Source organism: Harpia harpyja, chromosome 14 (genome assembly GCF_026419915.1).
Source record: "Harpia harpyja isolate bHarHar1 chromosome 14, bHarHar1 primary haplotype, whole genome shotgun sequence".
NCBI classification, from domain to species: domain Eukaryota; kingdom Metazoa; phylum Chordata; class Aves; order Accipitriformes; family Accipitridae; genus Harpia; species Harpia harpyja.
The window spans coordinates 10,029,871-10,281,660 of record NC_068953.1 but is presented as its reverse complement, the minus strand read 5'-3'; the positions used below and the strand labels follow the sequence as shown (position 1 = coordinate 10,281,660).

At 41.9% G+C, this 251,790-nt stretch overlaps 6 protein-coding genes and 4 non-coding genes across 23 annotated transcripts in view; 6 read left to right on the top strand and 4 right to left on the bottom strand.

Annotated features, from left to right (window-relative positions):
- Positions 1-26,435: 26,435 nt before the first annotated feature.
- LOC128151580 (U6 spliceosomal RNA) lies at positions 26,436-26,542 on the bottom strand. Its single transcript, XR_008238434.1, has one exon. It is a non-coding gene; the product is annotated as a U6 spliceosomal RNA (small nuclear RNA).
- Positions 26,543-27,174: 632 nt separating this feature from the next.
- Positions 27,175-27,246, top strand: TRNAM-CAU (transfer RNA methionine (anticodon CAU)). Its single transcript has one exon. It is a non-coding gene; the product is annotated as a tRNA-Met (tRNA).
- A 1,198-nt stretch (positions 27,247-28,444) lies between these two features.
- Positions 28,445-28,516, top strand: TRNAQ-CUG (transfer RNA glutamine (anticodon CUG)). Its single transcript has one exon. It is a non-coding gene; the product is annotated as a tRNA-Gln (tRNA).
- Positions 28,517-29,146: 630 nt separating this feature from the next.
- Positions 29,147-29,218, top strand: TRNAQ-UUG (transfer RNA glutamine (anticodon UUG)). Its single transcript has one exon. It is a non-coding gene; the product is annotated as a tRNA-Gln (tRNA).
- A 1,428-nt stretch (positions 29,219-30,646) lies between these two features.
- On the bottom strand, positions 30,647-51,469 carry NARF (nuclear prelamin A recognition factor). Of its 2 annotated transcripts, XM_052807388.1 has the most exons (12): positions 51,329-51,469; positions 50,507-50,595; positions 49,800-49,880; positions 48,602-48,745; positions 46,971-47,103; positions 45,554-45,688; positions 40,412-40,530; positions 39,428-39,557; positions 38,571-38,643; positions 35,775-35,912; positions 35,003-35,160; positions 30,647-34,379 (listed from the first exon to the last, which is right to left on the bottom strand). In XM_052807388.1, exons 2-12 carry the CDS (start codon positions 50,531-50,533, stop codon positions 34,138-34,140), a joined length of 1,380 nt encoding a protein of 459 aa, XP_052663348.1. In that variant the 5' UTR covers positions 50,534-50,595; positions 51,329-51,469; the 3' UTR covers positions 30,647-34,137. The 2 variants fall into 2 exon arrangements, with proteins under 2 accessions (XP_052663348.1, XP_052663347.1); XM_052807387.1 differs by lacking the exon at positions 51,329-51,469 and having other exon boundaries at positions 50,507-50,679.
- A 5,574-nt stretch (positions 51,470-57,043) lies between these two features.
- LOC128150798 (cytochrome b-245 chaperone 1) lies at positions 57,044-70,571 on the top strand. 4 transcript variants are annotated; one of them, XM_052807402.1, is made up of 8 exons: positions 57,046-57,409; positions 60,141-60,224; positions 60,308-60,438; positions 61,634-61,675; positions 62,962-63,035; positions 64,076-64,172; positions 65,451-65,595; positions 66,178-70,571. In XM_052807402.1, exons 3-8 carry the CDS (start codon positions 60,354-60,356, stop codon positions 66,305-66,307), a joined length of 573 nt encoding a protein of 190 aa, XP_052663362.1. In that variant the 5' UTR covers positions 57,046-57,409; positions 60,141-60,224; positions 60,308-60,353; the 3' UTR covers positions 66,308-70,571. The 4 variants fall into 4 exon arrangements, with proteins under 4 accessions (XP_052663363.1, XP_052663362.1, XP_052663361.1 ...); XM_052807401.1 differs by lacking the exon at positions 60,141-60,224 and adding an exon at positions 59,664-59,914; XM_052807399.1 differs by lacking the exon at positions 60,141-60,224 and having other exon boundaries at positions 57,047-57,409.
- Positions 70,572-70,815: 244 nt separating this feature from the next.
- Positions 70,816-80,923, bottom strand: HEXD (hexosaminidase D). The gene is made up of 12 exons (XM_052807386.1): positions 80,801-80,923; positions 80,603-80,712; positions 80,422-80,509; positions 79,845-80,009; positions 78,105-78,288; positions 76,644-76,715; positions 75,665-75,860; positions 74,920-75,002; positions 74,059-74,137; positions 73,879-73,980; positions 73,262-73,351; positions 70,816-72,446 (listed from the first exon to the last, which is right to left on the bottom strand). Exons 1-12 carry the CDS (start codon positions 80,879-80,881, stop codon positions 72,278-72,280), a joined length of 1,419 nt encoding a protein of 472 aa, XP_052663346.1. The 5' UTR covers positions 80,882-80,923; the 3' UTR covers positions 70,816-72,277.
- On the top strand, positions 80,891-131,449 carry OGFOD3 (2-oxoglutarate and iron dependent oxygenase domain containing 3). 7 transcript variants are annotated; one of them, XM_052807391.1, is made up of 9 exons: positions 80,891-81,312; positions 81,658-81,875; positions 89,965-90,040; positions 90,996-91,038; positions 97,501-97,565; positions 98,168-98,224; positions 106,359-106,512; positions 113,689-113,812; positions 130,122-131,449. In XM_052807391.1, exons 1-9 carry the CDS (start codon positions 80,891-80,893, stop codon positions 130,208-130,210), a joined length of 1,248 nt encoding a protein of 415 aa, XP_052663351.1. In that variant the 3' UTR covers positions 130,211-131,449. The 7 variants fall into 7 exon arrangements, with proteins under 7 accessions (XP_052663351.1, XP_052663349.1, XP_052663354.1 ...); XM_052807389.1 differs by lacking the exon at positions 130,122-131,449 and adding an exon at positions 126,961-129,821; XM_052807394.1 differs by lacking the exon at positions 130,122-131,449 and adding an exon at positions 120,671-120,756.
- On the bottom strand, positions 125,064-151,822 carry LOC128150797 (urotensin-2 receptor-like). Of its 2 annotated transcripts, none has more exons than XM_052807397.1 (2): positions 150,608-151,822; positions 125,064-127,142 (listed from the first exon to the last, which is right to left on the bottom strand). In XM_052807397.1, exon 1 carries the CDS (start codon positions 151,769-151,771, stop codon positions 150,659-150,661), a length of 1,113 nt encoding a protein of 370 aa, XP_052663357.1. In that variant the 5' UTR covers positions 151,772-151,822; the 3' UTR covers positions 125,064-127,142; positions 150,608-150,658. The 2 variants fall into 2 exon arrangements, with proteins under 2 accessions (XP_052663357.1, XP_052663358.1); XM_052807398.1 differs by lacking the exon at positions 125,064-127,142 and adding an exon at positions 134,644-134,889.
- Positions 151,823-165,755: 13,933 nt separating this feature from the next.
- The window catches only part of CD7 (CD7 molecule), a 199,558-nt gene continuing 113,523 nt past the window's right edge, over positions 165,756-251,790 (top strand). Inside the window, exons 1-2 of one of the 3 annotated variants that reach the window (XM_052808181.1) lie at positions 165,757-165,861; positions 172,062-172,173. The gene's annotated coding sequence lies outside the window, so the exon portion shown is untranslated. Of the gene's footprint in view, positions 165,866-172,061; positions 172,174-251,790 lie in introns of all 3 variants that reach the window. The other 2 variants (XM_052808183.1, XM_052808182.1) reach the window with 2 other exon arrangements.

Below are 251,790 nucleotides of genomic sequence, written 5' to 3'. Positions count from 1 at the left end.
TACGAAGTTCACAAAGCTTATTTATATTCCTTCCTGTTCTTTTCATAATGGAACAGCATAGAGAACACAGCTATTGACATAGGATGCTGAACGGAGTTTTGTAATATACACTGAAATTACTTTTCAAACGTCCAGTCATCAGTATGCTACTCTATAAAAGTGACTGAACACCAGCAGAAAGTCTGTTTACTTTTGTATTACCAACACTGTAGAGCAAACAACAAATTCCATTGTCAGAAGCTATATTCATTTTAAGAGGACAGCTGAGATCTTTCTGCCCATGTTTTTCTAAATTGGTGCAGATTTAGTCACTTTCTTTGTGAGCATACAAAATTGCACAGTTACAGGTCATTCCAACCTGCCCACTTGCAGTTCTGTTCTCTGTTCTATAAAGCAGGAAACAGCAGCTAAGAAGTGGTGGAACAACTCATGCTTACACATAATTCTCCAGTGCTGTTCTGGGTGTCTGGGTTCCCCAGAAATCCACTCCTTGAACATAACCTGGTCCTGATGTTGGAGCTGCATAGCAGATACGTACTATTCCACACATTTTTTTCCCTGCCAGTTGAGTGCAAGCAAAAGACATTCTTTTTCTCTGCCTGCTTTGCGTCCACCTTAACTCTTCAGGACAGAACTAGGGCTGCAAGTTGCCGACCAAAATTTAATCCGAGGCACCAACTTGCTGCAATTGCCACTGACACTAAACAAGGTCTCAAAGTGCTCATTGCACTGCTCTGCTTCTGGCCCTTCAAGCCAAGTAGCCCAATGTTACCCAGTCCACATCGAATTATGCAACAGCACTTGATTGCATCACAGAAATTAAGAATCAGCAGACCTTATCTGCATCACCTAACCTTAAAACAATCTGACCTAAGTTTAACAGAAATTTATAAGTCCTATGTAAGGTCTAATCCATTAATACTATTTTATTTGACCAAACTTCCCTTAAATGACTACATATTTTTAGATGCATTCTTTCTCTTGAAGCTCATGCTATAGCAACACAATGGTGTTCATTTACGGTCTGCTTGTGCTTGGGGCTAATAAACTGTCACATAATTGAGTTTCTTTTCTTTGGTTTTCATATTAGATATATATGCTCTGTACTGAGGGCTATGAAGTGGTGAAGCAACCTTCTCAGGATGCATATTTTCACACATCCAAAAGCATGGAATACTGCTAGAGGAACGTGATAAATAATCAAGTAGATTAAGTGACCCTAATTGCTTGCTTTGACACAACCAGCATTAAACAGCTTTTAAAAGCCATTAGGAGCTATCCATAATCTTTTTATTACACGAAGCGTCACAAGCTTCCAGCGAGATTTGATTTTTGTTAAACAAAACCCTACAAAGGTAATCTGCAAAACCGCTTCTCAGTAGCATTCATATGCGATTTAACAAGATAAGCACTTCAAATACCAAAACCTGCACAACTGAATTAAGATTTCGCATATTGATATCCCCGTACCTGACAAGCACACATTTTTTTTGTACTTACTAGGTGAGAAGCACCTTGTAAGCAGTAACAACTTCCTCTGACACACAGCCTCAAAACCGCTGCCATATACAATCACATTTTTAAGTAATCCCAATAACCATACAGAAGGTCTTTACATGCTTAAATTTAACGATGTGTGTAGAAGTTAGTAGGACTCGTGCTGCGATTTAGTCATTTTCTCACAAACGCATTTTGGTCAAGGGGAAGGTGTTATAAAAGCATCATGTAATTACTGCAAAGTATTAAAAATACCGAATGATCGGGATGGTGTGAAGCTCCCTAGCTACATACCCAGCCAGTTCCTGAAGTTACTTTAAAATTAATAGGAGAAAATAAAGAGCTATACCTCAAAAGTCATTTTTACAGGCTTTTTTTCCTTTACGGATGTCTTTCAGATCTCTTTAAGTAATAAAGACTGGAAAGCGTAATACTCTCTAAAAACGCCCAAGGCATCCAGACGAACACGCTTTTTTTTGGAGCAGGGATGGGGAAGAGGGCGAAAACAGCTCTTTAAACCTCGACCAGTCACTTGTTAGCCGACTGCTGCCCTCGCGGAGAAGGGAAATCAGTGCTGTGCAAGTCAAAGCTACCCAGCCGCTCGCTGCGTCCGCGAGCTTTACCGGTGCAAACGCTGCCGGGAGGAGCGGGGCGGGTGACGGCGGCCGCGCCTGACAGGAAACCCGCGCTCCCCTCAGCCCGCCGCCGCCGCGCGCTTCCCGCCCTTCTACCCAGCGTGCCCCGCGCCCCCAGCGGCTGATGGCGGCGGCGCCCTCCTGGCGGAAGGAGCGCGGCGCGGCCCGGCGCGGAGCCCGAGGGTGTGCCGCCGGCCACGCCGCCCGGGGATGCGGGCGGAGCAGAGCTCCGCTTGCCGGTGACGCGTGTTTGTAAACACTGCCAGGCCGTGGGCGGTGCCGGGAGCGCGGCCCCAGTGTCTCCGGTGAGGAAACGCGGATCCGGGCAAAGCTGAGGAAGGCGGTTAGCGGGGTGTTCTCCCAGGATTATTTCACAGTTACTGCACGCTCTCTGCGTTCTTGTTGACGGCTGAGGTTAAAGCACGTTTTCTTGAGTTGTAAAAGCAGTTTTGTGAGGCGACACCTTCACCCTCAAGCGGTTCTGGGAGGCGAGTAGTCGACCCGCCCCAAACCAGAAGGGAGTAGCTCGGTTAGTAACCAAAAAGATAAAGCCTACAGCCCTAACGCCTCGGATCGTGTCAAGCAACAGCAGACGACAAAAAGTCAAATGCACGCCTTAAATTGAAAGCATCCCATCCACCCTCAGAGGATAATTAATCATAAAGCAGCTCTAACTCCTGGCACCACAAAAGGATTTTTAAAAGCCACAGCAGCATTAGTCCCTGTTAACTGGAAACACGAAACCCCCATTAGTTTGCAATCCAGCCTTGCGTGACATATGCTCTTCGCCAAATAAATCGCTAATTAATCTTCACATTTCTATCTTATGGTTAAAATTCTAACACCTCAGAGAAAATTGGACCTGATGATTCAAAAACATTTTTAAAGTTTTGTTACCCACTTCTAAACAACAGAGTTCTACCTCTATGAAGTCTTGAAGCATAATCAGAGAAACTGAACCTTAGCAGCTGCAACACTAACTGTATTTAATGTTGATCATTAGTTACTGCTATTAGTTATGACCCATTTAAGCACAATTCTACTGTAAGATTTTTCTTCAAGTTAATTTGCCATTTTTTGCCATTGTATGTTCATCCTAGCTCTTTGCTTGATCAAGAGATGTGTAACAACTCTGTTTTAAGTAAACACTTAAAAGTGCCTGTTAAAACATACCTGAGACCAAATTGACAGCTTTTGCAGTTTTGCTGACAGAATAGGTCAGTCCTGCAGCATCACTGTGGAAAGCATCTTCGGGGCTTTTTAATTCTTTGAGAGCTCAGATTGTACTGAATATTTTCTACACATACACAGCTGTACATATTTGAATAAAATGATGTAACCTTCCACAAAAACTTATCAAAGGCTGGCACTTCTCTTTTAGAGGAACAGCCCCACTAGAACACATCGAGTCTATTCACCACGATACAAGAATTGTTACTCTTCCTTAATTTTGGGCTGAACTCTTTTTCAGTCTCCTTCTAGCACTCCCATATCACATACCTTTATGATACGGTATCATAAATGAACTAAACCTTGGGGAAAAAAAAGCAGCACATTAAATTGCCAAGGTCCAGCTTATCTGGAAGAGATGTTTCAGGCATCTGGAGGAGGTAACTGCAGTGGTACCACTGTATATGGCAGATTCAAGTTCTACAAAAACAGTATTAGAAGTGGTAGTTTGGTTGGCAGAAAAAAGCAGGCGAGTGGGAGCAGAGAGTGTAAGATAGGGTAGGCAAATGAGTAAATGACAAATTATTTACATTCATGAAAACCAGACAGGAATTATAGAAATGTGAATAAGCTAAATGAAACAGATAACCAAAGGCAAATTAAAACCAATACCAAGTGTAAACTAATAAGCATCAATAAGAAAAAAATTACTTTAAAATATTCTTTTCATGACAGAGCATTCTAATTTAGATTTGTTATTTCAGGAGGACAGAAATGAAGCTTTTATCAAAATCAGTTTGGTTTTGGGTTTTGTTTGTTTGTGTGTTTTTAAAATCAATGCCATTCTCTCAGCCAACAGAAAGCCAAAAAGAAAGAGACACCTATTTTTCTTTATGCCTGTCTTCTCTGAAATACTTCTTACTCTGTCCAAAAGGATAACTACAGAACTAAGAGAAGTTCAGAGAAGAGTTACTGAGATGATAAGGTATGAAAACACTATTATGCAAAGGTTAAGAAATTGCAACTTTTTTCAGTAGAGACAAATGTTACCAAAATAATATAACAAGGCAAAGCACAGTGAGAGCAACCTCATGTTCCATAAACAGATATTGTAAGACTCCTATAAGATAGAAAAAAGGCTGAATTCAAAGCACACCAAGAAAGATCCTATCAGGAATACGATAATAGCAGCAGTATTTTCATATCCATATAAAGTATTTAGCATTATTATTTTTAATTGCGTAGCGAAAGCCTGAACAACTTAAAATAGTAGATTTTCCATCCCTATTAAAAGTCCTACAAAACAAGGACCACCTTTTTTCTCTGTTTATACAAAATCTAGCAAGAACTGGTCTTGCCCGCAATTGCATTCATAACACTGACCTAAAATGGAGCTGCTTGCAAATCTCTTTTTCCTGAATGCAGAAACAAGATACTGAAGTACATAAGCCTTGGGTCTGGCCCAACAGATTTTCCTAATAAATCTCACAATATTCAGAATGGTTGTCATATTTAATTGCTTTTTCTGTGAAACTTACTTAAGTTTACACTTAATTTTCAAACCAGAAATCAAAGCATTTAAAGATTTGATGGGAGAAAGTCACACTTTTGGGGAGGGGAACACTTGAACAGTGTCTTCTTTTAAACTAATTTCTCTGTGGGCAGCCAGAGAAAGAAGAGAGATCTACAGAAATCTGGATGTGGTGGAATTAACTGATTATTTTCTCCCAAACTGGATGATGAGAATAAAAGTAAAAGACTACATAAATGATCTGAACAACAACAAAAAGCACTTTAAAATAATTTAGAAAAAAATGCAAACAAATGCTCTGCTGGACTGATTATGTTTGAATCCTGTGCAAACCATGAGGTGTTCAAGCAGCCTCCAAAATAGGGGGAGACCAACAAACGTTTCTGACAGGACAGACAGTCTTTTCAAGATTCAGAGTCATCTTAACATGTGTAGCAATACATAAAGGACAGCACAGACTGGTCTGAGATAACCTTTTTTTTTTTTTTTTTTAAAAAAGAATCATCCAAATAGCAATACCAAAATCCTTTTGACACTGGGAACAATTTAAAAAAAAAAAAAAAAGTAAACCAAATTTACATCTACTACAAATAGAAAATAATGTTGAGGCAGAAAGATGTCACTTCTAAATTTTCACCTGGGTCATGCATAATAACCATTCTAAAGGTCAGTCCCTCAGGGAAAAACAGAACAACACATGAAGAAAATGGTTCCCTTCTGTGGATATTCAGAATACCAACACACCGTCACTGAAATATCAAGATTAGGAGCAGAAAAATGAAGAGGAGTCTCAACAGTCAGAAGGACCACTACATGAGGCATGTTAGAGAACAGCCAACCAACAAGTCCATGATCAGAAAGCCACTGATGCTCAGAGATAGTGATTACTGACAGATGTCAGTCAGAGGAATAAATCTCTCCTCTGAGGACTCAAGTTCTTCAAAGCACATCTCCTACTCCGCCTCAATTTATTTTGCTAATTGAATTAGTCTGTGGTTAATTTGAGATAATACTCTTCTATTTACATTTCATTCTCAGAAAAGGAATGATGCAACAGACTATATTCAAATCAGCAAATAAACACACCCCCTCGTGACTAGTATTTGAAGTTTCTTACCCATGTTCTTGAATGACATTTATTAGACAGCATTTTGTGAGGCGGCCCCGTTGCCAACAGGAACTGCCTGTTTGGATCATGACAAAACTGAACAAAATAAGAATGTGAAACAATTCACTTGTGATTTTTACAGTTGCTTCAGTTAGCAACATACAGTTCTTCATCGCTTGTTATTAAATAACTGAGTAAGATACAAAGATGGGTCAAGGAAAAATGAACCCGTTGCTCAAAAAAAAAAAACATTAGAGGAAAAAGTTTTTTCAGTGGAAGTCATAAAAGCTAACATGAACAGAAGCATTTATATACATGTAATATATATACACACAATAATAAATAATATTATAAAAATACATGTAAAGATTTTTTGAGGATGGACTATTGCACTAGAGAAAAAAACTAACATGCATCAACTACATAGCATAGCATATACCATAGCATCAGCTATGGGAACTTTTGGTCTTATAAGCTGTTTATGCAACCTGAAACTTGCTGAGTACAAAAGCTTTGCAGTTTACTACTAAAAATACAAAATGCTAATATGGCAACCATAAAACCTAAATATGGTGAAAATAAATCTAGCCATCTTCTAACAGGATCCTAAGATATAAACAAAACTACAAACTGCAAGTAGAAGTAGAGTTGAAAGTAGGCTGCAGCTAAAGTATATGTATTTCCCTTTCTCCCAAGGGCACAAGCTTAAATTGAAATCAGTCAACTTTCACACATCACCATTAACTTTTCTAATTCAAAATATTTTTGCAAAACACTTCTCCCCATAAGAATATTAATTTTAGAACATGACTGTAAATAGAACTGCTACACAAATCCAACACTGCAGACTGCTTTCATTTCCTTGTGGTTGGTCAGTGCTGGTAGATGACTTGAAAAGTTCAACTAATACAAAGCCAGAAGCTCAATGGTTTAATTACTGTGTTAGCAGGCTCCACTGGTTCAACTGAATTTTTAACTTTCTACTAATCAGTTTCAAGTGACTATTTGTATTTTCCCCCATCACATGCCTAATGGCACTTTTCATTCAAATTGCCTTTATTTTGCTTAAGAACGCCTTTTTTTTTTTTTTTTTTTTGCTTCCCAGAAAACACTTAGTAAGAAGCTATTTGCAGGAATCAAACTGATTACTGATGTAAGCACAATTATGCAAGACTGACCTGTGACAAGTAACTCAGTGCATTTACTTTGTCATATACTGTGACAGAGCTCTCCAGTGATGATTATATTTGCAAGTTTGGGGTCAGTGATGGTATTCCTGTCTGACTGACTTTTGGGTGCATTTTTTTGTGTTTTACTTCCTCTAGCTTTAAATAGAAAAATTGATCAATATAAAAGCATCTTTTTTAATTTCAAAGGGGGGAGCTTTGGCCCACTCTCAGGTTGGACAAGCTTTGAAGGCAGCATTATCAATTTAGTTTGTGTTAGTATGACAATATCTGTAAGTATTGTATTTAGTAACATACTACCTCAGACGCTTTTATTCTAAGTTTCTTATTCTAATAGCTCCTGTGCAACCAAAGCATGTTTCTGTAATGTCACATGATGTATACATTCTCATTCTTTCATTTCTCCTCTATTTTTATCAAACAAAAAAAGAAAACAAATACAGGTAAGAACATGGTTCCTATAATTAACACAAGTAACAGTCTCTAATTACTTCTACAGATACTATTTTCCACTCACAGATTTTCAACTTTTTCTGAAAATCAGACATCTGTGATTCTGTCCATCTTTACACAAACCTAAAAACGTAAATGCAGCTGAAAATCTCACTCCATTCTTTTTTTTCCTTTCTAAGAAAAGACTGAAAGGCTGTTATTTCCAATGTAAGAGTTACAGTAATTCCCAAGGCAGGGTTTTAGTACACAAGAGTTGAAAAAAAGCATGTACCACGATACAGATGCATACAGTGTGCTACTATTCATCAGCCAGAAACTGTAACTGAGTAAAACAAGATTAGAATGGAGGTAAGCAGGAGAGGAGAAAAAAAAAAAAACACCAGACATCCAAGACAGGAACACATTTATATCTAATAATTTTTTTTTTTCCTCCAATTCCCAATACAGAATTTTAAAAAGAAAACTTACCCTCTTTGAGAACTCATGGTTTCACTACATTATTAAAGGCATCAACACCGCATTGCATTTTGGAACTCACCTTTGCCATTTTACACAACAAAAAAGATCTGATATAAAAAAGTAATCAGAATTTGAAATAAGTTAATTTAAAACATCTACTAAGTATCCTCACAAACTTTTTTTCCCTCCTCATTCCAGTTTGTTGAGGTTTTTTGGGTTTTTTAGGAAGGGATGAGGCAAAGTGGGCAAATGAAGGAAAAAAGTTCTTGAAAACAGCCTTCTGGAAGCTCATAATTTTAAGTTAAACCCTTAATATCCTATTTCTAATGCTCAATAGGTTTTTAATTTGTTACTGAAAGTAGGTATTATTTGCCTAAAATCCCGGAATAATTTGACATAATAGAGTAACTTGGCTCGGCTTTTTCCTCAATACTTTTATGAATGACTACAAGGTTAAAAGGTATTTCATGTCACAGATAAATATTTAGCCAACAGTTCAACAGCAAGCTTGCAATGGTCATGTAATTTCCTGTGCTTGCCACTAGTTCCCATCCTTACAGCACCTCCCATTGTGCCAGCAGATGTTTGTATGACTAAGTGACAAACCAGATTAAGGAAATGACAGGAATGAAGACAAACGACCGACACCACCATTCTGAGGGTGAGTTTTTGTAGCCAGATGAGTTCGCGTATCCAGTTTACCACATGGACCCACAAAGTGCTGTGCTATCAGAGGGAGAGGCCGTGGCGAGACCAGAATGGATGCCCAGGAAGGGAAGGGGAACATAGCAGCTGCATAAGCAGGGCTGCTGAAATGCGAGCCCTGGCCTCCCCTTACACACACGCATCAGACTCCCCTGTATTCCCGTTACCCTGAATAGACAACCTTGCAATAAGCATACAGTCTTGGTATGAAAAGCTTACAGGAACACTATGCACATTCACTAGAGCATTTTTAGACTTTGATGAGTGATCTTCTGGCTATGGCTTTTGGAAGCTATCTTAAAAAAAAATAATCTTATTTCTGTATGTATATTTGCACCAAACTCATCAATCTTTAAAACCACACCTGCTGCTACCTCCACAGCTGTATAATGTCTATCAAAGTTCACAACCAAAGTGCAATCTCTTGAGATATTTGTGCTCAAATCTTGTCCAAGCTCATAGTTGTGAGACCACACTAACATATTGAATCAGGATGTTAAAAGACAAGAAACATTTTCACCTAAGAGAATCAACTACTGCAACCTGTACTTTCAGCTGCCTTTTTGCAAAAGAAAAGGAACAACAAGTCATTGGGATATATGAAATATGTTCCACTCTATTGTCCACAAGTAGTTTTATCTAACTTGGGATTAAAAACAGCACAAGAAGTGTCAGAGCTGCTCTGTACAGATACAGTTTAACTCATCCCAGATCAACAGCTGAATCACAAGATAAACACTACTGTACTATACTCAAAGCCAGGTTGAGTTTATCATATGATGGATTATTTAAACTACAGTAGGATTTTATTTTATTTTTTGCTACTGAAGATAGCACCTCTTGTCTCAGTGTTACAGAACATTTTCATTTGAAAAATGGGTCACTTCAAGAACTGTTTTGAACTGATTGTTTAAACAAAGCTTACAAACACAGATAAGATTCTTCTGCTGGAATGTCTTCTAATGTCTGCAACAAGGTTAACCATCCAAGAAGGAGCATATAGGATAGCAAAGAAATTTGTGAACAGAACAATGAAGAGTAAGAAAAACTGATTTAAAAGCACCAGAAGCTTTTCCAGTGGTTTAAACACCATGCAACCTTTGTTCTCTCCTTTGCTTTTCCCTCCTCTACTTTGCCCCGGAAGAACACAAATTACTTTGGGGAGCGCAGACATCTGTCAAGAATAACTGACTTGCAGATGATTCTGGTTGCTCAAACACATATGGATTAGTTGGCCATTTACGACACAAAGATAAGTCTTGATAATGATGCACATGGTAAGCTGGGTCTGTCAAAAGGCATTTTAAGAAAAATTGTAGCCATCATATATTACAAAAGAGCTTCTCCACTCTGGTTTAGTTCCAGACCCTAAATTTAGCCCATCACTTAAGCTGGCAAGGTTCCTTCCATTTGAAGATTTCACAGATATCCCAAGGTTGTTTTACTACCAAGGGTAGAGATAAAGAACAGGAAAACACACTAACTTCAAAAAGGTAGAATAGCCTATCCTGAAAAACAATTACTTTTTTAGTGAGCTTTAAAATATCTAAAATACATTTTTCTGGCAAAGGATACATATATGCAGTTTTTTCACTTAACCCGATAAAAGCCAGAGAACCAATATAACTAAATTAAGTAGCATTGTATCTCCATACGAGATACCCTGATTTTTCAATGTCTCTACCTACTGCACATTCAGAGCATATTCACCAAAGGTTTTTTGCTAATATAAACACAAGATTACGAACACCATATATAATAGTAATCATACAAGAAAGAATACTTAACACAGTATCTGTGGTCATCTCGCTTCAGACCATATCCCCTCTTAAGCCAGAGAAAGTGAGGTCTTTGCAATACATCTTAAAATGTTCTCCACATGCACACACTTTTATTTAGCACAGACAAAGCAATTAAAATCAATAATTCTCTGTAGTTGTACAATTTAGGTGTCCACATAAGTATATTTTAAGCATTCCCATACTGTCAGGTCACATACCTTAAAAAACATGAATCAGGACTTTGACTACTACAATAACAGTAAAAAAAAGAAAAATAGAAAAGAGTAATGCAAGATGAATCTTACAATCTGGATCCTATTTTCCATTAAACAACATTTCAAAATTCTATAAAATACTTGGGAGATTTTCAAAACTCAGCTAGCCAAGGCCCCAAGTAACCTGATCCAAATCTGAAGTCAGCCCTGCTTTGAGCAGAAGGTTGGATTAGATGACCTTCAGAGGTCCCTTTCAACCCATGTTAGTTTACAATCTTATAAAGGAAATGGAGAGTGGGAGCGTGTTTGTATACACAAACACACTTGCCCTCTTTCTTTCTAGATACCCTAGCAAGTCTATAGATAAAACTATGCTGAATACTGCATGTAAAGCAAGATTACAAATATCACAGAGTGGTAGACTGATACAGATATCTTAAATACTTAAGACTGATATCTTAAATACACATCAATTTTACATTTATACACAAGAAGTACAGAAGAAAGTACTGCTTTATGACCTAAGTGAGGTAGCAAAGATGTAAGTCTTCTCACACTTAGCAGCTCTATCTAATCTCGGAAGTGTCCAATTTATCTCTTGAATCCTCAGCTTCATGAAAACACAATCCTCACTACCCAGAGCTTTGACTCCTGTAGTGGTGAGGAATCTCTCTGGAATTATAAAGGGATGAAATATTAATTGCTTCTGCTGACACATAAGGAAAGAGGGGAAGCAGGCTTGTCCTGAGACAGGTAACCACTCAAACCACAAAAAACGTTCAGGTTCACCATTCCTCTCTAACCCACATTTCATTTACACATCTCAAACTGAAACTCCACTACTCCTACCTCCGGAATTCCTCCTTTGATGTGTTTTCCCTTCTGCCATCCACTGATCAGTTTTTTCAGCAGTGACTCATGAGAATGTGCTTAACCTGACACCTTGTTGAAACCCGTTCAGGGTGCCTTGATTCAGAAGCCCAAAAGACATGTCACTAACAACAGTCACAGGACATGAAAATTTCTTGAAAAAGTAATGACAAGTATCATCACACTTACAATAGTATTTCATACTATTAGATCTTTCTTACAGACAAATGATCATACCTTATAAAAGTTACATTTGAAATTCACTCCCTATTTTACCACAAGATGAAAAAGAGGAAAGAGAAGCAACTTGAACAACATGATCTACTAAGCCTGAAGAATTCAGAATGAAACCAGATTCCCGCATCCCTGTTACATTCTTAAATCACGTGTCTAGGTGCAGCATTCTGCTTCCTCCTGAACTTTTGACTGTATGATCAAGCCTCATAGACAGGCATTCAAAGAAGAGCTGAAGAATTAAACAGCCATTCCAAATGGTAAGAAAATAGGGCATTGAAACTCTATTATTTTCTAGAGTAACCTACTCCAGTCTGTCTCACCTCAGTTCTACCACCCGCTCCAAAGGGTGTCTGTGACTATCTACAAAACTACTTCACAAAGAAAGCTGCAAGAGCTGTTTTAAGTATTTTTTTCCTCATGTTTTGTAGTTTTTCTTACTACAAATCGCAATACAGAATGGACCACCTTTCCCACATAAAACATGAAGTTTTCATGTAATACTAAGTTCATTGAGCTAAAAGCACAATCATAATTATGGTGATTTTAGAAAATTACTTCTTGTAAAGGCAAAATAATGGAATACGAAGTTAATAGTATGAAAACTGGTGCATTGTAACTTAAGTTCTTTAGCTAATGGCTTGAAATTCAAGTTCCAACACAGAACCTGGCTTTATTTGGATGGAAGTTTCCCAGTTTACATACTTAAATACTCACATTCCAAAAGATTTGATAGATCCACAGTTCTAAGGAAACCAACCGGGACAGTAAAGCCACATTACGAACACAAAACAAAACAATTCTGTGTTTTTACAGCCACTGTTTGCCTTTCACTATAAACCCATATAGAAAATTTTCTTTTTCACATTACTTAGGTCAGAAACATATACTCGGTATTGCCAAGAACCTGACTATTTTGCTTAGAGTAATTCTTCTATGTGTATATTCTTAACGTACCATTGGAACAACAGTGTAAACAATTTTTATAGATTTAGTTCTGACATTTGAACATATTCAAGTTCATCAATTCCCATAGACCCATAGGTGCACAAGAACTTACTCAGCTGTTTTGACAAAAGCCTAACCATTGCTCTTGTCATATTCTTGGCAGAAGTAAGAACGTTTCAGAATCATCATCATTCAGTATTCTGCAAAATTTACTGGAAAATACTAATGCAAATATTCTGCTCTACAGAAGTCAGATATTCAAAAGCGTATGTTGATGTAACAACGCAAAATATATCATCCATGCATATTATGACATTACAAAAGGAAATTTTTAAAAGTCTACTTTTCTCTTGACTCTTCTTCTGCATGAAGTGCTAGTCTAATGGGAGGTTTTGGGGGCAACACATTAGTATGGGCTGACTCGTACTATATTCAAGTACTATGCACCAGAATAATCATTCTACCAGTAATTTTATGTAGTGAGTGCACCTCAACACATCATGCATTTGCAGTATCAGTTTACTTCTACAATAATAAGTCGTTAATATAAATATTTTCGGTGTGCACTTATAAAGGCACAACAACTAGGCTGAACTGGCTGACAAGAAGGTGCTCAAATGCCACAGAAGGGCAGAGCTCCTTACTGAAATAAGCTACTGCAGTTGCAGATTCTTCTGCTGATCTTGTAGACTTTGGAGGAAAGCATAACTGATTATACTGAAGGCCGAGTCCTCTTCCCTTTTCACTGTGAGGACATTGACAATAAAAAAAAAAAAATCTTAGTGAGGTGTCTTTCAGTGCTCTCAGAACTAGTTCACTAGTCATACTTTTTCTGTGAGCCAAACTGAGTCATTTACATGAATGACTGCTTGGTAGTCAAAGAAAAATTTGAAAGGTACAGAGCAGAGAGAACAGAAAGACATGGGAAGTGGCATTTTCATTTTGAGAAAGCTTCAACAAATCATCTTTTCCGATTTAAAAAAAAAAAAGCTATCTGTGCAACATTTGGCAAAAGATATATTGTTAATAAGGCAACGTTGAATTTTTACACTTCAAAAGCAACAAGAGAATATTTAAGAGCAGCAATTTCTTGTAGCAGGTGAAGTAGCTCATTAAAAAAAACTGAATTTGAGTGTAATGACCTAATTAGGGGAATTTCTCCACAGACAGAGGCTGTTCTGACATAAGTTGATGGGAAAACCCAGCTGGCTTGAATACTGCAAGATCAAGACCTAAATGCTTATGAAAGTGTGTGGTTCAAGAAAAAAAAAAAAAAAAATCAGAAGACCGGGAGTTTCTGTCCTTCTGACAAACATATATTGAATACAATCATACTAATTTCACAGTTTCTCAGTTAAAAACTTTCCAGGATTATTCATACTTAGTAACTACAAAACAAATTCAGAACTGCCAACACTATTCTGTTGAACTTCAGTTACTGAAAGTACTCCACACATTTCATCTTTGTTAGAGAAGAAAATAATTGAGGCATCATGTAAGAGCTTTTGTAGTATCAAAAGCCAAAGCAAGAGATCAAATTATCCAATAACGAAACATATTTAGATTAACAACACAGTATTTGTCTTGATTACTCATTTTTTAGAAGGCACTAACATAACATACTATATAGTCCTGTATTGTTACCCATCATTTTCAAGTGCATCAGTAAACTGCAAGAATACCTTCCAATATGTGGGATATGTTAAATTTGTTCCCTAAGAAAAAGCATGCCAAGAAACACATTCAGCATGGAAGCATGCTTGATGCTGCAACTGGTACTAGAACGTTGTTTCTATTTTAACCCTTTAATAAAATGTGAGGAACTTTTTCATTAACAACCTACAGGAAGTTAACAAATTCTGAATAAGCTTGAGCAATACCTATTAGCATTTTGGCTTGTTGTTTCTTGTCACCCTTCAGAGAACTACAGACAGACTCTCACAGTGAAATAATCCACTCCATACACTTTATTAATGTTAACATAACACAATAAAATTTTAGGTAATTAAGTTTAATGTGCTGTTCAACAAGTAACATGGAATTTCATACTACAACTTACAGTAATTCTTTATAGTTCACAATACCCTCACAGCAAAATCAAAATGGACCAAAAACTGCCCCAGCATTGTTATGCAAGAGCTTGATTTTCTTCTTGCTGGTCACCCTGAAAAGTAACACAATGATAACAGTTACAATATGACATTCAAATATCTAAATATGAAATATGTTTGCATTGTTTCACAAAGTATGTCTAGCTAAGTACGTTCCCCTAATATAATCTTCTAACTTTGAAATAATGGAAAATATTACAAAAATTCCATTTGTGCTTTTGTATGCGCAATACATATAATCAGACCGACATCTTACATTTTTATGATGTATACACATAGGTTTCACTATAGTGAAATACAGATCAACATTTAGCATTACAATAAAGTAAATTATTTAATTGTCTTAGACTAACCACTCAATCTTCATTTTCTGTAAGGACAAGCAGTGTTACACATTCACTTTCAAGTTACATCAGTGAAATAACCACAGATTGTGGTTTGTTGGGGGTGGTGAGGTGTTTTTTTGTTTTGGGGGAATTTTTTTTTTGGTTTTTTTTTTAATTAAAAACAAACTGTGAACACTAAAGACCAAACCCAGTACATGCAGAATCTTTTAGTTCAATTAAGAATTATTATTTTATACTTTGGCCAGACTTAGAGAGTCTGAATGCAGACTAGTCAAAACAAAACATCAAAAATCAATTAGTTGGTAGAGCACAGGAAGCTGTCCTACTAAGCAGGTTATCACTTTTTTTCTTTTAAATGTAATTTAAATTTTACTTTCCTTCTTGCTAAGAAACTCCTCAGCTGTTCACACTGGTGTCATGGTAAGTCTTCAGCATTAACAGCTTGCTGGACTTTTCCTCAAGATTGTTTATTTTCTCTCCACGTTATGGAATTACACCTTACAACTGCCTCGTCTGGGCAGTAATCATACAACTTTTCAGACAACAGATTGCTTAAGAGAAGTTCTGCAATACAGACTCTTGCAAGATTCCATGATTGTAAGAAAAGCTATATAGCAAAAATTGTTATAAAAGGAGTTGCTGCTACCATTTTAGGAGAGACAGGAACTGAAGCTGAAGCCTACCTTCAAAGTTGGGGCTTCCCAACTAATCATTTACTACTGACTGACACCAACTCATCCTACAGGTTTCAGTCTTCCTCACCAAACTGCTGTGACACTTTTGAGTATTTATTCTGTATTTGTATTCCGTTTCATTTCTTAGTGAATTCAAGACACAAACAGATACATTCCATAATCAAATCCCAGGAAAGCCAGTTTTATCATGAGAATCTGTCTCATTAATAAAGGTACAGGTAAAGGAGTTTTTTAATCTCTATCACTCAAATACTGCAGAAGTAAAAGAATCCCAAACTCCCCAAAGCTTCCTCAAAAACCCCTATTCAACTACTTTGACTCATCATTCTTCAATCTTAATGTCCGAGTAAATAACAAACATTAAAGAAAAAACAATACATTGTTTATTATCTGCTTTGACAGTTTTGTACTTGTTACATGTAAACCAGAAAAATAATTTTAATCTAGCTTGGTTAGTATTCTAAATGTTAAAGTTGGAAGTCAATAACAGAAGAAGCATTAGAGAGGAACCGAATGTATTTAGAATCCTAACTGGACATGGTTCAGCAACACTTCCCTTTGGCTATGCCCTGCTAATAATACTTTAAATCAGATTTCCGTACGTTCTTTTCTTCCTGCGTTAATTCAACATTCCAACTCTTCACAATAGCCAGAACTCAAAAAACCATACCATTTCACCTGGCAAGAATCTTGAAATCCCTGCTACTTGGCTGCCTCGCTGTTTCCCATCAACTTGATTCTCTACAATAGTAGCAATCTCTGAAAGCTATCACCATCAGGCAAGACTCCAAAAACAAGACAGAAACCAAATATTAAAGCCACTGATGAAGCAGGTGAGTTTAGGTGTTGTTGCTCCATTATCTTTGATATTTCCAGGTCCTTAACAGTTACTGTTTAGCCAACCTACAACTACACTAGGTAGTAAAAGGCCTAGAATACAACAGCTGCTCCATGACTGTAAATTCAGAATTTGTTAATAAAGCACGTTCAGCAAGACTTTGTTCTTTTCCTGGCCCTTATATAGCAGCATAGAATGAAAAGACATACTCCATAAGGCCCAAAACAATAACAGCAACAGGAAAACATGACACCCAAATGCCTGGAAAGCAGGAAATACCTGCCTTCATCTCCACCCTTCAATAGGAAGTGCAGTACCACACCTTTAAAAACAAGAAAAAGAAAGTATACATTAACATAACCACTGTTCCTTTCCGAAGGGAAACCACTATTTTCTACAACAATTTAGAATGTTGCCCGCCCATCTAAAAACACCAAGTTAGTAATTGAGTTTAGTCTCACTTTTAAGACACAAGTTCAGCTACCAACATGACTCTGGACAAATCACTTGACTGCTGTATGGGTATCCCACAGCTAATGAGAATCCCTCAATAACACCATCAATCTACCTCACTGCTATACTGTGAATGAAAAATCAACCCAAAAGCATTACCAGTGATGTGGTGTTCCGCCACTGAAACACAAAACAGTTATTTTCCTCATAGAGAGGCTATACAACTACTCCTGGTAGGTAAACATTCCCTAGAATAACATAGTATGCCCTAGGACATCTGTCCCATAAAACTCTTTATTTTTAAATCTCTTTATTCTTAGACAGCTGTAATGTCTTAGCTTTATACAATTACCACTGCATACATGCCTGATCATTTGTCCAGCATTTTACATACTTGGTATGATTTAGCATCTTCACCTAGATATCATAAGACTGTAACAAAGCATCATTTACCTTACCTTTTAGGGTAATAGAAGGTTTTTCTCATACCAAACAACTTTTCACAATATTTCTCACATGTCAGAAGGCTGAAATAAGCAATCAATTAAGAACAAACCCTCTGTCTCACCTGTATCAAATCAGTCCCAGGAATTCAATTATTGCTGCACTCCAAACTAAAATTATATTGCCAGAGAAAAATGCTATTTTGAAGAATGTACTTGAATTTGTCAGCTTCATCAGCACTGGTATTTATTTTCTCCTGACCTAGCTTCCAAGACTTCTTCTGTGCCATAGAATTGCTTTCAGAACCCCAACTTGTTCACCTACTAAAATCAAAAGTAAGAAGAATTAGGAAAGTCACAAGCAAAACCACAGTGGAAAACGAGAATCAGACAAACATGCTACATGCATTACATACTTCACCATATTAGCGAGGGGTTTGGACACACCATGCAATGCCAATGTAATGTCCTAGGTTCTCAGTGTCCCCCTGCACACATTAAAAGATACATTTTTTTAAAGGTCAGATAACTAAGACATGGATGAAATTACAATTATTCAGTAACACTGTTGTGGATAATTGAAACCTAAATAAAGAGTAATGGACAAGCATACCTATTTGAGGCTCCTCTGATCTCAACTGTGAATGCCTCAGTTACTGATGACACTGCAGTAAAAGAAATCAGCAGTCGACTGATGGTGCGGTTGCCTCGCTGAGCACGGCACTATTTTTAGATAGGTTAACATGTCACTTTGTATGTAATATCACTCAGTCAACAATGAAACATTTTTCTTTCGAGAAAGGTTAAAGCACATACAATTGCACTTGCCTGGAGACTGTACTACTGTAAAAATCTAACTGCTTATTAAAGTGACTAGGATACATATAAAGTACTAGTTATTTTCTTGTTCCACTGAGGAATCTTCTATACAATTAAGGCAGGCAGTCACTGAACAAGCAGGTTTGCTGCGTATACTCTAAGAGTCTTACAAGTTTTCCAACATCTCTCTCAGATTCTTGCCTCGGGACTGGACCAACCATTATGGACCAAGCTGGTTTTAGATAACAACTCAGAGCATGAATGACATGAGTTTCTAATAATAAAATTAAACGTGATAATAAAATCAATGCAAAATATTTTCAAATGCAAAACATGCAAAAAAACATATTATCACTAACGTGTCATCTGTCTCTGCTGACAAGCAGTCACATGGCATCTCTCTCTCTTCTTTCACAGTTACAATTCTCACATCTCCAAGGTCAGAACAAACGGATTCTTTAGACAACTGGTCATCATTGTCATACCTGCAAAAACAACCCACATTGTTAATGGAAACATTTCTTCTGCAAAAAAGTTTTGCTTCTATTTCATCTAGACTAGTATTATGTGCTCAACAATACAAACAACAAAACAAATACATAAGCTGTTCCACAAAGGATATCCAAAAATCTTCCATTTTAACAAAATTAGCTGTGTACTTTCCTCTTTCTTATATAACTTCTGCCCCACTTTTTTTTAAATGTCAGCTACAGTCTTTCAAGTATTATAAAAAAAAAAAATTCACCCGCCCTTCACATATAAAGAGAGTACGCTACTAACGTTCCATCAGCTGCTATTAAAGAAGTGCTGCCTGACAATGCTCTCTCTTCTTTCACAGTAATTCTTCTCACACCTTCAGGGAGGGAACAGACTGGAGCTTTTGACAATGGGTCATAGCTGTCATACCTAGAAAGAAAATACACAGCTGGTATTAATGCCAAGAATTATTTACTTGGTATTAGTAAACAGAGGAGTACTGTGATGTCTACTCACAAGTCCAGTAAAAACCCTGCAACTTCTGCGTCATTTCTGAAATCCAACTTCTCCTTAAGTGTCAACCATCGGTCAATATGACTTCCCACATAAATCCTTGTTTTCCCTCTCCTTCTATCAAGACTTTGCTTCCTCTTCTTCTTTTCCAGAAAAGACAACACAGGGGGCCTTCCACATCTCTTTGCTGGCAGTGACATTGTAAGCCTAGAAATAAAGAAAGGACTATTTAGTGAGACGTAGCTCAGAGCAACAGATTATATACCTCGGTGTTCTGAATCATCACAGCAGACACTGACTGCCAAACACCGTAAGCCTTTTACTCCTACGGAGTTAAGAACCTAAACCGCTATAAACGAAAGCGGCTCACGGCAGACGCGGCACCCGCCGCTCCGCCGACCGAGGAGGTGAGAGCCCCCCCGCCCCCCGCCCCGTCTCTCGAGGAGGCGGCGGCTGGCAACGCGGCCGTTTCCAGTCAGGCCACGGCGACGGGCCCCGGGACGGCCCCGCCTCACGCCGCCCGTGAGAGGAACACCCCCTCCCCTCCCCTCCCCTCCCCTCCCCGCCGCGTCCCGAGCCTCCGGCCCGCCCCGGCAGCGCCCCGCCGCCCCCCGGGAAGGCGCTGGGCTCACTCACCCGCCGCGCCAGCGCCCCGCCACACCGGCAGGGACGAAGATAAACACGGGGCACGTGACCGGCGCGCGCTCATGACGCGCGGCTGACGTCACGGCAGCCCCTCCTCCGCTCCTGCCGCGCCTTCCCCGGGCTCGCTGCCTCCTCCCGTCGGAGGCTGGCGGCCGCTTCCCCGGGCGGAAGGCGGGACTCGGGGCGACGCGGCTCCGGCCGCATCCTGCGCGGCGCGTCCGCCCCCAGCTGACGGCGACGGCGGAGAGCTCACGGGGTTCATCGGCACGGCCGGCCGCCGGCGGGCTTTGCCCGCGGCTGCCTCCCGGTGAACTTGCCCCGCCGGCTTCGCGGCAGGAGCGGCGGCTTTGTCCCGCGCCAGAAGAGGCCTCGCTTAGCGTTCCTTCTCTGCGCCTGCGACAAGGCTTGTGTCAGTCAGCAAGGCTTGTTTGCAAAGGTCGAGTACCAGTTCTAAGGAAACTGGTTAAAAGCCTTTTTTAAAATGTTACAACGTCCAATTAATTAGGATCGCATCTGCTGAAAGAACGTTTAGGGATACCGAAGTAAAAACCGGTACCTGCAAGTTACTGAAGCCGAGAGGAGGCAGGTAACGCAATACATTTTTGAATATGCATTTAATAGCAAACTTCAGTGAATGTGTTACAAACAATAAAGAACACACTCTTTTGCCAAGAAACAATTCCCAGTAGGAATTGCAAAAATACCTGTTTACCTTCTGAAAGGCCAGATTCAGAGACAAAACTAGAATTTTCCTCTGAAGAGCAGAAAATGTTTGAAATTCGACTTACCTGTTGAAAGGGAAATATTGAATCAGTGGCATAAGGAAAAAGAAAATGCAACATAAATTTGGAATCCGTGTTGTCACAATGTACCGTAACGACAACACTGTACACGGCATGCATTCTACCAGCTTCTTGGCACCTCCACACACTTATGCTTACATATGCTGCATTTTTAAATAAATGACTAAAAAGACAGACCAAGTTAGCTAGCAATATTTACGGATAATTTTCTCTAAAGAACGAGAGGGACAATCAGTTTGGCAGATTCACAGTAACAAGTTAGCTTAAAAACTAATAAATGACTGAAGGCTTATAGAAACTTTTATTTGCATCTGCTGAATAACCGAAACAAAATCTTTTGTTTGGTTTTTGTCCAACATCTACATAACTTGAAAATAAAGAACTGAAGAAAAAAAAGCCATCATGTCCTGAAATATATTTCACTATCTTTTATCATTTACAACAACAGTATGCGACCATATTTTCATGACACATTTTAGTGTGTGAGTTAATAGAGAAGTAATAAGGTTTAAAAGAATTATCATAGCATAGTTATAGGTTCTCTCAAAATAGCACAAATTCTCAGTGATACATGTATGTAAAGATAATCCCTTGTATTTTACCCTTTTCATTTAAATATGAGATAATTCCTGTAAAACACATACCTGGTGATACTGTTTCCAAGTAAACAGGAGTATTTAAGAGGCTTTTCATACTTATTTCTTCTGATTACCTTCACAAATGTAGGTATTGTCTGTGTAAATAGATTCACATTCCAAATAATGGAACTGTGTTAACCACTAAAAGCTGTTGCGTGCTTCTAAGTTCCTGTTTATCTTGAAATCACAAAGCTGCTGGGAGAAGCAAGGGGGCAGTAACAACATTTATTTCTACAAAGTAATTCTGAAATAAAAGCAAATACACAGCGACTCACCTTTTATGCTAAGTCAGTAAGTTAACCAAACTCCTGCTGCTATGCATGCTAGTAAAGTTAAAAATAGCATTTAAAAATAAAGGTGTGTGTCTGTGTTCTCAATAATGAATTAATACATAAGAAAAAAAGCAAAGCTTTTAAGTTACTGTATCTTGCTGTATTTGTGGTTTTTTTTCTGTTCCTCTCATTAAGGAGGTCTGCTAGCCAGTATTAATTTTTCCTGCTTCAGCTGATTCTGGCTGTGTGACAGACACAGCAAGGGAATGCTTTTAATCCCACCAATATTTATATTAATGTTGATTTTACTACTTGGATGTGCATGTCAGTAAGGTTAATATTTTGCCCCTGAACTGTTTCGTGGAAGTCCTTTAATAAACATGCATTCCCAGTACAATGAAGCGTAGGTTATAAAGCAGCAGCAGCTGCCACTTAGGAATAAAATTTCAAAGCCAATACTCTAGGCTCAGCAAAGGTTAAGGTTCATTTTCCTCCACAGCAATGCAAAGAAATGTAACTGAGGGCACCAGGTGCAGCACACTGCCTCCTCCTGAACTGCAACTGCAGCCATGAAGGAAAGAACTTCAGAGGTTTATATAGTTCATAGCAGTCTCTCTACTACATTTCTTCAACTTGCTCTCTCCTTTTACCATCAACTTTTCGCTGAAAATCCTGCCTATATTATCACCTTTCTGCTGATAAATATTTTACTATGCTTCATTAGTTTCCAGAGCAAACATCTTATCTTTGAGCTCCTGCATATTTAGCTTCCAAATGTAAGCATAGCAATAATATCCCTTACAAACTTACAAAGCCTACTGCCTCCTAATGCATGTAATTTTCAATATAAAATGCCTCATGTTGCTACAAGAGCAATCAGTAAACCCAGTAATATGTTTAAATACCCTGTTTATTTAATGTTTTATATATATTTGTGAGATGGCATTGAGAAACTGCTCCCTGGAAATGCTAATGCAAACTTCTTCATATAGTAATTTATCTGTGTAATAGAATAAAAACCATGCAGAGACCAAGTTTATCTAGCCAAATAGCCTGTTTCCAGAATGCATGGGGATGCTTGATCCTTTATCTGGTATATTCTCCCTGTTTCTGGTTATCAGTGATTTAAGGACTTTGAATGAAGACAAGAGGGTGAATCCAAACTATTACATTAAGCAGGGCTGCGAAGACCTATACTCCATGAACTGAATGCCTTTTAGACCCCACAATATTTTGGGCTTCAATAATATCCTACTGCAATGATTCTTCACTTTGCTTTTTGAGCCATTTGTTACAAAAGTGTTATTCCTAGGCAAAAAGTGATTTATGACACTAGCACAAAGTCATGTATTTCCATGTTCCAGTGCAATGCTGATACCCCATTAAAAAATACAGCGCACCAGTGATATTAATTAGCCCCCTCCCAAAGACCAACTCTCTCATCATCAATAGCTTTAACCAGTCTGTTTCGCTTCTAACCTGAAACAGAATCAATGGCAACTATTTAAAAAAGAGAACTAAGAATAAAGTTAAAATCCTTAATGTTTTCAGAACAACCCAACTATTAAGACCAGTATACAAAAGATAGATTAACACAAAGGTTAAAGGTGTAGACTTTCAGAAAGCATGCTCATTTTCAAAACTGAGTTCCCAGTCATTTGGGCCTTCATGACACAGAACAGGAACTAATATATTCTAAGACATTTTAAGAAAAATCAGCTGTACAGAAGTCTAGCAAGACCTGCATTCTCATTGCATCTCGATCCATGTAAACTAAGTAATACAAAAGTAGAATTTGTTACATTTATTGATCACTGCTGAGGATGATTCATCACATTTAAATTCTTTCACATGAGCTTCATATCTTCAGTCTTTCATCTAAGTTACCATCATATCTGCAAAGAATTAATTATAATTTTTTATATTAAAAAGCAACTAAATTATGCTGTGTAGTACCTAACATGCAATAAAAACTTCCATGCAGAAAACATGAAGTAAAAAAAAAAGTTGAAAGGAACAGTCAAATAAGCAGACTAATCAAACCAATAAGCTGGCACATTTTCACTAGAGAAAACCATAATCTCCAACTATATATTTGTTTCATGTTTCCTATTTTTACCTTCTCCACCTCACCATCTGCTTCTGTTCTGCTTTTTCTTCCAAAAAGCATCCACCTCATTTAGCTTCTTCGCTCACCCCATCACAGAATTCAGAATGAAGAGAAACAAAATTCCCAACGTTAAGTCAAAAAAGGACTACCTATTCATAAAAGGCCTTCTAAAAGTAACCCTGGGTTTTCTTACAATAATTTTAGATCTTTAAGAGAAGCATATTGATTCAATGCTTTGCTACACACATCCTCTAAACAAAGGAAGTTGAGGGTTTTAGTCACCAGTACCTTTGGATTGTACCTCTGCCTTCAGTGCTGCCATTTTTGCCAAATCTTCCCCTGTTCTTTTGGTAGCCACTACTGAATCCCACAAGAGTGGGATACTGTAGCATGGAGAAAGATGGTGAAGTACAGAACACTCAAGAATTCCAGCTACTTTCAGTATTCAGCAAGAGAAACAACTATTCCTTCCATGATGGAATCCACCTAAGCAATGCTTAAATGAATTCTTGTTTCTCTAGGAAAACTCAGAATACAAGAGCTCCTTAGGAGTTAGCAACACCTGCAGCACAACTCCTTGAGGGTCCCCATCCTCCCCATGAGGCTGCAGCTGACAAGCATTACTGATCCAGCAACACGGAAGGCTCTGAGGCAGCTCTGGTCATGAGGACTGGAAACTAACTGTGAGAGCCCTGGCTCAGGGGCAATCTGGGCCCGACGAATCCTTAAAGTCAGGACAAGCATCATCGGTTCATGACTCTGCAAGCAGTTAAAGTACACTTTTTGTGCTGTTTTTTTAACAGTTCTAACTAAATGTAAAAGCACTATTTACTGCACCAACACAATACATCCACATGTTTTAATACTGACATACCACTAGTTTGATGGAGTAGAATCCCACTTCTGTCAAAACATGAGCAGATACTACTTAGTTAACTCTGCTGGTAACATTTAGCTGGAAATCTACCCCAAGTGTCACTGAACGACCACTTCTGGTGAAAAATTTAAGACAGCAAGACCATTTGTTTTGCTTAAGAAAACCCGCATGCAAATAAAAACATTCTGGGGAGAAAATCCTCACAAGGACACTCAGCGGGGCCTGAGGAGGCCGCAGCTCCGCCGGTGGAGCTCCCCCAAACCCCACAGGGCGGCAGCCTCGCACCGACAACCCGCTCTCCACGGCCCCCGCCGACACGCCGACGGAGCGGTAAGGAGAGCCCTGGGCCGGCTCCTAGGGACGGGACGGCGGCAGGACCCGCCTCCCGCGCTCAGGGGGAAAGGCCCCCCCCACCACGTGACCCGGGAGCAGGCGTAACGCTGATGATGCCACAAAGCCGCTCCCCCCGCCCCCAACGGCCGCCTGAGGCGGGAGGCGCCGTTCGCCTGACAGGACTGAGGCGGCGGCGAACGGCGCGGGGATCGCGCTTCTCGGGACGGGCCCTGCCCCCGCCGAGGCTGTGCCGCTGGGACTGCGGGCGCTCCCTCAGGGGGGGAGACTTCTCCGTGCTCGACGGGCACCGGTGTCCGTCCCCGAAACGGATCTCCCCAACAGGGCTCCTCGCTCCAAGGGGAGCAGGGTCGGAGGGGGAACGGCAGAGATGCCGCAGCGGACAGGGCAGAAATGACTGACGTGAATTTTGCAGGTGTTATTTAAGAAATACACCGATTTGCCCAGATCATTCAACAGTAGGGTTGCATGTTCCTACTCTGTGTCCGAGTTCACTCAATGAGGCAGACAGGAAGAGGCCTTCAATTATTTACAAAAAGTATTATGAGAAATAAAGTGGAGCATGTATGCAAAGTTGATGTGGAGAGTGACACAGTTTTTCTCACTGACAGCATGAGCAGAGTCAAAACTGAACCCAGCAATGGACTGTAATGATAGAAGGAGTGGGAAATGGAAAATGCTCTTCATTTAAATGTGTGACATGCAATGACCCGGAGGGCCTTTTCAGTGCCAGAACCGACACTATACCATGCCCAGAGGAAACAAGTGATAATGAGGAGAGCAGATGAAACGTGGGAAACACTGACCAGCAGCAATGCTATAATTTGAATCCTGAGGCAAGCCCCTGGAGGGCCAAAAAGCTCATAACAGACTTTTGTTTTGTGAGTCATTTCACTGCAGCAACCATAGTAAATTTGGTAAGTGGTATTACAGTCAGTACATGTGCTAAAGAAAACTTCTGGACCCAGCTTCTCTGTATAACCCTGAGCCTCTGGATCTCAGCTTGAGGAGAACAAGCCCCATGCAGCGCAGGGAGGAGTTTGAGCCAGGTAAGACGTCCTCACAGGGGCACTCAGACCTCAGTTCCCATCCTTGTGCCAGCAAGGTCAGTGGGCACCGTCACAAGGCAGAAGTATGAAAGAAATAAACCGCTAAGGGGAGGCAGTCCCTATAATTCTGGGCGTGTCTGCAGGGGTCCCAGGGCCTGGCTGAGTGCCTGGGGGGGGTTACTAGGGCTGGAGTGGTGTGGAAAAAATATGGAACGCTTCACGAATTTGCGTGTCATCCTTGCGCAGGGGCCATGCTAATCTTCTCTGTATCGTTCCAATTTTAGTATATGTGCTGCCGAAGCGAGCACAATGTTCCCGTTTGCTCCTTGTCTATTTCTAGCTCCGAGATTTCGACTCCGTAAGGACAGGGTGAGGGCTCGTGACAGGAAGACAGACGCTGCCCGTTTGAGCAGACTGCGCACAGTATTTTCCGCCGTGACGCCGAGCCGGGGCTCTGCGGGGGGCGGCAGGCGGGAGGGCAAAGCGCGCGGCAGACACGGCTGCTGTATGCAAATACGCGCAAAGCACTCTGGGGGTGTGGTGCTCCAGAGGCCTCGTCACGGGTTCGTGTCTTAAAAATAGTTTTCGGAGGACTTTAAGGGCAGCAGTATTCAGTTTTTCGCAGTTAGTAATATTACTATTTTCTGTGGTAACATACCGGTAGTTTTTACTTAAATTAGTTTAATACCAATTGTCCGTGGGAATATACTGGTAATTGAAATAATCTGTTGTTATTTCAAGTATCTTTCAAGCACGCAGGAGCCACAATAGGGGATCCCTTACTTGTAGGGAACGCTGAGAGAGAGCACGTTCTTACCCGGTTCCCTCTGGGCGGGAGGGCGCGGCGGCAGTGCGGGAGGGACCGGCGCCGTGCCCGCGGGGAGGAGGCGGGGTGGGCAGGTCCTTCTAAGCCCGGGCGGGGACAGCAGTTGGCGGCAGGAGCAGAGTGGCGCAGCGGAAGCGTGCTGGGCCCATAACCCAGAGGTCGATGGATCGAAACCATCCTCTGCTAGCTTAGTTTTATTTTCCGCGGCTCACTGGCGGGCCCGGGGCGCAGCCACCGACGTCTGTGTCTTCACTGTTTCTTTATGGGTGTGGTCTTGGTTGGCGTTGCGAGTACAGTTATTTTTCCTAAACCATCTTGACAACATGTAGTGTAGTGGGTGCAGGTAAAGGAAGTACAGAATACACTGCGATGTGATGCCTACAAACTTTTCTTCTAGTAGGATTTGAGGATTTCATAGAATAGTTTGGATTGGAATGGACTGTTAACGGTCATCTAGTCCCAACCCCCTTCAGTGAGGGAAGGGACATCTTCAACTAGATCAGGTTGCTCAGAGCCCCATCCAACCTGACCTTGAATGTTTCCAGGGATGGAGCATCTACCACCTCTCTGGGCAACCTGTGCCAGTGTCTCACCACCCCCAGCATAACAAATTTCTTCCTTATATCTAGTCTCAATCTACCCTCTTTTAGTGTTAAACCATAACCCCTTGACCTATCGCTACAGACCCTACTAAAAAGTCTGTCCCCTTTCAGTACTGAAAGGCCACAAGAAGGTCTCCCCAGTGCCTTCTCTTCTCCAGGCTGAACAACCCCAAGTCTTGCAGCCTTTCCTCATAGGAGGGGTGCTCCATGCCTCTGATCATTTTTGTGGCCTCCTCTGGACCCACTCCAACAGGTCCTTTAATTATGCATAAAAAGCTCGTTGCATATGTTTGTAGTTTTTCTGTGTCTCGCCTGTTTAAATGAAACGTTCTATTACCTATACACTGGTCAATTAATACCAAGAGAGGAAACAATCTGGCAAACTAAAACAATAGTTGTGACAATGGTGCCTACTTCTTCTCAAATATAGCAAGCAAATACTGAGCCCAAAATGCATGAAAGGAAAACGAGTATACAAATATGAAGTAAAAGTCAGTGCATTCAGTATTGAAAGTCTATATTCAAGCTTTAAATTGCATGATCTGACAAATGGCTTAGTGGTTTTGTTTAATGCTAAGGTGCTTCTAAATGTGCGTTATTTTCAGTGCTGTAAAATGGTGCAATAAATGAACAGTGGAGTTCTTACATAGAATTAATACCTGCAGAATACATGTAAAAGAAGCAAAGCGGATTTGGTGCTTATGAACTTGCAAAAAAAATACTTTTGTCTTTTCCCTTTAAGGTTCCCTCAATAGGAGTGGTTTGGGGGGGTCTATTCAAGTGGTTCCATGGTGTAATGGTTAGCACTCTGGACTCTGAATCCAGCGATCCGAGTTCAAATCTCGGTGGAACCTGAGAGTTTTGCCCACAGACGGATTTCTTTACTCATCATTATCATGGAGAACGAGTTGAAGGGAAACTTGGCGTTTTTCATGGGCTTTTGCAATGCCATAAACTACTGACATGCTGTGCTTCCTAAAAAACGCATTGGAAGAAAAATAAACCACACAATTTTCGTGGCTAATTTTTTCCATATTTATTATTTATTGCGGCTAGGTTAGTACATTCTTACACGAATTATCTGAAACATTTCAGACATGCCATAGTATACTGAAACGTAAGTAATTCTTTTTATTTCTACGCTGTGAACAACCTGTGTGGAAACACAATTCTAAATTATGCATTAGAAAAGCACGAGGCAGTCTGCTGGACTCCAGTGCACGTGTGAGGATTCGGTTTATGTATCTGAAAGATGTTCTCTTGCTGTTTGTGTTTGCTTTCTGACGTTACATCTTTGCGATCATTATACCACGAAGACAACGGGTATTGCAGAAAGACAGAATTAATACGAATATTTTGGGTTGCATTAAATTCCTGGCCAATCATTCAAGATGCAGAGGGAAAAGGCCAGCGGGAACTTTTACAGCGGGATTTGTTTTCTATAGATTTATTCTCCGGCCTCGCGGAGACGAGTGCCACCACGCGGTTCTATGGTGTAATGGTTAGCACTCTGGACTTTGAATCCAGCGATCCGAGTTCAAATCTCGGTAGAACCTGCAGGACGGTCCTTGCTTTTTCCTCGCCCCGGGCGGCCCCTCGCGGACCGGATTCCACAGCGCCGGTGCTGCCGCTCGGGGCAAGGCCCGCTCCTCTGTGCCTACAGAAGAGCTAAAGGCACGTTAGTTTTGCACGGACAGCATATATCATGAGCCCTCACGGCGCACAGAGGGAAAAACAAACTGCCACGTCGGTGCACAGTGCAGCAGGCTACAGACCAAAATGGGGGTAAAACCTGAGGAGCTGAATGCCAAAGGTTTTTCCTTGACCTGAACTTTATCGCGCTATTCCTGATTTTCTTAAATTGAATGAATGGCTATACATTTGACAAAAAGATCAAAACAGACTTTAAATAGTTATTACTACAATTTGACTGGGTCTTTCATTATATTTTTACCGTTTTATATGTATTTTAAGTCTTTTTTGAGGAAAAAAGAGAGTCATCACTGAGGAAAATCTGATTTTCAGTAGATAAATGTGCACAATTTGGACATTATTTTTCAGGTGCACCGAACTATTCACTTGGAAGATAAGGACAGAAATGCAACAATTTCAGAGTGGGTATAATCTCACAGATTGAACTCTGCACAATTTAAATGGGTTTTACCTCTGCTTTGCTGACACAAACCCTCATTATTTAGTTTTCATTTCAAGAGTAGCTAAGGACATCTTAACATCTTGGCTCCCCTTCTCAAAACCTGTTCTTACTAGTCCTTTGTTTACACAGCAACAGGAATATCTCTGTTCTGTCCCAAAATGAAGATCAGCTCCTCCTCCTTTTCCTCTGAGCAGGTAACTGCTCCTTACTGTGCCTTGAAAAAAATGCAGACCACCTTCAGGTGTAGTTACTATTTTGTGAAAGTTAGGGCCCTAACTGTTCAAGGGAATTTATGGAAACATTTGCTAAATTCAGTAAAGAAATTTTTGCACAACCTATTGATGAAAAAATATTTCCCTCTTCTCTGTCGGGGCTAATTTTCATCCTTTTCCCCAACCGTGTTTGTAGGTATCAGGCTGTACACAAACAAGTGTCTTAACTGTTCCCTGTGCATCAGTGTTTTAAATAACTGTAAACTTCAGTGTAACTAGTCACCCCTGAGAGACTGGCTTCATCCAACAACATCATTCTTCCCAGGTAAGAGAGCTTTAAAACCACTAGATGCTTGTCAGCCTTGCAACAATTCAATATATTATTTTACAATTCTAGAGAGCAAATTACCATTTCCTACTGTTATTCCACAACTTTCTCCTTCCATTTATCAGTTTGAAGTGTAGCTGTAATCCAGAACACTCACAAATAGCTGATACAGTATTACTGTTACAGACTTAGTATTTGTGCTAAATTCACCACCCAAGAACATACGTTAAAACAAAGTGTACTTAAAGAGTTAAGCTCTTATATAGAATGAGACAGAATCAGTACACAATTCAGTATCAAGATTTATTTAGGACAATTCATGGTCATGCTCCATTTGAATACAAAGCACCAAAATTTAGGTAACTGAACATTATCCAAATATAATCCAGTTGAGGCTGCTGCATACAGATATATCCATTATTCTAAGTGATAGCATAGCCCATGTCTGTCCACGTTCATTAACTATAGTGGACAAACACAAGGTGCTGTGGCCGAGGCAAACTTACTGGAGAAGGCATAGCAGAAGTACTTCACAATGTGTATCCCGTGCTGTAGCAGTCTCAGAATAAAGTACTAGAACCCAAGGTATTAAGCACTTGATATGCTCAAGTCAGTAATACCCCAAGACAATTTCCAAATTAATTTAGCATTTCCAGTTACTTCCCTGCAATCCCTCCAATTTAGTATTTCTTAAAAATCATCTAGAGACAAGATTGTCTCAGCAAAACATTCAACTGAGAAGTAAAGCACTATGGCTGTGACCACACTAGGAACTTTTCCCATTGCTGAAAAGGCAGTAGCAATGAAAATTATTAGTTGCCAAAATCGTATCAGGGAACTAAATAATGCTGTAGTTTCAGAAAGCGTGGCTAGAAACACATATTGTCAATAATGACAGACTTCTCAACTGTAGATTTAAAAGCCAGAATCAAATCTTAGGCAAGTATTTCACTATATATGAAGTTGCAACATGGTTTTCTGATATATGTTAAAATTTCAGTGAAAGAAGGTGGAGGGGAAAAGACTTACTACACTTAAGGGAAAAAACTTTTCTTTTAAACTGGCACTTCAAAGAAAAGAGCTTTAAAATCAGTTTTGCTCCAAAAAGTCTTATAAAACAAAAGCTGACAAAAAAAAGACAAGTATCAGTCACTGTAAGTCACTACTTATAATACATACATTCCACCTAGCCACTAAAAGCTGCCCAAGTTAGATGCCTGCCTTGTCTTTCAAAAGAATACTGGGGCAGACAAATAATCTACTAGATATTTACATTGCTACTATCTCAATAGGTTAAAACACTTGAGTAGATGGAAGAAATGGTAGATTCAACTGAAATAGTTTATTTTATGCACTGAGCCACCAGTTTCCCTTGTGGTGAGAGCACAGCGCAGTATGCTGTAGACGGATTTATTTCACCTACTGGCCCATTCCTAGGGTCTCCCACCAGCATAGGAGTGAAACTCTTTAGTGCAACAGGCAAGCATAATGGCAAAAGAGAACATGTACAGCAGTGCCACCTAATCAAGATGAGGATGTTTCAAGTTGTACAAACAGTTCAAGGGTATCTTTTCAGAATAGCAAGGCAGCTCTTGTGTAGTTTAGAGAAGATTTTGTCAGAAAAGCAAACAACTTTTTCGTACCATTTCATCCAGTATATGCACATAAAAAAAGTAAGCATACTATACAAAGAACTGAAGCAATATAATTTAAACATGCCATCAAGCTATAAACCATATATACATAGAAACATATGCCTATACAAACAGGACAAGACCACTTATTACAAGATAATTCTGTTGAAGTTGTTGGAGGAAATCATGACAGATAAAGGAAATCAGACCAAAGGAGTTGGATGTTGCTTCTAGAAGTAATCTGTTCAGAAATTTCATGCAACACCACCATCTTTCTTTAGCAGACATTTATTACAGTTTCAGCTATACATAGGTCTTCCCATGATTTCTGGACTCCCATCCTGTACAGAGGTAGATTTCTGTAGATGTTCTGATATTGCACCACATAAGTATAATGTTTTTATTACAACAAGGAACAACTTACAAAGGCTAATTTATGGGTATAATCTTACTGTGTGCATGTAGGTAGCAGAGTAATCAAATTCATTTGCACTTGAAAGAAAACATCCCTCGAAGTGAAATGTTTTGTTATTTAGGTGGAGGTCCAATTGAAAGCTGCAATTCTATTAACAGCTTCACATTAAGAGAACTATCTCTTGTCATTGGGGTAACATACTTAAGTCTGTCTCTCTCCTTTTGAGCCTCTGTTGTTTGGCCAATGCAAGAACTTGCATTGACTTCACTGATGCCTTTATCCCATCCACTGTGTTCAAGTTAAATGCGGATTTCAAATACACACAGGTTTTTGCAGTATTAGATCTTACTCATACAAGCAGTTGTAATATTAAGAAATTTACAAGAAGAGTCATTTGAACTGCCTGAAATGATTAAAAAAGCCTATCCACACTTTCAGACTGGAAAAAGCAAGCTGAAACTTTGCTAGCTTCAAACAGCCATTAATTGTTAACAAATTTGGTGCTGCTAGGAAAATCTGAAGAAGTCTGGCAGTAGGTTTTTTTTTTTTTGTCCATCACATTCTTGAATAACCCTCTGCAACATGAAGTTGCAAAAAAGCTTGCATGCAAATACCACTTTAAAATGTCTGTTAAAAGAAACCTCTGCGGCATACTTAAAATAAGTGTACCAAAATTCATTATGCCAATGTACAGTAACTTTGATGAGCTCACAGGCATTGCTAAGTACTTTCTTCAGAGGCACTCCATGAAGTTATTTTTACAGAAGTCTGTCAACATGGAGATAAAGAACAATCTGGTATTCTGTGTACCGAAACATGAGAGAATAAAAGTGCTGTAAGTCTGGCTCAACAAATCTAGCAAAGTTGTAGTATGCATATGCTCATGTGACAGTGCATATGCATGTTTCACCCTCATACAGAAGCCAAAGCGAGCAGCACCATTCTTCCCAGCTGCAGGTTTCTAAGTAAACTTAAAAGGAAAGAAAAGTCCTCTTTTTGTACCAACCAACCTATTTGGAACTATTTCTAATGAAGGATTGCATTATTACCATTTAGCATTAGTTTCCCAAGTTCAGTTTATATGAAGTATCTTGCTCCTTACAAAATATTACATCAGTAAGGAATGGTGACTAGTTTGGAACTGAATAGTTTTTGTTAAAATATGGACAGAAGGCATACATAAATTCATTATACTTCTCCATATACGCACTTGTCCCTGTAAAGGGAGTTTTTTGTTACAAAGGCAAGTAAATCCCAAGTTCCTTCACAGCAACTGCAACAATGTTGAAATTCATGATGACTGTTTTCCTGTGATGAAAGGGATTGCATACCTAGGAGTAGCAGTAAAATAATCTCGCCTTCTTGGGGGAGCCCATTTTGTGAAGTTAAGGGAAGCCTTCACTTCAGGGAGTAACTTCATCAGGAATTACACTCCCTGCCCCTGGCAGAAAGCGCTTATGTACCTTGCAAGATCATGTTTTTGAATAAAGAAATCCATTATACGGAGGAGATTACACACAGTAAAAGTTAAATGACAATGGCAGGAACCAGGGCTTTCGGAGACTTCTCTTTCTGTTTTTAAAAAGCAATAGTTCTTCACAAATAATAATCCACAACTAGGAAGCATCTCATTCATACACTCGGCTAGTGCATAGCATCTGCGATTGCATAGAATGTTTCCAGTGCTGAATCTGTAACTAACCTAAGCAAATCTTTTGCGAGTTTGATTTATTACCATTTGATATCCAAACTGCTTGCTGTTTGATTTACTGCACTGTATTTGGTGTGCAAAGTTTCCTGGACCTTCTTAGAGTCCATGCCTTCCAGCCAGTCCTGGTACATCTTTTGAACGTGCATGTTGGTTTCTGGAAGCCTAACAGGTATTGCAGCATACACTTCTTCCATCTGGTTAAGCAGTGCTTTATCTGGTTTTCCATCTTCAGTTTGTGCCTGACCTTTTCCATTTAGGCAGCCTTAGGAGAAAAGGGAAAAAAAAAAAAAAAAAGAAAAAAAACAAAAAAAAAGAGGTAAGAAAAAAGCCACAAGGGTGATGGAGATTTGGTATGAAGAGAAAGTTTATGTTAACTTGGAATTCTTTTTTCATACTTGTCTAAAGAAAAAAAGCTGTCTCTTCACATAAACTACTGCCCATGCTGTTAGAACTTGTATTTACTTAAAGTGATTCCAGTATCAACATAATCTTAATGTAAATGAGGTTTCATATCAACAATCTTTCTCTGCCTTTTCCATGGTTTTATGATCTTAATTATGTTCTTTGTCTTTCTTGCCCTTGACAACCACCACTTCAGAGTATTTCCTCTGAGGTTTGAAATAATCATAAGAGCCATGCTGTCCTTATTTATAGGTCAGAAGACAGCAAATAAAATTGTGGTTAATTTTAGAAAACCCAATCAATTTCTGAGCCAACCCTGCACATGTAATTGGTGTTCTAACCCATTCATTAAATAGTAAGCATTTTAGATTATTAAGAAGAGAATTAAGAAGGAATGAAATTAAGTGTCTGCCTATAAGACAACTTTACTTTGAGATTTGAGGTATGTGTGTGGAACTACTGTGGATCCACAATTATTCTTACCTCCTGGGCAGGCAAGGACTTCTACAAAATGGTATAAAAACTTTCCTTTCTTCAACTTCAGAACCATGTTTTGGATATTTCTAAAGCCATAAGCTGCTGCAAAACGTAGCACTGTCTCACCATCCTTTTCAAGGGTAACTTCTTGAAAGTCCTTGTTCCTGTAAAGATATACAGAGAACATTTTAAACCCTTGCATTACCAAAGGGATGATCCAACTGTGTCAGTTTGTATTCAGATGCTCTAAAGAGAACAGAACAAGTATAACAGTGAGATTAAGTTGAACTCTTCCAGTTTCTAAACTGAGTTAAGCAGAAGTTGGGTTGAATTTTCAGAACAGAATTATACTTAATTTTTAAGGGTGGGTAAGTTATTAAAAAAAATTAAAGCTAGCAGGAGCTACTTCACAGAAACAAATTTACAGGTTTATAACAGGTAACTGCCTATCAGTGAAAGAGCCAGGTCAGCAATAACTGCATTAGGGTTTACTGTACCACCAACTAAACCAGGGGAGGTTTAGACTGGACGTTAGGAATGACTTCTTTATCAAGAGGGCGGTCAAACACTGGAACAGGCTTCCTAGAGAGGTGGTCAATGCCCCAAGCCTTTCAATGTTTAAGAGGCATTTGGACAATGCCCTTAACAAATGCTTTAACTTTTGTTCAGCCTTGAAGTGGTCAGGCAGTTGGACTAGATGATCATTGTAGGTCCTTTCCAACTGAGAATATTCTAACTAGCCCATCCTACATAACAAGGATACAAAACTGTAACTTACTTTAATGCTTTGTAGGTGATTTCCTTGACATCTATGCCAAAAAGCTCCTTTGCAGCATGTTTAAAAATGTGTTCCAGGTAACCATCCGATCTCTTCCCATCATGCCTTACTACATCTCCCTCCTTTATTTCATCAAACCTTAGAAAACAACAAAAAGATAGATCAGCTCCAAAATTTAATTCCTTCACTTCAATGAAGTACTACGTTTTTCCCTTTCTCATCTCCCCCACCAAAAAGTGTTTTATAGCAGTGAGTAACAACATAGTAACATTTTTATTTATTACAGCTTAAAAAAAAAATTGAACTATTCAGGACAGCAGTAAGATGATGGGAAAAAAATACAGTAAAAAAATGTAAAAGGATGCAGGGCTTTCCATGTTCAGAAACAGCGAGCAACAGTAATTTATAAGAATGCACATTCAGCACAGCCTAAAGACTTGGTTAACAGCCATTTACTGCTCAGGAGACATTTTTGGGAAAAAATAAGTAAGTCATTTTTAGCCTGTGAGAATATAAAAGTACTTCAGAAGTTACAAGCCTTTGTTCACAAACAATTCTCCTGCTCCAGGAGCTGTTTGTCACAGTCTGTAACACTTTGCCACTAAAATAACAGTGAATCAGTACGGTTGCAACCAGGCTAAACACTGTACCTTTAAGATAAGTGCCACACTATAGTTCAGGAAAGAAAATTAGTGAGATCATATCCAATAGGCATGGCATTCACCTGGAGGTTCACCTCTCCCTCAGTTAAAAACAGCACTAGTGAGCACAAGTGGCTGTAGTATAAACTGTACTGGGGTGCGTGCTGGTGACCACCAAAGACTGCAGCTCTACAGGCTTATGCTCCTTTCTGACAAAGCAGAAATTGATAGGAGTGTGTGGTACTGCTAGTTTCAGGAAGAGAGATTCGTCTTCAGATTAGCAAATGGACAGATTACGTCCTTTGCTCTTACATGTAAAAGCCTCTCTAGATATAGTCTAATTACCTTCTTCCAGAACATCCAGACGTGACCTTTCCTGGCCTATGCTGCTAGCTTTTGCCTGAGCAGCAGTCCAAGCACAGCATTCAACCACGAAACCAAAGTGAAAATTACCACAGCAAACACCTTACTAACAAAAAATGCTGAAGTTTTAATAATAACAGAGAAATATTTTGATTACTAAAGAGCTGAAGTTTACAAATTTAATATCTCTGTCCCCTCTATGCCATGCCATTGCATCTACTTAAGAACTACTGCAACTTTTGGATTTATTTTTTTTTTTTTTAATAACCTTGGGTGATTTTGCTTCATGGTATGTCTCCTAATTTTAGCCAATGCTATTTGTTAGCATTCTCTAGCTACAAAAGTAATTTGAGAACTCAAACATGAGTTACTTTGTTCATACCACTTTTTTAATACCAAGCACTTTACCACAAATTGCTGCTGTGCTGGGACTTGTTTTAAGAGGAGGAGTTCAAGTTATATAAATTTCTCGCAAAATCTACTTTTAAGACCCAGAAGAGCAAAAATTTATATCATCAGGTGTCACAGCTTGAACCAGTATTACCAGATTAGTCCTTTTAAAAATTATTTTCCAACATAAATTGATCCAATAAGCCAGGTATATTCTGAATAAGAGCTTGTTCTTTCATTGGACAGGCTGATTTAGAAATAAATGACCGTCTCTATGTGATTATGTCTGCAAGAACTTTATTTATGTAATTCTCATTCTGTGTAGCAATCTCTGGTAGAAGTAATCATAGGAGCTACACTACAAACACAGTTCTGAAAATGTTACCACTGTACCACTTAAATTTCTCCAGTCTAGACAAGGTCCAAGCAGGATATTAAGTGAAAGCAAAAAGGATTTTTACAAATTTCCAGAGCTTTCTATTTTGTGCAAGAAAGCATGTTTATTGCTCCACTACCACCACTTTGGAAAGATACCAAGTAACATCTGTCACACTTGAACAAAGATCAGTGAGCAGGGAGACCAGCCTTTGTAACTAAGCCTGAGAATTAAAACATGCATGCTGCTTTCTGAGCCAGTCATACAGTAAGTAAACAAAATCTCTTCAATGCTTTGTGTGATTTTCATCTAAAGCATGTTTAAATTTTATCTTGAAAAACTAACTGCCATCTTCAGTATAAAAAAAAAATTACCATTTCCTGAAAGGGTGCTACTTCTATCAATTCTACATGAACACATTTGGGGAAGTGGAAATTTACTGTCAAGATGCTGCTCCGAATGAGAGGGAAGCACAGAACAGATGGTCAACCCCATGATTGCATCCCAGCACCTTTGTGTGAGGCCAGACAGTTGGAGGGGGGCAGATGAGACTGTTCAGCTTTAGACAAGCTCAAGCATAGGAGAGGTCTGAATGGGGTCAACACCCTGAGACAGTCACACTTACTAGCAAGTCGTGAACTTGATACAGTCAAATCTAATATTACTGCATTAAAATATACGTAAGAAGCTACACAAATCTTCAAAAATCTTAAATTTTGAAGGAGTCACTAGACAGGGCTCATTACATCAAATTACCTGCTTTGTATTTAGACAGTATATACTGTTTTATATTACCTGTTTCGTATTACTTTATACATAACAATGAATATCTAAGAGAATACTTTGGGGTTTTTGGGCCACTATATAAAGGATGAGGCTTTAGTATACTCAGGCTTTGATGTAGGCTTTTTTTCTTTAAAAAGAAAAAACATTCTCTTGAGAAGTTTTACATTGATGTTGAATATGCTCAAAGCTGTTGTCATTTGTCATCAAAATAAGGAAGCAATCCACAACAAAACTACTTACAAACTATCTACAGCTACTTCAGTCACATCTTTCATAGACACATTTTTCTGTTCCATTATTTGGACAATTTCACCTGTAGGAAAACATATGACATTTTACTTTCAACACAAAGCAAAATGCACATGCTGTACCTCTGTTTAAGAGATCAACATCCCAACATCTATATGTTCTTACAGTCACATTCTCCAATTCTTACTAGAGTCAGTTGCCTCCAAGCAACTGAGAAGCCTGACACTTCCAGCTCTGAAGAAAAGGGCCTTCAGCTTGTTCCAAACTTTGCATAATGCTATTCGTAGCTTTTCTGTTAGGTTAAGTTTGGAAGACGTTTCTACACTGCAGGGGAAAAAGGAGGATACGTAGTTTGGACATTGAGCCTAAAGACATGAGCCACAGCAAAAAGCCACTGGTGCCATGCATAATACATGTTAGTGTAGCTTCAGCAGCATCCTTCACTCTCCCGGATGCAGGGTTTGACTCCTTATCCACTTTGTACTTGACCTCTGCATTTGGAATGTTATGAATAATCCCAGTGGAGATTAAATAATGACAAGCAAGACAATGATTTTTAATATGGATTTGCATAACTTATCCTTCTCAAGAGGCTGACAAAACCAAATACCTGAATCTTGTTTTCAGATGAATACCAACTTAGAAGGAAAGTATTTTTTGCTTTGCCTTCCCTATACAATACCTATATTACCAGTAGCACAAAACCACATAATTATTTTTAAAGCAGAAAAAAGCCAACCTTACAACTAAAGCAGACTTGAAAAAAAGCAAAGTCTGGCATAAAGGCTCTTCTAACAATAGTAATTCACTTATATCTTTATAAATGGGAAGTTTAAAGAAGATTTAACCTGATGTCAGAACACAATCAACTTCTTGCGAATTATACAAGGCAGTGTAGAAATCTTCCCGCAAGGCTTCCAGTTTTTTGTCGTAACAAGGCGCCACAATTACATGGAAAATTTTATCAGGAGACAAGTTCTGTGGAACATAGAAGAGAGCACATGTGAACTCCATGAAGAGCAAAAGACAGCTTGAAGGATGACAATGACAAAAATAGCATCATAAACTCTATGCAGGTAATACTAGTAATCAATCCCTAGCAATTAAAGACTGCTGAACCCAGATGAAGTGATTTGCCAGAAGTCACTGGCTGAAACTTTTCCTTATTCCTTCAGACCACATTTTCTGCAGCTTTTGATTGCCTTAGAAAGTGAATGCAAGTCAGGACTTCAGAATTCTGTTTTCTAGCTGTCACTCACCCACCTTCATCCACAGCAAGTCCATCAATACTTCTCTATCTACATGGAGATACCAATACTTTCCTATATAATGTGGATGCACTTAAATTTAAGTATGATAACATAAAAAGAACAGCAACTTTTTCAACATACAAAATTGAGAAGATAAAAAGGTTATTTTCTAGCATACAATGCTTTTATTGATCCCAGATAACAGGGCAATTTCTACATTGTTCTCCTCCACTCCTGTTTTGGCTGTGCTATAGAACTACACAGGCAGCATTTAACAAGAATCTCTTTAGCTACCCTGGATTTAATTTTATCCATAAATATCTAAATCCATGTTGCACTGCAAGCATAAGGATTGCTGTCAGCTCACACTGCACCTCATGAAATGAGGTTCTTTGTACATTCTTCTTATCATGGGAACTTGTACAGCAGTAGAGCACCGTTTATTCTTCAAGTGAAGGGCAAACAATTCAGGAAGATGCTTTATCACTTTATAATACACTAAGATCTATATTTCAGTATTAAAGCCCACTAGCCCATCTTTTTAGAAGAGTATAATGGTAAAAATAAATCAGAATCACTTACCTGCTGCCTGGCAAAGTAGCCTTTCACCAGGGAGCCCATGATCTGCTGTGGAGACTTTGCAGTGCAAATGTGAGAGGTCACAAGATTGGTAAGTACCCTTTCAGCATACCGGATCCAACCTAGAATGACAGAAAACCACAGATAGTGAAGTGGCACATAAGCATGGCAAAGTGGCAGCGGTTTTAGAACAGCTCTTAAAAATGAAGACACCTTCACAGTAGGCAGGACATTTCTGTGTCAGCTGGAAGCCCCACCTTGGGAACTGTAGGAAACCTCAAGGCTCAGTTAATGATGCCTTACAGTTGGCTATCAATAATTCACTGTGTCATTAGTTTTAGACCTACAAGCCACTGTGAACTTCATGACCTATTACACCCTTTCTAATGCATAGACTTAAAGCAGAAAGAACAGGGCCCCAGCTAACAAAGAGTAAGTTGACTTTCTAGACCTCAGCCCTTGGATCACCGGATACTACAACAAATGTACTCTGTTCAGCTGCTTAACTGTAACCTTCTGTTTCCTGAGATTTAATATCCATGCACCCAGCTTGCCTCCTCTAGAACAGAAGAGTCACATGAAAGCATTATCACAAGATGCACATGGATTAAGCCTGGAGAAAAATGGCTTCTTTTACTATTGTTAGAGTAGCCACACCTTCTTTAGAAACACCCACGCACTCAACCACACACACAGTAATCAACTGAAATCTCTCTGTATTCAACATTTCTGTCTTAGTTACTCAAGAGTCCCTGTCCCTTTCACCAGATTGCTTCAGCATTTCAGCTGTGACAGCTATGTACGTTCACACCACCCCCAATATCCAGAGCAGTTCTATTACTCCCCATCTTCCGGAACAGGAACTGACAAATGAGCAGATTAAGATATTTAGGGTGTGCAATTCTTTCTTAGGCACTGTAACTCTCACTGAAGACAACAGCCCAGAGTCTTTCACAGCAAGGATTCAGAACTTTCTGCTTCACCTACATGAACTGAGAACCAGATAACTAAATTGTGCAGAAGTGTTAGGCCCAGCCTTCTAAGGAAGTGTGTTGCTTTTGGTGCTAAGAAATAGTGAAAAATATCATACTTCAGTCTTTTATCTTCGAACAGATTAGTGTTTACATAAAAAGAGAAAAATTGCTGTGAAGTACATGCTGCCCAGGAAAGGTAAAACCTGTAGGTTAATTCTTAAGCTTGAAATTAACACATATGTATAAACATCCAGTAATATTTAAGTCAGAACACTGCCACAAAGGCCAACAGCAGCACAAAACCAGAATCCAAGTGGTGTTCAGTTGGTTTGTCTCTCTATGGCAGAGAAGTGGTTTCCCAGTGCAGTAAAATTTTAGTGATGAAAATGAGAAAGTGTTAGGGAAACATGAGGATCCTCCAGCTGTTTAAATATTCCCAATTCTTGTTAAAGTACAGACTTCAAGATTAACAGATGCTTGTCTCCACAGAAAATCTCAAAGACATATATCATCTTCAGCAAGCATTCATTTCTGTTGTAGAAAAAGCTAGGGGCTATAAATTTACACATCGGGACTGTGCTGAATTGCTAGACTCTGCAGAGGAAGTTTGCTTAATGTCCAACTTCAGCTGGGACTTTTAAGTCCAAGATACTACCTGCAACAAAGGACTTAATTTCTTGGTGCTTGGTACAAAGGCTGTATTAGCACATTCTGCGTGATATGTATATCCTATTTCTTAAATGGCTTTAGTCTCAAGTGCTGTCAAAACAGAACATAAACTGCTTCAAACAAAATGAGGCCAGTTTTTAAAAACATTCTGCCTTGTACTTAGTAGCATTTCTGGAAGGTCCTTCCCTTATACTGCAACTATGATTACCATTAATCACCACAGCACTCCTGCTATGAGGCAAGTTTTTAGAATTGGAATGTTTTAGATATTGTAGTCATAAACTATAAGGAAATTTCACTAAATCCCAAGAGACTTCTGGCAGGTATTGCCTAAAGCCATTTCTTAAATTGTTTCTTTCATTGCAGTACATGGAACAAGTATCTGGTAGTTCCAGCTCCACAATGACCATTAGTCACCATTTAATTATACAAGCAGCCTTGGTGAATGAGCAACACGAGGCATTTATCTGCACTTCACACACGCATGCACTAGCTGTTTCTGCCTACTCATCAACAGGGCTGAATTCCAGAGCCACAGTTACAGGAAGCCTAAGGTACCCAGTTCTTATATCAATGTACTGCTGTACCCATACAGACTTATACCCTTCATAAATTTATTCAGATTCTCAGCCATTTGTTGGCTTGCGTTAGCATCAAAAAACAGCAAGAAACCCCTACAAATCACTGTGTAAATTCTTGCAGATACACTTCAGAACACACTATTTTTAGTGGTTTATCATGAGTAGATCACAAAGATGCATGCTATAAATATCTATGCATCAGTACAAAGTGCAGTAAAACTAAGAAAACTTTTGCTACTGTAAAGCCCCATTCCTGTAAAAGGAAATTAGTTTAGCTGACTGGGACAAAAGCATGTGAATCCTCAGTAGTTATGCTCTTCCTACTTACTGCTGTAAGCCTGCCCCACTGACCTTTCTAAGAGTTCACAAAGGTTGGCAATGCGTTAAAAATGCGGGCTGGTTCCCAGAGCCAGTGCTTCACGTTGCTTACCAGTTTGGTAAATTAAGGAAGAGAACTGATTACTTTTGAGATATTACATATACAATCAGTAGTTATACTGTTGTACTTTCAACAGGAAACACACACCAAAAAAATTAGCTCACTTTCTTTTCAGAGCGCAGCAGGCGGAGGTAAGAACAATTAAGACAGAGACAATAAAATGCCCTTTTATCAGGTTCTGGGACTATATGGGCTATAGTCTTCTGCTCATGGTAGATTCTACACCACAGACCGCTCCTGCAGAGGGTGGTATTTCTGTGGAAAGTTACACCCAAAGATAAGTAAAAGTAAAGCAGTTATACTTGGGTTCACATTGACCTTATATCCACACAGCTATATAAAAACCATTTTGTGATAAAACACACCCAGTAAACATTTCTGGGACAAATTTATGTAATCTGGTGGTAGAGAGAAGAAGGAGAATGAGGAACAGAAAATGCACCCAGACAATTAAAGTCAGGAAACACAGTGAACAGCCTTACTTTAAAGATGACTGATCATGACTTTTTTCTGTAATTGCTGTCAACAGGAAGGAAACACCATGTGCTTTCAGAATGGATTTACAGTGATATTTCGGTTCAGTTTTCCAGAAATGGAAAGCACCCGTGCTTCTGCTAGCATCTATACCACGGCAGATAGCTAGGACCATAACTAGCACTGAAAGCAGAAACAATCTTTTGTACAACAGACAAAGACAAGTGCTCCATTAACTATTTTAAAATATTTCCAATGAGAGCAGCAGATAATCTGAGCTCTGTCTCTAGATGAAGAAAATTAAAATTATCTCAGAAGAAATTCTAAAAGAAATCCTCAGGTTTTGAATTTTAAATAAAACATGTATAACAAGACAAAGCTAAGTAATAGAGGGTTGTTTCAACTTAACAGGTTTTACACACACACAAAAAAGGCAACGTATAGTGTGTCTGTTTCTGAAGATAAGAGGTAACACTAAGATAACAGTACCAGAAAAAAAGAGACTTTTCCTCTTAATACATACATGTAGTGCCTAAAGCGTAACCCAGATACTTGTATTTTTGTTTGTTCTGTGTGTTCTGCAGTGGAAGTATAATTCAAATAGCAGTATTTAAATCAATGACAACAGCAGGTTCTGGGGATCACCAAATGCAACTCTATTGTCACTGTAACATTTCTTTAAAGAATGCAATCCACTTAAGTTACTTCAAAGTTAGAAAGAAATATTTTTGTATTTTTATTAGCCTTTTCAAAAGCAACACCATGAACTTTAGGATGCCATTGAGAGGAGGGTTAGGTGAAGGAGTTACTTTTACCTCCTTTTTGAAATTTATTTTTTAGGAATGCTTTATCATACTTAACACTGAAATGATGGTGTGCTAACAAATGGAAAAAGTAAACAATGACTGAATGTTCTACATCTTTTCAGTTGTGATAAGTGCAGGTTCTGTTCATAACAGAAAAAGTTCTCAGGTGCAAAGTTCTCAGAAGTGAGACATTTAGTGAGTCAAGTCTGTGACATTTCAAGTGGGAATTATTTTGTAAGTGTTAAGACATTACCATCTCAGTCATTAAGAGTAATGTCGCTTGCTACTTTCCTCTAGGCTTAAGCCTTAAGCGGCAAGTTCAGAACTTTGCTTAAGATAACAGAGGTTGTAGTTTAATTAGCAAAGTTCCTTAAAGATTCTTTTCAATAAGGAAATGCCATGTTAAACTTTGTGGTCTGGACACACAAGCAGCAGCCACTAACTCAATTCCAGTTCTGATTAATTTCTCCTAAGGACTTATATAAAGCATTAAAAACCTCAGTGCTTCTGTACCTGTTTCATTATCCAGGGATTCATATGTAATATATGCTTCTTTTCTAGAAGTGATGGGAAATACAACTGACTAATAGAAAACACTAGCACAGGAAATCAGTAGTTCAGGTTCTATATATTATCAGAGGCTGTGGACTACAGCAAGGTTGGGTTTTTTGGGTTTTGTTTGGTTTTTTTGGTTTTTTGGTTTGTTTGGGTTTGGGGGGGGGTGTTGGGGTTTGGGTTTTTGTTTTGGTTTTTTTTTTTTTTTGAAGAGCAGCAGACAACTGTAAGATGCAGATAGTGAATTTATTGCAACCTTTGTACCTGACTGTGTAAGGCCCTACACTGAACTAGCACATACCTTATCCAGCACAATCGCACCTGTTCTTTGTCTGCATGGGTCACATTTATGGCTGTGGCATCTCATTTATATATGGGAAAGCTGATGATGCTTGTTGGAAACAAATTCTGCTCTCCCAACAGCCCATGAAAAACAGGCCCATCTAGCAACGCACTGAAATGCACTAAGGATGATCAGCGCTATTGGTAACAAGTACTGTGTGCGATATTTGATATCTCTCAAAAGCAAAGCCAAAATGCTCTAAGGTATATAAGGCTCCCAAATGAAACCACCCTTTCCTCAGTTCCTTGGTAGTTCCAAGGACACTAAGCTGAAGTGCAGGAAGGCTGGAGAAATCAGTTCTCACCAGGGCAAGCAGAGGCAAACATTGGTAAGGCATGCTCCTCCTGGTTCCTCCGTTGATACCGCTGCACAAATTCCCTCTGGCTCTCCAGGATACTGAAATCAGCAGCTATAGTGGTGTCAAATACATAATGCACCCCTATGAAAGAAAGCAGTAAGGAGAAGTGAATTACTAGAATGTTTTCCATCTCGCAGGCTTCTTTCCAAGTTCCAGGTCTACAGAAAATCTTGGAGGATTAATGGGTATATTCTTTCCCCTCTCCAAATTTCCACAAACAGTAGAGTTAAAAATAAAAGCCATAAATTGAAAAGCTATCTTCTATGTCATGAATTTAAAAGGACCACCAACTTGCTAATGCTGACTAGCAACACTTCAAATAGTTGTCTGCTTCCTTGTGAGAAGCTTGCCATTCAGCTTATATTTGCTTTTTGTTTAATTAAACAGGATTTCATGACTCCTGGGCTGTATGCAGTGACTCTCGAGAAGGAGCACTGTTTTCAAGACATGCTGCAGTTGCATATCATTATCCACAAAAAAGCCCATCCAGCAAAGAGGCCTATCTTCTAGTGCTGAAGTTGTCTGCAAAGGTACATGAGCATTATCACCAACATAGCAGAGACCTTCTGTCTGCTTATTTGGCAACACACTCCCTATACGCCTACGTAATATTGAGCATGTCCCCACAGCAAGTGAGGCATAGATAATTAACACATTCTAAGAAAACTGGGGCCCACCAGCACTTAGCATTCCATTTAGAGGAAGAAAACGTACTGCGTATAGGGATGGATAAAAACTATGAAAAATGAATATATACATATGGGAGGAAACAGTTTATAGGCTTATTACTGTCCTTTTCCTTCCTCCCTCAAGTACATTAAAAAACCCCAAACCTATAGGCAAAGTGTTTTTTCTTTTTTAAATAAAACTTTGTATATAAAGAGCAAAGGAAATACAGCTTTAACAAAAAATGGGCAGATACAACAGTTCTTGCATATAATTTCAAATTAAAGAAAAAAATAGAACTGAGAATCTTCTAGACATATGTGTCAAAAGGACTGGAAGGCATTTAGGATAAGAATTCCCTCCTCCCTCAAGTTACGAAATTAGGGCAAATCTTATTGAAGCTCATGACCAAATCCTCCTTGATTTCTTGGTAGTGAAGGTTTCGAAGACAGCTCTATAATGTTCTTCTATTCTGTAACCTTTACTATGAACAGGGTAATGCCTCCAATCCATTTCTGAAACTGGTGTATGTCATACTGGTGCACTGTCATTAATATTACAGAGTGCATATTTCAAACTCTAAACTAGATTGTGCAACAGCACTTTATGACTGCATAACAAATAATTCTGCTGAGAAAGCAAAAACTTAAAATAATCTCCCCTTCCTGCTCCACCATTGTAACAAACCCAAACTTACCGAGACTTTTCAGGAAACCACAGAGTCTCTTGGCTGCATCATTCACAGAGAGATTGAATTTAGCAGCAAAATAAGGCAATGACTGAGGGCATATAGACACTGCCAACACTTTGTGTTTTGAGGTATCACATTTCTGGTAAACAAAACAAAAACAAAGGAAAAAAAGTATGTAATTACAACAGGGTAAGGCTCCCTACTTTCCCTCCCTTTTCCACTCCTGGAGTTATTCCTCAGTGTCCTATGCTTCAGTGGGCTATATCATTAAAAGTCCTATGAAACAACTATCAGGTTTCCCAAGGGCAGGACAGGATGTTCCTCTGATCCTGTCAATGTTCACCTCTAATCATCTGTAGATGTTTCTTCTATATAACTCGGGGAAATCCATCCCTCCTAGGACAATTCTGTGGTTGGTCTCCTAATGGCATAAGGAAAATTAAGAGACATTCACCTATGACATTCTAGCAATAGGAAACATTCTAGCAAATATGAAAAAAAGCTGTGTTTAAACATTAATAAATAGATAAACTAATGTTTACAGGAGCATGGGCATTTGAAGTTACAAATCCGACCCAGCAAATTACAGATCTGATCCTTTGTTAAGGCTCCTGTGTCTCTATCACTGACTTTGTTGAGGGGAACTGGCAAGGCAGGACCCTCAACAAACCAGTGTTTGTAGGCACTGAAAAACCCTTTGAAAATACCTAAGATGGTGTGCAATTGTAAAGCTCTGATGATGGTGACATTTATTTAAAGATCAATCTTGTGTTTTAGTTGGGATGTTTTCCACACCAGTGGAACCCTTGGAAGACAAACCAGAACTATACCACAGACAAATCTCACCCTAAAAAGGTTAGAGACCATAGTTTGTACTTAGACACCCTAAATGCTGTATAATGACCCTTCAAGTAGAGCTCATGACTGCCTGGAAAGCATGTCTCTTACTCACTGTCCTCTTCTGGGCCCCTGAAGTTCTGATCAAGGTACCTGGCTGCCTCCCTGTTGTAGACTTCAGGCTCTCTTAATAGGACCCACGTGACCCAAAAGATTTCCCCCCTCTTTTCTTCTCTTTTTCTCATGTACAACAACATCATACTGTATGGAGTGTTAAACTAGTTCTAAGAGAAATGAATCACTAGGTAATGAATCCTCTTATTTATGACACTTATGTACAGATTAAGAAAAAGCATCAAATTCTGATAGCTTTTGCATATCAAGTAAGGACACAGAAGTCTGGAGCAGAACTAAAAATAATTAATTCACTAGCAAGATCTAAAGATCTGAGCACCATACATAGCTACTAGCTTTCAGGAAATCCCAGTCTCAGCAGAAAACAAGACAGCAATAGAACACTTTTATAATGAGGTAGTTAGGTTTTCCAAAAATTTTACTTCTGCAGATGCAGTAACTTTCCTCTAGCATTTAGGTTAAGTGCTGTGATCTTGCATCTCTAGTGCAAGATTATTTTAAGAACATTAATGTTCATCTTGCCTGAAGTTTTCACTTCCTCTTTGGAAAAAGTATATCCTGACAAATCTTCACATTATCTGCCTTGGGAAACCAAGCTGCTTAGTCATTCTGTACTTGCCTCCTCCTCACAGAAAACAGTGTGTTATTGTTTTGTGTCACTTTACCTTATTAAGGTTAAGAATACGAAAGAGCTCCTTCTGATTCTGTTGGAAAACTCTGGCTCCTTCTTCTGATGTCATACAATTGTCACAAGCTAGGCAGTCGCTAAGGAGTATTTTAGCATTAGCCAATGTATGAAATTCATTTTTCTGGGGGAAAGAAAACAGTAAACAAGTATTAAATAATGACTGAGCAATTTTCAAGACCTCTGCAATGACCTGACTGAAGAGCAAATATGCTGTCACTGTTTTGTTTAAAACAGGACAATCCACGACACTTGCATAACATCCAAGATTACTTAAAAGTAACCAAAATAATTTGTTCCATCCTTCTTCATGGCTCTGCTCCTATTATTACTGTGAAACTGCAAAATGTTTAAGCATAAACATAGACCTAAATTTAGTCCCCTAGTCTGTATTCTAGTAACTTGATTTGCATTGCACTTCAGAGCTGACAGTCCCCATCAACTTACCAAGCAACTGAGAAAACTTTCACTTGAATGGTTAAACCTATTTAATAGCCAAATGCCTCTCTAACAGCAAGATGGCTTTGGCTTTTTATCATGAGGTAAAACAAACAGTATGTAGTCCTACAATTACATTGAACATACACTGCAAGATCAAGAGTTTCATACTTCTTGCTACAATACTGTTGGCAGCTCATCTGTGGGAAGAAGGAATACTTGGATAGAAGTGCAACATAACCAGACTACTTGCAAAAAAACCAAAAACAAAACACCAAAAGCCAAAAAAACCCAAACAAACAACAAAAATCCCTCAATTAAAAACCCATTCCCAGGGAAAGTTATCTGTTGAAGAACAGGAGGTGATCTGTAAGTTTGTCTATTATAAAGAAGACATTTTGTGCACTTGTACTATCAAAACTCCTCTTTTCTCATTACACGCTCTGTCTCTGTTTTGAAGACTTAAGATTTTTGACACTCAAAAAGAAATTTTTTTAGAACTCCTATTTCTGTTTTGTGTTTGCATAGTAAGGGTTTTTTTATTTCACCTTTTTTAAAGATTCTTGATTCTCTTGTTATGACATGTCTACAAGTGTTCGTAATTGCTTATAACTGCTTGTTGATTAGTGTTATGTTTAGTACTTGAAAGTTCTCTACTTATAACCTCCTTTGGGGTACACAACAACAACAACAAAAGAATACAAATAAGAGTATGTTACAATTTTTAGAAAGAACATTACCTCTTCAAAACCATCATTTGAACTCAATGCATCAACAGATGTACTTTGCGTATCATCGTTTTTCTGTTTTTTACTGCATTCCTGAAACAAAACATAAAATACATGCTTTACACAAGATATGTTCACCGTTCAACGACAACATCTTTGCTGAACTGTTTGTATCATTAAAAACTAATCCAGCTCCTTTACGGTTTTTTCAGCAGCATTAAATCTACATCTTTATAGGCAATGCCTCGTTTTCAAAGTGCATTTGCTCCAATGAAAATAATGCCTCCGAGATTCACTTGCTTCATCCGTTTTACAGTTCCGAGCGTTTTTGTTTTTTTTTTTAATCCTGAGGGAAAAATTAAACCGAGCACAGCAGAAGCTGTATGTGTACACGTCGCGACCGCGGCGCTACGTGACGGCCGCAAGCTCGGCGGACAGCCGCGTCCCGACGGTAACGCTGCCGCCCTCCGTGAGCTACCGCCGCCGGCCCGCAAATGAGGAAACGGGCGCGGGGCTGCGCTCCGGGTGTCGGGGAGGCCGGTGACCTTGGAGCCGGCAGCCGAACGCCGCTCCACCTCACGGGGCAAGCCGGGAGGCCACCGCCTCGCCGGCGGCGGGGGGACGAGCTCCACCGGCCGCCAGCCCCCCAGAGGCGACGTCCCCCGGCCGAGGGGCGCGGGCAGGGCCCAGTTCGGCCGCGCCTCCGCCGCCGCGCTCACCTTTTTGGTGCAGTTCTCGCACTTCATTTGCAATCCCGCCGGCGCACCCCGGCCCTGGCGCGGCTGCCGAGCGGTCCTCGCCGCCGGGGCTGCAGGACAGGAGCAGAGCGGGGCAGGCAGGTGAACCCCCGCACGCAAGCAGCGGCCACAGCCAGCCCGCCCGCCTGTCCCCTCCCCGCCGCCCTTTGTTGCCGTGCCCGCCTCCTGCCCCTCTTATCGCCCCCGCCGGGCGGTCCCCGCAGCCATGCCGCCCCGCCGCCGAGGCGGGCCGCCCGCCCGCCCGCAGCCAATACGGCCCCCGGGGCGGGGGCGGCCCCGCCGCGCCCCTCACGTGCTCTGCAATTTACTAGTCTGTAATTAACAAATGCCGCCGTCCCTTTCCCGCGGGCCCCCGTCGCCCCAGCTCGTTACGTGGCGCGAGGGGGGCACCGAGCGCTCCCCGCAGCGGCCTTGGAAGAGACCCAGGGTGAAAACCGCCCGGCGACGGACACGGGGCCCCCGCGGGGAAGGGAAGGGCCCCTCCGGGGAGCGCGGAGGCTGCTCCGCGGCACGGCCCTCTTTCCGCGAGCAGAGCCGGGCTCCCCCACCCACAGCGCGGGCAGCTCTGCCGCCGCGCCGCCCCCGCCCCTTCGCAGCCCACCCCCCCTTCAGCGCGGCCCCCTCCCCGCCGCCGAGACAGACGCGGCGGGAGAGCGGGGAAACGGGCAGGAGCTGCAGCCCACCAGCTCCACGGGGGAAGAAAAAAAAAAAAAAAAAACAAAGCAAAGCCCCCCAAAACGACCCCCAAAACGGGGCGGAAGGACGAAGAAGCCGGCGCCGTACCTCGCCGCCGCGGTGAGTTGCGTCCCCGGCAGGCGGAGGCGGGCAGCGCGGGCCGCCGGGCGAGCCGCCGAGGCTGGCCGCAGAGGCAGGCGGGGCAGCCGGCGCCTCACCCACCGCCTTGTCGCCGGCAGGTTCCCGGCTGGGCCCGCCGCCTCCCCGCCCCCCCGCGCGGCGGGGCTCATTGTGGACCTGAGCGTCGTCACGTAGCCGCCGCCGGCAGCGCGCCACCGCGCGTCCCCGCCGCGGGGCGGGCACGGAGGGACCCCACGGCGCGCGCGCCCCGCGCGTCCCCGTCTCCCCCTCCGTCGCCGTTCACTCCGAGCGGGGTAGGAAAACGGGGAGCGGGCGCATGTGACCCGCCAGGCACCTGCCCGCCGCGCAGCGCGCCCGGGAGCGGGCGGCCCCGGGGCCCCGCCGGCCGGCCCGGCGGGAGCGGCGGGGACTGGCGAACACGCCCCTGGCATCCCCCGGGCTGACGCGGCCGGGCTGCCGGTGGTGATGCACGGCGGCCTCCGGGCTTTTCCTCGCCTCCAGGGACATCGAGTAATGCGGTCGGGGGCAGATGGGTGCAGCTTTTCCCAAAGGTTTCGGCTTCTTTGCATATCGTTTAAAACGTACTCGGCAGTTCTGTCCTATAAAGACTTTTTCCACCCCCGATTTTTGTTTTCTCTCGGTCCCTTTTAAATGGAATAATACTGTGGAAGTTACTAAATACAACGTCATTACCATTTTATTTAACCAATATGCTGTGATCTCCCATTTCTGTAAAAAATGCAAGTATCCGTGACCCTATTCCCAGGCAGGTATCACAAACCCTTATGTATTGCATTATTAAACATAAATATCAGCCTTCCATAACCTCATAGGCCTCAAAGTATCAATTAAGATGCTTATGATTTATGTCAGAGTGGTTGTCTTCCTAAACCTCAGGTTGTAACATTTAAACAGAAAGGTTCAATCCACATTTTGCTCCTCTTTTAACCCCCCCCCCATTTGAACAGACATACAAGCATACACCTACAGCTGTGCAGAGAAGTTTTGCAAGTATAAAATGACATTTCAGAAATTAAACCACAGAACTTTCAACAAAGGTGCAATTTCCTGCCTAAACTGCAACTTTCTTTTATCAAGCGCACCGGGTAAATCCCCTCCTGTTACAAATAAGGTCTAATGCTTTAATCCACAGACAACATTTTTGTTAGGCACAAATGGCAATGCTGTACAAGAACTAGAGACAGTCATGGCTGCAGAAGCATGTTACCCAAGGACATAACTCTCTAAATGCTTGTTTCACTGCAACTGTCTGTAAAAGACATCACAATCCAGAGGAGCAAATGTTTGTGGATTTGGTTGTTAAAGATTTTTACAATCAATTAGTGTTTTAAAAATAACCTCAGAGCAGAACATAGAAATAATGCTTTTTTTTTTTTTAATTTACAGACTATAGGTGAGTTATCATTGAGGTCAAGGAAATCAGGAATTCCTTAGCTTTACCATAATGAAAGCAAATAGAAACACTTTCTTACCGCCCATTTAAAGAAAAATAAGCTGATACTGCTTTACATATACCCTGGAAAAATACCACTAATCCTAGCTTGAGGTAAAAATTGTAATAGCTTTGGTAATAATTTTCTGTGCTTCTGCTATCTTTATTCAAAATGCTTTCACATCAGCATATTAATGCAAGTTTTTTTAAAAGCACTACAATCACTCTGGAGCAATCCCTGTGCAACCTAAGAATTTGCATTTCCTACAAAATTGCTGGAATGCAGCATTAGCTGACATCTTGTTTCCTGTTCCTTTGGATGAATATTTTCATACTGAAAAGCTGTGCCAGTCTCACAACTTATTCCACAAGGATACAATAGCCATAGTTGCATTGACAAATATGGTGATAGCACAGATGAAAGTTCTAAATTAGGAATGTGTTGAGATTTGCACATAAAGGCATAGCTAAAATCCTTCTGTTTCACACTTTGATGATTATGCTTACATTTATTATCCAAATTTGATATAGTGATTCTTCAAAAGCCATGACAGTTTTGGATACTTCTGCAACTCTACAAAGATCATATTTAAAATAGTTTTTTATTTTCCCCCATACGTCTTTATATTCACAATGAAAACTAGGTAACTACATGAGAATTGAAACATTTGTAGAAACATTGAGGACATGTTAGGTACACATCCTAAGTATACCTACTTCACCCTCTGGCTTAGGAATACCTGGACTGAATTAATTTCAATTTAAGAATTCAAACAAAAAAAGAGCAAAAAACTTGTACAAACTGAAGAGCATGCAAGGAATCAATGTTTCAATGCACGGTTTAAGATTATACTTGTGTAATCATTAGATAATTAGATGTCCCATTTATTTTATTGCCAAGAGCAATTTCTGCTTTCCATTAGCTATTTATGCCATTTTCCCACAGAACAGCAGATCAATTACCATCAGCACCGTGCGTGACAACCTGAGAAGAGAAAGCACCATCCTGTTTTAATCTGCCCGGGGAGGTAACAGTTACTACCTTTGCAACAGCTGCAAAGGCTAAGTCCAAAAAAAAAAAAAAATCATCACAATATAAAAGCTTTCCTATGTCAACAGTAGGTAGCACTTAAGAGCATTACTTGCTTTTATGGCCTCTCTTGATGTATTACGCCTCCATTGCTACATTTCACATTTATACCTGCACCTAAAGCTTTTACACCAAGAATGAAATAGAAAACTAAGTATCTCTCTATGAAAACTGTATGCTGCAAACAGCTTCAGAAAGCTTTAAAGGTTATGCATCAGTCCTGCAAGGCACTGCAAGCTGTAAATGCCTCCTCAACTTAGTGACAGCATATGCCACTCAACAGCTGTCAGAATTAAGCAATAAATCTTAGTTACAGCTGGTAAACATGTATTCCATGAAATGAGTACTCCCCAGGCTTCATACACACTGTTCCCATGGAGGTTAGTGGGGCACCACACAGAGCTCAATGGGATGATCTCATTTGTAACAGGGACTTACAGCCAATTCTGTCCAGCCCCAAAACAACACTGGTTTGGTGACTGTTTCCAACCATTTAAAATCAAGCACACTAGGAATTTTATCCTGGCATGCTAATAAGATCACATGCTTATTGCACAGCTGAATTTCTAAGTTTAAGACCTTGGCGGGGGGTGGGGGGTGGGGAGTATAAGGAGCAAGAAAATAATATTTAGGAAAATGGTCTGAAATTAGGAAAAAGGACCAGAAATATAAGTAGTGTCAAACTAATGCAAAATAAAGACCAGTTCTGTTATATCTGCATGGTCTTGGGTTTAGATTAATGACTTAAAAGTTAGAAGTGTATTTACTATACAATGCCTTACAAAAATTTATTTTTATATTATTGAGCAAGAAGTCTACAAATAGTCAATTACATATTTCTGAATGTTTCTTCTGGCAAATAGTTTTTGTTTCTGCAGCAACATGTTTTGGAATTCATGCTGGTCTTTCAGTCCAAGATCAAGCTTTTAAAATGTGTGTCTTCTTCCTTTTTTTATTGGTAGGCGTAACGTCACTTACCTACTTCAAAGTGCTCGCATAAAATCCCCAGGTGATTGCAAAAAAAAATGCTGTAAGAATCATTAATCAATAGCAGAAGCTTACACGGATCCTTGCCATATTCCAGTTCAGACAAGTGCTCGATTGTCTGTGTGTGTGGTATTTCCCATAGTTGCAATAATTTCTCTCTAACTTCATAATTAAGTTAAGTCATATCAGGTTATCCTACTGTGGTCTTTGCAGAACTGCAGAAGTATACAATTGCTAATATTGTAGTAGATAGTAAGTAGTAGATAGTAACATAAGAATAAAACAGAGTGATATGCTGTGTAGTTGAGTGGAGGGGACAGATGAGTTTCTTACTTATTTCACTCTACTCTAGACTCAAGAAATCTTTTGTCTTGTATCACACAAAATGGCTTAACATTTGGTTTCCAGAGAAACTCGTTGCTTATGGAAGCTGACTGACAACCGCTTATACATAAATTTCTTTCCAGAGGACTCAGCCAGCTGCTTGTTTGGGTTGGGAACACGTGATACTTATTACTTCCTATTTTTCATCCAAATCCAGCAGCTGCTACCTCATGACTCACAAGCATGCCAATTCATTCTTGCAGTTCCTCAAAGCCTTTTCCCATTAAGACAGTTACACAAAAATTGTAGATCAGTTTGTATTTTCTACTACTTACAGTCAGTTAAGTCTATACCATGGACTCTGAGGGGTTTTTTCCCTATCTTCAAGCAGTTCACTCTGGACTGTTATGAAACACACTGTCTGATCAAAATCTGTTAGTGTTCACCAACAATGATGTTCAGGAACAGCTGAACAAACTTCTACCATGTTATAGCCTTGAGCAAACACTCTAGAGTATGTGGATTCGTATTAGCAAAAAAGCCAAAAATTGAGTATGTCATTCAGGAGGGACCACACTCCTGTGCAACTGAGAGAGGACTGAATATCATTTATAGATGAAGTTATGTGTTGACTTACATAAAGGGAATTTAAGAAGTTAAGCTGAACTACAGATGTCTGCACTTCACCCATTAGGTCCCAAAGATGACAGGAGCAGTTGCTCTAATTGATAGAGCAGGAACAGCTTTCACATGTGAATGATGTTTAACTGAACTGGAAACACAAAGGATTTTTCAAATGTAGCCTACTGTCCACAACAGGAAAGTCACTCAGTATTTCCAGTGAATTAGAAACTTCCCCCCCCAAACAACAGATTTTCCAAACGCATGCCTTCTGCTGACATACGATTCAAAAAAGTCATGACATCAATATTAAACCCGTAAGATTATCACTGTTATTTCTGCTTTGCAATCCCCCCCCAGTTTTGGAACAATGGCATTAATTTTCCTCGGGGTTCTGTTCACAGTTATAACAGCTATCCAAAAATACATGGCATTCAATTATTATAACCATCGTAGCTATCAATGCTGAAAGCTAAAGCTTAAAAAAATATCAAGTACTAAAAACTTGTGATAAAACATCAATTGACAACACTGATGTAATTAATTTACTACTGGCAAAAAACCCAGCACCAGCAGAAACCCTCACAAGTGTCAAGAGTCACCTTTGGAAGAATGGGAAACGTCAAACAAAGAAGTCTGCTCTCTGCTTCCACGTGTGTAGTTATTCATGGGGGTATATACCCATAAGAGACACAGCCAGGCCAGAAGAATAGCGGCTTTTAGCTGCTGCCACTGGGAATCAAGGTCCCAGTAGCAAGTCTTCTCCAAGCAGCCATCCTGAGACAACTTTGTGACACTGAAAAATCACTTACAAACCTCACCCTATTGCAGCCTCCTACCCAAACAACACAGACATGAAGTACTAGTGAGAAATGGCTACCGCACAGCGCAGGTGCTCTACAACAGCTGGTGCCCCAAATGCGGGGTACGCACTGGCTGCCACCGAGAGCCTGGAGCTGGAGAGGCTCCCCGTTACAGAGGGGGGCTCCCCCCACCCTCCCCTGCCCCCCAGCCTGGAGCAGCCGGCAGCCCCGCCAGGCACTGTCGTGCAAGGGGCCATATCCACCTCGCCCTGAGCAGGTCTAGCAAAGTGCCACCAGCTGTCCCCAGTAAAGCTCTTCCACGCAGCCAGCCTCACCCTACAGCATTTCACCTCTCTACCAACACGCCAGTTTTTCTCCTGTTTTTTAAGACCGTTAAAGCCATACGACTTAAGGAAACGTCGACACTCTTACTCAGGCTGCAGCCACAGGCCTAGCCACCATCTTGAATGCGGGCACTGAGCCGACATCTTGGGTGAGGCTCTTCCTTTTCCACTCGCACGTAAAGCCCCAGTGGACGGGGGGAGGAGGGGGCTAGCGAGGAAGGTTTATTTATCCGCTTCTCTGCCCTCACCCAAAACGGCCGCTGCCGCATCCGATCCTCCTTGAGGCGGGCGTGGCCCCGGCGCGTCCCAGCGGCCGCTCTGGCCGCGCTCTATGGTTGAGGGCGGCGGGGGTGCCGGAAGCGGAGGCGCCCAGGCGTCCCATTGAAAGCGCCTCCATGCCGCCGTGCTGCTGCGCGCCCCGGGCAGGTATCGCCGGTGGGGGCGGGGGGTGGCTGCCGGGCTGAAGGGGCGCCGGTCCGCCCCGGGGCGGGCTCTGTCAGGGGGAGAGCGTGGCAGGGGGCCCGGGCGCGGCGAGCCGAAGGCCCTGCGGAGGTCCGCGCCGCGCCGCCCCTCAGGGAGCCGCCGGCTGCTCCTGCTGAGCCCCGCCGGCTGCGCTGGGCCGCCCGCGCTCGGAAGCGCGCCTGAGGAGCGGGTCGCGGGCCGCGGCGTCGGGAGGGAGCGATTCCCCCGTCGGCCTGGCAGGGGTGCGGCGGGGGCCGCTACGGGCGAGTCCCAGCTCAAGCTGTGGTGTTACCCACGCCGGGGCGGGGGCGGCGAGGAGAAAAGCCGAGGTCTGTTTTGGCTTTGGCAGCACGCTCCAGATCCTTTCCCTAACTGGGTGCCCAGCGAGGGGGAGACCGGTTAAGTGCATGGGTCTCGCTGGGGGGAGGCAGGTGCGGGATTGGGAGGCAAAGAAAATAAAGCCTGGTGCGCGGTCCTGGCTTGATCGATGTTGGTGGTGAAGCTTTCAAGGTGCTTGCTTAGATAGCTTTTGCTAGCTCACCCTCCATCGAGAGCTTGGAGGAAGTATGTGAATGTTTATTTTGGTGCTGAAGATCAGTGTAATGTCAAACCCAACAAATTAAAGCAAAATTAGCAGCCCCAAAATACCTCTCTCTCTCGGTAATTGTAAAATTGTAATAGAAAAACTATTGTGTTCACTTAAAGGCACATTTATGACTTACGTTATTAAGCGTAACCTTAAGAAGCTGCTTTGGTGCTTTTTGTTCCCTGAGGCACGCACCTGTCTTGCAAGTAGCTGCCTCCGGGAGAGACGATGCTATTGACTTTGAGTGTCCAACATTAAGCCAATACTGGCATTTGCACGATTGGACTTTACTGAATGAACATGGGGGGGGCAGATATCAAAGTTCGCATTAATGGGTTTAACTGGTACACACGTGAGTTGTGTTTTAAGTAGGGTGTGTTTGTGAAATACGGCCAGATTTCTGCAGTGATCTTTATGTAAGTGATAACTTGTTGATATTTTTTAGGTTGCAGGCAGGAGAAGGCTTTGTACATGCAGAAATATTTTCCAATATATTGAGAGCAACTCACAGGAGTCATTTGAAAATTAAAATTTGATGCTTGACATCCGGAGGAGATAGTGTCTTATGCATAAGTGGTTTTGTCTCTTTTGGTTTCAGATTCTCTCAGATGTGTTGCTAAGAGATTAAAATCAAAGTCATGTGTGCTTTTTATTTAACTGAAAAGACGGCTAAATCTGCTTTATTAAATGGAAGAATAAAAAAAAAATCCCCTGGAGCTTTGGATCTAAACTAGCTAGTTGGCACAGAATTGCGGGAGTGTCATGTAGTATCTAAGAACAGCAAGATGACTAAAGGACTAAAAATCACATGCTTTTCTGTAAGAATCTGGGTGTGCTTGGGCCTGCTCTCTACGCGTTTTTCATGGTTATTCAAAACCTGTTGAATGTTGGCATTCTTCTGGAAACCTGTTATCATGGGCAGCTAACAATAGCTTAATGCCAACTTCCTACAAACTGGTTCTGTGGGTGGAAGAGTAGGCTAATGATTAAAGTACCCAGTCAACAGAAGGAGTTGGTGTTCGTTGTCTTCAACAGTAAATGAGCTGTTTAATGCTCCTGCAGTCTCCAGAATGCATCACAGAAATTCAGCTTTATCACACCAATCAGAAAGTAGATACCCTTTTAGAACACCTTTTGAGGAAGCCTGCTTAAAACCCACTACCTTAAGTGGTATGAAGGTTGTAACAAAAAAAACGAGCAAAATAGAAGAAATATGTGATTAAGGCCAATGTATAATCTGCTAACATTATGACATGATGCTTACTTAGCACATGCTTTCATTTCCTATTGACTTTTACTGGATTGTGGTCTTCATAATAATAACAAGCATCTCTACCAATTTGCATAAGAGAAGCAGTAAGCAGCCTGTCCTTTCTCTAGTGACAATCCTGAACAGATCAGATGGGTCCTCATATGCCTCTTGCATCTCACTCGAATCAGTCTTTATGCTTATGCTGATAGTATTAGGGTAAGATTGTTTTTTGTGCTGGAGCTCACAATCATGCCAGAATTAAAACAATTTTATGCTGTAAATAGTGAAAACTTGCTGAAAATGCTGCATGGGATTGCCCAGCTCTTCCTGTTTTTAATTAGTACCTGTGTTTTTAATCTTTACTGTTACTTTCTGTCTAGGCTGAAGGCATGGTCTTGTTGAGGAGAAACAAGCATACTTGTTGGAAACTCCTGGTTTTATTCTTGAGTTGGCTTGAATGATGGGAATGCCATATATGGCACTATGTGGCACTAGCACTGCTAGGCTGAGGCTGTAACCCTTGTTGGTCTGTCATCAGGGATGAGAAACCTGATGTCTCTATTGCAGAAGACTGCATTGTCCTGCTTCAGCTGCCAGGCTAGTCCATCATAGCAGCCTTTGCAGTTAGCAGGTAAAAGGCTGTCAAAGAACTTTCCATTGTTCTTGCTGTTTTATTTGTTTGAAATGCTGCATGAATTAGCAACAACTTTGTTCCAGGTTCTTGCTTTTCACATTTTCTTCTGGAATCTGGTTGTGATAGAAAGGAAGAGACTTACCCCCAAAAAGAGAAGTTTCTCGAAGAGTTCAGATTCCTGTTGTTGTTGTACAGGTCTCCACATGACAGTTTTTCTTTGCAGTTTTTCTAAGTGTGCATATTGCTCTTGTGACAAAAAGACTATGTTCTTATCCTGGACATCTTTTATAGTGTAGATTAAGACTTGGTAAGTCCTGAAAAATGCTAGGAGGGGAGACTGTTGAAGACAACAATGATTTTAAATTCTTACTTATCTGGTTTTTTGTCCAGTGACGTTTCATGAGTCAGACTGGGTTGTTGGGAGTTTCTTCTGAAGATGTACATGTTGGTTGAAAACCGCACAAGTTCCCATCTTCATCTGAAGAGGTCACCTGGCATCCGATCTTGGTCTCTCTTTGTTGGTAAGACCATAATATTCCTTAGTTTATTTCAGAACTTGCTTTAAGGGAAGGGGGTCACAGAATAAATTCCTGAAAGAGCCTCTAATGAGAGATGCCTGTCTTTCAGGCAGTCTTCTTTCAAAAAGAGGAATCCTCATGCTTTGAACTTCTCCTTTACCATAGCCACTAAATGAGTCTGAAGTCTCCTCCTCAGCATGGTAGTTTCACTGTGAGACTGATAATTTTTCAGTCTTTCACCTGCAGAACCTCAAAGGCTCATGGACAGAGAATTTTAAGGGAGTCCTGAAACATCAAGAAAAGAAAGTTTATTATATGCCATATACCAATATAAATGTGAAGGTTCTGAAGGGGATGCATACTTACACTGAAAAACATCAAGGTTTTCAAAAACGGAAAAATCTGCAGTGGAGCAATGCTGGGGATAGATCTTGCGTGTGGTTGACAGTGAACTCTTAACAGCACTGTGTGTATGAAATAGGAAGTCATACAGGATGTTCTGAAAGGCATCTGGTTTTAAATGCTAAATATGCAGGGAAAAAAAAAATGGAGTGGTGCTTCTTAGGACCACATTGAGAGAGCTGGTGGGGAAAATGTGGCATATCCTGCTTTCCAGCTGAGTAGATCCCATTGCAGTAACACTACAAGGTTGTCATTGCTTTCAGTGATGTCATCTTGTCAGACTCTCATTGAGACAAGATCTTTGAAGTTGCAGCAGCACTGTGGGGCATGAGGCACTCTTCCGCTGCTTCCTCCGCAATGGGAGAAAGGGAGCTGGCAGCTTCTGACACAACTTTATCGCAGAAGCTTTCTTCTGGCTCCACAAAGCACTTAGAGGGAAAAATAACCGTTGTAGTGTTTATGGTAGCATGCTCAAAGTTGTACTGCGCTTGAGAGGAAGTATGGTGTAATGGTTAGATTGAGAGTCCCTCTGAAGTTCCGTTCCTGATTCTGTCATGACCTTTTATTTCTGACCTCAGCCCCTGTGCTTTTAGTGTCTTTGCAGAATGGGAGTTTTTTTATACTGAGTTCAGAGAAAAAAAAAAAAACTGAATCTTTCATATAGTGATCAATGTTGCAATCGCACTTGTCCCTTTTTTGAAAAGTGATGAACTTTTGAATATTCATGTTTTTCGTCAGGGGATTTTAGATGGTTTGAGCTGCTTGTTTGTCCTAATTCTCTCCCCTCTCATCCTAGGAATAGCCTCCATAGGTTTGGCTGCTGCTTATTATAGTGCAGGTAATGGCCTATCGTTTGTTTTGAAGAATTGTTTATGTCCTGTCGATCTGTTTTTCATGCTGATGATTCTTCTCTGCAGCTTCTGTCTGGCCTTACAAAGGCAGTATAGGTACCTATTGCACTTTGTGGCGTGAATGTTAAAATCCAATAATAATTGTTTCCTGCGTATGATTTACTGTGCTTTAATGCTCTATTTCTTACTCAGCCTCCCTTTCCATTTGCAAGAGCATTTTTAATAATCATATTTAGTACTCTGTGGCATTTCGTAGTTTCAGTGTGTTTTATAAATGTGATTAGCTGGTCATCACAGCTCTCCTGGGAAGATATGTAATGATTGTTTGCCGCCATAATGAAATGATTACCTTGCCTTTGATGGAAGTGCTCTGTTTCTCTGGAAACTGTTAAATCGTCACTAGCAGAGATTACTCATAAAGACACCTTTAGAGAACAGACAGCTACTGCTGCTTCCTGCCCCCCCATAATAGAGCAGACTGCACCAAATGCCAGGTATCCTTCCACCTATGGAATTTATCCTGCAGGCTGTCCTGTGATTCTCTTGCTGCATCCTGTTAACATCAAATTTTAAAACTTAATAATGTGTAGGAATATGCTATCACTATAATCAATGTATTTTTATTTAAAGAGCAAAGTCCAGTGAAAGCTGCTTGATACACCAGCTGTATCAGCCTTTTTTTCTTAAGACACTGCACGAAAGTTTCTGAAACACTACTGAGCACAGTTCTACTTTGCCTTCAGTAAAAGCCTGAGTAAGCAAATTGCTTAGGCTGCTATATGTAAACATTTCCAGGACATAAAATGCAAATGTTTGTTTGTCGACAGGGCCAACTGCTTCCTTTTATGAAGAAACGTTTGCTTCAGTGAATTTCCATTTTCCCTTGTCCTCTGCAGCACAAATATTTGGTGGTTGACAGCAAGTTGAGAGTTTTGTGGATGCCTTGTAAGATGCCTTTGCTTTTAGAGAAGAGAAAGATCTGTAGTGATGTTAACAACCTTGCCAATAATTCATATGCTTATAATTCTGCATGGTTTGGAGCCCAGTGTAGATGGAATCTTTGAAAAATACGTGAAGAGTTTCTGTATTTTTATCCTGGGAGAGCGCTGTAAAATAGCTTGCATTACAACTAAAGACAAAAATGTTGCATCAGAGAAACCTTTTTCCTTTTGTTGCCTTTAAAGGGAACATGTTGCTTTTAAAACTAACTGTTTGAATACCAGAGAAGGAAAAAAAAAACCACCTGAATTTGTGCATTTTTTGCATTGTTCAGACAGCTTGGCATGGAAGCTCTTCTATATGGCTGGGTGTTTCTTTGTGGCAGCACAGAATCTGGAGCAGTGGGAGGTAAGATGCTGAACTCAGGAAATGAGGTCATGTGAGTTTAGAAACAGTTGGCAGATGCTGATTCCAGCAGCCCCATGAACTTGCTCAGTCCAAACAGACAAGTTATGCTTTTGGTATTGAGGAAACCCTTTGGGGTTGCTGTGCTAAGAGTAGAGTTAGGGCAATAATTCTTTCACTACACAAGCATGAAAACGTGAAGCTAAACCTAGGAGTGCTTTTTAAGGGGAGACTTGCCCCAAAATGTTTTGTGGCCTTTTCTTCCTCTTACATAAGAGGGAGAAAGAATAGCACATACAGCTGCTACAACATGATTTTGTACTTAACTGTTCCAGCTAATGACAGAAGGACCATTAAATGGAGTAGCTCTAACCTTCCAGGCTACTCAGCTGTTTTCCATTGGGAAAACAAATGGTGTTTGTGAAGCTGGTTTATAATCTTGTGGATGTTGATTTGTTGAGAGTTGGACTGAGAGCAATAACCCATTATATAGGCTTGTCACCTTACTGACCTGAGTTGTTATTAGAATAAGCAACCCACACATATGAGACATCCTCTTTTTATTGACTGGCAGGGATATTTTAAATGTAGTGTAAGCCTGGCCCATATAGCAGCACAACACTGGAATTTTGGTGGAGTTAGTGACTGTGTTAGTGAAAAGTGTAACTAGAACTTATTTTCACTGTATACTTATACTGTAGGCCAAATGCATACACCAAAAGTGAAAATTACAGGAGCTCCAAGTTAGTTTTCAAATTTGATTCCAGGCAAAATTTTTATTACATAAGGAATGTGGAAGGAGGGGTAATGAAGCCAGCTTTAACTTCCTTCTAGAAGGAACACAGGAGATATGGTAAAGTCTCTGTTAAAGCCAAGAGCAAGATTATGATTTTCACAGTCTAGTAATAGAGAAATGTCCCTAAAATAGCTACGTATTTTTCTTTGTTAGCAAGATTATTTTCCTATGTAACTATTTTACTTTGAAGCATAGCTACTGATGGTGTTTTTAAGAAAATCTTGGTTTTTATTTTTCAATTTTACAGGAAGCTGTATTTGATAAGAGCAAGGGAACAGTCTGCCTGAAAACATTCAATCTTTACAAAAAAATACTGACCTTCTCAAAAGGAGGCAATGAACAAGGTGAGAAAGCAGTATCTGTGGTAGCAAATGTGGTGAGCAGACAGAAGAAATGCATATATGCCCATTTAATAAACTTGTCTGGAGTTCTGTACTTAAATTACTCACATATGTTTCCAGATCTGTTTTGTTCCCAAGCAGCAGATGTAATAATCTGCCTCTCAGGACCCAAATGTTTTTTCAGGTTAGGGTGCTGAATGCATCTTGTTAGTTATTTTATTCCAAGGTAACTAGGCTTACACAATGCTTTCCATAATGGTTTTAGCCATTCCTTTGGGATGTTAATATGCAGGTTTACATTTCCCTTGGATAGCCTGCTTTGCAGGTAGGACTGGTGGAAAAACTTAAGTTTTGGATCAATGAGTTGAGATTTCTGTAATCTAATCTGGTTTTGGTGGCAGGCAAATCTTCAGATATATGCAAGCAGGCATGTTTTATCCTGCAGATACACAATACGCATTTAAAACAGCATATTCAGTAGGCTTAGCTTAATGCAGTATCTTGTTTCTTTTGAGCTTCCTCTCAGAGTAACAGAAGCTGAAGTATAGTATGTGACTTGGTTGAGTCACTGTGAGACAGGAGCTCCATTGCAGACTAAAGTAGGATCCTTTTCAATGTCAGATTTTTTTATTCTGCTTGCTAGTCTAAATCAAACCAACTGTCAGTATGCTTAGAAAAAATGACAAAATTTGGAATGTCCTTAAGCTGAATTGGTTTTTAGACAGTTCATTTTGGAGATGGAAGCTAAGAGATGTGGAGAGAAGGATGTTTAATATGTCTGAACTTTTCTTTAGGGTATGTTTATATGTTGGGGAGCTGAGCACATCTTGTCCTGAGAGGTTATTTGGTAGTATCTCTTTCAAGTACCGTTAATGTGGGGATGCAGAGATCAGCAGATGTTCTGAACAGTTAAATCTTTCAGTATTTGCTCAATCTCAGTAAACTTAACACCTGTTTACCTACTCTGTACAGAAAAATAGTTAAAACTGTCATTAAAGTAAGTGGGAAACATAAGTAATAAACTAGTGGTCCCCAGTTCCTGGGAGGCAGTGTAGCTTGTTTATTAGGGCCTATACCAGCTGATACGTGCTGTAGTCTCTCCTTGTTTATTTTGCCTGAATAGCTCAGCAATTGTTTGCTATTGCAGGACTGCCCTGGTTGTATGGGTTCAGAGCAATAATACTCAAGAGCACAGAGTCCCAGTCATGCAAGTCACTAGTAGCAGTGCTGAAAGTTTACTGTAATGCTAATAGACTGCTTTGTTTCCACATCTGTTTACAGTAGTGGCTCTATTGAATGAGATCCGAGATGTGAATGTGGAAGAGGAGACTGTGCGATATTTTGGGAAGGGTTACCTGGTTGTGCTACGATTTGTCACTGGATTTTCACACCCACTGACTCAGAGTGCGGTGTTGGGCTGTAGAAGGTGCAGTGTGGACTTTTTTTTTAATTAGAATGTGTAAGGTGGGAAATACCAGTCACATGGGACAGTAATTGCCAACTATTGAGACTCCATCTTAGCTCCATTTTTATACTTGCTGATATGCCCCTGTGTTAATTCAGTTTAACTTTTTAAAATGCTTTCAGTTGTGGGTATTTGGGTAACACCATCTCCCATCAGAAGACTGATCATATTTAGATATCTAAGATCCCTTTTGTGCTGCATGTCTGCTGTGGTTACCTTCACTAGCTCAGCTGTGCAGTGGCACAGAGGATTAAATCTATTTTGCAAACATTTGGTGTATTTATCAGTTAACAGAGGATTTATTTTAAGCATTAATAAGAAGGAATCTTGCAGCAGGGACTGTGGGAATAGGATTGATTTGTTGTGATGTGGAAGTAACAGCTTGGCTTGATACGCCTGCACAAGTGGGATGCTGTCAGTCATACTCTATGCCGTATGTTGACTGGTCCTTCAAGCAGTTATTCTCAAGAATTAGCATGCCTGTTCTTGTCTTGTGGACACCACAGTTCCTCTAACTCTTACATTGCTTCTTCTTTTCCACAGTGATGTGGAGGCAGTTGCCAAACTCATTACTAGTTTTCTGGAACTGGACAGAGTAGAGAGCCAACAAGATCTCTCTCAGAGCAGCGAAACAGAGGCTAGTGATGCGGATGAACCACAGGATAAATATTAATAGTCATCATGAGCTGAAGAAAGCAGAGGCTTTCAAACATCTGGAAAATATACTGATTGTTCTTCAGAAAAAGAAATTCCTCACGATCTTGGCCTGGGCATTTCTCTACATGTGCATTTACAATGGGAGGAATCTGTCTTGGGGCACTTTTTTAGTGCTAAACTGCTTCAAGATCCATGCTTCCAGTATTGCTGTTGTAGAGTCCAAAGCAAATTCTGTTTTATTTGTTCCTTTGCCTCAGTTCATGCATGTGGACACTGCTGGCTTTTGAACTTGTCAGCTCATCAAACTTGTCTAGGAATAGTTATTTATTAATTCATGGGTTTGAAGTCATGTATTGCTTTCCCATTAATGAAGTGGAGATACAGATGTAAACGTGCACTTATTGCAAACATCTGCTGCAGGTACAGTGTATGAAATGTAGAAGAGCTGAATTTGTAACTCATAACACAATGCTTTGAGGTTTTTCTTGAAATGTTATAAATGACTGAATATATTGCTAAATTGGGTTTAAGCAGCTTAATATATGCAATTAGGTGATGCTGAATAGTGGCACTTTTACATTCTCTACTACTGACTTGCTATTAGATACCAGTGGAAATTAAAGTTTGAGTGACTGTCTTGGAATTGGAACCATCAGGTTGATCAGCTTGTTACACTGTCTTACTTCTCTTGGACTTGCCAAGGAGCCATAAATAGTAAACAAAAAAGGATCACGTTGACAATTCAACATCTTTGCGATGTTCTAGCTTAATCCTGTTCTGCTTAACTTCTGGGCATAGACTACCCCAAGATAGAATAACCTTTTTGTAGATGTCAACATTTACTATTTTAACTGTGTATTTAGAAAAGAAGAAAAGCACATGTGTTTCTTTAGGTAGGGAAAAAACTAATGTCAAACAACATGGTAGCCTGGATTTATTTAGTATTTCCTCACTTGAAATGATACCGAAGTGCTAAATAATAATTTTTTTTAAGATAGCTTGGATAGATCCAATGTTTGACTTGTACACGTTTTACTCCAGGTGTGTACTGTCTTTGTTCTGACCAATGGTTTCACAAATAGTTAAAATATGAATTTTCCAAGATATTTTTTGAAGTAAAAGCTACCTCTGTTAGTCAACATGTTCTGTCTAGAACTAAAACTTCATCATGCCTATATCAACATGTCAGTATAAGAAAAAAGTTGTAAAGAGCTGAAAGTTCCTCCAACAAGTTCCTGCTTGTATTAAAGTTCACTAGGTTTAATTTAGGAATTGTATGGTCTTAAGACCTGAATTAGAAAATATTTACACAGTTACTTCTAGGACATCTGAACAGGGTACAAGGTAACTGTGTGGTCTGCTTTCACATTTGGCCAGCAGCAAATGTCTTATGGCAGCGGTTTCTTCAGGACTGAAAAGAACCTGCACTCTTGTTTCAAAGCACTCTACAGAAGAGAAAGCTATGAAAAGATTTTGGCCGAAGCTATGTCCTGTTGTGTGTTCCAGCTATATCTGAAACTAAGCACATGCTTATCTGACCAAAGAACGGGTTGTACCAAGATTTTACTTCCATCTGTTTAGACCTAGTATGTGAGCTGTGAGACAAAGATGCTCTTACTGTCAGTTTGAAAGGGTAATCAAACTGTAACAGGGAGATAGCTGTTGATGCAGCTTGACTGCAGCACAGAAGTGGGTCTGTTTCTATTAAATAAGAAAAGAAACTTGTAATCACATCAGCTATCAAAGCAGACCTCTGCCAATAGACATGCTTGTGAAGTCCTCTGAGTTGGTGGGCTAATTGTGTGGCTTTCAATCTCTCTACCCCACGTCACTGGAATTGGGAGGCTGCTATATACAAATGTGGGAAAATTAGGTTGCAAGCAATTAGCTAAATTTGGCCTTTATTCTGAAGCACAGCTGTAAGCTAAGAATAATCATCAAACCTGTTTAAAAAAAATATTGCAGGGTGTAACACTTTGGAGAGTTCTTCATTTAAATCCACTGTAATATATACCCTAGGTGACACTCATTTTAGAGAGAGGAGAATGAGATTGGGAATTGGGAGAACTCTTTTTTTACCCTACTGTGTAAAATGAGTGTGTCGAGTGTTCTAAGGACTTCCAGTAAGAAATACTGAAAAAAACTAGAGTATTTAATGTTATAAAGTAAGCAGAAGGGCTCAACCTGCAAACAAATGTTGCTTCATAGCAAAGATATTAAGAGGGAGTATGTGGTACGGATGTGCATTGCACTTACAGTCTAAGCCCATGGATTTGACCGTGGATGAAATGGACAAAACTACCTGCATTCCATTTTAGCCATACTGGGTTTCTTTTTGTATTTCCATGAGAGCTAACATTCTGTGGAAGACACAAACCACACTGTGGTTTTCCAGTCAAAAATCAGCTTTAGAAAGGTACGTCTATTGATCTAACCCTACACTGCATCATGTGCCCTGCTTCTGCTGACCTCTTTTGTACGTCTAGCTGGCTGTATGTTCTTGATGTTAGTAATGTGTATGCTTACGGACTATGCAATATCATTATACAAAGACTAAAACAATGTAAGGAAAATTGAGAATCCCTAGAAAGAGGAATGACCTATAGTAAGATATAGCTTGAAATATATTCTGTGGAGTAAGTTGCATTTTGAGTTGATGTCCAATGATCGTAACTTTTAAGATGTTCTGTAGTGTCCCCCCTCACACCTCAGTATCCTACTGATGGTAGACAGGAGAGGATGACTGCTGGCATGCACTGTGTGTCTAGCAGGAGTATTTTGACTCCTCAGTCTTTCACTTGGAACAGCTGATGTAATGCTCTCCTGCGCCATTTCCATTTTGCTTTTGGCAGCTCTGTCGCCATACAAACTAGAACAGTTTCAAATGGGAACCCAAGTTCTGTAGACTGAGCTAATGTGAAGGGGGACCGAATAGATTCTTCAAATGCTGTGGGTTCTGCCTGCGGGCCGTATGTTGGGCACTGCTGACTGATGCATACAACTGGAAGCTTGTGATACTGATCGACAGTGCTGGTAAAGAATGTCTTAACTTGGCAATTGGATGCCATACATGAACGTGTATCACAGGCTGATGTGTATTTCTTTTGATCTAAGTTTTGAGCTTCCTGTCTTCAAAGACTTTGTCTCTTGTACTTGGGAGACAGATCAAGATTTTCATGTTTTGCAGTAACTGTGTGCATGGAAAATTAATTTGCAAATTGCTGTTAACATGGATTTGGTTACAGCGATGTCTGTGGACTCCTCAATGTGATGCAGCTTGAAGAAACTTTTAGAACAGCAGGTGCTAACTCAGGAGAGGTTCTGTTCTTCCCTCTTTCCACTAGTCCTCTCTCTGATCCTCTTTTCCTGCCACTTTTCACCATTTTACTGAAGGCTTTTTCGAATGGTTTTCTTCACTTCTCTTGGGCCTAGCATGTTGAAAGGCCCAGTAAAAGTAGCCTTATGTGTCCCTGATGTAAAGTGGCTTGTACTAAAAGGAATGATGTGAAAGACTAGTTTTGGTTAGGAAATTAGATACTCCTAGAAGAGTACTACAGATGTATTTGTTAAGGTTTTTGCATCTCAGGCTGTCTAGTAACTTGAGGCTAGACAGCTGTAGTTTGACTTACAAGTGATTTGAAAACCTGCATAAAAGACCTTAAGTTAGATCTAACCCCCCTGCTCCATAAAGCCAACACTTTCTATTATGTCCTTTTAATATAACTGTATCATAAGTGCCATTTGGCAGATGCTTCAGCTTAAACTTGAGTAGCACATCTGAAGTTACTTCCGTGTATGTGGCTGGATGGGAACATAGCCTTAGCTGTCATACTGAACAAAAGCAAGGCTGTGTGGTGTACAAAGGGAGAAAATTGCATCATCTAAGCTATAATCTAGTATTCTGTTATTTCACAAAATGAGATACTCCAGTAACTAGAATCAATTGTGCAAGTTGCGAAGAAAATCCAAATATTTATATCATATAGCTGAGACTTGACTCTTGTGCTGTATTTATGAAGTTACACAGATAACAAAAACTACTCTGGCTTACATAGTAAAGAGCGCTAGTTCTGACACTAGTAGATTGCTGAGAGGCAAAAGTACTTCTGGAAAATGTTTAGAAATTGCTTTTCTACTTTTAAATTGCAAGTAGAATTTCAGCAAGGCCTTGTATATTGTCTTTTTTAAAAAGAGGTCCAATTGATAAAATCAATTTTGATAACTTGTTTTGTGTCACTGTAGTCTTTTTCTATTGTTTTTAATTAAAATGTATTAAAATATTGATGGCTGTCTAAATCACTTGGCACAGACCTACTGAAGGAGTTAATGGGGGGGAGGACAGAGTACAGGAAGCCCAAATACCTAGCTCCTTACTGACCCTGCTTGCACTTTTACAGCAGTCCAGCTTTCAATTTCATATAACCTAATATAACCAACTCTTCGTGGGTGAATATATTTACATTTTCCTGCCTTTAAACCAAACCAACATGCCACATGCAAAACAAAGGGAAGTTTCCACAAACATTTTGAGTATCAAAGGATTTATTAAAGTAAAATAAATTAAGATCTTGTTTAGGTCAAGGTGTGTGACTTCTGTAATTAAGGTATACATAGCAATTCATTTTTTTTTTTTTTAGATAAAAATCTGCATGTGGACCTAACTCCTGTAGCTCTCATTAAATAAGTTAAAGATTTGTCTTACGCTGTCCTTGTACTTTCTGTAGCTAGAGCTATGCTCTTTATAATAGATTGTTCCAAGAAAATTTCAATACTTGTGCTTCCAAAATAAGACTTTCAAGAAAGCAATAAATGAAGCAAACAAGTACAGAATATTTTGAATACTCATGGTAGTGTACTTAACTACCAGACTTCTGAATTATTTTCCTTTGTGGTGATTACCTTAATGCTCCATTTAAGTCGACAAAATATATTGCTATACATTATTAAAAGTTCCACATTAGAGCAGAATAAAACTTAGCATTTTTCCCTCATATTCAGTAGACTTGAGTCACGCTTCAAATTTGGATGAACCTGCAGTCTCAGGTTTTACATAGCAAAGTAGATGCCTTAAAGTGACTGGGATGGTGCTTTTCTGTGGGGATGAAACTATGCTTAGCTTTGATGATGCTTTGGTAAAAAGTCAGGAAGTCCCATGTGTTAAGGCAGTTTTCCCTCAAAGTCCAAGTGTCACGTCCACTATTGGTAACAAGCCCCTTTTCTGGAGCTCCGTCTTGCTCTGTACTGTGATGGTACATGTCCTTTCATGCATCTGCTGTAACCTCTTAAGCATCTAGACAGTGGTTCCTTGCTCAGACTTCTGCAAAAAGCTGGATGTTAAGTTCCTGATCTCAAGCTAATCAAAACTTGATTTAAGACCGGTGGTTCTATGTATTTCAAAGAGTGAAAAGGTCCAAAACAAAACCTGGAACAAATCAACTGCTATATGCTGTGGAAGGACTTGACGGAACAGTAGGACGCATCCCTGAACATAGCTGAAAGATGGAGGAGTCACAGTACAAAACATATGGACCTAAAGCATGTTTAAAGTATCCTAAATCTTTCTTTTTATGGAAATTGTGAAGGGAGGACACCTTGGCTACTGACTAGAATTGAACTTGTAGAACTTTTCCAGGTCATTGTTATGTAAGAAAGTCTATTACAAATACTGAATTTGGAAAAAAACTAAGTTTTTCTCCTGCCTTGTAATATAGCGGAGTTCTGACTCACTCCTGCCTTCTGTTATGCAATGGGAGCAAATCTGACTTACAGGGCAGGTGATTTAAGGCTCAGCAATGTGTTAAGACAGGAAAATTAAAATAGAGTTGAAGCCTATTACACTAATAAATTCCTTTATGCCTTCAGGTCACTTTTGTTTAATCACAGTTCTTGCTTCAACTCTCAAGATGACAAACTAGCTATATGACTAGTTGCCGATTTCCACTAGCCATGTTTTCCCACGGAATAAGACAGACTAATTGAAATACTCCTACTGTTGCGCTTTTATTGCTTTATCTAAATCATCCACCACTTGCTGCAGCTTCTGTAGGCTGGGGTGGACGTTCTCTTCCAACCACTCCTCTACAGTACACTTGTGGAAAACTTGCTCCATGGCTGCTTGGAGGTCTTGCACCACAGCATTCCACTTGGAGAGAAGACTAAGCAGAGATCAGAAGGAGGAAACAATCACATTTGCAGGTGAGCTCTGTCTCAAGGGAGGGCTAGCTTATTGGGCCTTTTAAAGGGAGTACTGTCCTTAAAAGGACTTTACAGGAAAAGAAGCATCTATTACAAGAGCTCAAAGGACTTGATTTTGTGCAGATGGCAAAAGGTTTGTGTTTAAGTACCGTAAATCTTGGCACTTTTCTCATGCAGTGACTTTTAAAGTACCGAAATGTGAGCTCAAAAAACCACTATACTCATTTTAAGTGTAACTGAAACCCGCTGTGAGACTTGTTGGGAATTTAATTCTGGTTTCTATCAGGAAGAGTGGATGCAGTTGGATATTTACCTTATCACAGCAAAAAATGTATAAAGTAGCCATTTAGCATGAATCAGCATAATGTCTAGGACAAGTTCTGAAAAGCGCATACAGTGACAGGGAGCAGGGGAAAGGGGGCTGGTTTTATTCCAAGCCCTGCCTGGAACCTGGCCCATGGTGAACTCCTACACTGTGGCTAACAACTGCTGTAAGATGCAGCAGGTCTATGCAGGAGTAACTCCATATACAAGGGAGAGTTTTTCGGAGACCGATTTTGTACTTGTATTCAAAGAATTTGTTCAACAGAAGGCAGACAAAGCTAAACATGTTCTTCTGTTTAAAACTGTATTATGAATACTTCATATTGTTTGATTTCCACTGATGCTTCTGAAATAATTATAGAAAGAGGCAAGGACTCAAAACTATACGTACTTGAGTGCCCCAAATATGACAGACTTTACTTTCCCTATAATGCAAAATAGGTTGTGTTACCTTACTGCATCTGGCTGAAAGTGATGCATTATTATAGGATGAATAATCTTCCTTTTCCTGTGGTAGGGGCTGAACCAGCCTGTGACATACCTGAAAATGGATGTTAGTATGAGCAGATTTTGAAACAGCAGCGATACACGTGTTTGTAGGCTGACAGGGAGGTGACAGAGCTTTAGCTGAACTTCTGCACAAATAGAGATAATGCTTAAGGAGCAAGTAAATTTAAGTCTACGTATCCTTGGAACTAGCTTGTAAAAGACTGTTCCTGGCAGATGAGAATAACTGATCATCTGTTGTAATTTAAGTTTCATTTCAAGCTCCTTTTTTTGTAACCACACCGTTAAAAAATTTCATTTTAACTTTAACAGTAAGATTTAATTCAGTGAAGAACTAGATTCTTGAAATAAGGCAGCATATAGTATTTAGGAATTCTACTGAAATACTTTAAATTTGCATCTAAATATTATGTTCTGCTGAAGTGTCAATATATAGGGATGCAATGCCTGAAGTGCAGAGCTTGATGTTTAAATCACTTTGCTGGAGTTATGCCCCATTTTGAGATGATACAGCTCCAACACTCCTGCAGACAGCCAGAGAATCAGCATAAACCTTATTACCTGTTCCTCTCAAGAAGCTCATCCACTGATGACTTGAGGTAGAAACTAACTTGCGTCACAAGTGTAAGGATATTGCTCCCAGGAAAGGTCCCCAGACTTGTGCTGTCCAAAGAGGATCCATTAAGTTTCTGAACTTACCACGCAATGAGAAGCATCTGAATCCTGCAGCTGGAATTTTACCTCATGAAAGTATCAGTTTCCAAGTTGGACATTCCCAGGAGCTTTTCCACATTTTCTTTAATCTTTTCAGAATAGCCACCTGGCAGAAGACAGTGGAAATAAGTAAATGGAGCCTAAATAACCAAAATGCTCATAAAAGAGGGTTTTTCTGGAGTACTATGCATTGGCTTAGTAGTTCTCCTTGGATGAAGATTTTTTAAAAGGTAAAATGGAAATAGAACAAGGAAAAAAATTTGGGGGTGGGAGGAGTACATTGCCTTTCACACAATTGTCTTGTGCTAGGTAAAGCACTTCCTAGCTATGAGCTTTCCATTCAGGGTGCTGAATATTTTTAGTGCCTTAATTAAAAATGAGTAGGTTGTGTTTTTTTTATTTTGAAAACAAGAAGTGCAGAAAGACAAAAATAAAAATTCTGTTGGCAACTGCCTGTAAAGAAATCAGAAACTACAGGAAGTATTTTACCAGACAGTATACTTCCTAGATCAATTTTAAGAAAATTGATTAGTTAAAACAACTTTTACATGTAATTAGTCTCATTTATATACCAGTAGTATTTCAAATCAGTTTTGAAAGCAATTCAGCTTCCTAAATATTTTTTTAGTATAAGCACGAAGAAGTTTGTGACCATTTGCGGGTTAGAACATAATAAATGATTAGTATACTATAGCTATTTTTAAATACTTAGGCCAAGAGGCTCCTCTGCTCCTGTATCACAAACATGCAATATGTAAAATTTATTGTTCATAATTCAGACCATGATCAGATAGTCAAACCACCTCAAAATACAATAAGCCTGTGCCAACCTTAGGGCAAGGTCACTTCATAGGCATTAGCTGAGAGAGAATAAAGTTGTCATTGTACCATTCTTTAGTGCCTGCAGACATACAGCCAATGACGGAATTGCCACAGGGAGAAGCTCACACAAAACGGAGAAGTGATCATACCTAAATAAGAAAACATTAATTAGACATTTAGTATGTTCTAACAGTAAAATAAGTGGGAAGTTTTAATATTTCAATCACTAAAATTCAAAGAGCTTTACAAACATCAGTTTCTGTCTCAGAGAAGGGACCTTCTATCTCTAAAACGCTAAGTATTCCTGTTTACTAGTAAGAACAGATGCAAACCAAATGACTTTCTCAAGCCAAATTAGGGTCAGAAATTGGAGTTCAGCTCTCTGGTATTCCCTTAGACCTCCTGGCTGTTGCATAAAAACCTTTTACTCCTTCATTACATTAACAAGTTCTCTCTTACGCAACTTCATTCTATTTGAATTCACATTAGACATTCAGATATACACCAGGCATTAACTATGCTGTCTATAAGCAGTTCAAGGTGGCACAAAGTACATTCAAGCCTTCAGATCCAATCTGCTGTTGTTGGTATCTGCCAAAACAATCGCTCCTGCTGATTAACGCTGTAGCAGTTGACTGGAACTCTGAAATCCACCCTTCGTGGGTGAGGCCCAGCGGTAACCAACAGGAAGGACTGCAGGGTTGCAAAGCTCCCTTCTAAATCCCCGGCCTTCTTGTACCTCTTGGGGAGTTTTTGGGTGGAAGTTTGCTTCCATGTGATCCTCAGAACAATTTAAAAGGATGTTCCTTACCTTTGCCAGCCGGTCAGCGCGATACCTTCAAGGACATCAGCAGGGCTACTGCTTGCCACTTCCAGCCATTGAAGATGGTTTTTTAAGTGGTGTCCAATAAGCGTTAGAGACTGATTCACTCCTGTAGCTCCTTTAAAAGCACTAGCAAACCACACCTTGGAGAAGCCGCATCTACGATACTTCTCTATGAGATGCACTGCAATAAGACACAAAAGAACACTTACAGGACAAGTTTTTCTCCATTTTTGGCTTTGACTGTAATGCTCCAATTAAGAGGAACCCAGGTCCAGTTACAACAGGCTGCTGAGCCTTGTCCTGTCAAGTTCTGATCATCAGCAAGGATGGGAGATTTCACATCCTCTCCGAGCAACCTGTTTTGGTGACTGCCCTCCTATTTTCATGTGCCCAGTTACTATATTCCATTCCCTTGAATTGCTAAATTGCTTCAATGCTAAGAACCATGGGCATGTAACAAGCATGCACAACATCACATTCTTCTTTCTTCTTTCAACAAAGGAATATTTGCATGCATGTTAAATGCGTGATTGGAGCCTTTAGGAGTTTTTCCTTTGAATTCTAGATGTATGAAGCCTTGAAGCTTCTTTTGCAGAGCTGTCAATACACAGCTATCTGCTCCCACTGGTTTAAAATGCAATGAGAGTTAATGTAACAGTGCTTGTGAAAAACCTCTCAATTTCCCATCAGTGATTCCATAGCCCTCTTGAAAAGAATTAAGCAGCAGACAATGCAAGTCCTTCATAGGAGAAACATAAATAGAAAAAGAAAATAGCAACTATTATGTGAAATCAAACAAGGACTATGTTTATGCTACTAAAGCAATAAAAAGCAGTTTAACAAAAACAGAAGTTTTTGGCGTCCAACTAAGGTATGTTTTAATGATACTATTTTGTTTTGGCTATTTTGCTTAACAGGTAACAGAGCTCTCTGCTTCTAAGCAGCTCAGCAGAGAAGTACAAACCTTTGCCCTCCACATCGAGGTCTGCTGCATAGTCCCAGATCATTGGCTGCACAAGCTGTGGGACCCCAGACTCTGAAAGGAACAGAGGTCGTCTAAGTAATGGAAAACAGACAGTTAAAAGTGAGAACTAAGTACATATTACTGGTGCAGTAGCACGTGACTAGAACTAACTATGGCTTGTCACTAGAATTCTTTATTTACAGTTGAAGTGCCCCTGGGCATTTTCAGCCTGGCCAGGGCTTTGAACATGCAGGGTCACATGCCAGGAGCCACTAAGTCCTTAGACATCTTGAAACCACTAATGGATCAGCAGTGACAATTCATCAGAGATCCCGTTCACCCCAAGCCCATCTCGTTCTTAGTCCCTTGCATCTATCGGTATACCTGCTGGGTTGAACCAGTGGAGCAGCAAACTGCACGCACAAGATTTCAGCTAAATTTGAAGGAAACATTCACCCTCTAAGTTAGAGATTGTCTGAGCTGTGTATGCACGGAACTTAGCTTTTCAAGATGCCTTTAAAGTAAAAATAAAGATATACGTTTAGCTTCAAATCCCCTTCAAATCCCAACGCCCTGACTAGTTTTAAACATGAGAAACCGACCCCTAGAGAAACTGCAGTAAATTGTACAGAAATTCAGTATTTTAACAGCATCCCATTTTAATTTATTTAGTCTGTTATTGCCTGTGGCAGTAGAGCGCACTTAGCTAAACACTGTGCTGCTCTTGTGGAAACTGCATGGGTCCCATCTGCATTTTTTTTGGATGATTTCCCACTATTAAAGCCACAAATAGGTCAGTCACTGCTGGAGGAACTACACAGCTCTTCATAGCATTGTCTAAATCTGTTCAGAGCGGACAAATAAGGTGGCTCTGAAAATGCTGGAACTCTGTCTATGCTAGGACTACTCAAACTTTAGCAGTGATTTCATAGTATTCAACAAACAAGACTCGTGACGTCAAGGTCTTGGAGCTACCCTGCAATTCAGTATCAGAGTTCTTCACGATGTGCACTATGATCACATATACTGTCAAAGAGGATCACAGCTTCTCCGTGTGAGCCTGCACCACTGGAACCAGATGCTGCGCAGAGCAACAGCTAACATTAGAAGGTGGTAAGAGGCATTGAAATTTAGACTGAGACCACAAATGCTAATAGGTTTGTTTTTTGTTTTTTGTTTTTTTTCCAATGTGTAAAGAAAGTAGAATTGATGGCAACCACTGCATATTACCAGATGGAAAACTAAAGTGTATGTGTTGAAACTTGCCCACAGTCATACAGAAAGTCTGTGACATAGCCAAGGACTAAATGTCTCTACTCTCTAGTCTAATGGATCATATCTCAGCTATTCTCAGATTTCTCGTTTTCATTATTTTCATCTGCCAACAAATCTGTTTTAACTGGTTGTGTAAACTTTTTTGTACGCTACAAAATATAACTCACCCCATCAGTGGTCACACACCTGCCAATGTTTCCTCACTTATCCCTCTGAGCATATCATCCCACACAATGGGCGTTACAGTGGGGTAAGATGAGGCCACACAACTTGCAACTGCTTTTATGTGGGATAAGCACAGCTTCTCTGGAGTGTTGTCCTGTTGCTGCAGCCACTGCTTTGACTCCTCTCCTTCGCCGAGGTAGTAGACCTGAAACATCAAGCGAATAATCCTGACTTCTTGTACAGGAACAGGGGGAACAAGTTTGACGTAGTATCACAAAATCATACAATATTCAAAACCTATTGCACAGATGTGACACACTGAGTGGACGTATTTAAAAGCACCTCTCAGCGTTGAAGACACTGCAAGCATTTCCATCAGTCTGCAGAAGACTGTGGCCATGACTACCAAAATATATCACATAAGGGAATTTTCCTGTAGAAACTAAAATATTTAAAGAATAATTAAAGCATGTTGTATTTGTCTTTGGAAGGTTTGTCCTCAGAAGTAGCTCTCACCAGTTTTACTCAGTTCAAATCTAGTAACCCACAAGGTCCTGAATTATATAAGATGAGGTTCCTGTCTTGGGGAAGGAGATCATCTGTACGTGAATCTAGAAGTGACTTGGGGGCACGTCCAAGAGCGGCCCCAGCATACTTGGTCCTATGCAGAGAGTGGATCTGGACCTGTTAAGCTGGATATGCATTTAAACTCTTTGCTGTTTTAGAGCAGGTTTTATCTAAAACATGTTCATTCCACATAAATAGCATTTTGTTTTATAAAAGCTTGCAGCTCCCTATCTAACCTTGCCATTAGTTCTCACACAACAGGATACAAAATGCTAAACTAATATCAGTACAGTTAAAGTGATCACAATGAATTTCAGGGATCTGCATGCCATAGGGGTGGTTTTAAGAAACTCTGAGAAAGGAGAACACTCAAGGTTCTCCTCCTCAAGGAGACAAACTACCAAGTTTGTCAGCCTGGAGAAGAGAAGGCTCTGGGAAGACCTTACAGCAGCCTTCCAGTACCTAAAGGGGGCCTACAAGAAAGCTGGAGAGGGACTTTTTACAAGGGCATGTAGTGATAGGACAAGGGGTAATGGCTTTAAACTGAAAGAGGGTAGATTTAGATTAGATGTAAGGAAGAAGTTCTTCACTGTGAGGGTGGTGAGGCACTGGAACAGGCTGCCTGGAGAAGTTGTGGATGCCCCATCCCTGGAAGTGTTCAAGGCCAGGTTGGATGGGGCTTTGAGCAACCTGGTCTAGTGGAAGGTGTCCCTGCCCATGGCAGGGGGGTTGGAACTAGATGATCTTTAAGGTCCCCTCCAACGCAAACCATTCTATGATTTTATGATAAGATAAAAAAACCCAACACTTCCTACCACAAAAGAGCTTACTCTGAGTAAGTTGGCCAGAACAACGAGCCAATATCTTACATCCAAACTCACATGATTCTTAATTAATACCTCCAACTGACATCTCACTTTAAATACTCATTTGACCTAAAACCAAATGCTGAGTTAGCTTTAGGAAACTGCTTTCAATACTTTCGATATTACACTCAGATCAATAGAAATGACATCCTGTGCTACTGGAATAATTTAGTGTCAAAAAGTCTTTTCTACGCTGGCTTGCGTTGTTGTTTTCTGTCCCCAAAATCCTACCCGAACGTGGCCTGGGCACCACTGAAATGCAGAAGCCTCGGCCCTTACCATCATTTCTCACAAGAAAAAAAACCTCCTGGCTCAAGAGAAGTCCCACCTCATCACATCCGATGTGAAACCATTTTAAATCTTCGTGCTGTGCCATGACCTGGTCAATCATGGCTTTGACCAGGGCCCGCGACTCCTCCTTGTGTGGGTTGAGGGCGTTGGGAAACACCTCCACCTCCCGGAGATGAGCGAACTCTTTGTGCTTCAGCACAAACTGCAAGAGAAAGGAGATCTTGGGGAACAACCGCGAAATGAAGGGGACAGCAGCGTCCTCCCGCGTCACCTGGGCTCTGCTAACAGTTCTCCTGCTAAAACCCCGGTTTTGGCTGCGTGTGAGCACAGGGGTCAGCAGGAGCCCAGGAGGGGCACGGCTGCTGCTCCACGGTGCCGCAGGGGTCTCCGACCACGAAGCGCCTCACGGGGCGAGGGAAACGGGGCGCTCGGCGCAGCGTCACCCCGCTCTCCAAAGCGTGCGGCCGGCGGGGAGCCGGATAACCCGAGCGCTGGCCCTTACCAGACGGGGGGGGGGGGGGTCCCAACAAAGCCACCCCCGCGCCCTCGCCCCTGCTCGCCCACCCCAGCACTCCCAGGCCTCGAAGGCGCGACGCCACCCGCCCGGTCCTCACCTCCATGTGCCCGAAGGTCTGCACCAGCGGCACCACCTCCAGCCCCTGCGCCCTCGCCTGGCTCAGCACCGCCCTCACCTCCCCGGGGCTGCGGCGGGGGGAGAGCGAGACGTCAGGGCCCGGCCCGGTCCGGCCCGGCCCGGCAGCGCGGCCCCCGTCCCCCCCAGCCCCCGGGCGGTACCTGTAGGCGTGCGGGGCCCGCAGCGGCTCCAGCGGCCCCGCGTAGGGGAAGGTGTCCTCGTACTCCAGCAGCAGCCCGGTGGCGCCCAGGGCGCGGAGCAGCGGCAGCACCTGAGGGGGCGGGAGGGGACAGCGGGCAGGTGGGGCCGGGGCCTGGGGCGGACCGGACCGGACCGGAGAGCCCCCGCCGCCCCCGTACCTCCGCCAGGTAGGAGGCGCGGGGCGGGGCGCCCTTCAGGTCCAGGTGCACCAGGCGCCGCCGCGGACCGCCCGCCTCCATGCCCGCCGCATGCCGCCGCTCCGGCCTCGATTGCTCCCGACTGCGCGCTCGAGGCTGGCCGCCGCACCGCCGGGAAGCATCGATTGGTTTGGCCTGTCGCCGCGGTACCCCGGCATAAAGCGCTTCGCCGCGTCCCTCTGTCTCGGTTCCGGTGTCCGGGCGCTGTCCGGCCGCTGCCACCTCCTCCTCTCTGCCTTGGCGAGCCCGCCTCTGCCGCTCTCGGCTCCGCAAGGGATTCGTCCTGCCCGCTCCTCTGAAGCGTTGCTGTTCGGCGGCCGATTGCTTTCCCCTGGCAGGCGGGAGAGGCGGGCCGAGCACGTCGCTCTGTGCCTGGCGGGCGCGATGGCTCCGCAGCGGCGGGCGGCGCCGCGCGGCCCCGAGAGCGGCGGGACGGCGGGCGGGCCGGGCCGCGGGGGCCGCCGGCACAGCAGGTACCCGGCCGGGGCGCGGGGTGCGGGGCTGCGGTTAGCGGCTGGCACCTCCCGGCGGCCGCGGCGGTGCCCGGGCCCGGCGGCTGAGGGGAGCGGCCTGCGGCAGGGCCGCCGGCTCCTCCGGGAGCTCCTGTGGGAAGGCGGCCTGTAACCTCCGGGCGTGAAGGAGGAATGAGTATTGCGAATGCTTGTAAATATGTACGCGCGTACCCCAAACGAGGGGTCGGTCGGGGTACCGGCCCTTGACCGGGTCTCCCCGGTGTCGGGCAGGGCAGGGGCTTGAGTTCGCTCCGCACCGGCTCGGGAGTTGTCTTGCGTGGGATTGTCGCTGTGCTCCCTCCGTAGTGCCAAGAAGAGCCGAGGCCAGCAAGAGTCACGGTGGAGGTGGCTGAAGGCAGCGGTCCTCCTCTTCTCCACTGCTGCCGGTGGCCTCCTGAGCTGGAGCTACCTGAGGGCTGAGGATGGGGTCACGGAGGTGCTGGCTCGTCACAGCGAGAACCTGCAGGACAAGTTCGTTGAGATCCCCTGCTCTGAGGACTATGACAGCCACAAAAGATTTGAAGGTATTTGGGTGGGATTGTGCAAAGTGGGATGAAGCAGTCTTCAGAGGACCACAGCAGGCTGACTGCTGTCCAAGTCTGTTAAACCAAATTTGTACCGCAAAACTCCTGTGTTTCCAGCAAACGCCTGGTCACCGTGTGTATTGTTTAAATCCACAAATGTTTGTGCCTCTTGGGTCAGCCTGGAAATCATTGCTTCTGAGAGGTTTTTTTGTCATCCCGACATAATGCTCTTCTGAAACTGCTTTGCTTAGGCTGTATGAAATAAACCTTTTGCTAAATCTGTTTCTAGTGTCTTTCCTACTCTGTTGAGTCCTGCAATAGCCTTGTGGGTGAGTTTGTTGGTGGTAAATACCCTGCAGGGTATGGAATGGAACTGCTTTAGGATATTGTCTGTGCCGCTAGCATGCGGTAACGGTACAAATGCCAGTTTCTGGTACTCTTGTTTTGAGATGTGTGTGTGCCAGCAGCTTTTGATGCTGCCTGCAAAGCACTCCTCTGTCTTTATGTCTTTCAGCTGAGCCTGTTTTCTGTCAAATTGATATTTGTATCTCCTGGCACTTATTTCTTTGGAGTGTTGATGTTGGATCTTCTAGAGAAATGGAAGATTTATCTTCTCTGATGAACAGCAGTGAGAGTCTGACTTGCAGTTTGCGTGGATGAGCTATGCTGATGTTCTCTTTTAGATTTGCGTAGTGTTTCTTGATGAACATTTTGGGTTGGTACTGCTGCCAGAAAGCAGCTGTGCTCTTACTTTTTGTCGGCCTACCTGTATGTCTAGGTGTGTGTTGACTGATAAGCTATTCCGTCTAAAAAGAACAGTATTTCTGAGTTAGTTTTTAGCCAAATCATTTGTCTTATCTGGTTCATTACGTGGCTGACAAAACAGTTGCTGACACAAAGCTGGAGGCAGAGTGTGGAGGCTGGAAGAAGCTGCTTGGAACTGAGGAAGAACAAAGATGATCAAAGGGCTGTCCTATAAGGAAAGACTGAAGGAGCTGGGTCTCTTCCCTGGAGAAGAGAAGGCTCAGGGGAACCACGTTACAGTATTCCAATATTAAGGGGCAGCTACGAGGTGGATGGAGGCTATCCCTTTACAAGGAGCCACATGGAGAAGACAACAGGCAATGGGTACAAGTTATACTGGGCAAGGTTTCATCTTGACATAAGAAAATTTTTTTACAGAGAGAACAGTCTATCACTGGAACAACCTCCCCAGTGATGTAGTAGAGTCCCCGTGACTGGAGGATTTCAAGATGTGATTAGGCAGGGTGCTAGATGATCTCATCTAGGCTCCCTTTCCCATGAAAGGCTGGACCAGGTGATCTTTTGAGGTACCTTTCAACCTGGGCTGTTCTATGATTTCTAACTTTCTTCCAGTACCAATTCTGGTAAAAAGGTGTGTCAAACTGCAGCCTGGATGTGGTGCCCCAAAGATGTGAAGGTAATTTCCCCTGTCCTCTTCAGGTGGCTGGTCCTGGTGCTGTTGGTTGAAAGGTTTGTAACGTAAAACAAATGTTTGTGTAGTCTGTGGTCAGGTAGTTTTTCCTCAGTGCTGCTATTGTAGCTTCTTGCTTGATAGGGTTTTGGAGGGTTCATCCCAATTGTTATTGAGGCAAAGAAAACTGCTGTCAGGAAGCTACCAGCAAGAAAACTTCCTCAGTAGGGGGGATTTTTTTTGACTGAGCATATGAAAACACATGTTCTGTTTTAACTTTTCATAGTTACTATAAGAAGAAACTGCTTCTGGCTTTATTTGCATAGTGCCAAGGCCAGAGAAAACTGTTGCAGCCTGTGTTGCCACAGATTTGGTAGTTATGACTGAACTAAGGCTAAAACTGTCTGTGTTCTGCTACTGGGGCTTTGGCTTGTCAAAAGAAACCCCCCAAACCAACAAAACCTTGTTTTTCCCTTCCCTGGTTTGCAAGAAGAGTTTTCTGAGCTGGGGACTTGTGGTCTTGGCAAGCCCATCAGTTATTCTTTCCATCATAAAGAAGGCAGGAAGGGTATCTCTTAAAGGGTATCTCTGCCTGGGAAGAGGAGTGAATGTGTTCTCTATACTTGTGATGTCATGGGGAGAAAGCTCTGCAAATGCTAACTGCATGGTGAAGTGTCACCTCTCTTGGCTTTGTATGAGAATGATTGACGCAGCTGGCATTAACCCAGGAGGAACAAAGGGGAGTCATCTTGTGCGAGTTTGTATTCTGGCTTTCTAATTAGATGTTTGCTTGCTGCTGCTTCTTATATGATTGATTTTGGTTTTTAGCAGATGTTTTTACACGTGTTCCCTGTACTATGCTTTCAGAAAGTGATCAGCGGTATTAGAAATGTGTGAACATCTGTTTTGTTAAGTGGTTAATTGAAGCCGAGCTGGGATAATGAACTTTGCTCTCGTTTTTTCTCTCTCGTCTGTTGCTCGGTGCCCGCCAGAGGGTGGTGGTGAGCTGCTGAGCCTTGCTGTCCCGTCAAAGCTGAGCTCTTTGTTCCACCTGTGTGTTACCGATAGCTTAGCGAGGCAGTAAATGTGGATTATCGTTCTCTGCCAAACTGGATTCGGCTCCGGAGCTTTAGTCGTTTTGTTGTAAATAGCTATCTATCACTCAGTAGCTTTTCATTCTCTGTCTTTACTCTGGCTTGACATCCACAGCTGCTGGCTCTGTGTCACAAGGAGGTACGTTCCTATCATCACTTGGTGTCTGATGCTCAGCTGTGAAGTTTCCACTGCTAAGATGAGATTTTTCTTTTTTTATGCACCTGTCTGTGCTTCAAACTGAACTACTGCAACTGAACTTCTAGTTTGTTTCAAATGATATGGTAGTTGGTGTCACAGAGCAGTGGTTTTATTTCCATAGCACTGCCTGCCAGTAAACCTGCTTCATACAGAAATAAAACGTGATATTCTTCAGAGGCCAAGCACTTAACTTATTATATTTGCAGAAGATGGGGTGTTCTGTGAGCACAGTCTCATCTGCATTCTGAGCCTTGCGGCCAGATCTTGGCTATTTCTGCTGTCTTGAGACATGGTTAACTACTTAAAACTACCGTGGCTACTAGTGTATCTGATGAAACTCCTGCATACTCTCTTATGTGTGTTGACATATTGTGTCAGTGTACAAAGCATCCATGATCACTGCCCAGGAGACAGCTTGAAGATGCTTTTCCAGAGACTAGATCAGTGGATGTGGAAAGCAGAGAAGTCTGTGAGCAGTGGAGGAAAAGCACCTAGGCTGCTGGTGTGGTTATGGGGGTGGTATCCAATAAATCTTTGCCTCCTTTTGTCCTGCGTTGAGATGGATTGTATTAAGGGAGCATCATGATGGGGCTTTTTTTCCTCACGTGAGTCATCCTGGTCTTGGCAGCATATAGTTCTTGGCCAAGTGCCACTTTAAGTAGAAGACAAAGCTGCAGTTTAGGTACTTGGACCCCTGTGTTACATTCTGTTTTCTGTGTACTGAATAAGGAGCAGGGGCCATAGGGAGTACTTGTGTTTTTGCATGTTTAGGTATGCTCTTCCTTTACCTTGATTGAAAAAAATACAACTCTTAAGATCCAAAGCTGAGTGCCTTATTAGTTAAGCGAATGATTTTGCACAAATTTGTGGAAGCTACTGGGTACTTTGTAACACTAAACTAATTTTCTCCTGAGTGCAGATTCTCCAAGTATGCTTTTGACACTTCAGTGCTCCCATGTACCATGGTCTCTTAGACAAAGATGACGCATTTCTTAATGCTAAAATTGTTTTCAAACAGACTGTTCTGATTTTTCCTTAGCAGTCATCCATTGTTTGTGCCTTACTGTTGGTACCTGACTGACTTTATACTGGACTATCTTTTTCTTGTTTTTCTTCTCAGTTTGGAAAAGCTTCTGCTGTTGCCTTCAGAACACCTCCTCCTTCTAGCACTGTCTTTGCCAGTTCTTTGCTAGAGACCCTAGACATGTAACAGTTGTCCTAGGTAACCCTGTAGTTTTGCCAAATCTGGACTCTCCAGTACCAACGTTTCTAAACGGGTAAGATCTATCCAGTTGTTTGCAGCTGGAAACAGAGGGCACAAATCTCTTCTGAAATCAGAAGTCTTTGCTAGCGTCCTTTTCGCAGAATGTCATACAAGGAAAACTCTAGACAGTTTTGTCCTGGAGTATTGAAATTCTCCTTTGAATTTACACTTTCCCACCTCTTCTCCTTGAACATTGGCTTTCCCTCATCTCTAAGACAATTTTCTTTGCCTTTCAAGCATTAAAGAGACCTTTTCAATGGCAGAAGGAAAGTCATTCCCCTTTTCTTGTCTCTATTAGCCAAGAGAGCTTCCTTGTTTTTCTGTGTTCAGCTTTCTCCAAACTCAAAATCTCACTTTTCTATCAGCCTGTTACCTGAGCCTTTTTTAATCTTGTTTTTTAACAGGACTATAAAAAAAGAGTACTGCCAATCTCCAAACTTGTGTTTCATAACATTGTTGATATCTGTACCCAGATGAACAGAACATTGTCACAGTGTGGAGTATGTTATGTGATTTGTGTTTGATTATTGTACTGCAAATCTTTGAGTGGACCTTATGGTTACTAGTGAAATGTTCAGTAGGGTTTTTTTCCTTTCTGGGAACCCAAATTGTTGGTTCTCTGGCTGTTTTTTTACATGCATCTGAAAAATTGGGTGCTGGAAGCTGTTACCGCCTCAGCCATCTGTCTCACTCTTTGGGTGAGTGTTTGCTAGCCTGGAGGCAGAGATGTCTCATCTCTGTCAGTTGGCTTCTGCGATGCTCTTCAGCCTGGCATTCAAAAGCGAGTAACTGATTTTATTCTGCCACTGCTGAATGTATGATGGAGCCTTTAAGGCAATATAAAATGTGCATGTTTTTGTTAGGGCAGACAAGAAATAGTTTGCAGTGTTTGCTGGCTACTACTTGTTGCTTTTCAGAACTGCTAGATCATATGCTCCAAAGGAATATAGCATTTCCAATGCTTGCATTTTTATTGCAAGATCTGTGGTTAACTTGCAAATTGTTGGTTCCTGGAATTGAGATTGTAAATATGCCCTCTGCAACCAGAAAGGCTAGACGCAGTTTCTGTGGAAATCCTTGCATTTTTCAATGTGCCTGAAACATGGCACAGAAGCTCCCCCTCTCTCCACTCCTTCCCCTCCCAAATTTGTAACTTGGAACAACTTTCTGCCTATGAAGCCCTTGTGGGTTTTCATTGGTTTGAATTCTGTACCTTTGTACAGGGCTGCTACTGTATTGCAAAATGTTGTTCTTTAATATGCAAAGCACCTTTGGGTTGCTGACAGAATTTTTAATTTTTATGGTGCTTTTTTTTTTTTATATCAAGGCACTATGGTTTCTGATGAATGGTATGTTTTGATTCTGCTCATCTCTTTAGCTCACAGGGTCAAGAGGAGAAAAGTGAGCTGGGAGAGCAGTGGTTGTAGTTTGTTCTTCTTGTACTTCTGGTTCTGTGCTGGCATTGATAAATGAAAGCTTAAGAATGTAATCTCTAGCATTATTGTAGACTGCTAGTTTCCTAGGTCATCTTCAAATAACTTAATGTGCACTTCCTGGAATCTGAATCTTCAGCTGACTTCGGTTATTGTTGCTGGGTAGCCAGAAAACACAATGAATTATCTTGGTTGTAATCCAGTTCGTTTCCTGACCTTGATCTGTGTTTAAACAGTCTGCTTGGTGTGGGTGCCTTTGACTTCAATTTAAACATATGTCAAACAAGAGACTTTTCTTTTCCCAAGCAAGGAAACAGTGTGTATAATTTGGTATGTTGTTGTCAGTACTCGGCCTATTCACCCACACATCTCTTTCTCATTGCTTCTTTCTCTTCTTGAAATGCTGGTGTAATTGGAGGGCTGTATCGGGGTATATCCAATAAGATGGAGTGGAAGTTCCTACAAAGCACTCGCACTGTGGCAAAATTTCTCTTTCTGTCAGTCTGTGGTCATTGTTATCATTAGTTGCTTTTGATCAGAGCAGACTGCTTTTGACTTGCATGGGTGAATTGATTGACTTATTTCCAGGAGTTCCCCACCCCTCCTTGTGTTCTGATGAGCAAATAATCCTTGAAGAGGAGCTCAGTTCAGCAACAGGAAGTGTATTGGCAGATGTCAGATAATACATTCATCCCAACTTTTCTATGGGATAGATATAGAAGATCTATATATGGATCTTCCTCAGTAAAGTGCCAAGTGTGACATCCCAAGGTCTCTGGTGGCTCAGAATTCATCTTATTTCTTCTTCTTGCCTGAAGACTGTTGTGGACCAGACTTCTAATTTCATAAGAACTTTCATATATTCTTCACCTGGAACTCTTACTGCTGGCTTTTTTCCATGAGTTTTTAAAATTTAATGTTAGATTTCTTAGCAATGAATTTTAAGAGACTTTTTCATTATATACATCCAAGCTGTGTGCTTCAAGGCACTTTTGTGCAAAGCCTCATATAAAAAGCTGCCCTTCAAAGTATGTTTGTATAGACACCCCATACAGCATGTTATTTGCTTCCTTTTGACTCATGTTTGGGGGAGAAGGGGTTGAGCAAATCTGAACTATGCTGCTTTTATTCTCTTGGCAGTATGGTTGGAATGTTCAAATTCACTGCTTTTTTATGTTACCGTTGCTTTTCCAGTGACTTCCAGTTGACAAATACAATGGTTCTTAGTGCTTGACTACAGGAATCTCTGTTAATAAACTGCATTATTTGGGTTGAATACTGAAACATAAGTTAAATTCAGTTTTTTGTGTTAATACATGAATTAGCATGTATTGATACTACATAAAGATCCTATACCTATTCAGGAGCCCTTGTTATTAGGAGTATCTTCATGGCTTGAACTGTTTGTGTTCTAACTAATTTTTTCAGTTTTTCTTTTGTCAAGTAGTGATTTCACTCCTGTCTGAGTGGCAGTCTCTTTTCTGTTATTAACATGGTGGTGTTCTGGTGTTATGTCTGCTGCAGTCTGTATCCAAGTATGTCTTGTCTTCTGCATCTCATTTTTCTCCAGGACAATTGAGTTTCTTTATCCTGTTGAGACTGTTTGGTTTTGGGACAACTCTTTTCATGTTGTGTATTGTACCCAAGAGTGGTGTGTACTGGACCTTTGTCTGAGTTGAAGACTTACTTGGACTGTAGTAGAAAACATTTTGTATATGGACACGTCATATTAAGGGGGCTTAGTTGCTAGAGGTCTTGGCTGATTTTGGAACTGTCAGCCTGAGATGGAAGGATCCATGTGGTATTGTTGAGCTTTCCAGTTCTTGCCCTGCCTGTCTGAAGGCTAGAATAAATTGTGTGAAATGAAAACATCTAAGATCATCTTCCTTTCAGAGACCAGTTATATAAACATAAAACTTTTGTTTTCACTGCTGCACTTGGGAAGAAGGGGGAAAAAAATCACTGGATCTGTGTTGCTGCATGTACGTTGAGATAGATATGCGTCCAATATTGCCTTACTAAACAAAGGCCACCTTCTCTAGCTTGAAGTGGGAGATGTGCAGAGGAACATCAGTAAGACAACTTCAATCCCAAAGTCTGTAACAAACTTGTAGAGACTTGTAACAGACTTAAGGTTTCTAAGAATTATTTTCAGATCAACAGGAAAAGTAGCTTGTTTTTAAAGTCATGGTATTACCATGCGTTTTGCTTAACGTAAATGCTGGAGGCTCTGGGTCATGTGTGACAGCCACATCTCCAGAGGCTGCTTTGGGGATTGAGATTCATTTCTTCTAAATCATCTCCATCCTGTTGGATTGCATTATGGACATAGCAGGAAATAACTTGTCAGCTTAGTTGGTGTAATTCAGGGGAACCAGCCATAGTGGGGAAAGTGATGTAGTTTAGATGAGTCCTGCAGACTTGAATCTGTGCAGAAACAACAGTGACATTGGCTGGCTTGTCTTCTCTCTGATGATTGCAGTGCAAAACATACCAAAATGGGGATGTAACTTTCTTGTAGTTTAAGTGCTCTAAAATATTCTGAGATTGCTGATATCCCTTCTGAATGTTGTGAATCTGAAAGGGGAGTAGAAGAATATTAATAAAGATTTGTTTTGAGCCTTTTTTGGAAGATGATACTTTCTCTTTCTCTTTGTGTTCCAGGGTGCACTCCTAGAAAGTGTGGAAGAGGTGTGACTGATGCAGTAATCACAAGGGAAGAAGCTGAAAGAATCCGTAGGTAATTTTTCTTTTAGCTCTTAAATTTTATGAGCACTTTAACAACAGTGTGCCAGTGTTTAAGGTGTAGCACAGAGCTCATTAGCTGAAGGAGGATGGGTTGAACTTTAAAACACTAAACTTTTTTAAAAGCTATTTTCCATTTTTGCTGTAGTAGAGGCAGTTCTTTCATACAGAGTCTGCCTAGCTCTGTGGGGCATGAGAGTTGTGGGGGAAAAAAAAAGGAGAATTAATTAAATGAGTTTTAAAGGATTTTCACTTGGCCTTCTGTTCCATTTGGCTTTTAAAACAGAACAAAACAACATATACCTTCTTTCAGCTGAGTCTATTTCTGGGTAATCTTGAGGTACTACTGACCCTGTAGTCCTCTGTGAACACTAAGTGGTGAGTTTTAATCAAATAGTAGGGGACACTGTCCAATTACACAGTTAGAAAAGTTATCAGCTGCTTTGAGTGTGATTTGCACTTGATAATTATGTCAGTGGGGAATATCACTGTAATGTTCGAAGCCATAGGCAGCTGGTATAAGTGCTTTGTTCACTAGTCAGGCTGGCCACTCTGGGATTTGAAATTCAGCTGGGCTTCTGATTTTGATGCAGCATTTCTACATTGTACAGGTTTATTTGTACTGCTACTAAGAATCGAGATCTGGTTTGGGTTTTTTTGTTTAATCTTACTTGACCAGAATGTATTTGAAAGACAATGGGTTTGGGGGTGTTTTGGGGATTTATGGAAGGGGGCTACAAGCTCAGAAATGTTCTGCAACATAGGTATTTTATTTTCATGACAGGCTGCAAGATTCAGTTTCAAGTAAATGGCAGCTCCTATTAACTCAGTTGGGTTATATTTGATGCATCAAATACCGCTTACTGAACAGTTATATGTTGTAAATAATGACTTAAAGGACAAAGTGATTAGACTTCAGTTCTCATCTGAGGTTATTGTTTTGCCTGCAGAATAGCAGAGAGGGGACTGTCCTTGGGAGGATCTGATGGAGGGGTGAGCAGTGTCCTGTTACTTTTTACATTCTTTTACTGCCAAGGCAAGATTATAAATGCATTTTTGGGGCTTGAGGAGAGGAGATGGAGAATTTTTCCTTCCATTCACACTTGGAAGAAAATTTGTTTGCAAAGTTATTTTATCTCCTATTAATACTGCTAGCAGTGTAATTCACAACTTCTGCAATACAGCCGACATTTCCTATTACTCAGTTTAGTTATTTCTAGCACCTCTTTTGAACTGCTTTTGTCTTCTACATCTGGAAACAGTTACTATAGCAGAACTGCACAAGTTTGACTTCTGAAACTAAGTTACAGTGGTTCACAGCATCATGTAAAGATTGTTTTGTGTAGTGACAAAAAATGCCATGTAATGTCTTAAGTAGACCTTTAAAAATGAAAACAAACACACTTCTCTTCTACAAGCATGTTTATTTTAATTTCTTTCTCCTGTCTTTGTTCTCAGGATATTTTTGTGTATGAATAGAAACTGTTTCTTGAGTATTTCTAAACACAGCCACTTCTTTAAGCCTCTGCTGAATTAGGGCATATATTAGCAGAAAAGGAGAAAGTTTCAATGAAAAAATAAGACTTTATTGTCCTTGTGATTGTTGAGAAAGACCTGCAAAAAAAATATAACCCAAGAAACTTGTTTCAGATGGGCAGCACTGGTTAATATATTTAAAAGATTTAAGATTCTCTGTTCAGTTCTGTCAGGATCCCTTGGATTTTTTTTTTTCAGTTCTGTGATTGCATGATTTGCCACTTTGCCTAGATTACTCTGCCTTTTGGGACCTCTGGCTTAACTTCTGTCATTAGTGCTGTCAAGTGGGTTTCCTATCCTGGTCTTTTGGGACCTCCAGGTTATTTTTCATTAGACTTCCACAAAGAGGAATTAGAAGGCTAGTGTATCACACAGACAGCTTCATGGATTTGGACCACAAAAAGCTAATGTCCAGCTGGGGGTCAGGGAACTGGGGAAACTGAGGCAGAGAAAGCTTGGAAGAGACATGAGGGGAGGTGAACTTGCTGCCCAATGCACTGAGCTGGGCAGGGGTCCTGAGCTGACTTACTTGGACAAGAAGCCAGAGTATCAGACAAGTATAAGTCCATCATCTACATCATTTCAGAAGCATCATTGTGAGGTTTTTTGAAAGGGACAGAGGGAGAAGATTCTGTTGCCGTAATAAAATAAGTCTGTGAAGAAATCTGATGTCCATTGAGCGGTCTGGGCTTTGATACAAGCCTTCTCACATTTCTCATGATCTGTAAATGTGAGAAAGTTATTGCATGCTGTTACTCCTTAGGGAAAAGTGCAAGAAGAAAGTTGTGTAGTATTGCATTGAGGCCTTATCCAAAATAGTGGATAAACACTGAAAGATGCTAAAAACAAGAGCTGACCAGTGTTTCTGGGAGATCATGTTTAGGAGAAGCTTTTAAATACAGTCTCTTTACCTAGCTTCTTTTATGCCTCTTTCTCCCCTGTTCTGCTGTTTTCGTTTTTCGATGTGCATGCTTGTATTCCCCATGTCATGGAGTGAATCTTTTCCCAATGGTGCTATCTTGGCTCCCGGATATCATTAAATACTGATGGATGTGTGGTGATGATGTATAGATGAAACTGTCTTTCTTCACTTAAGCCTTTTATCTTTCCAAATCTCTTAACCTACCTAACATACAAAATGTTTCAAGTCTTCCTTCATCTAGGTACTTTGTCTGTATGCCTCTTAAGCTTCAGGCTTCTTGGATAAGGTGTGGCCTGTTGCTTTACATTTCCTAGGCTTTAGAGTATTTGGATAATTCTGTCCAATTATGTCTGTTGTGCTAAGACCAATTTTTTCCTTAAAAATTCCTTAATTAAACAGAAACAAGAGTTATTTATTTTTAATTCTTTCTTCAGCCACTTTGATCTCTCTACTATTCCAAATAAAACTTCTTCAGATTTCTACTGGGGGTGCAGACTGCATTTTCATTCTCTCTGATTTCCTCTTAACCTCTTCTTAAGCAGTGTGTCTGATTTTTTTTTTTTTTTTTTCCCCCTGTCGTACTACTTATACTTTGAATTCACAGAAGTGGATTTGTGTCTATGTGTCTGGATACAACTTATTAATTTGAAGACCTAAAATTGCAGTTTGTGACTCTGTTCATTCTTTCCTCCCTTTGTTTGCTGCCCTTTCTGCTTCCTTGCAGTACTGAATTATAGCACAAAAACTTGTTTCCCTTTCCATCCTTTTGTGTGGAGAAAGTCCTGGCAAATATCTGAATTATGGAAATCTGAGTCATGCCCCAGTTGTCATGCTGAGGTTTCTTTCTAATCTTCCTTTGTAATTTTTCCTAGACTTATTTATGCACACACACAGTGAGGCTAGAAGAGGCCATTGTGATCTTCTAGTCTAACTTTCAACAGAATCCACACAGGAGCATCTTCTCCACCAGTATACTGCTTTCCCTTGTACGTCTCTATAAAACAGTTTTATGCTCTGTCCCTTATTCACAGAATGTGAATTGCATTAGTTCTCTTGATGTTTGCCTCAGCTTAGGTTTTTCTTCTTTATTAAGATAATGACATTTCCCTTTCTTTCCTACCTAATATTTTCTTACACGCTACCTCTGCTTGCGTTACCAGTTCAGTCATGACTCATTCATTCACGTCTTTGTAGGTGCTGCCGTCATAACATCTCTCTAGTGTAAATGAAACGACTCATTTACTATTGGATCTATTGGCATTTATTTAGAAGCCCCAGAAGAGAAATCTCTTGGTGCAGCCAGTCAGCTGCAGTCTGTTTCCTGTGTTGCAGTGAAACTGGCAGGAGTAGCCACCTAGACCTCCCTCTTGCAGGGGAAAATTGAATTTCTTAATCACTGGGAGAAGCAAACAACCTGTGTAGCTGTGATGCCAAATAAGGGTTTCTGGTGTGGGCCCACGGACCCGTGCATAGAATGGTCATTCTGCAGAACATATCCCTCCTTATTTTGCTTTCAGCCTTCCCATCCAAAGTCTGAAGTCCTCGAAATGCTGTCAGCTCTGCGTTATCCACAGAGAAGATAAAGCCTCTGTATAATACTTGGCCTATCTCATTCCTCTACTGCAGGCTGCATAGTTTTCTTCCTTCCTAGTTAGCCTCCTGATAGCCCTTAGGAAACACATACTTGTGAGGAGTGAAAGACATACTTGGCAGTGTGTCCTTCACTTTACGTACAGCTGTGTGTTGGTGGGATTATCTGGACTTAACTCTAGGAAGCTGACGAGGAACTGGTTGTGTCTAATCTCTATCTAGTGTAAGCTTGTACTGGACTCCATAGTCAAATATCGCCAAATTCCATTACTGGAAATTAAATAATTTCCACAGTAATAACCTGTACCTCCAGCAATCTGAATGCAGTAATAACCTGTACCTCTAGCAATCTGAATGATGTATAAATTAGATTGGTTACGCTTGTGCCTCATAATTGATCAGTGTAACTTTTAAGAGGCATTACCCTAAGAATGTAACCCTTGTCTGTCTACTCTTGAGATTCAAGTAGGGAAAGGTATTTAAAGGTGGTATTGTTTTGAGAGTCTGTGTAAGACTGCCTGCAGTGACAGCAAGTTTGATGGTGCCCAGGGATTGGTGGCTGTGTACAACCTCCATTGCACGTGCCTCTTCTGAGCTCGAGTGTGTGAGCATTCCCACAGGAGGAGTGGGGAAGGTTTTGAGTGCTACCAGCTCCTCTGTAGGCAAGTAGAAGTAAGTTTTTTGCTTTTTTCTCTTTTGGGCAGTGTCTGCTGTTTTCTTTAAAAGTATCACTTAAAACTTTTTAAGGGGTGGAGGAATTGCTGCAGAAGTCAATATATATTTAATGGTTGGCAATCCCTTTTATTGAGGATGAAAGGCGGGACCTATCATGCTTTGTGAGACGGGGACATTGATCCTTTTCGCCATTTTCTGAGAAGTAGTGGTTACTTGCATGTTCTTTTTGAATCCTTTTAGCAGTGAGAGGGTGGAGAATGTGGGACTAACAATACTGAAGGTCCAAAAGAACATATATTTGTGCTTTATTTTTTTTTTAAAGGAAGTTAAATTTCTTTTCTGTAGAAGTTCTGTAAACCAGGACATTGGGGTAGTTCTGTAAAACAATCTCTTGGAAATAGGTGTGTAGGTATGTGTGTTTGCAGTGTTTTGCCATCTTTAGATAAACTTTGTAGGGCTTTCAGCCTGGGAACACTGGCCTGAATTGCAGGCTGACCCTTGATGAGATAGCTGAACTTGAAGTAACAGTGTTGACACAGGCTTCCACCAAGGTATTCTCCTCGGTGTAGGAAATGATGCTGGAAATGTTTAATGTTCTGAAATGGCAGAGGCCAAAATAAACGTGTTTCAGTTTCTTTCCAAGGTAGCTGTTAAACAAATAGCTCCGTGCTCATGTGTAATCAAGTCCCTCTCTATGTTTGGCATTCAGTTGTCTTCCTCTGTCTGAAACAACCCTGAAGAATATTCCTGCTTTTTCAGATTCCCTTTTCAGTCTTCTTTATCTGGCATTTCTAGGCTTTATATCGTAGCTATTATCTTTTCAGCTATGAATACCTACTGTTCTTGGGGTTGGCTTTTATTGATTCATTTGGTTATTTTGGATATTCCCAACTGTAATCATATGGAGTTTGAGGAGTGAGAAGAAATGTATATATTTGGAAAGCATGTTGAAAGTGTTTGAAAGGCAATTTGTTTTTAAATTAAATTCATCTTTTCAGATGTGTCCTGCTACTTCTCCTTATAATCTACTTTAGCATGATCACAAGCATATTTTTGAAGCTACCTGGGAGCAGTTTTACTAATTCTAGCTGTAGCTTAGATTATTGTACAGAACCAGAAACTAATAAATGAAAATATTCTGCTTCTCAGGCTTGAGTAGAACTTATTACAAGAACTGCTTTTGAATGAGTGTGAGATTACTTGTTTCCATAACAGTCCTCTGAAGCTTTTGGAGAAATGTGGGAAGGGGAGGTCTGAAAAGCTCATGCTATGTCCACTTGAATAGCTTGTTGCTTATATATTTTTAAGGGGGTAAATAAAATTATTTGGGTAGGTTTATTAAAAGAAGGTTGTTGTTATACTATCCCTTTTAAATGGAGACTTCAGTGGAGTTCCCCTGATTCAGCTCTGAAGCTCAGAGCAATTAAGCCTGCACCAATTTTCTTTTGCTGAGAGACTGTCATGGGTGTCTTCCTCCAACATGATCCAGAGGAGGAGGGAGAAAAGTGCTTTGAGTCTCGGGGTGAATGTGAAGCTGTATTGCTAGCCTGTCAACGCAGCTCTGACATGGCTGTGGACTGATGATTTGCTGCTGCTCATTCACCAGCCTGTCTGCATTTGGGTAAAGATACAAAGTGGCTTCAAACAGTGCTGTTCCAACCATGCCCAGAAATTCTTGTTGCTGGTGAGGTGGAAGTTATCATTCTTTCCAGGCAGCTCACCTAGTGGTTTATTATTGTTTGGATTTTGCTATAATAACGTGAATGGTATGTGGTGCATCAAGAAATGCCAAATTCCAAGATGAGATCTTTTGCCTGGATATTGTATGTCAAAGAAGTCATTACTTTGGTGCCGGTCAGGTTAATTAACTGTTGATATTTCCAGTATAAAAAAAAAAGACTGCTATTAAACAGTTGTATTTTTAAATACTGTTTAACTGATACAAAACAAACATGTATTTTGTGGACAGCAAGGGACATACGAAAGTGTACTTTATTCAATTTAGAGAAATAATTTAGAGTCCTGAGGGGTAGCTCTCTATCCTGGCAAATCTGAGTATTAGTCTTTTTAGCTTGGTCTGGAGCTCAACAGAAGTGTTTGGCTTGAATCGGATGAAGAAATGGATTGACTTTTCATATGTAAAAACTTTTCACTCCTTGGTTTTCTTTTACAGTGGTTTAGAAATTGAGGAAAAGAAAGTTTGGCTCTAGTAAGCCTTAGAATTATAATTGTTCTTTTAAACAAACTTTTATGTCCATATTAAATATGAGAAGCATACAGGACCTCATGGTGAAGGAGAAGTTTTAATAACAAATGTTGGGCAAGATAAATATTAGTGCTGCTATTTGAGCGCTTCACAAATATTGGAAAATTAGTCATCTTTGTGTGGATGGGAAATGTCTTCAAGAAGGGATCCAGGAACGCAGTGTCTTACCCCTAGCCCATGGAGGAAGACTCTGGCAATTCTGCATGTCAGATTTGAATCTCAGGAATAGCAGTCCTATGCTTTTTTCATAGTACCTTAATATTTTGTGCATCTATACATCAAACTGAGGGAGGTTTGTAGTTGTAAAGTAAGCATTAGTATTGTGAACCCAAATGCTAGAAACTAATATTTTTACTTGGGAGGCTGTGGAAAGTGAGAGCCAACTTGGGACAGTTAAAGGTCATAGTTAAATAATGATAAAACCTTTTCATGCTCATTTTTCCTACTTTTTTGTTTCCTTTTCCAGGCATCAATTTTGGACTTGCACTCTGGAGCTCTTTCACTGGGGAAGCATTTTGTTAATCTGTACAGGTAAAATGGCGTTGTGGCTTCCTGCGTCTCTTGTTATCCTACACCTTCAGTGCTCACTGCCTTTTCAAATTTCTCAAGCCCTGTGGGCTGGGGTTAATAATGACAAACTGTAGAAGTTGGTTAGATTCACCACAGTTTCCACAACCAGTTAAAGAGCTTTTTGTGGCATGAAAACCAATCTTTTGTTGAACTGGGCTCTTAGAAAGCTACCATTACCTTTATTCTCAGAGTTCTTCTTGTACCAGTAAATAATAGTATTTTTTCACAGTTATAGTCTAGTTTGTCAGCAGTGGAAGAAGTCAAGTAGTCTGAACACTTAAAAACTTGAATCCACGTGCTTATGTCATGACGTGGGAGGGGACTTTTTTCATGCCTGGGGAATTCCATTAACAATTGCTGTATCTTGATCCTTTAATCTTTTAACATAAAATCTTTTAGCAATGCTTTTGGAACATAATGCTTAAAAGCATTTGTAGGATTTTTTTGGTGGTGTTTTCATCTTTCGATTGTGGGTAAAGCACAGATGGGGGTGAGAATATGTCTTGGTATTACTCAGGCAGTCTGATTCAGCAACTCTTTTAGACTGTTGTTTCATTTTTCAGGTACTTTGGGGACAAAATTCAAGACATCTTCACAGAAGAGGATTTTGCATTATATCGGTAAAGCAGTAAAGATTGTCAATAACTTCTGAATGAACTGCAAAACATAACTTCATAATTTTTTTTTTTTTGCATGCAGGCTGGGAGGGGATTGTCCTTTGGATTCAGACATACAATTGATTTTGCAACTCAAAATAGTAATCTCTGTGAGAATTAAGGTCTCTTGAGGAAAATAAGTAAAAGGACCTGTTGGTGACTACCTGATAAATAACATCTGCTGCTTTGAACTTAGCTGCATTACCAACGTCAGGACAGTATTGATGGTGTAAATGTAATCAGAATGATGGCAGCACCACATATTTCCCTTTCTGCGTAAGGGGTTGATGCCAGCCCTGCAAGCAAGGAGAGCTGCTTCATCTGAGTTCTGTGGTTATTTGCTGGAACATTATAGCTGCATTGTAAAATCCTTCAACATTAACTCCTATTTAACACATGTTATCCAAGAGTTGTGTTAGATGATAAAGACAATCCTATGCTACTATTACATTAGGAACTTGGAGGTTTTTTGGGTGAAGTGTAGCAAAACATTAAAAATGGTAAAGCAGGAAGTGCAGGGACTTCAAATTACTAATGTTCTGGCTAGAGAAGCAGAGCATACTTTCCCCCTAAGAAGGCAGAATATGAAATAGTGCTATAATGTAATAGCTTTGGCATCTGATGCTTTTAGCTTTCCTGTAGACCTGCTCATATACTTAATGAAGACAACAAACCTAATGAGTTCCATGTGTCTGTCAAGGTGTGGGGCCAAAGTTTAGGAACAAGCATTCTTTGTTGACTAGACACAATAAATCTTTAGATATGCATTTCAGTGCTTTCTCACAACTTAAAATGTACCTGACTTGAACATTTTAACTCTTTTTGTCTTTTTTTTTGGCTTTGAAGGAATATGACCTCCCTCTAGTGGTAGAAAAAGTATTAAGTAGCCAAATAAGTTTATTAGTATGGTAATTTTATTTGTCTTAAAATATTAACCACTTAAAGCTTATTTCTATTTGACTACTGTTTTTAGATACTGTTGTCTTTTTAAAGAAGTTCATTGATAATGTGTTTACTTCTTCCCCCCAAAATCACAAAAACGAGACGCTTTCTTCATTATTTTTTAACTTTGACTCTATAAAGAAAATACATAGTTTATACCTCACCAAGATGGTGGAGAATATTTTGAAAATAGTCTCTGTTTTGCCTTCCATTCTGTAGAATATCAAAGAATCTGTAGAAATAACATGAGTGTATGGAGGGAGTGTCTTACTAAAGAATATTTCTGTTTCACATGAACAGAAACAGTTTTTCAATAATTTTTATGAATTTCTGATCCTTGCACTGTGAGATGAGACAGCTGCTAGGGAATATCAATATTCCATTGGCATTTCATGCCAATATAGGGGATGTTTCAGTCTGCTGGATATCAATCTACTACAAAATATATTATTAAATGCTTCTGTTCATATTAATGGCAGTGCTTTAACATGGACCGTAGTACCTTGTGTCCTTAATGAATAATTTTATGCTATTTTTGGGAGTGTTTATCTTCATTAATTTCACTTACCTACCAAGGCCAGTTTAAAAATACACTCTTGAGAGAAATAACTAAATGTAATTCATGTCTAAGTATTACTGATTGCAACAATAACAAATCTGAGTAGGCATTCTGAGCCAGGAGGCTGGTTTCTAAACTGTTTCTGTCAAAATTATGTTGCTTCAGAATCAATTACAGTTTCTAGGCTGATCCTTTAATCACCATCTGCCAAGCAGTTCTTCTTGTTTCACATAATAGGTGCATATTTATCCAGAAGAGACCTTTAAATCTAGATGCTTGGTTTAAGGTTTGTTGTGACTTTGGCAGTCTGGAGATAGGACAAGAGGAAATGGCCTCAAGTTGAGGCAAGGGAGATTTAGGTTAGATATTAGGAAAAATTTTTTTACTGAGAGGGTTGTCAAACATTGGAATGGGCTGCCCAGGGAAGTGGTTGAGTCACCATCCCTGGAGGTATTCAAAAAGCGAGTGGACAGGGTACTCCAGGGCATGGTTTAGGGGGCATGGTTAATGGTTGGACTTGATGATCTTGAAGGTCTTTTCCAACCGAAATGATTCTATGATTCTATGATTTATTCCAAAAATCTTACACTTTCTTAAGGTAGAGACATAGAAGGAGCAGAGGAAGAGCTGATAATGTGCTTTCTCCCTTTATTTGTTCTGCATGTGAGATTTCTGTTAAAACTTTCTGGCTGTAGAAGAGTATTGCCTTGTTTGCTTCTACCGCCTTTGGTGCTTTTCACTGGGAACAGTGTGGAGATGCTGACAAGTGGGCTAGAGAAGTTGTTTAGTTTTGTAAAGCTTTGAGTGTTCCTGTCACTGTACTTGAATCACACTTTGCAGTGACTCCTAACAGTGCATTTTTTTGCTGGTCCAGCAGAGCTTGTATCTTACAGAAATTTTTGTGTGGCACTTCTAGTTCTTTTACTGAGTCCTTTATGCTGCTGCTGATACATTAAGCTGGCAACTTTACAATCTAGTGAACATCCTTTCTCTTAGGTTGTGTGTTCCTTAGACTCCTAGCTACTTCACTGGCTTTTTTTTTTTTTTTTTTTTTCCTTCCTCATCACCCTGACTCCAAAATAGATTTCAGTAACTGCTTTTAGGGAAGGTGGTCATGTACTCTTTTCAGGGAATTCTGTTTTGCCTTTCCCCAAGTCTGGCCTGTGCATTTTGATATTATCCAGTGACTCAGTGTAAAGGTACAAGGACTGCTGCTGGCAGATTCTGGGAGGGATTCATTTGTTACTTATATTGTTGACTGGGTGCTGTACTTGTATATTTATTACCATAGCAGAGCTCTGTTTAGTGTATCTGATCAGAGCCAGGTACACCCTAAGCAGTTTGAGTGATAGAATAGCTGCTGTGTTTATGAAAATGAATGCTTACATTCTCCAGCATAAATAACTATTTTCTCTGTAGCTACAGTACACCAGAGCTCTCCCAACAGTTTTTGAAATATGGGGGACATGGAGGAAAAAGTATGATGAATGAGTGGGCCAGGATCAAGAAGGGAGGGGAAGCTCCTGCCTGAGGCTCCTGCTTTTTCTGGGTGCATATGAGAAGTGACTGAGGGAACACTGTGGCTCTTGCTGTACCCGATCCAAGGTAGCCAGAATTTCTGGGCTCATTCATTGCTTTCTTGATAGCACTTTCTAAGCTGAAATGTGGCTTACCTTGTCATGTGATTTAAACCTGAAATACGTGTGTTTGTCCGTAAGTGTTTTACCAGTAGACTATGTAGGCTGTGTCAGGAATAGCAGGGAAGGGAAAGAAAAACTTGCGGTCATGATATTGATAAATGTTGAAATGGCCAGGTTAGTGGAAAGCAGGCTGTACGGAAGAGTTTTTATAGGCTTAAAAAGGGACTTCATACTATTTTTGAAAACAGCTACATGCTGTATTTGGCATACACTGGGCACAGAATGAGTTGAAGTACACAGATGTATGTGTTCAGATACATGTTTTATAGGATTCTAGGGAACACTTTGATCTCTAAAAAGTCATGCCTTTGCTCCTACTGCAAGGTAAACATTTGATTCCCATGTATAGTGTTTAATTTGCTATCGCAAAGAGGGACATGACATACCTTATGGAGTTTGAAGCAGAGGTCATTGTTTCCACTGATAAGTTTTGTCAACCTGTTTGTCTCCTGCAGTGGGGTAAATGTGATGATGTGGTACAAAGGGCAACCAAGATTATTGCAAAGCACCCTGCAAAACATAGCTCCTGCAGCACAAAGTTACCTTTGCCTTTGGCACCAAACTTGTAAATGGATCTTTTTTACACATTCTTACTCCAGCTACAAGCTAAGATCACCTTGTCATTAGTTACGATAGTGCAATGCGATGTTTTCTAGTAAGATCAGTATTCTGCACCTAGATTCCCCTCCACCCCCTACATTAAGCATAAATTCTTTTATACTTTATGTGGCTTTCTTAAGCTTATTTTGAACTGCAGCCACTTACATATGACAAAGTGAGAAGTCCTGGTTGTTATTCACATACCTTGAGAAACAATCTTCCCTTGCATATTTTCCACTTTCTTTTCTAGGTTATAGTGCCTATGTATTTGACTTGACTGATGCCATATTATTAGAAAGTAGGTATTAAACACTGTCTATGTGTAGAAATGACATCTTTGTGCTGGCTCAACTAGGAATTACATGGACTTTCTGTAGCTTTTGAGCAGCATGGTAGATATTGGAGCAAGAAAAAGCATTTAGGCACTCAAAAGGTATTCCTCTTTTTCTCTTTGGAGTTTGCTTCCAGCAAATCTTTGCCATATGGGTTATTCATTCAAACATCAGTGGAAATCTGCAGTTTATTCATGACTGATAAGCGTTTTTTTAGGGTTTTTTCTTGTTGATTCTCTATAATTGGGTTATTTTTTGCACTGCATTACAGCGCAATAAATGTTGTGCATATTTGTAGGGACAGTTTTTCCAGTTTAATAGTTTGTATTAAATATAAACTGCTTGGGCATTTGTTGGAGATGTATCAGATGACACTTTGTGTATCGCGATAGTATTTCATGCTTAATTTAAAAGCGTCCACAGGATGTGAAAAAATAGGGAGGCAGAACTGGCCTGTCACTCTTTGCTCCATCATATGTTACATAGGTTTCTGTTGTACCTCTTAAATTCAAGCCTGAACATTGGGAATACCCAATTTACAGCAATGTAGATTACATGTATTTTTTTGTGATGTGTGTACACTGGGGAAGAAAAAAAAAAAAATCCAGTCTTGAATATTTCCATTCTGTCCCTACCATTTCCCTTTAGAAAGGTCATCCTGTGAAGGGCTTGTCATATGAGCAAAGCTTGCTGGAAAGAGATCTTGTTTCCAGTGACCAGTGCATAAGTTTGGGTTACTTTGCTTGTTTTTTTCATGTTAGATTTGGAGTTCATTGAAATTAATAAATGACTTCCTACTGACTTCAGCATGTTCTGGATTAGGCTCTAAAAAAATAATTTGATTGTTCCCCAGCTCTCACAAATATGTTTGAGAGCACTGAAGGCAAACTAGAAGATTAAGCATCCTCTCCCCCGAGACTTAACTTTTTTATGACTTTGCAGACTGCACATCAAGCAAAGTTACTTTTTGCTTTGTTATTTTCAACTTTTTGTTATAGGCAAGTTAACCCCTCTTGCTCATTGAGCTCTGATGTGAATAGTCAGTATTCTTTTGCCCATTGACCTCTTTCCCGAAGGCAGGCTGTTGCTATAAACTTGCTCCCTGGACATGTGATATCATGGTGTGTCTGTATTATGTGTTAGCACAGCTCTAAGTGCAAAGGGTAAATACCTGTTTTTTGAAGCCTAGTCCAAGATCTATGACAATCAGTGGGGCTTTTTGATAGTTTACCATTTGTTTTGTTGAATGGCAAATTATTTATGTGCATAAAATTCATGTTAGTCTGCTACATATGCCATGATTGTCTTATTTAAGTTTGAATGATGCTGTGATAATGTAGGATGACAGCTCACAGGGAAGCAAAGGCAGGAGCACATAAGTCAACTAAAGAAATGCAAGGTTCGCACTTCTTGTCAGCTCATGTACTTGAAGAAGCTACTGTGATTAAAAGAAATACTTGAAGCCAATAGCGCACAGGGAAATAAGAGGCCAGCAGTATGCTTACACACCCAAAAACCAGCTACCTGGGTCAGCCGACGGCAGCTCCTTCCACGAGACCAGGATAGCACTTAAAGTCACGCTTTTAGACCTGTCACCTCAACTGCTTCGTTATTCTGTCTTCCTATTCACTACTTCCCCTGCCTACTTGATTTATAAACAGGAAAAAACAAACTTATCCTCTGAAAAAATGCTTATTTTCTCTTTGCGGCAAACTTAAACTGTTGAGTTTATTTTCTTTTTCTTTTGGTAACCCATTGGCTGGTCCAAACCAGGTAGACTTTTGGTTGCGTTTTTTTGTCTATCAGGAAGAGTTGAGTAGAGCTTTGCTTTCTGCTTGGTTTGCAAAACATGCAGTCTTGCCCAAAGCCATTGCACATACGTCTCAAAGAGGAGTGAAGCTTTAACGGAGCCTTATAAACACCAGGCAGCAAATCTTAATAGAAAGCTTTTAAAAGTGGAAAAGGAATCAGTCTGAAAGAGGAAGCTGTACTGCTTAGAGAGCAATACAACTACTAGAGATTTAAAGTTATGTCAAGACTATGGCCTAACTACTTCAGAGTAGATATATTCCAGCTGGCTGATGCAAGTGGCCAGCCGGTGTCAGAGCCAGGGAATATGCTGCTTTAGTATTTGTGGGTTAGGCTATTAATTCTTGTGTTGGGTTGTTCAAAGTGCCAGCTGCCTTCAATTCATGAAGTGAAATGAGTAATTGCATTTAATGGTTTTTGGGAAACATAAGGCAGCCTCTGCTGTAGTCCTATTTCTTGGAAAGAAAAGAGACAAAGATCAGGCTCCCACAGGCATGAGAGGAGGGACCTGTTGATCCTTTCCTGATGTCAGTTTTACCAGCTCTACCACTGTGTAGCTCTCAACTTGAAACCTCAGTTCATGCAGCCATGTAAATACCTGAAAATCTCAGCTCTAACTTCATTTAATGGTTTTGATATTTCACATGTAAGATAGCTTGAATTTAATTGAGCATGAATTGACTCTTAAAGCTTAGACCCCTAAAAATGTAAAGTGAGACAGGTTAAAAATCAGATCTGTATGTGGTTTTTTATTTTTATTTTTGGTGAGGGGCAAGATGTGAACAGAATGAATATTTAGGATTTTTTTAGTACTTGTGGAAATGGTTTTTAAGAGGTGACTTTCACAGCCTAACACTGTAGGTCTGGTTTTAGTTCTGTCACTTCTTTTTAGTCACTGTTTAAGTTCCCTAGAGAAATACTTGGGGAAAACTTTTCTTGAAAATTATGCTGAAGTTTAGTACTACCCAGTGGAGAAATGTCTGATGCAGAAAAGATGCAAAACTACTAATTTAATTCCATGCAGAACTTCAGAGGTGTGTTTACTCAGAATACCTTGTTTGCGTGCTGCTTTTGAAGCACTTGGCAAGGAAGACTAATACAATAGCTAAGAATGTGTTAAAGTTGGGAGAAAAAAAATATAAAGCTTTTGAGAAGCATAGAGGATTACATCTTAAAACCCCAACGTTTTCATTTCATCTCATTGTGTTATTGCATTCTTTGCTGGTTTTTAAATTTCCTCAAAGTTAAATACTAGCTGTATGTGTTTACTGGTGAGATGTGCCAGTGGTATTCTTCATTAATCACAAATCTCTTCTCTAAAAGTGCTATTGACTGAACTAAGGCTGGCAGTTCTAGGTGGTCCTGTTCTAGCCCTGTACGCAGCGATACCTATCCTGAAGGATGGATGCTGCTATATAAGCAGTTCTGTATAGTAACGTATGTGTGATTATTAGTCTTCTGTTTTCATAATCATAAAAATAAAAATCCTGTTCTTTTCTTCCTGTCTCCCAAGAAACACAGGGATAGCAAAGGTAGCAATAGTTGGGAAAGACATCTTGCATTCATTTTTAAGGAAAATCTAGTTATGATACCAATACATATGTTGACTGAGAACCCTGAGTTATATGGTGCCAGAGGCTTCATCGGTTAATTTAAAATTAGTGTAAAAATAGTTGAAGGTGCTCCAGAGGCAACCCTTTATTGAAGATACAACTTTCTAGTTATCTGCTTTGGATTAAAAATATATATGTGAAAGACTTTAATCTTTTCAGTAGTTAATAAACAGTGAGATATGCGTGGAATTTTTCAGGAAAACAGACTGTTTACACAAAGAAATTTTAAAACCTAGGCCACAGGGGACAAATAGTTTCTTTTTCTTGATATTCTGAGAATTAAAAGAAAAACCAAACCCAAAACCAACAAACCCCAACCCAAAACAATGCGGGGGGAGGTCTCTTTTTTTGGTGTAGTAGATCTCCTTTATTTAAGGCAAAATAAGAGGGAAAGTATGGGTATATGTTTCCCATGATTTATTAGCGAAGGAAGAAGCTTAGCTCTGAAAAAGCAGTAACAGTAAATGAAGGAGAATACAGGAAAAGCAGGAGAGAGGTGTGTCACTTAGCATGCTGTATTGTATTGTTTTGTGTTCTTTGCAGTGATGTGAGACAGAGAATTCAACAAAGGATTGCTCAGGCGTTTGGTATCAGCTCTGCTTCCATGTACCTGACTAAGCCAACGTTCTTCTCAAGAATAAATAACACTGAAGCCAAGACAACACATGATGAATACTGGCACCCACATGTTGACAAGGTAAGTAGGAGTCTGAGATAGGATGCAAATGTTTCCTGTTATTATGAGATCACTTTAAAGTAATTTTGCATTAAACAATGTCAAATGTGTTTGAAAACTGATGCTTGTAAAAATCCTTCGGGGGATGAACCTAATGAAAGGATAAGTGAGTTTTAGAAACATAGGCTGGTATATTCTTTTTATTTTATTTTCTCTACTTTAGTTCTGCTAGAATTAATGAATTGTGTGAATGACTACTCAGAAATCTCCTTTGTCAGAAACATTGATTAAATTGACCTGCACCTACAAAGTGTTTCAGTTTCATCAAACCTGTGTTCCCAGTTAGGGTATCACTTTCAGCCAGGTCTAGCAGGAGCTATTTCTAAGTGGTTAGTCGGTCACTATTGTTAGTTGATCTGAGCCTTTTGATAAATGCTTAACATCTATATTTCAGTTATACGTGAACTAAGGCTTTTTTACTGCATGTTCTTCAATGGGGATATGGTACCTTCTTTTAATAATTTGATGTTTTGTTGGTTTTGGAATGGAAGTATTGTGACTTTCTTTTAACTGCCTAGCCTTCTTTCTATCTGTGGGCTTGTAGCTTAATACTTTGCATTTCTCAATGGACTTAAATGATTTGGGATTGGTATTAAGTTTATTTCTGAATTTAACAGAGTTCAAAGGTTCTGTGCAGCATAGCAGAATACAAACCAACAATGGAAAAATCAAATGGCAACCCCCCCCGCCCCCCAAAACCCCCAAACCAAACCCCAAACTCCTTAAAATCAAACAAAAAAAACCAACCCAAAAACCCCCAGAATATCCACATTTTATGTCTTCAGGATTTAAAAGTTAGAGTTATGGATCACTCAAGATGGAACCAAATAAAACTTGTCTCATCAAAATCTAAGTTACATCTCAGTGCTAGAGTCTGTATTTGGGTAGTTTACCTTGAAGTCTATGACCTGAAGCATGTAAGATGAAAAATCAAACAGAGAAATATTCCTTGCCTTGAAAATACTTCCTGGGAAAAGTCAGTCTGAGGCAAGTAAAATGTCTGTTGTTGCTCACAACATTAGTGTAAGCTCCTGTGCCCTTTCTTGTCATGTAGGCAGAAGCAGCTTAAATTTAGAAAACATGGTGACAGTGATGATACCTGATACAGCCACTGTTCCAAAGAAGAAAGTAATGCAGGGTGGAATTTGCTGTCACTGACATAACAAAGACAAGACCAGCTTTTGGATTCTTCTTGTTTAAAAAGCTGTGATGTAAACATTGAATAGGAGTAGACCTAGGACCAGAGGTGGTAGGGAAGATTTTGAGGTGCAGATTATTTTGACTGGTGCTAGTAGGAGCTGGTTGTAGGAAGCGAATTGTGCTGTTGGGGTTCATAAGAATTCCATCACTTGTTGCGCTCATTTCCAAGGGACACCAAATAAACTAGTGATTTTGGTTGTGTGAAGTGCGATAAATTCATAGGTTCCTCATAGTTCTTCCACACTTTCAGAGAATTGAATTTGACTGCCACAAGGGAAGAGAAAACAGTAAATTTCAATAGCTGATGGCTACTTTCTCCACTTCTTTCAGCCCAAAAAAGTGTATTTTAGAATTTCAGACTCTGATGTATTACTATAATGAGATTTGCGTCTGCACAAGCATTAGGCTTGCCAATATTCTCTTTACTCTTTTCTGCATGTGTTTTGTATTGGTAAATGAATAAGGTGGTTGGATAACCTTACAATTAAGTCTTTGTACCTAAATATCTACTATAATATACAAGTTATTTTGTCATTTAGAAGCAAATCTGTTTCCATTAAGAGAATTTGTTTCCTTTGTAGAAGCTGCTTCTCTGTCATGGCATCCTGACAGTGCCTGTACATGATGGACAGCAGGCTAGATATTTTGCTGTTTTTATCCATCTGTTTTGTCCACATTTTGTTTGTTATCTCACAGGCTGTCTGTTCAGGGAGCAGATACACCAACTGACAGGCCATGGCTTTTTCTAACTGCCTCCAGCTTCAAAAACCAAAACAAACACAAAATGTGGTCTCTTAAACTTTCTATGCATAACCTAAACGATAATAGTTTCTATACTGAATAATTGGGTAGTCTGATTTATGACAGTAGTGAAGAGATAATTATCCCAGTTGGGGCAGTTACCAAACACCTTGTTCATAATCCTGTAGAATTTGCGCCCACCCCCCCCCCAAATTGGCATACCTGCTGTAAAATATGAAAATATGACTTATGCTATATTTCAGGGTATTTTCTGAGAGAAGTATTGTCTAGGTAACGCTAGGAGTGAAAACTGTAGCTTGTGCTGTTTATTTTAAGTGCTTCTTGAGCTCATGACTTGGAGGTCCATTTCTCACTCTTTGGTCTTCACATGGAGCAAATGCTGTTGCCAGTGCAGAGGGTGTTGAAGAGAGAGGGACAAGCCACTATGGGCTGGGGTCATTCTTGTGGAAACTCCCCCAGCTTAGTGGCTCATCCCTTCTCTAGGATAAAGGACTTCAGCTATTGCTAGCTAATACAGTTACTTCTACGGTTTAATGATAGCAGTTTGCGTTGCCTGGTTGAAAATTCCGAGTTTGAACCAGGCTAATGATGCCTTAAATAGGGTCTGATGGAGATACATCCTCGATCCTGTTCACTTCATGTTGATCATGAAAGTCCAAATTACATCATCATGTATCATTGCTACTGGACACTGGCCACTTTCACTTCTGGTACGTCATTCACTTGAATTGGCATCAGAGGATTAATTTGAATCTTTTCCTTGCTGCACAAACAAGCCTCTAATTCCTCTCTCTTCTCTAACTTCTGTTTATGTGTCAAAAGGTCTGGTATTATTTTCCCCTTAAGTGCAATTGGAACAGACCTATCTGGATGTAGCGTTCATGTATGTGTTTGCCAGATCATGGCTTACAGAAAATGTTACAGTATGTGTAGAATATAAGTTTGCATGTAACTTTAGCCTACTCTAGGTGTACATTATGTATATCTGCATCTATATCGTTATGTGTTTAGAAGGAGGTAAAAAATAAGTATTTATAGCTGATCAGGCTCTGCAGGAGACTGAACTCAAATAGAAGGTCAGTAGGTCAGAAAATATTTCTGAGAAGGCTGAATAGGGTAGACAAGTTGTGCAGCTTCACAGGTTGTCTTCAGGGCAGTCGGCCTGCCTTGTATTTTAATTTCTCCAACAGACTAAGTTTCACCTACCACTTCAGACTGCAGTTGAAAGCAAGGAAGAAAAAAAAAATGCATTGCTATTGATCAGAGTTAGGAAATACTTCTCAGATAAGAGCAGTAGTATGCTTATGTAGACTCCAAAACAAGTGTGAATACTAAGTAGTTGAAGAAAGATCACTAAAATTCAGCATGTTAAATATTTTGCCAGTTTGTTGGATGCTTTTGTGTTGTATCATTATTTATGCTTTCCCCTTGGAAAAGAACAAATCGCTTTATGTATTTCTGCATAATAACTAAAAGGTGAAGGTTCCTCCTAGAAGACTTAAGGATTTTTTTTCCCTGGCTGTTTCCAAAAGAAGGTTAAAAATAAGCCTTTGAAAAACGAATCTGACACATTTTTTTTGTTTCAAAGTCTGACACTGTTGGTTCAAGGATGTAGGCTTCTTGGAGCACACAAATACCCCTCTTCCATTTTTCCCTATATTGCTGAGTCTATTGCAGTTATATCTCTCAATCCGAATATCCTTGGCTTGGAAGATTTTAACTGCATAATGGAGTAGCACAGATCTATTGTGTCTGTATAAGGATTTGTTTTGTTTCCCTAAAATTTACTTGGTTTTAGTTATACAGGAATGGAAACCCTGAAATCACCCAAATGACTCATTTAATCTTGTTGAATTTATAAGCATCTAAATCAAATAAAGAGAGTGTTGGCTTAAGATGTGGAGCTTCATCTTGGATGGAATTTGTTTGGAACTGAGCCTTTCAAATGTCTGATTTATAATGGAATTGCTGTTGCACACTCAACTTTGATAGCAGTATAGTTCTCCAATAGAAGTGATGCAGGACTTGAAGATTTCTGCAGTCCCCTGCCTGGGCAAGGATCCTGTCATCCTTCACAGAATTGTCAGGCTCCACCATAAGATCAGTTTTGGTTTATCTTCCTTGAATTTCTTCTATCAGAGCTATTCCAGGACTTCAGTGCAAATTTTCTTAATTTTTTTAAATTAGCCTAAACTTGTTCATGATCAGTTTATAGCTATTTTCTTTCCCTCCTCCCGGTTCTACCTCTTCCCATCTCCATGTATTTATAGGTAGCAATCATATCCCTTTTCAGTCTTTATTTCTCTAAGCTGAACCCAAGAACTTTCTTTCTCTAAGCTTGAAGCCAAACCTTCAAGTCTCCTTACCTGCAATATGCTTTCCATCTCCCTAACCCTTCTAGCAGCCCCCTCGCCTCTGGCTGTTGAATCCAGCACTGATAGCAGCTGCTCTCTGTTCTAGCAGACTTTTCACCCCACCACCCCCCCCCGTTAGACATTTAATGAAATACATCAAAAGATCTTACTTCTGCCTTAGGACAGCATTGTCTTTGAAATGCGAGGAAGTTTATTCTTTGTGTCTGCTCAAACCTGCTACCTCGGCTCACCTACAGCCCCTTGTAATTCAGTGACATGCTATTTGGTGTCTTACATGTCAACTAAATAGATACTACCAATATATAGAACATTGGAAGTAGCTATCAAGGCTATTTTTGTGATTATGTGCACAAAGAGATAGGTAGGGGCTTACAAGAAAAGAGCAGTTGTGACTCTTAATTTCTGCAAGATATCATGCTAGACCTATGCTAATTGGAAAGTGAATACGTGTTTGTATTTTCTTCTGCAATGGAAAGCAGAGGATGCTGTCATACATATCTTTCTTAGTAACTGCAGGCCTGTTGCATATTCCTACAACTGTTGAGTTGCATATAAACATGTGTTCCTCAAAAACCCAAGGGTGCCACACTGCAAAATGTGTCTGGCTAATTCTGACAATTAGTTGTATTTATAATAGTCTTTAAAGAAGTATCATATAAAAATCATTATGAGCATCTACCATTAAATATTAGCAGTGTTTGACTTATTTGGGCAAAGGGTGCTCAAAAAGAGCATATTAACTGTATGAAGCATCAGGCTGCATGGAAATCCCTGCATTTTTTGTATTGAATTGTTCATAAGGAGCTATAGAAACTTGATTTACTGCAGTGTGCCTGTATGGCTTATCACCTGGTTTTAATGACAGCTTTTCTCGCGTAGTTTGAACTTCTGGTTCAATTATTAACCTTTCTGGTATTGGAAATCATTACCAGGGTAAAAAAGACATTTGATATACATGTGGTAGTTCTAGCATTTTAAGTAACTTGAGTATAATTTAGTGCCTCCTTTCTATAGTGTCGCATTTCTCAGGCATGGCTACCTTCTGAGAGTTAGTAATGAACAAGAACAGAAAAGCTGTTTTCCATTGCATATTTGGTTCCCCAGATTAGTCATCTATAGAAATCAGATGTGTTTGGTTAGGCTAAAATGGTTTGAAGTCAGCTCTTAGAAGTTCAGAATTGGTAAATCCACCTTGGAGGGGATGGGGAGTGCACTGATGGAGCAAAGATTGCCGCACCGCTGAAGGGTTCATAAAAACGATTTTAATGCATTAGACTTGCAAGTATGAGTTGAACAAACTTCTTTACTATGCTAATGCCTTCACTGGCTGGAAGACTTCCTTAAACTGAGTGGGAGTTCTATCACAAAATCAATGAAGGTGAAAATAGCTTTGCAAAGCTGATTGTGTGAGGAGGGCTGCAGAATGGCTGTTTCGAGGTGCAGCAGTACCACATGCTCATTAATTCCCATTTATTGCCTTGTATTGCTATGAAGGTTTGGGTAAATATGGGGAGAAGGTGATCATGAAAACATTTCTTTCATTCTTGTGATTCGGACTGTGTAGTGCAGCACATCACCAGATTTGGCTTTTTTCCTTTAAGCCCTTATGGTCAAAATAATAAAATGAGTAAGAATGAAAATGTCTTCCTATTCCATCTGCTGCTATGTTCTCTTTAGTCATTGCCCTTACAGAATAATATGTACAACTGCTGTTGAGCCAAAATTTAACTGGCTCTAATGAATGTAAGTTAAAACAAAATTGAAAATATTTAGAAAGCTTCTAAGTTTGGAAGTAGCACCTACCTCTAACAGTCACCAGGTCAGTCAAAACACTCTGCAAATACAGTACTACTGTGCTGCACATGTCAGTGTTTGACAGTGTAATGCAGAACTTGATTGAGTTGAAATACTGTAAAGAAATTGGAGAATACAACCATTGATTTTAAGTATATTTTTAATTGTTGGTGACATGCAGATATGAAAAGGAAATATTTTCAGAATCAGCTAAACTCAGCGTTAAATATTTAGATAGCTTCACTCAGAGCATTAATACATCGTGTTTCTTCTCTCCATCTTCAACATACATATTGAGCAAAAATAATACTTTAGAAGGAAGGAAAATCACCTTGTTATACTTAAAAATGGGGTGTTTGATCTGTAGGCTGAGAAGAAGCAGAGACTTTGAAAGTCACATTTGAAGGTTTTTAAACAAAACCCGTATGGAAAAGAGTGGAAGTTCCTCCAACAAATGTGTGTTTACTTGAAAGGTCTGATTCACTGTTACCATGAAGCTCCTGCATGGTAGCTGGTGAAAGAGTAAAAGGTGAGGTTTCTGGAAACCTATAACCATGATTAGATAATGATGGAATTAATTAGTCAAAGGCTGTTCTTGGGTCTCAGTAAGGGTATGGTGAAATTTTATCTTGAAATAGTATAAATAGATCTGAGCCCTTCTATATTTTTGATACAATGCAGAGGTGTAACTTCTGACACTTGTTTTTTGCTAGCAGTTTAGTATGCTTAGGATGATAGAAGTCGCTAAGAGCACTTCTTTAACAATGGAAACTGTAATAATAGAAATAATAAGCATAACATGCTAGTCTTGTATGTAGTGTGTGTGTAAACAGAATAGACTAATAAACATATATCATTTCTATAAAAGAACGTTCTCAGCTTTCAGAGACCCCTTTATGAAATACATGAAAACTGGAAAAACCCACCAGATCCATCTGCGTAATTATTTGTGCTCTGCAGAGATGGGAGTAGAATTTGGTAATGTTTGGTAATGTCTTACTCCTAGGTGACTTATGGCTCTTTTGACTACACTTCACTGCTCTATCTCTCTGACTACACTGAAGATTTTGGTGGTGGACGGTTTGTGTTTATGGATGCAGGTTCCAACAAGACAATAGAGCCCCGAGCAGGTAAGAGTCTTGGTTTGCCTGCACTGAGACAGGCCAAATTGTGCCATTTATTAACTGGGTGGGCTGGTGGATATAGTGGGACTTTGTCAGCAGTAACTGTGGAATAATGTAGCTTTTTGTCTTCAGATTGATTACATAAAAAGTAAAGATTAAAAAAGGTTAAAATGTGGCCACAGTTTGAAATATCTGGAGTTAAGCCTCACAAAGCTGTAGGGCTTAGAACTGCAATCCAGTTATGACAGCTTAGCAGGTCACTATGCGTCAAGATCAAAGATAACTGGTGACTACAGCAAATGTGAAATAAAGCAATTTATTTTAGACTGTCTGGCCTGAAATTCCATTGTTGTTCAAGGAGGGGCTTAATACCCTGTAATTGCCGTGAGCTGGGTGTGAAGATGATTGATTACTACAGCTCTACTAACCTGCAGTAATGTGATGAACCATGGTAACTTGGTTATAAGTCCATACGTGCTTTCAGTAGATCTGACAGGGATGAGCATTCTGATGGCTGTGAGTTATACCTAAAAAAAAAAAAAAAAGCTTTTCCTTTAAGGCTGGCTTAAGATTTTTCTATTAAGTGGATTATTTGTAACTAGAATTATTTTGGGGCAGGAAGAAAGAGCTCAGCCTCAACTCATCTGTCTGGCAGGTGAGTACTGAGCTTAGAGCAGTGTAACCTTTTTATAATGCAAGACCAGTCACACTTTTGCAGAAAAAAAAATCAAGGGCAACTTTATATTCCTACTGGGTTTTGTCTTGTTTTTTCAAGATAGAAAAGATGGAAATTTAGTCATTTAAAAACAGCCTCAGTAATTGTCTCCTGACAGGCATTACCCCAAGCAGAACTGACTTCTGACTATTGCTGCCTGCAAATGGGGATGGGTGTGGGGGTTTTTTGACTTATGGATCATAGCAATCCATTTGCCAGCGGTAATGCTGGTTTAGATAAACTCTGAGATTATCTGCATTCTGGGTTTGGTGTCACGAATTGTATGTTTGATTATTTTGGCTTTTGTGGTTGGAAATAAACCCTAAACTGAAAGTACCATCTTTTGCAAAAGATGCCACCAGTATTTGGAAAGGGAACTCATTAAACTGTTTCATTTCCAGATGCAATTCTAAGATGAAAATGTTTTTATAGCTGTAGAAATCATAGTTGAATTCTAGATAGCTAGGAAGACAGCTGTCTCCTTGCACAGTACAGGGGCACTCAGTCTGATTGCTGTATGCAAGGTGCTCCTGACTTAATTTCAAGAAGTCTTGCAACTGTGAAATTGCTTCCATTCAGCCCCATCGGGTTAATTTTCAGGCTCTGCTGCAAGGTGTTTGCTCTTTATGTCGTTCTTGGGGAGGAAGGGAGAAAGATTTATTTAAAAAAATTTTTTTTTTTTTTAACAGCACCTGGTTTTGGCTATTCCCTTTAACAGGTTGTTATATTGACAGTATGTGTGCCACAGAACTGGTTAAACACACCTGTTAAACCGAAACAATGCAAAGCTTATAGGGAATGGCCTTTTTTTTTTTTTTAAAGATCAAATGTGCTACATGTACATAACAGAAAATAAAGTTTAATGCCGGTTACACCTTTCTAACACACTCTGTCTAAACACAGTTGTCAGGGTTCCCGTGGTTGTGTCACTACCTATGGAGCAATCTAAGTAACTACTAACATCCTGTGAGAAAAGGAGAAAAGCTTTAGAGGTGAAGCACAATGTGAAGGCGATTGCACTTACTTTTCCTTTTACTGATAAAACGCGGCTTGAGAGAATGTGAGAGGGAATGACCCCAGGGTATTTTGTGTTGCTGGTACAAGCTGATGTATCTTTCATGTTCAGAATGTTCCTTTGCAGTGTTTTTTCTCTCCTTCCCTCTTTGTTTTGTTTGTTTGGTTTTTGTTTTGTTTGTTTTATGCTTCTGTTGATTCTTTGTGCTTCTCTTGTCACTTCAACCCAACTTTTAAAATGTTGTGTTGATAAGCTTTTATGCTTCTTATTGAGGAGATTCAGGCTTTTTTAGACATGACTGTCGTAATTGCTAGTTCAGTTTTAGTGCATGACGGCTAATTTACCTTCTCTGTATTGCTAATGCCGTTTCAGTTCTAAAACCTGGCACTTCTTGTTGTCTCAAAGTTAGTCTGTGTTTTGGGAACCTGGTACTCTGTGCCAAAATGAGCACTTTCCTTTTTCTGTGAGCAGTAATTTATTAAAGTGTCAGGCTTTACAGTAGGGAACAGAAAGGCATTGTTACTGATGGAGCAGAGCAGAAAAGCAGTAATTGGAAATAGAAAAAAAGACAATTAAAAATAAAACATTGTGGGATTTCCTGTGTTTGGGAGCGCTGTCTGGGCAAGTCCCACTGCTGCTTCAAACACTTTCGCAGCACTTACCATTTAAGGATGAGCCTTAGCCAGACAGGGACAGGGAAAACTCTTCTGTTAGAAGTGGAGCCTAAATTTAAAACACTTATCACTTCTCTACCACTGGTGGATTGTATAAGAAGTCTGTAAGTCCTGATTCTCACATGTTTGAATGAAAGACTCTCAATATAATTTGTAGCATGATCTATGACATTGCCTAGTTCAATTATTAACAAATACGTCTAGCTTTAAGAAGGAATTATAACTTATTAACCTAGAAGCTCTTGAGGTTTTTTTTTCTTTTTAATGGACATGAACAAGTCACCACTGTGATGTCAATTCACATGCACAGACCTTTGGCTAATTCATAACCAAATGTGGCATTAAGGAACACATCTTTCTTGTGCCCTGATGGGCTTCAGAAGTATATACGTGTCTTTTGACTTAAGTCAGGACCTCTGTCTGCTGCAAGAAACTCGCTGTACCATGAGTAAGAGAATCCTTGGAGCCAAGTGAAATCCTACTTTGAAAGGAAAACAAAAGGTGGTTTTTTTTGGACAAAGAAACAGTTCTAAAGTAGTATCTGTTGCTTTTAAGTGGCTACATTAATTCTATTTCCAAAATTAAGGTATTAGCATTTTGTTTTTACCATTTGCACCAGGCGTAGCTCTGTTCAAGAGATGAAATGAAATAAAGCAACAGTTAGAATGAGGTTCTTCAAAACGAAGCCCACAGCTCTTTCAATATTAACTTTCATTTGCTGGCCTGAGACCTGTTTTAGTAGTCTTCAATAGATACAGGAGGATTAAGAATAAATGGCAGACATCAGGCATTCCTTTTTTAATGATAAAATTGGTATGCTTTCTGCTGCTACTAAATTTATCAGTGTAAACCATATTTAAAACTTCATAGTTTTGGAGAGTCTTGTGTGAATTTGGAGACTGGCAGTATTAGACAGGTCACAGACTTCACTTCATGGTAAAGTGTAGATGAAACCCTACAGCTGGAATAAAATATCTGTACCAGTTGTGTGTTCCTTATTTGCATGTACATTTCTTGGTTTTAAGGTCAGCTTTGCTACACTTATTTTCTACTCACAAAGAAGTTTGTTCTTTATACAAGTTGTTTATTATATAAGGGTAGAGGGAAAGGTCGCAATCACTTCTGTGTGTGGAAGAAAATCCATGGTGCAACACGAATTCTGTGCATTGGAGAATGAAATGTGACTCTTCCTTGAATATCGAACTCAGCATATTTTCATAGCTGTCAGAGTGTGTTTCTGAAAGTGTAAAAAATATTTGAGATGAAGGTATGAGCTATTTGGGAACTTGCGAAGTTGGATTATTCTTCATTTAGAATGGAAGAAAAAGCATATGCTCAGAGCCTGAGCAATTAGTTTTTCTGCTCAGGTAAAGAAAAGCCTACATTTAAGAATGCACATGGAGCTTTGTTATAGTGCAGGAATGGGCTTTAGGGTGTCTGTGTGTACATTTACTGAGGTAAGTGTAGCTTTACTGCAGTGGTTAGATATTGCATGACTCTCAGATCCGGTAATTGTGAGAATAAGTGCAGTTAGGTGGTGGGAATTTGTCATACCTTTATTTTATTGTGCTCTTTAAAAAATCAGTTTGGAGGAATTCACTACTAAAGGCTGAAGGAATGCAGCATAGTGACAGAAAGGGCAATGACGTGAAAAGTAAGATTTCCAGATTCAGAAGTCCTACAACAACATTAACACAAGGTGTGAAAACGGTGTTTAAAGCATATATTTAGTAATCCATCTTGTATCATGGAATAGTGGATTTATTTTTTTTTTTTTTCCCCCACTGAGTATAGGTAGTCTGATCTTTCTCTATATTCAATCCGCATTATCCAGATTCAGTCTAGATCATGATAATCTTCTGGCATTCCTAGCTTTAGTTTTGCTGCAGTCAATAAAACCGGAGGATGTTTTGATGTTAAACTGGTAACAACTGAAAGTTGAGAATGATTTAAAAATCCACAGAAGTAGCTGTCAGTCCTAGAGAAGAATAAATGGAGCAAGCATTAGCAGCTGCTGCAGTAATAATGAGCTATGCAAAGTTCATGGGTTGCAGGACAGCAATTCTTACTGATTTGTAATACTAATCACAAATTGCACCTGGGACTAGTAAGATGATTGCAGAGAGAAATGGTAGAAAAAGGAGGATGTGTTGCAATTGTGACAAAAATTTGTAGAAAATAGCTCAATAGCTCCTCATTTCTTTGTGGAACTCTGAAGATTTTCTTTTGCTTTCTGTTTTGTTTTCATGGAAGGATAACTGTGTTCCAGACTCTGGTTTTGTATTCCAGTGGCGCTTGATGATAGGTTTATGATGGCATTAAAAGAAATAATATTTTAATTGGGCCAATAAAGCAATAGGTACCTAGGAGGTGCCGGTCAGACCTTCAGTTAACATGGTGCTTATATGAATTACTTCATATAAAATACACTGTCTTGTTGAGGGTATCCGTTGCTGAGGATAGTAATGGTCACTTTACATTAGCTGGACCATTGAAACAATTGTTGGGGGGAGAGGGAACTAAACAGATGTCTTATGTTACAGTGATCCACAGAGCTTTGTGAAGCACTGTCAATAGTGAGAATTGGCCTCTAAGGCTTTTTCCCCTGGTATAAAATACTTGGTTATAAATGAACACATGTAGCATGCACCTTATGTGCTTTCATTGCTTGCTGCACAGGACTTTGTTTTATGTAATGCATATACAGGCCAATATTTCATGAATTTGATTTGATACTGCTAGACAAAGCTGCAGGCATAAAGAGGGAGCAGAGGAAAATCAGCTTCAACCAGTTACTTGATGAAATTCAGGTAATGTAACAGTTAAAGGAAAACAAAATATTGAAGTAACTGCAGGTTCAGCTGTGCTACACTGTATAGTTCAGTTACTGATATTAATTTCTTGGTTCCAAAGCTTTGTGAGTGTTAGTGTCACACACCATAGGTGCTATCATGAAGTCTTTTTGTTTAAAGGCCATTTTTTGACTAAAATAGCAGCAGAAGTTACCCTTGTGTTTATGCTTTAGTGATTTACTAAATGTAAGGATGAATTCCTTTATCAGAAGTCTAAAACCTAGAACTCGGGCATCCATGTGATTTGACCACAGCTCTACTAATCATGGCATGTTTAGCAAGGTTAGGAAAAGTGAAAGAGATGATCCAGAGGTATTTCATGTGATTGAAATTGCAACACTTTGTTCTTAGAGGCTTATCTTGGTGAGGACTTTTTGTAGGAGTCCAATTTAGAAACCTTCTGCAGCTGCCCAGGGTGCTTTAACATGGGACAACAGAGCAGACTTGGCAGTATTGGTTTGGTGAGGTTGAGTACTGGAGGGGAGAACTGGAAGGCAGAGCAGAGGTGATATCCCTGTCCTTCTCTTGGCTGCAGGGAGAAGAAATGGAGCCAAAAGGCTTTGGTGAGACTCAGTACCTGTGATTTGGAGAGAGCACAGTTATGCAGTTTTCACTTCTAAATACTTCACTAGGTTGTCAAACCTTCAGACGTAATGTACAGAGCGGAAACTCCTGTTATTTTGAGCAACCAACTGTGCTCACAGGAGAGAAGCAGGCAGAGATTCTGTTGAAGTCTAAAAATGTTCAGGTACTTTTAGCAGGAAATAATTTAAGTTCACTTATTTTCTTTAATAACTGTAATTTGGAAGTTTTCAGTCCAGGTGCTCCTGAATTTAAAATAGAAGCAGGTACTCGTAAAAGTATTGATAATACTTCTACAAATTACGAGCTGGCTGTGGGAGAGTTTGCTATGTGAATCAGTGATCGTATTTATAACAGCAAGTAATTTCTCTGTCTAGTAAATAAATTTGGGACAAGTTTCTAACTGGGGTTCATCAGATACCCGTTGTGGTTGTGGGTTTTGTTTTGTTTTGGGGTTGTGTTGTTTTGGGTTTTTGGGGTTTTTTTTAGGCCATAGGCTTTTTGTGCTTCTGTGCTTGGCATATATGTAGTGAAATTGTTTAGAGAAGCTAGTGCTTTCTCTTCACCCCAGATCAAGGCACTTACAGATGCTGTCATTCCATGTTACTTTTGTGGGGTTTAGGTAAGGACTTGCTTAAAGCTTTCCCCATTCAACATTTATTTATAAGTAATTGAATAAGTATGTGTGTTAAATAAGTTTTATTGTGCAATTACAGAAAATATTATTATCAGGTTATTTGCCTAAGATACGGTGGTTTTTCTTGGACACTTTACATGAGAATGAATTGGCAATTAATCCTAAACAGATGACAAGGATGAGAATGCAATTGTGTTTGTGCTGTTTCCCCAGCAGTGCTTCTGTCTTGGTGTCATTCAGCAGATGAGATGCAGTTTTTCCTTCTTTCCCAAGTAACATTTAGAGCTGATAAATGTTAAGCAGACAGTCAAAGCTGTCAGTGCATAAGATGAAGGATGTTGAATAGATCTGTGGTGCCAAATAAACTGTTCCTGCTTCCCTTTAATCAGGCAGATGAGTTGCTTCGTTTCCTTCTGAGCAGTAGCTCAGTCTTTCCAGTGCCCCCAACCAGCTGCCATGGACAGCGGATGGAGGCGAGACCTCTTACATTCCTGTGGCCCTGCTTTGCATCCCTTCCCTGTCACTGGCACCAGGCAGGGGTAGCCCCTGCCCTTCCCAGGTGTCCAGCCACAGTTTAAGCAGACCAAGGAGGAGAGCGAGGGGACAGTCATCATTCCCTTATGTGCTTGCACGATTGAGTGGTGGTTGAGACAATCTAACACATCACTTGTGGTTTCTCCTTGATGTTCTCATGACCTAAGGAGTTTACAAGGAAATTTGGCAGTGAATTAAACTAGATGGGCTAGAAGCATGCTGCTAAGAAAGCAGAAGGGGTAGTTTCATGGGAAGGATGGGGGCATGAAGGGGCTTGGAATCCAGTGGCAAAGCAGGCATGCTGCAAACAGGAAGTGATTGCCAAAGTTGATATTAACGTGAATGGCCTCTTCCATGTGTGATCAGAATAACTGAGATTGAAAGGGACCTCTGGAGGTCATCTACTCCATGGCCCCTGAGCAAAAATCAAGCACAGGAGACATGGGGGTAGCAAAATACACGTGCCTGAGACATACCTGGGAAACATCAGTATCTGAATGCTGCACTCATATGTGCTAACGATATGACCCCCAGCAATGTGGTAGAACTCAGAGGTTGGATATAATTTAGAAGTTAGCCTTGATTTGAGAGGCAATTGGACCAGATGACCTCCCAAGGTCTCTTCCAACCTAAGTTACGCAATGAATTTATAATATTAGAAGCATAACATTCTTGTATTATTTTTCTTGCAAGCATTGTGGTATGTTAATATTTGTATGGTTCTCAAAGTCCTTTCATATATTCCATGCATCCTTTTATAACTTAATCTGCATGCTTTACTACTTTGTCTTGTGCCAGAATAAAAACAACAGAGGATATTTTTTTATAATACTTTTAAAACAGAACATGCGTTAACTCCAAAGTATTGTAATGGTGTTTACTAATTAATTTTCACAGTAACCTTGTTAGAATAGGTCAGTACTAGCTTGATTTTAGAGACAAGGAAACGAATGAGAGAGTAAGTGGTTTTGTTGAAGTCACAGTTACATGTCAAGGGCATAGTTGTCATTGAAAATTTTCCTTTGTATATTCCTCCAATCTATATTGCCTCACAGTACAGAGGTTATGTACCAAATTGTAGGCAGCTTGTTTATGGAAGTGCAACTGAATGTTAAAATTCAACATGGATAAAATCTCCTGAGAGCAAGTCTCATGGGAATACTGATGTTTTTACTGTGAAATATAGCTGAATGCATAATTCTTTCCCACCTCTATGCTGCTTCTTGCGGTGGTTATATTTTCTGAGTACATCTAAAGAGAATTCATTGCTATGGGGCAATTATGAATGAGATTAAAACCTGGGAAAGCAAAAGCAGGGAAAAGCAAAAGCTCACAGTTAATACATATATTCCTCTAGTGGTTTTGTTTGAGTAATTTAATGGGTCATAATTGCTGCATAGTGAAATATCTGTTGCTTTTGCTGCTTAAGTATTATTCCTGAAAACAACAGTGTTGCTTCATCTAAATTAGGATCACATAAAATTCATAGCAGTGGAGCTTGTGACTGGCACTTGTACGTCTTCATAAATATTCCTGTGGACAAGTGCAAAAATTGATCCTCAGAAAATCAGGAGAATAAGTGGTTACCTCCAATACAATTAAGGTCTTGCTTCCTGTAAGAGGAGCAAGACCTTTCCTGTTTTTTGCATCACAAGCTTTTCTCAGCCTGACAGCATTTAAGAACTTGACTTGTGTCAGTGACACCAAAGACCAGGCTCAGTTTTGATGGATGGTGGTGCTGAGCTTGTTAGCAGCTCCTTGTCCTAGGTCACTGTGAGAGTGTGGCATATTTAAATGAGCTTGCACCTGAGTTTTCCATGACAGTAGTTCTTTCATCCCCAATACAATTTATCCTTTGCTTACTCTTAGGTTTTTAAAACTTGTGTGGATATGTAAAGGCCACAGAAAGAAGAGACTGGAAGCAGCTCCACCTGTGGATGAAACTCTTGACTAATCTTAGTACAGAGGCAGAGCTGGAGGCTTATCTGGGAACTAGAAAGGGGAGCAACTGTATCACAGTAACGCTTTCTGCAATCTGCAAGGAACAGAAGCTAAGTTTTTATTGGGCCAAACTGTGTCTTGAAACACACTTCCTAGCACTTAATGCTGGAAAGTAGAGGAAAAAATGGGAAGAGAAAACAAGCTGTAGATTCAGGTATTGTCAAATAGAGATCAATGGCAATGATTGATTACTTCTGTTCCTCTGGAGATATGCAGGCAAGCTAATAATTTAGAAACAGGCTCCTGCAGGTCTTGAGGTTACCATGAATCTTTCCAATTCTTTGGTTTTTTGCTCTTCTAATAAGAAAGGTGAGAACAAGTACATGTGTGTGGGAGGAACTTCCTCCAGTCCAATGTTGCACTCTTCCATGGGAACTAGGCTGGAATACAGCTCACTCCCCTATTACTAGACAACCTGATGGAAATCGTGAAGCCCGTTGGGAACAGCTATAAAGAAGTTTTAGGTGTTTGTGGGCAGAAAAGAGGAAAGATCATTGATAGAAGTGTCTACAAAATGTGAGTATTTTTATCTAATACTGGGGTCCAAGTGTTGAAAGTGCTAAATGCTCTGGTGTGCTGCACTAATTGCTGTGGTGTGCTCTGCCTGATTGACTTCTTGTGGAATGGAAAGTGGAGGTGAGGAGGAGATGATAGACAGCAGATGTGAGAGGGCAGCCCATGGTTCCTTGTGATTTATGGATCTAAAACTCTTCCCTGAGGTTGAGGTACTTGTCAAAGTACTGTGAAACTGAAGAAACAATGGAGTTTTTGGCACCTTGCGGTGATTTGGGAAAATGAGTCAAAAGTTCACAATCAGGATGAAATACTGTTCAGACTATAGATTTATCTCACTTGGAAAAAACCAAATCCTTTGTGTTTTACTCTTGGCGTTATTTCTAACCCCAGGACAGCTCCATTCTAATCTTCATCCTTTAGAACACAGGTCAGAGACTGGCCTCTTTCTGAAAGCTTAGAAGCATGGGCCTCAAAACAGGAGATGATCCCATCGCTCTTTCTTCATCTCCAAAAGTTCATCCCTTAAGGATCAGGGATTAAACACTTTCTTTTTTTGGTTATATAATATACTAAAAAATTGTATTGAGTAGGAGCTTGTGATCTCAAAAAAGCTTACACTTTTAACAGTAAGTGTTCATAAATCAAACAAATTATGTGCCAGGAGGTAGTAGTCAAGATTTCTTTAGTGGAGCAGAAAAGCGTGTGGGAAAGAAATCTGTGCAGGCAGGTCAGAGTTGGGGAGAAGAAAATGAAAAGACTGATTTGAGGCCATTGCTCAATAATGAAAGAAAAGGACAAAGGAAATGGGATTAGAATTTTACACACTTTCTCCTGAGCTTTTGTCGCTCAAAAGTGTTTCATCAGGAAATTTTAAGTACATATGTACTTTTTATCTGCAATGAGTAGTTGCATAGCCATTTTTTAGCATTTGTAGTACAACACTAATCTCTTATGAAGCTCAGCATTCACTCTATCAATATTTCTTAGTCTGGAGAGCTTAGTGGAACTGCCCTATGCATGTCTTCCTCATCATTCACAATCAGAGAAATCCTATCACAGCTACATTAGTTGTAGCAGTGTGTAACATTTTAAAAAGTGCACTTTAAACACTTTGACTGCAATCTCACAGCTAAAACCAGACCCATATTGCATATGATCCTACTAACTTGCTAATATGGTTCATAGTTTGAAACTTTGGGGTTTAAAATCTTAGCTCAAAACTGATCAAAAAATAGCTAGAACAAGGACAGGTTATAACCTAGGATTAGGTCCACACTTCCTTAAGGAATTTTCGTAGTCCTGACCTGCTTGCTTTCTTGTAGTGATTTAATTTTCGAAGTGGTTTCCATATACTGTGTATTGAAGCAAGATTATGAAGAGTCCAGTCTTGGTGTGCTTGAAAGTCCTAGAAGTCATCCTATCCAGTAATGGTACAGCTTTATTTTATCTTGTGTCTTTCCCCAGAAGTCTCTGGATAATGATATTGCCATATATCCCTTGAAGGTTTTGTCAGATGGGATGGGAAGTAACATTTTTTTACCCTCTTTTTGAACATTTATACTATTAAAAATAGTGTACCATGGAGAGAATGTGCTTTTGCTTCAAAATTTTGCAAAGTTGAAAAGCAATTCTTTGCAAGTGAGGAAGAAGTATCTTTGCAAACGGGCTGTAGGCTTGTTCAGTGACTCGGAGACCCCAGTTGACAGATATGGGACCAGATGCACAAGGAGCTATAAGATACCATATATATGAAGACATATTTATTAAAGAAAGAAATTAAAAGACATTCTGTATAGCCAAAAAAATCCAGTTTAACTGCCTTAAACAATACACTGAAACTTGTCTAACTCTATTTACTACTACTTCTAATAAGAGATCAAACAAAAAACCTTGAAAATCAGTTTAAGGCAAAGCTTTGGGCGGGTAGGCGAGGGATTGATAATAAAGTATGTGAATGATGTTGAAATAAGATTTAAAAGAAAAAAATTTCATGGCACAGGACTTTGTATGAAATTCTTGAGGGTAGCGCTGTTCATTGCAACACTCGTAGGATAGGAGTGCATTGCCTTCATTTAGTCTTTCATCCAGAAAAGCAGGACACCAAGGTGTAAATGAGCTGTGCATACGAACAAATCTATTCTTTATATATAGCTTTACCAATTATTGATGTGCAGCCACAGGCAGAGAAGAGTATGATATGACTTCTGCTTGGCAGTTATGAAAGACTATGTGAACTATGAAAGATTAAATGTGAACTGCAACTGAACATGCAAGGGACACAGAGGCTACTTAAATAGACTTCAGAGATAAGTGAGTAAACCAAGCTCTATAAGGCCAGTCTAGTTTTGTTCAAATCTCCCATGTGTGCTGCTTAGGAGTATGTAAGCAAAGTAACTTCTGGATCTTTTGGATCACTTTTAGAAGAGAAAACCAGCTATGTGTCTGGTGCCCAGTTCTGTGGTGGAGATTGTGTAATGGTTGGAATAGTTTATCTTGTTCAAATTTTAAGTAGGCATCCAAGTGTTTCATTTTGCCTGATTGTGAATGAGTCCCAGGCAGAGTTAGATTGTCAATATGAGTTCCCTATGATAAGCTCTTTAAAAACTTTAATCTAACTTGAACAATGGAAAAAAAGCCTGAGTAGGAAAACCACATGCCATTGGGATAAAACAGTTGTGCATGAGTATTACTAGCTTTCTCAGGAGAACTTCAGCAGTCCTACAGAGTTGCGTCAGTTCTGAGTTACATGCCAACATCAAACTTTTACATTCTCAGAACAGTTTAATAATGTGAAAGTGCAGAGAGCTCCATTCTGCTGTTTCATCAAGTGGGATGCTAATATATTTCCACTGTCATTATCAAAGTAACTGCATTTCACCTTGATGCCACTTAAGGCTTGGAGAACCCTAAGGCAAGGTGGTGGTCAAAGCTTGGACAGGATGAAGCACAGGAGTAAGCACTTGCATTTATAAAACAATTTCCAAGCCAATGCATTGATGGAGTCATTCCTTCTAAGGAAAATTAATTTGTATATGACTGATACCTAACTTTCTAACCTGGCTCAACAGTGAGTGATCAGACTGCGCACAAAAAGCTATAGCAAATACTGGGTATAATGCTGATAAGCTGCCACAGCTGTTTGTAAACCTGCTGAGCGTTTTTTCACTGAAGACTTTTGGCCACCTTTGTAGTACTTCCTCCTTCTTTGGTCTAAAATTAGAGCCCAGACTAGAAGGGGAGCAGGGAGGAAATCAATATACTTTGCCGACAGTCACTAGAGTTGCTTTTTTCCTTTTTTTCTTTTTCTCTTTTTTTTTTTTTTTTTTTTTAATTGAGGCAACTAAGAACTGGCTTCAGATGTTCTTGGCTTCCTCCTGCCTTTTATAAACTATGAGTTATTGTGGAATTATGTCTCCAGCTTTGTAGCACAAAGGATTAACGTACGTTTTAAACAGTACATAAAGCTGTCAGAGTGCAGCATAAGCTCATAACAGTTTGTCTTTGCTGACCTATGGGCTCTCAGGTAGCTAGGGAACAGTTGGACTGAGACAACAGCAAAACTGTGCAGGGAGCTGATAGCCAAGTGGCAAACTCCATGTCACTGATTAAATATATTTTGTCTTTACAGGCCGGGTTTCCTTTTTCACCTCTGGATCAGAGAACCTTCATCGGGTAGAAAAGGTTCACTGGGGCACTCGCTATGCCATCACCATCTCCTTTACTTGCAACCCAGACCATGGCATTGGGGATCCAGTCTTGATGTAATTCCTCTGGGGATGGAACATGAGGTCAAATGGAATGAGAGAAGCCCTGCAAAAGGAGAAGAAAAAGGGAGATAATAACTCTTATAACCTCACATTCAATTAGACTTTCCCAGCTGTATTAATATATTGCAATACACTTTGTTTTCACATCCTTTTCCATAAATGTTGCAAACGGTGCCTTAAAGACCATCTAAAATTTGGTGTATTCTGAAAATGGTTTGTCTTCATGTCCTAAAGGGATAGGCTACAAAGAAGAGTTCCAGAGTGGGCTCTTTTTTTTTATTCTTTTAATTCTTCAGTTTAAAAGATACAAACAGTCTTTTGGACCATGTCTTGATATGACTCCCCATGCTGCTGTTACCTCTTTAATTATTTAGTCTCTTCAGTTACTAATGCGATGTCAAAGTTTGACTTAAGTTAATAGAGCAAGATGAGTGTTATTCTTCTGAACATACCTTCTGTTGAGATGAATGTATTCTCCTTAGCATGGGCATTAGTGGGCAATACACATGTGGTTTGACTACTGGGACTTACTTGAACTTTTTTTTATTGAATTACTACAGATATTTTCTGCTACAAACAGGGACTAGTTAATACAAAGTCAGACATACAGTTCTCTGGTTGGCTAGAAAGCCTATTGCTTTTGGATTGCAAATGCTTTGTGCTAGGCAATGTCACTGCATTAGATACCTTTGATCAGAATGCAGCATTCCCAACTCACCTTGTTTTCTTTGGGTCTTAATGAAAATGATCAGTCTCCTGGCTGTAAGCCTGGTGTTAGGGTTATTAAGAGCTCTTTATGGAGATGGCTTGACCATGTAACCCTGTACATTAAGTAAATATTAAAAAGGAGAGATGGGCAGAGGTAATCAGACAGTCCTCTGGATTCATCTGAGCATTCATTGTTACCTAATTCCCAGGTAGGGCAGTGTGGTTTGGGAGGGGCACAGCTGAGAAAAAACCCTAGTTTTATTGTGGTTTTCCATATGCCAGTTCTGGCCGCCTCCAACTCAATCCTGTGAACCCTGGCTTGCTGCTTGGAAGGCTGGGTAACAAAACTCCATGGACCAGTGGACTGTGGCATGTGGGGTCTGATGAGGGAAACTGGTGTCCACCTGTACTTTAAATTGATATGGTCTCAAGCTAGGGCTTTGTTGTAAAACACTTTGAAAATATCTATTTATTGGGCCTACATGTAATCTTAAGACCAAGTTGGAGGAAGCTTGGGTTTTTTGTTATTGTTGACACAACTGCGAATCTTGTGTTGTGAAATACTGTGTTTTATCTTGTCCAAAGCAATGTTTTATCTGCTTCAGAAAGTCATGATAGCTCTTATTGGACTTCTCTTTCTCAGCTTAGTATGAAGACTTATTTCTGTTAACTAGGACCATTAGTCTGTGGTGTCCTTGAATAATAAATTGCAAGGACTTAAGAGAAGAGGGGACGATTGCATTGCAGTACAGATAAAATAACATCTAAATGCATAATCTTGCCAACTACCTTACTTTCTTATTACAATCAAAGATTTTTACGGGTCGGTGCATCAGTAAGTGAACGGTAGGAAGAGAGAATTTGTTTGAGGGAAAAAAAAATTAGGAAGCAAACATGTTGATTTGTTGTAATAGTAGTCTATATAATTTGTGTGAAACACTTTGAAAATCTGGGAATGTGCTTTGATTTTTTTTTTTGTTGTTAATTTTTTTAATTATGTATACAGTTTTTACTTTTTAATCTACCCTTTTATGGAAATAATAAGTATTGGGGAGGATTACACTGAAAATCCATATAAATAGGAATGATGACAGGACACTTGGGCTTGTTCTATTGTGATTGTTCTCATTTGGCACACCAGCGAGATTAGTCTTTTGTAATTTCATTTCTTTGTTCTCAAACCTGAAAAGGGCTTCCTTGTCCGTGCTAACAAGGAAGAATTGTTAAAATGGCTGGATGCTAGGAATAATAAAGTTAGTTGGGTTCCATATCTAAATACTTGTCTTAAAGCCTGTTAATTCCAAGACATTTGCATTACACCCAAGTTGTAAGTCTATGTGAAGGCAGACCAAGATCACCAGCAACTGCTTTACTGGTTTAAAACTTGATTCCTAACATTACCTTGAGATTTAAATGTATGGCCTTTTTCACAAAGACACCTGTTAGCAGTGGAATCTGAATATGAATGGACCTGTGTTGATTTAGGTTGGGATTCTCCAGGTTGAGGTCCTATGTTCCAAAATTCCTCCTTCACTCTAAGTCCCATCACTGCTCTGCAACACTGATATATAAATTGCTTTGCTACTTTTTTTAAAAGCGTTAGTTACTTGCGTCTGTCATGCAGGCTTTGAGTTGCACTAAATGAAAATGCCACTTTCAGAGCTGCCCTCTGTAAAATACTGCTCAACAAGGTCATATTGGACCATGGGGGAAAGCTCAGCTAATCTCCTTTTGGATTTTTATCTGTTGAAGATCCTGTGTATTGTAGTATCTCCTGAACACAGTGCATATCTCATGCTATGAATTGACTGTCATTCAGAAAAAAAATCAAGTTGGTATTTGTCTTTTGGAGTTTTTAAGCTTCAGTAATGTGTTCAATATGATGACCAAACCTGTCAAATATAATTTGTGGAAAAACTTGTGCACAGTACCTAGTAAGAGAATTCTTCTTTTGAAAGAAGTATAATAATTCAGTATGCTGTATGTTTCAGTACTGACCAAGCTTCAATATCCAGACTACTAAAAGCAGTATCTAGATCTATGAAGAAATTAAATAGCAAATGAGGAAGTACAGTGCAATCTAAAAGATTCTGAACATAGCCTCCAGCAGGAAAACAGTAATTGCAGAAAGGCTGATGTTCCTGGGGCAGAGGGGAATCTGCAGAATTCAGTGATCATTAGAAATAAACTTGGCTTAATTTATTTTAGTCCACTTAAATACCCTGAATAACTTTTTATTAAGGGTATCTCTTCCCAGTTCTTGACAGATAATTCTGAATTTGAAATACTTTAATTACTGTCTGTTCTCTTTCAGGTTCAGCCTGCCTGTTGCTACTGGGAAATGCAGTGCTCTTTCTTAGAACTCTGATTATGCCAAGGACAGGATTTGCTCTGTTAAACTAGCATAAATCTGATGCCAAACTGCTGCAGACAAGTGCTCTTAATTGAACACGTGGTGATGGCAGAATTTGGCTTGATGTTTCCCAGTCGTGTGAGAACCTTTGTAAAGAGCTCTCGTGGTTCAAAGAAAGTAAAGAAAGGTCAGTACCTGTTCAGTGGGAATTGGGGCTAAGTCCTGACATTAAATTTACAGCCTTGTACCTGAAAGCATACTTGTTACAAGTATTTGGGAATGTTGATTTGTATTTTGAAAGAAAAATATTTGTAAGGAAAGGTAAAGCCTGCCTGTGTGAAAAGTCCCAGGGCGACATAGAAAATACATCAGGAGAGCAAGCCCGAGTTTGAATCCCTACTAAGAGACTGAGTGAAGATTCCTGAGGACTTCTGTGAAATTGTACTACTTTTAAAACTATCTTTCCATTCAGAGGTTTTGGGGAATATCAGGAGCTTTTGTAAAATTAACAGGTATGTGATCAGATTAGGTTTTCAGTGTAAACCTAGCTTTCAATCCTTTAGCATGCATTTTATTTTAATTTTTTATCTCCTATCACATGGTTCTAGGAACTCTGGGTGGACTTTTTGGCCTTTCTTATGTATAAAATTTTCATTGTGTAAGCAGTTGTGGAATCATTGTGGTTTTTAATTCCCCAGAAATCAACTGAAGGTTTGGAAAAGGTACATTTATGTTGAGATTTTCCTGAATATGTACTGTCCAACTGAAATATTCTAAGCTCCATCTTAATGAACTTCAAGTCCAGAAATGTGTACCAGGATACTCTATTTACTTCAGTTTGGATTTATAGCAGAAATTCGCTTCACATCTTATTTATTTTTATTTATAAGGTCAACAGGGTACTTTCTGAGGCTGTAGCACATAATAATGTGCACACTAAAATACAAGTGTAGCTGAAATGGCATTGATAATGACTATATTGTCAAGAAAATCTGGTTTTGTTGTTTCTTCCATTGCAATTCTTAGTACATTTGAATTTCTCCTTTATAGCTTTCCTTTCCCCAGTGAATAAAGATGGCTTTGTTTTTAATATAGAGTTCCTCACATTCCTTCTACATCCAGATACCCTTACACAGTGTTTACATGTGAATTAGATCTCTCTAACATGCTGATGTGTAGCTTTGTGCAGTATTTCCGTCTTGTCTAAATTCTAGGAATAAAACCAGGAAATGTTGCTGGAGGTCAGGGCTCTCTGAGGAAAAAACAAATACAAGCAACCACCCTCCTCTTCTTCCCTCCCCCAAGAAAAAAAAAAAAAAAATCCCACCTCCTGTCTCTGGAGTCTCTTGTGCGGAAATCCAACCAAACATTCCAAGAGCAGCAGAAGAGTTATTTCCTTTCTGAACCACAGATGGTTCTGGCATGCATCGATCATCTTACCCTCGTTCAGAAAGGCAGTCTTCTCAGGAAATCTGGCTAAGAGAGCCATCGTAAAGTGGTGTCTATTGCTCCTTGTAAAATACTGTGAAGAACTATAGCATACTTTTGCCTTATCTCTGTTTTTGTAAACCTTCTTAGGAAGCTGAAAGCGAACTTTCATGTTTACTGAAACCTGCCAGTCAATTCTTTCTTAATGATCATCAGTTTATCCCTAAAGTATTTGTGTAGGCACTCTTTATCTTCCATATGAGTGTTGGTGGCTTGTACTAAAGCTTTTCAGGATGGACTGTCCAAGGAAAATAACTGTCCTATTTCCAAACTGCACATCTTTCTTTGATGCTGTCCATCACTTCCCCTCAAATCACTTATTTAATCTCTCAATTCTGTCCCAGCATACTTAAGCTTTTACCTGTAGCATATATTGAAGAGGGTATATAAGCTCAGTCTGTTATTTATTTATAGATTGGCTTGCTAGAACTGAAAAGGAACTAGCTTTTTCCCTATAACCCTTTTAGTCCATGCAGTGCATTAATCTTTAAGAAGAATTTCTAAAGGTACTAGAACTGTCAAGTGTTGCTCAGTTTTTGAGATTTTTTTCATTCTTCAGCATTCATTTTTTCAAATACTCTCATATTTTTCTTCCATTACAGGCATTGTCCATACTTGAAACAACACGCTTTATTTCAGAAATACTTATTTCTATCTTGCCTGTTTTCCTATATAGCTGAAATAATGACAAGGTAGGGATCAATGTTGCCTGCTGTTGAGCATTCTTGTCTTTCATGGTAACTTGTGGACAGTGAGTACTGAATTTTGAAACAGATAACTAGCAAAACGTTTGTTTGGTTGGTTGGTTTTTGCTGTTCTTTGTCAGTGACTGTTTTGCATTAAGGAACTGCTGGTAGAGCTGCTCCTTTGTGAACTCATTGACTCTAACGGGATGCTATGCATGCAGATCAGACTGCAGGATCACAACAAGAAATGCCTTGCTTGGATAGTTCTTATTGTAAAATCAATAAAGCAGCCTAGAGGTACCATCTCCTTTATCTTTGTAACCTTTAGATGCATCCAAACAAAGCAAAAACCTCAAAATATCTAGGTTTACTGCTGGATAATCCTGAGGCTGTCCACAGAGTCTGAACTGGTTGAATCCATGAGCTGCCAGGTCAGATATATGGTTAATAATGAACTTCACTGAGTTCCTCACCCGAGACTTCAAGTTGAAGGCTCAGTGGTATGGAAGTACAGAAGGAGCATATGCCTGAAACCATAGTGCCTCTTTTTGAAGGAAATATTTTATTTGTAGAGAGAAGCTGAGATTTATGGAGCATTCATGTTACTTGTTTCTGGAAACTCCTTGTTAGAGGCATCCAGTGCTCAAAAAGCTCATTTTAGAAATGGATTTCCTTCCTGTTCTTTTGTTAACAACAACAACAACAAGCCAACTAGGTTACTGAGGCATGATTCTTCTGGACAGACACCTTGAGAATTTCTCTTTCTCATTCCTCAGTTTATATAATTATATTAAGCCATTTATGTAGATGCCTGGACACCTTGCTCCTAACTCTGCAGAAAAAAATCTTGATATTTTCTTTTAAGACTGCTTTTTGCTGCGTGGGTAAGGTCTCTGGGTGGATTCATGCCTTGGAGGTGACAGCCTCAGCATATTAACTTGCCAGGCAGACCATTAAATCTGGGGGGAATAAACAACAGCAGATCCTAATGGAGTCATTTTGCACACATTGGCTCAGGATGGTGGTTTCTTCCATTCCCTCTAGCAGGCAAATGTTTTTATTTCTGATTTCTGTTACTGAAGAGGAAACATGTTCTGGGAGTTCTCTCTGCATATTAGGGCTTTTAAATGTGATTCATTGAATAACCCCATAAAAAGAAGGCCATGTTTTACCAGGTGATTCAAAACTTAAAGGCTGCCGTGAAACCGGACAAACGCTAAGCCCATTTAGTCCTTGCACTTCTCAACACAAAAGTAGTCAGAAAAGTGATCTTGCACTTGGATTATTTCTACTTCACTATAACATAAATGTGTTTCTTCTCATTTGTTTCTTTATTTTAATGGGAGACAGAAATTCATTGGGAAGGCATTTCTTTCCACAGGGAGGAATATGATCAAAATACATTGTTGTTTACTAGTATGAAAGAAGAGATACAACAAAAGTAAGTCAAGCAGAGGGGTAAGTTAAATTTAAGATGCTGTTAGGCAGAGAGCAGCTATGGGAGATTTTCCCACGCTGAAATGTCCATATCAATGTTGAACTGATGTTTCACACCCCTTTTTAGTCTGCTTTATTGTTTCATTAGAAGATCAGACAAACAACTGGAAACTGCAAGCTTTCAGCCAGAAAAGCTCTTGGCATTAAAACCCTTCATAAAACTTTCAATGGGATCTCTTCCACAATACCATTTACTTAAGCTATTTCTCCTGTCCATATTCTGTTTGAATTAATAGTGTATGTTGAGTATGCCAGAAATAAGTTAAGTCATGCTGCATCCATCTATTTAAAAAATTATGAAATTAGCCTTTTTTCTGCACTTATCTTGTGTATCAACTGGGACTTTTTTAGGTAATGGTGTCCACCATGTATAGCACCTGTCTATTGTACCTTTTCTGGCACTAGGCAGAATTTAGACTTCTAAATAAGAAATAATCCCAGAAGAAATTAAGACTGAATTCATAAATATACGAAAGTATACAGAAATTTTCCCCTTGAAAAAAAAAACAAGAAGGTTTGAAAAATGTGGGGTTTTTGGAACCATAAGAAAGGACAAAGTTTTAGTCATTTTGTAATCCGTTACTTGAGGTGTATGTACCTGCTCCTCGGTACTCTCCATTGAGCTTCTACTCTGCTTTTTCATGCTTGCACAGTATCTGGAAATCTAGTCCTCTCGCGTCTCATTTTCCCTCTCTAGTTACACACACATTGTGTTGGAGATCTTCGTCCCTTCAGACCACATGCAGGCAGGAAGAATCTCTCTTCTCTGCCTCAGCACAGGCACAAATGAATGCACGTGGATTTCTCAGGAAGGCTGTTCTCATCTTGAAGAGTGCCCAGCTGAAAGCACACAGCTCAGGAGGTGGTGAAGGCACTCACTCATGTCACATTTCTTCGTGTGAAGAGCCTTGAAGTCTTCCATCTTCACAGCTGACTGCCTGCTACCTTTGAGCCTTGGCATTTTCATCTCAACAACTGGAACTTGAGACCTCTTGACTTTGTTTTCTAAATGCTTTTAGCACCTCCAGATGGCTTGTGAGTCAGTGAAATCCAGCATGCTGCAAAAATTATCACTTTCAATATAAGGTAAACATGTTTCGACTCTGCAGCTAAGATTTTTAGCTAGGCTTTGCAGCAGGCAATTAAAACTTGTCCTCTTCCTAATCCTTCTCCTTAAATTAAATACTTCAGCCATAAAGCATGCACAGAAGAGCAGTAATCAAAAGCCTTTCCATAGCTGAATTCTACAGGGAGATACTTTTGACATGTTCAGGTCTAAATTAATTTTTCTGTTCTCTGGTAAGGCCAGCTTTGTGATTTCCAGGATCCCGAGTGAGGCTGAAGTGAAGGTGTTTGACAGTAGCTGTGCTGTTCACCTGACTCCCCTGGAGTAGGAGGTGTAATAGGACTGTAATTGTGTGTACACTTAAAAGGGCTTAGGTGTTAAAGTTACAAACATGTCGGGTCATAAGGAACAGTAGTATCCTCTTACTAGATCATTTGACAGAACTGAAAAAAACCAGAAAGCTTTGAGCCTTAAAGCCTTGTTTTTAACGAATGGAGTGACTAAGTGGATCAATTAACTTAAAAAGTAAATGTCATTGTCTGCCTCTCCCCTGCCCATCAGCTGAACAGGCTTATTGAACCTTAGTTTTATTTCCTTCTAGCTGTGGACAAACATGCAGGGGATGGACGTGCAGCAGGGGAGAAGACTCAGCTTGGTTATTAACCTGCCTCCTGAGGCTGCAGTCACTACTTGTTCTAGGCACCCATAGCTACTTCCTAAGCACTAGTGAGGGGCTTGTTTGTGGTATGGAAAAGACAAAGGTGGGAACAGGACCAGGATATTGCAAAATCTTTTAAATTAAAAAGATTTTAGTTCTCTAATAGTGATGGCATGTTTGCTGAATGCATTCCGAGTAGTCCACTACACCAGATTATATCACTTAGGTGACAAGTATTTTCCAGTTGTGTTCAAGGCCCTGAAAGGTGAGGACAGCACGTACACATCTGAGCCAGCTTTATTCATGTAGCATGCCAGTAGTTCAGGTTTGTATCAGCGCGACAAGTAAAATCTGTTTCCAAATTAGCTGCCTTGAAATTGAGAAATATTATTTTGTCGGGATGAACGCAGGTGTGGAAAGAATGCTTGACTTCATGAGCTTATCTAATCTCAGTCTCCTTCAAAAGTAAAGTAAGTTCTTAGAGATAATAGCCAAGTATGCTTCCTAACCACATGGGGATTTACCATTCCTAAACAGCTAAAAAGCTGAAACTAATCTGAAATATGAAAACTCCATAAAACCGAGGATTTTGCAACAGTAGTGTGTTGCAACTAAAAGCCAACCTCTGTATTTGGGCACAGGCTTAAACCAGCCCTCAGCAGGAATTTTTACAAGTGATTCAGGTGAAGATTGCTAGTCCTCTGTATTTCTGCAAAATAAGTTTAAGACTGTTGTTATGGTACCCGAGTTAACTGCACAGGCTTTTTCTAGCCTTAATCTTCCTTACAGACTGCTCCTGTTCATGTTGGATCGCAGGGGAAGGTTTCTGCTGGGGTGGTGCCACCAGCCTGCAGGCACCTCCAGTACCCCAATGTAGCTCCCCAGCAGCAAGGGTGTCAGCTCAGCTGCATGCTTCTCCTTTCAGGAGACAGTTACTCTAAACAGCAGAGATGGTGTTTATCCTCAGGGCCAGGACTCCATCAATTTGTCCAGTTTATGTTGGGAAGAGGCAGTAAAACCGATGCTTACAAGAACTCTGACTGCACATGCTCCCACGCAGGAAGCCAAGAAAACCTTTTGTGTCCCTTGGCCTCTCACAAGGTGGGTGGTAGAGACCACCCCAGGAGGAGGTTCAGGCTATGGTGGGGGCTGGATGGTTGGCTCTGGCTGTCAAATCCAAAATGCAGTCAGCAGCTGGGATGGGGAAGACACATCTGCCAGATCTGGAGACTCTAAGGAGGTGGTGGCAGCAGAAAAGACTCTGGGGGGGAAATGGGAGATAATATTTGGGCTCTTTTGTGGGACTCAGCAAGATGTTACAGGTGATGGGAAGGGTGAGACCTTCTGCTGCTGAAGAAGTGCTGAGATGGAGCAAATGCTAAATCCGGGTAATGGCGAGTGCTGAACGGCAAAGTCTAACATCCCAAATGACACTTGATGGGGATTGATACCACGCGGGTACACGTGATGGGGAAAGGTAAGACTAACTGATGGCCCAGGGACTTCAGCAGAGTGTGGGATCCCTTCACAAGAAGAGACAAATAGTTTTTGACAGACATCTCAGTATTGAGAGTTGAGATCCGTTTGCAGCAGCACTTCTCCAGCCATCCTTTGTTGGCAGGACTCTATAGCTGTTGACTTTTTGTAGTTTCTTGGGTACCACTAAGGAAAGGAGGCTGACAGGAGGGGCAGAAAATTCATGCTGCCCTGGTGTGCTACAGAAAGATGCTGTGACAGGGAGACTTAGCTGGAAGAAAAGATCCTGACAGCACTGCTGTCATCCTTTTCCCAGCACAGTACCTTTAAAATCCAGCAGAAAACTTAGGGGTATGGAATCAGCGTGTGGCTGCCTCAGTGGCATACATCCACAGAAACCCGAGAGATGCTTAGCAGGAAGTGCCAGAAAGCACAAAGGCAAGACTGAATGTTTAAAACAATTCTTTTTTTTTTTCTTAATTTAAAGCTCCTCTGGAGCTTGATAAGCTAATTTGCAGAAATGTTTTGCATAAAGCCTTACTTTAAAGTAGGATGTCTCAGGAAGAATAGTTAGAAAAACTTTAGTTAAGGAACCACTTTGATTAAATACCACTTCCTCGGTATTTAGCTCAGCCGTGCTGTGTTCTTCCTAAAAATCACTGCCTGGGAGTGGAAGTGGCCCCAAATACACAAACGTTAACCCTCCAGGGCATAATATATGTATATGAAACTAAGGTGGGGAATGAAGCAAAGTCTCTTGTCTGATTTAAGGCAGCTACTTTATTGATGTACTGTTTAATTGTTTTGCTAAAGTAGATCTCTCGGCCTTATTAATTTAGAAGAAATTACTAATTGAAGAGAAAACACTAATTCTAGCCCATATGTTTAACTTCATTCTTTTTCCTTGGGGGCAGGGAGAGAATATCCCGTAACGCTTCTCTACTTGAAGTCACAGGATCTCTTGAAGAGCTGCCTTATGCCTTGCCCTCTTGTAGGGGAAAAAAAAAAAAAAGGAATATTTAAAATCAACCAGATCCCACCGGGCACTTCCTCATCTCAGCAGCCCAGACTCAGAATGGACGAGCTTCATTAATTCGGAGCAGTTTGGCACAATATTCAATTAAGGACCTAGTGGAGTACTTGACTAGTTATCATTCCAGATCATTTGTTCTGCCTGTTTGAGAGTTACAACCCTCGACAGGTTTGGATTCCATTTCATTCAACAATTTTGTAACCACGGGTAACTGCAGAAATGACGTGGCTCTGTGGTGCTGCAAGGAGGCTGTCAAGGTTGTCAGATTTTAAAATAAACCTGCTTTGATGGCTTTTCTGTTTTGCAGAATTTACCTTGCAGAGTTTGCTCTGAAAAACCCATTTAAAAATTGTTTTCCTTTTTTGCAGCATTTAAACTAAAAGCAAAATACATTAAGTTCATGGATGCCTTTGTAAAAGACTGGTATGTCTCCAGATGTACAAGATCTGGCTTATTCTAATCTCTTTCCCCTAATAGAAAAAAAAAAGTTCACTTCGTTCTGAAGCGTACTGTGAAGGATGAGGTTCAGTATGGACTCTTCCTCCTCTTTATTTTGTGTGTATTACAGACAGGATCAGAGGAGTTGCTAGCTCTTGGAGGCTTGAAACATTTTTCACTTTGGAAGTGCAAAGGGGGTAAATCTGCCTGTGGTCAGCAAGGGTTTCAAGGCTTTGCTTTTTCTTTTTTCTCCTTTCCGAACATCTGCAGTTGACTTCCATGCTGGGAGGAGGGTATGTTTTTCACTAGTATGTGCCAGCTGACAGCTAAATCCCACAGGCATATCTACAGGGGTAGTTACACCCGACCGATACTGTGCATGAAGAATATCATGTTAAATTAAGATAAGACAAAGGATAAAAGCCCAAAGTGAAATAATTATTTTAAATCTGTTCACTAATTGTTTAAAATTAAGTTGTACTCATCTTGAGTCAAATGCTACCTCCCATTTAAGTCCTACCCTCAAAACTCTCCCAAAAAGTCCTCAAATAAAATCCTTTCAGTTACAAGCCTGCTGAATTCTCATACAGATACTTGACATTCTTGGTGCAACAGTAGAGATGACAACAAGCTGTAAATGCTTTTTTGTCTTGAACACTGCCTTGCAGACTCCCCACACACCCTGGAAGTTAGTCTAGGCTCCAGAAAGCATCCTCTGGATGATAAACATGCTTCCTAAGCCTTAAATTATCATAAACCTTAAACAGAAGAAACGTGCCCAGCAACTGCGTCAGATCAGCAGCACCAGAAAAATGACAAAGGCTCTAAGCTTTTCTCCTGCTCGCACTTACTGGGCTTTATTAAACAGTCATACTTAGCCATTCTCTTTGCAATGTCATTTCTTCATCGGATGAGAATTTGATCCCCAAAGTGCCTGAGTGCTTACAGGTGAGTTGTTTCTTATTAAACACCTCACTGGAGACTGACAGCAGCTTCGGAGAGATCTTAATGCCCATGACAAATGTGGGAGGGTCAGAGCTAGTAGGGACTAAGGACCAAACCTGTGACACTGCAAGGCAAAGAGCAAGTGCCATCTTGATGACTGGAGTCAAAGACTAGAGAGAAAGTGTTCCTGCTTTCCCCTGGTAGTGTGGGTAAGCAAAGGTTTTCAAATCCAGGGAAGGTGAGCACTGCTTTGGAAGGCTAAATTTAGCAGTGATTAAACGAGCTCTTAATTAACCAAATATTCCCCCTGCTTGCCCTTCCAAATTATTCAATAACTAAACAATTATAATGAGCTCAGCAAGTAATTACTATCCATTCCAGGCACTGCCCTCACCAACGGCAGCCTTCGAAACCACCAGCTGTTCATGTGCTGGCTGGGAAATGAAGTCCATGAAGTGCGAGTCAAATGAAAACTGAACAGGAAAAAACTCCCACAGGTTCAGAGCCAACGTAAGGAAAACTGCTCCCCTCTGCTGAGTCTGTAAGTGTGTAGTCCCTTCCAGACTGAAGATCCATCATAAAAATTATTAGTGTGGATCGAAGCTGCAGTACTATGTTTTCGTGGGTGCTCTGGCAAAGATACAAAGGTTCCTGATGGTTATTCTGCCTTGGAAGGCTTTGCAAAGCCTCCCTGGGAGCTAATGTGCCTCTCTAGAGAAGGAAGCCACAGCCTTACTCATCAACCAGAAAGAAGAAAACAGAAGGTAAAGCCCAAATCATCCGAGAACACAAGTCTTAGAGGTATTTGTAGTTGCAGCAGGGTAAAAGAAGTTGGATGGTGAATTCGGCCGTTTACTGGTCTGAGTGATATTTAAACAAGAACAAGCTCAAGTGCATTGAAGCTTTTCCCCCATTACTTTTTAAAAGCTATTTGAAGATGTCATTTCACGAGCACTTCTTTTCACGGCCCATCAGTTGTATTGGTTTAGCTGCCTGCGGGTGAATGGTGAATCTGCTTGGGACAAGAATAATTATTTTTGGCTTGACTGGGAAAAAAAAAAAATCAAACCACCCTACAAATTAAAACAGCTTAATCCTTTAAAACCACAAGCCTGCAAAAAACAGATGTACCAGCCCAAATGAGGGGACAGAGGAGGTTTAAGCTGGAGCAACAGTAAAGGAAACCCTTGTCAAATTATGCTCCTAGCTATGCAGATGTAACTTCTCTAATGTAGTTGAAGGATTTGCTTATAGCAGTCACACTTGAAGAAACATGCCTGCTTTCTGATTAGGTTGTGGAAATCAGCAGAGACTTCTGCCTTCTCTGTGGGCAACCTGAAACAACAGATTTGAAATTCAAGAGGTATGAAATTTCCCCAAAGCCTTGAAACTCTCACTGGGGTGTTAAAGAATCTGACAGTGGTGGTTTTAGCTATGGAGCAAAGCGAGGGTGGAAGCAGAGTCCCTGGGAGAGGGTGCAACTTGTTGCTGAGAAGGAAGTGTAACACAAAGAAAGGACAGAACATGCAGAGACAGGAAAAAAAAAGCACCTAACATTAAAATAAGAGCACCAAAGACAGCAACATGCTAAAACCAAGTGCATTTCTACTGCACAAATAAACTAAACAGTCACATTTGATCCATGATCTTTCTGTAAAAGCTCTCTTCAACGTGGGCAGGAGATTCCGTCTATGGAGAATGATGGGAATGTACAGTCATTAGGCAGGTCCTGGGATGAAGCCCGTAATTATACATAGACCCTCCACAGCCTGAGTCTGAAACACATGCCTCGGTGCTCTTGGAGATAAACATTTACTGAAGAATGTGACAGAAGACAAAAAATGCCTATTAAGATGCTGCTTTGATGCTTTTTTTGAGATCTAAGCTAACGAGCTCGTGCCAGCGAGCTTCTCTATTTCTTACTATGCCCTGACGCTATCAGAGTGGCAGAGACATCCCACTCCTGTTGTTCCAGGCTGCCTCTGTAACTCCTTTCCCTGCACCACGAGGGCTTAGTGCTTGTAGCGGAGTTCGGAGACTCCCATACTGGGTTTGCTTGCGAGCACAGTAAACAGGGCAAGAAGAGAGGAAGACTTGCAAGGAAGTCAAGCTGGGTCTTGGCTGTGTCTTGAAGGGGGCATGTGGCTGTCAGATCAAGCGCTGGTTCCACACCGAGATCCTGACAGGAGGTGAGATTTCAAGAAACCATAAGTCTCCGGCAGGTGCCAGTGCCTGGGCACGCGCTCAAGCCCCCTCGGGGTGCCCACCTCTTCCCCGTCCTATTTTCACACCAGGTATAAAGTCTTATTATTAGAGGTAGCATGAAGCTGATGTAGTATTGCCTTCCTAAGCCTCCTCTCAGCCTAAAGCAATTTGTCTGTGCTCTCATTCAGATTAATGAGTAATTCAGTGTGCCACACTAATGATTTCACTCTTGCATTCTGGAGGCAGTGTAGCTGTCAGAGCCCTTCTCCCCACGCCCGAGGACCCTCTCGTCCTGCTTCCACGGGGCCCCTCTGGGGCTGTGAACACGAGGACTTGAATTGGGGGACACACAAACAGTTTCCCAAGGCTGTGAAGTTATAGATTTACAGTTTTTTCTTGTCTTTTATTGGACTAAACCCAAGACTTCTTACAAGTTTTTTCTTCTCAGTAACAGAGATAGATACTGAATACCAAGGGCATGCAGTGCCTGCTAAAGAATATATTAACTTATGATTGATGGAGGTAAAAGACCAAGTGATGCTCCAGCTCTGTCCCCATCCCTCCGCTGTGTTCCACTCCCACCCCCCGCTTTAAGCCAGATCTGCAAGGAGCTTTTCTCCTAACACTGGGCACCGTAGGCTGTGGAGCTTCACTTTCTCATCCTGCCTAAGAGAACCTGCTGCAAAGACAGAGGCGGTGCTTTGAAGCTTGAGAGGTGTTTGCCATAATAAACTTGCCTTTGTATTCAAACAAACAAACAAATGAAAACAGCTGAGCAAAGTTACTTGGTTGCTACTTCCTCTGCTTCTGTTGTTGGGAGCTACTTGTGCTGTGCCTCAGGCAGGCAGAGGTTCCTCAACAGATTTAATCATTCTAAAAAGATGCCAACACCAAAATGACAGGGAAGGTCTGCTGTGTTTAGCAATCAGTGATGAGTGTTAGGGATAACTCTTTCTATTCAGCCTCCTCTGCACCCAGATCCTGCCGTTGGAGCAGGCTGCGGCACAGGCTTTGCCTGGGAGGAATGCGCTGCCTTTACCTTCACTGACCCCAGTGCTCCCAACCCATAACGTGGGGAAGAAGAGGCTGCCAGGAGGTAAAGAAGAGATTTTGCTTCCCTACCACGTCTCCTGCTATTGTTTCTCACCCAAGGAGGGGCTTTAGAGAGGGTATGGATGCACTGAAATGATGATGCTTTTATCAAAAGACTCATTTCAGCTGTGTTCCCAGCGAAGCCAGCCGAGGACAGCTGCCATTGCTGTGGGCTACATGATCATCTTCGCCGACTGGCTGCTGTTAATCAAAAATGGTGGAGTTTTGGTACACAAACACTTCCTCTGTTCGAGCATTAATAGCTAACCTGAACCCTAAGTTATCCCTACAAGGAGACCTTTTCACTTCCATACGTAGCACCTCTCATCCAAGGATCTCAAAACATTTCACGCACATCAGTGACGTCTTAAAGCACTTGTGCCGACGATGGAAATAGCATTGCTGTTTTCTAGGCAGTTAATGAACAGCGGCACAAGAATAAGCGACTTCCCCGAGGTCACAGTGCAAGTCAGTGGTGATTTTCTATGAGAAGCCAGGACTTGTGACCTCGCCCCATTTAAGTTAATCTCTCTCTTCAGCTCTGATGGTGAGTGCTGCCTCAATAGGCATCTCCGACATCAAAACCCTTGTAAATCTCTTCTGGATTTTATTAGCTATCTTGCTCTAAGCCTGCCTGGGTTACTTATCAACAGCACTAGTGCTTTTAGGATGAATGGCCTGTGAGTTCCCACCAGCAGATGATGTGAAGGAAGATAAATGTATATACTTGAGTGGGATTAGATAACCGCTGCTGCCACGAGGCATGATGCAGGCGGGTGCTGCAGACTCCCTGTGTAGTCAGTCCTGCTATCGCTCCTTAATCTGAACACTGCCCAGGGGCAGAAAGCTGCTTTCAAAATGTGGTGGCTAGAGGTAACTAGGGCTCCAGCTGATTTTATAATAATGTCGTTTCTGTAAGATATTCCCTTCTACAGTGTTAAATGAAAGAAAAAAAAAAAGTTACAAAGAAAAAGCAGAAACTCAATTTATACCTGTGGGATTACTGGGTTTTTGAGTAGTGTGATGCTGGGAGCTGGCTCTCAGCCCATGCTCCCCAAAGGGAGGATGCTGCAGGAGCTCAGCACAGAACCTGGTACTGCCTACTGCTGTGCACAGCTTGTCTGGTGGGACCTGCATGTCCCTGAAAGTTTAGATGTCCTCTTCTACATGTGTCTTCAAGAGTGCTGCTGTCTCTTACCTTTTTAGCATTGCTACATTACAGTTAATTTACCTTCTCCATCCTTCCAGATTTTTGAACAATAAGTTCAATGCAGCCTGAGAATTGCTATGTAGTGCCTTTTCCTGGGAGGCTTCTTGGAAGAGCCAGCCTTGTGGTTCTCAAATGTCAAGCTGATATTTAAAAAAAAAAAAAAAAAAAGGCACAGAAGTGTCATGAATTTGATGGACGTCCCTGGTGAGGTTTGCAGGAGTGCATATATAAAGTGGTAACTCTCTCCAAAAGGCTATGTTTATGGACCCACCACATTTAGCTTCAGGAATCTCCCTTGCTTTGTTTGGATGAAATCGTGTTTGGTTTGAGTTAAGAATTCAGGAGCTGAATTCAATATCCTAACGGGAATGCACAAGGAAAGGCTAACAACATCTCAGAGAAACACTGGCCTAAACAAGCTGAAACAAACTTAGCAGATTTTACTTCTCCAGCATTAGCACCGCTTTGGTTTTAGAATTGTATCCTCTGCCAAGCACGGCTGATATTGCTGGATGGTTTGATTTTGCACAAGCTTATTTACTACTTTCCCTCCAGATATCTTGGTGGAGGGGTTTGGGTAGGATCGTCTGCAATGTTGAAGTTCAGCCTTCTCTAATAAATCCAACAAATGCCTCTTACCTCTTCACCGTATTTCTCACTGTAGAAGCATTCCTAGTGTTTACAAAAATGTTTCATTTAAATTATAAATGGAAAGAACTAGAAAAGTAGAGCCCAAATGCCAGAAGAATTCTTCAGGATTCATTTCTCCCTTTCCTGTTTTCATTGTCCCTTTCTTGGGTGGGGAAGAAAAGGAAGATGTTGCAGCAATGTTGCTTTGGTATATCCCATTGGGAACTTTTTCTTTGGGGACAAGATGGCTCTAGTTGGGACCACAGATCACAAAGCTCAGTTTTGACCATTCAAAACCTGCTAAGATGAAGTTAGTCTCCCCCAAAAGTGATAGACACCACACTAGAAACTCAGTGTGGGCAGAAAGCTGGATTTCTGAGCAGAAATCTTGATCATTTAAAAAAACCTCTTAATATATATCCCATTTAGGTTTTTAATATACCTCAATAATTTCTTTCAGTGTTGGGTGTCTGACAGAAGCTTGTTGCATCCTAGAGGTTTGGCCAAGCAAGCCGGCAGCGAACTCCTCCGTCTGCTTTCACAAAACTCAGCCTGGGCCATCCAGCCCCCGCGATACTTTGCTACCAACTGACACATCCTTTCTCTCTGAAGTGTTTTAGATACATTCCCAAACAAGGGCAAAAAAGCTTGTATAATGATAATAACAATAACTTTAAAGGGTACTTACATCCTGTGAAGCTGTAACTACTATTTTGGAAACAAAGCAATATGTTTCTTATAAGCCACAGCAATTAACTCCATGTCTCTCCTATTCCCCAGAAAAACTTCAAACCAACAGCAACAACCAATATTATAAGGCAAAAAAACCCCAGCTGGGCTAAACTGTAGTTAGTCACTGGCTCTGGGTGTTTCTGTGGGTGCTGGCAGTGAGGATGCTGTGCAAAATGACAGGAATAAAGTTAGTCTGGGTTCGGCATAGAAAGAAATGTGGGAGGGGAAAGTTAGCACTTGGAAGCAGGCTTTCTCTTCACAACAGGCCTTTCCCCTTCAGATGTGTAGTAACATTATACTTTAAAGAAATTAAATGCTATTATATAGGCAGGTTGTGCCCTGATTCTGTGCAACCACTACATTTTAAAGCCTAAAATAAAAAGCCAATTTTCTTCCCCAAGACCTCAGGATGGAAGATTGCTGCTGCCACCGGAGGGACTCACAAATACGACGGTAGGAGCTGAGCATCCCCGAACCAGCCAAATTTCCTGGTGAGGATGTCTGACTTTCAGGGGCTGCCTTCAGGATTTCTCAGGTGCTCCGTTATCCGCTCCCAAGGCTTGAGGGCTGGGTTCAGACAGGAGGTTTGTGCACTTTCTCCTCTCATCGTGCTGATGGGGGAACAGATTATGAACTTAACCATCCTGCTTGTTCTCCTCGGTTAATGCAACTGGGCAGCAAGCCGTGCATTTTGTAGCATGCAAGGTAGAAAATGCTCATAAAATCACCTCTATTTCACTGGCTTCCTTGGTATTCAATCACACACTCTGCACCAAAAATGACTACTAAAATAGGAGTTAAAAAGTTAATGATTTGCTCGCATTCATGATAAAATTGTAACATGGGGCTTTTGAGCATTTATTGCAAATTTGGTTTAGAAAAGTAGAGAGGAAGATGATTAAAAAAATGTGTGGCCGAAGGTAAAGTCTGCAAAAATTCAGTAAGGTTCAAATGGATTCTCCTGTGTCTGGTGAAAACAACCATTCTCACTTGTCCCACAAAGGACTGCTGTTTTCTCTTTGCAAGTCAACGGGGGAAAATTGCCATTGCTGCAGCAGATACTACTTTAGATTAAAGGAAGGAAAAAGGACTCAGGATGAAACTGCATATCTTTCACAGTCTGGGTTGGGGTTTGGTTTTTTTTTTTTGGTCATAAAAACATAAACTCTAAGGGGTGTTGGACAAGATTTTCTAGTGATTAAACTATTCTTTCTTGTAAAGCATGTATGGAGTTCTGCAGTGACAACCTCTGGCTCAGCAAGAAAAATGCTGTTGCCTTTCCTAAAATTCCCATTTCCCATTTTGCTGAAGAACTAGCTGTGTCACTAAACCTGCAGCAAAATTTCATTTATAATAAAAAACCCAAGACATTAAGAACCACAGGATTACAATGATTTGGGTATGAGAAGTGATCCCAGAGTACACATTGCTTGCCTTCTTGGAATGTAGGAGGATAGCCAAAGTAAAATTGTTTTCAAGGAAATAACCACATTTCGCTCAGGTACAGCCCGACTGACTTTCCTGTTGTTACTTCAGCCCTAGCCTGAGATGCTTCAGATTTGCCATAAGTGACAAGATATGTAGAGTTTGCAAAGTCCCATCATCCCGATTCTGTTTATGTGTTGCCTCTCAATTTTCATATGCTTATGTAGCCTCTGTGGTTGTGGAAACAAGATGTGTTTTTAATCTCACGATTTTGCGAGTCCTGACTCATTCTCTTCAGTGTTGAGGACAGGTAATACCTCTCCCTCACATAGGAAACAGCCTGAGCTGCTTTAGAGCAGTTTTGCGTGGCCTGCACACAGGGAGATGTGCTTATAAATACTGAGATCCTACCAAATCCAAAGCAACACCCTCCCCAAAATACTCTGGGTGAGCTGCATGCAAAGGTACCCCTTATGGGTAACTTAAAGGTTGTGTCAGCCCTGGACAGGACTCTCTGCTATAGACAGGCAGCAGCAATCACCTTCCAAAGCTAACTACCAATTTGGTTTTGTTGCTAAAGGAAGATACATGAAGACTGCGTCCCCATTTCCAAAACATGAGCTCACCCAGAAGAGTCAAGGCTTCCCCAATCACAGACAACAGGAACTCAGTTAAAACATCTGCTCTTGCAGGTATTTATGAAGTGGGTCAAACCTTCTGACTTTTGGCAGTTTAACTGGTCCGATGGGACAATAAGTGGGATGTTGTTGATGTAATTCATCTTTTAAATGGAGCTCTGATCCCTGGGAGTACAAGATGCTCCCGAGGAGTCGTGTCTGCAAAGGTCTACTCCACGTCGTGCCTCCTGTGCTGCTGAATAGCCGTCATTCATCACACACAGCAGCATCTTCTTGCTGGCCAGTTTTCCGTGTTAAACAGGCTCTCCTCTGCCCCAATGACATGCTTTGTGGGCATCATCAAATTTACTGGTTCTCTTGCTAGAGTAACCTCGTACAGGTTTGTCAGAGCCTGATGGGAGAGAGGAGCAGCGCTGGGATGGGACCAAGCTGAAGCACATACTGGTTGAAAAACCTGATGAGTGACAAATATCCAATATTTTGCCTTTCATCTGGATGCTCCTCCATCAACCCTTTAATGTTTAATGCTCTGACGATGTGGCACAGAAGGCACATCCCCTATGTACCGTTTGTGATGCTGAGCAGAATAGCAGAATCCCTTCTGGGGACTGACGGGGCATCTCGGGAAGCATAGCCCAAATCCAACCCTTCTGTGTGCTCGTCCCCGTATTAGGTTACGAGTGGAGATCTCACCTGCTCTGCATTTTTGTCCCTTTTTTTCTAGGCATGACTCCTTTTCAGCTTCCCCTTCATTAATAACTATTTAATAATAGTTTAAATTTAGACTGTTTGGCTTTAGATGTTTTAACGTGTGTTTTTTTAAAGCAGAAAGTGTATTCCCTAATACTCTTTTTGACACCTATACAGCTCTTCCATCATCTGCTTCCCCTTACATACCTGTTAATAGATATACACTGTACCTTGCAACTATTTCATACATTGTAATCATCCATCCTATAGCCTTGTAAAGCTGTGGTGGGTAAGTGGCCTTCCAAGGACCTTCTCCTCAGGCCAAGCAATGGAAATCAAGACACAACAGCACTGTGTCGCATCAGGATCCAAATCAGGGTGGGTTTTTCTTTCCATAGCCGTAAGAATTTTTTTTTTTTTTTCTCAGAGGTGGGCAAATGGCATGTTCAACACCTGGAAGGGGTGCAGCCATGCTTGGCTCTGCCAGGATATCCGTCTGGCCATACCGTTATGCTCCTGAGAGCAGGACGGCACAGCACACCTCGCAGATGACGCACGTACTCCAACCTTCCCACACCGCCTTTTGAATTAAGTCTTATCTTTGTTATTCTTCTATGGGAGTGACTTCCAGCCTCGGAAACGGGAAGCAAAGGAAAAGTAACAATGACTTCAGAATGAATAATTAAAAAATGAATTAGTTCCTGAAAAGTTGTTCCTAAAAACTGTTGAAGACCGCTCTCCCTGCCAATTCCCAACATGAACTGTGTGTTAGTCCCCCTATTTCACAAGGAAATAGGCACCATTAGGTCTATTTACACTGCCCAGCTTGGTAGCCTACACAATACTGGAACATGACAAAGTGGTCATCAGCATTTCAAAGACAGTTCTGCAGTTAAAATCAATACAAGCAATTCTAAGGTGAGTTTCTTATTTCCCTCTCCCTGAAAAGCACCCCAACAACTGCATCTATAAGAAGAATGCCTGACTCTCGGCACAGGAACGTGCTTCCCTGGTCTTCATCCAACATGTGCCCTGAAGGGTTTATTTTTCCGCTGTTAGTTGAGTGCATAAAAGCCAGTGTGTTGCTGTGCTGTGTTCTCTGCTCCCAGTCCTTGGCTGGGGTGTCGACACTTCGTGTCTCTGCTTTAGCACAAACATACCCTAAGGTTTGGTGTGTGACATGAGAGGATCACCCAAGGACACGGGAACCCAGTAACACTGCAGGGCTGGAGCGGGACTCCCCTCAAGCAGATGGGGATTGGAGTATGCCATAAGGAAGTGGAAATGACTGTTCCTTAAGCAACTGCCTGCTCTTTCAGAAGTCCCTGGGCATCAATAGCTGCTGACAATAGTTTATACAACTCGTATCTTGCTTTACTTATCCCCAGAGTCTGTCCCAGAACAGGAAAGAGGAATATTGAACCCAACTTCATCCCCATGTACACGAGCTCTTCAGAGAGCAGCTCGGAACAGCAGCCTCGCCCCTGGTAAATACACCCCCCTGAGCTGGGCGAAGAGACCATACGAGGGGAAACCTGATGATGGTCCATTTTTTTTAACAGCATTCATTTTATAAACTGAGGTTTTACAGTTGTTCAGATGCTTACAGGCATCTCTACTGTCTGTGGTGAAGGTTTACTATGAGATGCTAAGCGGGGAGAAAATGAGCAGAATACATTGAGGCAAAATGCTTTTGATTACATGTAATGAATAAATTTGTCCCTTTTATGATGAGTCTCATGATACAGGATTCAGTCATTTTTCTTAGAGCCTTAGATCTTTGAGTGATAGGATTATAAGGCATTGTTCTTTCTTTCCAAGGTAAATTTTCAGTTTTTCAAGCCCTGTTGACTGTTGAGAAAGGGACCAGCTTTAAAAAAAAATAGTCAGTGGCAAACTCAAATCACCTTAGGTAGAAACCTTAAAAAATTACACGCTTTTTTTAGATAATCCTGTGGTTTCTGACAGCTTACCTTGTGGTTTTTGAATGCTTGGAGTTCGAAGTGCTGCTGCAATGAATTTTAAAATAGAGACTTTAAGCTTGATGAAACTGTAGTGCACTCTAATGTAACAGGAAATAGGAAAAGGGGCTTAAAGGTCTCCTTACACGCTCTAGAAACGAAACAGACAATGGTAACATATGGGGCAAACCCAAGGCTGGCAGCTGAATTAAGCAATACCAGGGCAATTTCAGACTTTTGCAGATCTGACCCAGCTGTAGCCTGAAGATAGCACTGAGAAACCACACAGGAGAAAGTGTGCAGAGCTGGAGCTGGGCAAAACTCAGCAAAGCGTGAAAAGAGTTTGTGACTGAACCGAACAAAGTATCCAGCTCATCTTCCGCACCCGAAACCCTGAAGGATATGTCCTGCACGGCTGCTGGCTCCTGGCAGGACCCTCCTGACAGCCCTAAGCCAGAGGGAAATTCAGACGCACCTCCTAGTACTTGGGTTCACGCAACTTCTTGCCCCTAACTAGAGTGACCACCAGAAATTAGTTTTTAGGACCCTTCAGGGCTAAGGGCTCCCAAAGCCCTACCTTGGCCAGACGCTCTGCTGGTCCCGGTGTCTCCGGAGCGCTTCCTCTTCCTCACTTGTCCTTCAGCGTGGCCATGCCCACGGCCTCCGAGCTGTAGTCATACTGGTTGCTGGAGGACGTGGACCGTCCCCAGGAGCACTGCAGGTTGGAGCCCCTCTTGCGAAAGGAGGATGTGAACCTGTAGAAGTTGCGGTGCCTGTTGCGCAGGTATTCCCGGTAGTTTTTGGTGAGCAGGGTGTAGAGGAAGGGGTTGATGCAGCTGTTGCTGTAGGTCAGGCAGGTCACCAGGTAGTTAATGCACTTTTGGGTTTGGGTGGTGAGCTGCAGGGAGCTGCTGTAGAGTCGCACCAGCTGCCAGATCCAAAACGGCAGGAAGCAGGCCCAGAAGACCAGCACGATGCTGAAAATCATGATGAGGACCTTCTGCCGGGGGGACCTCTTGCTCTTCTCCTTGTGGGGGGGGTTCCTCTGGGACTCCAGGTAGGTCCTGGCCAGGCGCGTGTAGAGGAAGCCGATGATGATTCCTGGGGCCATGATGCTGGTGCTGAAGAGCACCGTCAGGTAGGTCCGGTAGGCATCCACGCTCCAGGTGGGCGCACACATCCTCTTCACCTTGCCCTCCGCCTTGCCCCCCTCGGTCAGGGTGACCATCAGCATCATGGGCAGGGTAAGGAGCAGCGAGACCGACCAGACGGCCCCCGCCGTGACCTTCCGGTAGCCGCGCGACCGCTTCAGGGTGTCCAGGGGCCGGGTGACGGCCAGGTAGCGCTCGGTGCACATGAGGGTGAGGGTGAAGATGCTGGCGTGCATGGTGAGCAGGTCCAGGCTGAGCAGGATGCGGCACCCCAGGTCCCCGAAGTACCAGTCCTGGGCCAGGTAGGTGCAGACGATGAAGGGGATGGTGGAGAGGTAGAGCAGGTCGGCCAGGGCCAGGCTGACGATGGAGCTGTACATGGGGGCCGCGCAGCGCGCCGAGTGGCACATCACCACCAGCGTGTAGACGTTGCCCACCACCCCGGCCACGTACATCACCGACAGCACCGTCCCGAAGGCCGACGGGATGAGCAGGGGGCCTCCCCCGGGGGGACCGCCGCCCCCCGCCGCCGCCGCCGCCGCCGCCGCCGAGGCGTTGCCCCCCGCCGCCGCCGTCCCGTTGGGCTCCATGGGCGGCGGCGGCGGCCCCGCAGCCTCGCACCGGCCCCGCAGCTCCCGGCCCCGCCGGCGGCCGCTCCGCCCCCCGCGGGAGGCAGGGCGGTACCGGGCTGCCCTCGGGGGAAGGGCTGCCGCCGCCCCCCCCCCGCCCCGCCGGGGCTGCTGCCATCCCCCCCCCCCCCGACCTTCCCTCCGCTCCGCGCCCCGGGGAGAGGAGGGGGGGGGGGGAGCGGCGACGGCCGCCCGCCCGGTGCGGGGCCGGCAGCGCGGAGCGGAGCTGCCGGGCAGGTGCCGTCCCGGATCGGGGTTGGGGGGGGGTCTGTGCGGGGCCCCCGCGGCAGCGAGGCGGCAGCCGGAGAGGGCGCGGAGGGGCCCGGAGCGAGCGGGGGGAGGCAGCGTGTGGCCGCCGCCGAGCCGCGGTGAGCCCGGGGAGGGGGGGGGGGGGGAGCCGGCGGAGATGGGCTCCCCGAGCGGGGAGCAGCCTTGGAGAGCTCCGTGCCACCCCCCCCCCCAGGCGAACAAAACCCGCCAGGCTGATGTAGGCTGTGGGAGCTTCCGAAAAAGTTTTTCTGGTCGCTCTGCTGTAATTCGGGTTTTCCCTCCCGGGCAGGCAGCGTTGGGACTCGGTGCTTTGCTGCAGGGCATGGGGCAAAGAAGTCCCTGCGGGCAATAGGGAGAGCCAGGGGGACCCGTGTGTTTCTCGGGTGGAGAGCACGTCGTGTTTCAGAGATATTCGGAGACAGACGGAGGTGGAGGTGGATACAGACCCGGGGCTGAAACAGCCTCTTTTTTTTTTTCCGCGGAAATCGCTTGTATTTTGAGTTTTACTCTGAATAGCACGGCGACGCTACAGAAATTTGAGTAAGATTGAAATTTGAGCTTTAGTGACAGCTGATTCACCTGAAGAGGGTGAAGTTCAGAGTGTGATGAATGAGGCTTACAGAGACAACTTTTCCAGGTAGGTAGGAAATCTGGTGACAGTTGCAAAATCAATGAATGCCTTACATTTTGATCTTATGTTAGAGAAAGCAGAGATTAGGGCAATCCATAGTCAAAGGACAGCTTTCCAAGGGTACAAGAGTGCTGTATTTCCTCAGCTCCCATTGATTTCCAATAGGAATTAACTGGCTTTTATGCCTTCAAACACTTCTGCTTAAACCAGAGTGCTAAAATGACTGCTATGTGTTTATTTGCCTGTTTTAATCCTTCCTCAAAGTGCTTTTGTGCAAACTGTCATCGAATTCTCTGTGGCATGCTACAAAGTGGCAAAACTCTCCTTGACTTGTAGGAGCAGGATTCAGCCCTATACAAATATTGTATTGAATACTCGGCTGTAATTTGCTGCAAAGTTAACACACACACACGTGTAACTCTGCTTTCCTTCCCGGCACTGCTCATCAATGTATACATGTCTCTTTCCAAAGCGCTCCAGATGCTTAAAGCTACATTCAATAAAGTAGCTGGTTCAAACATGATTTGAATGCTGGTGAGGGAGAAGAATCTAAATTGAATTATTGTCAGGCAGGGATTTGCTTTATCAGATTAAGCTGCCACACTGACAAAGTTTAGATCCAGGCGCTGAGGTGGAAATTTTTTTTCACTGGGAGTTTGGACTCCATCCCGTGCCAGCACCCTCGGCAGCCCTGCATTCCTCCGTGGCAGCTGGACCCAGCAGCTGGGAATGCAGGCGGATACTTTACTGGGGCCAAATCCTGCCTGCATGGCAGTCAAGGGGATTGACTGCCACAGACTTCAAGTAAGATCCGGATTTGGCATAAATAGATCAACTCCGAGAATTAGGTTGCACGCAACTTTTGCAGTCTTGTCTCTTTTTTGTTTTGAAGCTGTTCTCTGCGCTGTTTTGTTTTCTGTCTTCATTTAATGGCCAGGACAGAGGGCCAAAAGAGAACAGAATAGATATTTTGTTGTCTGCCATGTTACCTGATTTGTTTTGGGTGATCACCCGAGATGGTAGAGATAAGCAGAGTGATACCTTCTTCTAAACAGAGAATTACTTATTCTGTTTAGTAAATACCTAATTTCAACTTCCCTTTTTTCCTTCCAGCAGAAGAATGATCGAGCAATGCTAAGCATGAGCAAGTCCACGAGACATTTGTTTTCTTAAACATGTAGGATACTCACATGGATCCATGGGAACTTACTCCCTTTAAACTCTTAAAAAGTAGAAGTCGTTCGGCAGCAGAGCAAAGCCTGTTCTCTGAGCAAGAGGCACTTCTCCCCTCCAATGCTCTGCTCTTGCCATGCACCAAGTCTCTCCTGCACACCCACAAGAATTGACATAGCGCTCGATGCCTGGTGGAATTGGGCCTGGAGCGTATGACAACCGTGATCAGTCAGAATTAGAAAGGGGGAGATGCAGGAGTCCAGAATACTGATGTTTCCCATTTGTCTGTGTACACAAGATACACATTTTTCAGCAGCGTGGGTGACAAGCTACCAGAAGAAGTGGTGAATTTGCCATTTCTCCAGATGTCTAAGTAAGGACTGCAAGTGCCTTTTTCGAGGATGTATTTTAATCAAATAGAAATATGGAGCTCAGTGCAGAATTACTGTCAGAATAAGTCCTCAGGGACATATTGCACACAAACCCAAGTCATCAAGGATCAGATTGTCTTTTATGAACCTCAAAATCTGTTAATCCCCATGTGTTTTTTTCTTGTAATATCCTAAAAAGTATTGATATGAAAATGATTAATAATGTACTTCATGTGCAAATTTTCCCCTCTGGAGGCATTTGTGCTAAGGCACAAAACCATACCCAGCCATCTTAAAATATAGCTCTGTTTTGCATTTTATTGTCTGTTTTGAATAGGAGCATTTTTTCAGGTGCTCAGTGCCTAATTTTAGAATTTCCTAACAAAATTGTCTGCTTATAAGGAAGTAGATAATAGCAGTCTGTATGATGAGGGCTGTTTGAGTAGCCATGTCTAATGTCTTTTTTTATAAACCCCTTGGTTTACTCAGTGAATAGCTGGTACTCCTTTGTTTGGTTAGGAAGCTCAGAGTATATATGGCGGGCAGCTGAAAGCTGTTGTCCTGGCAAATTGAAAGGTGGCTCTCATTGCTCCATTTAGCTTCAAACCTAAGTGCTCGCCAGGCAAAAGGGAGGCAGTGAGTGTTTGGAAGCAGAGGTTTCTTGTTAGGGACTGTCACTGTAAGCTGTTGTCCTCCTGATGTGCCTTCCGGGTGGAATTTTATTGTTAAGAGTCAATTTTGCAGTTCAGGGTAGGGAACACGTGAAACGCCGCCTTTGCGTCTTTCTTGGCATATGACAGCTCTGAGTGTACCAATGCTATGGTGCACAGATCCAGCCTTTGGATGGGATTGCTTTTAGCTGTACTAGTTCTGCCTGGCCAGGTGAGCACCGCTGTTTCTTCTGATGTTCTTGTGCCCTGTCACTACGTGGCCAATGTTCTTCCCATCAGATTCCTACTCAGCAGGAAGCGAAAAGACTTAACTGATCACTTGGCAAAGCATCAGGAAAGTATTTAGCTTTTGCCAAGTTCAGAGGCATCTTGATACAGCATCCACGTGAGAAAGGCAGAGATTGAGACGGCTCTGGAGAAGCCCAAGGGTGAGGTTTGTTAGATCCCAAACACGTGCTGTCAGATGAGATCCATACATTCATTTCTTAATCCTAAACTTAGAGGCTCAAAGTTATCATCTGTTAGTTTAGAGCCTATAAATGGAATGTAATGTTGTCGTGGAAGTGGATGACAAAGAGGTATCGAAAGCAACTGCAGCATAATATCCCACGGGATACCCAAAGACTCATTTGGCTGCATTGCTTAACTCAATAGCGTATGACATACAGAACCTTTTCTCAAGTTACTAACACACTAATATATAATCTCTGCAGCTTGGCAATTGAATGTCATTGGAACAATGTTTACGCTCTGCAATAATATGCATAGGTCTTCATCTCTCTTTGAAATTGTTTCTGAACCAGAATTGTCACTCAGATGCAAAGAATTATTTAAAACCATGGACCGTGCACAGCATAACACACTGATCTCAGTCAAGTCACTCCCGATCCACAAAGCTATAAACAAAAGCAAATTTGATCCACCACTTCTGAAAGCTTGTTGTTAATACTTATGTTTCCATCTGTCTTATACAGTTGAATATGTCCTTAAATTTAAATTTACAGGTATTCTTTAAAGTTAGAGCTTGCTGTCTCCACTCAGATGTTTAAGAGGCAAGCGTCCTGGTGCTGGAGGAGTCACTGGAAAGAATCTGAACCCTCTCCAAGATCTCTAAAGAAGTCTTTGTAACAGGTTTCAGGCAGTATTATTTCAGGAATGTAACTGAGTGGTTTTTTTAAAGCCCTCCCAGATATAAAGAACATAGGAAGGACTTGCTTTTGTACCTCTTAATCACAGCGCTCATGAGTAAGTCCATTGCTCTCTCACTCCTGCTGCCACCTGTGAAGAGTAGAGTCGCTGGCAGCATAAGGTCTGAGACGGTGCCTGGATTTGCACCCGCGGAGAATCTGGCCGGTGGTCCTTGCTACCTTTGGGAGGCACGCTGCAGGCTTTCTATAGGAGGGCACCATCAGGGTTGCCGAGTCCAATTCCATATAATTGCAAGCAACTGCATAATACATACGAGTCTAATCAATCCGCGCCTCACCTCTCGTACATCCAAAGCCATCAAAGCTTCTTCAGAGTGCTGCAATAAGCCTGAGATCTTCAGTACTGAAGATTATACCTGGCAGAGACTACAGTGGGCCCTGAGAAAAGATGGGGCGATCAAAGGCTTTGTCCTTGGTTTTTGCAGTAGAGGAGGAGTGTAAATTGTGTGCTATTATAGGGACTTGCAGCAGTAAGGGCTCTGGCAGGATTTTTAGTATCTTCTCCTTGTGTTAGAATATCTGAGATCATTTTACAATGGAAAAAATACATGTTAATAACCTCAAGTCATTTCCTGTGGAAACTCAAACTGCTGTTACGCTTAGATTTGAACTCTTTCTCCCCCACCAAAAGACAGAATTGTACACTGAAAAAAAAAAAATCATCCTTCTTCACCATGCATGTGGGTACAAAGGAGACGGTACTGGTTCCTGGAGAGGTTTTATGTTATTATACAACACAGCATCTGCACAGCCCCGTGCACTGTAGTGATGGTGCCAAACAGCTGGCAGAGATCTGCCCTGAAGAGTGGGGGGGTATTGTCAGGGACAGCAGCAGGTTTGATTTGGCAACTGAGTTACCTTTCATGTAGCTGAAGAAGCTCTGAAAGTGGCATGCTCAATGCAGTGTTGCTGTTAGTACTTGATTTGTTTTTGTTCAAGGTAGGAAGGCTTTTAGGCCCATTAAATACCCCATCAAATACCCCATTCTACTGATGGAAAAATTATAGCGTTGGTATCTGCGAATTTCTCCCCCAAAGAAGGGATCAGCTCTTTCTACAGGCTAATCTCCACTCGGAGGTGTATGCAAAACCTACAGCATGCTTTCATCACTGCAACTCAACCTTTTGTTAATAAAGGGCTTCAGACACTGTAAACTCTCTTCTGTTTCCTGACTTCTGTAATATTTCTTTGTTCACACAGAGAAATTCCCTTCAGGTGAATAGTCTGCATTTCATAAGAGCAACTGCGAGAGGAGCTGATGGGGAGCAGCCGGCTGCTGCCAGGTGAAGACACCCTGCATGGTGGAGGGGGAAACTCCCACTCTGTTTTGGAGGAATGGTTAATAGGAAAACAGATATTGTTTCATCTTGGCTTTATAAGAATTATATAAAAACTCTTGACAGATGTGAGAAAAGGGTGGAAGCCCAAGGAATCTTCTTTTGCCAAAGAAACAATTCCCAGTCAAGCCCTGTGCTTGGTGTCTTGGTCGGAGCTCACTTGAGACAGCGGGAGCTTTTTCCTGGATTTCAGTGGGCTTTGGAGGAAGCTGGTGATTAAAAAACCGAATGAGAACTTGTATCCCCTCCTCTGAGCAGAGGTTCAGATGAGAGCTGGGTCCAGCTTTGGGGATATGTGAACTGAGCCGTGATTCTGCCTTGGAGGTTGGCAGCGCAGCATCCTTTTTAGGATGGATTATTTAAACCTCTTCCAGCAGCAACCACACTCTGAGCATCGCAAAGCAGCGCCAAGAGCTCTCGGGTAGTGCTTTGACTCCTGGCACAGCTCTTGGGGTGAGGGTGATAGCTGTGTTTGTGACTCAAACATGCTCGCCTCCGCTTAGTCATTTCTCTCCTCATTATCTACCTCCTCCTATAGGTTTCTTCCTCCAAAACTCCTCGGAGAGGCACTCAGTGCAGGTGTGCATGTTACACAGAAAAGGAGACTGTGCAGCAGCCTGGCAGCACCAGGCAGGGACTCTTATTGCTTCCAGTTTTGTCCATAAGCTGACTTTTGCCTCCAGATTTTAGTGCCTCTGGGGAAGCTGAGAACCATTTGTTATATTTTTATTCTAATGTTTCCCTGGCTTAATTATTTGAGGGTATGTGTCAGAGTCTATCACTGTCAGATGTTGCTGCTGAAAGGGTATTTCAGCCAGTGAAAACTCCAGCTGGGTGGGTACTTACATAGGCTTTAGCAGAGAGCAATGAAGCCTTCTTTGTTCCAGTTTTTCCATTGCCTTTGGATCAGACTTTGTCTCTCTTTAGATCTGCGATAAACTGGATTTTAAAAGCCTTGACCAAATGGAGCAGAGGATTTAATCCATGTGCTCTACTTCCAGTCCTGAAATTATCTTCAAAACAGCATTGCCCCAGTCATTTTTCCACCCAGGGCTTCTGCAGCGATGTGCTGTCTGAGCCCCCGTGGGCTGCTAGCCGGGTTCCCTGGGCAGAGGGGTTTGTTCAGACCATGCCTGGAGAAGCTGGGCGATGCCATGGCTGTGTGCCGCCAGCTGCCGCCGGCTCCTCAGTCACCCTGACCCGGAGAGGTTTGTTCCCCAGGGCTTCTCTCCTGTGTGTCACCGTGCCGGCTGGTGGATGATGAGGATAAACAGAAGCACCGGAGAGGAACAGTGATAAAAGGACCATAGGGATCTGTTTGTTTGTTTAGTGGAGGGGGGTTTGGACCCATTTTTTAATTTCATAGCAACTTGTAGACAATCAGAAAATCACCGTTCGGAAACTCAAAGACTTAAGAACTAACCACTAGGAGCATAGCATTTTCCCTGCAGGCTGCGGATAGCCAGGTACATTTACAATTCTTTACTAATAAACCTGGGACTAGGCCAGCATATTTATGTAAAAACACTAATACTTTTATTACTGAAGACAGCCCAGAGCTCAGGCCCCTACAATTTGTCTAGAAAATAGAATATTTGATCTTCCCCCACTAATAGTATGTTTTTCTTGTCTCTTGGCAGTTTGCACAAAAGCTCTGAAGTACGTGACATACGGCAAAGAGAACATCAAAATCTGCTGTGCCATATGATCAGCTCACATTGCAGTGGGTATGTTCCTGGCTCCACAAAGCTTCACAGCTATAAAACTATTCCGTGCTTCCTGACAGGAATTCGTGCCTTCGCTTTAAGTGTCTGCAATAATTCGTACGTATTTGCTTTCAAAACATGCAATGTTAATGCTTCCTTTAAATATAAAATTTACCTCGAATTGATAAAGGGGGGGTTTGGTAGTCCTGGGCACGGCTATTGTCTAGGCATCTCCAGAACAGACGCTTTGTTGATGCGTGCATCCCCAGGCGGTGGGTTTGGTGTGAAGAACATATCTCTAAGGGTAAGTTGGTATTTGCAGAGCCAGTTGCATTCATGCAGCCATGCCAAAATAGGGTGAAACCTCTTTTTCTCCCATTTGGGTGACTGGTACGGTACTAGCGTGGGACCCATAAAGAGCTCTCCTACTTTCTGTCATCCTTCCCTCGGTAAATTTGCTACTGCTTATGATGATCAGGCATTTATTTGGTAATGACTGTCAGGACAACTCTGGCAGTGATGATACAGAGACGTGTGGCTGCATTGAGCAAGCACAATCAAATGGTTCTTTTGAGCAATAACTGACAGAAGCCACTTCAGTAACTTCTACAAGATAAAGAGCAAGGCATGACAAAAAGACAGACCAGATGATACAACCGCAATTGTTTATAAATCAAAGGCTTTATTATTTGCCATGAGTGATCAGCAAATCTTCAACTAAAAACTACTTCCATTAAAATTTAACGTTTAAAAAAAGAGAGGATTTATCTTCAGTAGGATTTTCCTGCACTGGGCTCAACAGGAGAAATGAAAGATAAACATCACTCTCACAGGCAGAGTCTGGGGAGAGAGAGCCTGGTCAGTGCAGCTGAATAGCTTCGAGCTTTTTGTTCCTGTTGGTGGGAAGCAGAGAGATCCGGATAAAGGGCTGCGGGAGCGTTGCTCAGGGGAGAGGAAGCTCTGCGTGGGGAGTCATTGAACTCGGAGAAAATGCCACATCTCAGGGTTGTTTTTATCAGACTGACAAATGCAGCCTTTTCGCTCCCATTAGCTGCAGCTGTAGGATGCTCTGGGGTGCACTGAGGCCAAGGGCTCCGGTACCCTCTTCCTCTCACCGAGCTGCAAGCTCACACCTAACAGCAGGGAGTTTGAAAGGAGGCTGTATGTCTTTGGCCTAAGGTACAGAAATTTGTTTTTGTAGGCTTCTGATTAGAGATACAGAGAGCGTATTCATCTTCTCAAGAGACATACCTGGACTTGGAAGTGGGATTGTTGCTTAGTGCTATAAAGTGTTGTAGGAGAGTTCCTGTACCCTGAGCTACAGGTAGAAATAGAAATATCTCTAAGTTGGCAAAACCGGGGCCAGAATCATGTGTACGTGAGGTGTGGGACTTTGAAAAGAAAGGATGGGAGATGGTGTTGGAGTAAAGAATTGGACCTGACAGTTTTTCTTCACAGCCACCAATTAGGGGGTGGATTTTACTGCTAAAGTGCAGAAAAGGGGCTGGGATTTCTCTGCCTTCCTCAGTGCTCAGAGGGAGGATGTGCAGGGACACTAGCAGTTTTACCTCTCAGCATCAGGGGTGATTTGACTGCTGAAAAAGAGCCTTATATTGTACCCTAAATAGCTTGGATAAGAGATAGGTAAAAGATAGGTATTCTCTGCTAGGGGAGATAATCACCTTTTCTCTTTCAGGGTCCAGGGTGGTGAGCTGTGGGCTGGAGCATCTTCTCTAAGTGGGAGAAATAGGAGAAGATGTGTTGTTCTTCACTTCCCAAAGAGCTCTCTGTACTCCCCTACCCCTTCCTAACCTGTTCAGAAACATCTCCCTGTTGGTAGCATGGAGTGGAAAGAAGGTACGAGAGTTTCTGACAGAACCAATGGGATTCGGGGTGGGTTTTAGAGACTTTTCTTACGTATTGGTAAAATGATGAATGCAAGCACTGAGTGTTATTACTTGATTCGCGTAGTCTTTATACTGCCAGTGGCCCCAGTATTGTTGTCTGCACTGCTACTTTGAATAAGCACACCACCAAAGGCAGGGAGACTATATGAATATTTGTTTCCCAGAGAAGTGCTGAGGCATTGGCTCATGTTCAGCAGTTTTCCTAACACATCATTTGAAGGTGCCATCTCTGCTCAGTCCTTGAGGTGTCACAGCACTGCTACTTGGCTGAGGTTGAAACATGCATCTCCGGAACCTCACATATCAATCGAGCATTTGAAAGAAGTAGCTGTTTTACAATTAGTGTAACAAAGGCATACCTTAGTGCAGGGAGGAACCTCTTCCATCCCCTGTGGTGGTCCTCAGATAGGCAATTTCATTACTCCTAGAAAGGGTGCCAATATAAAGGTCTTTCCAAGCTGCCTAATGTGCTTTTAAAAGAGTATATCTTATTTTTTTAAAGGACTTAGAGATGCAGGATCATACGTTTGTTTGAAAATCACTGGGATTTAGGATTGAAACAGTTTTGAGGGTCCAAGCTGTAAAACAAATGTAGAGCACAACCTTCCAGTGTCCCTGTGAAGCTCCCAGCTCCTTGTTCAGTGCTCAGGCTCATTAGACAACCTCCACATGGGTGGAGGTTTATGTATGTATTGCAGAAAGTGGCTGAAAAAGGAGCTGCCAATGACAGGGAGGGAAAGGGGTTGAGCATTATCGTAGTGATCTTGTCGGCGACAAGTCCTGATGGGTGGTAGTTCCCTGTGCTCAGGCTAGTCAGCTGTGAAACCCCTTGTTTCTTGCTGTCAAAGCTAGATCTGCTGCGGGGATCCCACGCCTTAGTTTCCCATTGCTGTTATGAGGACCCAGAGGGCAGCGGGCAGAATGGCAAACCACCTAAGGAAGCGTCTGAGCGAGGTGGGCTGGATGGTCCAACCTGCCCCAGGCTGCAGGCACTCACCTGGAAACTGCCGACAGGAGTGCTTGGATGAGGAATCTCACCTTGGATCCTCATGGGATCAGTCTGAGGTACTGCAACGACCAACTCGTTAGCAGTCTGGTGGCCTTATGGGGCCTTGCATGTGCCAACCAGCAGGAACAAAAATGCTTGAGGGGTTGTGTAGCAGGGTTTGAGAACAGCAGCGGCACATAAATTTTTTACTCGAGCACTAGAAAACCTAAAAATTCTTGATTTAGACCCAAATCTGAAAAGAGGATTTAAGCATTTTTTAAATGTTACTCTGTATGTGTTACGTGCTATTTTTCTCTGGCAAGGGAAGCTGTCTGCACTGCATTATGTATTAGGCTCTTGAAAGCAAAACTAGTTATGTAATTATTAGAATTATATTTGTATTCACAACTAGGATGTATATAACTAGCATGGTAATGCATGCTAAATAAATACCAATTAATAATTTTAAAAAATGAGGTTTGAATCTATACAGCTATCACAGATGTAGTAAATACTCATTGCTTATGAAGACTAAATCAGGTATGTTTTAATATGCAACCCTAGTCCTATATAAACACATAGTGCCAATTATTTAGAACAGATTTAGTGTGTTCCTTATTCATATTACACAGCTACTGCTGACTGAGTGACAGTCATTATAATGTATTTGACTACTTTTACATTATTGCACATTAATGCTTCCAGCTGTTCACACCGGGCTGGCTCGTGTTTCAACCATCAGAAAATGTGCAAATTCATTAAGTTTTACTCTGCAAGGTAGAGAGGTTTACTCATGCTTAATCCATCCACGCAATCCAGATAGGCTGCTGAAAACCAGTCGTCTTTCTTTGTATAGTTTGAAGCTTTATGGCTCTGGCAGGATATCTTATATCTTTATCTGCAGGCTTCAGAAACTCTGTGGAAGAGAATCAAAGTCCACATACAGCTGAGAGCATTTGCTGCTTCTGATTTAAGAAACATTCAAAGTTGCTGCTGCCAGAGAGGGAAAGAGGCTTTTGTGCACTCTGTCTCTGGTATAAGTTTCTGCTGCAAGTTTACAGTTGTGTTATAGGCCTGGGGGGACAAGTCTAAGCTAAATTAGCTGAACGTGCTGGGTGCTGCCTACTGTAAACTGATAATTAGCACACTGAAAGGCTTGTAGTGTGCAGCCAAGCAGGTCACTGAAGTGAAGATGGCACTGGTCACCCTCACAGCAGGCAGGCTTGCACAGCAGAGGCTGTGCTCACTGGGGACTGAGGACAGTACGCGTGTCCTCCCATGCCTAAGGACGCCTGGGGTAGCAGAGGGCAGCAGCACAACGAAGCTGTGGAAGTGGAGAAGCAGAGAGGAGTGTAGCTACAGGTGGAGGTGAGGTGGCTGAGATGGCTCTGCACTTCCCGTGAGATCTGGGTTTTGGCTTGTGGGTTTTTTTTTCCAGACTTTTGCTACACTGGGTGTTTGCTTTTGGTTGTGTTTTGCCTTGGAAGCTATTTCCTCCGTGAAGAAACAGGCTAATTAAAGAATTGCTTTGGCCGGGCAGGATTTGGCCAGGACACCCTGCGGTGCGGCAGGTGCATCACTGTTCCTGCGCCCGCTCGCTTGCTCTGGGCTCCACCACACCAGACACCGGCGTCAGACACACCGGGAAGGTTTTGCCTGCATCGAGGCTAGGACAGGACTAGGGCTGAGACTCCCACCCAGGAATTTCCCCAGATGACCCCATCTTGCTCCCTGGGAGCATCTGTGGTGTCAGGCTCTTGGTGCTCCTCTGCTGTCCCCAACAGAAAGGAGGGCAAAGCCAGCTGAGGTGCTGGGGACCAGGGCACACAGAGGAAGAGCAGGAGGAATGAGGGAGGTAATTAAGAACTGGCATACTGTGCAGTTAGGAATGGGGTAACAAGGTCTGGGGTAGCATTAGTGCCTACCCCAACAGCTCCCCAAAAGGGTCTGTGACTCCTGAGGCACATTCACCCCCAGTGTCTGGCTCCTGCCAGGCCAAAGGACTGGAGTCCCTGCCTTCGGCACTTGTCCATAAGCAGCTGCAAAACAGGAGCCTCCCTGTTCCCCTTGGCTGGCTGTGAGGATGACAGCTGATGGCTGCCTTCGGAGATGTGGTTAGCCCTGGGCTCCCTGGGCTTCAACCAGAGCTTCCCTGGCTTGGGATAGGAGGGGCTGGGTCCTGCAGACAGCCAGTATCGGGGTCCCTGTGGTGGATTGCCTAATTGTTGCCCTCTCCTTTTTTTTTTTTTTGTTTTTTAAAGTTATGAAATAACATAGCAAAAATCTGTTTTACATGAATTCTATGAGTTCCCAAGTCAAAAGTGAAGTAGTGACAGAATTAAGGGGTTTCCTGCAGCCTTTGTTGTGTATATGGACATTTCTTTAATACTTCTTTCATGTAGTTTCAGTAGTTCCTAAGCCCTGATGCATTTGCTCTCACTAGAGATGTCCCCAAACTCCATACAACCCAGGATTGGGCTGACACTTAGTAGGAATACATACATTTGTGCTTTGCTAAACTATCACCTTTTCAAAGTGCCTGTAACTTCTCTAGGTACTTGTTGCACTATCTAAGGGTTCCAGCATCAGGATAGTTAAGAGTTTTACTTCCCACTCTTGTGTTTACTTCGTTCATCCTCACTTTTAGGAATCAGGCTCACCGCTTTTCAGGGACTTTACCTTTAAGTTCTGGAGCTGGTGATACCTTAAATAGATGATTTCAGCTCATTTGGTTTCATTGAGAAACCAATCAACCCAAATCATCTTCAGTGATAAGTAATGAAACTAAGTTCAAGCATTTCTCAGAGTGTTTTCCTAAGGTGGTTGTCTGAGCCCAAGCCGTGCTGCATTTATAGGACAATTAAGGTCTGAAGCTCACTTGAGACCTCATCAGCAAGGTAAGAGAGTGCTAGTAATTATTCTAATTTTTCAAGTCAAGACATTTGTTTGGCAGAATGGCTCTGTGCTTCCTTTAAAGTTACTGCATCTCTCTTTTTTTCCTAATAACTAGGAATATGAAGGCTAGATGCTCAGTTTGGTGTTATTTGCTCTCCTGATCATGTTATTTCTCAACACAGAAATACAAATTTGCTCTTCCTAACAGTAAGATTTATTGCTGTATGTTAACAAGAAAAAAATGCCATTTTACTAAAAGTTCAATTTAGATAGTCCTGAACAAAACCCAGTCTGGATGGTAGATTCAGGAGCGGCAACAAGTGTAATGTTCACCTAAGTAATACAAATGTAAAAATGATGGGACTGTTAAAATAGTTGGCCGCTGTAGAAGCCAAACATAATTCTGCATCCTCAGTAGGTTTTTGGCCTAAAGACATTAGGCTGGCTGTTTGCATTCTGCCAGGCTCGGAAAACGTATTGCTGATGTAGTAAAAGAGTTATATTTTCACATGCATCAAGCAGGCAGGTCTCTCCCTGACAGCAGTGTCCTTCTCTCTCCCATTGAAGCATAACTCTGGCGTGTGCCTGTATCGGGTTCTGCCAGCTCATAACACGTATTAATCACTGCAAATTACTTTAAGGCAGCCTCTGCGTGGATATATCAGGAGAATTGATGTGGAGCCTTTAACCTTTGAATCACTTGTTCATTTGTGAACCCAGCTGATGTTAACTCTGAGTTAATTATTGTCCCATGGCTCTTGGGTGCAAGCTGTTGGGGGATTGCAAACCAATTCCCAGAGAACAACCAAGCACAATATAAAACCACCAAAGTCGAAGCTAACGGAGCTGGCCTGGGATTAAATTCATCATAGAGAACAAACTTGAAGCAAATTCGTGAGTGAGTAGGGGGAATGTACTTATGCTGTTTCTTTTCAAAAGATAATGGATGATTTTAAGTGTCATCACAGACTTCTCTCATTAGGCTAAATTCACTTGAGAGTGCTTTTCTATTCAGAAGATCATCATGTGGAATAGAAAGTACTCAGCCACAAAGCAAGCTATAAAAAGGTTAATGATTTTAAGGCAAAGTTAGATATAAGCACTGATAATGTTACAAGTTGTGTTATTCCGTTTTCTGTGGCAATGCACATCTGTTTCTTTCATTTCAATGCAAGTTTTTGTCTCATAAAAGAGCTCTGAGTTTGGGAGAGGAGTACTTGACTGTGCTTTTCTGCTGGACCTTTAAAGGCCTGCAGCCTGGTACTAGCACTTACATATTTGAGCTTTTGCCTTCTAGCTTTGTTTTAGGAATAATAAGCAACTTCACTGATTCCTAGGTGGAATTAATGGGTACTTCTCCCCCCCCCCCCCCCCCCCCCAAAAAAAAAAATCTGATTCTGTTCCTTTCAGAGGTCTGGGTTCAAAACAGCTCCTGCTGCCTTTTTAGTCACCGTGTCTCAATGGAGACGATGATAACTTGGACAAGGAGAAGAGTAGGTTATTACATCAGACTCCAGGCCTGATGAGCTGAGGGGGCGGAGGGGAAAAAAAAAAAGGAAAGAAGAAACTCTGCATTAATTCTGTCTAGCAGCCTCTTTCATAGGGATTTTTATTATGTGTGGTTTGTATTGAGGGAACTGAGGCAGAAGAAAGACACGTGACTTTGTCACAGTTGTAAGGAAACCCAAGTTTGGGCTGAAGATAAGCCTCTAAATGCAGCTCCTGTCACTCCATATGAATGAGTCCTGCGCTGAGCATTTTTCATGCTGCCCATTGAAATGAGTTATTTCAGGATAGGTGGTTCCATCAAGACTCTGATGCTCGTTCAAGGCTCCCAACAAAAGATGGTGCAATGGAACTGTGGAGTTGGACGATGGATGAGCCAGGACCAAGGCTGGGGCTGCTCTGGTGTCGGTGGCTTTTTCCGGAGTAGGGAGTGCCGTGAGCAGGAAGGAAGAGTTTGCTGAGAATAAATTTGACACAGTGGAACAAAGTGTTCCCCTTAAATGTGTTCTCCAGCCAGAATAGCAGCAGCGTTTCTGCCAAGCAAGGGGCCTGCTGCAGGAACAGTTTGGCAAGGGCAAAAATAAAGCCAAAGCAGCCTGATAGTGGGTGGCTGGATTATGCAATCTTTCTGATATTCAAAATTCATTATCTCTTGCAAAGTGTCTCTGAATGAAATGGAACGGTAGAGCAGGTAATTCTTTTTATTTTGTTTTCTTTCCTACAACCCCCTTCCAAATGTTGTGCATTTAAACACCTCCATTCAAATTCTTGAAATTTAAGATGTAAGAGTGGGAGGACAGAGCTTGTAATGAAACCCTCATCAGGAACCTGAGGGCAGGGCTAGAAAATGAGCTATTGCAATGTCAGAAACTCTTGGATTTGTTGAAACTTGGTCCTGGAAGGGATGAGCCAGAAAGGAATCCTAAGAAAAGAGGAAAAATATGATATCCTTTCACTTCAGTGTGCTCTTTTGTAAATGTAGTCATTTCTGGGATAAGTATCAAGATTTACAACTATTCTCAACACTGCCATGTGGGATGAATGAGCTCCCATGAATGGAAGAATCATCATGTAGAAATCAGTGTGGTTTTGCCTTGGAAAGAGTGATCATAGTTCAACAGTTGTGCTCGACTGCTTCTACTGTTTCACTGTGTACAAACAAGAATCGTCTTCTAGTTGCGTGGCTTGCAAATTAAGGAAATCTGGCTGATTTTGTTCTGACTGGGAGTAACTTTGACCTCACAAGGTTGAATTTTAATATTAGTTAAGGTGTATTTGAGAATACATCTGTCTTGTCCCTCTTGCAGTCTTATTCTAGGAACAAGGGAGGACTGAGCTTGGATTACAGATGCCACAAAGATGTCAGAGCTGAAAGAAGTTAGAAGCCAAAAGTGCTTGTAACAGTCTCTTGTTGACTTAGCCAGTATGTTCTGGAGCCCATGAGAGGTGATTAAAAGCCCATGGTGATGTTTTGTATTCTAGTGCTTTTCAAAGTACATCCCTACTTTGAAGCAGACCGTTCCCATGAAGAATCTTAGAAATGCAGTCTAACGTGGAGCCAAAGGCTTGACTCTTCATTAACCAAGCCCTATAATGATATCCAGCATAAATGAACTCAAAGAAATAAGTAAGAAGAAACAGCATACTAGGTCTGAATATTTACTGTATTTCCACCCCTGAGCATTAAGGAGTTTATGTGGACTAAAGGCTGGTATTGGTGCACTTTGCCCCCTTGCCTTTCTTTTTGGGGTTTAAAACATCTTGAAATTACACTCCCAACTTGCACAAGTGAATGAGTGTTTACAACTGGGGGAACGTGCATGATACCACTACTATGTCAGAGTCTGTGACTACAAGTTCTGATGTGAAAGTGTCCTGCACAGAGTAAGAGAAACCACTTTTGGCTCCAAACCTTTGCTGTTCTAAAGCTGGTTCCTTCTGGTGGCTGTTGTCAGAGGAGGGGAGCCTTCTGGGGTTTTGATCCTCTGACTTACTGTGTAAACGTGGACCAACTGCTTCCACCTTCTGCGCTTCCCAGAGCAGTTCCTAAACAAAAGCATGCTTGCTATACATTCCTAGTGCCACTTTGGCAATGCAAGTATTGAGTTTTCCGTTTTCCTTCTCTGGATTTTGTTTCCTTTCACCTTTTAAGTTTCTTCCCTTTTCCCCAAAGGAGTACTTATGTTCTCAGATTAAAAACAGAAGTCTGTTCAGTTTTCCGTGAAGGTTAATTTATTAAAAATATAGTTTTAGTATCCTTTTGAAATGGTATTTTCCATATAAAAATATTTATTTTAGTAAAACCACATCTTTCTGATGGAAAAATGTCTGGGCATTAAAAAAAGTCAACCACTGTTTAGTAGCTTCAGTATATAAATGTTTCTATGGTACAACTATGATTTTATGGAGTAAAGAAATTACAGATAACCGGTTAAGTTCTTCATTTTAACTAAAGTTAATTAATTATATGATTATTTTTAGCTAAGGTATGACAGCTTCATGCACTCGAGCCTTCCTGTGACCTTCTGAATCCTAGAAATGTTAGTGTTTAAACTGTAAACCATGGGTGTGTTCAATTTTTTTATTGATGTGGTAAAGGAGCAGTGGAAGCTAGGTAAAAGCTTGCTAAGGTTTTGTGGCAAACTGCCCCTAGACAGCTAAGCTGTAGTTTGTAGCTGCTCGTTACTAGATAATGCAAGTCTGTGGTGGTCTGAATTGGAGAATTTTAGACCTCAGGTCTCAGGAGCCAATCTCTCTGTCATTGCAGGTTTCCAGAGCACTGGCTGCAAACAGGCATGAGAAGCCTGTAGTAAAAGCTCTGAAACCAGCCTGTTGGGTTGTGATGGCCTTTGACAATCAGAATGCTTCGAGAAAGAATTTTGTTAGGGAAGGAAAGGAAAAAAAGATTATTTTGAAATTACTTTTTGTTGTTTTGTGTTGAAGACAAGAGGGGGAGACGTGTTGTTGAGGGGGTACAAAGTCTCACTTCTCTTGAAGTCCATGCTGAAGACCAAATCCAGTCTGAGCTGATAGCAGGTTGTTTTTATTACAGGGCTAGCAGTGTTTTAACCTCTCTCTCCTGGAAGAGCATTTGGAAATTGCCGCTCATATCTTAAATGAGGCTATTAAATCCCATAATCCTCTCCAACAAGGGTCCTTGTTTCAGGGGTCTATTAGCAAGAGCCAGACAACCCAGTAACCCTCAGTCTTAAGGAACCATCTCTTCTCTCTTGGTGATCTGGATATAGCTTGCTTCCTGCAGCACTCTCCGAGTCTTACTCTTCCTGCTCGGAATGACTGTCACGCCTTCTGGGGCACTGGTTTGGGGTTGTGTGGTGGGGTTTTGGCAGCAGGGGAGGGGCCGCTGGGCAGCTCCTGTGAGAAGCTGCTCGAAGCTTCCCTGGCCCCAAGTCAGACCCGCCTCTGGCCCAGGCCGAGCCCGTCAGCGATGGTGGTAGCGCCTCTGGGAGAACAGATTTAAGACGGGGAACCTGCAGTGAGTAGGGGGATTGGAACGTGAGAGAAACACCTATGGAGACAGCAAAGTCAGTGAAGAAGGAGGGGAGGAGGGGATGCCCCCGCAGCCCCTGGTGAGACGGCAGGCTGTCCCCCCCCCCGGCCCATGGAGGGGAGCAGGGGGGCAGATGCCCACCTGCAGCCTGGGGAGAGAGGAGCCCACGCCAGAGCAGGGGAAAAGTGAGGAGTCCTCCTCCTGAGGAGGAAGGAGCAGCAGAGCCAAGGTGGGATGAGCAGACCCCAACCCCTGTTCCCTGTCTCCCTGCGCTGCTGGGGGGGAGGAGGTGGAGGAAATCGGGAGTGGAGTTGAGCCTGAGAACAAGGGGTGGGGTGGGGGTAGGAGTGTTTTAAGATTTGGTTTTACTTCTCGTTATCCTTGGTTTGATTTGATTGGTAACAAATGAAATTGATTTTTGTTTTTTCCCCAAGTTGAGTCTGTTTTTTGCCTATGACCACAGCGGGTGAGTGATCCCTCCCTGTCCTTGTCTCGACCCACCAGCGTTTCTTTCTACTTTCTCCTGCCCCACGGTGGCCTCGTGGTGCTTTGGTGCTGCTGGGCTCAAACCACGACGGGCACAAAATCCTTTCTCGAATTACAGGAATCTGTCGGTCTCTCGCATGCCTGTCTCCTTACAGCACTACTGTGAATACAAAGGGGTACCCGCTTCCTGTTTTGCTCCTAGTTTTTTCCCTTACAGCCATTGCTAAACACAAATAATGTATTTATGTGATGCAATGCTCAGTGACAGGCATGCAGGGTGTTCCTGTATGAGTGCAGATCTACTCCATTTCTGTGTCAAACCCTAGTGTGACCGTGATGGCAGAGAGCTGGTGGGATCTTTCAGAAGATGGGAAGTGATTCTGGAGCTGATTCAGTGGCAGCACATGAAATGACACTCAAGTGCTGTGTCCTTTGCATTTTTAAACAGCAGAACAGGTGACTAAACCAACGCAGTGCAGCTGATTACAGAATAACTGGTTTATTCCATATATGTAAAAAGAGCATTGTCCATATTGCTCCTCAGACACAACGGCCAGTCTCTGGCACCTTTGCAAACCCAGCAGAACAAGTACAAGTCCGCAGCTTGCAGAGCTGTCAAAGTGGTGTTATTCTACCCCTGTGCACTGTGTTAAGTAACTGAGGGAGAAAATGGTTTTAATTAGACTGCATACAGATCTCCAGTGAAGTAGATTTTAACTTTCAAAAATCAATAGGTAGAATCAATCTACAGTAAAGATAAAGTCTTTTACTGATTAAATATCACCTCATCCTTCTTTGAGGACAAAATGTTTACCTCTTTAATGGTTTGAACTCTTAGAGAGACTTCCAGGAGGAAAGAAAAAAGTGTGAAGAAAATCTTCATTTTCTTGGTATTTGAAGGGGTAATCCTATCATACCTCTTTCTGCTCCCAGCTCTGTAGTGTATATTCTGATTAAAAAGCTCAACCTTCCAGATCTTTCCAGATTTGTATAGATCATTAGGAAAAACATTAACTGCTGCCTTTTTTTTTTTTTTTTTAATGCTTTCTGGGTTGCTGGAGTGATGTTTCCAAGCAGCTGTAGGCGGAGTTGTGGGTTGCATGGCAGTGTGAAAAGTCCTTCATCTCAATGCACTGCCTTTTGATATATGAGCATGAATATTTCCTTCTGCAGTGATGTTGTTTGTTTTGCAGAAAACAATACTGAGAGAAAGAGAAAATAGGAGGTTTTCTCCCAGGGCCATGTCACCCAAGGCCAGACTAGAGCCTGAAGTGTGGTTACAAAGACACCAGCCTATCTTTAACCTGTTGTCCCTGCCCTGCCGTACAATTTGGAGACCTTGTCACAAACAAGGACCGCAAAGTGTTGTGTGATGTACAAAGCTAGAACCAGAGAGCCTCATTTGCACAAATCTTGTGCTCCCTCCTGCAACCCATGCCTAGCAAGTTAAAAGCAAGAAAAGCCTCCTAGCAGCACCAAAAGGGAAATAATCTGTTTTAGCACAGCAGAAAGCTTTCCTGGGGGGCTGGTTACAAGCTTCAAACTTGTAGGTGGTGCAAAAAGCTTCATGCCAACCCATTTTTAATTGCAGCCCATGAGGAGTCTCCCAAAACTCAAGGTAGATCTCAAGCCAGATGCCGTACTGCTGGCTGGCACCAATGCTGGAGAAGGGACAGCAGAGGAAGGATGAGCATCAGCCACTGGTGAGTGAAAGCTGCTCCTGACCACCTCTCCTTGCAGAGGGTACCCGAGTGTCATGGGAAATGCAGCAGATAATATCTGGAAGTACAAATGCATCTCGAGCATCTCACTGGTGCAGAAAACTGGTCCCTCCTTTCTTTTCAGCAGGAGGTGATCTTGTCCACCCTGACCTTCTCCCTGCTCTCTGTCTGCACTAATTAGACCAGACTTTGAGGTATCATGCCTTTACATTGGTGATGTTAGCATATAATTTCTAGTAATTCAGCCAATTGTTTTAAAAATTAACCTTTAGTACCGTGAGCTCCTCTTACAGAGAAATGGTGTCGATTCCTCATTGGTGCAGTGAAAAGCTGCTGGCAGCCGTCGCTGCAAGTTAGTTCTACCAGGCTGATGAATTTAGGGCATTTTTCTCTGTTGCAATTAAAATACAGGACCTGCTGTATTGTTGCACCAGTGGCAACAGCATGCAAATAACTGTGTTGATGCAGCAGTTCAGCAATCATCCTGAATTTTTTCTGGATTCAGGTTTCTTCTATCTGTCATATGTCTTAAAAAGAGAGTGATAAAATGGAATCTGTAAAATCACCATTTTGGATTTTACATTACCTTTCAGTTTGATAAAACTAAGAACTTAGCTCAGGGATATTGCATTGTTCGTGGCTCTTGAAAGCAGAGAATCTGGACTATTTATTTAATTGAAATGTAAGCTGTGATACTTCACGTGTTACACTGGTAGACAAGTTGTGGGCTTGGAACAAGGCCATGTGTTTGCACTAGCAGGAAATTAAAACTGCCAACTACAGGCTGATACTATGTGCTGGTGAGTCAAAATGTGATGACAATAGAAGCCGTGTGTTTCAGAAACAAAATGTCAGCACTGATTATGTTTTTCCCTGTCAGCAAAAGAGGGTGCCAGTTGCTGAGAAATGTGATCCATTTTAGGTTATAGCTCCTTATGAATTTTTTAAAGAAATATGATGCGCATTTTCATGGATAAAAGCCCATGTTAATTATTTTGAAGGTCTTGCAGAGAGCTCCACACTATCGTTGCACGGTGGTGCACACAGCTAGAGAAGCTAGTACCCTATGTGGTCACCACCACTGATGCATCTGAAAGTGTCATGATCTTTAATTTGCTTAAAATTTTTTTTTTTTTTAATTCTCTGTCCTTGACATGTGCAACTGTGTGTGTGCTGTGCTTGGAATTTTGGAAGTGGATGTTAGGTGGTATGTTTCTAGACATCAGTGTCAAGAAATGTTATGTGATCATCAAGGTGGGGATTGGGGGGGGGGGGGGAGAATGTATTGTGAAGGAACAGGAATACTTGTTTTAATCTTTGCACTCTAGCAGTTATCACAATAATTGGGAGAAACAACAGAGAATTGCTTAATTTCTCATCGTCCCTTCCTCTCTCTTATCATTGTGGAGTAATAAGAGAAACTGCCAGAGAAAGGTCACTGTCAGCAGTGCATCTATAGCAACCTGCAAAGATGGGATTCTCTCTGGCTTTATTTATTGGGGGCAAGAAGAGTTCAAGATGGATATGCTGATGGTAGGGTTGCTCTGGTAGGAAATCTTGAAGGAAGGGGAAAAAGTCATGCCAGGAGCAGGCTAACTTTACTAGGAGTAAAGTTTGTTGGTGTAAGTACGTTTGTTGGGAGCTGGAAGAGCACAGGATCTCTATGCCAGCTGAAGGTTAGCAAACCCTCCCTGTGCCCATGGCTGCAGCGGCAAAAATAATTTTGTGAGCCTGACAGATTTTATTTGGCACCCTGCTATAAGTCATTGCTTACTGCCATATGCTGTCTCTGCAGGAAGAGAGATTGCTGTATATTTAAAGCAGTAGTAGGAAAGCTTTTCTAATGCAGATGAGGCCAAGAACTAAATTTCAGGCTTTGAGCTGGATTGGGCCAGGTCCTTGGGTCTCCTGAGGACATAAGGTGGGCTTGGGGCAAGGTGGCACCCCTGTGGAGACCATGGTTGTTTATGCTCACCAGTCCTTCACTAGGATGTGCTATAGAGCAACTTTCCTCAGCATGAAATTCACTGCAGGAATAACTGAAATGACACATGTAATTCTCACTATTTGTTTAAAATACTGCTTATTGTAGTGGGAATACTACAAGCATAACACGCTGATAATCTTTTAAATCCAATTCTCCCTCTGACCTAATGGACCATTTTTGATGGACATGTTCTGTTTTAACAGCTGAAAGACTCAAAATGACTTCTTGTATTCCCATCCCAGCAGCGAGATTCCTGGGAAATGTGTTAAATTGGCTCTTTACTAATCAGATAGAGGGTGAATGAAGACAGAAATTATGTTGCAACATCATTGCTTTTAATCTGATTTTTAATAAGTGGAGGAGTAGATTTAACAGTTCTGTTCTTGTGAAAAAACTTACTCAGTTTACTCTTAATTCACACTTCAGACTTGCCTGGATTAGTCTTTTCACTGTGTAGCAGCTTTTAATATAGTGACAGGATCAATAAGGGAAGAAGGTTTGGTATATGCCACTGCTTGTCTGTGTGCATCAACGCCCAAATGTAAAAAAAATTGTCTAGAGATTTTTGCATTCTTGTTTCTAGGTGGCAAATTTAAGAGATCTTGAAAATTTGTTTGAAAATTCTCTAAAGAATCTGTTTTCTTTGAGGAAATGCTCAGAAAAATCTAAGTATTTTGCAGGAACACAAATTTGATCTGATGTGCTATCAAGAAATCATGATATTAAGACATAAATTTCAAAGTAAAACTCTCTTTAGGAAAGTTAAAATATTGCCTTTTTTTTTTTTTTTTCCCCGGTCAGTTCAGGAGAACCAGTAGGAGTTGACTAAGCCTGAAAGTCTGTATTTTTGGCTAGTCCAAATTTAAAGGGGCATCATCAGAAAATGTGCAGCACTGGCATTTAGAAATTCCTCATTTTAATAGGCATTTCAGATTAGTCATCAAAAACTTAAGGCATATAGTGAGGATTGTCAGCAATACTTAATGGTGAAAGCCAGCTGTTTCCATTAACTACATCATTAGATTGTCACTTAAATATTAGTGGGCGTCTGTGTTGCATTTTGAGGAGCTCCAGTAGGATACCATTAAGACAAGATTCTCTGTCTGGCCAGAGAAAGGAACTCTAAATACCAAAGCCAATAAGCACATATTTTTCTGAAACTCTCCTTTTCTGAATGCTTTGAGATTTGCGCAAATAGCCCGTGGAATTCGCACTGGGCCAGCTTTGCTTTTCATACCTGAAGACACCGTGATTGCCTTCCTCTGCTGCAGTGTGTAGAGCTGTCTGTTGCCTCGTCCTTTCGGTCCTGCAGACAGTAGGATCTGTGCCATAGGCTCTTTTTCTTTTCTTTTATTTTAAATTCATCTGGTTTTCTCTCTTCTGCTAGTTTTGGACTCCTGTTTGGGGAAGAAAACATCTTTTAAAAATTACTCTGTTCTGGAGGGATCTTGCAGGGAAGACAGCAGGAGTTACCTAGCTCAGTGCTTCACTCCTGCATTAAAATTCACTCTGGAACTGGAGGAAAAGTACTCCATCCCTTTTTCTGTGCAGAAAGCCCAGAATCTCAGTGTGCCGTTGTGATGCCAATACTTTTCCCCTGGAAACCTCAGTCCAGGCTGTGGGTAAAGACTAACTCAGCCTGGTTTAGGGTAGGACAAAACCAAGCAGGAGCACCGAGGTGTGGGAATAACACCTGCCCAAGCATGTAAAGTGTCCTGCAATCCCTTTGCATATTTCTCATCTAATAAGACATAAGTTTTTGCAGAAATTGCTGATTCCCCTTAACTCCCTCTGTTGCTACTGACACTGATGCATATCATGGATGCTATATAAATGTTCATCTACTCATAATAAATGAGGCAACAAACTCCCATGTTTCCCTGGTGCCCGAGTTGCTTTTAGTATAATTTTTGTTCTTACGATGCTTTAATATGAAAATATCTTAATAGAGGGTATGGAGAGGTATCACTAATTTCTTTTGGTTCTTTTAAGTTTGAAGATGGTCTGTCACAGCCTCTGTTTTACTATTGCTGACAGTCCCACTATAACTACAACCTTAAATTTACAGCTGGAATGGAAGGATGGGGGGAAGACTTTTCAGTGAGAAGTGGTGCAAAAATAGAGATTTGTGTATTCTGGAAGAACTTTAGGGATTCTGATTTCTAAAAGAAAAAAAAAAATTAATAAAAAAATTTTTCTGGCAGCAAATGCTCCCAGGCTGCTGGCACAGGCAGGAGCCAGCACACCCAGGACAGATTCCTTGTTATCACAGTTTTCACTTTCTCTGTCTGAAATATCCAGACTTGCAGCCCAGAAGGAAAAGAACCAGAATGTAGAATATCAAAGTGTTCTGATCATTAATTGTGCCTCTCCTCCTTGAAATGACATCCTCACAACTGCCAGAAAAGTGGCACATTTTAGCCTGTTCTCATAAGAAAATGAACCTCTTATGATCATATGCTCCACGTACATCAGCCTTTCTGACAGTTCCCCCGGTAAATTTTGAGTGCCTTTGCCAATTTCAGCTAAAGTGAACAAAAATTTCTGAAATGCATGGTTTGTAAAAATAGACAGCAGTCGAGGAAAACCCAGTTAGAGGACACATGGAGGGGAAGAAGTATGAGTCCAGGATTTTACTAGGCTTTCAGGAATCTACAAATGATGGAGGTGGTGTGAATCCCCCAGCTGCAGAAAAACTTCAGTACGAGTTTGTTGTAGCAGAAGACACAAAACACTATCTGGGACAAGGCAGGGACTCGCTCCTCTTTGGATTGTCTGGTGTGTAGTAAGCAGGACCCTGACACAGCAGCTGCAGCATAATTCTGTATAAATGCTCTGAGATATGACTTGCAGGTCCATTGCAAATGAGATTTTACAACTTTTGGCAATACTGGAAATACTTGTTTACTCTAACAGCATAGATAATTTATTCTCCAAACAGTACTCTTTGGGTTTTTTTTGCTTAGTCTTTTCTCCTCATTTTTGGACTGCATTGCTTCCTTAGCCCTTCACTCATGCTGCTCCCATGCCTGTCCAGCTCACTAATTGCATTTCTTCCCATGCTATTGCTTGGGATCTTCTGTGTCAGCCTGAATCCAAGCCCTAGCAGTCTGAAATCAGAAAAATGTAAGCACGTATGTGTGATTAAAGACTTTCTGTAGCTCCCAATGATATTCAAAAACATTTGCCCACATGCATTCCTACAACTCATAGGATGTATGTTATAGCTATGCACAGGACATCTTGACAGCTTTTTCTCTGTCTGTGATTATGTGAGCTGATTTGAGCTGTGGTATCTCTAGCTGTAGTCTTCAGTTTGTGCCTTGACTCTTGTGTGAGAGGAAAGAAAAATCACTAACATGAAACAAATCATGAAGAATGAAAATTGGGAGATCTCATATTAATAAAATTCATGGTGTTCCTGGATTTACTGCTGTTGGATCTTGAGGAAATCACGTCAAGCTGATAATGATCTCCTTGTATGCAGCTTCAAGAGTAAGAGAGAAAAAAATCACTGCCTACAGTGGTCATCAGAAAGGGGGAGATGTGGACACGGGCAGTGTTGGCTTCTTACTGGCTTTTGGCCACATCGTGCTGGGGCAGACTGCTTCCCCAGTTTAATTACACAATTGTTGGTAGAAAGTATTTTCAGGTCTTTGTTTAAAACCTGCTGCCTTGTAGTTTCACTTGATGTCCTCTAGTTCATGCATTGCAGGAAATGGTGAATAGTTGGGCAAAGGAGTGGTTTGTGGAAAACCACTTCTCCCATTGACATGAAGTTATCCTATCTATGTCCTTCACCCGTCAGCTTTAAAATGTGAGAGCACACAGTCCTTAATGGAAGAAGTGCTACTTGGCATCTTTTTAGCTCAGAAATGAATGCAAGTTCAGCTGATACCGGATATCCGACCACTAGCCTGTTCTCTGACAGTAATTTTCAGATTTGGGTGGCTTTAGCCTGCTGTCAGGCTATCAGAAAAGATTTGTTTCTCTCATCACCTACATAGCATCTTCTTCCCCCCAGGTGCTGGGTGGGATGCGAGGGCAGCAGCAGCAGGGGATGGCTTCCTGGCACTTCTACTCAGCACTATATAACAGGATTTTCACAATCCGTTTCCTCTGCATGCTGCTCTTTAGGGAATATTCTGCCTTCCTGCAGACATGCAGGTTTGTGAGGTGTGGCAAAGGATTATCTCTTCTCAGATACTGCATTTGCATTCTATAGAAACCATGCTAGTATTCTCTTACTGCGTTTGCAAAACACCCACAAGTCATAAGAAATATGAATTCTATTCTAAATAGGACAGAGGTGATTAGTAAAGTTCATACTGGTGCTGGTTCGCAAGCAAGGAGCTCAATTTGCTCAGCTTTTGAAGTCCAGTGAAGTTTCTGTGGTCTTCAGTGGAAAAATTGGGACTGAAAAATTGATTTTCTAATTGAGACCTTAATCAAAGAAAAATGAGGAAGCTTCAATTCACTTCTCACCCTCACAACAATAAGGATGCTAACTGCCAGAAAAATGTTCTAGTGATTGTATCGTGTTGGTCCTCATAAGAGGCAAATGCTTTAAGTGGAATTATGGTAATGATGTGATCATTGTCTGGGCTGGCTTAATGAGTTTAGCAGCTGTTGCAATATTAAATACTTTGCACTTAAGAAAAATACCTCCTGTTCCATTCCAAAAAGATCAGAAAAAGCTGATAGAGCCTTTGCTATTGTGCTGGATACATCACGTGTAGTTCTATACACTGCCAAAATAACTGCTGGGTTGGACACTGCAGTCCTCTGGATTTGGCAGCTTTGGTGCTTCAACATAAACACAAGAATAGGCTCTTGGAGGCTGTACTCTGAACTGATTAATAAATTGTATGAAAGTTTGACAAATCAGGGTGGGAAAGTGATTGGAGTGTACATTATATGCATGTATGTGTATAAAAAAAAGTGACTTGAGAGTGTCAGTCTTCCATAATTAATCTGGGCATTGGGGGTGTGTTGCAAAGAAAAACAAGGTGCGATGTGTAGGGAAGAGGCAAGGAGGCTCCATATGGAGAACCTGTCACTGGTCTGGTTCTGTTAAGCCATCTCCAGTTGCTCTGTTAGATGGCAGAGATGGCTCCAAGGACACTTCATCGGTGGTGCTAGTTTGCCTTCTCCTGGCAGTGCTGCCCTGGGGATTGAGAGCTCTGAGAGTAACTTTCTGTGTCTTGGCTGGTATCCTGCATAGGTGAGGGAGAGGCAAATGGCAGGTGGTGATGGAGAAAGCTTGCACGGCTTTGCTGGAGAGCTCTTCTGGACCACACTGAGTCCAAATGAGCATCACAGGGTCTGCTGAAAATACCAGGCGAGGGACAGAAAACACGTGCATGCAAGGAATTCCAATTTTAATGAAGTTTCTTGTTTGAAAACAAAACAGTTATGTAAGATTGTGGAAATACTCCTTCATTTTGCCTTGAATAGTTTCAAACTAAAATTGAGGGGGGTCTCAGTTGCATGAGTCGTTACTAACATTGGGGCTCAACTATGTGATATTCTGCAGAATGAAGTATCTCCTGCTGTTGTACCCTGTTTTGAATGGGAGTGTTCAGTTCATGTGCCTTATTGCTTGGGACTTCTCTTCAGCACTAATTGTCACTTTAAAAGTGCATAATGTAAATGCTCCCACCCTCTGTCATTTCAGTGTAAAGAAGCCAGGTCAGGACTGAGAATGGCATCTTTGGGAATTAACATTTTTGTACTGGAAATCTGAAATTATTTTCCAGGCTGTTGAAATTTAATTAGTTTTACTGCTTAATAATGATGCTCTGTATCTTCTGTTAATCCCTAACAAAAATTAATTCAAACATCCGTGACTTCTGCTGGGAGATGTGAGTAAGAGCTACTTACAATTTCTGGTATGGTGAGAGAAGCAATCATTTTGCCCTCATCACTGGAAACTCATTCACAGTCTCTGAAAATGTTGAATTTTTAAGAGACTTGCCTAGAGTGTTAAAGATATTTGGAGTATTAATACAGTAATATGCTTCATGCTGTGGTTTGCATGACAAAGATATTAAAGGGTTAAGGAGTATGCAAGAAGTCAAAGATATGCAATAGATCATAACTGAGTTTGGAGAGTCCCAGAAGTCAAGTGACAGCGGTCTGATTCACAGCATGTGTCTGTCTAGACATGCACTCTTTTCTTCACACCAGAAAAAATGTCAGGTTTCATCAGTACCTGGGTAGAGATCCAGGCATGAAAACTGTAACTACTTTGCAGAGTTTTGGCACACAGGGTTTATTGATGTGTTCAGGTATTTGTTCTTATCCTACTGTATATGCTTGGAAATGTGGCAGGAGACATAGAAAAGACATACTTACTTGTTATATGCAGTAAATGTTCTGCCTTTTTCATTTAGTCAATTAAGATGTTGTTTGTAAGTACAAAATGTTTGTTCTAGACAAACTGATATATGAAGTCGAGCTGGGGCTGCATTTTCCAGGAACAAACAGTCCCGTGGAATGCATACTCACCATTTGGAGCTGGGAGAAATGTCAAATGCAAGTAGATTTTGTAAAATCTCTCCAGTTTCTCAGTGTGCATATCAATGATGGCGGTTTGTTTTTTCATGATAAACTCACTCAGCTATTAAATTACTGGAAAGAAATACACCACTTCAACAAAGATGCCTGAATGAGTCATGTGCATTTATAAATATAAAGGATGTCATTATGATTGGTTTCTGGCCCTAAAGAAAAAAAAAAAAGCCACTTCACAATTTCCCCGTTGTTTCCATTTAAAAACACACACCACTTTTTTTAACATAATAAATAAATAGCACTGGTATTAAAATTCTACACATGCAACTCTGAACCTCTGTTGCTTGTCTTTAATATTAAACTCTAAACTTTTTTGTGGGCCTTTTAGTGTATATAGGTATTGAGGTGTGTGTATGTATATATATCTGAACATACTAGGACTATGCAAGGTAACTGTGCTTATATTATGTAGGGCAATATCATACATGGTACCTTTTCACATACATACAGTTTTCATAAAACTGTAGAAGCTAAACCGTGTACACAGGCTATTATTTAAAGGCTTGATAGAAATACACACAAAACTATCTTATTGGGAAGACATCAGGGAAGAAAAAAAGTCAGATGGCTTCTGCAGTTCTGGTATGATAAACCCCTAAGGCTGGGAGAGAAATCCTATTTGTTTGCTGGGTTCTTCTCCAGCAGCTGGAAGTGGAGTGTCCCTTCACATGATGGGTTAAGGGAGGACTGCCCTGGCTTGTTCCTGGTCTGTTCCTGCTTACCCAGATAGACTGCAGGTTTCCTTCTTCAGGTGTACAACTCCAATTAAAACACTCTAACCTCCAACTGCAGAGTCATATCCTAAAGCCACAGGTGCTCTAGTAGCTCATTTTTGGGCTCTAGCCAGGACATGATTAAAAAAATCCTGACTCTTTTTCCTCTCTCCCATCAGCTTTTTGAAAATCAGTTTTAAATGCTGCTTTTTGAAACTCTCCAGAGGGATGCAAAAAAGAATGCTTAATTGGTATGAATAAAACAACCTTTTCCAAAGGAAAGCAGCTTGGAAAAATGTGTTATTCAGAGTAGCAAAGGGATGGTTCTTGACAATTTCAAACTAGAGTGACTCCTGGTGAGCTCCCTGGCTTGGGTAACACGGGAGGCCAAAGCAGATGAGCACAACAGCCCCTCGTCCCATATAATCAGTGAAGGCAGAAGCAGTTTTGGCCCCGTTATGTGACATTTACAAAGCATGACACTATGTCATCTGCTGCTGATCTTGCCTGGGGGGAATTCAAGGGTGAGGTGTCCTGGCTTGAGTGAGACTGATTTGTTTTGGTTTTGGATGAATACCAAATAATTTTTCATCACGACATTTAGCCCTTGGAGATCCTTCCCCAAATGATTGATGTAGGTTTGTAAACACAGAGCTGGTCTGGGCTTGCAGCTGCCACGCAGGCGCTGCTGAACCTGGCCCTTGGACAGTCAAGTGCAGGGGAGATGCATGAGGCAGAGCGGGTGCCCCTTGCTCATCCCTCTTCAGCTGATGGTCAAGACAAGGGCTGCAGATCTGTGTTATTTGGGTAACTTATCTCTATGTAGCATGAAAGTTGTGGGATGTAGAGAGAAAACTGGGTGGAGAGAGGTCAAAGACTGAATAGTTGCAGAGACCAAATACCCTAAGGGCTGACCCCATCGATGTTAAAACTGACGTTCTTGGCCAGTTATGCAGCTACAACTGCCCTAATCACAAAAGTAATTTTTACTAGGGTAGACTTCATAAGACATGAATTCATTTGAAAGCACGTTGTTTCCAAATTCAGTCTAGCATTAACAAGAAGACTTTGTGGGATGTTTTGGTCAGACACTCTGGGAGTGAGCACTGATGTATCGGCAGCCAGGAGCAGTTTGCCTGAGAGGTGCTGCAGGTTTCGTCAGCCCGAGGTGCTGCACTAGCTATGCCTTGTGCTTTCTGCTTGTCTGAATAAATGAAATGACAAAACATCACAGGGTGGTGAGGGGACATCATGTGGCCGTGTGGTTGGCCCCGAAGCAGGTGCTGGATTGCTGCTGTTTTCAGCTCTTAGTATTACTTAACAAAAGAAACTTCATATATATGACAAAGGTAGCGAACAGGAACATGGCACTTCATTTCTTTTTAATTTTGACAAAGCGATAACATCACATGCCAAAGTGGCATGAAATTACATTTTGGTTTTTTTAAAATAAAATGCAACAACAGTGCCATGCTAAAATCCCAGGAAACTTTGAAGGTGGTGAAGTGGGGAGTGTAAATACGAAGTGCCATATAGCCCGGAAGTGTATGAGGCATTAAAGCAGTGCCTGGAGCCCTTTGGTGGCATATAAACTGTTCTGTTACATAAGCACATCTTATTATGGCTTAACTCATGGATATAAATTGCCTTCAGGCTGGTAACAGGACCATGCCTCAGCCTAGAAATGTCTGCTATTTATTTACTTTACAGGTTTGGGGGCAGTGAGAAAGCTTAGCCATGTTTAGCTCTTTCTGGACTTAATGGTTGGTCCATAGCAAAAGTCACCGTTGTATTGGCCATAAAGCTGTGTTGATGTTTGCTTCCCTACTGAGCCTTTACTCAAATCATATTTGTAGCCTCAAATTGCTGCAGTCCCACTAAGGATTTTTGTACAAATTGTAAAAAATCTGGCACAAAGTTTGTAAGATAGGCTAAGGGTGTTCAGGAATGATCAGCCTAGGTCTGGACCTGACAAAATTGTGGGGATGATACCAGTGTCTCTGGAGGAAACAGAGCTGGGAAAGGTTTGTGGCAGCTGGCTGTGCTGCTGAATTTGGGTCAGCCTGGACAGCATCTTCAGCATCTGGTCGGCCTCACTGCCTGAGTGAAATAATCATCCGGGCAGTTGCTACAGCTGGAACCATTTGTGTGAACAGCCTTTTGCCTTGAATGGGCTTAAAGCAGTTTAATCAACGTGATCCCAAGGAAAAAGTAAAGTGATACTTTACAGAGCTTCCTCTGTGCTTCTAGGCGTGAAAGCAGTCTTGGATGGTTCAGAAATGTCTTGAAATAATCTTTGTATCAAGCCAGTTCGCATATTCTGGCACACTCTCTGGTGATGATGTTGGAGCAACTGAAGCTCAGTGATGCCCAAGAGATGAGTCACTTGTTTGTCAGAGTCTCAGTGTTTCTCTGACTCCTCAGTGACACTGGCTGGCAGGACATCACTGATGTGCCTTAGGGTGCTTTGGGTGACTAGTATTTTGGGTTGGTGTAAGCTCAGTGTTCTGCACAGCATTGTGTTTACACTGCAAAACAAAGAGCTTTTAATACTTAGAGGGTCTTGTGTGTGTATATATATATATATAAAATTTTTTAAATGTCGATGTTGCTGTATATTTGCACTGAAAAGAAAGACTGAAGAACAGATGGTTGCCTGTGGAGAAGAAGTTGGTGAAGTTTCTTTGTAGCCACGGACATGCTCTGGACCTCAGACAAGTGCGTGTCCTGCCTAGATGTGGTATGACCTGCTGTGAGGGCCATCTCCAGCCCATCTTTGTCCCACTTTCCTTCCCAGTACATCACTGTGGGGGCGCAGCACGTGGCACTTACTCACGTGAATTAGGGCTGTTGACACTTTCTGATGGAATGCTGGATTTTTTTATTTTTAAAAATAATCCATATCCCCAAACCATTCTAGCTTCTTCTCAGACAACTAAGAGCAAGCTGTTCTTGGCCAAACGTGAACTTTTGTAGGGTTTGGCTGAAAAATGTCTATTTTCAATGTTTTATTTCCAAAAGTAACTTTGGCTGATAGGAACAAGAAAAGTAAGATTTTTTTTTTTTCATCTATAGCGATGAAATTTTTCATATGAAAAAGATACCTGTTGGATCTAATATGAACATTTAGAAGTCAGAGTTTGGATAAATACTTGCCCAGTTCTGTGTCTCAATAGGGATGATTTTGAGAGGTGTATTCATTGTCTTGGTATTATTATTGCACAGGGAAATACGCAGAGGTCTGGCACAAAACTCTCACCCAGTAAAGTTTAAATGCTTGCACTGTCAATATCTGCGTCAATGTGACTGTTCAGATAACTTGCCTTGAAAATGAGGGCAGAAAAAAGGCACTTCTTGGACTTGATTCATCTCATTCTGAATAGGTCTGGTGGAGATGTATGTACTGCAGTTATTTAAAGCTAGCAGAATTGAATGTCATGCGGGGTAACAGAACAATACAAATCTCTCTTTTATTCCTCTTCATTCCTCATGTTTCAATTTTCCTAGTCACCTGTCAGTTATTTGATGTCCTCAGATGACGCAGGGTTGGGCGTGGAGCACTAAAGCAGCTGCTAGGAGGTTGGTGCAATTCCTGATTCTGTTACTGGTTTGCTGGATTTTGGATAAATTGTTTGCTGTGCCTCAGTCTCTCTGCTGTAAACAGATTAAAATGTTTGCCACCATTGTGAAGTGCTTTGATTTCTACAGGTAAAATACTAGGAATAAATTCTTTTTATTATGCCTTTACACAGTATGCCTTTCTTCCCTCTTCAGCACCTGTAGTTCCTGTTTTGATGATCTCTTTATTTTCTGCTTGTCCTTTATTTTCATTCGGATGTGATGCAAGATCCCAAGGTGCAATTTTCAAATAGAATTCAGAAGGGAGGAGGTTAAATTGATACATTTTCAGGACATAAATTGGGCCTCTGAAAGATGAGGTGGGAAAGGAGAGAATTTCCACCCGTGTCCTGGTTGCATGACTCCATGGGGTGCCTGGGCTTTGGATAAAAGCTCTGCTGTGCATCAGGGTTGGTGAGGGAAGAGATCAGGAGATTTGGGAGCATTCCTGCTTCTCTTGTTCTGAAAGCAACTCTTTTTTTTGGTTGTAATCACTTGGCTAAGGTGTAGGTTCCCTGAAATCTTGTGCTATGGGTCTATCAACCAGCCAGGCGCTATTATTGCAATCCATGGCAGAGGTACCTGCCCTGGCAGCCTTCGGGTGCAGGCTGCAACATGGGTAGTGCTTCGACTCTGTGGGAACTCCTTGCTGTTGTGGATATTTGACTTTTTTTTTTTTTCTTAAAGAAACCTCATGGGATACCTGTGCAAGAGCTTTCCAAGCTTGACCCAGCCATTTGCTGTATTATCTAAGCTAAGCAAGGCCTGAGTAACAAGTTTAACCTCTGACTGACCTTCATTTGCTTTCCAACAGCCTCCCAGGTCTTAGTAAGTAAATACCATACGCACTAATTTTCCCAGTAATATGCACATGTAGTTGCCATTAATATTAATAGCAGCTATTATTTGCTACATAGACTTCTTGGTTAACTGTGTATTTATTGCAGGTTGTTTGAATGAAGTCAGAGTGTGATCACTGTTATGTAGCAGCTGCAGGCTTGAGGATGGGGGAAAGAGAAGAAATAATTAGTTGGCAGGTAGCCTATAATTACCTGGATAGCATGGTCTTGCTATGCAATTAAATGCTCAGCACTTGCCATGTAAATAAAGTGACCTGCTTGGCTAATATGTCCTGTGTAACTGAGGCAGTAGGCTTACATGCAGTGCATTTCCATTGGCGAATCTTTGTTAAAAGCTGACCTCCTTCCTAAGCTTAATTCCTCAGTGGTGTAAATCCTGCACAAGTCTTACTAGGGAAGCTGAGTACTGTGGGCAAAAGTCATACTTTGGGTCCCTTCGCTGACTTTCCTAGTTGATTAATCTGGCAGGGATTTATGTTAATGTGTTGGAGCTTTGCAAAATTGAATTCTTTTATTTTGGCAGCTGGAGTCATTCTGAGATGTAATTTAAATGTCTGTTTAATAACCAGAAATATTTTATTTTTTTTTTGTCAGTGAATCTGATCAATATTTTATGGGAGGTAGAATCTCCTGTTTCTCTCATGCTTCTTCACACTGGAGCATTTTAATTTACTCTTCTATCATTAGAACGGTAAACAGGAAGGAAAGGCAAGGTTTAAGGATGCTGTTTTCTAGGCTGCTATTCATCTTAAAGAGATGGAGCTAATTATAAAATGCCTTTAGCTCTAAGAAAGGCCCAATGGCTGCGAGGGCATACAATCCATTTCTCAGTGCTGAACTGTGTTAGTTTATTCCGAGTATGTGCAACCTAGATGAGACTTCTTCAACCCCAGCCATTAATGCCTCTAAAATTCTGTCCTTAAGTGTATTTGAGTGTTTTGTAGCTCTTATCATGGGCTAGATGGCATGTGGGATGTCCCTGCATGGTGACTCGAGGGTGCTTCATTGCAGGGAGTCCCTGTGCTGGTTCAGTTCCCCTCAAAATTATATTGACTTTTGATGTGATGCTGGGGAAGTGGCTTAAATGATGGCTTTCCCAAATGGTTTTCAGTGATATGTTCCTTATTTTGAGTACTCTGATATTCTGGTGTCTTATTTGCTGATGTTCCTTCAGCAGTAGTCCATGGTGGACATTCACAAATGCTCACTCCTTGCAGTCAGGTTAGTCCCTGAGCATGCTTGTAGGCAACAGGGAGATGTGGGCATCGCCAGGAGTGTGTTCAGGGTGCCTAAATTATGCTAAGTGGGTGCAGGTCTGAGCATTAAAAAATTCAGAGCACTCAAAGGCGGATCTTATTATAAAGTTAGTATCATAATGTATACATGGTGGGAGCCAAACTTGAATTCTTGCATTTCCTGTCTTTTGAGTGCTTGACTTGGCAGCTGTAATAATGTTTAATAATAAGATATATGTTATTGATGCTCTCACTGGAATGATGGAAAACACAGTTATGACACAATGATAACAGAAAAACCAAAACCCCGTGTAACATTTAAATGAATTGCCTTTGCAAATAAATAGGATGGAAACCCTTTTCCTTTGTGGTGCGTTAATATTCTAGTCCAAAGAGAAGCAAGCAATCTTAAATGAGCAGAACTGTTATTGTTAGGAGTAAAATACATCATTTAAGATTCTGTCAGCATATGTGTGCACTTAAAATTACACGTGCTTTACATTGTAAAATAATTTGAAAGAATAATTCCTGCTTTTTGTGCATCTGCCTGAGATAGGGTCTAGAATTGATACATTGAAAAAAAAAAAGTGTCAAACTGTTTCCTGAAAAATAGTAAGCACAGCACTTTAGGGAAGAGGAGAATTACTATGAGAAACAGATTCTAGGAAATACCTAATGTTACAATGGCTGAAGCATGATATCTAATTAGTTGTTTTTCTTTCAGCACAGGAATGCTGTAAATCAAATGTTTAATTCATTGAAAGAGTAGTATTGTGTCTCGGTCAAAACTGAAAGGCATCATACCAGTGTGATTTGTATTGCTGGAGAGATGTATAGGAACCCTTCAAGCCTTCTCATTAAATGCTGTTTGGGAATGGACTCAAATTATTCATCACTTATTTGTCCTTTCGCAATAGCGTTTTCTTTTGATCCTCTTTCGGTTATCCATCATGCTCCGACTTATCATAACTGAAGCACAGATAAAAATTCTGTTGTGTCAAGAAAGCAATAGGACAAAGCTCCAGAGGCAGGCTTTCAAGCTGTACTTTATGCTGTGGTTTTGCATCCATCCTTGGAGGTGGGAAAGGATAACAGAACAAAACTTTTACCTTATAAATACCTAACTCTTTGGCTTGTGGTTTGGATTTGTATGTTAGTGTAATTTGCTTTGACTACATGTTCTCTGAATGTGTCTGCTTAATAATTTGATCTAGAGCTGCCTTTGCCTCCTTTGGTCTGCTTTTTTTATAGCCTGGACGTGGACTGATGGAAAATATTTCCTAGGTCACTGCACAAATTGGAAAAAAGGCTATGGTTTTCTTTCACCTTTTTCTTAAGCCTTTCCTTCCGTGATCTTCCTGTATAATTTGAGCCCTGTCTTAGGGTCCTGAAACTCACAGAAGACATTTACTGCATGTAATATATAGTGAATATTAACAGTTGGATACTGTAGCATGAGTATAGACTGCAGGGAATCCTCCTGGCCACTGAGTGTCATTGTTAACTCAGGAGAAATGGGGTGATGAGAAAAATCTCTAATTGGGGAAGAGAGGGAGATGAATCTGTGCGAGGAGCTTGGGAGGGCATTGCGATCACTGTAATGGTTTGCTGAAAGTCACGGTTGGTCTTTGTAAAAAGTGCTGTGTGTTCGCAAGCATGCTGGAGACTAGATGTGGTACAAACTTGCAAAATATGCTGCCATGTTTCTATGGGAGAATGGACTCCTTGGCTGAGTTGAGTTTAATACTATGAGTTTCTGGGATCCTGTCATCTGGGCATCTAAGGTTGCTCCATGTTGCCTCTGCTTATCGCCCACTTGACCTAGGTCACAGGCCACTGAGTTTTCCCCAAAACTGCTGGCACTTCTGACATCTCTCTGGGCTCTCTTCTTTGGGGTTTGTGCCCACTGAAGTAATCTCTGTTGTGCGGGGTGAAAAACAGCACTTTTGTACCCTGGTCTGTTATATAGCTGGTGCAGTGGGTGAGGGAGAAGGGCTGGTGCCTCTTTCAGCTTGCAAAGCCTTGAAATGCAATAGTCTAGAAGAGAGCCATCACCATCAGAGACAAAATTTTTTCCATAGAAGGAAAAATACTTTAAGAGAAATAGTTCAAATAGTGGTTTGTGCAGCTGTTTTCAAATAGCGAGTGAGTTTTATTACCTGTAAGTATTGTCACTTTTCCTTATGGCCACGTGTGTTATATGAGCAGAGTGCAATTTCCTCGTATCTAAACTTAGGAATTAATACTCTCACTGAATGTATTATTCATAGGGTTGATTGGGAGCCTTGAAATTCCCATGACCTACTATGGACTGTTTGCTATGCAGGGTAAACTCACCTTCATCATCATCATCATCATCAATACTGGAACTAAAACAGGGACTCTGTTTTCAGGAGTTTGGGCTTAAAATGTGCCCTGCATTAGCCTTCATGTTAATACCACTGACTTCAGCGATGGCAAGAGGAAAGGATGTGGCTGGAAGGAATGAGTATGGGGTTGGGAGAAGGAAACTCACAGGTAGGAAGGAATGTGATTGCTGGGGTTGCCAAATGAGTAAGTGTTACTTTAACTCTTCTTCTGAAAACCATCTTATTCTTATGTCTTCGTGCTACCTCTCAAAGAGCAGTTGCTCTGCAGGTTTGCCTTCAACTCTGGAAAAAACACGGTCTTTTCTCTGCAGAATGGCAAATCTGTCTTAAAGCCCCTATATTATTGGAAATAAGATACTGGTGTTTTACGGACAAAGCAGGAGAGGAAACCTCTCCAGCTGCCTTCACAATGATTTAACAGCAAGATTGCTATTGCCTAGTAGTTATGTTGCCATGAAAACACCACCTTTCTGGCCTTAAAAACTACTTAAACTGGGCGGCTTAGGCTGGAGCGGGGCAGCCAGGAGGAATTCCACAGTCTGCCCGTGTCTCGCTGTCTCAGTTAGTGGAGACTGCCGGCATGGAGGGAGAGGCTGTTGTTTTGCCAGAAACCACCTCCTTCCTTTGCTCTTTTCCTTCTGTAGCCCCACAGCTGTGGTTTAGCTCCTCGCAATCCCAAAGTTGTAGTGGTTCTCTCCTGTTCACATTAAATCACTTTCCTTCTGGCAGGTGTTGGTTCAAGCAGTGGAAGAGCTTTCTGCATTGAGTTTGAGGCCGTTGTTTTCATTCCTGTTTTGTGGGGCTTCTGTGATTTCTGGGGGTCTCTGGTGCAGTTGGGCAGAGTCTGAAGTGCTCTCAAGTGCTAGAGGAGCAGCTGGGAAGTTTTTCTGCCTAAATGGCTTTGCCATTAATGTGGGCAGGTTTTGTTTGTTTTTGTTTTTGCTCCAAGTCACTTTTCTGCTGTGGGTGAAGATGTAATTCAACTCTGCTTTGATTTGTGACGATTCAGAGCCCTCTGGGAATTCGGGCGTATTTTTGCTCCACTCTCTGAATAGTTCCCTGCCCACTCAATTCAGAACTGCTTATCTCCAATGTCTCCTATGCAGCTTTAGTCAATACAAGCTGTGAAGAGACCTTATCTGTTCTGGGCAAGGGGTAGCGCTAGCATCACACCAGTATGCCCACACTGCTGCTGGGGGAAGCACCAGACGGAGACCAAGTGGAACAGGCATTAGGACAGGAAAGGAAGATAATGCTGAAAAAAATACAGAAGTGATATATTTTCTCTTTTCTGTCAGTGCTTGCTTTTCTGATTAGCCAATTAAAGTCCTTAATTGCTACTTCTATCCCTGTCGACAACAGCTCTTGATGCCATGCTGCTAGTGTCTGCTGACCTGTTAGCTGACCACTTGCACTCAGGGGAAAAAAAAAATCAAATAGAGCTATTTGGAAAGAGTAAATATAAGTGACATAAAATTACAACACCTGACTCAAAATCAGCATCACTTCCAGGTTTGGATATCTTGTTTCCTATGAAAATAATTCTAAAATGTCTTTAAATGTCCATCTTTCCTAGCAGTTTCTGTTTTGAAACAAAAAACACTTGCTCTACAGCAGCTGTATGGTGGAGTGCTTTCAAGAAATGAAATGTTCTTTGGTCCTTTGCATTTTCCCTGAATTTTGGGGGTGGTGATGAGGGATGGTGTTATTATTTACTTTTAAAAAGGCTTCCCTGTCTTTTATAGTTACTTTGGCATAATACATCTGTCAAATGTAGTAGCGGTCCTTTAATAAGAATGATCCTCTCTATGCTATGTCTCCTTTTGGACAGGTACTTTATTAAGGAGGACATGAGCAGGGGAGACTTTATGCTCAGAGTCCTCAGCTAGGTGAGGCATGATCGAGCCTTTCCTCAGACTCTCAGCTTACAAACCGCAGTGATATAATGTGAGTGTTTCTGGAATACTGGTCACAGCAGGTGCCCTCCCATTTTTAACTTTGCAGAAGCGTCAGCTTCCTCCTCCTGTGCCCTTGTGGGGCTGGAAGCTCCTGGAAGATGAGAGGTTTCTTGCACACTGCTTTGCTTCTCATTCCATTTGATTCCTGATTGATGGTTAGCGTGGAGCTTTTTAAATAGGGTTTGTTTCAACATGCAAAAATGCAAAGTGTCACAATTCATCTGACATAAGGCAGTTGGGCCAGTTTATGACTTAGTGGCACTTTGAAATGAACTGCTGGTTTCTTAGTGAAATTCTTCTTGCATTAGAGAAGCCTGAAAGAAGGCTGTAAAATGTGCTTCAGGGTGAGGAGATGTTATCTGTTGATCATTTCTATTGGGTATCTGTCACTAATCTTTAACTTTTCTCATTCTCTTCCCAAAATACTCCAAATGTCCCGATATCAATGTATCTAGTCTAGGGGACAATTATTTGGTTGGCTGCTTTACTCCCTGCCCCAGGAAGGATCAGGGAGGGTTTCCATGGGATCTTCCAGCCCTCATCAGACATGCGTATGGGCAGGACCAGCCTCAAAACTGAGACAGCAAGAATCAGGGATCATTTTTGCAGCCACTGAAATCGGCCATGATTGATTTCTAGGAAAGGTGTCTGTGGACCAGGTGTAAAAGGTGATTTATGTTGGGTAAGACCGAATTTGTCATCTCCCCATGCCTTCCAGAGCTGCTGCTGGTTAGTAAGGCTGTCTCCAATGCATAGTCACCAATGTACTGGATAGTAAAGGTTAGACGAAGGCTGTCACTCAGCTATTACTTCTAAATAGAAGTGCATTCCTTAGTGCTAAAAAAGAAAAAAGGCATTAAATGAGAATACTGAAATTACTATACTTAATTAAAATGACTCATTCTATAGAAAGGCCCCCTTTTAGGCTGGTGCATAATGTTTTGAGGGGATCACATTAGTCAATTAACTTTCAAGCAGGGCTTGATGCATCTTCTCTATTTTTATTTGGATTCAATTCTGTCCTGATTCACAACAAAACCCACAAAAACCCCAAGGTAAATACATTCCACCTAATGAAATTAAATATGTCACAGTTTTGGACTTGGCACTTTGCTCTTTCTTTATGAAATAGTGTTGGGTGACCTTTGTGTTCATGAGGCTGAAGGGGGGGCTCACAGCAGTGACTAAGACTTGGCAAGGCAAGGATCCACTCTGCCAACTTTTTCCCCGGCAGTTCTGCCAGAGACCTGTGGAGAAGCTGCTTTTGCAGACTGCTCTCCTTGGACTGTGCTGATGATTATTTGTGGTCTGTGAGTGACCACCTGAGCCGCAGGGCGTTCCCTTGGATTGAAACTCTTGATTTTTCTCTGCTTGTTTCTAAAAGCCTTGGGGTTAACGCTTCCAGCACGAAGGTTTATGTGGCAATGTGCTGTATTTGCATATATTTCCATCTTTCACTAGCCTTTTTGCAAACAAAAATTGCCATTTGTATGCATGTTTGCAATGACCAGCAGATGATGAGTGTGACCTAACGGAGTGCTTGCAAAGCCTGCCATAGCAAAGGCGAACTGCTGTGCACCAGGGCAGTACTTTCGGGAGGTACATTGACATCACCCCAAGCTGGGAAGCAGACTAAAATAGTGGCATACAGGGGCTCTTTTCTTTTCCACACTAATATTTCTGAAATCCCATTTCAGCCTCAAAAAATACACCTTTTAAAAATAATGACATGCTTCCAAACTCTGTAGTATTCAGCCTCATAATAATTTTTGCATTTTTCCTGATGGTTTCCCTGTGTAAGAAGGCAGTGGCTTTTTCCCCCATTTTACATTTGGGGAACAAAGTGGTGAAGTGACTTAGCCAAAGCCTGAGCAGAAGTCACTGCTGCACCAGGTACCAAAACCACGTCTGCATTCCTGGCTTGTGCCTTTCCCCTCGCAGCTTCAACCATCTCCAGCAGCCACGTGTGTGCTCATGCTCTCTTCAGTATGTTTATTTTTGCATGTACATCCGGCCACAGATCAGTTGTTATTTCACATCCAGGTACCTTTTCGTGTATCCTGACCTGGGTCTCCCCAAAACAAATCTCCCATAGGAAGGGACAGCCCCACGCAGCAGGGGCTTGAGGCAGTAGGTGCTAATTTGGCGTTATGGCTTGATCCTTGACCCTCTCTTATTTAGCAGTACAGGTCTGAAGACTGCAGCTCCCTTTAACCCACTGGAACTTTTGGCAGGTCTCGGTGCTGTGGTGTTTTCGGAGCGGGCAGCCTGGTGGAAGTACAGGGGAGCAGGGTACTCGGGAGTGGGGGGCTCTCCTGCACTTACTCCCTGGCTCCGGTGATGTTACATCCATTAGCCTTACACCAACATGCAATGCTCTGGATGGGGTCTGCGATGCACCCAAAATAAACAAATGGTGCAATCAGAGAGAGTGAGCCACAGTTTGCGTGAGGACAGTTGCCCCAGCAGTGAAGGGAATGGGCATGCCACGTCCATCAGCTGCTTTCCTGTCTCATTTTTAAAGCAGGTGGAACAATGTGGGGGAAATTATATTTGTCTGGGTTTTTCGCAGCAAAAACTAAATAAACTTGTGCTTGCCAGTAGTTCTCACCCCTGCTATCTACCCCTGTGTTTATACTGTTGTTTGCTGCTCCCATGTCAAAATATTTATATTTTGTGAGATAAAGGCAAGGCATCTTTAGCTCTAATGTAGAGCTTAAGTACTCTTCATTTTGACTCGGAAAGATCCTCTGTTGTTGGTGAGACTTCATTTCTGTCCTGTGCTCCCTGGGGGAGCAGGCAGCTAATTGAATAGCGTGTGCGGTGGGATGCAGCCCCACATGTCAGCACTGCCGGCAGCTTTCAGGCAGGCTCGGAGCCTCCTCTGTGTGCTCCCGCTGCATCCCCACAGCATGGCAGGGATGGCTGCTCCTCTGCTTATGTCCCTCTGGCTCAGCCCACCAGAGGAACTGTGATCACCTTTAGTTATTCCAGGGGCAGAGGGAGTTATTTGCTCCCCCTCTCATCTGCATTTACGCAGCATCCCCACGGCAGCACCTTGAGCTCTCTGTCCCCAGTGCTGCGGAGGAGTCCCCAGCGAGTGGCATGGTACAACCCAGTTCCCTAATATTGAAGAGAGGGTGATAACGCACTCCTTATCAGGCGTGTGGCCTGGAAAAGTGCTTGTGAGAATAGCCTGAATAATCAGGCTGTGCTACCTGCAAACTGTTTGCTGTCTCAAACAGCGTAAGGATGTACCTTCATTACTAGATGTCATTTGCCCTGGTCAAGGACAGAACATTATTTGATTATTATGGTATTTCACTCGGAAGCAGTAGTATTTCTTTAATGAACAAAAATGAAGAAAAGTTGAAGAAAAGTGTGGTGTGGGTTTTTGGGGGGGGTTTGTTTGTTTGAGTTTTATTTGTTTGTGTTTAATTGGCTGACTATTTCTCCTTTCCACTGGAAGGGCTTTCACCATCACAGCTTTGAGCTGTCCTGTAGTTTCCCCTTTGCCTCTGGTCAGTTGGGAAGTTTTTAATTCAGACCATTTCTCTGGGCAAGGCTCTGCTCTTGAACTCAAAAGTAACACAAAACCCAGCCAGGGTTGAGCTTAGCAGGAGAGCTAAAAATTCCAGCATGCTGCAATAATGCTGGCACCTGTATGCCTGAGTAACTTGATAACCTGCTGAAAACATGAATTCTTCTCACCAGTCCCCTTCCTTATTCAGGACTTCCCAGATGCAGAACGATAAAGCCCACGGGGAACAGTGTGGCAGTTGCTGCATGGCCAAAAACCAGCAATGCTTGCCTGAAAATGGACCATTAGGGTTGTGGGAAGTCATTCATCCCATTGGCCTAATCTGTCCTTGAGGAACTGAGCTGCTGATGGATGTTGTTAATGACACACATATATACATGAAATCGCAGTGGGACCAGGGACCCTGCCCCACTTGGTTTCTCTTTCCCGTCAGAAGTTAAATCTATTTCCCACTTCATACTTATGATTGCTTTGCAACACAAATTGGGGACAACACTACTAGCATCCCAAGCTTTGCTGCTAGGTCTTAACTCTGAGTTAGAGGTCAATGACCATCTTCATCTGCTAACTTTTCTGCTTACACTGCTGACAAACTATTGATGGGCTCTACTTATAATGGCTCCAAGTTCATAGCTGGCCATTAGAGCTGGGGTGCAACACCGCTTGCTGTGTGGAGTGCATTCCTCATAGCGTATTGCCATGGTGCTGCTTGCTAAGAACTTCATTATGTTTCTCAGAAAAATGTACCCTGTTCCCATGCGGAACTCACAAGCTGTCAGGGCACGAATAGCTTGGGGCCTCCACTTTGCTGAGGAGAGGTAGTTATTAAAACATACAACAGTAATTGCAAGAGGAGATAGGAAGGTTTTTGACAACCTGCTGGAGAGAATAATTAGTCTAAGTTTGGGGACAGTAAAGGATGAAAACATGAATTGGAGAAAACAATGAGCCAGATTTTTGTTTCCTGTAAATTGGCTTTGAAGTCAAAGGAGGTATTCTACGCAGAGAATTTGCCTTGCTCTACTTAATTTTTTTTTTTTTTTTTTTTATTTTAAAATACAGTCCACTCCTAAGGACTGGATGTCTTTGAGTGATAGTCTAGTTTGTTTGTTGCACTGAAGTCCAGGCCTGATATCAGTCTGTGCAGGACTTCAGATTTAGGATCTCCAGCTGTTCTTTCAATAGTGAACCAGAAAGAAAAAGCGACTGATAATTCAAATTGGCTTCCTTTCTTCTCTTGTTACAGGCTTAAATTTTTATGATTTAAACTCCTTTAAGGGACTAGTGTGACTTTATTACTTGAACAGCTTATAGGTAATAAAAAGCTTAAGAGTCTAAAATGGCATATCTCCTTATAAAGTTCCTTAATGTGTTTTTAAAAAGCTTTGCAAAATTCTACTAATAAACTTACTAGTGGCAAGCAGTCAGAATGGTAAAATTTGGGCTGCTCCCTGTTCATGAGCGTTTTGCAGTGCAGCTTTAAAGGGGCTGGAGAAAGGAGCAGGAGCATCCACCATGGATCTCATTCCACATCTGGCATCTCCATGTAGAAATGGATCCAGCTGCAGCTTCTGGGCACAGACCAAGTTAGTTGGTGAGGGGCCTGGAGCATAAGTCTTATGAGGAGCGGCTGAGGGAGCTGGGGTTGTTTAGTCTAGAGAAGAGGAGGCTGAGGGGAGATCTTATCGCTCTCTACAACTACCTGAAAGGAGGTTGTAGTGAGGTGGGTGATGGTCTCTTCTGTCAGGTGGCTGGAGATGGGACAAGAGGAAATGGCCTCAAGTTGCGGCAAGGGAGATTTAGGTTAGATATTAGGAAAAATTTCTTTACTGAGAGGGTTGTCAGACATTGGAATAGGCTGCCCAGGGAAGTGGTTGAGTCACCATCCCTGGAGGTATTCAAAAAGCACGTAGACGGGGTACTCCATAACATAGTTTAGTGGGCATGGATGATGGTTGGACTCGATCTTGAAGGTCTTTTCCAACCTAAATGATTCTATGATTCTAAGTAAAACTGTGGACTTTTTACTTATATCAGTAACAGAAATAAGAGCAGGTTAACAGGAAGCTGCTGCACAAGTCTGAGTGATGTGGGGAGTAAGAATAAGAAAATGCAAGTTTGGGAGTAGTGCCTGTCAATGCGAGACAGGAACAAGGAAGGAGAAGTCAGAGAACAGGAATAGACAGAGGAAACATAGAAAAGATTATTTTCATGCATAGAAAAATAAGAGATGTGGCAGAGCAGGAGAGCTTGACTAGTTAGAGGTTGTCTTACCTAGTTATGGAGAGACTGTTTTTGTAAGAGTAGGAAATGACTCCAAGTACTCTACAAAAAATAGGAGACAAAAACTTTAGGACAGATACATCCCCTTAAATTTAAGATCTCTTCTCTTACGGATATCAGCAAACTTTCTAAATGCAGAAAATTATATTTAGCTTTGTTTCAGAAACGAAGGAAACTGAGGCAGGCAGCCCCTTGATCCAAGGCTCTGTAGCCGAAGTCCTGGGTGCTACAGGACACAAGGTCTTCTAGCTGCATCTCTGCTCGCTTGTGAACAGGAAGCCTCACCACTTTACCCGCTGGTCACATTCCTGTGGAGGCACCCATCATGTAAAACCCTTCTTTTCCTCTACCCTGCTCCTGTGCAGAAGCAGTCAGGTGCCTACAGGCTCCTGTTGCAGCCTGTCAAGAAAAAACTTTAATTTATGACCCTGAATTCCTGTGCTATCTATTTATGGGAAGCCTTTTTGGGAAGGAGTTAATGATCTTTATGTCAGTGAATCACATGGCTTGGTCAGAATGGCCACTCAAGAGAGGTGTCTGAGGAACATTTAGATATTCCTTACATAATCCTGGGGATTTTTTTTTTTTCCTCCTGGCCTCTGTAAAGAGCACAGCCTGCATCTATGTAACTAATGAAATTTTCCTGCTGATTGGACCCTAAACAATTACTGCATCTTCTGATTTCTGATAGCTGGACTGTTAAGAACAGAAGAGGTTCTATTAGGAGACAGGGACCCAACTGAGAGCATCACAGTTGATGTCAGCTAATGCCATCTCAAGTGTGCACCAGGAGTTCAACCCGCATATGCCTAATTAATCACAGTGTGAGGCACCTGCAGCATTGGGTTGGTGTTAATCAGGCCAGGCTGGGGACCAGCACGCTGCCCTGGGCTGCACATGTTGATGGGAAGCATTTCTCAGCTGCAGAGAGGCGGATGCTTATCTATTTATTAGCAGCAAGTTCATCACTCTGCTCTCCCTTCCCTGTTTCCTGGTGCAGATTAACCAGGAGACAAAAGGTTGCTTCTGACAGCTTTCTGGGCAGCTGCTGTGGCCAAAAAAAGTCTCTGTGACAGTGTTTTGTTCCTCCAGAATAAATGATGCAGTGCTTTCTCTTCTTGTAACAACAAAACAAAGCGCTGCCAGCAGCCTGGCGTTTCTGAGGAGCCCTGCAATAATGAGTGGGGAAATGAAGCCCAGCTCTTGCGAGCAATTTTGTGCATTAAATAACCAGAACAGCAAGATGTCGAGGCTACTGGGATGAACACATATTTCTAATTGGTAAGAGGATCTGGAATAAAAATAGAGAATTGTTACTTTTGCTATGTTTAGATACTGATCAGCAAACACCACCACCTCCCCCCCAGCCCAAAGGCGAGCCATGTTTGAATCCCTAACTCAGCTGGTTTTAAGGAGGGAGAATGAAGAAGAGAAGCTCAACTCACTTCATACAGCTGTTGCTTACCCCAGAGCTCTGCTGAGCAGCTCACCCACGCATCTCTCTCATCCCTTCACTGGTTCTTCAGATCCTCTTGAAGCCTCTTCCCAGGTACCATTCCTCCTCCTGGGTCCGTGGTTCTCTTTGGTTTCAGTCCTGTAGCAACAAAATGGGGTGTGAAGGGCATGAGGAACTGAGCAGAGAGAAAAGAGGCTGTTAGTTGGGTATTTGCCTTTGGTCCATAGTAGCCCAAGTTCATTAGCTTTCAAGACATGGTTTGAAGTTTCTATTTTCTCCATGTTCTGCAGGGAGGATTAATGTGCAGAACTTGGGTGATATTTCTTATCAGGTTTGTAGTATGATGTTAAGTCACTCTGTCTATCATAATTTTGTTCAATAGATATATTCCTGGTGGCACAGATATACTCCTGTGCCACCAGATATTGGAATAAGAGTGATGGGAGCTATCTAAGCATATTAGAAAGGAAGTCTGGAGGTGACTTGATATGAATCTGTTGCTGTTGGTTAGATTTCATGTGAGGACTTCCATGAATGGAATAGCTCATCCTTGAAGAGCTTCCAAATTTTTTCAAGGTTGATTAATATTGGGATTTCTGGCATCATCGTTGTATTCATTCTTGTGCATTGATCCTTAATCTGCAATGGAGCTTTTTTCAGAGTCCTTTTTTCACATACGTTGTAATACTTTCCTAAATCTTTCACTCTTAAATTAACATTAGGGTGTGGAGGACACTTTCTGTTTTTTCTTTTCATTCCTGTGGTAATGTTCTGTTGCATGGCTCTCTTCTGCACATTTCATTAAAGAAAATAACACTTAACCACTTCCTTGCAGGTGAGATTCATCACTGCAAAATTGATTCCGTTTACTCCCAGAATCAAGTTTCCTTATTCCCCTGATGATGCTAGTTTACAGATGTATCAAGTCCCAGCCTGTGCATTGAGGCTTTGCCACAGTACAGGTTGCTCTGGGCTTTATTTCAGAGATCATCTGGCTCCACAAAGCTGAGTGCTCAAAGGGTCTTGTTGATGTGTACTGAAAGAGTCTTGCCGACTTGAATGGGATGAGGAGTTCCCTCCAGAGATGCACTGGAAAGAAAGTCAGCTGGGACTGGAAAACAAATGGGGTTTCTTGTAGTTTGTTGCTCTATTGGTTTCCTGTTGTCAAATATTTTTATTTCCTTTATTCCTCTAAAGGCTCAGTTCTGGCTTTAATGAAGCTGTGGGTAAGGTGTGTTATCTAATCAGGCTAAAGCTCATGTCCCCAGAAGGAGCATCTAATCCATTAAACCTCTCTGCCGTCTAAACACTTCGCTTTCCTTTTCAAGCCTCCTCCTTAGCTCTTTTTGTTTGTTTTCCTGTCAGGTTAGGTCTTCAGTCTCTTTTCCTTCTCTTTTCTGGATCTCCTCCAATATGTCATTGCATATTTTTTTTTCCTTTATCTTCAAATATGACTTTAATCTACAATCTGTGGAGCGTCCCTGCTGGGAGAAGAAGAAGAAAGTATTTGAAGTGTTATATTGTTCGTTATCGAGGTTGAATTGTTTGCTAATTAGACAACAGGATTATTGTATGGCTACTGGGGAATAACCATAAAGATGGTGGGTTTTTCTTTCCCCCCCTTGTTCTGCAGCTCTACATTAGCAACTGCTTTAATTGCCATATGGTTCTTTCTCTTATGTCCCATGATGTGTAGATCTCTCTGCTCCCATTCAGTGCTGGAGGACCTCTGCTGGCCAATCAAAGTACTTTTGTAATAACATGAGGGGTACTTAAATATAATCATATTGTGGTTATGCAATTCCTTATGCTGAAGTATAATCCATCTTCTCTGGCTGGAATGCACATGATTTTTGTCTGGCTTTGGCTGCTCAAATGCTCTCTCTGTGCTCCATGATAAAATGTTAATGGGACAAAATACAGGAAATGTAAATCACATGGAAAAGGAATTAGGCATGAGATGATGATGAAAGACTGCTCTGATTTTGACTGTGCGTTCAAATAAATTGTGACTCCAACTTCTGTGGAACAGGACTGGGTCCGACAAAGAGGACCTTTAGGATATGTTACAGAAAGATGTTGGTAGTAATTTATTTACTTTACATAAGTAGCTCTTTTCCTTGCTAAGGACTTGTGCCAGCAGTAGCCTGTGGTTGCCTATCCAAGTTTGGGTAGGGGAGGAGGGAAAGCGAGGAGAAAGACTGATTTGAAAAGAAAGTACTTCGGTTTTATTGATAGGGAACTGAGATCCATCTGACAGCGAGGGCTTGTGAAGACTTGAGAGTGTGCCATGTATTTTTAACATCAGCTTCTCCTGCATAAGTAGGGAACTTTTTCGTTGTCAGTATTCCCTATGGGATGAGAGGGCAAAGAGCAATTACAAATGGGAATCTTTTTAGCAAAGAGATGTTAGGAAGAAAATGTCTGTGGCTTTGAGCTTTGGGAAGACCTATGGCAGCATCTTGTCCAAAGTATAGGGCTGTCTTGCAAAGTGCTTGTGTATCTTGTCAAGCACTGGGTAAAGGTCCCTGTAAGACCCAGCTCTTCTTATCTCCCTCTGATGCTTTATCCTGCCTGTTCTCAGCAAGCTTTGGGGTGGGAGGTCTCTGGTGGCTTTAAGGGTAAGGCTTTTTCAGGGCTCCTGGTAAAGATAGTTCCTCAGTGCCAGCAACTCTTGCAGGGCTGTTAATCTTCTGTATGTACTTCAGACAGTCATAAATACATTTCTTCTTAATATTATGGGCTAGTTACCACAATTCAAATTCTCAATAAAATGTAGAGATCTAATGCTTGGCCTAGAAATTTCCAGAGGAAATATACACACACACACACAGACACATGTATGTCCACAGATGTGCATATGGACACACATACATACAATTTCTGCTTTTATGTTGCTGGAATGCCCTAAATGTATTCGAGTAGTTTCAGTAACCGAATCTAAGACATAAGGGTTATCAATTACACTGGGAGAGAAGCAGTAGTTTTCCAGATTGAAGGTCCCTCTGTGATTATGAATGCTTCTCTTGCACCTGCTTTCCACTGATAAGGGATAGGAGTAATAAATTCTTCTAAGATTGCTTTTCTCTGGCCAGACAGTCATGTAGATGAAAGACCACAAGCTTCCATCTGTAATGCCACCTGTTGGGACATATATAGGGAGCAGCAACAAGGAAGAGGGAAGAGGAAAATTGAAGCAGAATGATGATTTTAAAAAACCCAACCCAATGTTTCTGTAGAAACGGTCAGATAAATTAGAGAAATATGTTCCTTTCAGCAGCATAAGCTTTAAAAGCTGCGTAACTCTGGTTAAGAGAGAATCCAGACCCGTAGACTGTTTTTCCCTTGCTTGTGTGAAGCCTAGGTGGTGTATGACCATCAGCACATGCTGCTCCAAACACATTTGGAAATTGATTTTTCTTCTTTTTTTCTGGTGAGTGTCTGGATTATGCCCCATGCTGCTGCTCTCTAACGTTTCCCCTAACTTCTGGGTCTGATGGGGAGATAAGGGGGTATGAGTCACCTCCAAAGGTGGAAAAGTACCTTTTGGTTTTACAAATGTTTAATTTGTGTAAGCATTTCTGCAAATCCTCCTGGGTACCTTTTTGTATGAATATGTCTATTTGGTTGTTTGGCTTCCTGGGATGACTTTAAGAGTGGCTGCTTTACCATAGCATTCTTGTGGTCTGTGTCTGACCTCTCTATCCTCCTTTCTCTTATTCCATGGAAATGGCAATAAAAAGGGCAGGTTAATGCTGCATGCTTTCCTTCTACAGGTTTTTATAAAGCTGTCTTATACAGAAAGCCTGTAATAATGAATGGAAAGTTGTTGATGACTACAATAGGATAATTAATCTGGCCAAGCTTTAAAGGAATTTTTACTTGGGAATAAGCTACACCCACAGACCCATTTTCTTTGTCCTTTGTATTTTATGTGAGTTTGTTTTCTCTGTCTTTTGTCTACAAGGTGCTTTTGGTAAAAGATCAGACTTGCAAAGTTGAAATATTTTCCATTCTTAAAAACCTGAAAGTGTAAAGCATTATTGCAAAACTCTTTGAAATGAATTTCTACTGAATAGAAAGACCTGATAAAGAAAAAAGATCATAAAGCAGCAAAAGATACTGGCAACTGACAACTTAGCTGATATAAGAGCAGCTCTGTGAATATAATACCTATTCATGGTATAGCATCAAACCGTGTCTTTATGGAGCACCATAGCTGTGTTGCATGAAACTTTGATCAGGAAGATGGCCCTGATAAGTGATCAAAGAATAACATTTTGGAGAAACAAAATGATGTTGTTAGTAATTGAGCTGAAATATTTGCTTAGGAGGCTTCTGGTCAATTGCTTAGATATATTCTAATTTTCTGCTGCCAGTAAGTACCAGTGCGTTGATGCAGAATAGTAAGTACCAGCTTCAGAGCAGCTACTGCCCTCGAACACTGCATGTAGTGGGGGTGTGGTGGAGTTGAGTAAGTTGCTTCTCCAAAGAGGAGTTGGAGAATGAAGCAGGGAGTCAGCAGCTAGAGAAGCTTTGGGTAGAGCTGTCTTTGGGGGTAAGACTCTGGTATCTGCCCTTTTCTTTCTGCATTCCTTGAGCGCTGTGACTTTGACCCAATCAGGAGCAGTTATGGAGCAGCATTAATACTACTGGGCACAGGAATGTCTTGGGAGAACTTAACAGGTATAAATTATTGAATATGTTGGTTACTTGGTTATACAGGTGTGGAATGATTGCTGGAGGTGACTTATCGATATGACCCCCCCCCCAAGGAAAGGTGAACCTCCAGGGTAGAATGCAGTGGACATGTAAAGAATCAGTTCCATGGTAGCTCCCTAAGCAACATAACCTGCAACTTTAGATGTTAGCAACACCAGGGGAGCTTGGTGTGCTGACTCTGAAAAGTAACACGGAGGGTGGAGCAGAGCAGAGACACTGCAGCCAGGCTCTGTGATCGCAGGGACAGGGAACTGGAATGACGGGAACGAGAACAGTTGGTCCCTGCATTGAATCCACTGAAGCAAGGAGGTAAAATAATGGGGGTTCTGTTGAGCTAACGGCCTACTTCTGGTTTATATCACATGTGCCCAGTTCTGGGGTACTGACACGCAACATCAGGTCCTTTGGGTGAACTTTGCTCATTATGATATCATTATAATACCAGAACACACCTCCATCCCAAAAGTTACCCACCTCCAAGGTGTGACCACCCCCCCACTGAGCATGCGCTCTGAATTTTCTCTAGCACGTACCTTTAAAAGCAAAGCGAGAGAACTTTATACCAATCAAAGTAAAGGTATGTATGACTACAGTCACTCAAGTTCCACCTAAAAGGAAAAATAGGATAAAAAGACCCCAAAAGACGAAGACTGTTAGGGAAGATACCATCATAGACAAGTCAGGAGGACACCGCTGACTTCTGGAATCAGTTGACAGGCTGAACCTCTCTTCCCGCCCATAGGGACACCTACTGGGTGAGAGTTGAACACTTGGCTGTAGCGAGTGCTTCCCCGGGAAACTTGGAATTCTTTAAGAGCTCTTTTCTTTCATAATTTAATGTGCTTGTAGTCGGCTGTATTATTATTTGCACGTGCTTTGCAGACAGTGTATTTATCACCAGCAATCCAAAAGAACCTGTACTGTTGCTTTAATAATTAATCTAGTTGTGATAGTTTGTTAACGCAACCAGACTCCCTAAGTCTGGTAGTTCTCGTGCGTTGAACACAGCTAAGCTTAGAGTGCAGCGTGCTATAAGCGCATCCATCATTGTGATAGTTCAGTATATTGAATGCGACTGGACTTACAGCGCTGAATTGGACATTACTCAGAAACTAAACCTAGCTGCCCCCAGCCCCTCTGACATCTAAGGATAAGCTGGAACACAAGGGGGTTAATTTTCTGCCAAATTCCTTTACTCTTTAACGCGACAACAGGGAATGATCACACCTCTGCAATGTGGCTTCAAGTATTTGAAGGGTTTTGGAGCTGGCTATAACAGGGAGAGAAGCCTGTGGAGTTATAAAAATGCTCTGGACCTCGTTACAGCTTCTTCTGCCTCTTGTGTGTGCTGCACAGTCACACTTATCCAGGAGAGCAGATGGTCTGGGGGGGGTCTAAACCTTTCACTAGCTTGTCAGTGTGGCTTACCCCTAACAGAAGAGCAGGTGAGATTGTAGGACTCCCTGATTGCAGCAGCCTGTGGCACAACACTCAGTTTTCCTGAGCCCAGCCTAATATTACAGACAAATAAACACTCAGTCTGTAACATCTTGGCAGAGTGTTCTACCCATGATCTGGAAACACCACAAGTGCTCTGATAGCATTGTGCATCCATTGCATCCTCTGTTTGCAGTATTGTTCCAGGTGTGCTTTCAGTCCGTGCATCAGCCGTTCCTGCTCATGCTGCCCAGTGTGCAAGAGGTGTCTGCCCATGGCTGACAGCTTGAGCACCATAGCTGGTGCAGGTCAAGGAACCTCGCTTTGCAAGAGGCTTTTTGAGTAACTTTTCACCACCGCTTGTCAAATGTTCCTGAGGATGACACAATGAGAACTAGGTTGATTAAACCATGAGATGCAGAGAAATACCTAATTATTCATTTTCTAGCTGTTCGCTTACAGCCTTTTGTTTTTCTGCTTTATTGCTGTTTGGAAAATGATCTTTTATTTTATTTTTTTCCTCCCTCTTCACCCTTTTTCTGGCAGGAAGTGTTGACTTCTTCCAAAAACCACAATGAGAAATGACAGTTTTTCAGCCAAGTGCAGGCATCTTTGTGGAGGGGGGAAAAAAAAAATATTGACTGGATTCAAATCCAACTTCCTAGCAAAAGGCAGTTTTGCTAAAAAATGTGGGTAGCCTTATTTTCATTGAGATAGATGAAAGTTCTTATATTGAGCTGAAGCCTGGTGTCTAACTCTGGACAGAACTCTCTGAATGTGATGGAAATTTTGACTAAATAAGGGCAGTGACATTTGGACTGTGTAAGGCTGCTTGTTCTGACTCTGCTTTTCAGCATGCAGCTCTAACATTAGCTGTCACCTGCCAAAATTTTTCCGATAAAGAATTCCTTTTCCCCCCTGAAATTATGAAAAGACAGCTGCTGCTTCTCACTTAACACTGATTTAGGTGTGTTTTGTTTATAGCTAGATTTAGACAGAATGAAAGTTTCTGTCTAGTCCAGGATGTGAAGCAGCAAAACAACTTGCAATTTGTCCCCGTGTCCCAATGGCCAGTCCGTGTGTCCATCGATAGAAGGTGGTGTTACTCTCCATTTTAAAGTCCACGTATCTAGCATGCATGAGAGTTCTTTCGCACATGTTCTTCCCCGAAACCTTGTGCACCTTGGGAAAACATGGAAACGTGAGCTTGCAGAGCCTCTGGTTTGTTCTTATCCCATTACTGATTAGTTGTGTTGGAGAGACAAAATCTTTCTTCAGGTCAGTGGTTTCAATGGGAGCGGAAGCAATAGAAATGCAGCAAAAATCACAATTAATGACTGTTTAATAACTGAAAGGTAGGGCTTGATTTCTGCCTTTGCGTTATGAGAAATAATGAGAAATATATCAGTGTGAGTTGCCCTGGGGCCTGGGAAGATTTGATCCTGGGTGGGCAATGGGAGCATTTGACTGTGTGCAAATGTTACTGGAAAATCCACAGGACAAATGCAGCCATTTCATGCGCCATTTCCCAATTTTTATGCTTTTGTCATTTCTGCCTGATTAAGGTTTTCTGCAAAATGTGAAAATTGCTGTTGATTTTTTTCGGTTGGATCTGGTAAATCACTTACTTGAAGCTGGACTGTGTTGCAAAATGTTTGCCTACTTGAGCTTTTTATCTTTTAATGACTTGCTGTGATCCTTATCTTATTTCAGTCACCCTGGCTCAGTGCTGTGTCCACCTTGTTGTGGGAGTCTAGGAATTCCCTGCTCATCTCTGGTACAGTTTTTTGGCATTGTTCCTGAAAGTGAATGTGTCCTTCAAGTTGTTGCTTGAGAGATCAGTCCTGAAGCTTTCAATGCCAACTGAGGGGCTTGGATTCCTTTTGTGTTATGGTATCGCCTGAGCATGGTATCACCTCTTACGGGCCAGGATGACTTTGTACAAAGTAACCTGGCATATAAAAGAAGGGAATGAGAGTCTAACAGTACCGAGTTCTCAGCTTAATAGATGTGCCAGTTCTTTAGATGTCTCTGCAATGTCATTCTGAAGTTTCGGGGGCATTGACGTAGTACATGTCGGAGCAGGCAGGGTGGACACACAGTATTCAGATGGTTGCACTTCTGGGATTTGCACATGCTGGAGAGCTTTGCTCCTGAAACAAAGGTGGCTCCTGCCACCAGGAGCACAGGCTATTGGATTCCCTTCCCTTGTCATAAAACTTGAGCAGGCAGGAGGTGTGGGGTTTCCCAAGCTTGTCCTTGCTTGTGGCAATCACTGCTTCACACTCATGGCTGGTTAGGATGAACTGTCTGTCCTTCCTCCCTGTCATGCAATTCAGAAAGATATCAATACAAGCCAGCTCCTCTTTGGTGAGACTTTCAATGCCACAGGCTCTTTGGAGGGCCACAACAGTGCAGCTGCTCCCCAGAGCCTTTCTCAAATGCTCTGGAGTCTGGAAATGATGCCACCGTGCTGCTATGGTGTCAGATGGCCTCGTCTGGCCTCTTCTATGTGTTGCTTTTATCACAGCTTCCAGCAATGCATTTGGTTCACTACATCTTTCAGATAGCATTGATTTCAGATGAACGTTTCTTATTTCAGATCTTCTCTCCATTACTATGTGATAAGGAAACCTGCTTTTTTACTTATGAGACTACATAGCATACATTTGTTGGAGGGGTAATTTCACTAATTCTCGGTGGGTACACTGACAGCACAATTATCATCTCACTTGACAGCTGTTCCCTTGAATTTTAAACATTCAAAACACATCCAAGGGCATTGGATGAAATTGGTGGTATTACTGTCTGTTGCTAAGAGGTGTTTAGCTTTTGGGGAGGAGAAAGCGTATATCTGCAATCCCAGAGAAGTCATAGCAAAACGTGTAGATGTCAGCTACCTGAGGAGAAGGGATTTGGGAAATATTATCAGATTTAAGAATGAAAACTACAACCAGTGAATTACCAGAGACAGCAATTATGATTGAATACTTGAGCAAAGGAGATAGATAGAATACATTTGGTAAAATGTGGCAGCCTTTGACCAAGTTTCCTACAGAGTGAATGGGAGAGGCAGCTGCCTGCAATATTTGCTTTGACTTTCCTTCACAGCGCAAGCTGGTTCTGCCATGCATTGTTCTTTCCAAGTACAATGTGGGAAAATGAGCTGAAGTGTAATCAGGTCCTGCTGGTGATCACGTGAGTGTTCCCAGTGACATTGATGCATGTTGGACTTGAACCCTGGAGCAAATCTTTCACATAGAAACAGCAATGTGAATGAGGAAAATGTCAGTTGGAGATTCCTCATCAGTAAATGAAACCTGATTTTTGACAACCCAAACTCAAACGTCGTATCTTAGAGAGATCAGTGTTTCACCATGTGCATTCAGGGGATGAGGCTGAAACCCTGAGAGTAGGTAGATGACAAGAGGTGAGACTTCAGCATCTCCAAGGATTTATTTCTCTGTCATCCATCAGTTCTTTTTTCCTCCCTCTTGCTAGGATCCTACTTAGTTGTTCAGCTGAAAAGGGGGGAAAAAAAGGTCAAAACTTTCAGAAGGAGCCATAGATACAAATCTCATTAAGTTTTACTCATTTGAGTGTCCCTGAGATAGGACACATTGAGAACTCTGAACCTCTGATAGTTTTTACAAGTCAAACTACTTCAATAGACTATGTGAGTATTTAAAAATAAAAACTACAGAGAATCATTAAACAGCTATGAAAATATTGATGCCTTATGGTGAATTGTGCTTTCTGCATTTTTAATGCAGAAAGCATTAATCTCTTTTCACTGTGGGCCAAGATGCTGTGCCAGAGCTTCGGGGAAGAAAAGTTTGGGACTTCTTCACTGCTTGACATGTTTCCCCATTCAGAATGGACTAGAGGATCTTTTTTCTGGTGGCTGTAGCATCTTCTGTATTAACTGGTGAAACAGTAAACCAGGAAATAAACGTTAATGAGATAATTTCATTTAACACACTGCTGAGGTCTGCCGCCTCTGTTGCCTTGGAGACAACACAGCTATTATCTGGCAGGAAAGTGAACAGGCCATATAGGATTTGCCTGAAAAGTGCACTTGAGTTTCTGTTCTGCACTCTTCAAGCAGCTCGTGTAGCTTCTGTTTTAGGAACAGAGCAGTGGTTCTCTGTGTCCTTCCTGCATCAGAAATAGAGATATGTTTGTCAATAAATAGGTTTTATTTTCTATTTATATTTGACTAAAAGCTGAGGTCAGAAAGCTAGGCTTTATGTTACCCTCATAGTAGAAGAGATGGTTTAAGATGGTGAAATGTTTTTAATTGCACTAGTTTCAGATGGGTGCTCAGGGCAGAGCTCACCTCCATGCGGAGCACCTGTACTGAAAACCACAGAGTGACCCTGAACAGACTGGGTGGGATCCTGCAGTCCTTCCTGGGAGGTGTTTAGCAGCTGCAATAATTAACATCTGTGCAGTAGAAATTCTGGTTATTATCTGTGTTGCTGTATGAAGGATCACTCTGTACAGTTACAGACTTTGCCTTTTTATGCATTCTGTTGGGCACTTCTGCAGAAAGCACTGCTGGACAGCCTAAGTATTCAAGGACTAGACAGGACTAATTCATGTGAGCTTTCTAACCAGTATTCACCAAATTTGGCAACAGTTTCCCATCATTACCTAAAATTAATGTAATTTGTTCCTCATTCCTATTGCCAAGGAATGGGCCTGTGTTCTCATCAGCCCTTCTGATTGCCAGTTGCTTATTTGATTTTTCCCCCATTCCTGATAAAGTAAACAGCTAAGATCCATCACCTTCCATCTTGCCTGATTTAATGACATTATTTTTTCTCTTACATCTTTGCCCTAGCTTCACCTTTTGCTCCCCAGTACATCTGCAAAGTTCCCCCAGGTCTCCTCTTGTGGACCTTTTTGTCCTCATCTCCTGTAGATGTTTCCATTTCGCCTCTGTCCTCCATTTTCCTCCCAGCAGCATCTGTTGCTCCCTCTAAGTCTGCTGCTGCCTCCACAGCACTAGATAAGAACAGTTTCCTAATGGATGCACAGCAATATCTTTCCCTTTAGAACACAATCTTTTTTTGTAATATTACTAACCATGGTGATTGTTCAGGCCTGTGTTTGCCATTGTACATGTTGTACTTATTGTGCTTTCAGTCTGCGCAATCAGCAGGATACGGAAGGGATTCTTTGGCACCCTTGCTTAGTGATTAGTAATTGTATAGCACTTTGAAAGCTTAAAGTGCCATAAGAGGGATAAGTAGTATTATTAATAATGACATGCTCTACTATACAGAATGGAGTTTATGCATATTCGTGGTGATAATCCCTAGTCTTCTCTTTTCCAAAGACTGTTGTCTTTGTGATCTGCCTCTACCTTATCTTCCTCGCACCTATCAGAGTGCTTTTCAAACAGCTTTTCTTCCTCCACTTATTAAAGGCACATGTGAAAAAAAAAAAAAAAAAAGATTCCTCTCAACACAGAATTCAGCCTTCAGGTTTCAGTGCTCTTGCCCAGATGTGGTGGTCACTAAACCATATTCGGGGACTTTGATGTAATCAGTTTTCTACTAATCTCTCTGATTATCTATTGCTGGCCTAAGATCTGCCATTCATTAGAACCCATTTGGTTTCAGCAGCATCTAGGGTTTGATCTTCCTGGAGGAGTGCTTTCCTGTGTCCAGGTAATGTTTCATCTGTGCTTTTACAAATGTCCTGGTTTCAGCTGGGATAGAGTTAACTGTCTTCCTAGTAGCTGGTACAGTGCTATGTTTTGAGTTCAGAGCGAAGAATGTTGATAACACTGATGTTTTCAGTTGTTGCTCAGTAGTGTTTAGACTAATGTCAAGGATTTTTCAGCTTCTCATGCCCAGCCAGTGAGAAAGCTGGAGGGGCACAAGAAGTTGGCACAGGACACAGCCAGGGCACCTGACCCAAACTGGCCAACGGTGTATTCCATACCATGTGACGTCCCATCCAGTACAGAAACGGGGAAGTGGGGGGCAGGGATTCGCCGCTCGGGGGACTGGCTGGGTGTCGGTCGGCGGGTGGTGAGCAATTGCACTGCGTATCATTTGTACATTCCAATCCTTTCATTATTGCTGTTGTCATTTTATTAGTGTTATCATTATCATTATTAGTTTCTTCTTTTCTGTTCTATTAAACCGTTCTTATCTCAACCCACGGGTTTTGCTTCTTCTCCCGATTTTCTCCCCCATCCCACTGGGTGGGGGGGAGTGAGTGAGCGGCTGCGTGGTGTTTAGTTGCTGGCTGGGGTTAAACCACGACAGTCCTTTTTGGCGCCCAACGTGGGGCACGAAGGGTTGAGATAACGACAAACCTGACCAGAGCTTGTTAAAACAAATTTGTTATAAGCATTCATTATATCGGTCTAATAGTTGCTGGTCATTATGTTGATTTATGTGTTCTTAGAGTTGTTGCTCTGGTTTTTAAAGTTCTGTTATGTATCACCTCGCTTGCTGTATGTAGTCCCTCTTCTGCTGCTTATCATCCGTGGGAGGTGGATTAAGGTTTTCGCTTTGATGTATTGTATAACACTGGTTTATGGTATGATAAAGTCGTCGGCTGTGGGATTAATCCGGTACTTGCACCCAGCATTGTCACCTTTATACTGTGGAAGCCATCTGTGGGAAACTATTAATAATTATACCATTTACCTTTCCTCCTTGGAAAACCAGTCTATGGGTGGGATACCTTTCTTCCCCTCTCCTTTCTCCTTCAGTCCAGTTACAATGGTGTTTGAGAATTTTGAAAAATTTGAATACTCTTGGGATGTTGGGACCAGCACGGTCCTAGCCCTACTGCTAGGAATTAGCATGCTTCTGAATGTGGTTCAGCTCTCATTTAAGGTTAAACAACTATTTAAGAAAATCACCCAGAGATCTGCCCCAAGGCTGGATAATTATGAGTGGCAGGGTGTGTGGGGTAGTATGGGCAAGTACCTAGAAAAGTGGGCACCTCCAGTGTTTTGGAAATTCACCCCTGAACAAGTGCAGAATCCAGAAGAACTAGTAAAATATTTGGAAAAGGTATGCTGTCACCCCGGCAGCTCCAGAGAGATACAAATTACTGCAACGTGCTGGGGCCTGGCCCATGCCTATCGAGCCCTGTTCGACACCACTCAGTACCCTCAAGGGGAAGAGAAGGTCTCTGGACCTAACAACAAAACGATGAGCACTGTGGCTATCCAAACCTCAGCGACAGGCACTGCAGCCCCTCCAGCCTCGGCAATGAGCACGGCAGCTACCCAAACCTCGGCAACGGGCACTGAGGTCCCTCCAGCCCCAGCAACGAGCACAGCAGCTACCCAAACCTTGGCAACAGACACTGCGGTTATCCAAGACCCGGCGAGCGGTACTGCAACTGAACCAGTGGACCAACCTGCACCAGTATCAGTTGCCCCCGTACAGAAAAAGAAATATACAAAAAAATCAGTTCGCTTAGCGAAGGATGAAGGCGAACCAGGGTCATCACGGGAACAGGAGGAAGAGGCAGAACCAGAGGTAATAACCCGGTCCCTATCCTTGAGTGAGCTGCGGGATATGCGAAAAGATTTTGGCCGCCGTATAGGTGAGCATATTATCACCTGGCTCCTCCGATGCTGGGACAATGGGGCTAATAGCTTGGAATTAGAAGGTAGGGAAGCCAAGCAGCTGGGATCGCTTGCCAGGGAAGGTGGCATTGACAAGGCAATTGGAAAAGGGACACAAGCCATCAGCCTCTGGAGGCGACTCCTGTCAAGTGTGAAGGAAAGGTACCCCTTTAAGGAAGATGTTATATGTCAATCAAGCAAGTGGACAACCATGGAAAAAGGTATCCAATATCTGAGGGAATTAGCTGTGCTAGAGACAATTCATCATGATCCGGACAACCCACAATTACCCAAAGATCCAGACGAAGTCCAATGCACACGACCCATGTGGCGGAAGTTTGTACGGAGCGCACCATCGTCCTATGCCAACTCACTGGCAATAATGACCTGGAAAGACGAAGAGGCACCGACAGTGGATGAAGTGGCTCGCCAACTCCGTCAATACGAAGAGAATCTCTCCTCCTCCCTACAAGCCTGCATTTCGGCTGTGGAGAAGCTGTCCGAGGATTTCCAGCAATTCAAAGAGGAGATGTCCTGTTGCCCACCTGTAAGGACCAATGTCTCAGCTATTAGGAGTGAGCGCTCCTCTGCCCAAGAGAAAGAATATAGAAGGTACACACCGCGAGGTGCCCTGTGGTTTTACTTATGTGATCATGGAGAGGACATGAGGAAATGGGATGGAAAACCTACCTCGGTCCTAAATGCACGGGTACGTGAGCTGCGAGGAAAAAACACCACAAAAGGGGATTCTACCAGGAAAAATGCCGCTCCGGTTTCCAAACAGAGTAGAAGGGCTGATCTTATTTCTGATCCTCTTGAAGGGACTTCTGAGCCAATTTTACGAGAAGTGAATACTGGATACTCTGACCAGAATTAGAGGGGCCCTGCCTCCAGCCAGGTGGAGGAAAGGGATAACCGGGTCTATTGGACTGTGTGGATTCGATGGCCTGGCACGTTAGACCCACAGGAGTATAAGGCTCTAGTAGACACCGGCGCACAGTGTACTTTAATGCCATCAAGTTATGAAGGGGCAGAACCCATTTCTATTTCTGGTGTGACAGGGGGATCCCAAGAGTTAACTGTATTGGAAGCTGAAGTAAGCCTAACTGGGAATGAATGGCAGAAACACCCCATTGTGACTGGTCCAGAGGCTCCGTGCATCCTTGGCATAGACTATCTCAGGAGAGGGTATTTTAAGGACCCAAAGGGGTATCGATGGGCTTTTGGTATAGCTGCCTTGGAGACGGAGGGCACGGAACAGCTGTCTACCCTGCCTGGTCTCTCTCAAGACCCTTCGATTGTGGGGTTGCTGAGGGTTGAAGAACAACAAGTACCAATTGCTACCACGACGGTGCACCGGCGGCAATATCGCACCAACCGAGACTCTCTGATTCCCATCCACAAGTTGATTCGCCAACTGGAGAGCCAAGGAGTGATCAGCAAAACTCGCTCACCTTTTAATAGTCCCATATGGCCCGTGCGAAAGTCTAATGGGGAGTGGAGACTAACAGTTGACTATCGCGGCCTGAATGAAGTTACGCCACCGCTGAGTGCTGCCGTTCCAGATATGCTAGAACTTCAATACGAACTAGAGTCAAAGGCAGCCAAGTGGTATGCTACAATTGACATTGCTAATGCGTTTTTCTCAATCCCTCTGGCAGCAGAGTGTCGTCCACAATTTGCCTTTACTTGGAGGGGTGTCCAGTACACTTGGAATCGACTGCCCCAGGGGTGGAAACACAGCCCCACCATTTGCCATGGACTAATCCAGACTGCACTGGAAAAAGGTGAAGCTCCGGAACACCTGCAATACATTGATGACATCATCGTATGGGGCAACACGGCAGAAGAAGTCTTTGAGAAAGGGAAGAAAATAATCCAAATCCTTCTGAAAGCCGGTTTTGCCATAAAAGAAGGTAAGGTCAAGGGACCTGCACGGGAGATCCAGTTTTTAGGAATAAAATGGCAAGATGGGCGTCGTCAGATCCCAATGGATGTGATTAACAAAATAGCAGCTATGTCTCCACCAACTAATAAAAAGGAAACACAGGCCTTCTTAGGTGTCGTGGGGTTTTGGAGAATGCATATTCCAAATTACAGTCTGATTGTAAGCCCTCTCTATCAAGTGACCCGAAAGAAGAATGATTTTCAGTGGGGCCCTGAGCAACAACAAGCCTTTGAACAAATTAAACGGGAGATTGTTCACGCAGTAGCCCTTGGACCAGTCCGGACAGGACAAGATGTTAAAAATGTGCTCTATACTGCAGCTGGGGAGAATGGCCCTACCTGGAGCCTCTGGCAGAAAGCACCTGGGGAGACCCGAGGCCGACCCCTGGGGTTTTGGAGTCGGGGATACAGAGGATCCGAGGCTCGCTATACTCCAACTGAAAAGGAGATATTGGCAGCATATGAAGGAGTTCAAGCTGCCTCAGAAGTTGTTGGTACTGAAACACAGCTCCTCTTAGCACCCCGACTGCCAGTGCTGGGCTGGATGTTCAAAGGGAGGGTCTCCTCTACACATCACGCGACTGATGCCACGTGGAGTAAGTGGATTGCACTGATCACACAACGGGCTCGCATAGGAAACCCCAGTCGCCCAGGAATTTTGGAAGTGATCACGGACTGGCCAGAAGGCAAAGATTTTGGAATGTCGCCAGAGGAGGAGGTGGCACGTGCTGAAGAGGCCCCGCTGTATAATAAACTGCCAGAAAATGAGAGGCAATATGCCCTGTTCACTGACGGATCCTGTCGCATCGTGGGAAAGCATCGGAGGTGGAAAGCTGCCGTATGGAGTCCTACACGACAAGTTGCAGAAACTGCTGAAGGAGAAGGTGAATCGAGTCAGTTTGCAGAGGTGAAAGCCATCCAGCTAGCATTAGATATTGCTGAAAGAGAAAAGTGGCCAGTGCTCTATCTCTATACTGACTCATGGATGGTGGCAAATGCCCTGTGGGGCTGGCTACAGCAATGGAAGCAGAGCAACTGGCAGCGCAGAGGTAAACCCATCTGGGCTGCCGCACTGTGGCAAGATATTGCATCCCGGCTAGAGAATCTGGTTGTAAAAGTACGTCACGTAGATGCTCACATACCCAAGAGTCGGGCCACTGAAGAACATCAAAACAACCAACAGGTGGATCAGGCTGCCAAGATTGAAGTGGCTCAGGTGGACCTGGACTGGCAACATAAGGGTGAGCTATTTATGGCTCGGTGGGCCCATGATGCTTCAGGCCATCAGGGAAGAGATGCAACATATAGATGGGCTCGTGACCGAGGAGGGGTGGACTTGACCATGGACACTATTGCACAGGTTATCCATGAATGTGAAACATGTGCTGCAATTAAGCAAGCCAAGCGGTTAAAGCCCCTGTGGTATGGAGGGCGATGGCTGAAATATAAATATGGAGAAGCCTGGCAGATTGACTATATCACACTCCCACAAACTCGCCAAGGCAAGCGCTATGTGCTCACGATGGTGGAAGCAACCACTGGATGGCTGGAAACATATTCTGTGCCCCATGCCACCGCCCGGAACACTATCCTGGGCCTAGAAAAGCAAGTCTTGTGGCGACATGGCACCCCAGAACGAATTGAGTCAGACAACGGGACTCATTTCCGAAACAACCTCATAGACACCTGGGCCAAAGAGCATGGCATTGAGTGGGTGTATCATATCCCCTATCATGCACCAGCCTCTGGGAAAATTGAGCGATACAATGGACTGTTAAAGACTACATTGAGAGCAATGGGGGGTGGAACTTTCAAACATTGGGATACACATTTAGCAAAAGCCACCTGGTTAGTCAACACCAGAGGATCTGCCAATCGGGGTGGCCCTGCCCAGTCGGAATTTTTACATACTGTAGAAGGGGATAAAGTCCCTGTAGTGCACATAAAAAATATGTTAGGGAAGACAGTCTGGGTTACTCCTGCCTCAGGCAAAGGTAAACCCATTCGTGGGATTGCTTTTGCTCAAGGGCCTGGGTGCACTTGGTGGGTGATGCGAAAAGATGGGGAAGTCCGATGTGTGCCTCAAGGGGATTTAATTTTAGGTGAGAACAGCCAGAATTAAACTGTATATTAGTTGCTATATAACCCTGCTACTGTATATTATCCTTACTATAATTATGTGCTATATCCATAGTACTATAGTAAGAATCACTTAGATCAAGCAAGAAAAGAACTGTGATAAAACTGAGCAAAGCGCAGTAGTGATGGAACCAGAACTGACTCCAGCATGCAACAATCCAACGGTGCACACCATCCTCCTGCTGCGCCAAATGTCACCTGCTTGTCACACTGCACTGAAGCCCAATTCTGCTCTACCGACTGAGAGGACTTTGCACCATCCCTCCTGCCCAGAAAGACTGGTATGACAGATGGAGCCCAGAGTCGGAAACTAAATGAACTCAATGAACATTTTATGAACATGACCCATGAACTAAAGGAATGATATCTCTGTGTGTGTATACATATATATATATATCATTGCTCATATGTCTTAAAGGGATGGAAAAGTGATGATTGATCAGGATGTAACTAAAGGTATGGGAACTGTGCATGACGTCAATGGTATAGAATAAGGGGTGGATACTGTCCTGGTTTCAGCTGGGATAGAGTTAACTGTCTTCCTAGTAGCTGGTACAGTGCTATGTTTTGAGTTCAGAGCGAAGAATGTTGATAACACTGATGTTTTCAGTTGTTGCTCAGTAGTGTTTAGACTAATGTCAAGGATTTTTCAGCTTCTCATGCCCAGCCAGTGAGAAAGCTGGAGGGGCACAAGAAGTTGGCACAGGACACAGCCAGGGCACCTGACCCAAACTGGCCAACGGTGTATTCCATACCATGTGACGTCCCATCCAGTACAGAAACGGGGAAGTGGGGGGCAGGGATTCGCCGCTCGGGGGACTGGCTGGGTGTCGGTCGGCGGGTGGTGAGCAATTGCACTGCGTATCATTTGTACATTCCAATCCTTTCATTATTGCTGTTGTCATTTTATTAGTGTTATCATTATCATTATTAGTTTCTTCTTTTCTGTTCTATTAAACCGTTCTTATCTCAACCCACGGGTTTTGCTTCTTCTCCCGATTTTCTCCCCCATCCCACTGGGTGGGGGGGAGTGAGTGAGCGGCTGCGTGGTGTTTAGTTGCTGGCTGGGGTTAAACCACGACAACAAATTAATTTATTCTTATGTCACTCCCTGTAGCTTCTCCTTGGAAAATCAGCTTTTTGGCCGAGGAGGAAATTAATAAAGACATGGAGAACATCTGAATCTTTTGTTCTCTTAATGGCTGAAGCAGAGTTGATGCAAAGTTTTCCCCCTCATTTTTCAAGTTGAAAAAGCTGGGTAAATTTTGTGTGTTTACTCCTCAGCTATACATTTCTAAAGTGGTGGGTTACTGCCGGGGCTTGGTGCATGGAGCGCTACGAAGCTCTCAGAGGAACTTGTGTGCTTGGGATTGCCCAGGCTGGCTTGGCCAGACCTTTCTGGCCAGGATGCTCTGTGTTTTGACCTCCTGTTTTTGCACTGGTAAAGCTCTTCCTGATGGTTTCCCACACCCTGGAGCTCCAGCCCTGAGGGCAGCCTTCTGCCAAGCACCCTGACCTGCCTCTCTGGCTCTGGCTTGTAAGAACAGTCTTAAAACCCACCGTGAGCACTTCTGAGCTCTGGTTTTGTGGGTACTCTGCCACAGAAACCTTCAGGATGAGGCGAGATGTTATTTTACATACATGCCAAGACCTCTCCTTGTTACTGCTCTTAATCTCATCATAAGGTGGTGATACCAGCCTTACAGATCTAAATCCAGATCTCCTCTGGATTTAGTCAAAATTGCCTTTGAAACATTTGGTTTGGGTGACAGCAGGGAGGCTGTCATCAGCAATTCTGTCTCCTCCAGGCTGAATATTATACATCATAGTGTGGCTTCCTTGTGTACTTCTATGCTTGAATTTTGAGGAGGTTAAGGCAGGATGTCTGGAAGAGATGAATTTTGATGGAGTCAGAGGAGTTGTACGTTTGCTAAGTGACCATTGTACTCTCTTGGCAGGACCCCTTTCAGCACAAAAATACATGCGTGTTCAGTAGGACATTGGCATCATCAGCCTTCAAAGAGTGTGCTTTAAAACTTAGAAGATCCAGCAGCTCTATTCATTGCCAGCCAACTGACCTTGGATATTTTTGCAGGACCCTCTCAGGTTTCCAGTGCTGGTAGCAAAATTTTAGTGTAATTGTAACCTTTCTGCCACTGTACCTGGAGACAAGAAAGGTAATAGTATTTCTTTGGGAAAGGGAGGCACAAAATGAATAAGCTGGGTAGCATGGCATCTATATAGAGCTTATCGACGTGAATTAGAGGAAGAGTGAATTCGGAGACAGCTGGGCTCCTGAGGAGCTGTTGAAGGACTTTTTTTGCTGAGCTCTTAAGTGCGCTCTCTGGGGAGAACGGGAGGAAAGGAGCTGAAGATAGAAAATGGTGAGCCAAGACTGAATCCCCAGAGAAGACATATGTAAGTGCTCTCAAGTGGTGCTTTGCAAGTATTTTTTTATTCCTTATGTGACTAGAACATAATTTGAAGCTGTGAGTCAAAACTTGAAAGTGTACTTCAGTTTTGTCAGCTTTTAAAAATGATAGCTAGGGCATTTAGGCTGTGGAGGTGTCTTTACAACAATTTTGACTGTATTTCTCAGCTCATGTGGTGGGAGAACCAAGGCAAAGCAGGGACCAGTCTCAATGCAGAGCAGCAGTTAAGTGACTGGGGCTCCCTTCTCCAGCCTGGGTCACCCTATGAACCAGACCACCAATTTTGATAGGGCAGAGAGTTCTGAGCAGATACCCTGGTAAGCAGAAGGAAGGTGGGTGGCTGTTTTCATGGATAGATCAGAAACCAGAGCCATCAGGCCTCATTGTGGGATGGAGAATCTGGTTGCCTACTTTTAGGCAAATCTTGTTTCTTTGAGTGTCCATGATAAATATTTTACCCTGATGGCTAGAGTCGCCAAGCACTTCTTGTTCTTCTGTGCTTAAATGGAAACTGAGGATATTCAAGACTTGCAAAAATTGATTGCCTCCAGTTGGTTGTCCAAAGTGGGAGCACAACAAATGAGGACCTTGTTCTAGTAGAGGTCCACTTGCCTGCACACTTAGGACTCATGGTGGAGACCACATCTCTGAAGAGCCTTGAGAAAGAAAAGGTGAATATTATCAGGGAAGTGCTATTTTTACTACCAGTCAGATATATCTTCTGCTAGGTTAGAGAGTAAGAGGGGGAAAAGGGGCTGGTACTTGGGAACTGCAGCCTTTAGAAGAGGCTGGAGTCCCAGGTGTACAGTGGAGACACAGAACTTACTGTGCCTATCAGGCAGGAAGATGCAGAAGAACTGGGGTGCACTGCATCTTTTCTTCTGTCTGGGAAGTGGTGGTAAATCATTCCAACCATGGAGTTTTTCAGGTGGGTCTGTGGAACTGCACAAGTGACTTGCCAAATTCTGTGCCTCCCTCCCATTCTGGCTTACGTTCTGCGGTGCATGCACCCTGCCTTGGGACCTGCTGCCTGTGGTCTGAAAAGCAGAAAGGCCTTTCCCTCCCTTATACGCATGAGATTTTTTGGTATATCATCTCCTTTTTGACCTGATTCTCTTAGAAATTCCCAGCATTGGTACAGGAAGGGCCACAGAAACATGAAAATAACTTAGTGGAGTGTGCCGAAGGAGAGAATCAGGCCTTCGGAGGAAATTCATTTTTCATTTTTAGAATATGTGATGACCAAGATCAAATTATAAAACCCTTGCCAATAAAAAAATCAACAATATTGAGTTGATGCTTCTCTTTCAATTACCTGCAGCATGTTCAGAGACTTGAGCATAAACAGCAATTCAAAGCTGCCTACTGCATAGAGGCTTTAATTAACTCTAATGATAATTGCAGAGCATGTGTTGCCATTTTGGGCAACAATTACCCAGCTTATCTGGGGAATCTTGTGTGGGTGAAAAGTGGTAGTGGGGGGAAAAAACTAGTATCTGAATATATATACTTGTTGCTAGCTCTTAGATTTTGTTAGACAGAGGAATATGCTTTCAGCTCTGAGGGCACTAAAAAATGCACGGTCCTCGCTGCATGTACTCTTCCTGCCATGCAAACTCAGGAGAAGTGGAGCCTGGTTTAGCATTTGGTTTTACTCTGAAAAAGCAGTACTGATCTCTTGGTTTACCTTTCAGCATTTCAAGAATCTTTCTGAATGGGGACAAAAACATTGAGTTTTTCTTCCCTAGAAGTATACATGCTTTGAAAACACCTGAGACTAGAATGGATATATGTTGTAAGAAATCTAGGCTATTTCAAAGGAGCCAATGTTAATAAGGTTGGCACCCATGGGTTTTAGGCTCCAAGCTTCCTTCAGCTGTCTTGAAAAGCCCAGCCTAAATGTAGCCGGTTTTGAGAGCACAAACAGCGTCTTTCTGTGAATGTTCTTAGGTAGACCTATCTTTATTAATTTTGGAAGTTTTCTTGGATGCAGGTGGGACATATCCTTAGTGAGCAAACATAATTCCACCGACAACCAACCTCAAGTGACCTTAGTAGCTTTCCTTAAATATATGCTTATTCTTCCTTCTCCTTTTCAATGACTCCATTAGAATTAAAAGTATTGAAGATTTGTGGTATGTTAATCTCACACTAGAAATGGAGTCCCAACTCCTTGGGGTTCCTGTGTCCTGTTATTGTCTGTTGTTGTAGGGAAGTTATCTCACAAGTCACCTGCTCATAAGCACCACTTCTTAAAAAGTGAGCATTTCATTTTTATTTCAAAAAGTTGGAAACTAACTCAGTAGAAATACTTGCTCAGCGTTCATTTTTGTCTTTTTTTCTTTCACTGGACATGTTTGATGGACGTTCTTTCAGAATGTTCTTATTTTTGTAATAAGGACTGTGAAATGATCTGTAAATGTTGCATTCCACATTTATCAACAATCTAAAGCATAAAAACAGTGGATGAAAAGCTGGATTTTTTACTTTTGACTAGAAGAGGTTGAAAGAGAACTAGTGCCATGAAGACACAAAAGAACCCCCCTTACAAAGACTGTTGTGAATGTGAAGCTGTATACATGGACATTTTGAAAACTAAGCTAATGGCCTTGTTTCAAAAGTCAAAACAACACAGCCAAAATGTTTCTATTTTTTCTGCTTCCCAATGTTACAAAGCATATCAGATGGGCAAAATTTTTTAGAGATAAAAATAAATTTTAGAAAATGCTTTGCTCCAAAGGATCAAATGGGATAGTTGTATTAATTGTTTATAAATCCTAAGCTGTATTTACTGCTTGGAAAGGATGAAAAAGAAACAAATAGAAGATAATCTTTAAAGAACATGTTAGAGGTTCTGTATTTGGTAGAAACATTTCCTTAACCTGAAAAGACCATGAGGTGATTTAATAAATCTTTTCATATTTACACTGTGTCCTGGTCTTAGCTGTAATAAGCTTGATGCAAGCTGAGGGGAGGATTGCTTAATTCATACCTCCCTTACTAGTTTAGCCTTATTATTTCAGCCTTAGGGCTCTTGCAGGGGTGACTTCTAGTTCAACTGGCAGTATCTACCACTGGATCTGATACCATTTTGGGACTTCCAAGTGGGTCATTACTAATAATTTGTGTGTGAGATGAGGGAGAACCAATAGAGAAAACTCTGAACCAATTACTATGCTACTATAACGATAGTAATTTCTGTCATTTTGAGTTCAAAAGGAGATAAGGACCCTTTTGGACATAGATTGCAGTTGCTGGGTATCATTATAAATATATTTCTTGGTGACTATTTCATGCTGAGGCTCCCTGGAGTGTTCAAGCTGATAAAAGGTTGGTGAGTCCTGTTTTGTGTCAACTCCAATCAGGCACCAATTCTACAATAAAAGGCCTGGAAATTATTCTGAAAGTACTATACCACCACATGGTATATGCTTGCTGAGTATGTATGTGTGATTATGTGCATTGTCCATTTGAGGGGAAAAAACCCCCCAAATGTTTAAAGCTGTGCTTTGTCCTCACTCAATTATGTATTTCCAACAGTGCTTACTTTCCTAGAACTTTGGGGAACCGCTCTTGACTCTTACCATGACATAAAACCATATCTAGTCACAAAAAAGGAGGTCAAGCCTGGAAGATAAAACTAGCTTTTAAGTTCTGCTAGTAATGCTGACAGAGAATAGCACTCTGAGAAGTGTGCTTTAAAGTAGCACAGCAAGGCGAGCGTTTCCCACGGTTATAATATATGTGGGAACTTTGCAATTATTCCTAGCTATTGTATGGTAATCAGAAGTGCAGAATTGCAAATGACTGTGCTACAGCTGTGCTACAGCTATTTTTTCTCTCTCCATTTCTGCCAAGACAAGACCATTAATTAAAGCTTCAACACTCTGGTAACCCGCCACTCCAATCTCAAAAGTTGTATTTTCTTCTTCTTTTCTTCTTGGGTCATCTCCCAGAATTTATTAGTTTTCATGATTGTATATTTTGCACCTTGGAGTAGTTCAGACTCCAGTAAGAGTGTGACACTTGTAGGTCCCCACAGAATGGTATTTCAGGAAAAACCTCTGTTCACGTGTCCTGTTGACCTTTAGAGGTAAAACGTTTTCACTACAGTACTTTTTCCACTGTAAAATGACTGGGTGAAGCTTGTGTGCATCAGTGGAGCCATTACAATAATTGTTTTTGTCATGCTGAGCCTGGGAAATGATGCTGGCTGTTGGAGGTGTGTTTTGGATCATGTTACAGTGGGAAGGATGTGACTTTTGGGGGTTTTGCACATACAAACAGAAACAAGGAATCTATGGTTTCTCCTGGTCTGCAGGGTCAAGGTGCTGGTCTTGACAAAGAATGTGTTGAAATGATGCGATGAGGTTTAGCAGCAAATAAGGAAAAAAAAAAAAAAAAGCAACTGTTGTATTTTTAGTCTTAAAGCAATTGATTCCATTACACCTTTTCTGTGCAATAATCTCAGTATCTGTGGTGTTTATCAGAATGGAATTTCGTAACGTAGCACAGGCAAAGAGAGCAGCTTCCATTAGAGCACTGCAGGTGCCATCTTAGCTGTTTAGCTGTTGTATGTGCTTTTGCAAATAGGTTCAGGGCTGATCACTGTTGGGACTGGGTAACCCTAGGGGACTGCAGAAACATCAGTGCTACCCTGATCACCAGTGCTATGAACAGCCCTAAGTTTAACTTAAGATCCTGATCTTGAATCTATATTCCGGTTCATATTAGCACTCATTTCTTGTAGTCCTAGCATGAGGCTGAACACAATCAGACTAGAAAAGCCCAATGTGCTCCCCAGTCATCTGCTCTCCTGTTACCATCCAAGAGAGCTGGGATCCAGTCAGGAATCAAGCCCATTTCTCTTTCATACGTTCTATCCAGATCTCCAGGTGTTTGTTTTAGTAACGTTTCCTTCTTGAGGTCTAATTGATTCTGTCATCGCAATTTTTTTTTTATTTATTTATTTTTTTTTAAACCTCCCGGGTTCAGACTCTGCCTCTTGGAGAGTTTCAGTGTTGCTGGTATTGCAGTCAATGTCCTAGTTTCTTCTGGCTTTTTCCTCCTCTCTCTGAGCAGAGGAGCTTTTGCAGTCCTCGTTTGACATCTCTGGCTTCATCTCCCTCCCCAGGTCTGTGTCTCCACAGCCCTAGGCATGTGCTTGAGAATCAATGGTATCTACTGATATGCAGGAGCCTCCCATGGAGACAATTTCTTTGCCATGCCGGGTTGGTAGGCATTTGACTTGGAGGCATCATGGTTGTGGCAGGAGGACATTCTCTGCTAGTCTTGTTTTCTGGCTCAGCTTGTGCAACGACTGCTCTCAAATGATCCTGATGTTGACTTGGCTCCATCTCCAATGACAATAGCAATCCTATTCTGGAAGGGGATTCAGGCAGAACATATATTTCATTTTCTGTTGCTCAGCACTTTTTGTTGGTGCAATAAGTCCTCTTTGGTTTATGAGAAACTCAGTGTCTTGCAATCTGTGGTGCGTCATACTCAGTTTGCCTCTTTGCCCCCATAGTAGGAAAACTAGATGGATAGCAACAACAGTAAATGTCCCAGAACAAGGTCCTCTGTTTGTGCTAGAAAAATATATAGACTGTGAAAGAAATGAAGGGTAACAGACTGGATGGGGGTTGACTAGAATGCCTTTATTGGTAGCTGTCAATGAGCATAGGAGGAGGATGTTAGATCTCTATATAAACTCTCATGAATTAGGCTGCCATGATATAACTTGTCTTGTCGTTTCTTGTGCTAATTGTGAAGTGTGGGGACAGTCAAAGCTACAGGTGACACCGGTACATTGGACAGTTTCATTAAGGTGTATGTAGAAAGAGGAACCTGAAGTCTGCAGTGAACAGAGTGTAAGTGCTGGAATATGGGCTGTTCTGCTGCACTGCTCCTGCTAAGCCGTCCTTGCTCACAACTCTGCTGTATGCCATTTCCCAACTTGTTCTTGCTTACAGGTCTTTGAGGGTGTTAAATTGATGCTTCTGTCAGAGCCTAGCAAACAGGTTAACTAAAGCCATTGTATTACTCAGACTGGCTGTTGCTTGAGCTTGTCTAAACTGCTGTTTATGGTCACAATGGACTCCCAAGTGTAAGCTATTGATTGCATTGACGATAAGTGGCTTCTGAGAAGTCTTGCATCACTGCTCTGCAAGAAGGTTGTGTGATGCTAATTGCTCTGACTCAAGGGCAAAGCAAACTTTAATTTAGAAATTCATTATTGCACTGTAGCTATGGCCTTTATTGGCTTCTCACAAGTAATTGTATTGCTGGAAACTCCTCTGATCAGGAACAAAATTATTTATAAGATTTAATAGCAACAAGTTTTAAAGAAATGGGGATCATTGTCAAAACCAGTGGACCAAAAACTCTGCACACATTGGTAAGCGGAATAATTAATGCAAATTCCAGAAATACTAATCTATTGGCACAGTATCCTGTAACAGCAATAACAGATGCAGCTATGGGTCCAGAGAGAAACAGATCAGATGCACACCTGGAAACAGGAAATAATGTCCTTTTTGGCAGAAGCTTCCTAGCTCTGTTGTGAACAGAGACCCGCCCCCATTTAGAGGAATCTACCTGCAGATGTTCCAGACACAGTTACGCTGCCACAGATGGCCAGCCAAGTTCTCTGGAGTTTTAAATAAGATGTGGTTGAACTACCTTGGCTACACTGACACAGAAATAACAATAGCAAAGAGTTTCTGGTTCAGAGGGAGAAATACAGAATTTTGTTCTCCTTTAAAGACTTCAGCTGGCCTTATTGGTAAGATTTTAGGAATGTTTATTTAAGCACTTGTGCTCCAGTTGTGCATGGTGCCACAGCTCCTTTACAGCTGACTTGAGGGGCTTAAGGAACCAGAAGGACACCATTTCCTTCTGAAAATTTTGTCTGACATAACTTCTGAAAGAATTGCACTTTCCAATGGAAAGCACTTTCATATCCTTTTGACTAGCATTAGTTCTATGATTATATTGTGTGAAAGGCACATCTAGAGCCCCTAATTAGGATTTAGGATCCCATTAGTCAAGCTGATCTAATGACAATGAGACATCTGATAATGATGAGATAGTGGAAAGGAAGCATTTCTTATTAAATAGCTCATTTATGTTTTCCAAATGGTCAACAAACATTAATGAATAAGTCCTTCCTGGGCCTCCTTTGAGAAAAATAACTATGGGTTAAGTGCTGGGTGTTATTATTTGGCCATTTCTTTTCGTGAGCACTAGAACTAACAGGTTGGCATTACGGTACATGGTGCACGACACCTGGAACTTTTGCTGTGGTACTTGTGGAGAGACTTTACACAGAAATCTTTAATATTACAAGCAAAAAAATGCAGGAAGCCCATCATGGCTAACAGCTTCTATGTCCTGGAGACAGTCAGCCTTATTGGAGAAAGGAAGTTTTTAGGTTTTTGGATAACACCTTGTGGGAGCTGCAGGGGGAGTAAGCCAAGGCACCAAGCTGAGGCTCCGAGGCTCTTCAGTCAGGGGAGGAGAGCACACATGGGAGTGTTTCCTTGTCATTGGTTGGGTTGGAAAGAATGGAGTCTTACAGAGAAGCAATGGGGACATGGATTTGGGAGAAACAAAGTGCGCTGCTAGCCTCTGTCGTGTAATATGCAGCAGACAATTAGCAGCGAGCTTGCTAACCAAGTGCTAGATGAGGATGGATCTGGGTGAGGGCTGTGAATTCGCTGCTAATTCTTGTGCTCGTTATTCTCCTGGGGAAGGAGTGAGAACTGAGCCTGTGCTCTGATGTCCATGCTGGTCATGCCTCTTTCTGGCAGAGTGATTTTATTTTTCTCTCTTGTGAATATTCTTAAAAGATACAGCTTGAGGTGAGGGAGGAGAGTTAGTTTTCCCAGGGAGCTGCTGCCTGTCCTTTCTGCCAAAGGTCTGTTGTGGTACCTTCATGAATTGCTGCATCTTCTCCCATCCACTGGACCTGAACTGCTGTCTAAGCATCGCTTCATTGCAGCTGGGGGATGAGCAACAGCCCTGGAAAGAGAAGGTACCAGGTCAGTGCTGCCCAGACAGACCTGGGGAAAGTGCTAGAAATCAGAGGTGGAGAAATTGTGCTGTTCTTGTCGCAGGAATAAGCAACTGTATGGCAATCCATAAAAACAGCAATTGCAGGGAAATGGCACAGTTGTCCCAAGGGGCTGGGGGACATGAACCCTAAGCTGTGAATCAAATCTAATATCTCTCAGTATGTGGGAAATTGAGAATTGCCTTAAATATTCCTTTCTTGGAGGAATTTAGAGCTCTTCAGGATCTTTGGAAATTGACATCCAGAACGTAACTGAACTCCAAGAATCACAGTTTGAGCATATTTTGGTTAGAAAACAAATCACAGATGATGCAAGCTCCCTTTAATAGTGGCACTAATAGTCTATAGTAGCCTATGGCCTCTTTTGAGTTAGGGTCAGCTTGAATCTTGGCTCATCCCATTCTCGCTTTGAACCGTGAAGATCAGCTCTTTGCCCTTTAAACTAAGATCCAACTTGGTCTGCAACAAATATATTAAGTTACCTGGGGAAATGCTGGCAATTCTTAATTTTTTTCACAGCCATTAATGAATCTGCCTTTCCAAACAAACAGAAGCAAATTTCCTTTCCTTCTGTAATGAATGCCTGGAGGGAAGTGTGGATTCTGCATGTAAATGTGCTTTGCTTAGATTACCCGTTTTTAACTATTGTTTATTTCTCCCTCTCACTTATTGCTCAGTTCAGCAGCATAAACACTATGCCTGCCTCCCAAGTCTGAACTCTTCTGTAGCTAGTCTCTCTCTGTGTGAAATTACCAGCCAAGCACAGGATGCCCCCAGGCATTTAAAAGCTGAGTAAATAGCCCAGTTAAAAGCAGTCGGCTAGCGTCTGAGTGGAGATCAACCCTGTGCCTTGCTTGTCTGAGGATCCCAGCTACAAAAAGTCTTGCAGTCGGCTTTCACTGTGGAAATGGGCATATCTGCTCCCACCAAGGTCACTAACCCATGTTCAGCTTTATTCAGCTCCCGTCTCATTTTTATGTTGCAGGTATCCCTGGGGTGTAAGGTGGGGGCAAACCACATGGGGACTTCAGTTGTCTCCTTGTCCCTTATGGAAAGCATCACTGGCTGGTGAGTCAGCGTGCTAAGGAAGATTGTGAGGAGTATCTTGTGTGGCTATTTGAGCGGTTTCTGATGTGGTTGTGTTTGAGATGTGGGAGGAGGTTTCTTCTGTCTGCCCTTTGCTCAGGTGGTCCTTGCAAGAGGTCCAGGCATGACACCGTCCTTTCTCTGCCCACACCCCCTTACCTACAGTGAAGCCCAGGGTTGGAGAAGGGGTTGCAGAGAGGGTCTCCATGCTGGTGTCTGGGCAGTGTTGGTGAGGTCTGGGGAAAATCAGCAGGAAGGATCATTTTTTTTGTGTGTGTTTTCAGAAAAAGCTGTGTGTCTTTACACTTGCTTGTTTTGTGGCTATGTTCTGCTGTGGTTTTGTGGACTCTTGAGATCAGTGGAATGAGATTGGCACAGGACTGATGATACTACTCTGTAGGAGAAATATAGAGTTTGATCCTTATGTGGTTTTTTATATGTATCTAATTTATGCCATAGCTTTCTATTGCTTACTAAATGAGGTTTTCAAACTGGAGGCTTTTAGGTGATTTATGATCTTTCAAAAAAAAAAAAAACCCAACAAAAACTGAAACAAGTTTAGTCAAATTTTGTGAACATACTGGAGTTTGTTCTTTCTGGGAACAATAAGGTATTGGAGGTGATGTTACCTGGGAAAGAGCAGTAAAAATAACATGCTGCAAGCTGGTTTCAGCCCATTGCGTAAACCTGAATGTCCATCAATGATCGCTGAAGTGAACTGTGATGCTCTTCCTGGGATCAGCTTTGGGTTGATGTTAAGTGTTCACTGTCACCACCTAATGTGAAAGTTCATACATTTGCTACTGGAAACACGGGTCTGAGGATAGAACGAATAGCTATTGCTTGATGTTTTTAAAAACAGTCATCAGGGACATACTCTTGTCTTGGCTAAACTGATATACTTCTAGGGCAAATCTACTAACCTCACTACAGTTGCTCCACATTTCCATTTTAAAATACATATAATAAATATTAAACTAGAATATTGACACTTTTAAGGCAAGTTGCTCTGGGGTTTTGTGATAAAATCACATATTCTCTCTCAGATCCAGAAATCATTTGCTGTGCACTTAAGGGGTAACTTCCCTCAAAGTAGATAGCGGTTTTATCATTAGATAAATCAGTCCTTCATGATTATATATGCTCTTATAAGATACTAATCAGATGATTGCAGGTAAAATTACAAGCCAGAAATACTAGCCATGGGGTTTTTTTATTGCTTGCAGTCGTTACTAAACACTTAATGAGAGAACTACAGCATGTCAGATGCTGAGCAGTGGCCAGGTATTTGTTGGGTACCTTGTGTGTGCACACTGATACATGTTATCCGCTGTGAGGAGCAAACTTTGTGGTAATATGTGCTATTAACTCTGGGACAGTGATTCAAGTTCACCTCCAGTTATGTGTCAAGGTACTGAGATCTGGAGCTGATGTTGGCATCTGCCCTCTTCAGTAATTTGAAAAGCTGCATCCTCAAACATACATTCACAAATATATTTTAGGCTGTTGGATCCCAGGCTCTGATCTCTTATTACAGGAGTGAGTTATTTCTTTCACTTGGGTCCAATGGAAATGCTGAATTTCCTAGCTTTCATTTATGCCATTAATGAGGCACAATTTTTTACTAATAGGCACCAACAGACACTTGATCACACAGATTAAGATCATTAAGGTCTAATATATATAATTGCCAAATAATTCAGTTCTTGACAGTGATGGAGGGAGTGAAGCAGAAACACCATGTCCCCTTCCAGTCCCAAAGTGTTCTTCCTGAGGGAGAGAGCAGCAGCCCAGGAATGGTTGTGCTCTCCCTGCCCTGAGCCTCTGAGAAGTTTGAAACTGGACCTCGCATCTGACCTAGTTTTGTAATGGGGGAAACAAAAGCCCAACTGTGGATAGTCCCAGGCTCCGGAAGATACCGGGCTATAGCCAAGTCATGTTTCTTGACTAATCTTTCTGAAATGCAGCAGTGCCTTCTGGCTTCAGACTTCTTTTCGTTATGTTTCTTTGAAAGTCCATTCTTTGCTTGAGGATGGAACCCCCTAGAGAAAACTTGGTGATATCTTCATTTAGTTAAATGTTGAAGAATCATTCCTCATTGTAAAAATTGATGATTATTGCCAAGGAGTCCCAGCAAATGTTGCACAACTTTATAAGAAACATCCCATTTTCTCGAGTTCAACAGCTTCTGTATGACCAAGCCTCATGGATGGCCTGCTACTTCATTAGCACAGTATGAATCATTCCAGCAGCACCTTCCCCACACCATATGGTTCCCTAATGCACTGGCCCTCATAATGTGCCGACAAACAGCAGGTGCCACCGGATGGAAAGTGAGAGATTGGCAAAGCTTTCCTTCCACCAGCTGGACACACTTACATTTGAGTCATTAAATGGCTTTCGCAGTGTGGTTTTCTGAACTGCAAAATGGTTCAGATGGTAGTTTGTGGGACCATCTGAGGTAAGAGACGGGTAGGTTTTTGTTTTCTTTCATTTGAGCTTGAGTCCCTCCTAATCCTTTGCTTAGAAATAATTGGGGATTGCAGTGGCAATTCAGACTATGCAAAAATGCAACCTTTCTGTGGTCCCAGATGATAGTGGTCCCTCACTTGGGGACTGCCACCACTTGATGAGCAGTTGTTTCAGAAAAAGTATCATCTCATTTGTCATCTGCTATAACGGAGTCAAAGGTTCCTGATTCCTACATTTCTGCTGTCTGACCTAGGTTAGCAAATGCTGAAGATATGGTCCAGTTTTACACAAACACAACCAGCCTGCTTGAGAGATGAAGATTGTTCATACACTACTCAGAACCAGCTGAGCTATAAGCCTTCAAAATGCTGGAGGTTATGTGGGTATGGAAAACGTTCAGCCATCATTGATGCTTAGCTGCTCAAAGTTGCCCAAAGGTGCATGCAGAGGAGGGAAATACATGTTGCAGGTGTGCATGTAAGCCTGGTCACTAGAAGGAAAGTAAGATATAGCAAAGAGTTCAATCTGTTGATAATATTTGGTGAATGTGTCTTGAATATATCTAACCCCAGAATATTGTGGTGATTGGCACATCAGACAGAGACAAGCATGCATGGGAAGGTGGGCTGGTGTTGAGGCTGGAGTTTTATTGATTTCTTTCTTCTTTAAATGAAATTATGTTGGGCTCTATGTAAGGTACTGTTACGACGGTTAGTTAGCCAAGCAAGGCATAGGCATTAAAGTCATTCACTGCCCTTTCTATCCAAACAGAGGAGGACTATTGTGCTGATAACGGCTGTGGCTGAGCTGTAGTGGCTTGTTTCCTTCTTAGTCATTTATGGTGCTCATCCATCAACCCAACTAAGGCGAAATTAAAGAATAGAGTTTATAAGCCATTTAATTCAGAAAGAGTCAGGAAGTGCATTAATGAGCCTATCATAATGGATGCTTTTATAATGCAGACAAAACATGGTTTAATATTAATCACGAGAGTAAAGGAATCAAAGGCCAGATAGCAACAGTTTTGATTGTACAAATAAGAAATCTTCCAAGTAAGCCTATGTGAGCTCCATAGCCCGTGAGCCTGCAGGGAGGGCTGGGGAGGACATATTTTGTCTCAGGGTGGCACCTTGTGAAGGGGTTTGCCTTGGTGGAGAAGAGCTTGGGATGCATCTACAGATAAGGAGGAAAATCAGTGAAATTTAGTGGCTCTTTAGTTTACATGAGAAACTCACTGCTCAGAGGGAAAACTTGGCTTCTTGGTTTGAAAGAGCGTTTGAGGCCAGTATTTAAAAGAAGTAGAGGGATTTGTGGACTACATTTTCGTAATAGGCAATAGGCAGGAATAGAAGGTAGATTTTGTTTCTTTTTAGTCATTCAAATCCTTCCTAGTCCTTTTAAGAGCTATGAGATTAAAAATGCATTGGATAATGTTGTTATCAACATTTACGCATTGTTGAAATGTTGGGTCTGATACAGGAAGTGGCAATTGTGCCACACAGCTGTTTCTCCTGTGTGGAAAAACTGCAGCTAGTTGTCAGTGATGCTGCTAGAAATTTACTCCTCATGGAAGGAGTTGTCTATTAGGAATGAGCCCAGATAACTGAGATAACTGAGATAACTGGAATAGGAGACAGCCATAGGAGCTTCTAGAAAAAGTATCCTTAGATGGGCAGAAATTTTGACTCTATATTAAATTGATCAAAATATGGAATCTGAAATTTAAGCAAACATTTTTATTTCTGTTCTCTCTCTGCTTTTTCTGGATGATAGTTTTCCTATATTATGAGATATCACTACCTTTGCTGGGCAGTGTGTCCTCAGCTATCCAAATAAGCACTACTGTCCAGGTTTGGGATACTAGGGAAGCATTAGCTGGGCAGGCGAGACAGTATTATTGCACCTCACTGGCATTTAAGAAATCACTGACAGCTGTTGCGGGAAACCTGAGCTTGCCAGGTACGTGGTGTAACCTCATGTAACATCCTCTGATCTCAATGCGTTTGAGATGCTGCTGGCTCCTCTTGCCTTTCTGTGTGCTGCTAAGGAGTTCAGATAATGGGGGCGTGGGGGGGAAGCCCTGCATCAGTCCGGTGTCTCTGACTGTAGAATGTGTTGCACAAGTTGGAGTCTGTGAAATCCTCCACTCGGGACTTCTTTTTCATGGCCAAGTTGATGTTCTTATGTATATACATACACACACAAAATGTGAATCTCCCTCTCTTGGTACTTGACTTTGAGCATTCTGTCCTTTGAACTGTTTTCACTTATCATCTACCTTTTACATACACAGCAATTCAGCGCATTTCTGTCAGGACGTGTGGCACCATCTCACTTTGTGTGTGATGCTGTTAATATATAGCTAGGAAGAAATCACATAATAAAAGACCTTGGACTTGAGCAGCAAGTCAGTGTTGCTGGAGATCTGCCTGCAGCAAAAAGCAGAGAAGTGTTTTACATGGTGCTTAGAGCCTGCAGCACCCAGGGATGTTAAATTATAATGTCAAGTGTTTTATGTGTTGTGTTGTGGTGTTTTTTGGTGGTTTTTTTTTTTTTGCTTGGTTGGATTTTTTGGTTTTGTTGTTATAGTTTTATGGGGTTGGGTTTTTTGAGGTAATTTTAAGCTGGGCATCATCAGCAGAAAGACAGAAGTGCTGGCCTGAGCTGGACACCCCCCCCCCCCCCCCTCCTGTGCATTAGAGCTATGAACCAGCCCAAACAGAAATAATGGAAGAAAGGGAGATGATTGTTGCTGAATTTTGCATTGGGTCTACTTTCAGAAAAGAGCTTTGGCAATGGGCATTTCATCTGAGAGCTTGAGGTTGCTGGTCTGTGATGAGTTTAATAACTCACTTCTGCCATATAACTTAACACAGTTTTATCTCCAGCTTCTGCTGTGGGCTTGTGCCCGTTCATAACTGGTTACATCAAAATTCAGTAAACTATTGTAAGCTGAACTGGCATAAAATCCTGTGTGCAGAGAGTTGGGCCAGTTTGACCAGACTGACATCATATCACATCTCCATATGCCCTTCAAGGAGATGTGCGTATGGACATCTCCGTATATGCATAAAGAACAGTGTGTGTGTCCCCAGATTGCATGCATGTGGTCTCTGTCCTGTCATCCTTGGCAGTGGGAGGTGACACTTCAGCCCTGCTCCCAGACCTTTCTCAAACCCTTGCTGGGCAGGAGGCCTTCTGGCATCTCTAGATCTCTGTTTCTGCAGTCCTTGCCTGTCACCAGCTCGATTGGTCTCTGGCTTACTTACTGTCCTCTGCAGTTGGCTTTTTGCTAATTTGTTTGGTTATCTCTTGGAATATAATAAATGAGAAAGATGAAGGTGACTTGGCATAATTATTCTCTGGTGGGTTAATGGGGCCCTTCAACAAGCACAGAGTGATTATAAACATTAAGTCCAATTAGGAACATGGATAAGAGTTCTGAGGAGAGATACACTTCTATACTTTCTGAACTGTGATGGATTTCCTCCCTTGCAGAGCTCAGTGTGTTTAGCTTTTCTGTATTTGTGCACCTCCTAGGAGGGAAAAAAGCCCATAAATAGTGGGAAGTGTCCCCACTACTGTATGAAAAAGGGTGCGTTCTGACTTCTTTGACCCCTAGCCTTGTGGATTGCAGTAGGATCCTCCAGGTGGAGGGAGAGGAATATATCAACCTCTAGGGAAGTGAAATGGAAAAAATAAAATAAAAAGAATGAGGGATACAGGAATTTGCAAGGCCAAAAAAAGCAAAGGCATTAATAATGAAGGGCTCTGGAGGGGAATGTTTAACAAGCAGCTGATTCATGAGCGCAGGAGGCTGAAACTTACTCCGAAGTGATTGAGGTCAGGTCTAGCAGATCAAGAACGAGATGGTGGCATGGGTTTTGACTGGGGAGGTTTTGGAGAAGCCACAATACATGAAGAAGAGGGTCAGAATTTTCTTTTAAAGGCTGATATAGCATTACAGGTTTTATTAGTCACCTAGACTGCAGGAATTGCATGGGATCTGAGCCATATAATCTATATGGATTTACTGGGGAGCTCTAGAGCAAGGACACTGGGGAGTCACCACGGAAAGCCACACTGTGCACAGAGGCGAGGGCAGAAGGTGGCTCCAGCTGTGTTCCTGTGGTAGCAGACTGGAGTGCTTTGCTTTATAGTCTAGTTATTGTAGCATTTAATAGCAAACCTCTTAATGCAGCATGCAGAAGACTGGACTTTTTCAGACTCTGAAAATCTGCAAGTCACTTTGCCTCTTTTTGTGTTATTGGCCCCAACCATAAAATCATGCTGACTACTATGTATTGCTGGCTTATAAAGTGCTTGGACGTCTATGGGCAAAAAAAACACTAGACGGGAATAGACTGAAAAATCTTCTCTGTACTTTATTTGCTGTGCTTACCAAGAAATGGGCTATGAAAGTGATTAAGTACTTCAGATGATGGAGCCTGTTATTGATGAAAAGGATGCACTGTCAGACATAAAATACGGCAAAAAGTATAAATCTAAGTACCGTGTGAGTCTTGGATGTAAATGAGATGAAAAGGGTAGGAATGGGAAATGCACAGGGTTATATTCTGATAGTTTTGCACAAAGCAGATGCTGCTGACAGTGAGGCAAGACAGCTGTAAGGTGGCAACTGATTTGCCTGCTAGGTATTTGCTACCAAGAAAAATACTCTTTTCTATGCCAGGCTGACTGTGCTGGGGACGTGGCTGCAGTTACTTGGTTAAATACTCCCCTGCACAGCTGGCTCCTGTCATTTGTGCAGCAAGGAGGGATAAAGTGCTGGGAGCTGTGATGAGTCTGCTCAAGGTCATGATCATAAAATTTGCTAAGTAAACTGTTAAACTTAACAGTATGTGTGAAGAGAGGTCCCAAGTTGGGCTTTGGGAGGTGAACCAACAGACAGTGGGTCATTTGGGCAGGGAAAATGCCAAGCTCTTAAATAGTCTGCTAGAAATACACTCATGGGGCAAGGACTCTTGCAAAAATAAGCCTGGGCTCCAAAGAAAATGACTGTGTGGTAGTGCACCTAAAGCAAAAGGCTGAGGCTGCGATCTGCCTGCCAGCTGCCTGCGGGGAGAAGGCATGAGGCAAGGTGAAGTCTTGTGCCAAAGCCCTTTCTGGTTTTCTTGGGAGGGGTGGACATGCTGACTGTGTTGTTGCAAAGAAGGGGCTGAATCCTGAGTAGGAAAGGGAAAGAAGAGAGAGTCTGTAGATCTAGGGTAGCTGGTGTAGACAGGCTGTAGGTGGCTGGAGGTGAGCCACAGGTGGCTGGTGTAGACAGACTGTAGACTAGGTTGGAGGTGAGCTGCCAAATGCAGTTCCAAGGTGGATGAGCATTGTAAGGTTGTGCTGCTCTAAGACCACCCCTCTGCAACACAGTTTTAAAGGTTGAAGACATACAAAGATGGAAGGTGTCCCCAGGGTATGTGAGGAAGGGGTACAGGCTCTCGGCTTTCACGCTGAGAAGAATTTAATAGCAGTGTAAGTCTCTGTGGTCAGGGCTCTTCTGTCTGCCATGGCATTGACTTAGAGCAGTGATGCAGGAAGCTATTGCAGAGCAGAAACAACCTAGTTAAATCTGAGTTATGAATTGGAGCAAAACAAACACCTGAAAAGTCACTTAAAGACGAAGGAAGAGCAAGGCAAGGAGTAGAAAGCAGAAAGGGTAGAAAGCCGTAGGTAGAAGATGGGGATTAAAGTAAAATACCCAAGAAATGTTTCTTGTCAGGCTCTGTCCCTGTAAGGTATCTTTGCTTAGCTTGCTCACTGAAACCTTACTGCTACAGTGAAAATAAAATTCCAACTCCATCAGTTCCTCTTGTAATTAAACAATTTGAAAGATTCCACCTGAAATCCATAAACCACTTTGTTGTACGCTGCCTGCTCTCCTCCTGGACTGTAACATGTCAGAAGGGTTCCGGGAGTTGGCTGGCTTTGCCGTGAGTTGTCTCTGATTCATATTTAATCAGAACTTGGATAGAAAACACTGCGTCTGAGCCCAAACCACTAGCACTCAGTTGAAGATTATGGTTCAGAAGGCTGTGCTTAATCAGAGCTTGGGTACAGGTGGCTATATTTTTGCCAGTCTCCAGAATAATTATCTTTTATTAGTTGTCTTTGGTCTCAATGCCCTGTACCTAACTGCAGGAATGCAAATACAGTTTAGTTTGGCTCAAGCTCTCTTCTCCCCCTGAAATGTTTTGTGTTAATGCAAGTCACTCCTGTTTTCCTTTTAATTTCCTGGATTACTTTGCAGCTCTGATGCCCCGATTGACTCCTATGCTGCTGCTGTGTCTATCTCAGCCGAGGAATAGCACACGTCGGCTAAAACTGCTCTGCCCATGTCCTGGCTGTGGAAATGGAGTGTCCCGCAGCGGAGGGAATCAACTGGGTCTGCACAGGCTCCTCCAGCAGCATCACCCTCCATACCTCTGGGCAGTGGCTGGACCATTTCCATAGGGACAGCCATTTAACTCCATGTCCACACAGGTTGTCTACAAACTAATAGGCTGAAATGAAGAGCTCTGTCTGTGTCCTGTTTTTGAATCTTTGTGTGGTACAGGAAAGGGAGGAGGCTTTTATTCCCTGGGGAAAACCTATTGACTAATTTCAGATGTGATTCTTTTTCCAGTGTGATAAATATTCTATGGGATTTATACTGTAATCACAGAGCTGAGAAGATACCTGGGATCTGGTCCAATGTCACATTTTGTCTTTGCATACTATCTCCACGTTGTCTGGGAACGCTCACTCTAGGAGCTATTTTGAGAGAGAGAGAGAGACTGTAGCTGCCAGCACCCGAGGCTGTGCAGTGCTGTGCTCGGCCGAAGGGCTGACGTGCACAGGCTGCTGCTTTCCCAGCACCTCCAGCCTGTGTCACCTCCAGCCTGTGTCACATCATGGTTTGTTAGAGAGAAGGTTTAATTTGAGCTTGTGGTGAGTTAATTATGTGCTGTCTGGAGTTTTGGTTATGTCATGAGTTATGACACCGTTCCCCCCCCTCTTCAAAGTGCCACCAAAGTGTTTTTCATCCTTTCCTATTCTTCATCTGGCAAGTCTTAAATTGGTATGTTTTTTTAGTGCACACCATTTCCCAAGCTGGTTTGATTCCTTGGATCTTGGTGATGTTGCATCAGGGCACAGAATAGAAACTGTTCACAGTAACCAAAATAAAAGTGACACAGGCCGTTAATCAAGAGAAGTCATTTGGGGTCAGAGAAGAGTTTCCAGCCATTTTGCATAAGCAAGATACAAGGTTTAAATCTTGCTGCTAAACAAGATTAAATGTGCCTGTGGCCTCTTCCACCATTCCTGTGTGAAAATGTCAAATGTTTGTTTTCTTACCTTAACCTTGTGATGTGTGGTGCCAAAGTCATCAGCCAGAAAGTGCTTGTTTCATTTTAGCCAGGGTCCAAACACAAATGGCAGCCTGGACTTATCCCACGTAGTTTCAGCATCTCAGACTCGTGCTTCATATCTAGTCAAGGAAGGGATAGACAAGCACTTCCAGAGGACACTTCAATCACCCTAAGATTTATTTTATCCCTGGTCAGACCTGTCTTTCTTGAGGTGAGTCCCAGTGACTGTGGTCCAAAGCTACGTGCTGTAGCTTGGATCTTGGAGCTGAGCAGGATGAATGCAGACCTACCTATGCTGCTCAGCAGCCCCTTCACAGCACACAGGTGGAAACCAGAACCGAGGTGTATTAGCCAAAAGAGTAGATTAAGATATTTTAGCTGGTCTAGAACTGGAGCTTCCGCCTGGGATATCATGTCCCTTAAGGCAGAAACTCAAGAGGAAAAATATTGAAAGAAATGGAAAAGAACATATGGATTTTTAAAATGTTACATATCATTGTCTCGTGCAGTCAAAAATGTGAGTTTGTCATGCGCGTCCACCCAGTTGAAGGTGAAAGCTCTATAGGCTCTTTGACATTGCAAGTTGGATTTTGAAAGTGGGCAGTTAAGTCTGCCTGAGGTTGTGCCTTGGTGGCAAAATACCAACAGCATCTGTGCAGTGATATGGTCCTGTGCTGTGTGCGAGAGTGTGTGGCTGTGTGTAAAACATATAGGAGAATTAAGTGCTTTCCTTGATGATGTTACAGAGAAGTGTCAAAGGAATAGAGCTGGTAAGAAATGCTGTTAGTTTTTACATGGAGGCGAGGGACAAAGATGTCAATGGGAAACAAATATCAGTGCAATTTCCTGACTCAGCTATAGAGCTCATGGGAGAGTATCGTTCTCTAAAATATATATATATACACACACATATTTCTTTAGACAAGCTCTGCTGAGTAATGGCTGCAGAGGCTTTGGTGTGTTCCTTCAGTGCAGGGGGAGACTGGTTTTCCCATCACTGCTTTTTTGGGGTAGCAAGGAGAGAGGAGGGAGGCTGTAATGCAGGAAGCCCCACCAAGGGATGACCAGCCAGAATGGCTTAGGGAAAACAGCAAAAGCAATGAAACTTCCCCAGCCTATGTCTTCTGGAGTGACAGTGATAAAACACTGCTTTGGGCTGCAGTGACTGTCAGAAGTATGTGGGTCACATGCCCCAAACTGTCATGTTTCTTCCTAGAGGGGTATATTGCAATGTGGCACTTAGAGCCATTGAACCAGACCAGGGTAGAAGTTCCCTCTGGATGTGTCTTTGTATCTCTCTCCAGGGCTACCAAAGTATCATACGTCAGCCCATGTTTTTCAGCAGGGCACTTTTGAATCTCTCTCCCCTCCTCCAGCATGTCCCTCGGCACTTCTGCTACTGATCACAGCTATATCTTGTTTGACCAAGTCATTCCTTGTCTGCTTTCTTTAGCTCTCTTCTCTTAGCCAAGTCATAAATCTGGATTTGTAGCTGATATTGTTCCCCGGGAAGCAGACAGGGAAAGTGCAGACAGGGGGTTATGACTTCCCTGAGGGATGCAGTTGAGAGGAAGAATTGGCCTATCAAGTGGAAGAGATGCAAAGTACTAGTCTGAAAATAATGGACAAGTGAACCGATTTGGAAGGAAATCACCCCTGTTTTGAGTACTGTCTTCATGGGAAAGCCTTTTAATCTCTGCATTTCCCCCCTCTGAGAGCTCAGGCTGTTTTGGGGATTTGAATCATGTCAGCTGTTTCATCTTTTTTATTGTTTGGCAGGTTTTTTTCTGAGATCTTTTTCTTTTACCAAGCTGTTTATGAGACTGAATTACAAAAAGTGATTCCCCAGGGACTGTCCCCACCTGGGAGCTAAGTGGCTGCACAAACAGGTCAGAGTGCTTTCAGAAATCCCACAGAGCCAGTGCAACAGCTTGCAAAAAACAAAAGCAAGCAGCATGAATTTCTTATGCACCATCTGGGTCTGGCTTGTTTGGGATCAGGGGTCCTATTTAGCTCCTGTTTGCTGTGGTGTTGGTGAGGAGTTGTTTAGGGGTTAATGGGGTAGCATTGCTATTTCCAACTGCTGCAATCTGCTCTAGGGTTATCCCTGCCACTCTGGGTGTTTGTTTCAGCTGAAGGTTAGGTAAGGCACTCCGGAGGGGAAATAAGGGTGTTCGATCACAGTAAGAGGCTATTTGCATGCTTTTTAACAGTGAAGAAACCTTCCAATGTAGCTTATTGCAAGGTAGTAATTCCATGTTGCATTTGGCTTTTCATTTGCATGTGTGAATGTATTGTATTCTATAGCGAAGGATCTCTAGGCATCGAGAGTATCTTGGTCAGTCATTACAAGGGAGCATGGGAGAGCTTCATCTCTCACCCTGCCACAAGTGTCCTTTGCCACCATGAGCAAGTCGCAGTCCTGCCCTTCCCCACCTGGGCACACACCGGGTTCTTTCTCCTCCTCTCCAATTATGAATTCTCTTAGGGCAGCCGCTGTCACCATCTCGGTCTAAGTAAGTGAGCAGTGCCTGAACACAATGATGCCTCACGACTCTATTGTTATACAAATGCTGATAATAAATGCTTTTATGCACATTGTTGGCCTCTTATCATCTGTTTGGGATAGATAAACTGTAGATCAGTGAGACCGTCTTTAGCTAAGATCATATATTGCGCCTGCAGTAAAGCCATGATTAGCACGGACTGGTTCTGCTGTGTAGCCCTGTGCAGTAACTACTGTATCTTCCACTGCAGGAATAAAGTAGTTGGAGGAAGAGGATGGTTAAATCTGCTTGATGAATCCTTCAAAATCATTGGGCTTGATGCTATTTACTAAAAGGATCTTTTGACGCTTCTTGCAGCTGTGGAAACATTTATGCGCTCTATGGGGGCTGTGCTGTCAGCAGCAGAGCGGTCTGACTCTATGAAATGAATCCTGGCAGCAACTTTTAAAGACTGTTTAGCATTCAGGATCACAGGGAACAGCCATTGCAAACAGCCTCTGAGCTAGTGTCCCAAAGGAGCAGAGAGAGGAGTCCCAGACCTCTCTTCTGGAGAGTGGGCCTTGAATCTTTCCTCCCTGCACATGGTGTGCCTGTGCTAAAAGAATCTATCCTGCAGCTTGATGAAGAATTTAACAGACTTTATGTATAGACTAGATTTACCACAGACAAACAAATCCATCTCCTTTAGCTCCAGTTGCAGAGAGTCTGTGCAAAGTCTTTGTCCCTTTTCCTTTAAATAAATGTGAATCATGATTCATGGTCCTCAAGCAGCAAGCTGGGCTCTGGTGTGGCTGCAGGGATTCATTCCATTGCCTCTCCACAGTAGGTCACAGTCTCTTACCTGGAAAAGCCCTGCAAGCCCTGTTTCCTTAAAACTCTAGAGCCTCAGAAATGTTGGAGATGGGAATTTGTTATGCTTCAGCAGCTGGGAAGTTGAAGGAGTCTCTGGGTATATGCAAAAAGCAATCAATGCAAATTCAGAAATCTAAGTTGGCAAACTCTTATGGAGTTGCAGATCAAACCCATTACCGGAGGGTTGTTTATTAGCTATCACATTTTGATAATTGTTATAATTATTTATTAAAGCCTTTGGTTAATTCCAATTCCCCCCTCCACCCCCTCCCAAATTAGGAAAACTTGGTGCATTAAGGTCTGATCTAGTGGCAAACAACAGCTGTACAGAATTTAGATGGGAAATGGGTCCATGTTAGGCAAAGTGCTTGCATAGGCTAGGAGCCCTAGGGACAGAGGAGATTCAGCAACCCTTTGTACCCTGCAGTGGGGACAAGCACCAAACTTTGTTACCAGCCACTGCAAACTACCGGCTGCTCATCTCACCTTGATTTCAAGGAAGAAAAGCTTTGCTGGTACAAACAAGTGGTTTCCAAACTGTGGTCTCTGACATCCCAGTAAGGAGACTGCAAATCTGCCTGGTGCTTACAGCACGTAGTGATCTTTGACAAGTTCAGTGGGTAGCTCTCAGGTCAAAAGTATTTGGGAATTCATTGCTCTCCATGTTTATATAAGAGGTTTGCACTGATGTAGCCACAACCAATGCAGTACTATGGGTGAGGCTGGGCCTGATCCAGAGTGCAAATTTGCCCCATATCTGATAGTTTCATGACTTATGGTATGTTTGCACACCCATGGGAGCAATTACTTTTGCCCAAAAATTTGTATGATGAGTTTTGCTTCGTTGTAGTGAATTATCCGTGAGCAATTTAAAATCTGATGACACTCGTATATAATTTAAAGTAGTTTTGACACTTGTATATAATTTAAAGTAGTTCACAAAATAATTTCTGGTTTGTAAATTGGAGTGAACAGTGCAGGAGCACATATGCAAAACCTGAGCTTGGATCCCTGTTGGTTAGAGCTGGCTGGCAGTGCAGAGACAGTCTGCTCTTTGTGCAATTTGGAGTGCTACCAGTTCAAGCTTTTCACAGCAAAAAGAGTTTTCTAGAGCAGCTTTAAAATGAATGTCAAAAGATCCTTAGCTGATATGCAAATAACGGAATTATCTCTAATAGGAAAGACTTCTATTTTTCCTACTGAAGAATTGAAACTTGTTTTGCTGCTTAGAACAGTCCCATCTCCAAAAATTGCATGTGTTATTTGGCAAGTGCTGTCCAAATCTGATAATCTTGGCAATCTGTTGCTTTGAAATTCTCTGTTTTATAAGATGGTGTTTGCAGAGGTGCTGTTGAAATCCCAGCTGAAGGAACTAACAGTCTCATCATTCCACTGCCCAATAAAACATATCAATGAAAGGAGGAAAACAGCTGGCAGACTGAGTTGAAATCTGCTTATAGCAAGGCTCCTGAGCCCATCCTCCCTGCCTCCTAAGAAGCTTTTCAAAGTATGAGGGATTTTGAATGGGGTTAGCTGGGAACTGGGAACATGATCTTTGGATCTGCCCAGTAAACCCTTTCATGGCAACTTTTTACCGGCTGGCGGGGACATCTGTGTGATGGCAGTGGCCATGCAAGCTTCAGTGTGTTATATCTGGAGCCGTAGGACCAGAGCGTCAGCAGAGTCTGCGTAGTCAGCAGCGTCAGCTAAGGCTGGCCTTTACTGCCTCTTCTCCAGCACTGGAGTCCTTTGAGAGCCTGTGGTAGAGGAGAGTGGGGACAGTGTCACGCTGCAGAAAGCTGGTGTGCGTTTCTGAGCAGTTTGTCTCTGGACTTGTTTGTGGCTCTCCTGCTCTTCACAGCCATATGACATGAGCAGTATCTGCTCTGCTGAGAGCTGGGGTGAGATTCACCCCATTTAATCCAGCTGTGTGAAGCTAGATTGGCAGGTAAATGGGACAGCTGGGGCTCTTCTGGAGCCAGTGAAGAGAGGCTGGTGCACTCCCTCTCTGGATATCCAGCTCAGGGTTGGGTGACTCACCTTATGCACTGCAGGACCAGTGCAGACTGGACTCTCATTCTGAGGTGGCAGAAAAAAATGCTAGAAATAATACCTTATAAATGTGGTCATTGCCTCAGAGCTGTTTGGTATATTAGTAGCTAACACTCTTGAAAGACTGCCAGACATCAGCACTGAGACCACTGTCTCCTGTTCCTGCTGCCCCCAGTAAATACTCTTCTAGTGACCAAGTGATGTGCGCTGATTAACATGAACTTGCTCTTTTCGGGCTTAATTTCTTTATAGACCAGGTAAAGACTCAAGCCCCTGGGTTTGTATTTGGATCGAACACTGGACCCAGCACAGGTGAGCCTCGGTGCTAGGCTCTCATCCAAAGGCTCCCCCTGCACACAGCAGTTTGTGTAGAAGCAGACTTAAGCACTGTGACACCTCACTGGCTTTTGTGGTTCACTCTCCTGTTTGGTCCCTTGTGTTGGTTCTGCAACCCCATAATGAAAACCAAGCCCCTAAAGTCCCCCATTGCATGGTGCAAGTCTTCATGGTGATGGAGAACCTTTTGTGGGGGAGTGTAGGTCTGTGCTGGGGAAGATTTCACCACTGTTTACAATAATCCAAAACCTGCTATCAGCTGTAGAAGAAAGTATTGGTAAAGAAATTCTCGAGGCACCCTCTGCTTACGTTACTCTTGCCTGCTGTGTCCCACTGCTCTGACTGTGGCTGCTTAAACTCAGCATCAGTGGAAACCCTGACTCCATTGTATCTGCCTCTTGCTGCTGCATGGCTGTTTATGTCCCCATGGCTGTTACTGAGGTTTAAGAACTTGGTTTGTTTAGTCCCTGAGTCTGCCCTCGACTATGATGATGTCAAGGATTTTTCTGCAGTTTGTAAAATTGCCCATTCATATAAAAGCATCTGAATTGTTTCCATGGGAACGGGGCACTCAGCTTGCTCCATACTGGGGAATATGATTTGCATTTATGAATAAATATGAAACTTTGCTACCTCGGAGAGCCTGGGCTGGAAAAGGAGCGACTGCTGGCTAAGAAATAGCATGTGAGGGGCAAGTACAAGACCTGTGTCGGCGCAGACAGCAGAAAGGCCAATGTTTGGGCAAGAAGAGGCTCAGACCTGAGCTTGGTCTGAGCCCTCAGGTGTAGCATGCTCAGAGCAGGACTTCTGATGATTTGAGAAGATTTGGGACTTTTCATTTTCTGTCCATGAGATTCAGAAATGTGTCACAGGTCTTCCTGTCACCAGTGTCAACTGGTGTTATCTGTTGTAAGAGGCTGGTCTTCCATGTTGAGGGCACAAGGGTCTGAGGTGAAGACTTTTCAGTTATCTGGCAGTTCATAAAATGAGCCTGTGACTCAAGAGAAAGCATGCTTTTGCAGCAGGTCTGGAGGTGGAGGGGAAAAAGGGCATGATGTCCTTTTGGTATGGAGCGAGGCAGGTGAGGAGCTTCCCTTGGAGCTGGAGCCCATGGTGGCAATAGGAGCAATTTTTAAAGTATTTTGCTTAAGCTTTATGTTAGAGAGAATTAAACATAGCAGTGAATCCTTCAGGGAGGTCTTGTTTTTTCTTTAGAGGATAGTGTCCATAGGAGGGTACAGAAGCACTTAAATTCAGGTGTCTTCATCCACACACCAACCAGGCAGCTTGACCAGCTGGCTCCTGGTCCCCTTTGCAGCCAACTGCATCCGTGACCTGGGGTAGTTGCAACTACTTGGCTAATCTTGTCACAAAGACAAGCTGAGATGAACTTTGTCAACTCATTTTAACTTGCAAGTGTTTAACCATAACCTTAATGGATCACAAAGCAGTCAATGGGATTAACCCTGGGGTTTTTTTGTTTGTTCGGGTGGGGTTTTTTTGGTTAAACTGAATGTTACTATGTCCCAGAGACTTAGCTCAGTTAAGACTGGCAGGTAGGAGTTGTTCCTGTGTGGAGCTCTGCAGTGGGAAGTTTAATATACAACGTAGCTGTGATCTTTAAAGTTGCCTTGGTATTAGTGGAATTAGAAAGATAGGCATAAATATAAATTAAAAGGTAGCTGTAAATATATGGGACCAACTCTATTCCTGCTGTATCTCTGGGGTTTGATGGAGACACACCAGGGATTAGCTTTCCCTTTCTAGCTTATTTCTGCACTCTCAGAGGATGGGCCTGAGAAACTGCATTGACTGGAAAGCTCACACCTTTTCACTGACAGTTCGTGTGGTTTTATCTTCCTAGCAGATGACACAGTCCTACAGTTAAAAGTTTTAGTAGCTCCAGGATACCCTGTTCTGTATGTCAGGGAGAGTTGTAACCCCTTCGTGGCTGTGCTGCAGCTGCCTTGGAAAAATGCCTTGAAGAGTATTATTGGTCACTGGGCATGGGACCCTTATTTTATGGTAACTTTTTAGGAAACAGCCTTCCTCATATTGTTAACAATGTCCTCAGCCTCCTTCTCTGACTGTCTCCTGTTTTCTCCATTTTACTCTTACTCTTTTTCTCTCTCAACTCAAAATCATTTTTGTACCATAGCTCTGTCTCAGCCTCACCGCTTGCCCTGCCACTGGGTCTGTCTGAGCCTGCGTTGGACCCATGGTGCTTGATAACATCTGAGACAAGTCAGCTACCCCTATTCCCAGTTCTCAATCAGACATAAGTGGAGTGATATTTTTCTGGCTTTACTAATTCTAGGGAGTGTTAAACTCAGAGATGAGGAGTAAAAACAGAGCTGAGGAATAAAGCACACGATAGTACCTTTGTTACCTAGCTTCCATATTAAAACAGGAGAAATGGTTGCATACTATAACTGTTTCCTGCTTTTAATGAAATCTCTGATTTTCCAAAGGGGATGCTCATTTAAGTGGGAGACACCTGTAGAGGAGTACACCATGGTACATTTAAGCAGCAGAGGCCAGCAGAGGGATCCCCTGGTCTGCTGGTTCCCTCCTTTAGGTTATTCTTGCTTTGTTCAGAAATTCCAGGTATGACAGAAGTAAAAATGCGAAGTGATGGGGCAGCATCCATTGTCTGCTGCTGCATTTAGGCTATTGGAAGCAGTCTGCGGATGATGCTCCCTGTCTGCTGCAACCGCTACCCCCTTCGTGCTCGGTATGTTTGTGTCTGCTGACTTTTACAAGCAGGTCAAGCTGGGATTGATTTACCAGGAGGGAAAGGCTTTCGAAGTCAGAGTGTCTGTATCCTTGAGCCCGTTAGAGCTGGTGTGGTGCCCACATGCTATGGATACTGTGCAAGTACAGAGAGTGAGGATCATTTCAGGAAAATGGAGTTTTATTTTCCATCTCTTCTCAACACAGAAGAATTACAGTAACATGAGTCCTTCCGAGTGACAGCATAGCTCTCTTATGTGCTCGTGGGCTGGGTACCAAGTTCCTGCTCTGGAGCTGTGTAAGGGCTGGAAATAGCGGGTGAAGGCACGAACTGTTCCCTCAGCTCTTTGTCTGCATCACAGTTTTTGCAAAGGTCAGCACCGTGGTACCAACCCAATTCCTGTTCTCTCAGCCCTGATCATTGCTGATAGCTTAGGGGGTGAAGCAGCACTAAGGCTCCCCGGAGCCACCGGCTCGCATCCTAGCAGGGTTGACTCACCAGTGTTATTTGAAGCTGGATCCTGCTGTTTTCCTTTGAATTGTCTTTCAGATGAGAACTTAGTCATGCTCCTTTCCAGTCGCCTGTTGTTACAGAACGACCAAGCGTGTTGCACACTGTGCACTGGTGGGGTCATGCTTGCACACATGGTGACACATGTGCACTGCCCGTGTACCATGCCTCACACTTGGGTGTTGGCTTTCCTGTTGTGGGCCACCCCAAGTGTGCTGCAGTTTTACACTCACAAGGGTAAAGGGTTTGCTTTGGTGTAAGGGGTGCCTTGAGGACCAGCTGAAGGTCACCGCTCTGTGATGTTTAAATCCCGCTGTGAGGAGGTCTCCATTGCGATCCTCAGTGCCACGTGCCCCTGAGTCCTGACCCCGACACCACCTCACTTCTCTGCCTTTCTTGCCCTAGGAGTTGGCTGTCAGCTCAGAGATGCTGAATTTTTAATCCCAGGATGCTATTTTTCACCAATTTTCATAGTTTTCTCCCTCTTTCTTTTTTTTCTGTGTTTCCTCCTGATCTCCCTTGTCCCCATAAGGAGAGGTCTGGGCAGCAGCTGACAAAGCCAGTGCTGCTGAAGCCAACTTCTGCTGCATGCAGCCTTGCATTTGCCCTCTTTGCCTTTGAGGTGTAACAGCTCTGAATGGTTTACATCGCTTACACCCTTTTCAAGACAGCCATCTTGGAGAGAGTTTTGTAAAATGGCTCCACAAATCATGATTACTATTAACCAAACGCTGTTTTCTTTTTGCAGCAGCATGGCTGTTTCAGGAATGGCATGCAAACCCCTGAAAAATTCTCTTGAAAAGCCATCATCAAACAGTCTGTCTCACCCTGACATCCTGAAGACCACAGGCTGCTTAACATTTGATGCATTTTGGCACCCCAACTAGTTTGTGGCTGTTTTTCTGTGTGTTATTTGAACTTGCACGAAAATGCATGTGATCTACTACCAGCAAACCCCAGAGACAGACCAATAGCACAATTTATTATCTCCTAGAACTAGAAAACAGCTTCTGTCTCTGTAAGGGCTTATCTCCCATCCCATATCTTTAATTCTTCCATCTAATAATAATTCAACATATCTTTGAGAGCATCTTTTCTTTTATCTTAAAACTTGTGGGTTTTAAACCCTGGAGGATAGTTTAATACTTAAAGCAAAAGCTGCACAGCTCTAAACCCACCAGGTCTGTGTACCTCAGAAGAGGTAATTTTTAAATATTAGGGCATGTTTTCAGGGTTCTCTGTGATAGAGGCACATTCATTTGGGAGCAGAGAATTGCCTAGCCATCTAAATTATTTTTTAATTAATCTATATAAGGTAAAAAGATAATCTGGGCCATCACTAGATTAGGAGGCATTTAAAATCTTGTAGGACCAAGTGCATGTAACTACAGACAGTAAATGATTTGACATGGGTCTTTGCAGCAGCTTCTTAAGATTTCAGAACAGCTGAGGTTTTACTTCTTCATTTTTCTTCTGTAGCTACACAGAGGCTTTGAGTGACTTTATCAATGACTGTTGCAGTAATCTGCTCTTGGTAGCGTGAAAAAAAAAATGCCACAGTGGAATTTCTTAGCTGCTTTTAAAACTGCAGGCCGAATTTTCAAAGGCAAATGCTTTTGTACTTGCTGAACAGGGGAAAGGCAGGTGGGTTGGCAGGGATGCAGCCCTGTGAGGGGTGCTTTACAGCAGGCCAGGGTGTGGCCCTGCCACTGTATTTTGGGGGAATTTGGCCTATTTTCCTCTGCTCTGCTGGTGAAGTGCTTTCCTGACTATAGGAATGTTTCTGTTGAGCAATGCAGAGCTGCTGCTAGTGTGAATAATTCATAATCAGCCACGGCAGAAACTTTCAACACTCAATCAGATTTTTTTTTTTTTTTTTTTTAATTCAGGCTATTACTGACCTAATTTATCTAGAGGATGAACTTAGCTGGTCTGGACAGACAGGGATTAATTTAATATTAGAAACTGCAGGGAATGATGTGATAATGAAATATTAAACCCTTTTACTGCTTGATGCTGCTTCCCTTCCCAGCGAGGGTGCGTCCTGTGCTAGCTGTCCCTGCCGGCCCTCTGGCACCGGGTCGAACACGTGGCTTGGTACCTGGAGTGTTGGACCAGGACTTGGGGCTTTGAATCGTGTTTCAGCTTTGCCACTGCCCTGTTGAGTGAATTTGGAAAAGTTGCTTCACTTTTCTGTGCCGATGCCACCGACCACTGTGGATTGCTTTGATGGGTGGAAAACACGACAGCAAAGGTTTGCTCTGCAAGCGCAGGCAGAGACCTCTGCAGTGAGGTTATGCTCATGTGCTCCAGTTGTGGAGATGTCTTCAGTGTCAGCAGCGTGACGTGGCCCTTATTTGAGAAAATATTTATGGTGGTTTTATTATTCTTTGTGCTGCTGCTGGGGTTTTCAGGTGTTTGGATTTGTTTTCTGCCCCAGGTAGACTAGAATATGGCAAAGCACAGCCTGGTTTTGGGGCGGGAAGAAGGCTCTGAGGAATAAGCATCATGTCAAAGACAACCACGAAAACCTGTGGCCCAGGACAAGAAACCCCGTTCCGTGACAGCCAAGGGAGCCTCACTTTTTCTGATTATTTTCTGCATTTCCTTCAGTGTACCTTTCACTATGCACTATATGATTAATAACTTTAATATCAGAGTCATATTTTGTTTAATTCCTAAATTGCTTCTTAATAAAACTACCTTTTATAAGACATAAAAGAAGACAACATGTATGACTTGAGGGGCTGCTGGACCTTCTCATACTCTAGACGGACTCCTAAGACCATGGAAGGATCAAGCACCAGCAATGAGCGCAGCAAGCCATGAGAATGGCACAGTCCCCTTTGCTTTCTGGAGCAGTATCAGTCTTTGCCCTTGTTTGTGGCAGGGTGTTAGCCTGGCTGCTGCATGCAGTTTACTTTGAAAATAAACAAGTTATTTTGAAGAAATTAGAAGAAGCAGGATTACTGAAAAATTTCTTTTTTCATACAATTGCAACAAGGGTTGAGATAAAATCCCCTGTAGCTGCTAGTGCGATGTCTGCTAAGTATGCTGGTTATTTTTGATCTCAAATGTTAGTGCTTCTACTGATTGACTGTATCTGTTTGCTCTGGGGGTTTCTCTACATGACTTTCAGCCAGTATTGATACTGCCTCTAACCACTGCTGGTATACATTCTCATTTCGTACTTTATCTGAAGGTACTGTGTGTTTTCTTGCCTACTGCAGATCTCTGCTCTGGCATATCCTCTTACCTCCTGTGATCACTCAGGAGTCTGCGCTGGATGTGGGAATAGCTTCACTGCCACATCCACTCAAAGCAAAGTGGTTTGTGCGTGTCCTGCAGGTCAGAGATATTCCTCCTCAAAGCCCACAGTGGGTACCATAAGCTTTATAGGCAGACAAAACTTTTGCAGGCTGGCATTAGGTTTTTTTCCAGCCCCAGCAGCAGACCCCAGGGTACCCTGAGTGCTGCCCTACTGCAGCAGCCCCCCCGTGCTTCCCATTGACCTGTTCTCCAAGATGGTGCTCAACAAACTCAGCTCTTCTGCCTCAACTCGTTAGGAATTCCAAAATGCAAGACACGGCTCACAAAAGAACAAGTAAAGATTTTACTAAGATTAAAGGATGAAGAACTTGAGGCTTTCACTGTATACCTGGAAACAATTACAAGTACGATCAATCCTAGATAATTGGGTTTGTCAGTTGTTTTCGTATGTCCTCTCTAATTCAAGGCCTTGCTGAGTTGCACTGTGGGCTGGAGGGGGTTTCGCATGCTGCTTACCCTTGGCGTAGTGCCTGGGAGTAGAGGCATTTTTTTCTCCAGTGCTGTGTCTCATATTAAGGAGAATGGAGTTCACATCTCCTGCTTGTAATTCTCTTCTAAATTGCTTCTGCCCTGCTTTGGCCGAGATGGCTTAATATGTGTTCCTGGGCTCTTACTAGAATAACAGTCAATTTTGCATCATACAGCAGAAAAAAAAAAAGAGGTTAATTATAAATGCCTTCTGTGAAGCTTGTGAAATGCAATGTGTTAATTACCAATGCTCTATGAAGAGTGCCAAGGACGCCTTTCAGTACGTTATTAACACAGTTAACAAGGTGCTTTGCCTGGATATGTCTGTAAGAGCAAACATATCCATCCCAGAGCTTACGCTAGGATCTTGTGTGCCACTATGTCCCAAATCAGGCAAGAATAGGCGTAAAACCTGAGATGGTGTGTGATGAAGAGTTTGCCTTGGCTGGGGACACAAGGGCTGAGGGACGGCTGGTGTGGCTGTGTCAGGGGAGATGCAGAAGGGAAGACCAGGCGGAGGTGACCCGGGAAGCCCAGTTAGCCCTCCTGGGAAGCCTGGTTAGCCTGCCTTGAGTAGATGGCTGAGAGAAAGCTTCCACTGGGTGAGGGAAGCAGAGATAGCAGATAGGATAGTGAAAAGCAGGAATAGGATGTTTATCCCCACTGAGCTCGGGGACAGGACTGTCTGAGCTGTGCACATTACCAGGACTTCTTCCTGGAAGTATGATCCCACGTGAAGTTATTTTTACAATGGGAACAGTGTACAAAGGGTCACAGGACATTATATCCACCCTCGCTAAGCCAGTCTTGGTCTAATGATAGTCATTGGACGACTTCTAAAATCATCATCATCATCACAGGGGAATCCCTCACCCCAGACTAACCTTCACAGACCTTTACTTGCAAGGACAAGTGAAACTTAAGGGCCA

Bases quoted from the DNA above. Each gene is read 5' to 3' on its own strand.
- NARF (XM_052807388.1), bottom strand. From the start codon at position 50,533: ATGAAGTGCGAGAACTGCACCAAAAAG. The intron at 38,644-39,427 runs GTTAAATCTTCT...GTTTTCCTACAG, and splicing joins TGATTGTGTTCTGACATCAG to GTGAAATTGTCCAAATAATG. The intron at 35,913-38,570 runs GTAAGTAGTTTT...TTGTTTTCTAAG, and splicing joins GAAGTAGCTGTAGATAGTTT to GTTTGATGAAATAAAGGAGG.
- LOC128150798 (XM_052807402.1), top strand. From the start codon at position 60,354: ATGTACATGTTGGTTGAAAACCGCACAAGTTCCCATCTTCATCTGAAG. The intron at 63,036-64,075 runs GTAAGATGCTGA...TCAATTTTACAG, and splicing joins AGAATCTGGAGCAGTGGGAG to GAAGCTGTATTTGATAAGAG. The intron at 64,173-65,450 runs GTGAGAAAGCAG...ATCTGTTTACAG, and splicing joins AAAAGGAGGCAATGAACAAG to TAGTGGCTCTATTGAATGAG.
- HEXD (XM_052807386.1), bottom strand. From the start codon at position 80,881: ATGGAGGCGGGCGGTCCGCGGCGGCGCCTGGTGCACCTGGACCTGAAG. The intron at 78,289-79,844 runs GTGGGACTTCTC...TTGATGTTTCAG, and splicing joins TTCACATCGGATGTGATGAG to GTCTACTACCTCGGCGAAGG. The intron at 73,981-74,058 runs GTAAAATTCCAG...CTCTTTGGACAG, and splicing joins GAAACTGATACTTTCATGAG to CACAAGTCTGGGGACCTTTC.
- OGFOD3 (XM_052807389.1), top strand. From the start codon at position 80,891: ATGCCGCCGCTCCGGCCTCGATTGCTCCCGACTGCGCGCTCGAGGCTG. The intron at 91,039-97,500 runs GTGAGCAGTGTC...TTCCTTTTCCAG, and splicing joins TGGGAGGATCTGATGGAGGG to GCATCAATTTTGGACTTGCA. The intron at 97,566-98,167 runs GTAAAATGGCGT...TTCATTTTTCAG, and splicing joins CATTTTGTTAATCTGTACAG to GTACTTTGGGGACAAAATTC.
- LOC128150797 (XM_052807397.1), bottom strand. From the start codon at position 151,771: ATGGAGCCCAACGGGACGGCGGCGGCGGGGGGCAACGCCTCGGCGGCG.